Genomic DNA, 288,358 nt, shown 5'->3' with positions numbered 1-288,358 from the left:
GGCCAAAGTTTCTTTAGGAAACGTGCTGATAAGCTTGATTGTATGCTTGTATTTCGAAACGTTATTTCTTCTTCAGGCATTATACAGAACTGTATCAGTGCAGTTCTGATACAGTTCTGTATAATGCCTGAAGAAGAAACTTAACGTTTCTAAAGCTTGCAATAAACCATGTACAGTTAGTCATTAAAGGTATCACCGGAATGTGATGTGATTTCTGCTTTTATGCTCCTTGTCCAACACCAGACCACACTTCATCTGGCAACATTATGAACTAGACCACGTTTGTATATCCAGAACAATTGGTTATGAACTTGGACTCTACCACCAATTGTCTGTATATTTTCAGGTGATTCATGAAACAAAATCTCAAGTGCATTTTTTTGTCATATGTATTACTCTGTTGTGAGTGGTGTATTGCATCACACTATAATAGATGCTTATTATGTAGCGTCTTAAAAACAATAATTATATTGATAGATATGTTTGATGTTTGATAAATAAAAATTTAAATTGCTCATTACCACCTGGCTTATAAATGGCTTATAAATGGCTGCATAAAGAGCCTCTCAGCAACAACCCATACAACAGCCCATATAACTGTAGCTGCAGTACCAGAAATAGCAATGGCAAAAACCAACTACACTATCCCTTACTGTCACTATGCTTACGTGTTGATATGAGTGCCGGGTGTAGGCCACCTCATGCCCGCTACTAACCTCTTTCAAGCATTATCCCAGCTACAGGAATGGATGTGACTTGGGAGCTACATATAATAAATTAAATTGGTAAAGACATCAACCCCAGCCAGTATTTAAATAGGATTGATATTAGTGGTAGAAGAAAAAAAATATGAAAATATTAAAAATCCACTGCAGACCCCTCGCAAAAACATGCTGTCTATTTTTAAAAATGCAAAAGGCATGCTACAAGGGACACCGAAGGATACAACAAAAAATATCAATGGATGCAACAGGTCCATTGAATCGAACATTGGATCCACTGTGACACTACACCTTGCTAATCCATTGTGGACCTAGCCTTATTGAATTAGTTGTGTGTTTGCTGTCCTTGTGTACACTCAAACCATGAGCTTCTTTTTAGTAAACGTGGTTCTCCAGCTCTTTATCTACTGCTGTCAATTAATTATGTGGCATTCACTTTTGGCATAATCGACACCACTGCTAAATGTGTACAAATAATGTATTCAGTGATGTAATAGAAAGTGCATCGCTGACGCAAGCTGGAAACTCATTTCCAATGCAGGAAAGACAAATCCTGTTTTATTAACGTGATGTTAAGCCATAATGCAGACACTTCTCAGTAGTCAAACAAGCATGTAAATGTGTTTTGAATGCCTTTTACTTCAAACTACCTTCATGTATTCCTGTGAGGTTATTGCGCTAAGAAAAAACCACGCAATCAAATGCAATTCTAGAATTCAATCTAGCCACAGCTGTGTGTGTAATCGAACAAGGACAAGCTGTGGGATGTCTGTTGGCATTTGTTGATTTAGGCGGATTGAACATAGATATTCATTACTTATAGGCATAAATGGAACAAGCTATCAGGACTCCTATGACTTTTATCACTTGTATAATATTCATGTTTTGTCTTCTATGATGTCCTGCTAACTTGCATATTAATACCCAGCCCCAGCTTCAATAAGTAAACTTGGTAGGTAGATAAATACAAAAATAAATACATTATTGTATCATTTAACTACAGTTAATGTTTGATTAAATCAAAGTTTTTCTTTGTGAAAGTTAAAACTATTATCCTGTTTAGAGATTTAGAAGAGGGATATGCTAGGTGTCTGATATTTCAACCACACCATCTCTCGATTTTATCATAATTTGCTATTGTTACTGCAACACAGCATAATTAGAATAGGTGTAAGTACCGTATTTTTCAGACCATAAGACGCACTAGGTTTACAGGACAAAAAACAGGGAAGAAGTGCATCTTATGGTCTGAAAAATACGGTATTTACTTTCAATGGATTTGAAGCACTAGGACTCTTGTAGAGGTTAGTCTATATTGGACTATGGCTATTACTTTGCATTATTTCCTCTATGGTACTCATAGGAGCTGATTAAATTACAACAGTCGTGAGCATTAAGGGATTATTCAGTTAACTACAAACTGGCATATATACTTCTGCGGAAGATTCGGTTCGTGCAAAACTTCGCGAACCGCAATAGACTTCAATGGGGAGGCAAACTTTGAAAAATAGAAAAAATTATGCTGGCCACAAAAGTGATGGAAAACGTGTTTCAAGGGGTCTAACACCTGGAGGGGGGCATGGTGGAGTGGGATGAACGCCAAAAGTCCCGGGGAAAAATCTGGATTTCACGCAAAGCAGCGTTTTAAGGGCAGAAATCACATTGAATGCTAAATTGTAGGCCTAAAGTGCTTTAAAACATCTTGCATGTGTATACATCAATCAGGGAGTGTAATTAGAGTACTGCTTCACACTGACACACCAAACTCACCGTGTAACGCACCGCAAACAGCTGTTTGCGTAGAGTCGGCCGTGCTGGACTGGTGCGCAACATGGCCAGAGTGCAGGCCATGGCAGTTTTCAAGCCCATATGGTCGCCGGGCTGTGGTAGCTCAATGATAGAACACCAGCGACTGTCCAGCTGATCAAATTTGGTCTGACCACAATGAAGCAGCAACCTTCTTATCTTTGGTGTGCCACCCCCACCCGAGACACTCATATAGCCGGCGGTCATTGCTTCATTGTGATACGCAAGCCCCTTCACCGTGGCAAGGTAATGATCACGAAGGGGGATGGGCACATGTACATGCCTTTTGTTTTTTTGTTCCAGCTGCCTGCAGTGCAGCCAGAAAAATTAGGCATGCATGTACACGCACCAGAAAAATTTGTATAGCGGCCGCTGCTTGCAGCGGCCTTAAAAATTCAGGAGTCCGCCTAGAGTCCTGGACCCTGTTGGTGGTGGCGGAGAAGGCAAGCGGCCTGCAGGCAGAGATGCTGTGTGTGGGGACTGACTTAGTCTTCAGTCATGCAGTAGCCCTCCAGGAACCATGCCTCATTCATTTTGATAAAGGTCAGGTACTGAACACTGTCATGACTTAGGCGACTTCTCTTCTCAGTGACAATGCCTCCAGCTGCACTGAAGGTCCTTTCTGACAGGACGCTTGCGGCAGGGCAAGAGAGAAGTTGGATGGCAAATTGGGACAGCGCTGGCCACAGGTCAAGCCTGCGCAACCAGTAGTTCAAGGATTCATCGTCGCTGCTCGCAGTGTCTACATCCACACTCAAGGCCAGGTAGTCGGCTACCTGCCGGTCCAGGCGTTAGTGGAGGGTGGATCCGGAAGGGCTATGGCGAGGCGTTGGACTAAAGAATGTCCGCATGTCCGACATCACCCTGAGATCACTGGAGTGTCCTGTCCTTGCCTGCGTGGACTTGGGAGGAGGATGATTACTGCCAGTGGTACCTTGATTGCATTGTGCTGTCACATTACCCTTAAACGCATTGTAAAGCATCATTGCCAGCTTGTTCTGCAAGTGCTGCATCCTTTCCGCCTTCTGTTGAGTTGGTAACAGGTCCGCCACTTTGTGCCTCTACTGAGGGTCTAGTAGCGTGGCCAACAAGTACAGGTCATTCCCCTTGAGTTTTTTGATACGGGGTCCCTCAACAGGCTGGACAACATGAAAGAGGCCATCTGCACAAAGCTGGATGCACATGTACTCTCCATCTCCTCTTGCTCTTCCTGAGTGACAGCACGCAGCTCCTCTTCCTCCCCCCAGCCACGAACAATACCACGGGAACGTGGAGCAGCAGAAGCCCCCTGTGACGGCTGCTGCGGTTGTTCTTCTTCTGCTGCCTCTTCCTCCTCCACAGAAACACCTTCCTCATCATCATCATCCGTGTCTGACTCTTCTCCTTCCCCACACGACTCCTCTTCTTCCTCCTCCTCCCCCCTCTGTGCTGCTGCAGGTGTTGAGGAAACATGTGGTTTGGATGAAAATTTATCCCACGACTCCTCCTGCCGTAACTGTTCTCGTTCATGCTCCTCCACAGCTTTATGCACCACTCTACGCATGGCACGCTCCAGGAAGTAAGCGTAGGGGATCAAGTCGCTGATGGTGCCTTCAGCGTGACTCACCAGTTTGGTCACCTCCTCAAAGGGCTGCATGATCCTGCATGCATTTCGAATCAGTGTTCAATTGTTGGGCCACAACATCCCCATATTCCCAGATTGTGTCCTTCTACTGCAATTGTGCAGGTACTGGGTGACGGCTTTCTCCTGGTCTAGCAGGCGAGAGAACATGAGCAGGGGGGAATTCCAGTGAGTTGGGCTATCGCATATCATATGTCTCACCGGCAAGTTGTTTCTCCGCTGAATGTCCGCAAAGCGTGCCATGGCCATGTAAGACCGCCTGAAATGCCCGCACAACTTCCTGGCCTGCTTCAGGACGTCCTCTAAGCCTGGGTACTTTGACACAAATCTTTGCACGACCAGATTCAGCACATGTTCCATGCAGGGTACATGTGTCAGCTTTCCCAAATTCAAAGCGGAAATGAGATTGCTGCCATTGTCACACACCACGTTGCCGATCTCCAGCTGGTGCGGGGTCAGCCATTGCTCCACCTGTTTGTTAAGAGCAGCCAGGAGAGCTGCTCCGGTGTGACTCTCCGCTTTGAGGCAAGACATGTCTTAGATGGCGTGACACCATCGTACCTGGCATGCAGCATAGGCCCTGGGGTGCGGGGGCTGTGTAGCTGGAGAGGAGATCGATTCACCAGCCAAGGAGGAGGAGGAGGATGACTACAGCAAAGAGGATGTAGCAGGCGGAGAGGAGGTGGCAGGAGGCCTGCCTGCAAGCCGTGGAGGTGTCACAAGTTGGTCCGCTGCGCAGCCACGTACTCCCTGCTTGCTGCCATCGGTCACCAGGTTGACCCAATCGGCTGTGTACGTAATGTAGCGGCCCTGCCCGTGCTTGGCAGACCAGGCATCCGTGGTCAGGTGGACCCTTGACCCAACGCTCTTCGCAATAGATGACACCACTTGCCTCTCAACTGCATGGTACAGTTTGGGTATGGCCTTTTGCGAAAAATAAGTTCGGCCTGGTATCTTCTACTGTGGTGTCCCAATGGCCACAAATTTACGGAAAGCCTCTGACTCCACCAGCTTGTATGGTAATAGCTGGTGAGCTAATAGTTCCGCCATGCCAGCTGTCAGACACCTGGCAACAGGGTGAGTGGCAGAAATTTGCTTCTTACGCTCAAATACTTCCTTCACGGACACCTGGCTACTGCTGAGGGCAGAGAAGGAACCGCTCAAGGGCAGAGTCAGTGTGGAGGAGGGTGGCTGTGAAGGTGCAAGGGAGAAAGCGGCTGAAGATGATGATGCACCTGAAGTAGGAAGAGGAGAAGGAGGGTGGCTTGTCTTTTGGGTGCTGCTTTTCCTCAGGTGTTCTTGCCATAGCTGTTTGTGCCTTCGTAAGGCACTTGTCCCTACGTGAGAGTTGGCCTTTCCACGGCTCAATTTTTGCTGGCAGAGACAGCAGATGGCTTTGCTTCGATCTGAGACACACATGTTAAAAAATTTCCAAACCGCTGAGCCCCCCTGGGGTGATGGCACTACGGTGGCATCAGTAGCTGACCTTGAAGGGCATGTTGGCTGGCTGGCCATAGCTGGCGATACATGGTGCCGGACACTGCCCCCAGCTGTTTCTGAGGACGAGCTCCCTCTGCTTCTTTCATGGACTCGTCTCCTCCTACTCCTCTCTGACTCCCCCTCTGAACTGTCCCCCTGGTCATCTCCTCTATTGGGAAAAATACGTCGCATCCGTATAATTGTCATCATAATCCTCCTGCCCAGCTTCGCTTTCCTCAGACACCTCCACAACTTCACCAACATCAGGTGGTTCATCGTCCCCCTCCTCACACGTTACGTCCATAATATCGCCACCTAACTCAGACGTATGAGGTGGTGTACCTGTGCCTTCATCTTGTTGTTGCAGTAGTGGCTGTGAATCAGTGATTTCCACACCAAATAACTCCTGCGAATTGTCAAATGCAGCGGATGTGGTGCTTGTTGTAGCGCTGGTGGCTGCGGGAGATGAGGTGTTCTGTGTTAAATACTCAACCACGTCCTCACAAATTTGGGAGCGTATGTCTGCACTTTATCTGATGAAGGGGACCCGCCGTGGCCCCAAAACAATTGTCATGTTGTGCATACAATAAAACTGCTTGATTATTAATACTGGTGTGCCAGCCGAACTAGAATTGCACAATTTTGGGAAGTGATGGCACGTGCCTTCTTCTGAGCACTGTACTTTAGGCCAGGTCCACACAAAATCACAGCAACACCACCTCGCACAAACCTGCCGGTGCCAGGTGGCCTTCCTCTGGGTCTGCCTCTACCTCTTCCTCTACCTGCTTTGTCCATTTTGTCCATCTTGGGGGATGCTAGGTATATGCAGTGAGGTGGGTTCACTGAACAGTAAAGGTAGTTAGATGCAGTGAGGTGGGTTCACGCAACACAAAAGGTAGTTATATGCAGTAAGGTGGGTTCACTCAACAGAAAAGGTAGTTAGATGCAGTGAGGTGGGTTCACTCAACAGAAAAGGTAGTTAGATGCAGTGAGGTGGGTTCACTGAACAGTAAAGGTAGTTATATGCAGTGAGGTGGGTTCACTGAACAGTAAAGGTAGTTATATGCAGTGAGGTGGGTTCACCGAACAGTAAAGGTAGTTAGATGCAGTGAGGTGAGTTCACTCAACACAAAAGGTAGTTAGATGCAGTGAGATGGGTTCACTGAACAGTAAAGGTAGTTAGATGCAGTGAGGTGGGTTCACTGAACAGTAAAGGTAGTTATATGCAGTGAGGTGGGTTCACTCAACACAACGGTAGTTAGATGCAGTGAGGTGGGTTCACTCAACACAAAGGTAGGTATATGCAGTGATGAGTTGGGTTCACTAAACACAACAGGTACTGGGTAGTACAATGTGCAGCTCCCTGTCACACACACAGGTAGTCACTGAATGTGCTGGGCTGCTGGCAGTGGCACACAGTATGAATTAGCAAGGCTGTGTATGCAACAAAAGTGTCAGTTTGACACACAGGAAAAAAAAAACAAAGGACAGGATTATCTCTGAAAAGAGCTGTTGAGGGATGCTATTAAAGCAATAATAATCAGCCAGGAGCAAGCTAAGAATCCAAGAGCCTAACTAATCTTTCCCTAGGAGAACAATTCTGCAGCAGTTCGCCCTAGTCTGTCTAATATCAGGCAGATGAGTGAGTGTAATGGCCGGCGAGCCTGCCTTATATAAGGGGGTTGCAATGTGCCTGCTGACTGTGATGCAGTGTCAAAGTTGACCCCCATAGTGCATTATGGGGTGAATTGAACTTCTGCAAAAGTTCACAGCCACCCGAAGTTCGCCGGCGAACCGTTTGCTACATCTCTACTGCCATATGAAAATAAGCTCATCCGGCCATGTGCAATAGAACTTGCTTGAATGCTTTTTTATCATGCCATTTTTCTTTTCTCCTAATTCAGTTAGGCAGGGTTTACACTTGTCATTATAAAAAACAGTTTTTGATTTGTTTTGTTTTTGCGTTAAAATTTGCATTTCAGCATACACTAAAATATACCTCTTCAGGGAAGCATAGAATCTGAACTAGGAGGCGTTAACCAGTTGTTAAAATTAATTCATATTATCTTTTAGTATACTTTACCCACTAGGTGACTGAATCATGCCCATGCATGCGCTCCAGCCCCAGGACTGCCTAACGCCCATCGTCATAAAGTCCTTGGGGCGTGGTTTGCAGGAGATCATGCGCGCCGATGCCTGCGCATCTCCACTTGGATGACGGAGCTCCACCTTCAATCTCCCAGCGGCTATCACCGCTCGGAGACTGTTACCAGGAACAGATCAAAAAAGATAAAAATGCGAAATTCACTAAAGACCGTTTGGATTATGAACAACATAAAGTTTTTACATGGAGAGAGGATAATTATTTCCGCAGTCCCAAAGGAAAGAACAAAAAGAGGAGGAGGCGTAATCCTACAGGCGGTAGCTCTGGAGCGGGATCTCCCTTATCATCCCCAAGTAGCTCCCACAACACAACAGGAAATGGAGGCTCCTCATCAGACGAGGAGGTCCCTTTAGAAAAAAGAAAAACAGGAGGGGCAAGAGGAGGCCAAAGAGGGATCTTGAAACAGGTGGCGTGGACCAAACCACAATTGAGACGGTCGGAGAGGAACAAGCGCAATTAAAAATATACAATCTTTTTGACGTCCCCCTGAGTGAAGCAGCCCTTTCTCTGTTGGGTAAAGGACTCAATTTTTGCCCCACGGTGGAATTTGACTTTGTTAAAAAAAAATAAAAAATTAAAGTTTCTTTTTATTTGATTTTAGAAACATATATTAAACAAAACATTCCCCCAAACAGAAGGGGATAACAACATATAAAACATCAAGAAGAAGCTTACATACGGAATGTCATAAGTACATGTCGATATTCATCAGAGATGCAAAACATTTAGCAGTAATTATACCATTGTCTCATTTAAGAAGGTACAATACAGTGCAACCAACAACCTCACCTAGATATCAGATCAGTGCTGACTCCCCTCGCTCCCTCACCCCAACAGCGTACATAGGTTATTTCTGGGGTTGCATCTAATGCCACGAGAAAGATGTACATGGTTTGTGTAATAGAATACTTTTAAGGTGTATATATAACATGATAGATAGATCTCACTCTTCCTAGCCAGACCTTAAGGATACTTTATTCTGAAGATAAAGTGTCTCGGTTCTTGGTCCATACATCCCAGACCTTTTGAAATTTATTGGCACAACCCCTAGCAATGTAGGCTGCTTTGTATAAATGTAGAGATGAGTTGATAAGATTTTTCCAGAATTGGATTGATGGAGGATCCTGCTGTTTCCAAGACAGTAATATAGATTTCCTGTAATAAAACAGGAGGAGACCCACCAATGCTCTTTGGGCTCTAGTTGGAGCTAAGGATGATACTTCACCTAGAAGGCAATGAAGTGGTTTAGGGGGAACCCGTAGTTTAGTTACTTGTGAGATAAATTCACATATTTCCTTCCATTTTGCTGCTATTGCAGGACAGAGCCAAAAAATATGATCAAAATTTGCCGCATCTATCCCGCATCTCCAGCAACTGGAGCCCTCTGAGGAACGGAATTTTCCCAATCTAGAGGGTGTCATATATGCTCTGTGAATTATTTTAAATTGGATAAATTTGTCCCTTGAAGCTATTAAGTATTCAAATGATTTTATGAGAACATTTTCCCAATCTTCATCATCTAGATCAGAAATTAACCCAGTCCAGGGCTGCATGTAGACAGTGAAGTGGGGTTCAGTAAGTAATATTATATGTTGGTACAAAGTAGAGAGTGCCTTTTTGAGATTTTCATTGCATAGAGTATCTTCTAGTTCAGAACTTTGTAGACTAACCTGGGCCCCACCATATTACGACTGAAAAGCGTGTCTCAGCTGGAGAAAGCGAAAAAAATAGTTATTTGGCAATGAGAAGTTTTCTTTGAGACTGTCGAAGTTAATTAGAGTGCTGTTGGAAATAATATGTTTCAGCTGAGAGATGCCCCTCCTTATCCACACAACAGGGTCTGGGATAGAATAGAACTGTTCGAGTGTGGGGTTATTCCAGATGGGGGTGTTTGGGGATGCCCTATTGGCCGGGGGTTTGTACCAGGAGTGTACTGTGTTCCAGGCCTCGATTACAACTTTCATGTTTAGGGTTAGAGGATAGGAAGCTTTCATTCCTGTATATAGGATCTGTGCGAGAGCTTCAAAAGACCCCAAACAAGCCACATCTAAAACTGTAGATGCATTAGAATGGTCTTGTACGAGCCACCAGTGAGCAGTTACCAATTGACTGGCTAGGAAGTATTTATATAGATTAGGGAATGCTAGCTCTCCCTCCATCCATGGTCTCTGTAGTTTCCTTAGGCTGATTCGGGGAGTTTTGTTATCCCAGATAAAACTGCACATTATTGAATTGAGTTGTGCAAAAAAAATTTTGTTCAGTCATATGGGGGAATTTCTAAATATATAGGTATATTTTGGTAGTAACTTCATTTTAATTAAGTTGATTCTTCCAACAAGGGACAAAGGGAGGCACTTCCAACTAGTCAATTTATGTTTAGTTTCTTGTAGAAGGGGGAGGATGTTGTACTGGTAGAAATCTGCAGTGTTATCAGGTATCCAAACCCCCAAGTATTTGACCTTATCTACGGAATCTAAGGGTGTTTGTAGTTGGGAGTTTTTAGTAAGAGGAAGTATCTTTGATTTACTCCAGTTAACACATAAACCCAACAGTGGAGAAAAAGAATTGAAGATGACTTTGTTAAATTTGAACAAGAATTATTTATAAATACAAGAAAATTAGCCCTTCACAGGTTCTTTTCTACAAAAGCGACAAATGTTAACAGGGCTAATGTTGACAGGTTCACTATTCCACTGCTGGTGGGGCCCCAGGATGATTATTGGGACCAGCAAACCCTGCGAGATCTTTGTGAACTTTTAGAAACCCACGCCCCTAATCAAGTTGAAATACAACGCCCACTGCCCCACAATATAGGTAATAAATCTCATTTTAATCCTCCAACAATTCCTGGGGGGTCAGTAGAACTGTTCTATCAGAAGGTGTTGAGTGACTGCAAATCACTAATTTACCCAAAAGGAGCCCCCAATCTCTCTAGAGCAGAACGAGATGCCTTACAATGGCTCCGAGAAAGAACTGATTTGACTATTAGAGAAGCTGATAAAGGGGGTGGGGTTGTGATCCTGAAGACTGAGGATTACCATTTAGAACGTCAACTTGAAGACAGTTCAGCATATTCTAAGCTACCTTCTAATCCCATCCCTATCTATGTAGGGGAACTGAAAAAAATACTACACAAGGGGATGATGGATGGGGCCTTGGACAGATCTATTGCTAACAAATTGTTACCTGAACATCCACGTAACCCGGTGTGGTACTGTATCCCAAAGATACACAAAACTTTAGATCACCCACCGGGCCGACCGATAGTTTTAGCGATTGGGTCATTGACGGAGCCATTGGCACAATTTCTTGACTACCAGTTACGGCCCCTGTTACGTTCTTTGCCATCTTATGTGGGGGATACCCTTGAAGTACTGAATATCTTGAATAATTTTGAGTGGCAGGCGGATTATCATCTAGCCTCTATAGATGTATAAAGGTAGAAGACCGAGAGCCCAATATAGTGTAGTATATATTAGAAAGGGAGGGGGTGTAATATGAAGTGTAAGTATTATACTCACAAACCAGGGTTACCTCCAAGGCAACCACTGTAAAGGCAGGTGGGGAGAACAAGCCTGTCCCCACTCAGGAATAAGACGTCGCTCTCTGTGGATAGGAGGAAATTGCAGGGTAGATCACCCTTCCACCAAGGGTGGACTTCTCGATGCGCAGAGATGTACAGAGGCGCCGGTAGGATAAAAGTCATTAAAAAGTTAAAAATTGTTCCGGTTGCGGCGGTGGACCAGCCAACCATAAACAGACTCATGTACCATCAGGAGGTCGGCATGGCGATGGGGAGCCTGGTGGCCCCCACCTATGCCGGTCTCTTCATGGGCCACTGGGAGGCTAACACCATTTATTCATCGAGGAATGGATTCCTGGAGCGGATTAGGCTCTGGATCTGCTTTATAGATGAAATCTTGGTGGTCTGGCAGGGTTCGGAGGGTGAGTTTGATCAGTTTATGAGTTTTTTGAATTTAAATGATGTTAATATGTCATTTACCCACCATTGGGGCGACCAACAATTACAGTTTTTGGACTTGGATATTGTTGTCAGAGGTGGAGGCCGACTCACTAAAACCTTTAGGAAAAAAACGACTGTGAATTCTGTATTACAGGCTACGAGCTACCACCCTTCGACAACAATTAGAAGTCTCCCTTATAGTCAATTTCTCCGTTTACGGAGGAATGCTAGCACTTGGGAAGATTTCCTACAGCAAGCTGAGGAATTAAAAAAGAGATTGAGTTGCAGGGGGTATGGGGAAAGTTTAATTAATCAGGCGTTTAACAAAGCAGCCAATAGGGATAGGGCTTCCCTTTTGGCCCCACGGGTTCGACAGACAGAACAGAACCACTTTTTTATGCACTTCTCCTATTCACCTATGTATAATACAATTAAGAAAGCCATTGCCGAAAACTGGTGGATCATCCAACAGGATAAACTATTTCAAAACAAAAGTGCCTCATTACCCTGTGTATCCTATAAAAGAGTACCCAACCTAAAGAATAGACTATCCCACAGTGAATTCATTAGCCCTTCAACAGTTTCGTGGTTGGGTGCAGCTAGACCATCAGGAAACTTTCAATGTCATCAGTGTTCTTGCTGCAACTTTATAATTGGGGGTAGTCGTTTTACCCACTGTGGGCAGACGTGCAGAATTAGACAGTTCATCAATTGTAAAACAAAGGGTCTTGTATATGCTTTGATTTGTCCATGTCAGCGTGTTTATGTGGGGGAGACCACTAACATGCTGAAGGACCGCTACCAGGCCCACTGCAGGTCCATCCACAGTGGTGTGGGCTCACCCCGTGTGATTGAACACATGCGGGACACCCATGGGGGTGATGTCACTAAATTAAGATTCCTAGGTCTAGAACAAGTGAGGAGGGATGCTAGAGGGGGGGATTGGCATAAAAAGCTACTACAATGAGAAAGCTATTGGATATCACTTTTTGAGGCTACAGGTCCTTTAGGTATGAACGAAAGAAATAATCTTGCAGTATTTATCTGAAAATTTGATCTTGATAGTTTAGGTGTTTATAAATTTTATTAATTTTTTATAACTGGGTCTTATTCAATATTGTGTGGTGGTTAGTTGATAATAATGGATGTGATAATATTTTCTTTGAAATGAATTACATTTTTTTACACAACCCCCCATCCCCCCCTTTCCCCCCCCCTTTTTTTTACCCTCTATGGCCTGGGATGAGTCATGTTTCCTTTCCCTATGCAGGTGGCATCTCGATCCTTTCTTAATTTTTTTCATTTTTCCCTTTTTTTATTAATATGAATGTGATTGAAATCTTGCTGAGTCGCCACTAGATGGCAGCCTCATGCTGATCTGGGCACACGTAGAGATTGCCGCCTGGTGGATATCCACTTTTTTGTCCACTAGATGGCAATGGGGCGCATGAAGTATAGAGTCGTCGCCTGTATGATGCTGTGCGACTCCTGCGTTCCACCCCGGCCGCGACCCGGAAGCTACACTCCCTGCGGAGGGGAAGCACTTTACATGTACACATGTAAGGACCTCGCGGAGGGGAAGCACTTTACATGTACACATCGGCCTGCGCTCCACGGGGCGGATGGCGGCCATTACCATTTGGATCGATGCTTGCCACCTGTATAGGTAAGAGGGGTATTTAAGGAGATATTTCTAAGGGGTAAATTGTCCTGACGATGCGCCACAGCACATAGGCGCGAAACAGCTGTTGACCTTTCTCTCTCTGCCTGTACCTCTCTCCATGCTGGTGATGTATATGGACTTTTAATCATTTTGGAATAAAGGCTATGTTTTACCTGATGTGCGCAACCACTTATCCTTGAATATAGTTGCTCGGAGACTGTTAGATTTACTTAGTACAGCACTGCGATCTATGGCAGCGCTGTACTGGGGACAGCCGAGTGACATGGCTGTGCCCCTGGGCGGCGACAGGGAAACGATCTACTGTCATAGGCTAAAGCCTATGACAGCCGATCACGCTGGTTGGCTGGCGGGGGAGGTAGGGAGGGAGAACTACAAAAATACAAAAAATATTTAACATTTATTATGAAAATAAAGATAAATATTTGTAAAAATAAATAAACAAAGAATGGGGGAGCAATAACAACTGACCAACAGATAGCTCTGTTGGTGGGCAGAAAAGGGGGGAGGAATCACTTGTGTGCTGAATTGCGTGGCCCTGCAGTGAGGCCTTAAAGCTGCAGTGGCCCAATTTGTGAAAAATGGCCTGGTCTTTAGAGGGGTTTAAGCTAGTGGTCCTTAAGTGGTTAAAGGACACCCGAGGTGAAAATAAACTAATGAAATAAACAACTGTATCTATCCTCCTCCTAAAAATGACTTTTTAAGATATTCCACAGTTTTATTTTATATTTAAATTTACTTTTTATGTTTTGACTGTTTTATTGTTTTTGCTCAATGACACATACATTGAAGTATGTCAGAGCTAAAATCTATGAACTAGTGACCCCTTTTTATCTCTTTCCTGCTCTCAAAAGCCATTTTCTGCAAGGAAAATGTTTAATAGTTGTAATTTCTTATCAGTGAAGGTCACACTGTAGTCTGACCCAGTCCTGACCCAGACAGGAACTGCCACTTGCATACCTGATGTTTACCGTATATACTCGCAAGCAAGCCGATCCGCATATAAGCCGACCCCCCAACTTTTACCTGAAAAATACAGGAAAAAATGATTGACCCTCATATAAGCCGGGGATAGGAAATGCTGGCAGTGTGATCCCCCCAGTGTGTCCCAGTATAGATAGTATAGTGCCCAGTATAGCTAGTATAGTGCCCAGTATAGCTAGTATAGTGCCCAGTATAGCTAGTATAGTGCCCAGTATGGGTAGGTAGTGCCCCAGTATAGCTAGTATAGTGCCCCAGTATAGCTAGTATAGTGCCCAGTATGGGTAGGTAGTGCCCCAGTTTAGCTAGTATAGTGCCCAGTATAGGTAGGTAGTGCCCAGTATAGCGCCCAGTATAGCTAGTATAGTGTCCAGTATAGGTAGGTAGTGCCCAGTATAGTGCCCAGTATAGGTAGGTTGTGCCCAGTATAGCGCCCAGTATAGTGCCCCAGTATAGTTAGTATAGTGCCCAGTATAGGTAGTGCCCCCTCCTGACCCCCGCCCCGCGGTCTTCTATTATTCCCCTCTCCGCTCGTAAAGTAATTCACAGCAGCGCGCCCCACGGCGGCTGCTGTGATGACGAGGCAGGAAGCCATAGAGAGAGCGCGGCTTCCTGTAGCTATGGGAACCGCTCTCTCTCTCTATGGCTTCCTGCCTCGTCATCACAGCAGCCGCCGTGGGGCGCACTGCTGTGAATTACTTTACGAGCGAAGAGGGGAATAATAGAAGATACGGCACCAGCTCAGGTGATAGCGGCTACCGCGGGGCGGGGGAGCGGGGGGTGACGACCACAGGTGACTCGCAAGCAAGCCAACCCCCCACCTTTTGACCCCCTTTTTGGGGGTCAAAAATTTGGCTTGCTTGCGAGTATATACGGTAATTCTTTCAGGCAGAGAAAGAAAAAAAAAGAACACAACATAGTTATTTGTGTGCTTGGCACTGTACATACACATGTCTATCTCATGTCACATGTCACCTTGGGTATCCTTTAACTATTTGACATTCCTGGACGTGAGTCTCACGTCCAGGAAGCCATATGTGCTCCTGCGCGTTCCCGCGGCCGATCGCGCATGTGCACGCGCGCTCCCGGCCCGCGGTTTGTTAGCCAGCGAATCAGTGAATCGGGCAACGGTGCCCGATCACTGATTCCTCTCCCCCGCAGAAAAAGCGACAGCTTATCTCAGAAGCTACGCTTTTTCTGCTTCCTACGTTCCCCTACGTCGCTCTAAGCGTACGTGTTGCGCTTAGAGTGACGTCACTGTATACAAACTCACGGCTGCCATCTTGTGGACAAAAAGTAAACTACATCTAAATGTTAAATAAAATTAAAAATACACATATACAATTTAAATCCCACCCTCCCAAAAATACCCACATAAAATGTTTAATTTAAAAAAAACAAAACCATTACAAACAAAACAAATCACAAATATTTACCTAAGGGTCTAAACTTTTTAAATAACTATGTAAAGATGAAATAATTCTATTTTTTTTTTCATTATAAGCTTATAAATAGTGATGAATGCAAAACGGAAAAAATGCACTTTTATTTCCAAATAAAATGTTGTCGCCATACATTGTGCTAGGGACATAATTTAAATGGTGTAATAACCGGGACTAATGGGCATATACAATACGTGGGTTTTAATTATGGAGGCATGTATTATTTTAAAACTATAATTGCCGAAGAGTGAGAAATAATGATTTTTTTTCAGTTTTTTTTTCTTATTCTTCCTTTTAAAATGCATTTACAGTAAAGTGGCTCTTAGTAAAATGTACCCCCCCAAAGAAAGCCTAATTGGTGGCGGAAAAAACAAGATATAGATCAGTTCATTGTGACAAGTAGTGATAAAGTTATAGGCTAATGAATGGGAGGTGAACATTGCTCGGATGCATAAAGTGAAAACGACTGAATGCGAACTTCACAAACATGTTCCCTTACCTCTCATTTTTACCTGTTATCTCAATTCAATTGCAATGTCAAAAGTGTATGGATCTCTTTATTAATGTGTCCAGCACTGCTGTATAAACATCTGTATTCCATTTTATATCTGTATGCAACTGTCTGTATTGTATACTAAACAGCCATGCCAAGTATAGATAAAAATAAAGTTGTGTAATAACAGAAACACTATGAGGGAGCCCTTACAAACTTATGATGTAAAACGTAAAAGTTTTACATTTTAGAGTTGTCATCAGAGCAGAAGATGTATTCTCTCATTTCTGGTAACTCTCCAAGGGTAGAAAATGAGAGCAAATCTCTCCTACAAGGATATGAACAGAAATAAAGGACTGGCAGAGGTCCCATTTCCATGTCCATTGGAAATCAAAGTAAAACTAAAAGCTTTAGGTTGAATTTGCTCTTCAAAAGGAACTTGAAGTGACAGGAATATAGAAGCTGCCACACACGTTCTCTTATAAACAATGGCCACAAGAACATATATGACAAGCTCTTGCTGGATGTGTTCAGAGGGACGCTGCGAAGGAGCAGTGGGCTTGTGGGTGGTTCATGAAGCCAGGGCCGGTTCTAGCTACAATGAAGCCCTGAGGAAAAAGTAACTTGGGAACCCCCCTAGCTTAGCCCCACCCCCCACAGCAAATTCACCACCTTGGTCCCCTGAGCTGGCTTCCAGGCCCAATCTCACCCCCTTCAGTCACACAATATCATTAGGTGTCTATCTCATACCCCCAAAAGCTTTGCTGGGGTCCCCGATTATTTACCCTACAAATGCAAAGTGTACACATATCAGAGTCTTATCTAATCCAGGCAGGATACAGGAGGCAGCACTGCACTCTATGCTTTGGACTTCTTTTCTTCCTTATTCCCTGCAGGCATAAATAAGGGTCACAATAGCTGGAGAGGAGGGGAGACAACTTGGGGGGGGGGCTACAGGCTCTGGGGCACTGGGCAATTGCCTCTATGGAAGCACCTGCCCTGCATGAAGCCTCTGGACTATCTATAGGCTTCCCTTGATTGAGGTATATATTTTTTTATCCATGCCCCACTTCAGGTGCTCTTTAAGGTATGTTTTACATTTTTATACAAAGACTGGGAGCAAAGTGGGCTTGATGTTTGGCAAAATGATTAAGCTGCAATGCTGGAGGTAAACTATAAGCTTTAGCAGAAACACTGTTTTACTTTCATACTAACTATGAAAATGAACCTTACAGGCTTAAGCTTTGTGACAACATTTACAAGAGAAGGGAATATTGGCAGGTGTAAGATAAAAGAACAATCTTTTCTGCCAGAAGATTGTATATCAGTTTAATAGGATGTTAATTAAATGTTGCTGCTAGCTCTGAATCATTTCTCCCCTGTTTAAAGCATCAGCCTGATTCTCGCTAGTGTTGGGTGAACAGTGTTCGCCACTGTTCGGGTTCTGCAGAACATCACCCTGTTCGGGTGATGTTCGGGTTCGGCCGAACACCTGCTGGTGTTCGGCCAAACTGTTCGGCCATATGGCCGAACTAAGAGCGCATGGCCGAACGTTACCCGAACGTTCGGCTAGCGCTGTGATTGGCCGAACGGGTCACGTGTAGTGTTGGGCGAACATCTAGATGTTCGGGTTCGGGCCGAACATGGCCGAACTCCGAACATAATGGAAGTCAATGGGGACCCGAACTTTCGTGCTTTGTAAAGCCTCCTTACATGCTACATACCCCAAATTTACAGGGTATGTGCACCTTGGGAGTGGGTACAAGAGGAAAAAAAAATTAGCAAAAAGAGCTTATAGTTTTTGAGAAAATCGATTTTAAAGTTTCAAAGTGAAAACTGTCTTTTAAATGCGGGAAATGTCTGTTTTCTTTGCACAGGTAACATGCTTTTTGTCGGCATGCAGTCATAAATGTAATACATATAAGAGGTTCCAGGAAAAGGGACCTGTAACGCTAACCCAGCAGCAGCACACGTGATGGAACAAGAGGAGGGTGGCGCAGGAGGAGAAGGCCACGCTTTGAGACACAACAACCCAGGCCTTGCATGAGGACAAGAAGCGTGCGGATAGCAATTTGCATTTTGTCGCCATGCAGTCATAAATGTAATACAGATGAGAGGTTCAATAAACAGGGACCGGAAACGCTAACCCATCACAGATGTTCATTGTTCATGTTACTTGGTTGGGGTACGGGAGTGTTGCGTAGTCGTTTCCAATCCAGGATTGATTCATTTTAATTTGAGTGAGACGGTCTGCATTTTCTGTGGAGAGGCGGATACGCCGCCGATCTGTGACGATGCCTCCGGCAGCACTGAAACAGCGTTCCGACATAACGCTGGCTGCCGGGCAAGCCAGCACCTCTATTGCGTACATTGCCAGTTTGTGCCAGGTGTCTAGCTTCGATACCCAATAGTTGAAGGGTGCAGATGGATTGTTCAACACAGCTACGCCATCTGACATGTAGTCCTTGACCATCTTCTCCAGGCGATCGGTGTTGGAGGTGGATCTGCACGCTTGCTGTTCTGTGTGCTGCTGCATGGGTGTCAGAAAATTTTCCCACTCCAAGGACACTGCCGATACCATTCCCTTTTGGGCACTAACTGCGGCTTGTGTTGTTTGCTGCCCTCCTGGTCGTCCTGGGTTTTTGGAAGTCAGTCTGTCGGCGTACAACTGGCTAGAGGAGGGGGAGGATGTCAATCTCCTCTCTAAAGTCTCCACAAGGGCCTGCTGGTATTCTTCCATTTTGACCTGTCTGGCTCTTTCTTCAAGCAGTTTTGGAACATTGTGTTTGTACCGTGGATCCAGAAGGGTATAAACCCAGTAATTGGTGTTGTCCAGAATGCGCACAATGCGTGGGTCGCGTTCAATGCAGTCCTAGGCCGAAGAGGTCATAGCCTAGGGTCACAAAACCTGTTTATTGGGCAATTTCAATGGTGGCGAGTCTGACGTACATAAATCGCAGCAATGGCTGTTAGCAACGTCTGAATCTCACGAAATGTCTCATGCAGGTAGAAGACATATTGTTAGACTTGGGCTCCAAAGATGGGTTCCCTACATCTCTGCAAACCAGAGTTACAGGGCTCCAAATTTGGTAAAATCCCCCATAGGCTTTCATTGGGCCTCCTATTTACAGTTCCAAAATCTCACATCTTTTCAAAGGGCAATTACTCAGCAGTGGCAAATTTTCTAGCATTGTAGGGACCCTTAGGGGGAACATGACTGGTGAGTTTCGGGCCCCTAGGCCGAAGAGGTCATAGCCTAGGGTTACAAAAACCTGTTTATTGGGGCTATTTCAATGGTAGTGATGGTGATGTACATAAATCGCAGCAATGGCCGTTAGCAAAGTCTGAATCTCACGAAATGTCTCATGCAGGTAGAAGACATATTGTTAGACTTGGATTCCAAAGATGGGGTCCCTACATCTCTGCAAACCAGAGTTACAGGGGTCCAAAATTGGTAAAATCCCCCATAGGATTTCATTGGCTCCCTATTTCACTTTCCAAAATCTCACATCTTTTCAAAGGGCAATGGCTCAGCAGTACCAAATTTTCTAGCATTGTAGGGACCCTTAGGGGGAACATGACTGGTGAGTTTCGGGCCCCTAGGCCAAAGAGGTCATAGCCTAGGGTCACAAAAACCTGTTTATTGGGGCTATTTCAATGGTAGTGATGGTGACGTACATAAATCGCAGCAATGGCCGTTAGCAAAGTCTGAATCTCACGAAATGTCTCATGCAGGTAGAAGACATATTGTTAGACTTGGATTCCAAAGATGGGGTCCCTACATCTCTGCAAACCAGAGTTACAGGGGTCCAAAATTGGTAAAATCCCCCATAGGATTTCATTGGCTCCCTATTTCACTTTCCAAAATCTCACATCTTTTCAAAGGGCAATGGCTCAGCAGTACCAAATTTTCTAGCATTGTAGGGACCCTTAGGGGGAACATGACTGATGAGTTTCGGGCCCCTAGGCCGAAGAGGTCATAGCCTAGGGTCACAAAAACCTGTTTATTTGGGCTATTTCAATGGTAGTGATGGTGACGTACATAAATCTCAGCTATGGCCGTTAGCAAAGTCTGAATCTCACGAAATGTCTCATGCAGGTAGAAGACATATTGTTAGACTTAGATTCCAAAGATGGGGTCCCTACATCTCTGCAAACCAGAGTTACAGGGGTCCAAAATTGGTAAAATCCCCCATAGGCTTTCATTGGGCCTCCTATTTACCGTTCCAAAATCTCACACCATTTCAAAGGGCAATGGCTCAGCAGTGGCAAAACTCACCAGTCATGTTCCCCCTAAGGGTCCCTACAATGCTAGAAAATTTGGTACTGCTGAGCCATTGCCCTTTGAAAAGATGTGAGATTTTGGAAAGTGAAATAGGGAGCCAATGAAATCCTATGGGGGATTTTACCAATTTTGGACCCCTGTAACTCTGGTTTGCAGAGATGTAGGGACCCCATCTTTGGAATCCAAGTCTAACAATATGTCTTCTACCTGCATGAGACATTTCGTGAGATTCAGACTTTGCTAACGGCCATTGCTGCGATTTATGTATGTCACCATCACTACCATTGAAATAGCCCCAATAAACAGGTTTTTGTGACCCTAGGCTATGACCTCTTCGGCCTAGGGGCCCGAAACTCACCAGTCATGTTCCCCCTAAGGGTCCCTACAATGCTAGAAAATTTGGTACTGCTGAGCCATTGCCCTTTGAAAAGATGTGAGATTTTGGAAAGTGAAATAGGGAGCCAATGAAATCCTATGGGGGATTTTACCAATTTTGGACCCCTGTAACTCTGGTTTGCAGAGATGTAGGGACCCCATCTTTGGAATCCAAGTCTAACAATATGTCTTCTACCTGCATGAGACATTTCGTGAGATTCAGACTTTGCTAACGGCCATTGCTGCGATTTATGTACGTCACCATCACTACCATTGAAATAGCCCCAATAAACAGGTTTTTGTGACCCTAGGCTATGACCTCTTCGGCCTAGGGGCCCGAAACTCACCAGTCATGTTCCCCCTAAGGGTCCCTACAATGCTAGAAAATTTGCCACTGCTGAGTAATTGCCCTTTGAAAAGATGTGAGATTTTGGAACTGTAAATAGGAGGCCCAATGAAAGCCTATGGGGGATTTTACCAAATTTGGAGCCCTGTAACTCTGGTTTGCAGAGATGTAGGGAACCCATCTTTGGAGCCCAAGTCTAACAATATGTCTTCTACCTGCATGAGACATTTCGTGAGATTCAGACGTTGCTAACGGCCATTGCTGCGATTTATGTACGTCAGACTCGCCACCATTGAAATTGCCCAATAAACAGGTTTTGTGACCCTAGGCTATGACCTCTTCGGCCTAGGACTGCATTGAACGCGACCCACGCATTGTGCGCATTCTGGACAACACCAATTACTGGGTTTATACCCTTCTGGATCCACAGTACAAACACAATGTTCCAAAACTGCTTGAAGAAAGAGCCAGACAGGTCAAAATGGAAGAATACCAGCAGGCCCTTGTGGAGACTTTAGAGAGGAGATTGACATCCTCCCCCTCCTCTAGCCAGTTGTACGCCGACAGACTGACTTCCAAAAACCCAGGACGACCAGGAGGGCAGCAAACAACACAAGCCGCAGCTAGTGCCCAAAAGGGAAAGGTATCGGCAGTGTCCTTGGAGTGGGAAAATTTTCTGACACCCATGCAGCAGCACACAGAACAGCAAGCGTGCAGATCCACCTCCAACACCGATCGCCTGGAGAAGATGGTCAAGGACTACATGTCAGATGGCGTAGCTGTGTTGAACAATCCATCTGCACCCTTCAACTATTGGGTATCGAAGCTAGACACCTGGCACAAACTGGCAATGTACGCAATAGAGGTGCTGGCTTGCCCGGCAGCCAGCGTTATGTCGGAACGCTGTTTCAGTGCTGCCGGAGGCATCGTCACAGATCGGCGGCGTATCCGCCTCTCCACAGAAAATGCAGACCGTCTGACTCAAATTAAAATGAATCAATCCTGGATTGGAAACGACTACGCAACACTCCCGGACCCCAACCAAGTAACATGAACAATGAACATCTGTGATGGGTTAGCGTTTCCGGTCCCTGTTTATTGAACCTCTCATCTGTATTACATTTATGACTGCATGGCGACAAAATGCAAATTGCTATCCGCACGCTTCTTGTCCTCATGCAAGGCCTGGGTTGTTGTGTCTCAAAGCGTGGCCTTCTCCTCCTGCGCCACCCTCCTCTTGTTCCATCATGTGTGCTGCTGCTGGGTTAGCGTTACCGGTCCCTTTTCCTGGAACCTCTTATATGTATTACATTTATGACTGCATGCCGACAAAAAGCATGTTACCTGTGCAAAGAAAACAGACATTTCCCGCATTTAAAAGACAGTTTTCCCTTTGAAACTTTAAAATCGATTTTCTCAAAAACTATAAGCTCTTTTTGCTAAAAAATTTTTTCCTCTTGTACCCACTCCCAAGGTGCACATACCCTGTAAATTTGGGGTATGTAGCATGTAAGGAGGCTTTACAAAGCACAAAAGTTCGGGTCCCCATTGACTTCCATTATGTTCGGAGTTCGGGTCGAACACCCGAACATCGCGGCCATGTTCGGCCTGTTCGGCCCGAACCCGAACATCTAGATGTTCGCCCAACACTAATTCTCGCACAGAAATGAGTCATTCCCCATGTTACGCGCTGTTATACTGTAACAATTTGCTTACAGGAGATTTTAGGCGGATGATTGTCAGTCTTTGGGTTATAAATGTATTTTGGTGCATTGTATGACAAACTCAGGGAGGACTGTGAAATCACAGATGACTGCATCTTAACCTAAAATAATCAAAGCTGGCACCTGTGAAAAATACCACATTTACAGTTTATACGACATGGCATGGCAAGCTCAGAATGGATAGTTTGTACTATTCCCCAAGCATTACAGACACACTCAACATCACCAGTGTGCATCACACATTTCAGTCTTTCCCATGTAGTACAGCCATGTATGCATATGATTTCAATATTTAATCCACTATATTGCAGATCCTTATAGGAAAACAATTCCTTTAAAATGAAATGTAATTGCTATGCAAGGTCATACTGCAGTGTAAAATAAACACTTTCTGCATTAAAATAAACCCAGGTCTAGGCCTGAACGATTTTAGGAAAACACTGAATTGCACGATTTCTGTCAGAAATTGCGATTTCTATTCGATTCAGGATTTTCAACACACAACGATGGATCAGCACACTGATGGTGAGTATAGGTTCCCCCAGTATAGGGTAGCCACGTATAGGTGCCTCTAGTATAGTTTAGCCAGCTATAGGTGCCCCAGTAAAGGTAAGCCAGTATAGGTGCCACAGTACAGGTTATCCATCCAGATCCCCTTTAGTGGAAGGACAGTATATATACACAATATATGGAGGGGGGCTACCCAGAAACCTCAGTCAACAGGGTGTGCTCCACTACCCAGGGAAGGTACTATAGTAGCTGGATGAATGGTGATGTACAGTATACGGGACAGAGCTGATGGAGAGTATATATACACAGCATAGGGGAAGGAAAGAGTACCAAAATTCCTCAGTCAGCAGGGGGGTGATCCAGTACCCAGGAGAGGTGCTGTAATAGCTGGATAAATAGTGATGTACTATATGGGACAGAGCTGGACAGTATATATACACATAGTATATATGGGGGGAGGGAAGTGCCCAGATCTCTGTCAGCAGGGGTGACCTGCTGTACCCAAGTGAGGTGCTGTAGTAACTAAATGAATGGTGATGTACAGTAAGGTAGTAGTTGTCAGCACTCAGCAGACTCAGCCTTCCACCTGCCCAGCTTATGATGTGGAGGTGCTGGGAGGAGTGAGCCGCGGGGACAGAGTGTGAGAGCCTGTGGGGTGGGCAGAGTCTGCCGCCCGCCCAGCTAATGTTCCGGAGATGTTAGGGGGAGTGAGCCGCACGAGTGAGAGAGCCTGTGGGCGGAGTCTTCCGCCCGCTCCACTGATTGGCTGCATACTATGCGGAAGTTGGGGAGAAAGTGAGCCGGCTCCACTCAGAGACCCAGTGACGAGCACTAGCGCTGAGCCGCCGCAAACCGATGCTGCACAGAGCGGGAGAGGGGACTGCTGGACTGGATGCAGAGGGGGGTAAAAATCATTGCTATGGCAATCACGTAATTTCCGTGATCGCGATTTCGATCAAAAAACTATATATCGTTCAGGCCTACCCAGGTCTGTAATGCACAAAATCCACTTATTCCATACATGTTGGTTGGTGTTTGAGTGTAGGATCAGGTCTAGAAGTTTTTTAAGCGGACCTGAATTTAGAACTTCCTCACTGCACTAAAATATAAGCAACAGCATAATGACCTTTAAAGAAAAAACATTTTTTTGTTGCAGCTGATTCAAATTCTGCAATACATGTGCAGTGTCTACTTCCTGCTTTCATGGAAGCAGACATAAGGTTAACCCTTTCTGGACCAGCACCCTCTGCCCCCTTAAGGACCAGAGGGTGCTTGTCCAGCAAACCGCCGCTTCCCGACGAATCGCCGCAAGTTACCGTCGATCCCACCGTACACGCCGCTCTGTCCCCGCCGCAGGCTGCTCTCTCTGCCGTCGCTATGACGCCAGAGCGCTGTGCGCCAGTCAGGAGCCGCTTTCATTGGCTCCTGACCCTGTCATTCCATGTAAGCCAATGGGAACGGCTTACATGAATGACAGGGCCAGAAGCCAATGAAATCGGCTCCTGCCCGGCTCACAGTGCTCTGCCGTCATAGAGGCAGCAGGGCATCACATTGCGGCGGGGGCAGAGTGGACCGAGCGAAGCGGACAGGCTGGGGCACGCGGTCAATGGGACGTAGAGTTTACGTCCGGTCAGGACCGCAGCGCCCCCTGCCCGACGTAGATTCGTACTCGCTCGGTCCGCAGGTAGTTAATATCCTGTGTTTACAAATAAGCTGCTCTGCTGAGGCAGCCAGCTGACACAGCTGAGAGATCAAATTACAGTTGTGATTAGTCACAAATGAGGGGGAATTAGACAGATTAAACTAAATACATACAGGGTGCATTTCTCTGTGTTTTCTTTCAGGTCCACAAGTCCACAGGCCCACAAATAATTCAAGTTCCTGTAACATATACCGGACCTGAGGTAAGGCTAGCCAAAGGAAGCATGGAGGTATGTCCATGTTGGATCCACATACCTCTGTGCACTGTCCATGCCTCTCCTTCTTTTCCTGTACTCTCTTCTTGAAATTTTTACTTTTGGATAAAGTCACATTTTCAGACTGGATGAGGCAGTCTTACTGCAATATTTCCTCCTATCACCCTCTTATTCCCTCCTCTTCCCTGTCCCCATTCACTTCCTTTTAGAGGAGGAAATGGGAGGTACCATCATGGCAAGTCAATTATACCAATTAAGTACACACTTTATATATATATATATATAAACTAGATGCACATGGAATTCATATGCATTTAATTAATGAAAGCTAATTTAAAAAAGACATTTGGCAGTTCAGAATGTCTGTACAGGAAACTGAGCTGTTTGGGTACTAATGGGCTCAAATCAGCACTCTAACACCCAAACTATTTCATACAATAGACATCAGCTGCTATTTCCAGGTTTTTGGCATTTGCGTTAATAGTCCTTCGTAAAAGTTTTAATGCGAGTAACCAACTAGCTTGTGATCTTTTGGACAATATACGTCCCACTTTTTCCCACCCTAGATATTCCTGCAGCTTTTTTTTTTTTTTAACTCAGTTCACATTAAAACCTTTAATACATTTGCATATATTCAGCAGTGGTGCTCTGGGAGACATCTCAAGCTCGCTCCAACCTGAATTATCACAAATTCTTTCTGTTTTAAGAAAGCAACTCTTGTTTTCCTTAGTATTTTAGTAAGGGGGCTTTTAGGACCATTGTAGCCCCTCTCACACACTCCAATGAGTTCTGGGTCACCATGAGCAACACATTTTAGGAGGAGAGTAAGGAAGGCGTATACTCCAAACAACAACAAAAAACATAATATTAAAATAACATAACTTTATTTTGTAGAAAGGCATTTCAAATAATGTATAAAATAGGTGGTGGGTGATCAAGCCACCTCCACATCACACATCCACTCATTCCACTCAAACACACTACATTTGAACAGAGGCGCCAAGTAGAGTAAAATTAGTTAAAATTGTTAAAAAGGGGGAAGTGGGTGGACTCACCTCCCTTCTGAAAAAATGGCCAGACAACGGGCAGGTTACTTCAAGTTTAAAGTAACATTTATTATGAGCTCCAAAAGTGCAACGCGTTTCACGGGTAACAGTCCCGCTTCTTCAGGCAAACAATTTTTGGAGGGAGCAAAGTCGGGTCAAGAGCCAGATATAGCGCCTCTGTCTGTCAGAGGCGCTATATCTGGCTCTTGACCCGACTTTGCTCCCTCCAAAAATTGTTTGCCTGAAGAAGCGGGACTGTTACCCGTGAAACGCGTTGCACTTTTGGAGCTCATAATAAATGTTACTTTAAACTTGAAGTAACCTGCCCGTTGTCTGGCCATTTTTTCAGAAGGGAGGTGAGTCCACCCACTTCCCCCTTTTTAACAATTTTAACTAATTTTACTCTACTTGGCGCCTCTGTTGTTATACCACATAACTGTTTAGTCCACCCTTGGTGGAGGGGTGTATCCCCATTTCCTTCTATCTACAGAGAGCGACTTCTTAACCCTGAGCGGGGTCAGGTTACAATTCTCCCCGCCTGCTTATCCAGTGGTTGCTTTGGAGGCGACCCGTCCTTGTGAGTATAACCATTGTGTGTATAACCATTGTGTGTGTTTGCATCAAACATCACCTCATTAACATACTACACCATATTGGGCTCTCGGTTCTCCCCCTTTCTTTCAAGCACACTATGTTTGAAGTATGGTCTTTGAATAAATATTGTAACCATTATCAACACAAACTAGTGTATAGTATGAAAAGTGCACCAGCACAATACTGAATACTGAAGATAACGTCAAAGCAGATGTAGCAGATGTATATACAGCACAGTTCAGGAGTGCAACAATAGAAGAGAGCCATACAGTACCAATCTTCTGGTTTCAAGCTTCTTGATAGCGCTACAGTTCTCACAATGATACTTGTAAAGGGAAGTCTGTCTGCAACCACCTTCATATACCTCCCAAGGAAGGAGCTGAACCCTCAGCCATGCAAGGGAATGTAAGGGTGATGGCTGGTGAAGGAGAGGAGGAGGACGTCCACCACGATGATCACAAACACCACCTAGTGTCACCACACTATGCCCACGACATGTTTCACCGGACTTCCGGTTACCTCTGGTGGCCGTTGTTCAAGCAGTCAAACACACGTACACTGGAATGGTGTAAGTGCGGCCACCATCCAATCGCAGGCGTGGCACTCGCCCGCCCCCACCCAACCCATCCAGAGGAGGGGAGGGGAAGAGAGGTCCGTGACATCATCCCCAGTATGATTCGAGTGGGGGGGGGGAGGGGGTTCGCAGCACACGCTTTTTCAGAGAGCCATGGCACTATAGCAAGGGCTTATGAGAAATCAGTCTGGGCAGGAGGAGGAGGAGGAGGTTACTAGCCAGAGGCAGAGGGGAGGAGGAGAGCAGAGTGAATTTGTCACAGGCAGAGAGCTAGAGAAGCGATCAGCTTTGTCTCTGTTTAATGTGACAAAAGGAACATGGCAGCCTCCATTGTATCACAGGAATAAATAATCTTAAACTATTTAAGCTGTTTGCAGCTAGATTTGCTGTGTAAACCATCTAAACTTTATATAAGATATATAGACAAGTTACTTGTTATAGTTAGTTTTTCATCTCGGATCCGCTTTAAAGAGACACTGAAGCGAAAAAAAAATGATGATATTATGATTTGTATGTGTAGCACAGCTAAGAAATAAAACATTAAGATCAGATACATCAGTGTAATTGTTTCCAGTACAGGAAGAGTTGAGAAACTCCAGTTGTTATCTCTATGCAAACAAGCCATTAAGCTCTCCGACTAAGTTAGTCGTGGAGAGGGCTGTTATCTGACTTTTATTATCTCAACTGTTCCTGGACTATTTACTTTTCCTTTGCTAGAGGAGAGGTCATTACTTCACAGACTGCACTGAAAGACTCATTTTGAATGCTGAGTGTTGTGTAATGTGCACATATTATAGAATGATGCAATGTTAGAAAAAACACTATATACCTGAAAATAAAAGTATGAGAATATTTTCTTTGCTGCTAATCTTCTAGTAATTATTCATAGTACACAACCAATTCACTATATCATATTTTTTTTTTCGCTTCAGTGTCTCTTTAAGGACCAGAGCATGCAGAGTACATCCTAGTGAACGAGTTGTGACTACGCTGCCCACCCTCTATGATGCCAGCTACCTTATGCTGTAGTGCCAACTGTCTTCCTACCTGCCTATAAGATTTTACAATGAGCAATCCCTGACTTAATAATTTATTAATGAGTATTGTAAAATAAATAAGAAACTTTATTATGTTATTTTCCCTACAGTTCCTCTTTTAAGCTGTATTTGGACTATGCACTAGTGGTTTCTGTATGATTCAGATAGGGGTTATGTAGGAATTATTTGCATTGTTTTTCCATTTGTCCTGACGTGATGACAGCTCTTGTGTTTTCTGATGATTTTATTGTAATTGCTGACTGTCGCTGGAAAATAATCTACACACATTCCATTGTCACCAATCTCCCACACAGCTACAGTATCCTGTGAGTGAAAGTTCATTGTAAGTCGATGCTATCCCTCCAGAGTTCTGTGGGACTTTCAGTCTGGCATCTGGTGTGTTTCTTTACAGAATATAATCTGAACCTAATGCTACCACTTCACACGTTCAACCGGCTTTTAAACTAGAAGAGGTCTTTGAGTGGACTTTTCACCTGAGTCTCAGCCACAGGCATCCACTCTGCTCTTTAGCAGAAACAGCAGAACGATACATACTGACAAACATCTGCTAGCAATTTTGCCTGTCACAACCCTTGACAATGAACAGCATGCTGGGTAAAACAAGCAAGAGCCACAATTACATTACTAAAGGAGGTTATTGCCCAAACTAGTAAATTAGAGTTCTGCCCTCAGATACATGCATTTGTACATAAAACGATCACTTGTTAATACTTATTTGATATTGCAAATGGTATTGCCATTCACATACACATGGGAAACATTTTTGTTCCGTTAGAGTAAAGACAATCATACCATTGCACATTACTTGAATGGATTAAGGGAAGGAAATTAGAATGGGTACATTTGCTAGAACTGAGAGTAGTCAATTGCACTGAGTGGCATAGCTTAGAAGCCGTACAAGTATCCTTGAAATGGTTAGAGTCATTGCTGTTAGAGATATATTTTTCTTTTACTTAAAGTGTTTCCTTATGGCTATAAAAATATCATTTTCAGCTGACAGATGAAAATCACTGGAAAACAAGATCAAACAAGGCCATTGTAACTTCTACCATTCTCGAGTACTTTAAAAGCGTTCATCTCTCGGTTGTAACGGTAGTAGCTTTATATGTTTTGATCCAAAATTCACTGTCTACGTGTTCAGTAAGATTTGGTAACCAAGCTTTTATGATTTTTAAAAATGTCCTTTAGTTTTCTTTTCAGTTCATTTTTCATTGTTTTTGGACGAGATGGAAAATAATATATGTAATAGTCACTTTTCATAGTACTACATTTTATGGCACCCCTTAATGTGGACATTTTCAAATAATATTTGCATTTAGAATAAATATGGATACTGATTAGCCACACCTCACCATGCCATTGTACCATGATATCTGAAAGCTGTTTCACATTGTCTTCTGCCAATGTCTTGTTTAGCTGATGCTAAGTGCTTTCCTGCAACTAAGCAAAAAAGGGTTTATCATGGGTTCCCATTGATCCTTTCCACATCGCATTTTGATCCCCATGGGGACATGGAACAGCTGAATACAAACTGCAGGATGCGACATTTGCACAATCACTGGCACACATGGAGAATAAATTGAGATGAACACTCCTATTCATCTAATTGCGGGTGTCTGTCAATCCTGATGGTAAACTACGTCCCCGAGCACTGGCAATCACCCATATCAACTGGCCCGTATAAAGGAAGTCACTGTAATCATAAACATAATTTATGTCCAAACTCTTGGATTATGATAGAAATCACATGCAAAAGTTTTACGCAGTCTATCTTTCATCTAGCAAGTCATAATGCAAGGCAAAGAAAAAGAAAAATACCCCTAATATGTTATAATGAACAACATCCTGTTATGAGTTTTACCCAGAATTTGGAACTTGTAACCACTACCACTCCAGTTTATGATCTGGCATTGTACTACTGTCTGCATTGTGTTGTGTATATTTTTGCTATTACCTGTATCGTTCTGTCACCCCTGTTATCATTGTCTGTAACCTTATTTATTGTACAGCGCTGCGTAATATGTTGGCGCTATATAAATCTAATAAATAATAATAATAAGGTTCATCAATGAGGTTCATCAATGGTTTATTAAACTGAGAAGGATATGGATTATTCCTTTTAAAATAATACCAGTTGCCTGACTCTCCTGCTGATCCGGCGTCTCTAATACTTTTAGCCACAGCCCCTCAACAAGCATAGAGATCAGGTGTTCTGACTGAAGTCAGACTGGATTAGCTGCATGCTTGTTTCAGGTGTGTGATTCTCACACATACTGCAGCCAAAGAGATCAGCAGGACTGCCAAGCAACTGGTATTGTTTAAAACCGAACATTCATAGCCCTTTCCGTTAAGGTTCACTTTTAATGACAAATTAGATTGGGTTGGTCATGTTGATTCCAAGCTGAACTAGAGATTAATTAGAGGGAAGAAGAGGAATGGGTCCCCAAACACTGAAGGTCAGCTAGAAGGATTAAGACTTGGGAGAGTTATAACTCCCTGTGTCGCTATCCCAAGGCCCCCACATTTTGTTGTATCTAGCCTCTGTATCCCGTAAAGAAACCGTGAGCTTTTCCATTTGTTAAGTCCAGTTTATCTTTTCTAAGAATGCTGAGATAGAGGTAGCACAGTGGCGTAGTGGATAGTACCCTTGCCTTGCAGTGCCGGCTCCCCGGTTTATATCCCAATGATCTAAACAATCATTAATACATTTATTTTGGGGAAAAATCTGCTTGCTTTAAAAATAAATACCTTTATCAGAGCACTTAGTGGAGGGCCGGCTGTACCACACTTTTAGTTTAGTTTTTTAGCAACCAGGTTTTTGCAGCTGTTAAGATAGTATCATTTTCTTTTAGATACAAAGCTAAAATTCACATTTTCTTCAGTGGAATTTTTTTTTTATAGCCCCTATTCCGTCGTTGAACCAAATTTACTTAAAGGGAACCTAAACTGAGAGGGATATGGATGTTTACTTTTAAACAATACCAGTTTCCTGGCAGTCCTGCTGATCTCTTTGGCTGCATTAGTGGCTGAATCACACACCTGAAACAAGCATGCAGATAATCCAGTCTGACTTCAGTCAGAGCACCTGATCTGCATGCTTGTTGAGGGGCTGTGGCTAAAAGTATTAGAGACACAGGATCAACAGGAGAGTCCGGCAATTGGTATTATTTTAAAAGTAAAAATCCATACCCTTCTCAGTTTAGGTTCCCTTTAAAGCAGCTTAGAAAATAAATTTAGCAGGTAAACAGTAGCAGATAACTAATTTAACTAAATTATGGATTATAGGGGCATTGGGGAGCCTCCCCATGGGGCTCCTGGATAGTGCTAATGCATCATGAACTAATCCCCGCAGGGCAGCCGCTTTGCGGTATTAGTTTTAGACCCTGCATATTTTGGCATGCGAAAGCAAATGCATATTTGCATGAGCAATGTCTCTTGATTAGCCAATTAGGCCACATTTGCAAAGCCAGATGTCAGGTTTAACTTGGAGTTTGATGCACACATAAAATTCTCTGCTGTAGTAAATTATGGATTACAAAATACAAATGCCTGCAATACTATTGCCTTACAGTTAAAATGATATGCAGGTATTGATATGTATACTTAAGCCCCACATCCCTTAACTACTTCCCGACCGCCGTATAGACAAATGGCGGCCGGGAAGCAGACGCCGCAAGGACCGCCGTATTGACAAATGGCGGCGGTCCTTGTTTGGGCATGGGCGGAGCGATCGCGTCATCCGTGACGCGATCCTCCGCCTGTCGCCGCTCACTCGCCGCAACATCCCGCCGGCCATACGGAAGCGCCGGCGGGATGTTAACCCGATGATCGCCGCATACAAAGTGTATAATACACTTTGTAATGTTTACAAAGTGTATTATACAGGCTGCCTCCTGCCCTGGTGGTCCCAGTGTCCGAGGGACCACCAGGGCAGGCTGCAGCCACCCTAGTCTGCACCAAGCACACTGATTTTCTCCCCCCCTGCCCCAGATCGCCCACAGCACCCATCAGACCCCCCCCCTGCCCACCCCCCAGACCCCTGTTTGCACCCAATCACCCCCCTAATCACCCATCAATCACTCCCTGTCACTATCTGTCAACGCTCTTTTTTTTTTTACCCCCCCTGCCCCCTGCTCCCTCCTGATCACCCCCCCCACCCCCCAGATTCTCCCCAGACCCCCCCCCCAGACCCCCCCATGCACTGTATGCATCTATCCCCCCTGATCACCTGTCAATCACCTGTCAATCACCTGTCAATCACCCGTCAATCACCCATCAATCACCCCCTGTCACTGCCACCCATCAATCAGCCCCTAACCTGCCCCTTGCGGGCAATCTGATCACCCCCCCACACCAATAGATCGCCCGCAGATCCGACATCAGATCACCTCCCAAATCCATTGTTTACATCTATTCTCTCCTCTAAACACACACTAATTACCCATCAATCACCCATCAATCACCCCCTATCACCACCTGTCACTTTTACCTATCAGATCAGACCCTAATCTGCCCCTTGCGGGCACCCAATCACCCGCCCACACGCTCAGATTGCCCTCAGACCCCCCCTTATCAATTCACCAGTGCATTCATTACATCTGTTCTTCCCTGTAATAACCCACTGATCACCTGTCAATCACCTATCACCCATCAATCACCCCCTGTCACTGCCACCCATCAATCAGCCCCTAACCTGCCCCTTGCGGGCAATCTGATCACCCACCCACACCATTAGATCGCCCGCAAACCCGCCGTCAGATTACCTCCCAAATGTATTGTTTACATCTGTTATCTTCTCTAAACACCCACTAATTACCCATCAATCACCCATCAATCACCCCCTATCACTGTTACCTATCAGATCAGACCCTAATCTGCCTACACGCTCAGATTACCCTCAGACCCCCCCCTTATCAATTCGCCAGGGCATTATTTACATCTATCCTTCCCTGTAATAACCCACTGATCACCTGTCAATCACCTGCCAATCACCTATCACCCATCAATCACCCCCTATCACCACCTGTCACTGTTACCCATCAGATCAGACCCTAATCTGCCCCTTGCGGGCACCCAATCACCCGCCTACACGCTCAGATTACCCTCAGACCCCCCCTTATCAATTCGCCAGTGCAATATTTACATCTGTTCTCCCCTGTAATAACCCACTGATTACCTGTCAATCACCTGTCAATCACCTATCAATCACCCATCAATCACCCCCTGTCACTGCCACCCATCAATCACCCCCTGTCACTGCCACCCATCAATCACCCGCTGTCACTGCCACCCATCAATCAGCCCCTAACCTGCCCCTTGCGGGCAATCTGATCACCCACCCACACCAATAGATCGCTCGCAGATCCGACGTCCGATCACCTCCCAAGTGCAGTGTTTACATCTGTTCTCTACCCTAAACACCCACTAATTACCCATCAATCACCCCCTGTCACTGCTACCTATCAGATTAGACCCCTATCTGCCCCTAGGGCACTCAATCACCCCCTGTCACTGCTACCTATCAGATTAGACCCCTATCTGCCCCTAGGGCACTCAATCACCCGCCCACACCCTCAGAATGCCCTCAGACCCCAGCCCTGATCACCTTGCCAGTGCATTGCTTGCATCTATTCCCCCCTCTAATCACACCTTGAGACACCCATCAATCACCTCCTGTCACCCCCTAGCACACCTACCCATCAGATCAGGCCCTAATTTGCCCCGTGTGGGCTCCTGATCACTCGGCCAAACCCTCAGATCCCCCTCAGACCCCCTTCCGATCACCTCCCCAGTGCATTGATTGCATCTATTTTCCCCTCTAACCACCCCCTGAGACACCCATCAATCACCTCCTGTCACCCCCCTAGCACTCCTATCCATCAGATCAGGCCCAATACAACCTGTCATCTAAAAGGCCACCCTGCTTATGACCGGTTCCACAAAATTCGCCCCCTCATAGACCACCTGTCATCAAAATTTGCAGATGCTTATACCCCTGAACAGTCATTTTGAGACATTTGGTTTCCAGACTACTCACGGTTTTGGGCCCGTAAAATGCCAGGGCGGTATAGGAACCCCACAAGTGTCCCCATTTTAGAAAAAAAGACACCCCAAGGTATTCTGTTAGGTGTATGACGAGTTCATAGAAGATTTTATTTTTTGTCAAAAGTTAGCGGAAATTGATTTTTATTGGTTTTTTTCCACAAAGTGTCACTTTCCGCTAACTTTTGACAAAAAAATAAAATCTTCTATGAACTCGTCATACACCTAACAGAATACCTTGGGGTGTCTTCTTTCTAAAATGGGGTCACTTGTGGGGTTCCTATACTGCCCTGGCATTTTAGGGGCCCTAAACCGCGAGGAGTAGTCTAGAAAACAAATGCCTCAAAATGACCTGTGAATAGGACGTTGGGCCCCTTAGCGCACCTAGGCTGCAAAAAAGTGTCACACATGTGGTACCGCCGTACTCAGGAAAAGTAGTATAATGTGTTTTGGGGTGTATTTTTACACATACCCATGCTGGGTGGGAGAAATTTCTATGTAAATGGACAATTGTGTGTAAAAAAAAATCAAACAATTGTCACTTACAGAGATATTTCTCCCACTTAGCATGGGTATGTGTAAAAATACACCCCAAAACGCATTATACTACTTCTCCTGAGTACGGCGGTACCACATGTGTGGCACTTTTTTACACCCTGAGTACGCTAAGGGGCCCAAAGTCCAATGAGTACCTTTAGGATTTCACAGGTCATTTTGCGACATTTGGTTTCAAGACTACTCCTCACGGTTTAGGGCCCCTAAAATGCCAGGGCAGTATAGGAACCCCACAAATGACCCCATTCTAGAAAGAAGACACCCAAAGGTATTCCGTTAGGAGTATGGTGAGTTCATAGAAGATTTTATTTTTTGTCACAAGTTAGCGGAAAATGACACTTTGTGAAAAAAAACTATTAAAATCAATTTCCGCTAACTTGTGACAAAAAAATAAAAACTTCTATGAACTCACCATACTCCTAACGGAATACCTTGGGGCGTCTTCCTTCTAAAATGGGGTCATTAGTGGGGTTCCTATACTGCCCTGGCATTTTAGGGGCCCTAAACCGCGAGGAGTAGTCTTGAAACAAAAATGACCTGTGAAATCCTAAAGGTACTCATTGGACTTTGGGCCCCTTAGTGCAGTTAGGGTGCAAAAAAGTGCCACACATGTGGTATCGCCATACTCGGGAGAAGTAGTATAATGTGTTTTGGGGTGTATTTTTATACATACCCATGCTGGGTGGGAGAAATACCTCTGTAAATGACAATCTTTTGATTTTTTTTACACACAATTGTCCATTTACAGAGGTATTTCTCCCACCCAGCATGGGTATGTGTAAAAATACACCCCAAAACACATTGTACTACTTCTCCCGAGTATGGCGATACCACATGTGTGGCACTTTTTTGCACCCTAACTGCGCTAAAGGGCCCAAAGTCCAATGAGTACCTTTAGGATTTCACAGGTCATTTTTGAGAAATTTAGTTTCAAGACTACTCCTCACGGTTTAGGGCCCCTAAAATGCCAGGGCAGTATAGGAACCCCACAAATGACCCCATTTTAGAAAGAAGACACCCCAAGGTATTCCGTTAGTAGTATGGCGAGTTCATAGAAGATTTTATTTTTTGTCACAAGTTAGCGGAAATTGATTTTAATTGTGTTTTTTCACAAAGTGTCATTTTCCGCTAACTTTTGACAAAAAATAAAATCTTCTATGAACTCACCATACTCCTAATGGAATACCTTGGGGTGTCTTCTTTCTAAAATAGGGTCATTTGTGGGGTTCCTATACTGCCCTGGCATTTTAGGGGCCCTAAACCGTGAGGAGTAGTCTTGAAACGAAATTTCTCAAAATGACCTGTGAAATCCTAAAGGTACTCATTGGACTTTGGACCCTTTAGCGCAGTTAGGGTGCAAAAAAGTGCCACACATGTGGTATCGCCGTACTCAGGAGAAGTAGTATAATGTGTTTTGTGGTGTATTTTTACACATACCCATGCTGAGTGGGAGAAAGATCTCTGTAAATGGACAATTGTGTGTAAAAAAAATTAACAAATTGTCATTTACAGAGATATTTCTCCCACCCAGCATGGGTATGTGTAAAAATACACCCCAAAACACATTATACTACTTCTCCTGAGTACGGCAATACCACATGTGTGGCACTTTTTTGCAGCCTAACTGCGCTAAGGGGTCCAAAGTCCAATGAGCACCTTTAGGCTTTACAGGGGTGCTTACAATTTAGCACCCCCCAAAATGTCAGGACAGTAAACACACCCCACAAATGACCCCATTTTGGAAAGTAGACCCTTCAAGGTATTCAGAGAGGGGCATGGTGAGTCCGTGGCAGATTTCATTTTTTTATGTCGCAAGTTAGAAGAAATGGAAACTTTTTTTTTTTTTCTCAGTGTGTCATTTTCCGCTTACTTGTGACAAAAAATATCTTCTATGAACTCACTATGCCTCTCAGTGAATACTTTGGGATGTCTTCTTTCCAAAATGGGGTCATTTGGGGGGTATTTATACTATCCTGGAATTCTAGCCCCTCATGAAACATGACAGGGGGTCAGAAAAGTCAGAGATGCTTGAAAATGGGAAAATTCACTTTTTGCACCATAGTTTGTAAACGCTATAACTTTTACCCAAACCAATAAATATACACTGAATGGTTTTTTTTTTAATCAAAAACATGTTTGTCCACATTTTTCGCGCTGCATGTATACAGAAATTTTACTTTATTTGAAAAATGTCAGCACAGAAAGTAAAAAAAATCATTTTTTTTGCCAAAATTCATGTCTTTTTTTGATGAATATAATAAAAAGTAAAAATCGCAGGAGCAATCAAATAGCAGCAAAAGAAAGCTTTATTAGTGACAAGAAAAGGAGCCAAAATTCATTTACGTGGTAGGTTGTATGAGCGAGCAATAAACCGTGAAAGCTGCAGTGGTCTGAATGGAAAAAAAGTGGCCGGTCCTTAAGGGGTAGAAAGCCCTAGGTCCTCAAGTGGTTAATGATACAACAATTAGGATAGGAAAGGGGAGCAAAACCCTTCATGTATCGTTAAATCTTTTATTAAACATGGTTTAAAAACAATCGTAGATTAAGAACATAATACATTGGTGTCCCTATAACCAGAACAATGTTATGACCGCAATTCTAAAATATGTAATAACCATATGCATGTCTGTCCTACTATAAATGACCATTTTCCTGTAAAGCTGTCAATTACAATAGGTATTATTAATCTGACATCTCTGACATGTTTTGGACTAGTGCCTCAAAGTTTGTTTTATTTTTTTCAAGAGCACTTTTTGGGAAAGACCTATGCAAAGATTGCAGCTATTCAGCCTACTAGTGTAGGCAGTTGGCATTGTGCCACTGCCATCCAGGAAGTGATTTTGAAAATAGTTTAAATTGTAAAAAAAACTGTCAGAGCTGCCAGAATTTATATTGGGTTGCATAAGCAACATCTATATAGGATAAAAATGTTTCATAACATATGCATAAAAGTGCATTTTAAAATTTACATCTTTTTGCAATAGTAGTCCTTTAAACACATCCACCAAAAATTCTTAGTAGATGGTACTGATTGTATAGTCAAAAAATGTGGAAGAATTTACAGAATACAGAATACCTTGATACGATCTGCTTGGTTGGTATTCAAACTGTCAATATCACAAGACCTACATACAAAAGAAGGTTCAGAGTGCGCGGCCCAAATGTCCATTAGAGATGTCCCGAACGGTTCCAGGCGAACTTTAGGTGGTTCGCAATCGCCGGCGAAGGCGAACTTTTGCAGAAGTTCGATTCACCGCATAATGCTCCATTGAGCAGAACTTTGACCCTCTACATCACAGTCAGCAGGCACATTATCACCAATCAGACTACACTCACTCTTGGAGCCCCACCCCCCTTATAAAAGGCAAGGTTCTGCAGTCGTTTTACTCCCTCGTCTGTCTCCAGTAATTAGTTAAGGGACAGCAGACAGACTCTGCTAGGGAGAGTTTAGTTAGGATCTTGTAGAGTTGTTCCTAGCTGATTGTTATTCCTTATACTCCCTCCTCTCTCACTCTCACTCCCTCCTCCCTCTCTCCCTCCTCCCGGAGGGAGGAGGGTCTCATCTTCCAGGGAATTGTAGTATTTCAAAAGCCAGCTTACATTCCGTGGCTGGGAATTGAACCCAGGCTGGACTGGGAATTGAACCCAGGTCTCAGTGTGCGGTAGGTAACTCATTTAACCACTATACCACCAACAACACTACATGCTGAAGCCAGCCTAGCATGTACCATTATGATCAATCCAAGAGAAAAATTAGCTTGCTTAATCCACGGAATTGTACTATATCAAAAGCCAGCTTACATACCATCGCTGGGAATTGAACCCAGGCTGGGCTGGGAATTGAACCCAGCTCTCAGTGTGTGGTAGGTAACTCATAAATCATCCTGATTCTCATTGATCCAATTAGAATCAGGATGATTCTCATTGGGCCACCTAGTGGAGGAATGGGGAGCCCCGGCGGGAGACTCAAAGATGCTTTGCTGGGCTCCAAGAACACTGACAGTCACAGAGATGAGCGGAGGAGCGGCGTGGGACATGCGGCGAGACGGAACGATGCAGGTATGTAACTTCTGAAGGTCCTGCAGTAGAGACGAGCAGCAGGAGGCGACGGGCGGCGGGTAAGAGCCTTGCGATGATGCGCTGGCTGCGTCGATGAGCGTGCATCTTTTGGGGAGTGAGGCAGCAGTGTTGTGGTGCTGAAGGACAGCTCCCCAGCACAAATGCCTCGCTCCACATCACTGGCCACACAGGAGCATTGCTCAGCGAATACCTAGTATTCGCCTGAGTTATGCTCCTTTACGCAAGAACATCTCTCAGGTGAAACTGGCAATTGAATTTGCCGGTAAATCCTGAGCGATGTGAGGAGATAAGAAGCTTGCATGTTTTCAGCTTCTTATCTCCTCGAATTGCATATGGCCCACTGTTTTTAATGATAGGGCTCTATGCTAGATTGCTACATGCAAAAAAAAAAAAGCATGATGAGAATTGGATTATATGCAATTGTTATTATTATTATTATTTATTGTATTTATAAAGCGCCAACATATTACGCAACGCTGGACATTAATTTAGGTTACAGACAATATTTAGGGGTGACAAACAGCAATATGTCAATACAGGTATACAAGGAAACCAGATCACACAGCACAGTATGAGTACAAGGTAATGCTTAGTCAGTCACTGGAGGGGAGCATGGAGATTGGGCAAGTTAGGTTCACTCAAATGCATAGCATGGGTGCACAGTAATGGAGGTGCATGATCAGGTAGGACACAAAAGGAGGAGGACCCTGCCCAAAGGCTTACAATCTAGAGGGAGAGGTAGGGACACGAGAGGTAGGGGACCAGAGTTCAGCTGGTGGTTTAGAGCAATTGTGATGGGTGGTAGGCCAGAGTGAAAAGGTGAGTTTTGAGGGCCTTCTTGAAGGTGTTGAAGGAGGGGGCTGCCCTATCTTTAGTTTTTTCAATGCAAATCAGAATAGCATGTTTTTTCTGCACACTAGGAATTCTTGTACATTAGTCTTCATTTGATGTTGGTATTGTTTTTCGTTTTTACCTTATTTTGTTATGTAATCTGTTTTTTGTATTTCCACGTTAGCCTTCAATGAAACATTAGTGAAAAAATTATATATATAATGGCCATCAGGCATGTTCAGGGTCTATGGCTAAGGCCCGGTTCACATCAGCGTTTGGAACCAAAAGGATCCGGTGTCTGCTTCACCGGATCCGGATGGCTCTGTCGGTGGCCCAGTTCGCATAGTTAAAACGGATCTGATCAATGATTGGCCTGGCCTAAAATGGCGTCCGGCGGCACCAGGACGCCACCCCTCTCCCAGACCTGCCCCACGTAGCCGTGTCATGCTGGTGCGCACGCAGACGCCAGGAGCGAGTCAGAGACGGTATCAGAAGTCCGCGCCTGTCCCCAGCCAAATCTCTCACCATCTTGTGGCAGAGATGTAAATTGCCACATAGGAGCTGTTTTAAGCTCCCAGGCGTACAGTGGCAAGGAACAAAGTGCGGACCAAGGTGGCCAAACAAGGCCACCCTACGTGAAGCCCCGGGGCCTCCTTGACACCATACCTCCGAGGCCTTCTCCCACCCCATCCCCGAGTGGAGAGCAATCCAGTGTGAGGGCACAAAGGAACCTCGTGCTGCAGGGAACATGCACTTGCCCATGTGGAGTCTTCTATATGGGCAAGACAGGCAGAGCCTTCAGAAGACGTATTTATGAACACACATATGGAATCAGTGAATCCCACGATACACCAGTTGCACAACACTTTTCCAGCTGTCAAAATGCTAATCCAGCGAAGGCTTGTTTTTTTCGGTCTTGATAGAGTGTACCTTGACCCTCGAGGGGGGGACTGGGATGGCAGGCTCCTCCAGTGTGAGGCTTTCTGGATATATAAACTGAAAGCTTTTCGGGCACCAGGCCTCAATGAAGGCATTAATTTTGCTCCATTTCTATAAGGATATTTAGTGGGAGATATTCTAAACCCCCCTCCCCTTCTCCTCACCCTGAAGTGACTCCCTGTCTTCTTCTACCCTCATCTTGGGATACTTGATGCACTCTCTGTGGGGATTTTTTACCTATCGCCCTTAGCAATATCCCCTCTAACAGACTTGGCCCACTTGCCCTAATTTTGGATTTCTGTTTTTGGTTCGCTTTGCTGTATTGCCTCTGCCTTTGGGGGGACTGTCTGTGGCAGTGTGCCACTGTGTGGGGGGGGGGGGGGGGCGTTGGGGCCCTGGCTGCTGGCCCACCTTGACTAGCCTGAATGAGACTCAAATTGCTATACATGTTTCACCTTGATTGCAATTGTCCTCACTATTAGTTAGGACATTGTCCTTAATCAAACCTAAATTGTGATTTTCTTTGTAAATATTAGTGATTATGGTTTTGCTATCTATTCTTTATATTTTTTTTATATATTTTGTATCCCAGTGGAAATAAGTTAATATAGGGGAGAGCTCCCTTTGGTGTGATCGCTAAGTCTTCCCCTTCCCCCCCCCCCCCCTTGGGGTGGTTGCTGTCTGGTTGTGGGGGTGCTGAGTGACACCACACTTATGGGTATTGTTTACATATCCCTTATATGCTCCAGGGTAACTATCTGTATTTATTAATAATGCATGTTCCCTGCAGCGTGAGGTTCCTTGGTCTCCTCACACTGGATTGCTCTCCGCTCGGGGGTGGGGTGGGAGGAGACCTCAGAGGTATGGAGTCAAGGCGGCCCCCGGGGCGTCACATAGGGTGGCCTTGGACGCCTTGGTCCGTGCTTTGTTCCTTGCCACCGTACGCCTGGGAGCTTGAAACAGCTCCTATGTGGCAATTTACATCTGTGCCACAAGATGGCGAGCGATTTGGCTGGGGACAGGCGCGGACTTCTGATACCATCTCGGACTGGCTCCTGACGTCTGCGTGTGCGCCCGCGTGACGTGGCTACGTGGGGCCGGTCTGGGAGCGGCGTGGCATCCCGTGGCCGCCGGATGCCATTTTAGGTCAGCTTTTGCACACAGAGGGACCTCCGATGAGCCTGCCCTGATGATGCTGGCGACTTTGCCAGGGAAACCGGTCGGCAATCCAGGGCTCATTGCCTGCTAGATGCCCTGCATATGTGTGTATATATATATATATATATATATATATATATATATATATATATATATATATATAAATAATTGATACATATATATATATATATATATATATATATATGCAAATTTAAGCTGAGTGCAGTACATATTGCAAAGTGATAACCCACCGCAAGGTCCACATCACCTTTTGACTACCTTCACGTGACTACTAATAGATCGGAGGCCTGCATAAGGGAGTTATCCCTGGCGGACTTGTTACTGTACAACTACCTACCCTGGTACAATCCTCTTTGAAGGTTGATAAATTAAAGCACAGTGACTTCTCTGATCGAATCTCCACTGAACTCATCATTGATGATTAAGTCACATCAACAGTATGTTTGCTGGATCTCTCTTAAACACTATTCATGAACTGTGATTTAAGGTGAAATGATGGGCTTATGACTTGGTAATTACGTTATCTATCAGGATTTTCCAACATATTGTGGAACTGTGTATGCACCTACAACTGTTTTCTCTGCTATGCAAGAACAGTGATCTCTTACTTGTTGATACGTCGGATTGCTCTCTAGGAACCTCAACTACCTGTGAACTGTTCTCTATGGGAACTCTAAACTGTTTGTGGTCCACATTTTTTGCTGTGAGCTCCAGCAATTTTTACAATCAGTATATGTGATAGACTGTGTATATGCCAACTGGCCAAGGTTTTGTCCCTTTGCAGTGTGGAATCAGGGCTCTGGGTTTTTAAGTGAATATTACTGACTTTTAAATTTTGTGATTAATAATAAATGGTATTCTATTGTTTATATAATTGTTTACTTTCTTTCTATAAGTGAGTAGTCTACAATTTCCGAGTCTCAGACTCAAAGGAAGCACCTCGGTTTAGAAATTTGAGACCCGTAGTGGAAAAAAATAAATAAAAAATAAATAAATATATAATATATATATATATATATATATATATATATATATATATATATATATATATATATATATACATACATACATACATACATACATACATACATACATACATACATACATACATACATACATACACAGAAGAAAGATTTCTCTCTAATTAGATCTGATTATAGAGAGATTTGTATCGGTTGAATCTGCCCATCATCTCTAGATATACGGCTAGCTTTACTCTGTTTTACTAATATTACATTCATTAGATTAAAACAAACAATGTATTTGTGAAATACATCCCTAGTATAAAGAAAGGTATTGTGTGTATAATATTTTGAAATAGAAGACTTTTATAACCATGTAAGAGACCTTTCTAAATGGTTTTTAAAATAAGCTGTTCACCTGTAATTTGAGAGCGAAATTAAAACAATATTTCCACTACAATAGTAAATACAGCAATTTGTTTTGACTTAAAAGGCTAAATGCATGAGTATGTGCCCTAAGAGAGTTATGTCCAAATAGAAAAAGCCTGTTATTTGCCTTGTGATTGGCAATGAAGAGGGATTTGGATGTTGGCAGAACATAAGACAAAGCTGACAACAAAGCTTTCTTTTCATGCTATCCAAATGAACATATTTCTAATCTGAATTTCAAATGCTTGACAAGAGGGGAAATGTGCAAGAGGAGCTTTCAGCAGGAAATTGCTTCATGGTCTTAGTATAATTAATTATATAGGCAATCATGCAGCTCTTACTGTACATAGGCTGTATAACAGAAATACCGTTATGTGCTTCAAATATAGATCATTCTTATCATTTTTTTAAAGAGTCAGTATTTAAAGCAGTACTGTATATCTGGGTGAAGGTTGTGAATTTTGCTACATGTTATAATAAATTATGTTCTCAGTCAAAACATTTTTAAATTATACTTTAACACTGTAATAATCTGAACATTTGTATAGCGCTTTTCTCTTGTTGGACTCAAAGTGCTCAAGAGCTGCAGCCACTGGGCCTGCTCAAGAGGCCACCCTGCAGTGTTAGGGAGTCTTGCCTTGAACTCCTTACTGAATAGGTACTGACCCTAGCCAGGATTTGAACCGTGGTCTCACATATCAAAGGCAGTGTCCTTAACCAGTACACTATCCAGCCACTTCTGTAGAAAGGCATCTACATAAAGATAGTATCTGCCACAATATGAAAGTGGGATGACTGTGAAAATCCCAAAAGGACCAAATACTAAAAACAGACCTGTGATCATCACCTAATTAATGTGTATGTTTGTATGTATGTATGTATGTATGTATATATATATATATATATATATACATATATACACAGTGGTGTGTGTGTGAAAAACTATTTGCCCCCTTCCTGATTTCTTATTCTTTTGCATGTTTGTCACACTTAAATGTTTCTTACTTAACTTACTTACTTAATCCTGTGTCTCCCACTGGAGCAAAGGGCCTCAACAAATGTGTGCCACCGGTTTCTGTCCTGGGCGATTTTTTCTATCTCAGTCCATGATGCCCCCGCCTTCTTTATTTCTTCCTCTACACTTCTTCTCCAAGTTATCTTTGGTCTTCCTCTTTTTCTGCTGCCTTGAGGATTCCATTTTAAGGCTTCTTTCTCAATTGACTTGTCCTTGCGAAGAGTATGGCCAATCCATCTCCACTTTCTGCGTTTGATCTGCAAGTCCACTTGTTGTTCTTGGGTTCTTTCCCACAACTCTTTATTTGAAATTACATTTGGCCACCAGATATTTAGTATTCTTCGAAGGCAGCGGTTTATAAAGGTTTGGAGGCTTTTTGTTATCTCTGCTGTCACCTTCCATGTCTCACATCCATACAGGAGGACTGTCTTCACATTACTTTGGAATATTCTCAGTTTGGTTTTCGTGGAAATATCATGGGATCTCCAAATTTGGTACAGTTGTACGAAGGCTGCGTTTGCCTTTTTGATTCGACTTTTGGCATCCGCACTGGCACCACCATTTATTGTCATCAGGCTGCCCAGATACTGAAACTCAGTCACAGTATCTAAAGGTTTTCCATACACCTGGAACTTTCGTTTAGGATCAACATTGCTGTTTAATCTCATCTCTTTAGTTTTCTTAAATGTTTCTGCTCATCAAAAACCGTTAACTATTAGTCAAAGATAACATAATTGAACACAAAATGCAGTTTTAAATGATGGTTTTTATTATTTAGTGAGAAAAAAAAACCTCCAAATCTACATGGCCCTGTGTGAAAAAGTGATTGCCCCCCTTGTTAAAAAATAACTTAACTGTGGTTTATCACACCTGAGTTCAATTTCTGTAGTCACCCCAGGCCTGATTACTGCCACACCTGTTTCAATCAAGAAATCCCTTAAATAGGAGCTATCTGACACAGAGAAGTAGACCAAAAGCACCTCAAAAGCTAGACATCATGCCAAGATCCAAAGAAATTCAGGAACAAATGAGAACAAAGTACTGTAATTGAGATCTATCAGTCTGGTAAAGGTTATAAAGCCATTTCTAAAGCTTTGGGACTCCAGCGAACCACAGTGAGAGCCATTATCCACAAATGGCAAAAACATGGAACAGTGATGAACCTTCCCAGGAGTGGCTGGCCGACCAAAATTACCCCAAGAGCGCAGAGAAAACTCATCCGAGAGGCCACAAAAGACCCCAGGACAACATCTAAAGAACTGCAGGCCTCACTTGCCTCAATTAAGGTCATTGTTCATGACTCCACCATAAGAAAGAGACTGGGCAAAAACGGTCTGCATGGCAGATATCCAAGGCGCAAACCACTTTTAAACAAAAAGAACATTAAGGCTCGTCTCAATTTTGCTAAAAAAACATCTCAATGATTGGCAACACTTTTGGGAAAATACCTTGTGGACCGACGAGACAAAAGTTGAACTTTTTGAAAGGTGCGTGTCCCGTTACATCTGGCGTAGAAGTAACACAGCATTTCAGCAAAAGGACATCATACCAACAGTAAAATATGGTGGTGGTAGTGTGATGGTCTGGGGTTGTTTTGCTGCTTCAGGACCTGGAAGGCTTGCTGTTATAGATGGAACCATGAATTCTACTGTCTACCAAAAAATCCTGAAGGAGAATGTCCGGCCATCTGTTTGTCAACTCAAGCTGAAGCGATCTTGGGTGCTGCAGCAGGAGAATGACCCAAAACACACCAGCAAATCCACCTCTGAATGGCTGAAGAAAAACAAAATGAAGACTTTGGAGTGGCCTAGTCAAAGTCCTGACCTGAATCCTATTGAGATGTTGTGGCATGACCTTAAAAAGGCGGTTCATGCTAGAGAACCCTCAAATAAAGCTGAATTACAACAATTCTGCAAAGATGAGTGGGCCAAAATTCCTCCAGAGCGCTGTAAAAGACTCGTTGCAAGTTATCGCAAACGCTTGATTGCAGTTATTGCTGCTAAGGGTGGCCCAACCAGTTATTAGGTTCAGGGGGCAATTTCCTTTTCACACAGGGCCATGTAGGTTTTGAGTTATTTTTCTCACTAAATAATAAAAACCATCATTTACAACTGCATTTTGTGTTCAACTATGTTATCTTTGACTAATAGTTAATGGTTTTTGATGAGCAGAAACATTTAAGTGTGACAAACATGCAAAAGAATAAGAAATCAGGAAGGGGGCAAATAGTTTTTCACACCACTGTATATATATATATATATATATATATATATATATATATATATATATATATATAAAATTATTATTATTTATTGTATTTATAAAGCGCCAACATATTACGCAGCGCTGGGCAATAAATATATACAATGATACAAGGATGACAGACATAACAAGGTTATACAACATAGAACAAAGTTATACATGCAAATTGTACAAAATACACGATCATGCGATATGGGATGGTTAGGTAGGCCCAGTAATACAAGTACATGCTGTCATAGGACAGGAGTGCATGATCCTGTAGATTACACTAGGGAATGGAGGACCCTGCCAGAGGCTTACAATCTAAAGTCTAAATGGTCAATGGTAATTTCCTCTTCTATTTCTATTGAAGATTGGTACAAGATATGGGAAAATGCCAAAAACTCCTCCATGTGTGTCCAAATTAGAGAGAATATATACAAGATTATCTTCCGATGGTATCTTACCCCAGAAAAATTATCAAAGATCTACCCAGGTACCTCAGACCTTTGCTGGAGGGGTTGTAACGATAAGGGCACTCTGGAACACATTTTTTGGCACTGTCCTCTACTTATTCCTCTCTAGACCAAAGTCCAAGAATATATATATATATATATATATATATATATATATATATATATATATATATATATATATATATATATATATATATATAATATCTCTATCTATCTATCTATCTATCAAATTTTTAGGACTATAAGACGCACTGGACTATAAGGTGCACCCACGGTTTAGAGGGCAAAAATGAAGGAAAAATACATATGCAAAACCTGGTGCTTCTATGGTCCAGGTGCATCTTGTAGATGTTCTTCCCCCAATTATGGTGTTCTTCTCCTGTCCCCCTTTGTGTCCACCTACTGTTCCCCTTTGTTGCTCCTTGTGTGTCCCCCCTCTGTGGCTCATCCTGTCCCCCTTTATGACCTCTTCCCATCCCCCTCTGTGGCTTCCTTCTAGCCCCCTTGTGTCCTCCTCCTGAGCCCCTTTGTGTCCTCCTCCTGTTCCCCCATGTATCCTCCTTTGCCACCTTGTGTCCTCCTCATGTCCCTTCTCGTGGCCTCCTTCTGCCCCTTCTAAACCCTTGTGTCACCTTTGTGTGCCCTCATGTGTCTTCCTCCTGTGCCCACATGTGTCTTCCTGCCCACATGTCGTCCACCTGTCCCCCATTTCCTCCTCTTGTCCTATGTCTTCCTCCTGTCCTCTCCCCTCAGATTTCACTCACTTGACTTCATGACCGCTTCAAGCAGCTGCTGTCCTGGCATCCTCCGTGTTCCTGGTGTCCATCTCCGGTATCTTTCTGCAGTCTTCCGCTCCCCCGTAAGGTAATTAAGCTGCTGCAACCACTCCAGGCATCACTCACCTCGTGCTTGCACACTGTAAGATTAGCTGCTTCTTCCCTCTAATGCTGGTTGCTTCTGTAATGACGCGACCAGGAAGTACCGACACTAGGCGGCTGATCTCACGGTCTGCAAGCATGTGGTGAGTGATGCCCGAAGCGGTTGCTGCAGCTTAATTACCTTACAGGGGAGCAGAAGACTGCAGAAATATACCAGAGACGGACGCCAGGATCACGGAGGACACCAGGCAGCTTATCAGCGCGGGCATCCGGTCAGGTGAGTGATGCCCGCGGCTACCACCGCTAATTTCTCTACACAGGAATACTGCAGCAGGACACCGGGGACAGTACAGGAAGTCCCCAACATCGCAGCAGGTTGGCGGTTTATATCGAAGGGCGATTGTAAGTTGGGGACTCCCTGTATTTGGACTATAAGATGCAGGGACTTTTTCTCCACACTTTTGGGGGAGAAAAAGTGCATCTTATAGTCCGAAAATTACGGTATATTATCTCACCAATATTATAAATATGAACGTTTGGATGTTTGTTACTCAAACGCGCAACAATGGCTAAACAGGTTTGAGTGAAATTTGGCACACACATAGTACATTACCTAGAATAACATTTGAGATACTTATTAACTTTTTATCCCCATAACCAAAAAGTGGGCGGAGACAAATACAAATTTCACTGGGAAAATGTAAACTGCAGCCATTCTTACACTGTTAATGGTAGCATACTCAAACTTTTCACAGTTGGTGAATAGGAATAATATTCAGAAAAGTAGGTGGAGCTTTCAAAAGCCAATCAAAATTCACCCATTGATTCCCAAGGGAAATATTCGATTTCTGCAATTCTTGCACTGTTAATGGCACAAGCCTCAAACCTGATACAGTTGGTCATTGGGTGACTGTGGTTCAATTTCCGAAAAGAGGGTAGAGCCACAAATAGCCAAATTATTGATGCCAAAGACTGCAAAGCTCACAAACTAGGTCACTTAGTAACTGAGTGTTAGGGTTAAAAAAAGTGGGTGGAGCCAACACCAGCCAAAAACATACCCGGGCAAAGCCAGGCCATCAGCTAGTATTTATTATATATATTTTTTTTCCTTTTCAGGTTGGCATCTCTTGCTTATACTTGGTAGCCCTGCTTGGGGAAGACATGGGGCCTGATTCACAAAGCGGTGCAAAGTGTTTGCACGCGAGTGAAAACCCCTTTATCACGCCTAAACTCAGTTTAGGCATGATAAGAAGAAACTCGCGCGAATTTTCCGCGCGCAAAGTTTTGCGCAGGCGCGCGCGCAGCACCTGGCGCTTCGCGGGAAGCACCCATTAAGCCCTATGGGACTTTGCGCGCGCACGTACGCGCGTACGCGCGGTAGCTTCGCGCGAGTTAGAGCACAAAGCGGTGATAACTTTGCTAGTGCAAAGGTTATCACGCCTAAAGTCTTTTAGGCGTGATAACTGAGTTATCACCGCTTTGTGAATCAGGCCCATGGTGAGATGGGCTGGATGTTGCTTCTTGATTTTGTCCTCCTCTGAAACCAGCGAGTGCCAGGCACATTTACAGCCTCTATATTGCTATTATTATTATTTTTATTATTATTATTATTATTATTATTGTTATTAACCTTTTAAATCACAGGCTTAAAGCAAACCTGAACCCAGAAGTCCTCCCCTCTAAAATACACGCACCAGCATAATAGCCTTTAAACAAAAAAAATGTATTACAGCTGATACAAATCCTAAAATAAATCTGCACAGCTTCTACTTCCTGATTTATGGAAGCAGACATATTGTTAACAGCCTGTGCTTTCAAATGAGCTTATCTGCCATCTCTTCCATGGCAGTCATGTGACATGGGAGAGATACAATTAGACATAAATGAGGGTGGATTAAACAGGCTAAACTCTCTAAATACATACAGGTTGCATTTTTCTGTTTTCCTTCTTTCCTGCGCAAGAGTTCAGGTCCACTTTAAAATGTACCAGAGGCAACATGTGGCATGATGAGATAAACATGTGTGTGTACAGTGCAAAACATACTAATACCCAGGCTGTTTTACTTGTTTTATTTTGTTTATTTTGCTGCCTGAAAGAGTTAATATTTAGTAATAATAATAATAATAATAATTCCTATATTTGTATAGCGCTTTTTTTCCTGTCGGACACAAAGCACTTGTGAGGCAGCCACAAGAGCGCACTCAGTAGGCAGTACCAGTGTTAGGGAGACTTGCCCAAGAAACTCCTTACTGAATAGCTTACTGAACAGGCAGAGCCAAGATTCCAACCCAGGTCTTCTGTGTCAGAGACAGAGCCCTTAAAGCGGTATAAAACTCTGACATAATATTCAATAAAAACATGTTTTCCTACTTTTTATATCACATACAGTTATATTTGCTTTTGTGCATAAGTAGTATTATTCATTCAGAAATTACAAGTTCCCAAAGTACAATTTTTTTGCTCTGAGAGCTGCCGTTGCATTTTTATTTATAACTGGTGTATTTACAGTATATTGTAGTGTACCCAGGAATGATTTCTGAGTGGCTATCTGTGTTCTGGAGTGTCTGCATTGCCAGAGAATGTTTACATTCCTCACTTGATACAAATAAGTAAACACAAGATAATGTTAAACACAAGATAATCACTAGTTTGGATGCAGGCTATTCCTGCAGGGAGCTTAGGTGTGTTTAACTAGTTGAATGCTGTTCTAGTAAAAAAAAATTGTGGTAGTATATGATATGCTGTAAATAATCTTTTAGAGCAAAGAGGAATGCTAGGTTTCATACCACTTCAACCAGTGCACTATTCAGCCACTTTACACATGGAAGTGACAGCTTCTGTTTTGTCTGGAATATAGTAACAAGCTAATGACAGCCATAAAAGTTTTCATGGCAGAATTCAACTTCTTTTTTTTCATCAAACTTTTATTGATCGAAAAGTCAGACAGATATAAACATGAAATATGTGTCATAACCATTGTGGAGATCAACATCATCTGCAGCACAAACCATTATCTGCAGCACAAGAACCATCATCTGCAGCCCAGACCAAGTACGATGGCGGCGCGCACAGATGCAGCGGCTTCATGCTACCCACATTGGTGCTCTCTTCTATTAATTTTCTTCCTACTGACCTTCACCGCCTCACAAGCAAAGGCAAGCATCCACTACAATCGCCAGGAGCTTCTACAGATCGGATCAAGCAGCACAGGAGATTACTTTAACACGGAATCAATACCGCAGGAGATTCTTAGATCACCGGGTCTTTCGTTAACCACTGCTATCCTCGGAAATAGACGGGGCAGAAAGCGAAGCAAGAGGAAACAAAAGAGAGGTAAGCGATCAGGACTGCTAACTAGACTGAGAGCTACTCCACATAAAACCCCTCGTCCTAGCGCGCTGCTTGCAAATGTTGATCCCTCGCAAATAAAATGGATGAGCTCCGACTGGATATCTCCACGTATAAAACTATGAGAGACTGTTGCCTTTTGATTTTTTCTGAGACATGGCTGGACCCCTCCATACCAGACGCTGCAGTTGAGCTTGCAGGTCACACGCTTCACCGTGCTGATCGAACGCATGATTCTAGCAAGAAAACAGGTGGAGGACTATGTGTTTATATCAATAATGCTTGGTTCACTAACGTAACCATAATCAACAAGTCTTGTTCACCTGATGTGGAATATCTAATGCTGAGATGTCGACCGTTTTACCTACCCAGGGAACATACAGTTATTATAATTATGGCAGTATACATTCCACCTCATGCCAATACTAAGTCAGCAAATGAACAACTGTTTGATGTCATTAGTAAGCAACAAAATTTACACCCTGATGCAATTTTCATCATTGCTGGAGATTTTAACCAAGCAAATCTTAAGAAGGTATTTCCAAGATTTTAGCAGCATGTGGACTGTAAAACCAGAGGAGAAAACACCTTGGATCATGTCTATACAAACATAAAAAGTGCCTATAAGATCACCCAACGCCCCCCACTGGGACAGTCTGACCATCTATCTTTGTTTCTTATTCCCGCATACAAAGCCATTATCAACACTGCTAAACCAATTAGCAAGTCTGTTAAAGTCTGGCCTGAGACTGCCGTCTCTCAGCTCCAAGATTGCTTTGAAAATACGGATTGGGATATTTTCTTTCATGAAACAGACCTGGAGACGAGTACTTCCTCTGTATTGTCATATGTTAATTTCTGTGTGGACACCATCACTGTCAACAAAAGAATTACGGTTTACCCAAATCATAAACCATGGATAACAAAAGAACTCAAGGGACTTCTAAAGAATAGAAACAAAGCTTTTAAAATACTGGACAAAGACGCATATTCTTCAGCCAGAGCAAGTCTGAAAAAACGCATACGAAATGCAAAACTTAAATACAAACAAAGGATTGAGGAAAACTTTGAAAATGACTCAAACCCAAGGAGGATGTGGCAAAGCATTCAACTATTCACAGATTACAAAAAGAAGAATAGCACTCAATATACACTGGACAATAACATCCCCAGCCTAGCAGAGGAACTTAACAACTGCTTTGCTAGATTTGAAAAAGACAACAATCGGCCTCCAGTCAACTTTGGGCCCACTACAGACTCACAGCCATTAATCCTTCACATACATGAAGTGCAGCAAGCACTCACAAATATCAACACCAGGAAAGCTGCAGGTCCTGATGGTGTGCAAGGACGTGTGCTCCAGGCCTGTGCTGGTAAACTAGCGAAAGTTTTTACACAAATATTCAACCTCTCTCTGTTCTTGGGTGTAGTCCCATCATGCCTTAAATCTACAACCATTGTGCCAGTCCCAAAAAATCCTAGGATAACCTGTCTTAATGATTATCAACCAGTTGCTCTAACCCCTGTCATCGCCAAGTGCTTTGAACGACTGGTAGCCACACACATCAAGGCCTCCATCCCAGCAAATCTAGATCAACACCAGTTTGCTTACCGAACAAATAGATCGACTGAGGATGCCATCTGTGTAGCTCTCCATGCTGCCCTCTCACACCTGGAAAAGCCCAACTCCTATGTTAGGATGCTCTTTGTTGACTACAGCTCAGCATTTAACACCATTGTACCTAGCCAGCTGACCAACAAACTCCATGCACTAGGTCTTGCTCCCTCCATATGTACTTGGTTATTGGACTTCCTTACTAATCACCCTCAAACTGTCAGACTAGGAAAACAGACATCCTCCACCCTTACCCTGAGCACTGGCGTGCCACAGGGCTGTGTATTAAGCCCTCTCCTCTATGCACTTTTCACCCATGACTGCCAGCCTATCCATACCTCAAACGTAATTGTTAAGTTTGCAGATGATACGACTGTCATTGGGCTTATATCAGACAATGAGGAAGCTGCATACAGAGAAGAAGTTAGGAACCTGACTGCATGGTGCGACATTAACAACCTGTTATTAAATACAAAGAAGACCAAAGAAATTATTCTGGACTTTAGGACCACCAAAAAGACTACTCACCTACCGCTAATGATCAATGCAGAGGCTGTGGAGAGAGTTTCCAGCTTCAAATTTTTGGGAGTCACCATCGCAGAGAACCTGTCCTGGGCTGACAATGCTTTAGCTCTAACTGGCAAAGCACAACAATGCCTCTACTTTCTGAGAAAACTAAGGAGCGCTAACCTCCCACAGAAGCTGCTGGTTAATTTCTACAGATGCACTATAGAAAGCGTTCTGATCAATTGCATGACGGCCTGGTACAACAGCTGCACGAAGGCTACTAGAGAAGCCCTGCAGCGAGTTGTTAAAACAGCAGAAGCCATTATTGGCACTGAACTACCATCACTGGAACTTTTGTATAATACTCGCAGCTTGAGAAGGGCCAAAAACATTATCAAAGACAACACTCACCCTGGAAATGCCTTGTTTGAACTCCTTCCATCAGGTAAACGTTTTAGATCAACCCGCACACACACAAAAAGACTGAAAGACAGCTTTTTCCCATCCGCCATAAACTTGATAAACTCTGAATCCTCTCTGAAATAATTAACACTGTGTACAAATTGTTTAAACATCTGTAATACCTGGCATGCCTGTATAATTTCTTCTCTTCCTTGTTACTATCACTATGTTCCCTATATGCACCGTGGGGTTGTCATGTAAAGTAATTTCGTTGTGTTACACAATGACAATAAAGTGAATTGAATTGAATTGATTGCTGAATATACAAGCATAGAATTGTCATACTTATACAATCGTAACGGTTATTACATACACTTATTTCTTTTTGTTATTCCAGAGTGTACTCAGGGACATTAAATTAATATCCCCCCATCTAGGAACAACAACCTGATTCTTATTGGACAGTTGGTCCTGGGGACCCCAATAAGCTAGTAGTGATCTCTTATAAATCGTGTATTAAGCGTATATTAGTGATGGAGCAATTCTCACTCAACATAAAACATAGAACATAAACCGTGGAGTCAAATTATAAGGGAAAGGAAGAAAACATAAAAATAAAAATGAACTCAATTTTGGTAGTCAACATTAACCATTAATTAAAACTAACCTTGTTTTAATTATTATGGTCCTACTGCTAATCTTTGGGATTGATCTTAAAGTCAGTAATATAGTACTGGTTTCGTACCTGATTGCTGTTTTATGGAATATTAGTGCCCTATCCATAAGCTAGGCAGGTTTAAGGAGCAAATTCCCCCTGAGGTTTGGTATCTAATTTTTTGCTCCATTAGTATGTTCTTCTGAACTGTATATTTTAATTGTTTAATGGATATTTGGTCAGCTGACTTCCAGTTCACTGAGATTAATGAGAGAGCTACGAATAGAATGTGTGCTATTTGCGGTCTTATTAGTTTAGGTAAGTCCTCTAATCCCACCATTAATAGGGCTAACTTCGGGGAGATTTTGAAATTTTGTTTAAAGAACTTCTGTATTAAAGCCTCAACTTGTTTCCAAAAAGCGGGAATTATTGGGCACTCCCAAAGCATATGTAACAGAGTTCCTTGGTCAGTGGAGCAATGCCAGCACAAGGGGGATATGTCCTTCGAAAAGGATGCTATCCTTCTTGGAATATAGTACCATCTATATAAGATTTTGCGTGATTGTTCCCAGTGGGTATTACATTTAGATAATTTTAGGATCATATTTGTAGCTTTAATAAGTTGTTCCACTGAGATCTGAGTGTTGAGATCATTGGACCAGTTGAGGGCAAAACGTTTGAGGGGTGACTGAGAAGTCATTTGCAGATTTTCGTACAATATTGATATATCTCCCTTGTGCGGGCCCTTGAAATTCAATAGAGTAAGAATTCGGGCTGGTAATTGGGGAATTCGTATGTCCCGTGCTTTGATCAGGTGAAATATTCTATGATAAGAAAAAAGTTGAGATTGAGGAAGATTAAATTCTTTCTGGGGTGCTGCAAAGGTTTTAATTTTTGAGGCTTCAAATAAGTCATTAAAGGCTATTTCTTTGATTATGTGCCAGTGTTGTAAATTAAGATCTGGGATAAATTGATGAAGGACTGATAGGGGGAGAATAGGGGTATGTGTTTGAGATGTGTCAGGGGGATGTTTAAGGACGTGTTCCCAAGCAAGGAGTATAGCTTTAATCGTGGGGTATTGGGAAGGAGGGGCCTTTGCGCCTAAGATCATACTCATTATTACTGTGCGGGGGTCTTTGGTTAATAGACATTTTTCTATTTCTACCCATGGTTTCTGAGATTGCGGATCCCACCAATGTTTGACCATATCTAGTGAAGCTGCATAATAGTAAGATTCCAAGCATGGAAGGCCCATACCACCCCATTTTTTCGGTAAAATCATTACTTTGTGAGAAACTCTTACTTGTTTCCTTTGCCAGATGACCTGAGACACACATCTTTTCAGATCTAATAGGTAGGATTTTTTAGGGGTATATTAACTGTCCTAAATAAATAAAGAATTTTGGGCAGAATGAACATTTTGAAAGTAGCCACCCGGCCTGACCATGATAGCCATCTTTTTGATATGTCTGCGCAGAATTCAACCTCTGAGTGCAGAGGGAGATAAAATACATCAACTATTGACCTTCTTCTAACTCTGGGACACGTATTAGGCTGGCACTGAGAAGAGGCAACAAAACCTTTAACCTAGATAAAACTAAGGGATAGCTAAAATAAAGTCATTTTTAGGAGTAGGAGCATAAATACAATTGTTTATCTCATTGGTTTATTTTCACCTCGGGATCACTTTAGGTTCTCTGAAACTTGTCTCTATACAAGGGTCCAGTCTATCAGTACTACAATTTAAAAACAAAAAATCCCCAGTTGTAAGTTCTATATACATAAAGCACATCATAACCAGCAGTTCAAATCCTGGTTCATCTTCACATTTTTCAGTGCATATGATAGTAAATTTGCATTAATTAGCAGTGTACAAATGTTTTGTGAATTGCATGTCTGTATTCTGTGCAATACATGTATTGAAAGTACCTTTCTGACTGTGTCATGTAGCGTCAATTCCTGTTTAACAGACTGTGTGCAGTATTAATTGGACAGACTCTTCCACCAATTCCCTCATCAATCAAGCAAGGTAGTTAGAAAGGAGCTGGGAAGGGGAGCAGTTCATGTTTCCCTGTGTGCTCATAGCTAGTTTCACCACCCTCCCTCTGTTTCCAAGAGATTAACTGCTTAGTTAACCACTGCAGCTACAGCTCATTTCCCTGTCCAGGCACAGTTTGTAGAAGCTGGGCTACAGTGCTGGTCACAAAGAGTTCATTTCTCACATCGTTGCTGATAGCCGGGAGTGTGCAGTCTTGTTCTATGACATCCTTGGGTTGCCTGGCAACTTGGCCTGGCGCCCGCCTGCATGTCCCCACCCGTGAACAGTTTTGATGTATGGAGGGTTCTGGTGTCCTGTTTGTACCTGGCAACTGGGGAGCTACTTAAAGCAAATAAAGTAAAAATAAACTTCTGATATGATTAATTGTATGTGTTTTACTAAAGTTGAAAATAGAGCATAAAACCAAGGTTCTTATTTTTGTCTTCCCATGCTATTTTGGTGCGCTTGGCTATTGTAGTGTTTCTCCAGAGATCAAGGCAAATCAAAACTTTTACTCTTTCATGTCAGTGTTCAAATTTCGGATCATATGAATCCAGAATATTTTGACCCGTTCAATCAAACAGCTATCAAATTAAGCAACAGTTTTAATTTAGGAAAAATTCTTATTGCTGGTCTCGTGCCTAGTGATTAGTCAGCTATCATTAGAATTCGAAGGATTCTGTAAGAAAAAAAGAGCATCATCAGTGACTGTCTTTGTTTACTCTGGGGACTGATTTGTTTAACATAGTGTTACGTTAATGGATGTACTTTAAATTGAGGAACATTAGCAGTCCATTTAGTGCTAATCTGGACAAGCAAGGATCACTATTTGTCAAATACAACAGAGTTTCCATTGCTTTGACACATGAGATATTACACTGTGAATTTGGTTCCAGTTCTCTGTGCCCTGTGAAAATCAATACACAGTTCCTCACCCCAAGTCCACTGCTAGCTGCTTCACTCACGTGGCGCATACAAAACTGCTGTTTGAACTTTCTTTCAGCATGCTGCACCATATTGCATTGGTATGAATGAACACTCAGTACAGAAGCTCAGCCAGTAGTGATTTGTGGGTGTTTCTGTTCTTCAAGAACCAAACAGCAATGCATCCAGTTAAACAAGCAATAACCTCCCTAGCATAAAGGACAAGCCTGACTCAGCTTTAAAAAAAATAGCTAAAATCAGTAAGGACAAGTTGGGCTCATCCAGCTGTAACAGTTACTTACCTGCGGAGTTGCTGGTGTATGCAATCACTCGCTGACACCTCGCGGCTTCCCTTTGAGTGGAGTCCTGTCTTCTTAGAGCCAATCCCCGGCGGTGATCTCCTCTTCTTCTCCCTCTATCTGCTTCCTGTCCCCTGGTGATCGCGTCCCCTGGCGTGTCTCTCTGATGGCGCTGCGTGCTCCTCCTTGTGTCGGGTGCACGCGGCGTCATCAATTCAAGCGGCAAGTTTAGTTTTTTTTGTATTGGATTCGATATAAAAATCTGTATTGGTTCCAATATAAAAAAATCTAAGTGTAAAAAAAAATAAAAAAATCTATGGGCAGCACTGCAGCACTAATGCAAACTTTTTTTTAAAATAAAAATTAAAAAATGTTTTTTTTTTAAAGTTTGTCTGCATGCTTGCGGGCACCTTGCAAGGCTGCAAATTGCAAGCGGACCGCAAAAATGCTTACAATATTAAACTTACATCTTTGACATTCCTATACAGAAATGTGTTGATGCCAAAAATTACCAGGTTATTATGGTTTTATTCATAATATCATACATATTTTAAATATAGGTTTTTGTTTATAAAGAGCCACCATCACCATGGAGTTGAGTACAGCACTAACAATAGTGGGTGAGACACACCATCTGGATGGGAATTTGGAAGAGATATAATACGCTATTTTTTTCCCCACAGATTCTTATTTAAATGACAATATTGGCACTCTCAGTATGTGGTAAAAAAAGTATATTATGCTACCTCAGATCCAGATGGTCCATCAAGATGGTATGAAGGAGGAGCCTGGTTTCAGTGTTTTGTGTAATACTTTTATTATTCACTAGTGACTTAGCCCGTTTAAAAACCGGCTAGGTCTGTCCCTAATTTGCCGCGCACCCGGCGTGCGCGACGCACACACGCCCGCCCCTTCTGGCCCCGTCGTCCTCCGGCTCTCAATCTCTCCGTCCCTGCACATGCACAGTGCACAAAAAGCCCTGACGGACGGACATGGGATGCAGGGACACTTGCATTTTATTGTATAGGATTCCTTTTAGGGTACCACACCTGGTTACCTCTAATGAAGTGATTAGCAGATCAGGACATGCATTCGGTCCTCCTCCCCTACGTCACCCTGATCAAGGTCTGTATCTAGCACTATTACACTTTGTAGCACACATCTTATTTATATTTATTTATTTATTGTGCATATTTTTGTAGATGGTCATTCCTTGTGTCAGGGTGATAGGATGATGGAGTATTACACAAATTTGAAATATACCTCAGCGCAGGTCACTTTATTGTACTTTTTTGGGTATTCATATTTTATTAGTTTGCACTGTACACTTTTTGCATTGATTTATTTGTTTGATTGGTTACATTCCTTATAGTATTGTAAGTGGCACCACATGGTTTGCAGGAGGATTAGTGAGTGCATAAGGTTTTTGAATTGTTTTTAATCATGTATTTTTAGATATTGTACATTTCTTTAACCACTTCAGGACCACAGCCTTTACCCTCCCTAAAGACCAAAGACCAGGCCATTTTTTGTAAAATAGGCCTCTGCAGCTTTAAGGCGAAGCTGCAGGGCCACACAATACAGCACACAAGTGATTTCCCCCCCTTTTCTCCCCACCAACAGAGCTCTCTGTTGGTGGGATGTCATCCCTGTTGGGATGTTTGCTTATTTTTCTACAAATTTTTTTTAATTCTAAAATAAATGTTGCTATTTTTTTTTAATTAATTTTATCCCATCCCCACCCTCCCTCCTCCCGCCAGCCAATCACTGCGATCGGATTTCATAGGCTCCAGCCTATAACAGCGGATCACCGCTGAGACTCTGGAGGGGACAGCCGTGTCACACGCCTGTCCCCAGTACAGCGCTGCTGTAGATCGCAGCGCTCTACACGGTAAATAGTTGTCTAACAGTCTCCGAGCGGCGATCGCCACTGGGAGACTGAAGGCGGAGCCCCAGGACTTTAAGCCGATCAGAGATTGTGTATTAATTGGTTGTATGACCATCCTGTCTTTGTTGGTTGGGGGAAATATTTTCCGATCTATTTTTTGATTTAGCGCATTTGTTTTCCCTCTTAGTCTGCACATCATGTTAATGGTTGTTGCTTCACATCCAATATTATTGTTTAGTGTCAAAGCAGAGGAAAGGTACCAGGAGGTCATAAATTACTTTAGGTAAGGACTGTTTCAATGGAATGGTGGTGTGGAAACCAAACTAAAGAGTAAGTAGAGTGATATACAGTTCAGAATGGATATACTATCTTAGAAGCAAAAAGGAAAAACAGTAGCTAGAGAAGGGAGTAACGTCCAGATAAAGATTTTAATTAGTTGTGGTATGATTGTCTGCTTGAATGAGAAAAGGATAATACCAAAAGAGAAAAAAGTTATAAAAAGATGTTAAACTAGGAATAAAAGAAGAGGACAACTGGGTGAGGAGATGAGAAGTGAAAGGATATAAAGCTTTCAGTAAAGAAAGATGCTGGTCAGCTATGGCTGTGAAGAGTGTCTGCATGTAGAGATGAGAGAGAGTTTGGAGTGGGTGAGTGAGCAGGCAAACAGTAAGAGGAGTTGGGATATGGTGGTTGGACTGGTTAATATGACAGCATGTTGAAGCCGTGGTTTACTGTAGCAATTCTACCAGTAAAGTGTGATGCAAAATCTTCAGAGGATAACCATTGGATTGGAGGAGGAGATAGGGGTGCAGTAGAGCATTGACGGAACAGTTGCTTAGGGTCTTTGGACTGGGAGGAATTAAGTAAGTAAAACTATGACTGTATGCCTTTTCGGCTTGTTTATACTGCTAGTAAAGTGTACCAGAGATGATACATACTTCCTGTTTTATACACACCTGGGGCTTCCTTCAGCCCCATGCGCACAGATCGCTCCCACGCTGCCGTCCTATGCTGCCTGAAGCTCTGGTATTGAGTCTCGTTAGTTTGGCCAGTCGTAGCCAGTCTGCACAAGAGGAAGTGCGCTCTTTATGTATCTCTCCAGCTGCCGCTTTCTCTTTTTGCCGTACTTTCTCTTGCGCAGACTGGCCGTAACTGGAGGACCCAGTACTGGAGCTGTAGGCAGTGGAGGACAGCAGCGTGGGAGCGATCCTTGCGTATGGGGCTGGAGGAAGCCCCAGGTATGTATAAAACGGTAAGTATGCATCGTCACTGGTTTAAGTAAGGAAGTAATGCTCTTCATCCAGTGTGTTCTGCCACCATAGACTTTGTGGATGGTGGGAGAGGTCAAAGCAGGCCTTGTAGACTTGAAGACACATTGCTGGAGCAGATAAATGTAAATATATAATACACAGCTGAGTTACTTTGCAATGTGGGGGAGGGGTGCAATTGGGAAAGAGGGGAAGGATAGGGGGGTGCTTTACTGGACACACTTGCAGGGGATCCAAGAACAAGTATGGTCTGACAATCATGTAATCCAGGCTACTTAAAGTCACAACAGATTGTGCACTATGCTCCTGTGGGTCATCGCTCCACTTCACATTTAATCCAAATAAGTACAAAGGAGGAACTCAAATGGCTTAGAAACTTGTGTGTATCAGATAGCAAATTTACAACATTTTTTGGGGTTACAGAATCACAGTAAATGTACGGTGGTAATAATAATTTCAACACCGTGACGGACTTCCCCTGCTTGTGACATAATCTACGATTACGTCTGACAGAAGCCCCCCACCTGAATGCTGCCTAATTTATGCAATTCCTGCTAGATTCGGTATAGCAGGCAAAGGGTGTATAACTGTGCACTTGATTGGCTGACAAGCGCCTGCTTACCAAATAAAGGTAGCATATTGCTAGAGCTGGGAGTGTGCATTTGATTTTCGGTTGTTTTGCAGTCAGCATTCAGTTTAGAGGCAGTGTGGGTAATTCCCCTGGTGGTGAGAGTTCAGGGCTTACCTGTACCTCCCTCTAGGTATCACAAAGTGGTTTAGGGGTCCCGGCCTGTGGGAGAGTCCAGGGCCCCCGACTGTCGTGTGAACCAGTGTTTGTGGTTATGTAGATAGACCCAGTGGGGTGACTTTCTTTGGAAAGCTTTAATTATCCACCACCACTAGGAGAGTTAAAAGAAAAAAAATGGATCTGACAACCTATAAAAAATGGAAGCCATGGTGGGAAATAAAAATAGTGACTGGCCATGGCATTCTTCCACCTCACATAGTCACCATCAACGTAGAAAACACCCCAATAACCTCAACTCCTAAAGCTTGCTGTCTGAGGGTAATTCTGGACTCTGATCTCTCATATAGACCATACAATTAGAGATGGTTCAAACCTCCGATTTTTTGTTCCCGAACCTCGAACGCGAACTTCCGCAAAAGATCGGCTCGCCCAAACTTTTGCGAACTGCAATAGACTCCAATGGGGAGGCGAACTCTGAAAACTAGGAACATTTATGCTGGCCAGAAAGGTGATGGAAAAGATGTTTCAAGGGGTCTAACACCTGGAGGGGGGCATGGCGGAGTGGGATACACACCAAAAGTCCTGGGGAAAAATCAGGTTTTGACGCACAGCAGCGTTTTAAGGGCAGAAATCACATTGCATGCTGAATTGAAGGCCTAAAGTGCTTTAAAACCTCTTGCATGTGTATACATCAATTAGGTAGTGTAATTAGTGTACTGCTTCACACTGACAGACCAAACTCACTGTGTAACGCACCGCAAACAGCTGTTTGTGTAGTGATGGCCGTGCTGGACTGGAGCGCATCATGGTGAGAGTGCAGGCGATAGCGGTTTTCAAGCCCATATGGTCACAGGGCTGAGGTAGCTCAATGTCAGAACAACAGTGACTGTCCAGCTGATCGAATTTGGTCTGTCCACAGTGAAGCAACGACCTTATTATCTTGGGTGTGCCCCCCCCTTCCGAGACATATAGCTGGAGGTCATTGCTTCACTGTGATACGCAAGCCCCTTTACTGCGGCAAGGTAACGATCACAAAGGGGAATTGACACATGTACAGTTGTGTTCAAAATTATTCATCCAGTTCTAATTTTGTTTTATCAGTCCACAGAACACTACCACAAAAGTTTTGGGATAGTGTTCTGTGGACTGATTAAACAAAATTAAAACTGTTTGAGCCCATGGATCAATGCTATGTTTGGAGGAGGAAGAACAAGGCCTATGAAGAAAAGAACACCTTGCCTACTGTGAAGCATGGCGGCGGGGGGGGGGGGGGGGGGGGGGGGGTCAATCCTGCTTTGGGGCTGTTTTGCTTCTGCAGGTACAGCAAAGCATTAGCGTGTGCAAGGTACCATGAAGTCTCTTCAGTACCAGGAGATATTGGAAGAAAATGTGATGCAGTCCCTCACAAACCTGAGCCTTGGGAGACGTTGGACCTTTCAACAGGACAATGATCCTAAGCATACCTCCAAGTCCACTAGAGCATGGTTGCAGATTAATGGCTGGAACATTTTGGAGTGGCCATCGCAGTCACCAGACTTAAATCCGATTGAGAACCTCTGGTGGGACTTAAAGAAAGCAGTTGCAGCGCACAAGCCTAAGAATGTGACTGAAGCGGAAGCTTTTGCCCATGAAGAATGGGCTAAGCTACCGGTAGATCACTGCAAGACACTTGTGTCAAGCTATGCTTCACGTTTAAAAGCTGTTATAACTGGAAAAGGATGTTGTACTAAGTACCAAGAATGAATGTGACTTGGGGGTTGAATAAAACTGATAATGATGTGAGCACAGAAGAGGCAATTGTGGTTATTTCATTATAAATGTTATGTTATATTTGTCTGACTTACAAGTTCCTCTTTGATTTAATTGTAAACAAGATGATTGAAATGATCAAAATCAATGTCAAACTGGCCAAAACACTGAATTTCAGTGGGGGTTGAATAATTTTGAACACAACTGTACATGCCTTTTTGTTTTGTTGTTGCAGCTGCAGTACAGCCAGAAAAATTAGGCAGGCATGTACACGCACCAGAAAAATTATTATAGCGGCCGCTGCTAGAAGCGGCCTTAAAAATTCAGAAATCCGCCTGGAGCCCTGGACCCTGTTGGTGGTTGCGGAGAAGGCAATCAAGCGGAGTACAGGCAGAGATGCTGTGTGGGGAACGACTTCGTCTTGGGGCAGGCAGTCACACGGTGTGCAGGTAGAGATGCTGTGTGTGGGGACTGACTTAGTCTTCGGGCAGGCCTGACCGTGCTTTGCAGACCAGGCATCCGTGGTCAGATGGACCCTTGACCCAACGCTGTGTGCCAAAGATGACAACACTTGCCTTTCAACATCACGCTACAGTTTGGGTATCAACAACAACAAATAACATTTGTAGAGCGCTTTTCTCCCATAGGACTCAAAGCTCATAAGCATGGCTCAGACCATCGTGGTACAGAGGAAGAATTTTATAAGTCCGGAAATGCCAGGCTAAACAGGTGGCTTTTCAGTCTGGATTTGAATAGCTCCAGGGATGATGCTGTCTTTACTGGGTGTGGCAGGGAGTTCCAAAGAGTAGGGGCAGCATGACAGAAGGCTCTATCTCCAGATTTTTTGAGGTGCACTCTGGGAGTGACCAAGTTTATAGAACTTGCTGATCTGAGGTTGTGAGAGGTGTGGTGCAGCTTCAGCAAGTCCTTCATGTATCCAGGGCCCAGATTGTGCAGGGATTTGAATGTCAGCAGTCCAATCTTGAAGAGACAGAGGTGCTTGGCTCTTCTACTGACCACACATGCTATTGCTCCGTTGTTATTGCCTGATGAAGCGGGATCAAACCTGCGAAACGCATTGCATATTTGGAGTTCATAAATAAAATATATTGACTGTGTTTACTACAGTCGTTGTGTGTCTACTTGGAGGAGGTAAGTCCACCACTACCTCCTCTATTTACCAAGAATTTGGTTTTTAAGCTCATTTAGCTTCCTTTTATCCTTTTGGCGCCTCTGTTCTCCTGCACAATCTTGAAGAGTATTCTCCATTCTACTGGTAGCCAGTGCAGTGAGCGAAGGATCGGTGTAATGTGACAGTGGTGAGGCTGGTTTGTTAGCAATCTGGCAGCAGCATTCTGCACTAATTGCAGGCGATGCAGGTCCTTTTTGGGGAGGCCAGCATAAAGGGCAATGCAGTAGTCCAGCCGTGATGTGATGAAGGCGTGAACTAGGGTTGGAAGATCCTCTGGGGGAATCAGATGTTTAATCTTTGCAATGTTCTTCAGATGAAAATAGGAAGATTTAACTACAGATGAAATTTGGTTTCTGAAACTCAAATCCCCATCGATTAGTACGCCAAGGCTGCGCACAAGGTTGGAGCTGTTTATGTCTGAATTCCCAATCCTGATTGGTGTTGCTTTAGGATAGAGCTGTTTTGATGGCGAGCACTGGCTTTGGACAAAGAGGACCTCAGTTTTGTCAGCATTCAGTTTCAACCAGTTATCATTCATCCATGCCTGTACTCAGCTAAGCAAGAGTTTATTTTTGGAGTAGGGTCTGTTCCACCAGATTTGAAGGACAGGTATAGCTGTGTGTCATCGGCGTAGCCGTGGTACGTCAGGCCATGTCGTTGGATAAGTGTACCGAGTGGCAACATGTAGATTGCAAACAGCAGAGGGGATAGGATTGATCCTTGTGGCACTCCGAATTGTAGATGTGCAGGTTTGGACATTATAGGTCCTAGGGATACTCTCTGTGTTCTGTTAGTCAGGAATGATCTGAACCACTGGAGGACTGATCCACTGATGCCACAGTACTCCTGCAGTCTGTTAAGCAGGATTTCATGGTCAACTGTATCAAAAGCCGCTGAGAGATCCAACAGGATTAGGATGGAACATTCCCCTCTGTCTCTTGCCATGAGCAGATCGTTGCAGACTTGCATGAGGGCTGTTTCACAGCTGTGGTGTTTCTTAAAGCCAGATTGTAGAGGGTCCAGGATGTTGTTTACTGACTGCCTGGTTTCAAGTAGCAGATAGACAGCCTTTTCAATAACTTTACCTAAGAAGGGGAGGTTGGAGACAGGTCTGTAGCTGCTCATTGCATCTGGATCCATGGAAGGTTTTTTAAGAAGGGGCTTGATGATTCCTTCTTTTAAATAGGTAGGAAACCTCCCTGCTTGTAGAGAGCAATTTACTATTTTGTGAAATGCTGGACCAAGCAGTTCAGGGCATTTCAGCATATGTTTAGTTGGTCCAGGATCCAGGTCGCAGGTAGTGATGGGCGAACACCTGGATGTTCGGGTTCGGGAAAGTTCGCCGAACATGGCCGAGATGTTCGGCATGTTCGGGCCGAACCCCGAACTTCCCGAACATCCCTATTTTGGGGGCCCTATGGGGTCGCAGGCATAAGGGGGGAGCATGCCCCGATCGCGGGGGGGGTCGGAAATTCCCCCCACCCCCTCCGCTAGCGCTCCCCCCTCTGCCCGCTTCCCCATTCAAAAGTTTCAAGAAGTACCTGTATAGCGGATGGCCTGGCAGTGGGCGGCACTGTGGAGTGAGGAGGAGGAGGAGTCCGGAGAGTGACGAGTTGAGGGAGGCCGGGCAGCGGGCGTGAGGTCAGCGAAAGGGCGGAACTTCCGCCCTTTCTCTGACCTCACGCCCGCTGCCCGGCCTCCCTCAACTCGTCACTCTCCGGACTCCTCCTCCTCCTCACTCCACAGTGCCGCCCACTGCCAGGCCATCCGCTATACAGGTACTTCTTGAAACTTTTGAATGGGGAAGCGGGCAGAGGGGGGAGCGCTAGCGGAGGGGGTGGGGGGAATTTCCGACCCCCCCCCCGCGATCGGGGCATGCTCCCCCCTTATGCCTGCGACCCCATAGGGGGGCCGTATTGCGGCCTGTTCGGCCGAACAGGGCCCTGTTCGCCCGAACAGGGGCCCTGTTCGGCCCTGTTCGGGGGCATACAGAAGTTCGGGGCGAACCCGAACTTAAAAGGCCGAACACCATGAGGTGTTCGGCCGAACTCGAACATCACCCGAACAGGGTGATGTTCTGCAGAACCCGAACAGTGGCGAACACTGTTCGCCCAACACTAGTCGCAGGTTGTCTGGCGGAGGCGACGGAGGATGTCTGAGATCTCTTCCTCACTAGTACTTTTGAAGTCAGTCCAGGGGGTTAGGTTGTTTTTGCAGCTATTTCCAGGAGTTGCATGAGTCTTGGGTGCTGTGGACTGAATGAGAGACCGAATAGAGGATACTTTGTCAGCAAAGTAGCAAGCAAATTTCTCACATAGCTCCTTTGAGGGAGTTATAGTAGGCTTTAGACAGGTATCACCTTTTTTGAGAAATAATTGCGTGATTATATCTTACACTGCAGTGTGTGGCTTTGCTTTTGTGTGCTTCTTTTCCTCAGGTGGTCATCCCATTACAGTTTCTGCTTTGTAATCATGTGCCTTCGTAAGGTAGTTGTCCCTACGCGGGTCTTGGTCTTTCCACGGCTCAATTTTCAGTGGCAGAGAATACAGATGGCATTGCTATCATCTGAGGCAGACACAAAAAAAATTTCCACACCACTGAGCCCTGGGATGATGCCACTTTGGTGATGGCTGCCAATGGAGTGTTAAGTGGGGTGCCAGAATCAGAGCAGGAGGAGGAAGATATGTCACGCTTCCGTGCGGAAGCTGAGGAAGATGAGATGTTCTGTGTTAAATAGTCAACTACGTCCTGACAATATTGGGGGTTGATGGCACGTGCCTTCTTCTGAACACTGTACTTTGGTCGAGGGCCACACAAAATCACGACAGCGCGACCTCGAACAGACCTTCCAGGTGGCCTGCCTCTGGCTTTGCCTCTTTTTTGTTCACGCAGGTGCACTGAACAGGTATGCAGGGCAGGGCCGGTTCAAGTAACAATTGGGCCCCAGGGCAAAATTAGCCTGGGGGCCCCTCAACCGACACCCCCCCAACCAAAAAGCGCCATTAGAGGCCCTTTGTTGCAGCCAAATTTCCCTCCTGGGCCCCTGAGCTGGCTGCTGACCCTCCCCAATCACCTCCCAACTTAACAGAAACCATGAACAGGTGCAGTGACTGGTATATAATATAACACTGCATGCGGTCACGTAGGTAGGTGCACTGAACAGGTATGCAGTGATTGGTATTACAAATGTGCAGCTGTCACACACACAGTTACCATGAACAGGTGCAGTGACTGGTATATAATATAACACTGCTTGCGGTCACGCAGTTAGGTGCACTGAACAGATATGCAGTGATTGTAATTACAAATGTGCAGCTGTCACACACACAGGTACTGTGAACAGGTGCAGTGACTGGTATATAATATAACACTGCTTGCGGTCACGCAGTTAGGTGCACTGAACAGGTATGCAGTGAATGGTATTTCAGATGTGCAGCTGTCACACACACAGGAACTGTGAACAGGTAATCACTGAATGTGCTGGGCCTGGCCGTGGCACAGTAGGAATTACCAAGGGGCCAAGGGCCAGCTGTGACTGACTGACAGGGCTGTATATGCAAGTGTCTGTGGGACACACACACACAAAAAAAAAACAGATCACAAGAACAACATTAGCTCTCAAAAGAGCTGTTTAGGGGTGCCGTTTAGCAATAAGTATCAGCAAGGAGCAAGCTAACAAGCTTAACAAGAGCCTAACTAAGCTTTCCCTAATGTCCATGCAGCAAGCTCTCCCTTCTCTAATTACTGCAGCCACACGAGTGAGGGAAATTACCAATGCTGCATTCCTTTTATAAGGGGGAGGGGGGCTCCAGGAGGGAGTGTAGCCTGATTGGCTACCATGTGTCTGCTGACTGTGATGTAGAGGGTCAAAGTTGACCCTAATGATGTAGTATAGGGGGCGGGTCGAACTCACATATAGTTCGCGGTTCACCGCGAACGAGAACCACCGTAGTTCGCGTTCGCATGCGAACCGTTCGGGCCATCTCTACATATAATAACACAACATATAATAACACATTAAATACCTCCTGTTACTTCCATCTAAAACATTTCAGGAGGCAACCAAAATGCTTGTACATGCTCTAATCATATCCCGTCTTGATTACTGTAACAGCCTACTCTGTGGTCTACCAATAAGCCGACTTCACCTCTCTAGTCCCTACTAAAATCTGCTGTCTGTCTCATCCACCTCTCCTCCCACTCCTCTGTGGCAGCCCCTGCCTGTCAATCTCTCCATTGGTTACCAGTTACCCAAAGGTTCCAGTTTAAACTCCTCACGCTATGATAGAAAGCTCTACACAACAAGTTGTCACCTCCATACATTCCCTCATTAATCTCCAGATACCACCCCACCCAGAACTTTCACTCCTCCCTCACCTCTGCTCACTCCCGCATCCGTGACTTCTCACAAGCAACCCCTCTCCTTTAAAACTCTCTCCCACAGCCTGTCCATCATGCTCAGAGCCTGGAAGCCTTTAAACGTACTCTCAAAACACACCTTTTCAGACAAGCCTATAATTTTACTCATTGGAGGTAGAGATGACACGAATGGTTCACCGGCGAACGGTTCCCGGCGAACTTCTGGGGTTCGCAATCGCAGAGAACCGTGAACTTTTCTGGTTCGCCCCCATAGTGCATCATGAGGGTCAATTTTGACCCTCTACATCAGTCAGCAGGCACATTTTAGCCAATCAAGCTACACTCCCTCCTGGAGCCCCACCTCCCCTCATAAAAGGCAGGCAGTGTCAGGCTTTTCACTCACTCGTGTGCCTGCAGTAATTAGAGAAGGGTGCGCTTAAAGGGAAAGCTTAGTTAGGCTCTTGTAGGCTTCTTAGCTTGCTGATTCTTATTGCTAAAAAAGCACGCCTCAACATCTCTTTTGAGAGCTAATCTTGTTCTTGTGATCTTTTTTTTGTGTGTGTGGCCCACCTGCATTACATACAGCCCTGTCAGTCAGTCGCAGCTGGCCTTTGGCCCCTTGGTGGTATAATTACTACTGTGCCAGTGCAAGGTGCACATTATAATACCCATCACTGCATATACCTACCTGTTGTTCACAGTGCCCCCACCTACCTATGTGAGTGCACGTAGTGTGATATACCACTCCGTGCATACCTGTTAACTGCAGCTTTGTGACTGCACATTGTATTAGTCAAGTCAGTGCATACCTTTCACTTCATCCCCCCGATATGGACAAAACTGACAAAACAGGTAGAGGCAGACCCAGAGGAAGGCCACTCGGCAGGTCTGTGCAAGGTCGTGCTGATGTGATTTTGTGTGGCCCTGGACCAATGTACAGTGCTCAAAAAAAGGCACGTCCCATCAACTCCCAAGATTGTCAGGACATGGTTGACTATTTAACACAGAACACCTCATCTTCTGCAGCCACCAGCGCTACTACAAGCACCACATCCACTACATTTGACAGTTCGCAGGAGTTATTTGGTGGAGAAATCACTGATGCACAGCCATTATTTTTACAACCAGATGAAGGAGCTAAGCAAGTTACACCACCTCATATGTCTGAGTTAGGCGACACTATGGACGTAACGTGTGAGGAGGAGGAGGATGATGAAGTACCTGCTGTTGGTGCAGTTTTGGAGGTGTCTGAGGCAAGAGAAGCTTGGCAGGATGATTATGATGATGACAATGATACGGATGCCACGTATGTTCCCAATAGAGGAGATGAACAGGGGGACAGTTCAGAGTGGGAGTCAGAGAGGAGTAGGAGGAGACGAGTTCCTGAAAGAAGCAGAGGGAGCTCGTCATCAGAAACAGCTGCTGGAAGTGTCCGGCACCATGTATTGCCACCTATGGACAGCCAGCCAACATGCCCTTCAATGTCCGCTGCTGATGCCACCATAGTGCCATCACCCCAGGGGGGCTCAGCGGTTTGGACATTTTTTAATGTGTCTGCCGTAGATCAGAACAATGCCACCTGTTCTCTCTGCCTCCAAAATTGAGCCGTGGAAAGGCCAACACCCACGTAGGGACAACTGCTTTACGAAGGCACATGGAGAAAAGGCACAAACGGAAATGGGAAGAACACCAGAGGAAAAGCAGCACACAAAAGAAAAGCCACCCTCCTTCTCCTCTTCCTCCTTCAGGTGCTGCATCTTCAGCCGCTTTCTCTCTTGCACCTTCACAGCCACCCTCCTCCACTCCGCCTCTGACCTTGAGCGGTTCCTGCTCCTCTGCCCACAGCTTCTAGGTGTCTGTGAAGGAAATCTTTGAGCGGAAGAAGCCAATTTCTGCCAGTCACCCCCTTGCCCGGCGTCTGACAGCTGGCTTATTAACCAAGGGAAGGATTGGCCCTACAAAAACCGCACCACCAGATATGTAGAAAATTACAAAATAGCCTTTATTAGACCATACAGTAAATAAAACCATAAAAACAAGAGCACAATATTAATAACAATGTCCTCAATGAAGGTATGGTAAATCAAGAGCAATAGTACACATGAATAATGTGAGCTGTGCAGCAAATCACACCGATAACCTATACATGAGGGAGATGCAGGGAGTAAAGAATAGAGTGCAGCTATATGACCTGTGGGAATAAACAGGGTGAGTGAGCTGATGTGCAAAGGGGATCACAATATCTATCCCCTGTGCCAAGCCTGTGTCACAGAGTGTGGGGAAGGTGAATGGCTAGTGCCCACAATATGAAGGCACCAAGTGACGTGTGTGTCTGTACAAGGAGAGCTTCACAAGAAGCAGGATAGGGAAGCGTGCATACAGGAGCCCAATCTGACTCCCAGAGTGCGGAAAGGAGAGTGTGAAGGGCCGTGAAGGGCTGTGAACCCCGCGTCACGGAAGTCCATGCGGTGGGAGTGCGGAGAGAGGAGAGGCTTACCGGTGGAGCTGGACAGGAGGACAAACGTGCAGAGGCCGTCGCAATTCGCCGCAGAAAGCGGCTTCTTCCGGGCATGTAGAGGCCGTTCAGCGTGTGACTAAATAGTCGCATATGATGACGCAGGGTGGCGTCAGATGACGGCGGCCCAGGGCGGAGTCAAGGGTAAATGCAAAGTGTGTGGCCACACACGGGGATCAGTCTCCACGTGCACATTGACGTGGAAGGCTGTCCCCACCCCTGAAACGCCCATTACAGCCGCAGCCATCTTAGTTAAGGGAGAGAACAGGCACTAGTATTAAAAACAAGTATGGAACAACAATGTTAAGTCTAATAACAGATCTACAGATGCACAATTGTAGCTACCTAACAGGGGACAATTAGAGGACTTCAAACAGAATAAATGTATCATATTATATTAAATAGAAAAACTCGGCAACATGAAAATAGGAATGGCATGAAAACACATTGTAATCAATAGATATATGTGTGTAAACACACACTGCTGACACCCAATGGGCAACACAAGTATTGCATTCACAGTAGTACCATTCAAACAATGATAATGGAACCACAATAAAAACCAAAATAGAGAGAAACACCAACACAAAAACAAGGAGGGAATGATTAATCACACACTGTCTTAGATAGTTCAAATCCAATTAATAGTCCATAGCACAAGAACCCAATCAACAAGGTTGTAGATCTTCAATAAGCTTCAGGAAAGTGTCTGTGTCCCGATGAGGTAGATATCCAAATTGACAACACTCGGCAAGGCAAGCACATCCAGAAACCGAGGAACTCCAAATCTAATAGGAACACAAATACACTGTATAAATGACCCACAATTACATAGAGAAACAAAATGCTAACTGAGTAGTACAAAAATGCAAGGCCAACAACCCACATTCTGAATATAGCTGGACACTCCAGTGAGTGGAGAGGTCCATGGTCCACTTACCACAAACCATGGGGACAGTGACAAAGCATTATGTGTGATAAACTCAGGCAAGCATATCAGTAAGAAAATATGCCACACAGGTAAATGCCCTGCATAAGAGACCAAGCAGATACCAGCCCCAAGGTCCCAACGGTCGAACTCACCAACAACCGCAGGGGACCCGATTGTTAACAGAACCCCAGTGGATAAATAATACACATGTACCCAACGTGCAGGTCCCTGAGCACACATCCCCAACTAACACAGTCACAAAAAAGGGGGGTGATCTGTCCGTGAGGAGAAAGAAGTAAAACCGCTATAAGAAACAGAGGAGGAGAAAATGGTGAAGCTACACCCTACTCACAAAGGTGAGGCTATATGACAGGAGAGAACACCTACTCACTGGATATCTCTCAAAGAGATATAAGCGGCCATAAGACACAAGAAAAAAAAAAGGTGCCAAACCACTGAGATCAGTGTAAAAAACCGAGGAATGAGAATTCCTCGTTTAAACCTACCGTTGCCAAAGTGCCGAGATCAAAGATCCAGCGAGTCTCCTGTCTCAAAAGTAATTGAGTAATGTCTCCACCCCTAGAAGAAAGATACACCTTGGATAAACCACATACCCTCCAGCCTCGAGTACTCCCCCCATGTGCATTAAGGGCATGTTCTGCCACCGGAGTCAATTGCTTACCGTTCGCACGGTCCCGGCTTGCCAGACGTATAGTGGACATGGGTTTTTGGATTCGGCTCTTCAACATGTTTTTCGTTTGACCCACATATCGTTTATTGCATGGGCACCATAAAAGGTATATCACCCCCTCAGTCTGACAATTAATGTAGTCCTTGAGTTTATATATTTTATTTGTCTTTTCACTGCGAACCTCTCTTGTGGGTGACATCATTTCACAGATGTTACATCTTCCACATGGGAAGCTCCCGCACACCACTGGCTTTCTCTTATGTCGACGTTGGAAATGACTCTGTTTCCTTTGATTTCTCGATTGACAGCTGGCTTGGCGGAACTGTTAGCTCGGCAGCTGTTACCATACCAGCTGGTGGACTCTGAGGCCTTCTATAAATTTGTGGCCATTGGGGCACCGCAGTGGAAGATACCAGGCCGCAATTATTTCTCTAAAAAGGTGATACCCAAACTGTACTTTGAAGTTGAGAGGCAAGTGGTGTCATCTCTGGCACACAGCGTTGGGTCAAGGGTCCACCTGACCATAGATGCCTGGTCTACCTAGCACGGTCAGGGCAGGTACATTACTTACACAGCCCATTGGGTCAACCTGGTGACTGATGGCAAGCAGGGAGTACATGGCAGTGCAGTGGACCAACTTGTGACACCTCCACAGCTTGCAGGTAGGCCTCCTGCCACCTGCTCTCCTCCTGCTACATCATCTTTGCTGTCCTCCTCCTCCTCCTCCTTGGCTGAGTGGCAGTTCAACTCTACTGGTGCTGCGATATCCTCTCCAGCTACACAGCCCCAGCTCCCCAGGGCCTATGCTGCATGCCAGGTACGATGGTGTCACGCTCTCTTAGACATGTCTTGCCTCAAAGCAGAGAGTCACACTGGAGCAGCTCTCCTGGCTGCTCTTAACAAACAGGTGGATCAGTGGCTCACCCCGCACCAGCTGGAGATCGGCAACGGCCATGGCACGCTTTGCCGATATTCAGCGGAGAAACAAGTTGCTGTTGAGACTCCTGATTTGCGATAGCCCGACTCGCTGGAATTCAACCCTCCTTATGTTCTCTCGCCTGCTAGAACAGGAGAAAGCTGTCACCCAATACCTCTACAACTATAGTAGAAGGACACAGTCTGGGGAGATGGGGATGTGCTGGCCTAACAACTGGACACTCATGCGAAATGCATGCAGGCTCATACGGCCGTTTGAGGAGGTGACCAACCTGGTGAGTCGCAGTGAAGGCACCATCAGCGACTTGATCCTGTACGCTTACTTCCTGAAGCGTGCCGTGCGTAGAGTGGTGGATCAAGCTGTGGAGGAGCATGAACAGGAACTGTTACAGGAGAAAGCGTTGTGGGATCAATTTCTTATCAGAACCAGATGTTTCCTCAACACCTGCGGCAGCACAGAGGGGGGAGGAGGAAGAGGAGGAAGAGTCCTGTGGGGTAGAGGAGTCAGACTCGGATGATGAGGAAGGTGTTTCTTTGGAGGAGGAGGTGGCGGCAGAAGAACAACAACCACAGCAGGCGTCGCAGGGGGCTTGTGCTGCTCAATGTTCCCGTGGTATTGTTCATGGCTGGGGGGAGGAGGAGGACTTACCTGACATCACTGAGGAAGAGCAAGAAGAGATGGATAGTACGTCTGGATCCAACTTTGTCAAGATGGCGTCTTTCATGCTGTCCAGCCTGTTGAGGGACCCCCATATAAAAAAAACTCAAGGGGAATGAGCTGTACTGGGTGGCCACGCTACTAGACCCTCGTTATAGGCACAGAGTGGCAGACATGTTACCAACTCACTAGAAGGCAGAAAGGATGCAGCACTTGTAGAACAATCTGGCAACTATGCTTTATAATGCGTTTAAGGGTGATGTCACAGCACAACGCAATAAAGGTACCACTGCCAGTAATTCTTCTCCCATGTCCATCCAGGCAAGGACTGGACGCTCCAGTGATCTCATGGTGATGTCGGACATGCGGACATTCTTTGGTCAAACACCTCATCTTCCAGATCCACCCTCCACCAACGCCTGGACCGGTAGCTGACTACCTGGCCTTAAGTGTGGATGTAGACACTGTGAGCAGCAATGAACCCTTGGACTACTGAGTGCGCAAGCTTGACCTGTGGCCAGAGCTGTCCCAATTTGCTATCCAACTTCTGTCTTGCACTGCCTCAAGCATCCTATCAGAAAGGACCTTAAGCACAGCTGGAGGCATTGTCACTGAGAAGAGAAGTCACCTAAGTCACAAAAGTGTTTAGTACCTAACCTTTATCAAAATGAATTAAGCATGGATACCGGAGGACTACTGCCTGCCCCAAGACTAAGTCAGTCCCCACACACAGCATCTCTGCCTGCACGCCATGTGACTGCCTGCCCCAAGACTAAGTCGCTCCCCACACAGCACCTCTGCCTGCAGGCCGCTTGACGGCCTTCCTCGCCACCACCAACAGGGTCCAGGACTCCAGGTGGATTCCTGAATTTTTAAGGCCGCTGCTAGCAATGGCCACTATACTACTTTTTCTGGTGCGTGTACATGCCTGCCTACTTTTTCTGGCTGCACTGTAGCTGCAACAACAAAACAAAAGGGATGTGCATGGGCCAATACCCCTTCGTTATCATTACCTTGCCGCGGTGAAGGGGCTTGCGTATCACAACGAAGCAATGACTGCCAGCTATATGAGTGTCTCGAGGGGGGGGGGGATTGTCACACCAAAGATAATAAGGTCGTTGCTTCACTGTGGACAGACCAAATTTCTTTAGCTGGGCAGTCACTGTTGTTCTGTCATTGAGCTACCTCAGCCCGGCGACCAAATGGGCTTGAAAACTGATTACGCCTGCACTCTCGCCATGGTGTGCATCAGCCCAGCATGGCCGTCACTACACAAACAGCTGTTTGCGGTGCGTTACACAGTGAGTTTGGTGTGTCAGTGTGAAGCAGTACTCTAATTACACTCCCTGATTGATGTATACACATGCAAGATGTTTTAAAGCACTTTAGGCCTGCAATTTAGCATTCTGTGTGATTTCTGCCCTTAAAACGCTGCTTTGCGTCAAATCCAGATTTTTTCCCCGGGACTTTTGGTGTGTATCCCACTCCGCCATGCCCCCCTCCCGGTGTTAGACCCCTTGAAACATCTTTTCCATCACTTTTGTGGCCAGCATAAGTGTTTCTAGTTTTCAAAGTTTGCCTCCCCACTGAAGTCTATTGCGGTTCGCGAAAGTTCGCGCAAACCAAACTTTTGCAGTTTGCGAACCCAGTTTGTGAACCGAAAATCGGAGGTTCGGGCCATCTCTAATTGGAGGCTCACTGTTGTCGTCCGCCGACTCCTGTGTCTCCTTGCCTATTGTTTTCACCCCCACTACCCTCTAGATCAGGCATGGGCAAACTTGGCCCTCCAGCTTTTAAAGGACTTACGAGGCCTGATTTTTAAAAAATAAACAAAAAAAGTTAGATACCTGTGTGTTTTTGTAAGGCACGGAGGACGCTGTCCGCGCCCTCCGTGCCGTTCCGCCGGGTCCCCGCTGCTGAATATTCCCCCGAACGACCCCCGACCGCACGGCCCGGGTCGGGCTCTCCAGCCTTCACCAAGATGGCCGCCGGAGCTGGCCGCGGCTGCGCAGTCCGCATAGCCGTGAGTGCGGCTGCGCAGCTCTAAGGCCAACCCCCCGATCCACGTAACAGTAGCGTGGATCGGGGAGTTGGCCTTAGAGCTGCGCAGCCGCACTCGCGGCTATGCGGACTGCGCAGCCGCGGCCAGCTCCGGCGGCCATCTTGGTGAAGGCTGGAGAGCCCGACCCGGGCCGTGCGGTCGGGGGTCGTTCGGGGGAATATTCAGCAGCGGGGACCCGGCGGAACGGCACGGAGGGCGTGGACAGCGTCCTCCGTGCCTTACAAAAACACACAGGTATCTAACTTTTTTGTTTATTTTTTAAAAATCAGGCCTCGTAAGTCCTTTAAGGAACTACAAATCTCACAATGCATTTGCCTTTATGAGTCATGATTGTGGCTGTCAGACTCCTGCACTGCATTGTAGGACTTGTAGTTCCTCAACAGCTGGATGCCTGCTTTGGATTGTAAGCTCTGAAGGGCAGGGACCTCCTCTTACTGTTTCTAATTTTGCTTTCATTTATCATTAGAACGTGTATCAATTTCAGTGTTCTATTAAACCACACATCAACTATGTATATTTGTACTTGTTTTGCTAGATATCATCATCGTACAGTGTCTTCAACTTCTCATGTATCTATGTTCCACTATATTTGTTTTGTACTATGTACAGCGCTATGGAAGATGTTGGCGCTATATAAATAAATAAAAAATAATAATACTTCTTGTATGTCCAAACACTAACAACCAATTAGTGGATGCTGTACACATTCTGAGAAGTTGCCCACAATGGTTTTAAAGGATTGTATTGGTTGACCCAAGCTTATGGTGTGCATGAGCTGTAAGTAAATCAGCGGCATAGTGGGGATAATTGCAGCTTCAGGCATTAATGATCTAAAAAGGCTTTCAATACATTGTACAAGTATGCACATATAATACTGTGCAAAGGTGTGAAAGAGCCCTTATGGTTTTCAAATTAACCTTCAGCAATATTTCAATGTGCAAAGAAAACTGCCACAGTAATTGTAAAAATTCACCTATGTAGTAAGGCTAATACACTCCAACCTTTTCATCTTTATGTGATTATGCAGCTCGGCGCAATATGCATACAGATGTGATCCAACAGTATGCTAATGAAACTGCTCTGAATGTGACATATATTATAATGAACACGCAGTAAACACAATTCCAGCATCTTCTGCTTCACATCTTTTCTCTTGGAGGTTGTATTAAATACCCCCCTTGCAATTGGAATTACATTTTGCAATTGTGTAGCCATTATTTACATAGCAAAACACTTAAAAATATTTTTAACATTCAGAAGCAAGAATTAAATTGATTTTTCCCCCCACCATCTCAAGCTGATTGTGCCTCACAGCTTAATGCGGTAAACAAGAAAATGCAGATGAATTGATAGATTTCCTGGTTGGCATAGTGATGAAATAATTATAGCAGATTGCTTTTTTTTTTCTTTTACAAAGGAGGGCCTTTAAATGAAATCATTAGCGAATGTCAAGGATCTAATTAATGTTTACCGTTAAAGATATAGAAGGAATCTGCCCCGTCTTCCCTTCAGCTAATAAAATATGAATATTTCTTTTTTAGTCCTTAGAGATGCATACATAGTGTATGTGTACAGACACCTCAAATATATGCATGATGAATTAAACTGAGCAACACTGACATTTAAATGTATTAGAACTCTACAGCCATAGAATAGTAATTACCTCCAGCAGCATAATATAAATATTTAAAGATGCTGTACCTCTCTGCAGCCGCCACGTATGCAATGGACTGAGCTGATCAAAAAATCAATTCAGAACACTACCTGAAGCAAAATACATGGCCGGGGAAACAAGAATCTTGAGTGCATTAATATGGAGTAGAATATAATCTTGAATTTTAAACATAACTTTCTGTAGGCATCACAAAAAAATCATTCCGCATGAGTGTTTTCTACAACACAAAGTGCAACATTTATAATACCTTTTTTTTTTTTTTTACTCTATTTAAAAGCCAGGTGTTGAAATCACATTTATTGTTTTTTTTCTTTTACCTAAAAAAATGTTTTTGTTTCTGTTTTTTGGTTTAACAGCAATTCCTGTATCACAACTTTCGAATAAATAAATATTATTGGTTCCCTTGCAAATAACAAAACATAGAGTTAATTTATTATCGGAAGACAGATGGGTGGAGAAATGTACAGTAAATCACTTCTTTTACACCTAATTTTCACCTGTGGTCTGTGGCATGGCAATAGGGGGTGCAGATGTTACAGCCACACCAGCCAACATGGACCTCCTCCAGTTGCTGCATTTGCTCTTTATTGGTGATGTAGCCATAGTAATAATCTTATGTGCTTTAAATCGTGATAATCATCAATAAACCATTTATTTTCCTCTGCTTATGCATATCTCATACAATGGTGGTCTGAACCATTATTAAACATAGAGTTCTAGAAGGGGGGGGGGGGGGCACGGTGAATAGTTTTGGCCCATCATTTTGTACCTACACTAGTGCTTATGGTGTACACGTAACACACATTTAGCCATGTATATGGAACACACACACACACACACACACACACACACACACACACACACACACACACACACACTGTACATATACACACACACACACACACTGTACATATGTACACACACACACACACTGTACATATGTACACACACACACACACTGTACATATACACACACACACACACACTGTACATATACACACACACACACACACACACTGTACATATACACACACACACACACACACAAAGACGGAGCATAACACAATGGACGTGGGAATAACCATGTATTGTGTGCTGTGCTTAGCAAACATTCACCAAGTCATTTATTGCAGCTATTTTAGCCCTTTTGTCGTTTATTGCAAAGTATGGATAACAGTAGCATACTTTTCATTTCAATCACTAAAGTGGCAAAAAACGGATTAAAACCACTCACTCTGTAAATATAAACATAATCTGATTAATATACTGTACTTTGAAATGATTTTGGACTTTTATAAAAAAAAAAAGCACAAAAGGGTGTCTTGGTAAATTTTAATTTTGGGATATCAACAGTAGAAGCTGCTGTCTCCCATTCTGCCTCCTATGCAAGCTTTGTATTGCACAGATCTGTAAAACACTATGGGAGGCAGCAGCTTTTGGTGAAAGCAAACCAAGATTAAGGCAGGGAACACACATAAGGTTGTTTGTGCCCCCTTCAGGCTGATTCCCTATATGACAGAGCAACAGACCTACAAAAAATGTTCTTAAACATATTTAACCAGTTTCTTGTTAGCTGGGTATGGTTTTTCTGCTGTGAGATTTTTTCCCACTATCAGTATACTAGATAGTGATTTATAGTATACATATATACTTGACAATTATGGACACATTTCCAAATGTTCAGCAAACCCTTTGCTGGTATTAAAGTCTACATCGTATATTCAAGAAATTCAGAAAAAAAAGATAAGGAACATCTAAAACTCCCTAGGGGGCAGCTTTGTGACTATGCTTAGCATCACCTGAAAGGAAACTTCTTTCCCTTGGGAATTGTTTTTAACATATAAAGCTTTCAATAAGGCCATGCAATATTCCTTTGTAGCCATCCTATTTCATGCCACTCTCTGAATAATTCTCCATACTATCTCATTAAAACAAGGGGATGTATGTCCCCTCACTCTATACTTAAAGGTTCATATCCTTTTCATTGTGTGTTCACCATGGCATCATTGAACAATGAGACTGTCAAAAAAGGTCTGTCTCATCCTTTTATGGATTCAATATGTAAAAGAGTGGGCAATTATTCAAACAACCATAGTATTCTTTCACCACCTGAAAGTCTAAAAATGTAACAATAATAACAACCAAATCATCAAAATGGGCTAGTTCAGCATCATATATGTAACAATAATTTTGAATAAGTTTGCTTGTATACCAGTCCATGCATAATTTTATCTTAGTGTTATCCTCATGATTGGAATCTGTATTTCCAGCCATGACATATAGGGCATTCATTAAAAAACATATGGACTGATCAGTTTTATCAATTTAGTAAAGTGTTAAGGTGCATACACACCTTTGCTGGATGTTGCCCTTTGGGGATCAGGACCCTTGGGTGACATCACTAGGCCTGGCTGCACACACACATGTTAGCTGTGCAGCTGATGAGATGCTGTCTTGCTATGCAGAGGGAAGCAGCAGAGGGTCAATGAGTAGTGCGTGCCTGACCTCATACGGTGGGTGGGGGAGCACTGTGAACAATGGGATCGGCGTCTCTGAGGATGAGTAGATCCGCTGGGTGGGTTGCTCGTGGGTTAGGGGTTGTGATGGCTGCTGTACATATACCTGATCTGGTTATCCGCCACCTCAGTCAACTTAAGTCAGGCGCCTGGATGTGCCTTTATAAACACCACCATAACGACACAATGGGCCATATGCAATTCACTTTTTCACCTGAATTTTCTCCTAGTAGATCATTTTTCATCTTCGATTTAAAATAACTTTCCAGCACTTTTCAACAAAAAAAGTACCAAAAAGTAGGTAAAATAGTACTATCAAAATAATTTTGAGTATTTTATTGCTTTCTTTCTAGTAGATTAAAAGGCATTTTATTGAGAAGTTTAAAAATATCACCTAGGAGAAAATGTTAATTGCATATAGGCCAATGTGCGTTATTCAATTCAATTTTTCTCTTCAGTTTTCTTTTAGGTGATATTTTTACACCTTATCAATAAAGTGCCTTTTTAAGCTAAGAGCAAGCAAGAAAATACTAAAAATAATTTTGACATTAATTTCTTTACCTATTTTTTGGTACTTTTTCAATTGCAGAGTGCTATTGAATGCACCTATTCAGTAGGAGATCTTGGGCAAGTCTCCCTAACACTGCTACTGCCTATAGAGCGCGTCCTTGTGGCTGCAGCTCTGGCGCTTTGAGTCCGCCAGGAGAAAAGCGCAATATAAATGTTCTGTGTTTGTCTGTGTTTGTAAAAAGTTATTATAAACAGAACAAGAAAAATAGATCAGTGAACATTCAATTGGATTGAATAAGGGCCAATATATCTCTTGTTTTCAATCATCTGAATTCCTGAACTTGTACAGTCATAATGCTTTTTTAGTCAGAGTTTCTGCGGAATGCTGATTTTCAAATTTCGGATTGGAAATTGGCTTTCAACAGCATTAAATGGGAATCAGAAATCAGAGTGCGGAAATGAAATTCCGCGGAAATAATGAATTACCGAGACTCAGACATTTTAGACCAATCACAAGACTCAGTAGTATTTGGAATACCACAGAAATTTTAGACCAATCACAAGACTCGTATACTACCGAGTTTTTCCAAATCTTGTTATTGGCCTAGAATTTGCAGTATTCAGATTTCCACTGTAAACTTTTCCACTCTTTGATTGGTCCAATACTACCCAGTATTTCCAGATTCCAAGTCTTGTGATTGGTCTAACATCAGACATTTTAGGCCAATCAAAAGACTTGGGTACTATCAGGTTTTTCCAAGTCTTGCGATTGGTCTAATATTTTTGCCTTATTCAGATTTCCATAGTAAACTTTTCCATTCTCCGATTGGTCCAATACTATTGAGTATTTCTGAATTGTGAGTCTTCTGATTGGCCCAACATCAGAAATTTTAGGCCAATCGCAAGACTCATAAATATTCAAACTGTTGTGCACTGGAAGGAAGCATTGAATCAATCAGAGAATGCACAAGTTTACTGCACAAATCCAAATACCGCAGAAATTTTAGGCCAATCACAAGACTTGGAAAAACCATGGAAATTGGGAATCCATATTTGAGTTAATGGGAATTTCGCCATAATCGGAACATGGCATTTCTGACCATGCCTCAGTGCCAGTGTATTTTGTGCATCAACCTCTTGAGGACCGCAGTGGTAACCCCCCCCCCCCTAAAGACCAGGCCTTTTTTCTGCTAATTGGCCACTGCAGCTTTAAGGCCAAGCTGCAGGGCCGCACAACACAGCACACAAGTAATTTCCTCCCCTTTTCTCCTCACCAACAGAGCTCTCTGTTGGTGGGGTCTGATCGCGCCCCCCCCCCCGTGTTTATTTATTTTTTTATAAATATTTGTTGCGTATTTTTAAATATTTTTTACTATTTATCTTTTTTTTTTCTACACCCTTCCCTCCCCCCAGCCAGCCAATCCTGGCAGTCGGCTGTCATAGGCCTCTGCCTATGAGAGCCGATAGCTCTCTTGTCCGCCAGGGGGACAGCCGTGTCACACGGCTCTCCCCAGTACAGTGCTGCTGCTGATCGCAGCGCTGTACTAACTAAAGCTGGCAGTTTCACCATCTAACAGTCTCCCGAGTGGCAATCTGTGCTCGGAGACTGAAGGTGGAGCGGAGCTCCACCCCCTGAGCAGGAGATGCGCGCGCAGCCTGCGTGTGATCTCCTGCAAACTGCATCCCTAGGACTTGATGCCAATTGGCGTTAGGTGGTCCTGGAGCTGCCACCGCGGTCACGCCCTTTGTCATGGGGCGGTCGCCCAGTGGTTAAACAAAGAACTTAGAGTTACCCTTCACGGGTTATTAGTTGGCACTCCACCTGAAAGTTCCTCCCAATATCTAGTGCCTATACTGTGTTACTATGTACAGAAATAAATAATTAAGGTGTTGAAAGGAACTAGGGTTTCCCACTGTTAGCTCTTGGATGGCAGCAGAAAATGTAGCTTTTCCGTTATGTTGGCATAAAAATCTCAACTGTCACCAGAAATGTTTAAAAAGTGTTGTGTCCTTGACTAAATAACATTGCAATGAATCCTATGGGCCCTGACTAAGGTCACTTATAATTAATTGTGTTCATTAAGGGTATCTGGTAAGTCTGTAGTTAGGATGGGGGGCGGGGGTAGGGTTGTAGTTGGAGATTTTCTCTCATCTCATGTTTTCCTATTTATCTTCTTAGCTTCTCTTGTGTGAATCTGGCACTTGCTCTGGGCTACTAGGTATGTGTTGCACTGGATATTTGTTTGTAAGAAGTAGGTATATTGCTTGCTTTTATCTGTTTTTGACTGGAAGTAGAATCAGTTGTTTGCCTTGTATCTCCATTTGATATGCTATTTCAGTAACATGGTCCATGAGTAATGTTCAGAACACCTGTACTGTACTCTTTCTGTACATGTACTTGTTACTTATTGGTAAATCAGTAAATTGGTATGTAAAACAACAACAACAAAGGTCTTGCAATGAATGCCAATATCATACATTCTCATAAGTTTAAAGGTTCAGAAATGCAAGATACTAGTACAGTGTCAGCCATCATTCTATATTGCACATTTCTCCTCAGAATTCACCAGCTAAATTATGTACAAATAGTAGTGAATCTCCCCCTTTATCTCTGATTTATTCATCTAATGACCATTAGGGAATGTCTACACTATGTGCTTCTACTTTGTGAATTAGAACTCTGTAGTATATAGTATCACAGACCCCCTCTCTGTTCAACAGTACACAGATTGCAGGCTTGCATGAGCGCAGCTCTCTCCCTTTTTTTTCTTGTAACTTGCTGTACATTTTATACTATCAACATCAGATCAGCGCTTCCTGGGACTTCATGTCAATCCGCTACACCTCCACCGATATCACCCTGTGAGATCCACACTCACCAACAGTAGAGGGCCTGGATTACATAGGCCATATGATGCTTTTGGGGCATTAATAGGCTCTCCTCGCCCTCGACCTTCCTTGACCTCCTTCACACAAGCAGCTCTTCAACAATGGGACATTGCTCCACACAGTTTACCTTAACAAACAATAATAAAAGCTCATCGCGCAGCTTTTTTAAAAGCAAAGTGCTTCATTAAGCTATTGCACTCACGTTTAGGAGAAGGTGTCATAAAGCATGTGGAGTACATGAACGCGCTCCCCCCCATGCGACCTCCCGGGCTGGCCGCCGCTCTGTTGTTACGCGGGTCACGAGCCGGCTCATTCATTGCTAATCCTCCCTCTCCACGCGTGCCTTCACTTCCGCATGTGGCTCCTCCCAATCGATTTCCAAAATACTGTACATTTTGTTAACTATATATTTGTCACTATAACTATTATATTGTGTACCACTTCTGTATTATGTATCACTGTTTGTATTTTTGTATATTACATTTTAAAACATATACAGATAAGAAGTATGATTCTTCCAGAGTACAATGAGCCATAAATTACTTTTCTCCTATGTTGCTGTCACTTACAGTAGGTAGTAGAAATCAGACAGAACCACCAGGTTTTGGACTAGAACATCTCCTCATTGGGGATTCTCAGGGTTTTCTTTATTTTTAAAAGCACTTAGTTGCTCCGTCTAACTGCCAAAAAAGTGTGCAGTGAGCACGGAGACTGGCCAGCATCGTTATATAAATCCTTTTCAAGGAGTGTCTTTATAAAGAATAAAGGCTATGCCGAGAATCCCATATTGGAGAGTAAATATGGCCCGAACAGTTCGCCGTTGAACGGTTCCCAGCGAACTTCTGGGGTTCACAGAGAACCGCAAACTTTACCGGAAGTTCGATTCGCCCCCATAGTGCATCATGAGGGTCAACTTTGACCCTCTACATCACAGTCAGCAGGCACATTGTAGCCAATCAGGCTACACTCCCTCCTGGAGGCCCTCCCCAGAAAGCGTCAGGCTTTTCACTCACTCATGTGCCTGCAGTAATTAGAGAAGGGAAAGCTGCTGCAGACTCTCATAGGGAAAGATTAGTTAGGCTCTTTTAGGCTTCTTATCTTGCTCCTTGCTGAATCTTATTGCTAAAAAAGCACCCCTCAACAGCTCTTTTGAGAGCTAATCATGTTCTTGTGATCTATTATTTTGTGTGTGTCCCACTGACACTTGTGTTGCATAGACAGCCTTGGTAATTCCTACTGTGTGTGCCACTGCCAGGCCCAGCACATTGAGTGACTACCTGTGTGTGTGCCAGGTGCCCATTGTAATACCCATCACTGCATATACCTACCCTACCTGTTGTTCACAGTGCACCCACCTACCTACATGAGCTGAGCACACACAGTGTCACTGTGCCTGTCCAGTACCTGTCTGTGTGTGACAGGTGCACATTGTAATACCCACTGCATATACCTACCTGTTGTTCACAGTGCACCCACCCACCCACTTGAGCGCACGCAGTGTGATATACCACTCTGTGCATACCTGTTAACTGCACCTGTTTGACTGCACATTGTATTAGTCAAGTCAGTGCATACCTTTCACTTCATCCCCCCCCCCCGATATGGAAAAAATGGACAAAACAGGTAGAGGAAGAGGTAGAGGCAGACTCAGAGGAAGGCCACTCGGCAGGTCTGTGCAAGGTCGTGTTGATGTGATTTCATGCGGCCCTGGCCCAAAGTACAGTGCTCAGAAGAAGGCATGTCCCATCAACTCCCAAGATTATCAGGACATGGTTGACTATTTAACACAGAACACCTCATCTTCCGAAGCCACCGTCGCTACTACAAGCACCACAGCCGCTGCATATGACACTTCGCAGGAGTTAATTGGTGGGGAATTAACTGATTCACAGCCATTATTGTTACAACCAGATGAAGGCGCTAAGCAAGTTACACCATATGTCTGAGTTAGGCGACACTATGGACGTAACGTATGAGGATGATGAAGTACCTGCTGTTGGTGCAGTTTTGGAGGTGTCTGAGGCAAGCGAAGCTGGGCAGGATGATTATGATGATGACGATGATACGGATACCACGTGGGATCCTAAGAGACAATATGACCAAGGGGACAGTTCAGAGGGGGAGCCAGAGAGGAGGAGTAGGAGGAGACGAGTTGCTGAAAGAAGCAGAGGGAGCTCATCATCAGAAACAGCTGGTGGCAGTGTCCGGCGCCCATCAACATGCCCTTCAACGTCAGCTGCTGATGCCACCATAGTGCCATCACCCCAGGGGCCTCAGCGGTTTTGACATTTTTTAGTGTGTCTGCCTCAGATCGGAGCAAAGCCATCTGCTCTCTCTGCCTCCAAAAACTGAGCCGTGGAAAGGCCAACACTCACGTAGGGACAAATGCCTTACGAAAGCACTTGGAGAAAAGGCACAAACTGCAATGGGAAGAGCACCAGAGGAAAAGCAGCACACAAAAGAAAAGCTACCCTCCTTCTCCTCTTCCTCCTTCAGGTGCAGCATCTTCAGCCGCTTTCTCTCTTGCACCTTCACAGCCACCCTCCTCCACTCCGCCTCTGACCTTGAGTGGTTCCTGCTCCTCTGCCCACAGCAGCCAGGTGTCAGTGAAGGAAATCTTTGAGCTGAAGAAGCCAATTTCTGCCAGTCACCCCCTTTCCCGACGTCTTACAGCTGGCTTGGCGGAACTGTTAGCTCGCCAGCTGTTACCATACCAGCTGGTGGACTCTGAGGCCTTCCCTAAATTTTGGGCCATTGGGACACCGCAGTGGAAGATAACAGGCTGCAATTATTTCTCTAAAAAGGTGATTCCCAAACTGTACCGTGAAGTTGAGAGGCAAGTGGTGTCATCTCTGGCACAGAGCGTTAGGTCAAGGGTCCACCTTACCACGGATGCCTGGTCTGCTAAGCACGGTCAGGGCAGGTACATTACTTACACAGCCCATTGGGTTAACCTGGTGACTGATGGCAAGCAGGGAGTACGCCCCATCTCCCCAGGGCCTATGCTGCATGCTAGGTATGACGGTGTCATGCCATCTTAGACATGTCTTGCCTCAAAGCGGAGAGTCACACTGGACCAGCTCTTCTGGCTGCTCTTAACAAACAGGTGGATCAGTGGCTGACCCCGCACCAGCTGGAGATCGGCAATGCGGTGTGTGACAACGGCAGCAATCTCCTTTCTGCTTTGATTTTGGGAAAGCTGACACATGTACTCTGCATGTCACGTGCTGAATCTAGTTATTCAAAGATTTGTGTCAAAGTATCCAGGCTTAGAGGACGTCCTGAAGCAGACCAGGAAGTTGTGTGGGCATTTCAGGTGGTCTTACACGGCCATGGCATGCTTTGCGGAGAAACAACTTGCCAGTGAGATCCTTGATATGTGATAGCCCGACTCGCTGGACTTCAACCCTGGTCATGTTCTCTCGCCTGCTAGAACAGGAGAAAGCCATCACCCAGTACCTGTATGATTACAGTAAAAGAACACAATCTGGGGAGATGGGGATGTTCTGGCCCAACAACTGGACACTTTGAGGAGGTGATCAACCTGGTGAGTTGCAGTGAAGGCACCATCAGCGACTTGTTCCCGTACGCTTACTTCCTGGAGCGTGCCATGCGTAGAGTGGTGGATCAAGCTGTGGAGGAGCGTGAACAGGAACAGTAATAGGAGGAACAGTTGTGAGAGCAATTTTCATCAGAACCAGATGTTTCCTCATCACCTGCAGCAGCACAGAAGGGGGGGGGGAGGAAGAGGAGGAAGAGTCGTGTGGGGAAGAGGAGTCAGACTCAGATGATGAGGAAGGTGTTTCTTTGGAGGAGGAGGAGGAGGCGGCGGCAAAAGAACAACTGCAGCAGGCATCGCAGGGGGCTTGTGCTGCTCGACCCCGTGGTATTGTTTGTGGCTGGGGGAGAAGGAGGACTTACCTGACGTCACTGAGGAAGAGCAAGAGGAGATGGATAGTACGTCTGGAGCCAACTTTGTGCAGATGTCGTCTTTCATGCTGTCCAGCCTGTTGAGGGACCCCCGTATAAAAAAACTCAAGGGGAATGAGCTGTACTGGGTGGCCATGCTACTAGACCCTCGGTATAGGCACAAAGAGGCAGACATGTTATCAACTCATCAGAAGGCAGAAAGGATGCAGCACATGCAGAACAAGTTGGCAACTATGCTTTACAATGCGTTTAAGGGTGATGTCACAGCACAACGCAATAAAGGTACCACTGCCAGTAATCCTCCTTCCATGTCCACGCAGGCAAGAACAGGACACTGCAGCGATCTCATGGTGATGTCGGACATGTGGACATTCTTTAGTCCAACGCCTCACCTTAGCTCTTCCAGATCCACCCTCCACCAACGCCTCGAACAGCAGGTAGCCGGCTATCTGGACTGTGTGGCAGTGTGGATGTAAACACTGTGAGCAGCGATGAACCCTTGGACTACTGGGTGCGCAGGCTTGAGCTGTGGCCTAGAGCTGTCCCAATTTGCCATCCAACTTCTGTCTTGCCCTGCCTCAAGCATCCTGTCAGAAAGGACCTTCAGTGCCCATGCCCCCCTCCTGGTGTTAGACCCCTTGAAACATCTTTTCCATCACTTTTGTGGCCAGCATAAATGTTTCTAGTTTTCAAAGTGTGCCTCCCCATTGAAGTCTATTGCGGTTCGTGAAAGTTCACGCGAATTGAACATTTGGTGAATCGTAGGTTCAGGCCATCTCTAATGGAGAGATGGACTAGCCCAAGACCTGTCTGTAACGTCAAATTTCTGCTACCGACTGTAAGTGACAGCAACATAGGAGAGAAGTTATTTATGGCTAATTTTACTCTAGAATAAACATGCTTCTTATTTGTATGTACAGTATTTACATACTGTATATTTTAAATGTTAGGATTTTTGCAACCGTGGTCCTTTAAGTACCTGTGTTTATTTTCTTAATCTGTACAGAACTACAGAAGATGATGCTACTATATAAACCATTAATAATAATATACAAATCATTCTCAAATTAGTTTGTTGTTCACATGTAAAATTTGACAAGGTAGTGGGAAAAAGCTAATATCAAAGTACGATTGTAAGACCTGCTACATAATACACCCAGAAGTATTGTTTTTGACAGTTGTCCTTTAAGTGTCTGGATTACTTGACAGTAATTAAATCTCAGGGATTTCCAGAGGAAATCTGATTAGGTAGCTTAATGGAAAGGTCCCGAAACAATTAACATTTACTAGTACATTATTCATAATCAACTATCAACATGTTCTTATTCATTGATTAGGAGCCCTGCTTCTGCTTCACACTGGAAGCATCTGAAGAAAAAGATGTTTGCATGGAAATACGAGAAAACATAGCCTCTCCAGATGAAAAAGGCTACTAGGAGTTGGGATCTGACTGGATAGTGGATGATGCTATAATTGTAGCTATGTCAATGCACTTGTAACAGCAAAAGAAAAGCTGAGTAATCTAGCGATGCTCTTATTATTTATCTTAATTGTTTTGAAAGAATATAATACCTCCCTCACATCCAAACTGTACAGTCCTGGCCAAAAGTTTTGAGACTGTCAAAAATATTAGTTTTCACAAAGTTTGCTGCTAAACTGCTTTTAGATCTTTGTTTCAGTTGTTTATGTGATGTACAGAAATATAATTATAAGCACTTCATACATTTCAAAGGCTTGTATTGGCAATTACATGAGATTTATGCAAAGAGTCAGTATTTGCAGTGTTGGCCCTTCTTTTTCAGGACCTCTGCAATTCGACTGGGCATGCTCTCAATCAACTTCTGGGCCAAATCCTGACTGATAGCAACCCATTTTTTCCAAATCACTTCTTTGAGTTTCTCAGAATTAGTTGGTTTTTGTTTTTCTACCCGCCTCTTGAGGAATGACCACAAGTTCTCAATGGGATTAAGATCTGGGGAGATTCCAGGCCATGGATCCAAAATCTCAACGTTTTGGTCACCGAGCCACTTAGTTATCACTTTCGCCTTATGACCTGGTGCTCCATCGTGCTGGAAAATGCATTGTTCTTCACCAAACTGTTGTTGGATTGTTGGAAGAAGCTGCTGTTGGAGGGTCTTTTGGTACCATTCTTTATTCATTGCTGTGTTTTTTGGCAAAATTGTGAGTGAGCCCACTCCCTTGGATGGGAAGCAAGGCCACACATGAATAGTCTCAGGATGCTATACTGTTGGCATGACACAGGACTGATGGTAGCGCTCACCTTTTTTTCTCCTGACAAGCCTTTTTCCAGATGCCCCAAACAATCGAAAAGGGGCTTCATCAGAGAATATGACTATGCCCCAGTCCTCAGAAGTCCATTCACCATACTTTCTGCAGAAGATCAATTTGACCCTGATGTTTTTTGAGAGAGAAGTAGCTTCTTTGCTGCCCTTCTTGACACCAGACTATCTTCCAAAAGTCTTCTCCTCACTGTCCGTGCAGATGCGCTCACACCTGCCTGCTGCCATTCCTGAGCAACCTCTGCACTGGTTGCATTCCGGTCCCGCAGCTGAATCCTCTTTAGGAGTCGATCCTGGCACTTGCTGGACTTTCTGGACACCCTGAAACCTCTTTCCTTGAAGTTCTTGATAATCCTATAAATTGTTGATTTAGGTGCAATCTTATTAGCCACAATATCCTTGCCTGTGAAGCCATTTTTATGCAATACAACGATGGCTGCATTTGTTTCTTTGCTGGTCACCATGGTTAACAATGGAAGATCAATGATTTCAAGCATCACCCTCCTTTTAACATGACAAGTCTGCCATTCTAACCCAATTAGCCTGAAATAATGATCTCCAGCCTTGTGCTCGTCAACATTCTCACCTGAGTTAACAAGACGATTACTGAAATGATCTCAGCAGGTCCTTTAATGACAGCAATGAAATGCAGTGGAAAGGTTTTTTTGGGATTCAGTTAATTTTCATGGCAACGAAGGACTAGGGCCTCAATTCACTAAGCTTATCTCCTGTCTTTAATAACTCTTCTAGAGTTGTTACCATGGTGATAAGGCATGTAGTACTCAGGAAACATTTTACCTCAGGCAAGCCTAAAGTTAACTCTTCTGTCTTTAAATTAACTCTCCAATCCTTAAAATAACTCCAGAGTTAAAGATAGGCTGTTAATTAGCTGCATGTGAAAATAACTACAGAGGAGGTAAATTAACTACAGAGGAGGTACATTAACTACAGAGGAGGTAAATTAACTACAGGAGAGGTAACTTAAGAAATGAAGAGGTAAGATAACTATCTCACGTGTGGAGGTAAGTTTTCTCTTGCCTTATTATCTCTAGCATGATCTTAGTGAATTGAGGCCTATGTAATTTATCTGAACACTCTTCATAACATTCTGGAGTATCTGCAAATTGCTATTATAAAAACTTAAGCACCAACTTTTCTAATTTCCAATATTTTTGACACTCTCAAAACTTTTTGCCAGGACTGTACTGTTAAAATGAACCTGAGGTGAAAAAAAACTGATGAGATAAACAATTGTATTAATGTTCCTACTCCTTAAAATGACTTTTTTTTTTTTAGATAGCTCATGGTTTTATTTTATATTTAAAGGGAACCTGAACTGAGTAAAATTATTTAAAATAAACACAAGATGTAGCTGCAAATAAATATTACATACTTACCTCGCCATCAGTTCCTCTCAGAAGCTCACCATTTTCTTCTTACAGTGATCCCTTCCAGTCCTGACAATATTTTGTCAGAACTGAAATATACCATTTGCTGTCAGTTATAAATCAACAGCGGTCAGTTACAACTGAATGTGCAAGGTAATGTCCATGTTTCCCTATGGCTCATGTGGGTGATATTACAGTTTAACAGTGTGCTGACCAGGACGCTGTTATGGGGTATTGGCCATTTTCAAAATGGAGTACAGATAATTCCATCGATCACGGTGGACAAACAGGATGTAGGAGAGGAGAAAGAGATTGATGAGCAGACTACATGGGAGGCAAGTATGACCTGTGTATGGTTAGTTTGACTTTTTATTTTCAGTTCAGGTTCCCTTTAAACATTTCCAAAGTAGATTGAATGTTTTGTTGCCTCTGCCTAATGGCAGCCTATTAAGTGTCCCAGAGTTAAAATAGATGAGCTACTGACCTTGTCCTATCTCCCCCTGTCCTCAGAAGTTGTATTCTGCCAGGAAAACTTTTATGGCTGTAATTAGCTTATCAGTGATGTTTACTATATACCCGACAAGGTACTGACAGAAGCGGTCACTTCCATGCCTAAAAATTAGGCAGCAAAATAAAACAAGTAAAACAGCCTGGTTATTAATATGTTTTGTGCTGTACATACACATGTTTATCTCATCATGTCACATGTTGCCTCTGGTAGACTTTAAGACACATGAAAAGAAACATGCTCTCAAAAGAATATGCTTCTTAAAAATCAGTTTGTGAAAATAAGAGGGCAACATTTGCATACAGAGCATTTCTCTTTATGCAGTGCTAAAAATTGTAGCCAGTTAAGCTAAGCAATCTATTACAGCTATTTAAATATTGATACAGCACTGCTTCTGCACAGTGCTATTCTTTGTTTCTGGCCTTTTTATGGGAAGTCAGTTAATAAGACCATTAATTGCCTGAACATCATTACAAATAATCATTTACTTAACCCTCTCACCCCGCTGAAAATGTTAGACATTCAACTTATTAGGCAAAAAAAGAGCAAGGAAAAAAAAACTCAGCAGGATTTTCTGCCTGTAATAAGTCACAAACGATACAATTTCCACATAAAAAATTGAATGTGAAGCGTCTATTAATGAAGATCTATTTACCAGGCAGTGGAAGGAAGTGTACGATTATGCTGCTCATTAAAGCCAAGAGGTATTTCTTCTCTGTAGTAGACCCCTGGGAAACATGTCAAACTGTTGTGCACTGGAAGGAAATGCTTTCTTTGCACTAAGGAGTCGCTGACCTACAATCCAGAAATGATGTTATGGGGTCCAGGGTGATTTATTCACACAGATGCCTCCTAGCAGAACAGGGATAAAACACAGACTGTAAAATAAATAATGCTCATTAAATGCGGTTTGTTATCTGTTTAAGGGGCCTACTTATAAAGCTCAGCGTAAAAAAATGCTTTCAGTTTTTCTTGCATTTTGCATTATTCCTCAGTAAACTGCATCTCATCTTTGTAAAATGTATAAAAGTTGAATATGGAATATTGTAATGTTAAAACGCAGGGAAAAAATGGTAGAAGACACCGGATAACAAACAAAGGCCTTGATTAAATGACCACTATCACAAAAATGTGGACATTTTAAAAGATGTATACGCTTATGCATAAAATGTACAATTGTTCCCATAGTAAAATGTACTTCTAATTTTGTTGTTTTCCTATGTTGCAGTCATGTACGAGAGGTTGTAAAAATGTGACAGATCTGGTTTTGGAAAAGTCCATCTCCTCATGGGGGATTCTCAAGGGTTTCTTTTTCATAAGCACTTACTGAGAGTTAGGGCCCTTTTCCACTGCAAAACTGTTTGCGCTTTTCCCAATTTTGATGTGCGTTTTGTATTCCAGTTTTTCTGATTGGCAAGTGTTGTCTTGAAAATAGATACTGGTGGTTAAATCAATACAGATGCAAATTGCATTTCTATGCATTTTTCATGCGTTTCTATACTTTATATTGAAACGCAAAATGCATCATAATCCCACAGACATGCGTTTGCGTTTTTAAAAAAATCGGAACACAGCAGTGGAAAAGGCCACCCAAAATTCTTATTGTAAACAGGCTGCACTTCAGAATCAGCAAACGCATGCATTTTGCGTTTTTGGCAAAAACGCAGCTTGTGGAAAAGGGCCCTTACTCAGTCCAACTTTCAAAAATAGTAGGGACTCTTACCAGCATCTTTGTATATAGGTGAAAGTCTAAAAATTAGAATATCGTGCATTCAACTTAAAGGACTTACGAGCTAAAATGAAAAAAAAAAGTTAATTACCTTAGTGCACTATTAGGCCCGGTTCACATTAGCGGTTGCTATCCGGAATCGCCGTGCCGGAGCCGTGCCGGAGCCGGACCGCATGCGGACCGGACGAAACGGACGCACGGCATAGCAATGAAAGTCTATGCGACCGTTCACATGCGTCCGTTTCGTCCGGACCGGAGCCGGACCGGATCCGGACTCCGGCGTCCGTTCCAACATGCGCTATTTTTTGGTCCGGCTGGTCCGGCTGACGTATCCGGACCGGAGCCGGAATGTTGCATCCGGCCAATGGAAACCAATGAGAACCGGAGAGCGCACAACACACTGGCTATAAAAACCGGATGTTATACCACACTTCCTATGCTGACTCTATGGTATGGTGGCCATTTTGGATGGGGACCACATGGCACCAGCGTTCACAGAGTGGAGCAGCAGTGACTTCATGCTGGAGCTCTTTGGCAGCAACATGTCTGACGATATGTCTGATAACGAGGGGGTGAGGCCCTACACATCAGAAGACCTCATCCTACAGGTGCAGCAGGTACCAGCCCTGTGGGACAAGGGGGATGCGGACCACAGCAACATCAAAAAATGCAGAGGCCTGTGGAAAAAAATTGCCAAGCTGTATGTGGAGGACTTTGAGCACTTGAGCAAGAGACAGCAAGGCACAGAGGGTATGTTGACTAGAAGTTTTTGGGGGGGCTTGTGGTTAGCTTGTGATGTATTCCACTTTTGCTATGGATTTGTGTCACCCACGTGTTGCCCACCCACCTGTTCCCCACCCACCTGTACCCCACCTGTGATGTATCCCACCCACCTGTGATGTATCCCACCCACCTGTACCCCACCTGTGATGTATCCCACCCACCTGTGATGTATCCCACCCACCTGTGATGTATCCCACCCACCTGTACCCCACCTGTGATGTATCCCACCCACCTGTGATGTATCCCACCCACCTGTACCCCACCTGTGATGTATCCCACCCACCTGTGATGTATCCCACCCACCTGTACCCCACCTGTGATGTATCCCACCCACCTGTGATGTATCCCACCCACCTGTACCCCACCTGTGATGTATCCCACCCACCTGTACCCCACCTGTGATGTATCCCACCCACCTGTGATGTATCCCACCCACCTGTACCCCACATGTGATGTATCCCACCCACCTGTACCCCACCTGTGATGTATCCCACCCACCTGTGATGTATCCCACCCACCTGTACCCCACCTGTGATGTATCCCACCCACCTGTGATGTATCCCACCCACCTGTGATGTATCCCACCCACCTGTACCCCACCTGTGATGTATCCCACCCACCTGTGATGTATCCCACCCACCTGTACCCCACCTGTGATGTATCCCACCCACCTGTGATGTATCCCACCCACCTGTACCCCACCTGTGATGTATCCCACCCACCTGTGATGTATCCCACCCACCTGTACCCCACCTGTGATGTATCCCACCCACCTGTGATGTATCCCACCCACCTGTACCCCACCTGTGATGTATCCCACCCACCTGTGATGTATCCCACCCACCTGTACCCCACCTGTGATGTATCCCACCCACCTGTACCTAACCTGTGATGTATCCCACCCACCTGTACCCCACCTGTGATGTCTCCCACCCACCTGTGATATCTCCCACCCACCTGTACCCCACCTGTGATGTATCCCACCCACCTGTGATGTATCCCACCCACCTGTACCCCACCTGTGATGTATCCCACCCACCTGTGATGTATCCCACCCACCTGTACCCCACCTGTGATGTATCCCACCCACCTGTGATGTATCCCACCCACCTGTACCCCACCTGTGATGTATCCCACCCACCTGTGATGTATCCCACCCACCTGTGATGTATCCCACCCACCTGTACCTAACCTGTGATGTATCCCACCCACCTGTACCCCACCTGTGATGTCTCCCACCCACCTGTGATGTCTCCCACCCACCTGTGATGTCTCCCACCCACCTGCGATGTACCCCACCTGTGCACATAAAACATACACAATGACCAATTATTAAACATCAATTTATTGTAAAAAATTAAGACATTTAAAATCACTTAAAAACTTGAAACTCCAAAATAAACACATTTCAACAAAACATATTAAAAACCAAACATTCACCCTCGTCCTGGTGGTGTGGTAAAATAAAGTCTCAGTTGGTCCCTGTTCCGCAGTGACACTACCCTTGGCCTGGTTGCATACCTCCGCAGGGGCATTAGTGGAAGCACATTCGGGGGTTCCGGAGTCTCTCTTTCCTCCTGCCGCACAAAGTTGTGGAGGATGCATGCTGCCTTCACCACGACAACTGCGTTGCCCGGTTTCAGCAGCATGGGCGTGTGGAACACCCTCCACTTTGACACCAGGATCCCAAATGTGCACTCCACCATTCTCCTTGCACGGCTCAACCGAGCATTGAAGTGTAGCTGGCTGGCATTAAGTCCCCTGTCTGGGTACGGACGCATTACATGGTCGGACAGGGCGAAGGCCTCGTCCCCCACAAACACATAGGGGTAGGCCGGTGCCCTTGTCCCAGGCCAGGGTCTGTCACGGGGGAGACACAGTCTGCCTTCCTCCATCAGCCGGCAAAGGGTCGTACGCTGGAAAATTCCAGAGTCATTGGAACTACCGTACGACCCCACGTCCACGTACACAAACTTGTAGTCCGCATCTGCCACTGCCATTAGAACAATGCTAAAGTATTTTTTATAGTTGAAATAATGGCTGCCACTCCCCACGAGTTTCTGAAGCCGGATGTGTTTCCCATCCAGTGCGCCAACACAATTAGGAAACTTGCACTCGGTCCAGAAGCCCTGGGCGATCTCCTCCCATTTCGTGGTGTCTGGCACAGGCATGTATCTGGCCCTCAGTCGCGTCCAAAGGATCCTCGAAGTCCTCACGACGATGCCTGCCACCGTGCTCTTCCCAATACGAAATGTGACATGTAGCGATGTATATGTTTGTCCAGTTGCGATGTACCTACAAGAGAAATAATCGAAATCAATTTTTCATGTCGTTACAGGAGAAAGGTTCAAGACAAGGTGGCGCAATATACGTGATGCATACGTGAAATGGCTACGGAAGAAAAAACTTGCCGAACGAAGTGGCAGTGGCGGGGGAAAGCGACAAAAAGACTACCAATTTGCCAAGCAATTGTCTTTCATCAATGCAAGCCTGGAACCTAGACTGTAAGTACCACTACTGTGGGCAGGAACTGAGAGCTCATTTTAGCAGACAACTACCATGACTTCGGCCATGTATTGCTATAAACTGGCCTCAATTCCCATGGCTAGCGAACTTTTCTCACAAGCTTTATCAAATGTTTGGTAGAAACGGTTGATAAAGTGTTTGCTAGTGTTTGCTAGCTCTGTGAATTGACGCCACATGCTGTTTGGCACACCAATAAATATTGTTTTTATCTACAGGACTGAAGACAATTTGGAGCAAGAGGAACCGACCCAGGAGGCACGGTTCAGCAGTGAGGAGAGCTTGGTGGATGATGACGTCGCCGATGTAACCTATTTCCCCGAGGAGAGGAGTAGGAGGAGGGAGTCCTTAGCAATCCCAGCTCTCTCCTTTGATGATGACTTGGTAGAAGAGAGCTTGGATGTTGAGGTTGCAGGACCGAGTGTGGAAGAAGCTGCACCTCCACAATCGACCGCTATGGAAGCTCCAGGGGAACAAGAACAAAGTGAGGAGTACCGAGAGACTGCAGCACAACCAGCGCGCAGGGCAACCCCGACACAGGCCAGAGGACGGGAAGATGCTGCCACACCACCAGTGAGGACCACCCCACCAGTGAGGCGTCGAGGTACCCTCCCCCAACAAGGAGAGAGACAGAGTCCGAGATGTCCGGGGCTGTCTCCGGACTTCTCGGGATTCTTCAGAGCCACCAAACTCTCATAACCCGGCAGTTGCAAGATGAGGACAGGGGCCATATCATGGAGCAGTACAAGTCCCACATCACTTCACTGCAATGTGAGCTCGACGCTGTACATGGGCACTACAGGGACGAGCTTAAAATGATGCATGAGATGCACAGAGGAGAAATCGACCAACTGCGTGCGCAGCATCATCAGTCGGTGGGCCAGCTGCAGAACATGATGCAGCAAATGCATCAACAAAGCAAGGAACTACTGAAATTGCAGGCACACCCGTGTTTTCACACTGTGATGTCTCTAATACCATATTTGGAAAAGGTGCCTTCCCAAAACATGATGGCGTGCCATTCCACTTTGCTGGAGGTGATCAAACAACACATGGACACGCCATTATTGCAACCACCAATTTTTAGACCCCCACAACCAACAGCGGTGCCCACCTGGCAATCATCACAGATGTACACCGGCTACAGAGGCAGTCAATATGGGCCACCGCTGTCAGGGTCCAGCTCATCCACGACCAGCACCCAAGAGAGTCCAGATTTCCAGGCAGCAACTCCCACCTTTTCTAGTAGTGGTGCCGATCCAATTTGAAAAAAAAAGTCAAATTGTTCCTGGACATGCTCCTCTGAATACCTCCGATCCTCGGAGGAAGGATACCATCCCAGGGCTTTTTAGCCCAACCTTTTCCCTGCCCCATCTCCTTCAACCAAGGTTCAGAGGTGTTCAGATGACCATGTCAGGGAACTTTTGTTTTTGCTGGACTTGAACTTTAGGGCCTGGTGTCCCCGAAAGACACTACCTGGGTCACAACCTTGTGCCTGTTGCACTGCACCTGTAGTCCTGCACCTGTGCCTTTGATTCCTCTTGTTCCTTACTTTGTTGTTCCTAATCACTTGCACAAGACCCTTGGAGCCATGGGTGAAGGACACCTTCACTGGTCGGTGAGAGGCCTAGCCTTTTCACTGACCTGTGTCCTTCATCCATGGCTCAGAGGGTCATGTGCCAGTGGTTAGGTTTTAGAAGCACTAAAAATTTAGGGCCTGGTGTCCCCGAAAGACACTACCTGTAGTCCTGCTCCTCTGCCATCGGTTCCTCTTGCTCCTCACTTTGTTCTTGTTCCTAATCACTTGCACAAGACCCTTGAAACCATGGATGAAGGACACCTACACTGGTTGGTGAGAGGCCTAGCCTTTTCACTGACCTGTGTCCTTCATCCATGGCTCAGAGGGTCATGTGCCAGTGGTTAGGTTTTTAAAGCACTTCAATTTTAGGGCCTGGTGTCCCCGAAAGACACTACCTGGGTCACAACCTTGTGCCTGTTGCACTGCACCTGTAGTCATGCACCTCTGCCATCGGTTCCTCTTGCTCCTCACTTTGTTCTTGTTCCTAACTACTTGCACAAGACCCTTTGAACCATGGGTGAAGGATACCTTCACTGGTCGGTGAGAGGCCTAGCCTTTTCACTGACCTGTGTCCTTCATCCATGGCTCAGAGGGTCATGTGCCAGTGGTTAGGTTTTAGAAGCACTAAAAATTTAGGGCCTGGTGTCCCCGAAAGACACTACCTGTAGTCCTGCTCCTCTGCCATCGCTTCCTCTTGCTCCTCACTTTGTTCTTGTTCCTAATCACTTGCACAAGACCCTTGAAACCATGGATGAAGGACACCTACACTGGTCGGTGAGAGGCCTAGCCTTTTCACTGACCTGTGTCCTTCATCCATGGCTCAGAGGGTCATGTGCCAGTGGTTAGGTTTTTAAAGCACTTCAATTTTAGGGCCTGGTGTCCCCGAAAGACACTACCTGGGTCACAACCTTGTGCCTGTTGCACTGCACCTGTAGTCATGCACCTCTGCCATCGGTTCCTCTTGCTCCTCACTTTGTTCTTGTTCCTAACCACTTGCACAAGACCCTTTGAACCATGGGTGAAGGATACCTTCACTGGTCGGTGAGAGGCCTAGCCTTTTCACTGACCTGTGTCCTTCATCCATGGCTCAGAGGGTCATGTGCCAGTGGTTAGGTTTTAGAAGCACTAAAAATTTAGGGCCTGGTGTCCCCGAAAGACACTACCTGTAGTCCTGCTCCTCTGCCATCGGTTCCTCTTGCTCCTCACTTTGTTCTTGTTCCTAATCACTTGCACAAGACCCTTGAAACCATGGATGAAGGACACCTACACTGGTCGGTGAGAGGCCTAGCCTTTTCACTGACCTGTGTCCTTCATCCATGGCTCAGAGGGTCATGTGCCAGTGGTTAGGTTTTTAAAGCACTTCAATTTTAGGGCCTGGTGTCCCCGAAAGACACTACCTGGGTCACAACCTTGTGCCTGTTGCACTGCACCTGTAGTCATGCACCTCTGCCATCGGTTCCTCTTGCTCCTCACTTTGTTCTTGTTCCTAACCACTTGTACAAGACCCTTTGAACCATGGGTGAAGGACACCTTCACTGGTCGGTGAGAGGCCTAGCCTTTTCACTGACCTGTGTCCTTCATCCATGGCTCCGAGGGTCATGTGCCAGTGGTTAGGTTTTAGAAGCACTAAAAATTTAGGGCCTGGTGTCCCCAAAAGACACTACCTGTAGTCCTGCTCCTCTGCCATCGGTTCCTCTTGCTCCTCACTTTGTTCTTGTTCCCAATTACTTGCACAAGACCCTTGGAGCCATGGATGAAGGACACCTACACTGGTCGGTGAGAGGCCTAGCCTTTTCACTGACCTGTGTCCTTCATCCATGGCTCAGAGGGTCCTGTGCCAGTGGTTAGGTTTTTGAAGCACTTTAATATTAGGGACTGGTGTCCCCGAAAGACACTTGGGCAGCTATGCCCTGCAACTCTTCCAGCACAAAGTTGGTGGTTGGTGTTCCTTAAAACTGACCGGGCTATACCATAGATATGTTATTTTTTGTCTTCCATGTTGGAAGAATGTTTCCATGTTGGAAAGTGGTTGTTTTTTCAATAAAAAAATTTGTTTTTACATACCTCAGTGTGATGAGTAGTTGTTCTTGTGGTGTGACTGCTCTCCTGAACGTGGTATCCTTCTTCCTAAGGTCATCCTTCACCATCTCCAAAAGGGTATCAAACCTGTCAGGAGATGGAAAGGAAGAAGCTGTAAAGTATGTTGTGGGACAAGGTGTTGGGTGGAGGATGGGGGAGGTGTGTTTACAGAGATTTGGGAGTGTTGTGGAGGGTGGGGGTGTAGTGTATAGCTAGGTATACAGGGGTGTGGGGGTCAGGGTGGTGTGTTTAGCTAGGTATACAGGGATGAGGTGTTGTGGGGGTGAGGGTGGGGTGTTTAGGGATGGTGGGGGTTGGTGTATTTAGGCCTAGATACTTACAGGGGAATAGACATCCGAGTGTAGCTGTAGAACTTCTGTGGGTGTCGTCTGAGGTCCCGGTAGAGGGCCTGGAACTCTCCCTTCCTCTGCCTCCTGGCTAGTAGAGGGTGCACCCACCATCTCCTGCGAGGAGCACGCCTTCTCCCCACATAGTAGTAGGTAAACAACAGGAAGGAGAGAATTCCCAGGTAATAAGCGTAAAAAATGACTGGATACATGGTCCCAACTGCTGTCTCTGTATCCAAGGATGGTCTCCACACGTCCAGCTGTCTCCAACAATGACCCCAGAGCTTCTGCTGACCTCCCAGAACCCCAGGTATTTATACAGGTTGTTATCTCTTTAAGAATCCGGATCCGGACCGCAACCGTGTTCATACCGCACGGAAACCGTATGCAACCGGACCGGATCCGGACCGGATCCGGACTGGAACCGTACGGGTCAGGTCCGATCCGGCTCCGGTGCGGTCCGGACATCCGGTGCAGTTTTTGCAAAACCGCAAGTGTGAACGGGGCCTAAGAGCTCTGTGTAGACGATCTGTGCCTCCCTTGTACTTTCCAGACCCTCTGTTATCTTAATCCTCTTATCATTACAGGCCCCGACCCAGCCCAGGGTCGCCTTATCTCTGTGCACTACAATCGCTGCTTTAAAATCCCTCTGCCTGCTTAGCTGAGTTAGCTCAAAGCGACGTTGCTGCGTAGGATCGCAGCCCATCGTCACTCCGTACACTGAGTCATAAATCATGTGGGCGGTCATGTGGTGACGCCCACATGATTTATGACTCAGTGTACGGAGTGACGATGGGCTGCGATCCTAAGCAGCAACGTCGCTTTGAGCTAAGCAGGCAGAGGGATTTTAAAGCGGCGATTGTAGTGCCCAGAGATAAGGCGACCCTGGGCTGGGTCGGGGCCTGTAATGATAAGAGGATTAAGATAACAGAGGGTCTGGAAAGTACAAGGGAGGCACAGATCGTCTACACAGAGCTCTAATAGTGCACTAAGGTAATTAACTTTTTTTTTTTATTTCAGCTCGTAAGTCCTTTAAAAGGTGAAACTAATATATGAAATAGACTCATTACATGCAAAGCAAGATATTTCAAGCCTTTGTTATAATTTTGATGATTATGGCTCCCAGGTTATGAGAACCCCAAAATCAAAATCTCCGACGAATTAAATATTGTGAAAATGTTCAATATTTGCGTCAAACACTAATCCGCTAATTCATCAAAAACACCTGCAGAGGGTTCCTATTTCACATATTAGTTTTACCTTTTAAGTTGAATTACTGAAATAAATGGATTTTTTCACAATATTCAAATTTTTTGAGTTTCACCTGTATATCCTTTCCATGGAGGTCCTTTTATAAAGAATAAATTAAATACTGAGAATCCTGATGAGGAGATGGACTAGCCTAGAACCTGTCAGAATTTTACTGCGTACTGCAAGCGACGGCAACATAGGAGAAAAGTAATTTATACAGCGTTTTACATTGGGAGAAATGCACTTGTTATAAGACTGTGCGCACAAGTATTTCAATTTTATCTCTCTTGGCTATGGTGGACTTTTAACTAAGGATGGAGAGCAGTGGAGAGCTGGAGTGATTTTGTAAACATAGATTGGATTTTTTTTTTTAAATTGTCTGATGTTAGGTGGCAAAAGTGTTCAACTCTCACCTGTTTCCACATGCTTCACAGTAAGGGTTGCTAAAACCTAGCAAACCTAGCTCACTTTACAATGGTTTTATGTATAAGACATCAGATGTAAAACTAAAATATATTCTTCTGACTTCCTACAAAAGAGGACTGTGGCCTGTAAGGTATCGGGACTGGATACCTTTGGTAAAGGTTTGGAGCCGAGCCTGTACAGACACATTGCTAATTTGCAGGCTTACAATGCATCTGTTGCTATGGAGGTGGAGGAGGGACAACACATGTTGCATGATGGAACAGCTTCTGGGAAGCGGGCAGAATGGGGAAAACAATGCACTTCAGGGGTCACTAGGGCATTGGATGTCACTTAAGACTCATCAGACCTTTAGGCAACTTTGGGGGGATCCTGTACACATAGCTTCAAGAAGGACTAGTGAGAGTCACATAAATGATATCACAGTAATTTTCAGAAACCAATTGCAAAAACAAGTTAAACTTTAGCCTTTGACTATAATTTAAACTACTATAGTGCCTATGGTTGTAACACAGGCTGTTAGAGGAACTTGTGCACACTTTGTATTCTGTTTCTCAGGATCAGGAAACCTGTCTTTCTCTTCCTTTATATGTCAAGCATGGCCAGGGAGTAAGCAGCCAGAATGCAGTTAGGCATTTGGTGATGCAGCCAAACAAACTTTCAGGAACAATGTGGATGAACTAACAACTGCACACAGCTACTTGTTAAATACTATATTTATGGTCCAATATTGCCTAATCACAAAAACAAATCATCCTCTTAATCCATTTAAAGTTTGAATCCTACAGGATCTTATATGTAGGGATAGGGGCTGGATAGTGTACTGGTTAAGGGCTCTGGCTCTAACACAGGTCGACCTGCACCTATTCAGTATGGAGAACTTGGGCAAGGATCCCTAACACTGCTACTGCCTATAGAGTGGGCCCTAGAGGTTGCAGCTCTGGTGCTTATGTCTGGGGATGGTCAGTGAGATTCAAATAATTCAGAGCATATGCAGGATTATGCAAAGTTTGCATTCACATTCATACAGTTTCAAAATGACCCGTGGACTGTAAAACCAGAGGAGAAAACACCTTGGACCATGTCTATACAAACATAAAAGGTGCCTATAAGATCACCCCACGCCCCCCACTGGGACAGTCTGACCATCTATCTTTGTTTCTTATTCCCGCATACAAAGCCATTATCAACACTGCTAAACCAATTAGCAAGTCTGTTAAAGTCTGGCCTGAGACTGGTGTCTCTCAGCTCCAAGATTGCTTTGAAAATACAGATTGGAATATTTTCTTTCATGAAACAGACCTGGAGATGTGTACTTCCTCTGTATTGTCATATGTTAATTTCTGTGTGGACACCATCACTGTCAACAAAAGAATTACAGTTTACCTAAATCATAAACTATGGATAACAAAAGAACTCTAGGAACTCCTAAAGAATAGAAACAAAGCTTTTAAAATACAGGACAAAGAAGCATATTCTTCAGCCAGAGCAAGTCTGAAAAAAGGCATACGAAATGCAAAACTTAAATACAAACAAAGGATTGAGGAAAACTTTTAAAATGACTCAAACCCAAAGAGGATGTGGCAAAGCATTCAACTATTCACTGATTACAAAAAGAAGAATAGCACTCAATATACATTGGACAATAACAACCCCAGCCTAGCAGAGGAACTTAACAACTTCTTTGCTAGATTTGAAAAAGACAACAATCGGCCTCCAGTCAACTTTGGGCCCACTACAGACTCACAGCCTTTAATCCTTCACATACATGAAGTGCAGCAAGCACTCACAAATATCAACACCAGGAAAGCTGCAGGTCCTGATGGTGTGCAAGGACGTGTGCTCCAGGCCTGTGCTGGTCAACTAGCAAAAGTTTTTACACAAATATTCAACCTCTCTCTGTTCTTGGTAGTCCCCTCATGCCTTAAATCCACAACCTTTGTGCCAGTTCCAAAAAATCCTAGGATAACCTGTCTTAATGATTACCGACCAGTTGCTCTAACCCATCATCGCCAAGTGCTTTGAACGACTGGTAGCCGTACACATCAAGGCCTCCATCCCAGCAAATTTAGATCAACACCCGTTTGCTTACCGAACAAATAGATCGACTGAGGACACCATCTGTGTAGCTCTCCATGCTGCCCTCTCACACCTAGAAAAACCCAACTCCTATCTTAGGATGCCCTTTGTTGATTACAGCTCAGCATTTAACACCATCGTACCTAGCCAGCTGACCAACAAACTTCATGCACTAGGTCTTGCTCCCTCCATATGTACGTGGTTATTGGACTTCCTTACTAATCGCCCTCAAACTGTCAGACTAGGAAAACAGACATCCTCCACCCTTACCCTGAGCACTGGCGTGCCACAGGGCTGTGTATTAAGCCCTCTCCTCTATGCACTTTTCACCCATGACTGCCAGCCTATCAATACCTCAAACATAATTGTTAAGTTTGCAGATGATACGACTGTCATTGGGCCTATATCAGACAATGAGGAAGCTGCATACAGAGAAGAAGTTAGGAACCTGACTGCATGGTGCGACATTAACAACCTGTTATTAAATACAAAGAAGACCAAAGAAATTATTCTGGACTTTAGGACCACCAAAAAAAACACTCACCTACCACTAATGATCAATGCAGAGGCTGTGGAGAGAGTTTCCAGCTTCAAATTTTTGGGAGTCACCATCGCTGAGAACCTGTCCTGGGCTGACAATGCTTTAGCACTAACTGGCAAAGCACAACAACGCCTCTACTTTCTGAGAAAACTAAGGAGCGCTAACCTCCCACAGAAGCTGCTGGTTAATTTCTACAGATGCACTATAGAAAGCGTTCTGACCAATTGCATGACGGCCTGGTACAACAGCTGTACCAAGGCTACTAGAGAAGCCCTGCAGCGAGTTGTTAAAACAGCAGAATCCATTATTGGCCCTGAACTACCATCACTGGAACTTTTGTATAATACTCGCAGCGTGAGAAGGGCCAAAAACATTATCAAGGACAACACTCACCCTGGAAATGCCTTGTTTGAGCTCCTTCCATCAGGTAAACGTTTTAGATCAATCCGCACACACACAAACAGACAGACTGAAAGACAGCTTTTTCCCATCCGCCATAAACTTGATGAACTCTGAATCCTCTCTGAAATAATTAACACTGTGTACAAATTGTTTAAATATCTGTAATACCTGGCATACTTGTATAATTTCTTCTCTTCCTTGTTACTATCACTATGTTCTCTATATGCACCGGGGGGTTGTCATGAAAAGTAATTTCGTTGTGTTACACAATGGCAATAAAGTGAATTGAATTGAATCTTGCAAAGGAAGCATTCGATCAATCCATTTTCAAGCTGCATAAATTTGCATACAAAATGTGCATAATTCTGCATCAACTTAATTTGTATCTTATCTCTTGTGACTCTCCATACTTAAATCTCCAACCCCCCCCCAAAAAAACCTTCAGAAAATCAAGCCAAAATATAAACTAAACAGAATTGACAGGATTATTCTGATCCCAGTCTCCCCCTTAAATACTGTGGAAATGAAATGCACATGTACAAAAAAAGCTAGAAAAGTTATTACTCAGGAAAATCAAATATGTTTTTCTTTAGCAAACAAGACCCAAAGAATATAGATTGAAGGCAGCAACAAAAAAAAAAAATCTTTAAAAGCAAGCTGAGTGTTCCTCATGAATATGGAGGTTCCGAATATAGAATGAAAGTTAAAAAAAATCAGAAAAGTTCTTTTTAAGCAAGTTGAGTGTTTTTTCATGAATATGCATGGGCATAATTGTATTCCTTTTTGTTTTGCTGGTAATGCATTTAGCAGCTTTCATTCTATAAATCTCAGAGGCGGTACTGGTGCCAGGAGGAAGGGTAAAGGTCAATGTTTGGCTTGCCATTTTCATTGCATCCTACAGCTCCTAATGGTAGTAAATGTAAGTAAATATAAGACAAGGGTAAGCCTCTGGGTAAGTCTGTGAAGATTTTAATGCTTTAATGATTTGTTTGATAGCCTTGCTAAAAAAGATCTCACTAAAGCAACTGGCTGCAAACTTCAAAATGGTCTGTAAATTAACTTTAAGCAAATAAACTTATTTCAAGTTGCTGTGCTTAAAAATCATATAAACAGTCTACATTCATAAATGTCTTAGAATATGTAAAAAGTTCATGAAAAATTCAAGAAAACTGTTTTCCGAGTTATAGCACTTACTGCAGTTTATTATTAGAGATGGCCTGAACCTCCGATTTTTGGTACGCGAACTTCCGCAAAAGTTTGGTTCGCGCGAACCTTCTTCGAACCGCAATAGACTTCAATGGGGGAGGCAGACTTTGAAAACTAGAAGAAATTATGCCGGCCACAAAAGTGATGGAAAAAGTGTTTCAAGGGGTCTATCACCTGGAGGGGGCATGGATGAGTGGGATAGATGCCTAAAGTCCCAGGGAAAAATCTGGATTTGACTCAAAGCAGCGTTTTAAGGGCAGAAATCACATTCAATGCTAAATTGCAGGCCTAAACTACTGCATGTGTATATGTTACGGCCAGAACCCGAAGTTTGGCCACTTCTAGTTCTGGCCGGCCACTTCGGGTTCTGGCAGGCCAATGTGCGAAGTGGCCGCTGCGCTGCGGCCAATGTTAGAAATGGATTGATTCCTGTGACATTAATATATCTTCTGGCCGCAGCGCAGCGGCCAAACGTATAACCACTTAGTTAATTCAATGCAATTAAGCCGGCGGCAATGTAACAATTCAAGCCGCCGGCTTTTTCTCTGCCTCTCTCTCCTTCTCCCCCCGCCTCTCTCTCCTCCTTCCCCCGCCTCTCTCGCTCTCCTATGGGCAGCCGGCGGGGACACGAGTGTCCCCCCCCCCCCCCCGAAGTCGTTCGTCGCGGCAGGGGAATCCTGCCGTTCTTGCAGAGCGGGTGCTGGCAGAAGCAATGTCCGCAGCCTCCCCGCTCTGCTTTCCTGGTGCGACGAACGACTCTCGGGGACACGCGTGTCCCCGCCCGCTGGCCATAAGAGGAGAGAGAGAGAGGCAGAGAAAAAGCCGGCGGCTTGAATTGTTACATTGCCGCTGGCTTAATTGCAACAAATTAACTAAGTGGTTATACGTTTGGCCGCTGCGCTGTGGCCAGAAGATACATTAATGTCACAGGAATCAATCCATTTCTAACATTGGCCGCAGCGCAGCGGTCACTTCGCACATTGGCCGGCCAGAACCCGAAGTGGCCGGCCAGAACTAGAAGTGGCCAAACTTCGGGTTCTGGCCGTAACATATACATCAATCAGGGAGTGTCTTCCTCCTACCTCCCTCCTCCCTTCCTCTCTCGCTCTCTCTCTCTCTCTCTCTCTCTCTCTCTGATTTTGTCTTCCAGGGATTTGTAGGCTGTCAAAAGCAAGCTCACATACATTGGCCAAGAATCGAACCCAGGTCAACTGCTTGGAAGGCAGCTATGCTCACCACTATGCCACCATTGGCCGGGAATCTAACCCAGGTCAACTAACATTACAGGCTGAAGCCAGCCATTTCACTCATCTCTTCAACTACAAGAAAGGCCCAGGAGTAGTCTTAGCTACCGTAATATCTAGGTTACGGCAGGGCCCTTATTACACTTTCTCTTACAGAGCTATGGAAACCGTTTTGCCCATGCGATAAAGCGAGGTACAAAAATTGAATCTTGCCTAGCAGAGGATGGTTTCAATCCATCAACCTCTGGATTATGGGCCCAGCACACTTCTGCTGCGCCACTCTGCAGTCTGCTTACATTTGTATACAACCTTCAAGTTTAAGAAGGGTACATTAGTTCCCTTCACAAAATACGGAACCTGGAACCGTTCGCCGGTGAACCGTTCGGGCCATCTCTATTTATTATAAATACATAACCCTTTTTGCTGATAATCTGCTTAAAAACTGCTCACAGCAGAACTATAGCACTATAGAGAAATTCACAATGCATCCCTGAAAGGAACCAAAGTGAAGGTTATATATAGACTAAATTTGTCTGAGCGGAGGGGTGACTTTGAAGACATATTATTGGGTAAGGAGACCATGTGGATATACCGCCTAAATACCCTAGTACCTTTTGGATTTAATACGGAATTTGACCTCACCCCTTTCCTCAGACAGATAACCTACAGTAGATGATGACTGTGAGTTGTATCTGAGGAATGTTGGAGCAGAGTTACATCTGAAGCAACATGGTGGCACAGATGTTATATGCTGATGTATCCCTGCAAAGGAGAATGAAATAATAGGTGTTGTACTCTATAAAATTGAAGGTAAAGGCATTAAAATCATTATTATTATGAAAACATGAAACTAAAGATTATAGTAAGATATATCTTAAAATGTATCAGTGAAGAATTAGATGCATCTGGGATCGACTAAAATAAATGGAATGAAATATAAAAGTTATAATGAGAGTGAACACTAGATGGCGATGAAAGCATTGAAAAATATCAAAGGACAACCCAACCTATTTAACTGGGGCTAACACGGACACAAGCCACGCCCTGATGAAACGTCTAATGACGTGAAATGCGTAGGTGGGAGGAGCCACCGGACGGCCATGCGATCTTGCTCCCTGCTTTGCCGGCTCTAACAAGCGGACTGTGTTGCTATCGCATGTGAGGCTTGGGCATCAGTTGGAAGTGTGGGCAGGCGCCGATGCAGAGCGTGCACGGCAGTCTGTAGGCACAATATGGAACATCTTCTCTGCCCTGCATAACATGTTAGCGGACTACAACTACAAGCCAGACCATTTGCTTAAAAGGGCAAGCCTGCGCAGTGCTCAACGCACACCGGTGAGGACACAATAGGCCTATTGGAGTGAGATTGAACTGTCCCCCTCTGAAGCGGTATGATGAACACTGCCTTGATAGTTAATATTGCCTTCAAAAACGCAAGTATTTGTACTGTTGTACGTCAGTGCATGGCATTATCAACAATGAAGAAAAACGCTACTAACCTGGCAGCTTATTAACTTGCCTAGCAACTAACCGCCTGTCAATAAGGAAATATTGCCACAAAAACAAATAATGTGGCATGTCTGCAATATATATCTATAGGGAGCATAATCGGAAGTGCAAATGATTATACAGCCTTCTTGATATTTAGATATGAGTGCAATGACCCCGGTGGTAACCTCAGGTTTTTAATCATGTATGTATGTGGAATTAATTTTAATTCACTAAGTGTATGTTAAGTACTCAGTGGTGCAAGAGCACACATGTGTCCCAAATCTTTGTGCAATAAAAATCGCATGTTGGACATAATTTGATGTGGCGCGTTATACCTGGAATTTTTCTCCCTTTCTCTTCCTATCAGCATGCCTACTGAAAGACAAAAAGCTGACAAGTGTTCAAAGTTGAGTACACTTACTACCCTTGACTAGTGATGTCCCCTTCACAATGAATATTCAGCGATTCCTCTTTCTGCTTGTGACGTTACATGGTGGCACGCGACAGGTGCAAATGGGAAATAAAGCAATTACGCAACGCTAAATGGCGTACCCACATCGCAAAATCACAGAAATTACCTCTCCTTGCTCCAAAAGATTACACATAGTGCATCCCTGTTGAGATGCAGTGGATTTTGTGTGGGCCACCTTCTGCAGGGAATGGGGTGAGGTAGTTTTAAACCCTGCATATTCTGGCAAGCAGATGCTATTTGCAAAGGCTATGTCATTTTAATTAGTCAATACACAATTAGGCAGCCAGTATATAGTCAAGTGAACTTGGATAGAGCACACATCCCTTTGTTTGTTTGTTTTTTCCATGTCCAGTTACCCTATGGAAGCACTGGCCCTGTTAAGAAGCTCAAACAATTGTGACAAGGGTGCAAGAGTCACAGATAAGGGGGATAAGTATAGAATAGTTTGAAGTTCCATGGAGTACATGTAAGAGCTTGTACTGTTATGGACAAGGGTGGGATTTAGTGCACTTGAAAATGTTCAGTGATGAAAACAAAGTGAAAAGCAAAAGTAACAAAAAAGTTATTCAATACATATGTAAATACTAGGAAGGGAGGGCGGAAGGCAGAAAAATAGCCAAGATTTTTAAACATAAGGATGGGACATACAGTAGGTTGTGAACAAGGGTGACTACTTCTCTTAAATCTGTCGGTTGTGCGCCCCACTAACATAGTTAGGCAGCATGACCCCAAGTAACATAATTAAGCAGTATGTCTCCAAATTAATATGATTAGGCAGTATGACCTACAAACAACATACTGGTAAATATAGAGCATGACCCCAGATAACACAAATAGCCACAGATGCCACACACAATATAATTAGGAAGCACAGAACACATGAGTGCAGGGATGCAACCCTAACATACAGAGCAGGCTGGGACAATAAGAGAGCCCCTCCCAGACAGTGAGCTCAGGGGATGTGAGAAGCAGAAGGGTCTCAGGCTGGGTGGAGGTGTGTAGGAGCTCTGAGCTTTGTATAAATCCAGGCATAGAACAATTTGTTTTATGTGAGGCAATATTGCCTCTGAATTTCTTTTTTTTTTGTTTGCATATCTCATTGCCCATCTCAACCATATTCAATTGTATGCTCTAAAGGTGTGTGGGAGCTTCTGTCAATAATTATACTTCCCATTCCTAAGCTGCTCCCCAATAATGTGCAGACTTGTTTTAAAAAATATTTCTGAATGCACTTTTTAGAGAGAGAGGCGGTCAAGTGGGTGTGGTGTGGTACTCCCTGAATAAGCATAGAGCTGCAGGTAAGTACAGCTATCATACAAATATCCAAATTACAACATTTTGTGAAAAAAGTAATACATATAGACATTCTTTGTGTTTCACCAAGCCCAGTGCTTATGGGCTATTTACAATATTTAATGAAAAACAAAACATAGACAAATACCTTGCCACTAGTTGTGCGATTAACTATACTTTATTTGTAAAAACACACTTTGCTGGAGCAAACCTACTTTTTGTTTCAAGTAAAACAGACAATCTAAACACTAAAGTACCTTTGTTTCTCTGTCTTCTGGTTTTCAGAGAAGAACAGCTTTGGATTGAGCTGATCAGCCTTTTATTCCCACTTGAGCACCTGTCTCAAGGAGAACACCAAGCTCTGAAGTGGAAAAAAGCACTTTGACCCTGACATAAGTGATCATTTTTACTCACCGTGTTTTCCAGCATTCATCACTGTTGTATAATTCTCCAGCCCTGAAGTGATTTCGAAAAAAAAAAGAGTTATTTTTTATGTTCAGTGTAGTTGCAAGTGTTCAAAACATTTTTTATGCACCCTTAACCCCCCTGGCGGTATGAAAAATACCGCCAGGGGGCAGCGCAGCAGTTTTTTTTTTTTAATTTTTTTTTAAATCATGTAGCGAGCCCAGGGCTCGCTACATGATAGCCGCTGCTCAGCGGCATCCCCCCGCCCGCTTCGATCGCCTTCGGCGATCTCCGATCAGGAAATCCCGTTCAAAGAACGGGATTTCCTGGAGGGCTTCCCCCGTCGCCATGGCGACGGGGCGGGATGACGTCACCGACGTCAGCGACGTCGGGACGTCATTGGGAGACCCGATCCACCCCTCGGCGCTGCCTGGCACTGATTGGCCAGGCAGCGCACGGGGTCTGGGGGGGGGGGGCCGCGCGCCGCACCGGATAGCGGCGATCTGGCGCGCGGCGGCGGCGATCGGGGTGCTGGCGCAGCTAGCAAAGTGCTAGCTGCGTCCAGCAAAAAAAAAAATATTTAAATCGGCCCAGCAGGGCCTGAGCGGCACCCTCCGGCGGCTTACCTCGTGTCACACACGGGGTTACCGCTAAGGAGGTTAAAAGACTTCCAAGGTGAAAATAAATTGATAAGATATACAATTGTTTCTTTTCCTCCTCCTCCTAAAAATGACTTTTGTAGATATCCTGCAGTTTTATTTTATATTTAAATCAAGTTTTTAAGTTTTTACTGTTTCATGGTCTCTGCTCAATGACACATTCATTCAAGTATGCCAGAGCTCAAATCTATAAACTATTGATTGTTTTTTCTTATCTCTTCCCTGCTCTCAGAAGCCATATCCTACTGGGAATGTGCTTTATGGTTACATATAGTTACATAGTTATTTTGGTTGAAAAAAGACATACGTCCATCGAGTCCACATATCAAATATCAGCGAGGGTAACGCTATAGTCTGACCCAGTCCCGACCTAGACAGAAACGGTCACTTGCTACCTGATGTTTAACTATTTCAGGCAGAGAAAGAAAAAAAAAAGAAACACAGCATAGTAATTTATGTGCTTGGCACTGTACATACACCAGTCTATCGCATCATGGCACATGCCACCTAATTTGTCCTTTAAGTAATTTGTAAGACCCCTATACAGGTGCATGTTAAAACTCAAATTCTATGTGTTTATGATTGATGCCAACTTTTTTTTAAGGCAACTCAGGGCCAGAAACCTGTACAGATATTGGCAGTTTCTGTATTGTAAACAAGGTGGGTGTATATATATATATATATATATATATATATGTGTGTATATATATATATATATATATATATATATATATATATATACACAGTATATATATTATATACTGTATTTAAATATAATGTGATAAGTGATAACATCAAATGGCAGCTACACATACACAGGTAAGTGAATCTTTGCAGTGTAGTGGGCCCATATTCTTTAAAACTCTTGCCTGAGTCTTTATAGCTAGGACGACAGTTCTGGGCACAAATGCATACAGAGACATCTGTTGGCTATAGCTTGGGGGCAATGCCTGGGGACACCCACACACATGCTAGAAGGTCACTTAAAATATCACTAGCAATAATTTATGTAACTTTAGCCTCTATATCAGCCATGGGCTAACTACAGGCCGTGGGCTGCATTCAGCTTGCAGGTGCTAGGAAGCAGGCCTGTTGATAGAGGGCCGGCATGTACAAGAAAGCCAACTCTCTATCACACTCTCCAGTGGCAATATCCATGGTAATGGCGGCATCATGTGACCTGCCATCATTCTGTAGTAGCGTGTCACATGATGCCACCATTCCCATGGAGATCTCTGCTGGAGAGTGTGATAGGGTTATACCCATTCCTTCCATGCCATTCTTGTGGTGGGAAGAGGGGGGTGAGTAAGCAAGTTGCAATAGCAGTGGGCTGCAATCAAAAGGAATGTGGCCCGATCCCTACAAAGTTTGCCCATCCCTAGTCTATATGTAACTTTGTATGTATAGGGATTGGCTATAAGCTGAGCTGCAGTGCTGCTATTGTTTTATTCTGTTTTAAAGCAGAAGAATATGATTTCCTGCAGAATCTCTGTTAGAGGGATGGTTTCATTTTTGGCTGAATAAATATGTTTAATTGAAGCTATATGTTGATAACCCTCATATATTAAACTGTATTTATTTATATTTCTGCTATGTTAAACTGTTTAGGGTTAAGTCATGCAAGACTGTGTAGAGTGCTTAATCAGAAGGCAAATGCTACAAACAAAACTTGAACATCAACATTAATGTTCACTCTTTTGAATGATAACATTCATAGAAAAATCCCTCTTTTGTTAAGAGGCTGGTGTTTCCATTCCTTTGAAATTCCTTTCATATACAGCTGTATCCTAAGACCACCCAGATCTATAAACACGATTTGTGTTTCCAACTTCTCAGCACTTATTGAAGGAAAGGAATTCTGAACTTAAACAAAAATGTTTGGAATGACAGTAAGCACATCCTTTTTATACCGCACTGTGGATTAATACACATAGTATTATCATCACAACTATTTTAGACTGTATTCCACTTACACTGTAAGAACATTTTAAGCATGTGCAAGGGAAGTATTAGAAGATTTAACATCTCTTACTTGTTCTATATTTATTATTCCATAATCATACTGGTAGATTAATTGCGTTCTTGGTGAAGAGTTTGCCACAGGTCGTAAGGAATGCCTTGCAAGTTCCCAACTGAGTTTTTAAATAGAAGACTAAGCTCCTGCTTTTCATTAGAGTTAAAAACTGTATACTGTATTTAAAGTTTTAATGGTATTTTGATTTTTTTATCTTAACCTCCCTGGCGTTCTGATTTATTGCTGCGCACGGGAGGGAGGCTTTTTGAAGCAATTTTTTTTTAACATGTAGCTAGCCTAGTGCTAGCTACATGCTTCCCCCCCTCCCTTCACTTTCCCACCCACCTCTCCGATCGCCGCCGGCGCAAATACCCAACAGGAAATCCCGTTCTGAACGGGATTTCCTGTATGGGCTTTCCCCTTCACCATGGCAACAATCGCGATGATGTCATCGACGTCATCGATGTTGTGACGTCAGTGGGAGTCCCGATCCACCCCATAGTGCAGCCTGGTGGTGATTGGCTAGGCTGTGCAAGGGGTCTGCGGGGGAGAAGCTTCTTTTGCGGCGGGTAGCGATGGATCAGCGGCGAGCGGCGGTGATTGCAACAAACACGCAGCTAGCAAAGTGCAAATCGGCCCACCATGGCCTGAGCAAGTGCACTGCGGCGTTGCTGGACGAGATGAGCTCGTCTGTGACACTCAGGAGGTTAACTAGCTATAATTGAATTATCATATCTTATAGCTCTCCAAACACTTCTCTTTAGAAGCCATGGGCTCCTTTTCAATTATCTTTTCTCTTGAGTTTTTTCTCTCAGGAGATATTTTCATACCTTGCCAATACAATACATTTTAAGCTGCAACCAAACAAGAACATATTAAAAAAAATGGTTTACTATTTCTTCTTTCAGTCTCTACAACTGACTATTCCAGTGTTTCTCAAACCTGTCCTCGTGGCTCCCCAATGGGGCATGTTTTGCAGGCAAACCCACCTATGCACAGGTGAGATAATTAGTGTGTGAGGTAATTAGTTTCTCAGCTAGGTGGATTCCATGTAGCTGAGGCACTAATTACCTCACCTGTGCATAGGTGAGGTTGCCTGCAAAGCATGCGCCATTGGGGTGGGGGAGTCACGAGGACAGGTTTGAGAAACACTGGACTATTGAATACCTTATATTATGCCTACTTTTTACTACTTATTGCTTTTTACAATTCTTGGTACTACCTAAAGCAATGGACATATTGTTACCACTGCGGTACAGCCAGCTTGACTAAGCTCCATTGGGACTGGAAGCTTGTTTTTCTGACATAAACCCTTTCAGCTGCAACACTGACTATTGAACACTATTTAATGCCTACTTTTTGCTATTTATTGCTACTCACAATTTTCCTAAAGCAATAGATATATCCGGCGGTGTTTATTGACATAGAACACTTTGCTGCATATTGCTCTTTTTTTGGGCACAAGTGCAATTAGAGTACAGTTTGTCATTGCTTTTGCTCCTTTGGGCCATAGTGCACACAATCCCAATTTTCACTTGCAGCAGGAGAGTAGTTGCATGGCAGTGTTTATGTTCTCTTATGTATCACTTTTAACAGGATTTAAGGATTGCTTTTTATTATCAATTTAAATGATTGATATTCCTGACCTTGAATAAATGACTCATTCAAAATACTAAATAGTGCATTCCAGTTTTCTGTGTTTTATTTATTTTTTCCTTCTTTTAGGTACTTTTTCAATGAAAAAGTGCAGGAAAGTTGCCTTGTACAGAACATGAAATAAAAATCCCAGGAGAAAATGTAATTGCATATGGGCCATTGTCTAAGCAAAAATGTCTAAGAAGAACAACTTCAGGCATGAAAAAGGCGCACCTGGTACTCCTATCAATCACCAGTGCAGGTTGCTATAGAAGGAGGAGAAAAAGAAAAGTTCCAAAATAATTTACCTGTTTTCAGATTTCACCAGTTTCTCTCATACTGTAGATGGATCTTGTGGCAGTTTCATGTAGCATGCTTCATCCCAGATGATAGACATGACGCTACATAGTCAAAAGACAGCTGGGCTTAGGTAACCTCAGAGGGAACTAATATCATTTAGTGTAGGGGTAAGGAACCTATGGCTCGGGAACCAGATGTGGCTCTTTTGATGGCTACATCTGGCTCACAGACAAATCAGTAGGGGTTGATTCACTAAGCTACACTGCTCAAGCAGTGCAGCTTAGTGTGGCAGTGCAAGTAAAATTGTCAAAGTAGCTACCGTTGTAGCGTGCACTGCTATTTTACTCGCCCTCCCCCCAAAAGGAACAGCTGCTCCAATTATCCCACTCTGGACCCTGTCAGGTCCAGAGACTTTGTAGGACGAGATCCCCACACTTTGATTGGCCCAATAGGTTGCCTGTCCCTTGACAGGCAGCCTATTGGGTCAAAGTGCGCGGAACTCATCCTATAAAGTGAATCAACCCCCAAGTCAGCTAGCTAATTGTACAAGCTGTTAGTCGGTATTTCTCCTGTCTGGCTCTTTGGGAAATTGCTGATGTTGCTGAAACCCAAGAGGAGCTGAAGACGTGCCTGACACTTCCGCTGCCCGGCGTATTAACTGTATACTCATCACCATGGCAACAGGGACATGAACCCTCTGCTGCGCATGCGCACTGTCCCAGTTTGAAACATATTGTATGGCTCTCAGGGAAATACATTTTAAAATATGTGGCATTTATGGCTCTCTCACCCAAAACTGTTCCTGACCCCTGATTTAGTGGAAGAGCATGGGGCAGATTCTTGCCACTCTTGATGACAACAATAGAAAATATCAATGAGGAGAAACATAAAGCAAGAGTTTGAAGTTCAAAAAAAGTAGTTTAGTTTGGCACTTAAAAATATAATATGCTAATTAAGCTACATCTGCGTTTTACCACTTTTTGGGGGGAGGGGGGTATAAATAACCTTATACTATGGCCCTGATTCAATTATGTGTTTCCTGTTTTCTCGCAGGAGATGTTTTCTCATCTTTACTACAAAACACCTTTTTAGCACCTAGCATTGGCAATAGAAAATATGCTTAGAAGTAGAAATGAAAAGTAATCTAAAACTTAACATAGGATCATACAAACAAAACTAAAAAATCAGTAACTACTTAGTTACATAAAAGATTTAAAACCATTCCCTTTGTGTAAAAACATTAATTTTCTCTACAGTGAGTAGTAGAAGCTTGCTCATCTCTGGTCGTTGGCAAATGTAATCATTCCCAGCTGAAGCTCTCCAGAATTATTTGTGGTTTACATGGCAATGGTAGTAGAGCAAAAGCCAGACATAACGATGACAATATAGCAAATGACAGACATATTGTTGACTGCATGGGAGATATACTGTACAATGAGATATGCAAAACTATACGAACATGCATTAGAGCAAAGGGGCAAGCTCGAGCCTCCGAGATGCTAGGAAGTGCTAGGAAATACAGAAACTGCGGATAGAAATTAGCTGTCCAATGGACTAGAGTACCAAAGGCTGGGGGTGTTAAGCTGGGCAGCTAGGATATTGAACTGCCATGGCACAAGGGTGCATGCATGACAGAGGGGAATGGAGTTTAGCAGGAGGCCACTTGGGAGAAAAAAAGTGCTCCTGCGCCTGGTGGTTCTTAAAGCAGTAGGATCAGCCATACTATGCCAGGGAAAAAAACACATATATAAGTAGATAAATACTTGATCTACTTACATAACACATGTATTATACTGTCCACGTTTTGATTTCAGTGAATGTTATATAGTAAATTACGAGAATTCTGTTCCTGGTGGGGGCCATGTCTTTTGCCCACAGTTAAGGCTAACTCGTGATGTCATTTCTGCCCTTTACTTTTTTCTTGTCTCCTCCAATCGCTGAGTCGCCTCAGCCTTGCTTGTAAACACAAGTGAGTAGGGGATTAGGTTTCAGATAAGAAGCTGGCAGGGAAATAAAGGGAAGAGGAGGAATAGATTATAGATAAAAAGAACCCCCAGCATGCAATTCTTTGGCATGACTACTAAAGGGGCCAGTGTTCCTTAAGTATGTGGTAACTCCAAATCATAACAGCAGAAAAAGTTTTGAATGCAGGCTTAGCATCTTCAACACTTAATACACTCAGACCAGTTGCTGTTGAAATTTGATTTTTATGGTGACAATACCGCTTTAAGGGGATGGCCCTGTAATGGCAACCTGATGGGAGGAGCTTGAAGAAGCTCCTGCCTGTGTGGGAGGGGATCTAGGAAATCCTGGTGGCCCTCATCTTCATTCTAGCAGAATGGAGGAGGTCTAGAGGTGACAGAGGTGATCCAATGATCCTTTCCACTGCACTGATAACTCTTTCAAGTTTATACTTGTCACTAGTGGTGGCTACTGCATGCCAGACAGTAATGGCGGAGCAAAGGATGGATTCAATAGTAGCTCTTGTGCTCTACCTGCCCCTTCCCCTCTGATGAATAGACACATTGCACTGGCAGCAGCTAAGTCACTTCAGCAGAATTAGGGGGGGGGGGGGGGTGTGCAAAGTGGAGACAGGCACAGGGAACACATGGGAATGCATTTAAATGCTCTTTTATGTAGCTAAGAGTAGTTGTTGAAATTTTAGTTTTAGGAGTACATTCCCACTTTAAGCTTACTTGGAATAACATGTTTTTTTGAGTCCTTTATTGCTTGCTGGCAGTTGGAAACTAATTTTATTGAAAAGGTGTGAATCCTCTCCCTCCCAGAAAACTGAGAAAAAAGGTTTTTTGAATGACTGTCTATGCTTGTAATCTTGTGCAGATGATAATCTGCCACTCTTTCTCATCTCACACTCTTCTAAAGGATATTCCAAATGACCTGTCAGACATTCTCCATAGTAGCTAGTGAGGTAGTGATGAAAACATAACTCAGACAAAATATATTTTCTTTTTCACCTTCAATGAGATTTCCTGCTGTCTCATTATTCGTGAAGGGTACTAACAGCTTACCTTATGATTTAGAGATTTGGTAAAAGTGTATAGGTTTCGGTTTTATCTTTACACAGAAGACTAGTCAGATGGCTCCAAGTTTTTTAAACAAAAGTATAAATGACATCCCAAACAGCAAAATAGTTCAGCACTAGGATTTCTGCTTAAAGCGGACCTGAAGATGAAAAGTTTCACTTAACTGGGGCTTCTGCCAGCCCCCTGCAGCTGCCCTGTACCCATGACGTTACAAAACGATCTTCTGTTCCCCCACCATGGATCACTTTCGCTTCTTGCAGTAGTCGTTAAATGCGCCTGTGCAGCCCTGGCCGCGTGCCTCCTCATTCACGCTCCCATTACCGGGAGCATACTGCGCAGGCGCAGTACAGATTTTCTCATAATGCGCCTGCTCAGGGTGCTCCTGGCCACGGGAGCATGTACGAGGATGCGCACGGCATTGGAACATTGGCTGTTCACATTTGCGGTGAACAGCGAACATTTGGCGTGTTCGATTCGCCCCCTATACATCATCGAGTTAAACTTTGACCCCTTACCTCAGTCAGCAGACACATGGCAGCCAATCAGCTAGCACTCCTTCCTGGACCCCCCGACCCCCATATCAAAAAGCCGTTGTGGTGGCCATATTGGATCAATTCTCTGCTGGCTGCTGACTGTTATTGAGAGCAGGGTCAGACTTGCTGCAGATAGGTAGGGAAAGTATTAGCTAGGCCTGTGTTCTTGTTCCTTACTTGCTGTGAAAGCACTCCAAATAGACCTTTTGAGGGACACTCCACAGCCCACTGACACCCAGAGCTGTGTGCACACTACTGCTGTTGCCTTATTAAGTTGCAGGCACAGAACCATACCAATGCATTATTTCACTGTATTCTGATAGTACTATTGTATCTCTCTATGTGAGACACTCCAAAGCCCACTGACACCCAGAGCTGTGCATATTGTGATTTCTACCCATTGGGGTTTAAAACCGGACTTTGTGTCAACTCTGTAATTTTTGGTGAGACTTTTGGCATGGATCCCCCTCTGGCATGGTCCTATCTAGGTGTTAGACCCCTTTAAACAACTTTTTTTCTCACTTTTGTGGCCAGAAACAGTATTTGAAAGTTTTAAAATTTGCCTGCGCATTGAAGTCTATGATGGTTTCCCGTTCGTGAACAGAAAATTCAATGTTCTCTACTCACAATCCACATAAATCCTAAGTAGCCAGAGGGAGCGATCAAATGACCACTTCTTATTAGCAAATATATTGACTACGTGTCCAGGTGAACGAGTTCTGCTAATACCATTGCCTGTTCTTGTACATTAACTTAAAGTTAATGAAAACTTAATGAAAATTCAGGACTGTTAATGAAAATTTAATGAAAATTCAGGACTGTTTAAAGGATATCTGCTTAAGGCATATAATAGATAGTAACTGAAAGAATTATACTTTATCCTTACTCAACAATCAATATATCTTTAGTTATGTTCAAATATGTATATATGTCTGTATATATATATATATATATATATATATATATATATATATATATATATATTATACATCAAACATTTATTTTACATAATGAGTTCACTGCTTTGATGTTACACTTGAGTAAGCCTTCTCTTCACTCCTTGCTTCCTTAATATATTTTCAATATACTCCCAATTCCCCTGGTTGCACTTAGTTAGCGTCTTCACAATATTTATCTTCACAACTCAGGTGCCTGCCACTAAAAAGTCTCTCACTTCTACAGTATAACACCCAGCACATTTTTTTAATCTGCTACCCCTCTTTACCAATTACCACTGTCTTCAGTGGTTTACCATATACCTGAGACTTAAAATTTTATTACTGTACTTTGGGGTCAAAACATTTCAGAATTTTTCTTTCAGCTACATGTCTCACGTCATAAATATGATATCTGTGTATGAAATCATAACACACATATATATGTGTGTATGTAGTATTTATATAGTTAAACAAGTGTGTTCACTTTTTGGACAAGTATGCAGATATTCACAAGATTAGTGTATGGGGTTGATTCACTAAGCTCAAAGTACGACTGCGCTAGCGTTTTGCGCGTGTTATAATGTACATAATTGTTTTTGTGCGCAATCGCGGATTTTCGCACAGAAATTCACGTTAGTGCGCGTGAAAATTCGCAATTGCATGCAGGAACTGTTAAACGCGCTATAACGCACGCAAATCGCTGCAGCGGCCGTGCTATGAGTTAACACAGTTTAGTAAATCAACCCCTATGAATGAAAAACGGTGAACAGAAGACAAGTTGGTAACATGAACACCTTTTTGTTGTCTTTGTATTGATGGTGAGCGACATGGTAATGTTAACTGGGGAATAAACTGTTTCTAGCTGTATAAATAAAAAAAAAAACTTCTCCCAATGTAGGTGTTCTTATTCTCCTAACTTTATTATATGAATGTTAGTCTAACACCATATGTCAGTTTGCTAGTAGTTAGCCCCTAGTCCAGGTGACATTGCATTATTGGGAAAATTCATCAATGAAAGCATGTATGCCAGTCTAGGAACCTTATTCAATTCAATTTATGTCTGGCGTTATCTCCTATGAGACACTTTTTCATCTTCTGTTTAAAATAACTTTTCATCTCTCTGCAATTGAAAAAGTACCAAAAAGTAGGTGAATAAATACTATCATAAGTATTTTAGTTTGAAGATAAAAGAAAGAGGTGGTGCACATTCAGCTTAAAAAGCTGTAGGACCTCTAGGACTAAATGAGAGAAATAATCTCTCAGTCTTTATCTGAATGATTCTGATGTATAGGGTGCTTTTTCCCTGTGTTTACCATGTTTAAATTGTAAGATGTTTATACATTTCTGGTAGAAGTTTTTAATCTCTTCTATTTCCATATAGGTTCTGGATCACATTGGGTCCTCCTGATATTGTGGGGTGGTGAGTTTGTATTATTTTTTACCATACAACCTGATGTATAATAATTTCTTCTTTTGTCCCCCCTTCAGGACCCTTTGTGTATGTTTGATCCAGAAATATACACAAATTTGAGGCAGGAGGCTCCTTTCCTTCTTTTTTTAGCTATTAACAATTATATATTGATTGCCATAAGTAATTAGATGGCACTGGAACACATGGAAGGATTCCAATTGTGTCCGTAATGACGCCTTCATGAATATTTTGCGACGTTGACGCTATATGCGACCCGGTGGTCGTGTCATATGTCAGTGCGCCTGTATTGGCGTACATGGCGTATTGGACGTGGTCACCTTCTGATTATGCGACCTTTTGGTCACATGTAATATGTGACATACGCGACCCGGAAATGACCCATGGTTTGCCAGAAATGCGTCCCATAGAGGGGAAAGGGGGCCGACTCTTACACTCAGTGTGCGCTTCAGCAGACGGAATTGCCGAGCCGACATTTGCACTTGGAATTACCTGCCTCAATAGGTGAGATACTATTTAAGAGGTGACAGGGGGTGGGTTGTCTTGATGATGCGCCACACTTTGCACGGTGCAAAATGGCTGTAGACCTTTCACTGCCTGTACCTCTCTCCGATTTCTTGGATTGTGTTTTGTGGATGAGCAATTTTTAAATGAAGCAATAAAATAGTTTTTTTTTAGCCGGATGTGCACCACCGCTTTCTCTTCTCTTTAAGTTGGTATGACTACAGACTAGTGAGTTGCTGGAGATTGTATCCTGTGCATTGGCGATTCTTCTCCTGAGTTACAAAAATATTTTTAGTATTGTCTTATTTACTGGTGGTTTAAGAGGCATTTTATTGATAAGGTGTGAAAATATCACCTAAAAGAAAACTTAGAAGAAATACTGAATTGAATAAGGACCCATGACTTCCTTAGTGCCCCTTGTATCAGTTTTTAACCACCAATGCCATAGTTGACCTCTTGCAGTACACTGTTAACAGTGTTTTCCACTGGTATGTGTCAGTATTTATCCACTGAAATTCTGAGTTGTACATGACATGTAAACATACACTGCATAGAACACTGTGCACTCCATACAATGTGCTGAACAGTATAGACTTCACACTGATAAGTTAAGCTAATCCCAAACTCCTCTTAAACTGTAGATGTGCTGTACTATACTTAAAGTGAACCTACACGTGTAGATTACCTCACCCACCGCAGCCTCCATGCAGCAAAGCTCTGTTAGCTCCTTCTCCCATATGATCTTGTGCTTACCCTTTGTATTAGTGCAGAGGGTTGGGTGGAAGTACCAGATAGCTTGACAGTTCCAAGTGGTTCCTGTGCTTACTGCATATACACTATGAAAACATGTTAGGGGTTGAGGATATCCCAATCCTACTGCTCTTAAATGCCAGACAGAACTGGGGAAGTATTCCCATGCCTAGTAATTACAATTCAGAAAGATGTTTATTTTTATCAACTAGGCTTGTATCTTTTTAAAACAAAGCCCATTTTCTTTTAGCCAAACTAACGGATGTAACTTTAAAAGGACGAGATGTCAAAGCAGGCAAGAATACCAAATATTAGACAATACCATTTTGCATAAAAGGTCATGAAAAATGTTGATTACATTTTTGAATGTTGTTCTGGGTAAGCATGGGGGGCATTATAAAAAAGATTTGATAGGTAGGGATCTCTGAAAGAAGTATTGAACTGGTTTGCTTTATCCTAGAAAAACAGTTAATTTATCTTCTAGTCTCCTAGACACTAGGAAGACTCTGGAGCATTGAGCTACAATTGGAATGTTGTTTTTTTTCTTGAAGCCTACAAATACATTTTTATCAGATGAAAGCATGAGAATAAATCAATACAATGCTTTTCTTCAAATTATTAACAGTGTGCTTTAGACTTCTATTTGTATGTTTATCTTCCATTTGCTTATAAGATCTTTTATCTATTGCATGATCTTTTATTTGTTTATACTTTGGTTGGAAGAAAAATTTTATTCAAATGAAATATCTCTTAACATATTTTCATTAAATAACATTTATAAAATCCAAACATCAAAAATGTTCTTTTTAAAGATTAAAGTAAACCCCATCGTGATTGAACATACTAAGATAAAAACCTCAAAACTTCAGAATCAGAATTCAGAATCAGAATTGACTTTATTCGCCAAGTACGACAGTTGTCGTGCCCGGAATTGGTTTTGGTACACATGGCATAGGCATGACAGACAGAACAGGAACAGACAGGTATATACAAAGGGATGGGTATAGCAGCATGCATTTTAGAAACTGGGGAACAGTTCATTGAGGGCACTAGTAGCTAGAGTGTGGGGCAGTACTGCCCAGAGTGGTGAGAGATCAGGGATCAGAGCATTGGCTAGGGACTAGGCGCTGCGGACAGTTATGGAGGGAGGATGTGGAGTTCAGGTGGAGGACAGCTTGAGGGAAGAATGTGTTCCTGCGCCTGGTAGTTCTGGAATAGATGGTCCTGTAACGTCGGCCTGTTTGCATAAATTTGAAGTGGCAGTTACCCGGGTGAGAGGGGTCCCGTGAAATCTTGGAAGCCCTCAACCCCAGTCTCGCTGTGTGGAGAAGGTCCAGAGGTGGTAGGGGCGATCCTATGATCTTCTCTGCGGTGTTAATTACCCTTTGGAGTTTGTACTTGTCCTTAGCAGATGCCCCTGCATACCATACAATGACGGAGGAGCAGAGTATTGATTCCGTGGTAGCGGTGTAAAAGCTGGTCAGCAGTTCGCGTGGCATACCGAATTTCTTCAGTTGACGCAAAAAGAATAGCCTCTGCTGGGCCTTCTTTTGTATCCTGGAAGTGTTTTGCTCCCACCTAAGGTCGTTAGTTATGGTTGTACCGAGGAACCGTACGTCGGACACCCTGGAGACTGCAGTTCCATCAATGAAGACTGGGGAGAGCGTGGAGGGGTGCTTCCTAAAGTCTACAATGAGCTCAACAGTTTTTGTCGCATTGAGAACGAGCTTGTTACCCTTGCACCAATTGCTGATCCTCTCAATCTCGCTTCGGTAAGTGTGCTCACCTCTGTTGTCGATAAGGCCGATGATAGTGGTATCGTCTGCAAATTTAATGACTTTGACGGGGTCTGCAGATGAGGTGCAGTTGTTAGTGTACAGAGAAAAGAGTAGCGGGGACAGCACACACCCTTGCGGAGCCCCTACGTTGGTGGTTTTTTCTTGGGAGGAGCAGTTTCCGAGCATAACCCGCTGCGTTCTGTTGGAGAGAAAGTCCTTGACCCATGCACACAGGGTGGGATTGACTCCAAGCTGCCTAAGGTTGTCGAGCAGGATGACCGGGCAGATGGTGTTGAACGCAGAGCTAAAATCCAAGAACAGGATCCTGGCATAGGAGTCTGGTTTGTCGAGGTGTTCTGTGATGTGTGCCAGGCTGACGTTTATGGCATCCTCCACGGACCTGTTGGCTCTGTACGCAAACTGGTGTGGGTCGAGGAGGGCATCAGTGGAGCACTTCAGGAGGGCAAGAACAACACGTTCGAGGATCTTTGCGATGACAGGGGTAAGGGCTACAGGCCTAAAGTTGTTAAGTTCTGTGTTCCCTGGCTTTTTGGGAACTGGGATAATTAGAGATCTTTTGAGGCAGGAGGGTACTTTGCCTTCCGCTAGGGACCTGTTGAAGATGGGGGTCAGGGCGGGGGCAAGTTGATCTGCACAGGTTCTCAGGCAGGTTGATGACACACCGTCTGGACCAGCGGCTTTCCTGGGGTTGATTCTGCGTAGGAGTCTCAGTACTTCCGCTTCCTGAACCACAACTGGCACAGGGGGGTCGTGACCCGGCAGTGAGGATGGGAGGGGAGGAGCTTCTCCTGGCACGGGTGCAGGGACCCCAAGCTGCACAGATTGGTGCTCGAATCTGCAGTAGAACTCGTTGAGCTCTGCAGCCAGTTGGGTGCTTGGGGCCGCATGATGTGCGGGGGCTTTGAAGTTCGTCACTGTCCTAAAGCCTTTCCATACCTCCCGTGGGTTGTTGGACTGGAGACTAAGACCCAGTTTGTCAGAGTAGACTCTTTTTGCAGCTCTCAGTTCTCGGTTAAGGGAGTTCCTTGCTGCCCTGAACTCCTCAGGGGAGCCAGACTTGTGTGCCTCTTCCTTGAGTTTTCGCAGCCGGCGCAGCTTGCTGTTGAACCAAGGCTTGTTGTTTGGGAAGACCTTGAAGGTCTTGGATGGGACACATGACTCTTCGCAGAAGCTGATATAGTAAGTGACATTCTCTGTCCACTCCTCCAGGGAGGGTGCCTCTAGGGTTGTCCAATCGGTGCAGTCGAAACATGCCTGTAGCTCAAGCTTTGCCTCCTCCGTCCATTTCCTGACAGTCCTGGTGATGGGCTTTGAGGACTGAAGGAGCCTTCTGTAGGTGGGGATCAGGTGGATAAGGTTATGGTCAGAGTTCCCCAGGGCAGCTCCTTGAACAGCTTTGTACGCGTTCTTTAGAACTGTGTAGCAATGGTCTAGGGTGTTGTGATTTCTGGTGGGGCACGTGATGTGCTGCTTATACCGAGGCAGCTCCTGCCGCAGATTTGCATTGTTGAAGTCTCCCAGAATGATAAAGAGGGCTTCCGGAAGTGCAGTTTCCCACTGGGAGATGGTGTCACTAAGTGTTCGGATGGCGTTTGTGGTGTTAGCGTCCGGGGGGATGTAGACCCCGATGAGGACAAATGAGGAGAACTCTCTGGGTGCATACAGTGGCCTGCAGTTCAAGGCTAGGAGCTCAACGTCTGGTGTGCAGACCTTGCTTAGGGTTGCTGAGCTAGTGCACCAAGCGGTGTTAATGTAAAAGCATATGCCTCCTCCCCTCTTTTTTCCCGAAAGGGCCTGATCACGATCTGCACGGAGGAGGTTGTAGCCCGGCACGTGTAGTGAGTTGTCCGGTACATTGTCATTCAACCAGGTCTCGGTGAAGCAGAGGACTGGAGTGTTCTTGGTGATGGAGGATTTGGTGTCAAGCAGTAGGAGTAGCTCATCCACCTTGTTGGGGAGGGAGCATACATTTGCCAGAAGGATGGCCGGGACTGGAGAGCGAAGTCCTTTCCTTTTTAGTCTCACCAGTGCGCCTGCTCTTCTCCCCCTGTGGCGAATTTTCCTTGGGGGGGCGTTGACGCTGCCAGTCAGGTGATCAATGTGAGCCCAGACTACATCCTGCAGGGGAGGTCCTGGTGATGGATCGCTCTGGGATATGGGGTCCCATACCAGTAACTCCTCCCTGGACAGAGGGGCAAAGTACCGGGTTGCCATAGAGTGGTATTTCCCTTCGCTAAGTGGTGGCGGAGGGGCCAGTAGAGTTCGGTTATGACCATGCGGTGATCAGCCGAGGAGCAGTGCGTGCACAGTAGTGAGAGCTAGTGCGGGTGGCTCAGTGGCCCGGATGCTGGCCGTGTGGGGGGGGGGGGGATGCAGTTCGAGGAGCAGCGCCCAGTCAATACATCAGACCATACCAGCTAGGGCAGCGCAAAGAGGTTCTGGTCAAGCAAGGTGTATGCAGTACATGGAGACACCTGGCCACAGTCCCTGAGCAGCACCGTCCCAGAGCAGAGCAAGAGTAGCACACAGTCCATAAACAGCCCAGTCCATGAGCAGCGCAGCAGCACAGTCTATAGCAGAGTAGGCAGCACACTGAGCTTATCACAGTCTATAGCAGAGTAAGCAGCACACTGAGCTTATCAGAGGAGCACACAGTCGCACAGTACACAGTCTATGGCAGAGTAAAGCAAAGCAAAGCAGCACACCTTACAGCTTAGCAGAGGAGCACACAGTCCATGAGCAGTATAGCTTTCATCAACGAGGAATAGATCAGTCCTCTGAGGCTTATGTGGGTGGCAGAGAGTGAAGACTAACCTTGTGTGGGCTTGTAGATGACCCAGAAGGAGAGGCGGCAGGGCTCAGGAGGTCTCCAATGTGGTGATGATCGAGGGTCAGGAGTCTGATGGAAGGCAGGCCCGCAGATGCCGGATAATCTGGCCTTGAGCACAGGGAGGCCACGGCTGGGAGCCGGGAAGCAGATGGTTGGTGCTGCACTGCACTGGCTGCAGAGGGGATCGAGCTGAAGCTGAGGATATAGGAGATCAGCTGGGGCAGGCTAGGGAAGCCGCATGGGCCTCGCAGTTGTGCTGTTGCAGCTGAGGCAGGCCGGAGGGACCACGTGGGTGAGAGCAGGGACGGATGCGCAGGGACCCTCTGGAGGCAGGAGAGAAGCTGAGCAGCGGCTGGAGGACGGCTGAAGCGAGGATCCCCGGAGAGTCAGCAACGTCGGCAGAATGCGCTCAAGGCTGGAGGAGGAAGAGTTGGAGCAGGATGCTCGGGTGGCTTGCTCGGGTGACTTTAAATCACTGTTTAATAATATTCAAAGTTGAATTTAGTAAAATGCATAAAAAGTATTTCCATCTTGACAATTAACTTTAAGCAACCATTTATTCTTCTCAAAACCAATAGAAAAAAAAATAATGCCACAAGGCATTAATAAACTTGGTGGTTAAACTAAATGTTTCAATGGTGAGTGATGGGATTAAAAATGCCACCTGAATGCTATTATTTTTTTTTTCTTACCATCCAATATTACCTTACAATAATGAAATGACATAGGCTGTCAGATGTTCATAGTCCTTAATTCAAATTTCACAGCATATTTATTGAAATCATTTCACATTATGTTTGTTGCATGTGCTTGAGTTCGACTTGTTAATTTTAATGCCACAGTTGGCAGCCCTGCTTATTTATTTATTATCATTTTCTTGCATATGCAAATATACCTTGTCACCACACTGGAAAAGGAAAATGAAGAATAAATGCACTGGAGATTTTGCATAATCCTACAGTAGGCTTGGGATTTTAATTGGGTGAGTATTATTTTTGTTTCTTTTTTCAAGATTTACTAGATAAATACAAAACTACATACATTGTTAGAGTACAACTCTCATATTGTTCATCATTTCTTAGTTGAAATAGACTTATCACATACATTCTATGATAGCTTGTAAAAAGTGCTTGCATTTTAATTATACATTTATATACTAACAGTATTCTTATTTTAAAAAACAAGAAGTTTTAAACCAGGATAATACCTACTGATACCTACTGCTACTACTTATTTTAAAAAGAAACAGTATATTTAATTTGTAAGCAGACTATTTGGAACATCCCTCACTGGGCAGTGAATGTCATCTATAACATACAAACCAAGCTCGCAGATGTTTTTTTTTTTATTACATGATGTTAAATAAAATATTGTCATAGAGGTGCAGATTGCCCAACAGACTCACTTTGAACCAGAAATCCCAGCAGTGTGCAAGGGGCTGAAAGAGAGTAAAAAGCCTCTGTACTAAAATGCTATATGGCTAATTGAGTTTATGACCAAACAGATGTCTGTCCCCTTCCAGGTAAATTGGTATAGAGGATCACCTTTGACACTATACCTGTTTAGTGAAAAATAGCACACTTTATATTTATGAAAAGGGGGGGGGGCTACTTCTGTATGCTTGTCGTTTAACCTGTCAATTATTTTCTCTTTTAGTTCTTACTTCTTTCTTCTCTCTTCTCCATTAAACCTTGTTGCTAAAATCTCCTCCTGCTAGCTGCTGTTTCGGCACTAGACATGCCAGATCTCCCCCGATGCCCGTGGCCCGATCCCAGGCTCTTCTGTCACTTGCCATGCCATGGTTTCCTCTTGCTGTGAGCAGATCCACAGGGATAGCTGGGATAGCCGCCACCACTCTCTGCTGCTGCTTCTAACACTGGGGCCGCAGCAAAGGAATCTTTACATCTCCCAGATGGACCACTGAGAATCATCCAAGTCCTTAGTGTCTTTTCCTGCATAGTCATCTAGTCTATGTGGTATATACTGTAATAGCACTGGAAACCTACATTACATTAAAATGTCTTATTGCTAAATACCCTATTATTCTAGAAGTGTTTATCAGTTAGTGAAGAACAACTGAAAAACAATGACAAGCTTAAGAGCAATGACCACATCACCATTATGCTAATTACTTAAAGAGAAACCATAACCAAGATTTGAACTTCATCCCAATCGGTAGCTGATACCCCCTTTCCCATGAGAAATCTATTCCTTTACTCAAACGGATCATCAGGGGGCTCTGTGTGGCTGATTTTTTGGTGAAGCCCTTCCCACCTCACAGCACCGAGGTACTGACATCACACTGTGGGAGCCCTGTTGCATTGTAGGAAATAACAGCTGTTTCCAACTGCCAAAAATTCAAACAGCATCATCTTCCAGTGACATCACCTGCAGTAAAAATGTCACCATGTGATAAATGTCAGAATGTAAATCAGGGAGAGGAAAGATTTTACAATGAGCAAACACTGACTCAATCATTTATACATAATTATTGTAAAAATTAAGTGCTTTTTTTATTACATTATTTTCACTGGAGTTCCTCTTTAAGTGTACTGGGCTGAATTTTTTTTTTGCCCCATACCTGCACCATAGTTCCATTGCATCTAATCTGTCTTGTAATCAACAGCTGTGTATAACAACTCCATAGGGCATTGTATGTGGCAATCTCTCAACTTAGTTTGTCTGTATAGAAAAATAACTCTTGATGGTAGAATATAACTGAATAATTTGGGACACATTATTTTAGGGTGGGCATATATTGATTTAAGTACTGTTTGGGTAATATACACCCACTGTGCCTTCTGTATTATTTTTCAGCATTATTATTTATTATTTCTAATATTATTTTATTGTTATCTTTTTTTTTAAAGTAGCAATAAATTAGTACATTATCACTATGTACATGTGGTCGTTTTTGTACTTTGTTTATTTGGATAAAGTTAGCATTCCCCTTTAAGTAGTGGAATTTTTATGATATAACGTATCAACAAAACAGAGAATATATATATAGAATACAAAGATTTTTTTTATCCATTAACAAACATGCAAAGACTGATAAAGGGCTTTGTGCAGACATTTGTATCATTGTCACTTTCATTGTGTATTTTGTTTTTGTTATCTTACACAAGCACCTGACTGCTACCAATGTCACTGATTATAATAACAAATACGACACTCTCCACATGGACAAATTTATTAGCCCAAACACTTGCATTCTGTAGCTCCTTATCATATTTGGACACAGGGTCATTAAAGCTTAAAATTACAATAAGTCCGACCAGTGCTCTGTGTGGCTAACACGGTGTGATAAGAGCAGGAAATGCTATGTTATAAATTCCCTCCATTTTAGAAGAATTTGCCTTGTTAGCTCTCTTATGGATGGAAATGCTCAACTAGCCAGCTGACATCTATTTTGACTTGTCTGCTTGGCCAGATTAGCTAATGTGGTATAAACATTAATAATGCATATAAAACAAAAAGTTAATGCATTACAGAATATGCCATTTGCTTCTTTCAGATAAGTGACTGTTTCTATTGTTGCTCCAAAAAAATAAAGGAATGGCAGTGGGAAGGTTGTGACAAAGTAAGAATGTAAAAGGTTAGCGAAGCAATATATTAACATTCCAGTAACATATTTCTCTAGAGAGCCTTACTTGCAAGTTTAAAAGAGCAAAAGTTCATGGCGCTTACTTATGTGTTTAACCCTGCTGAAGAAACTGAGTTTTGTTCTCACAGAGGTCAGCGCTAATTATTTGAGTTAAAGAATAAATCCAGACATAAAAGAACTGCTGTATTAGGAAGAAGTCAAAATACTAAAATGTTTTTATTTTAAAAAAAAAGAAAAAGTAAAAGAAATTGCATGGCTAGTTCTTAGTTTTGCCATTGTGCTCTGGTTTATGTGGCTGGTGGCTGCTTAAAAACATTTGCCTGACAAAAAGCTGTGTATACACAATAATATACAAAACATAATCTGTTATTGCTGTGCAGGAATTCCCTATGGAGCAAAAGCAAGTAAACTGGGTGCATAGATGCATTTTAGGCTACTTTCACAATTATGGTGTTTCCGTGCATTGCAGTACTCTCTCCTGCCTCAGCTCGTCACGAGGTCATTGTAAGTCTATAGGGTCTTACACATTATGGCTACACAGTGCGGTAAGAAGAAGTAGTGAAATCATCACACAGCCGCTGTAAACTCTGTAGTGCGTTGTTGCCTATCGCATGGATTATGCAGCAATGCAAGTCTATGGCCCCACGGTAAGTGTAAATGCCTGCTCGCTGCACAGAGCAACGAAACTTCAGTAACATACTTTCTATCAAGCAGGCAGCGTGTCTCTGAGTGGGGGTGGAGCTATGCATATTACCCTATCAGCGCAATCTGCCATAGAGTAATGTGCAAGGGGACATGGTGCAGTGCGATCATCCTGCCCCAGGCTCTCCTGCCGCAGGACGATCATACCGGGATCTTTCACACTAGAGGCTGCGGTAGAAAAGGCTGAAAGTCAGCCTTTTGCTTAACGCCAATACATAGCGTTTTCAAAGCGTTTTCAAAGCATTTTGAAAGCGTTTTACAGCTCATATGAAAATGTCCTTTTTTTTTTCTATAAAAATAAGTGAACAAGTCAGCTGTAAAACGCTTTGAAACGCTTTGAAAACGCTGAAGTTGGCGTTTTCCATTGACTGTCATTGAAACGCCAATAGCCAACTTCGGCTGTAAACAGCCCTGAAAAAGCTCCTGGGAGCGTTGAAACGCAACGCTCCAAAATGCCGAGTTAGATGTGAAAGGTAAAATGAAAGTCTATGGACTTTCATTTTACCTTAGAAAACGCCAACTTCGGCTGTGGCGTTAAAACGCCGAAAAAGTCCTCTGGTGTGAAAGGGCCCTAAGACATTTCCCCTGATATATTGTTTTCCAATGTTTTGTTATTAAAAATGTAAATGTATGTATTTTTTTTTTAGTTAAAATAGTGTTTACAAATTAGCTTACCACTCATTCAGTCATAGCACCTGATCTGCATGCTTGTTGAGGGGCTGTGGCTAAAAGTATTAGAGACACAGGATCAGCACTTGAGTCAGGCGATTGGAATTATTTTGAAAGGAAAAATCCATATCCTTCTCAATGTAGGTTCCCTTTAAGGACAAAGGGCTCATGCTCAGAGAGGTGGGGGTGACTGTTCTACATGTGTGGGGACAGGTCCTGGTGGGGCCTATTATACAATCTGAACATTTTATATCATCTGCAAATGTGTCAACATTACTCTGCATTAGGAATTTCATAAATACATTGAAAATAACTGGACCCTGTACTGATCCTTGTGGGATCCCACTGCTAGTATTAAGTACTTCTATGCCTTCCATCCGTTAGCAAGTTCTCTATCTACAAATAGTGTTGATTGATAGTAATGGGTTATTTCACTTTCATGAATTGTCACATAATTTATTTTTCTTGACCATACCAGGTGTAGCCCACTTTTTAGAAATATAGTTCCGTGCCATCACATTTTTTTAAACCATATCTGATTGGATATTGCAAGGGATTCCAGGGTGAGATATATATAAGATATATTATAATATCCATAATATTCTTATTATGCTGGATTGTGTTGCCCTATGTATGCACATGATTCATAAAGTACATTCAAGAATGTGTAGTTAGTATATTACGTGGCAGTGGAAAATAGTTGAGGTGCAAGTAATATTGGATTACTGTAGAAAGTACTGTAGATCCAATCAAAAACCTGCCGGAAAAATAGAGTTTTAAGTGTGCATTAGAAAGTTTCAAATGGTATGTGGACTGGACAGTAATCTTAAAGAGAATCTGTATTGTTAAAATCGCACAAAAGTAAACATACCAGTGCATTAGGGGACATCTCCTATTACCCTCTGTCACAATTTAGCCGCTCCTCGCCGCATTAAAAGTGGTTAAAAACAGTTTTAAAAAGTTTGTTTATAAACAAACAAAATGGCCACCAAAACAGGAAGTAGGTTGATGTACAGTATGTCCACACATAGAAAATACATTCATACACAAGCAGGCTGTATACACCCTTCCTTTTGAATCTCAAGAGATCATTTGTGTGTTTATTTCCCCCTGCAGCTATCTTCCACTGAAGTGTCAGGCTGTTTCTTCCTGCAGAGTGCAGAAAGCTCTGCCTGTATGTAATTCCTCAGTATGTAAAAGCCCAGCCAGCTCAGAGGAGGATTTATCCAGCTTGTAAAAGATAAGAGAGAAGAGAGAAGCTGCCCTAATCTAAATTATACACAGGCAGTGTGCAGAGAGGGGCCTGGAGGGGGGAGATGCATCACAGAACCACAACACTGAAGAATTTGGCAGCCTTCCAGACACAGGCTGACAAGTCTGACAAGAGAGAGATACGTTGATTTATTACAGAGATGGTGATAGTAGAACGAGCTGCAGTAAGCCAGAACACATTAGAATAGCTTTTGGAACTTGTAGGATGATAAAAAACAGGATGCAATTTTTGTTACGGAGTCTCTTTAAAGTGTACCAGAGCTAAGTTACAGTAAAAATTATATATCCCTGGGGCTTCCTCCAGTTCCCATGCCTCCATCCTCTGATGTCTGCATCGCCGTTACCGGGTCCCCGCACTTCCGTCAGTCGGAGCCAGTCTGATGTAAGGGAAGTGCGCTCTCTACGTATCTCTCCAGCAGCTGCTGGAGAGATACCCAAAGAGCTCACTTCTCCTGCATATGGAGCTGGACGAAGCCCCAGGTATGTATACTTTTTTTCACTGTAACTGAGCTCTGAGTCCCTTTAAAAAAAATGGTCTGATATGTATTTAATGTGAAGAGGTTATCAGAATCAAGGACAGGAGAAGGTCAAGAGCAAAGCAATGATTGTGCTGGCATCTGGAAATTAACAGCAAGATTACATGAGAAAGAAACACACTGAAGAAAGGTCAGAGGTTAAGTTTAGTATCAGAACATTTGGTTGTTTAATAGATTGAAACAATTCAACAACTCTCTTTTTCTAAATGAAAAATATAGGATAGCTGTTATGGTGGGAATGACATAAATTCTATGGATTACAATTTGCAATACCTCGGCTTAGTGCGGTAGCATTACACAGGAGGATAAGGTGCTTCCTGCTCACCAGGCAAGTGCAACCATGTGTGGGAACTGTGTTCTATACAGTCTACTGCACATTAAGAGCCATGCCAATCTACATATGCTGTTGAAAATTGAGAGAGCTGCTTCTGCACTTTCAATGAATAATAGGGATAGATAGGAATGTTGGAATTTTCATATCAAAGCAGGCCTTGAATCCCTGGCAGCACTCAAAACTGGATCATGATCCTAATAGAGGAGGAGGTAGGGCCCCGGTTTGGGTGCAATTTGGCGTGCATATTTAATAATTAGAGCACTAGAAAAACTATATATTTTAAACTTTTTTTGGAAACTGCCCTGCTACCTTTTCTGGAAGACCCACAATTCTAATAGTAGACTGCTGAAGGGTGGCATGAAGGGAGCAATTGTTGTGCAGATATGCAATTCCTCTCTTGGCTTATCCGATTAGTCTCGTCCCACTATATGGTGAGAAATGCATGTACAGTACGCATTGAGGGACACTGATCTTGCTGGAGGTATAACTTCTAGGGATGCCAGTGACATTGTGGGAAACTGTTACATAATTTAGAATTCAAGCTATCATATTGAATATGATTGGTGGATAAGACAAGGAAATAGAACATTAAAATACTGTTTTAGAAATGATAATCTCTTGACATTTAGGGACTGATCAAATTCACTTTTTCTCTAAGTTTTCTTCTAGGTGATAATTTCATATCTTAGCAAAAATGCCATTTAAACCACCAGCAAGCAAGAAAATGCTCAGGATAATTCTGACGGTACTATTTCAATTGCAGAGTGCTGAAAAGTTATTTAAACAGAAGATGAAAAGTTATCTAATAGGAGAAAACTTAGGCAGAAAAAAGTAAATTGGATCAGGATCTTAGACTTTTTAAGATTATACCTCTGAGAGAATATATAACAAATACATGCAAATTAAAGAATTCTTCCAGCTGCTTATGAAAATGAATGACTATTTGGTTAAAGCTCCCCTAGAAAACTATGTGCTTAGCGAATTAACCTTTTGGAAACTCTATTTATAGATTGTATCAACCAAGTTAATCAGGAAGTACAATCAGCCAAAAGTCCTACTCAAAAATTGGGAAGAAGACCTGCATCTGTCATTTTCAGAGGAGGGATTTAGAAAACGTTATACAAATGTTTACAAAATATTTTTCTTATTGAAACATCTCTTAAACTAATGCACAGATGTTATACAACTCAATCTAGTGTCCATAAATTTAACAGTAATATTTTTCCCTATGAAAGTTGACTTATTATATACAGTATTTGATGGAACTGTCCAATGGTTCAATCTTTATTGCCATTTTTTTATATATGGAGTTCAATATTTAAAAAGAATATATCGCAGCGTAAATCCAGATGCTGAAGATGTAGTTCCACAAACGGCCATGCTCATCGATCAGCTCTATGATCAGTAACATCTCACAGCACCAATGCTGTGGTTTAAGAATTCAGTGGATGATTGTTGCATTAGTAAGACCACACAACAAGTGATTATCTGCTATGTAGTCAAGTCACCGCCTCTGGGCTATTGAGGTGTTGCTGTGCTTAGAGTAAAGTTTAAAAGAAATCATTGCTTTGTTTTTTTTTTTCCTTAGATGTTACATGCTCAGTTGATATAGTGATCCTTTGTCTTTAAACATTTTAAATGTATGACCCAGAACAAGTAAAAGGATCAGATGTTGTAGCTCAAATCTAATTTCATTTGCTACAAGCTTATTATAGGCCTCTGTCTCATAAACTGTTGACAATAAAAATCAGTATGACCACCAGGCAAATATAACAGCTTCCAGAACAGACTCCATTCAGGAAGTCTTTAAAGGACAACTGAAGTGAGAATATATGGAGGCTGCCATATTTATTTTATTTTAAACTATTCCAGTTTAAATGGAAATAAAACGTATTTCCTTTTATTTCCCTAAACAAACTCTTGCTTCAGTTGTCCTCAACCACTTAAGGACCGGGCTGTTTCTGTCAGATCTGCGCTGCATGGGCTCTCAAGCCCGCAGCGCAGATGGTGGGCAAGGCAGGGCGATCAGACTTCCCCCCTCCCTTTTTTCCCCACTAAGGGGATGACCTGCTGGGTGGGTCTGATCGCCACTTCTCAGTTTGGCCGAGCGGAGGGGTGTTCTTCAAAGCCCCCCTCCGCAGCGTTTTCTGTGCTCCCTCCCTTTCCCTCACTACCTCTTCCTCTATGGGCTGTGCAGGATGGATATCCATCCTGCGCAGTGTAGGACAGGCTTCAGCCTATCATATGCCGGCGATCCCCGGCCAATCGGAATCGCCGATCTGCCTTACGACGCTGCTGCGTAGCAGCGCCGTATTGATGTAAACAGCAGGGATTTCTTCCCCGCGTGTTTACATTATGCGTGCGAGCCGCAATCGGCGGCTCGCACACTGTTCACGGAGACACCCTCCGTGAACTAGCATGCGGCCGTTTCCATGCAAAACCACAAATGACCAGCCGCCTCCTATCGGCGTTAGCTGGTAGTTAAGTGGTTAAAAGGATACTTGAACTGACGTGACGTGATGAGATAGACATGGGTACATAAAGAGCTAAGCCTGCCTACAACCTGCCTGTATCCACTTTTTATTTGTCAGCATGTAACGAGTTAAGACTAGAGAACAGTGCTGTCTCTATGAAAATAATGGAGATGTAAAGCAAGTTATGATGGTCGAAAATACCAATATCCGATTTTGCGGAAATTCCGATTTCTGCTAATGCCGATTGCTGACTCTGTGAATTTCCAATTTCCTTTTTCCATGTTTCTATTTCTGAGGAGCCTTTTTTTTGTCATTTTGCATTCTCCGATTGGTCCAATGCTTCTGAGTTCTGTGATTGGGCTAAAATTACTGACATGCTGTAATGTGGTATTTCCGTGGAAATTCAATTTCCAATTTCAAGTCAAACAGCAAACACTGCGTATACAAAAATAGAGTTGAAAGTTGAAATGTTAGTTATTTTTTTTGCTGCCAGCAAAATAAGCCAGATGTTGTGTCACACTGAAATTGCTACTGTGCAAAGTTTGGTGATCAAATGTAGCCCCTTAAATTGATAATTGGGATATGGAACTGCTGGTTCTGTAATCTGTTTCTGCTTCACATACAATTATTTATCTCAAAAGTTTATTTATCAAGTTTGCGTTAATGACTTTCATTCCTTTTCATTGCCTGAGTCTGATCAATTTCTAGATTTTGCTTATATATTCAAGTTGTGATTGGAGCTATTAAACAGACAAACAAAAGGGAGGGTCAAGAGGGGAAAGTGGAGATTTGAAGAGGATTTAGGTCAATCCAGGTTCCAGTTTAGTTTAGTTCTAATGAATTGAGATTAAGAAATGATTATATTTTTAATGCCAAAATATGGCTTCTACAGTGTTTGCAGTTTTCTCTTTCAGATATGCTTTATTTCCTTTATGCAAGGAGAAGCAAACAAAGGTGGAGAAAACTTGGAAACTGTATTGACATTTGAAATGAATAATAATCCCTTAATTTATAAGGAAGACTTTGTAAGGAAGTGGTTACATGCAAATATCTTCGAAATTAACATGACTGTGCTGAAACAATAATAATATCTGGGTAACACATGAACACCCAGCATTCCTACTACCATACATACTATACTATGCTTTGTTCCCTGGAAATGTTGAGAAATGTGTTTGATTGGATTTAAAATACAATTATGAAGACTCATTTACAATACTGTGGCAAGCAGCTAAAACTATTATAATTTCAGCATAAAATTCTGTTTAAATGTATCCATTTCCCTTGGATTGTATTTAGTTGGTGTTGCTAAAATATTTTTTTTTACGAGCTTTAGATTCAGAAATATTAATAGGCCTTGTATTATGTTCATGCTGTGCTTCAATAGACTCTTTCTGACAGCATGTCATTTGCTGAGTCCTGAATCCTCAATTACTCTGCACAGCGGGCTATGAGAAGCTGCTCTTCTGACAACCGTTTTGTTATCACTTTTAACAAAAACTTAATATCCTTTCTCCCTGTGAAGATATTTACTTTTTATATTACTCTTCAGGGTATAGCTTTGCAAATCAATGAATATTTACAATACATTATTATTTTAAAAATAACCTTTGAGCATGTAAATTGATACATTCTTAAAGGTTAAAGTAATAGATGAGCAACAAAGGCACCTCGGATTAGTAGCATGGAAAAAAGACAGACTTAGTAGCATGGAAAAAAGGGCAGAACAATTGTTATTTTGATAACCATAAAAGTTTTTCTTGTACAATGTGCAGTACACATCTTGTGACTAAACTGTTTTGGTCTGTTAAGAGGGCTTCAGTGAGGTCACACTACCACTGCATCATTTCTGTAACTGACTCTATGCAGATACTCATGCAAGGACTGACAGTAGCTAGTCATGGAGGACCATGAGTTTATAGATTATTTGCACATGCGTATCAAGTTTATACTGGTATTTAAGCAAAGCAAGACATTTTAGGTAACTTTTTGGTCATTTCACTAATTTATTAATGCATATCAAAATCACCCACATGGTTTAAGGCAGGGGTCCCCAAACTTTTTCGATCAAGGGCCAGGTCAACATACTTCAGACTGCTGGGGGGGGGGGGGTTGTCCGGGAAATACATACAGTGATGTACAAAAACTTTACATTGACCCTAGGTATTGTAGACACCACCTATTAACATGGGCAGCCCTCATGTCTCCCATTTATCCAGAGCCGATATTATGCCACCAACAAAGCAGATGCAGATAGTATGCCCCCCAACACAGCTTTCTGGCTTCCATGTGGAAGGGTGGTGCCAGCACTGCTATGCTATATGTGGGCCACCAATATATAAAGATGCAGTAGGTGACATGTATAAGTAATACATTTTGTGTGTGGGGGCCAGTGAAAAAGCCTCAGGGGGCTGCATTCGGCCCACGGGCCTTAGTTTGAGGACCACTGGTTTAAGGCTTACATACAATTAGTATAAAAAAACATTTGCGCCTTCGGGATGCTGTCATCCTTTCTGAACTTTAAGAGATCAGGCTCCTACCCTTGCAAACTGTAATAAATGCAGCTGCTCATTCACTCCTTCTGCTGCTCCTCTTCAGCTGCCCCTCTTCACAAGTCCTTGCACTTCTTCCCTGTCACTCTCAGCTTTTTATTTGAACTGCTCTTCCTGGCTAAAAATCCATCCACTGCTCTTGCTGGCTAAAAATCCATCCACCATTCTTTCCCGTTCAACCACCTACTGCAGACTTCCCATACCACTACCTCCCCCTTTGACCCTATCCCTTCTGATCTACTTCAGCCTCACTTCACGGATCTGGCCCCAGTCCTCACTACCATGTTTAACCTCTCCCTATCCACAGGTACCTTCCCCTCAGACTTCAAGCAGGCCACTGTACTGCCTCTGCTCAAGAAACCCTCCCTCGACCCCTCGCTACCCTCCAACTACCGCCCGATCTCCCTCCTCCCCTTCGCCTCAAAACTCCTTGAACGTCTGGTTCACAAACGCCTGACCCAGTACCTCAATGCCAACTCACTACTAGACCCATTGCAATCTGGATTTCGGCCTGCCCACTCAACCGAAACGGCTCTCACCAAAGTGGTCAATGACCTTGCCTTAGCTAAAGCTGAAGGTAAATACACCATTCTCCTCCTCCTTGACCTTTCAGCAGCTTTTGATACAGTAGATCATCCCCTACTCCTCCAGTCCCTCCAATCCATGGGCATTCACGATTTCGCCCTGACCTGGCTTTCATCCTACCTCTCCAACCGCTCCTTCACGACCTCCTTCAATGAGTCCTCGTCCACCCCCAACCACCTCTCAGTGGGAGTCCCCCAAGGCTCGGTCCTTGGCCCCCTACTGTTCTCCCTATACACATCCTCCATTGGCAAGGTTATCTCCTCCATGGGTTTTAACTATCATCTGTATGCAGATGACACCCAAATCTATCTCCACACCCCTGACATATCCACCACTACCATGGACAAGGTCTCCTCCTGCCTATCTGCCATCTCCTCCTGGATGTCCGCTAGGTTCCTAAAACTAAATCTAGACAAAACGGAATTTATGATCTTCCCACCCCGGTCATCCCTGGACCTCCCAGATGTGCAGGTCACTGTTAACCACACTACTATTCACCCTACCTCTCAAGCCCGCTGTCTGGGTGTCACCCTGGACTCCGCACTCTCCTTCACTCCCCACATCCAAAACCTCACAAAGTCCTGCAACTTCCACCTTCGTAACATCTGTAAGATTCGCCCTTTCCTGACCCCTGCCACCACCAAACTCCTCATCCATGCCCTCATAATTTCCCGCCTCGACTACTGCAATGCCCTTCTGTCTGGACTCCCTAAGACCCGAATAGCCCCACTGCAGTCCATCATGAATGCGGCTGCCAGAATTATCCACTCCTCCCATCGCTCCACCAGGGCGGCTCCCCTCCGTGAATCCCTCCACTGGCTTCCTATCCAGTCCAGAATCAGATTCAAGATATTGTGTCTGACCTACAAATCCATCCACAAAACCTGTCCAACCTACATTTCTGATCTTACTCAGAGATACACACCAAGCCGCTCACTCCACTCCTCCAATGAACTTCGCCTGACCGTCCCCCGCATCACCCAGTCCCATGCACGCCTCCAAGACTTCTCAAGAGCCGCTCCGACACTATGGAACTCCCTACCTCCACCCATTAGGGCAGCCCCCTCCTTCAACACCTTCAAGAAGGCCCTCAAAACTCACCTTTTCACTCTTGCCTACCACCCCTCACAATTGCTCTAAACCCACAGCCGAACTCTGGTCCCCTACCTCTCGTGTCCCTACCTCTCCCTCTAGATTGTAAGCCTTTGGGCAGGGTCCTCACTCCTTTTGTGTCCTACCTGATCATGCACCTCTATTACTGTGCACCCATGCTATGCATTTGAGTGAACCTAACTTGCCTAACTCCATGCTCCCATCCAGTGACTGACTAAGCAATACCTTGTACTCATACTGTGCTGTGTGATCTGGTTTTCTTGTATTCCTGTATTGTCATATTGCTGTTTGTCACCCCTAAATATTGTCTGTAACCTAAATTAATGTCCAGCGCTGCGTAATATGTTGGCGCTTTATAAATACAACAAATAAATAAATAAATAAAATAAATTCATCTCAGATCTCCTGCATCACTCTACAAAAGTCCACCCTTTTGAGGCTCCAGGACCTCTGGAGAACAGCCCCTACTCTATGGAACACCTACCTTCAACTCATTTAAGGAGGGCTTAGTGACCCATCTGTTAACCATTCTTTACCCGCCATCTTTATCTCCATCCTACTCCCTTGGATTTACACCCCACCCCTTTATGTGTCTCCTCCACCACCACTTACATTGTAAGCCTCTTTGACAGGGCAGGGCCCTCCTCCCTGTGTGCTCCTCTCCTCCACTATATGGACTCAATGATTCATCTGCGATATATAAACCAACATTATGTTGCTATTTGTGTATGCTATGACAGCACTCTGTAAAACTGTTCAATGCTCTTTCTCCCTATCTATTGTTCAGCACCGAGTAATATGTTAGTGCTTTATAAATTATTAATAATAAAAATAGTAATAATACGTTTTGCTTTTAACAGCCTGCAGGGGAGACAACAAGGGTCTTAAGGGGGCTGGAGGAAGCCCCAGGTGAATATGTTCAATTCGGGTAGGAGGTGCCCGGTCTGGGTAAGATATTTGTAGGTAGTGGTATTATTTGTTAGTATATATCATTCTGGTGATTTATTCAAGTTGCTATAGTCTCCGGTAACTAAAGCCTCCAGGCGCCAAGAAACCGCGGCGTTCCCCGGCACAGTTAAGTAATGAATTCCAGGTGAATATGGAACCTGAGACGTAGTTCATCTCAGGTTCCTTTTAAAGCAGACCTAAACTTGGAACTCCTCTCTGCTCTAAAAGATACACAACAGCATAATAACCTTTAAACAAAAAAAATTTCTTTGTTACAGCGGATACAAATCCTAAAATAAATTTGCACTGTTTCTACTTCCTGATTCATAGAAGCAGACATATTGTTAACATCCAGTGCTTACAAAAAAGCTTATCTGCCATCTCTGTCATGACAGTCATGTTACACGGGGGAGAGAACTGATTACAACTTGTGATTGGACACAAATGAGAGGGAATTAGACAAGCTAAACTCTCTAAATACATACAGGGTGCATTTCACTGTGTTTTCCTGTGCAAGAGTTCAGGTCCACTTCAAGTCTGTTTGGATATTTTTGTACCAACTTTGCACCCTAGACCTTAGTGTTCACCTATGCCTCTTTATAAAAATGTTTAAATGTGAAATTGGATGATGGTTACCAATTATTATTATTGATTTATTAAAAACCAACATATTCCATGGCCCTGTACAAAGTAATAAACAGTGGGTACAAAATAATACAGACAATGGTGTAAACCAATATAAAAAATACACAATTCATAAAAAATACAGAATTGGTAATTACAGTGACAAAAATAACATGATGAATAAAATTCCAAAACACAAAAGGCAGAGAGCCCTGCCCTTGTGAGCTTACAATTTAAAGGATTGGGGGGAGGGGGGATAGTATACAATATTCATACCAAGAAGCAGTGTCTTCTAAGGTTATCTGGTACAGTGTGCAACTTGGCCAGAGGCCAAAGGGGGAATGACCTAAGTTAGAGTGTATGCTTGTCGTACAAAGTGAGTTTTGAAGGAGCATTTAAAGATTTCAAAGGTTGGAGAGTGTCAAATGTGTTGTGGCAGGGTATTCCGGAGGAGGGGTGAATCACTTGAGAATTAGTCAAATGTACTCCTCGAGTCATTCAATTTTTTTTCATTAGGCTCCAAGTTGGGATCGGACTAGGCCACATGAAGACATAGACCTTTTTGTCCTTTAGCCACCATGTGGTCAGTTTTAATGTGTGCTTTGGGTCCCTGTCATGTTGCAAGCTGAATCTTCTTCCCATTGACATCATTGTGGCAGAGGGCAGCAGGTTTTCCTCAAGAACTTGACAGTTTGTGCCCCATCTATCTTTTCTTCTATCCTAAGAGGTGCTCCAGTCCCTGATGCTGAGAAAATCACCAAAACAGGATGCCACCACCTTCATATTTTATTGTACCTAAGTTATTCCTTGTATGGTGAGCTGCATTGGCTTTTCTGGATTTACATGTTGGTATTGAGGTCAGATTGTTCAATTTTGGTCTTATCTTAACATAATCCCCTAAAAGAGACAGGAATGGGTGCTATGGGGGTCGTCCCCTCTTCTCTCTTCTGCGGAGTAATACAGCAGAGCATTATATCTATCAGCTCCAATTGTGCATAGGGTTACATTGTTCTTCCTGGCAAGCCACAGGTTCTATGCTACAAACCTCCAGCACCCGATGCATGTTACATGATCTGAAGCCAGAGGTAAGCAGCACTGAGCATGTTCCTGCCAGGAAGAACAGAGACTTGACAGAGCACTGGAGCAGGTAAATGTAATCCTCCATTGTTCTATTAGGGAAGCTAGCAAATTTGTAATCAGTAACTAGGTCAAATTCTGGAACAGGCTTTAAATATAGTAAGTGAATGGGCACAAGGTCAGAAAAGAAAACAGGAAGACATATACCAATAGTAAATAAGAGCTGGAAGCTAGAATGGGGACACGAGAAACTAGCATAATATTAATACAAGTAATACAATAGATCTGTTTAATATAATGCACAAGCACAGTTTTAAACTACAGGATGCATTGAAGGGGATACTCTGCATGCAGTACTTAATATAGAGATCTACTGCATGGCATGGATATATAAGCATGAGATGTCCTAACAGCAACATACTGATTAGGCCTGGAGGAGCACTATGGGACGGTGATGCAAGCTGAAAGTGGACAGTAGGAGCAATAGGGATAAGCAATCAAATTGTAAAAACTGTAGTTTTTGAGAAAATCAATTTAAAAGGGTTCTGTGGCCTTTTTTTTTTTTTTTTTTTTTAAAAGTGTCACTTACCTGGGGCTTCTACCACCCCTGCAGCTATCAAGTCCCACACTGTCACTGAAGCCCCCCTCCATTTCTCACCGTGGGTCACATGCCAATTATTTGTCTAACTAGACAAATATCACTGCGGCTGCGCGCGTCCTCGCAAGCTTAATGCGCAGGTGAAGTACAAGAAAACATTGTACTGTGCCCGCACAGTAAGCGCCCGATGACATGCATGGGAGCGAGGACTCCTTCGCTGCCTGTAGGAGTCTCAGCTCTGTGACGTCCTACAGCGACTCATGTTATTAAAGGCACCACTAGAGGGCATCATAGACATGAGACTCCTACAGACAGTGTGGTCTGATAAATGAATGCTGTGCACCACTCTGCATATTGCTGGCCCAGAACCAACACATTGCTCTGGCAGGAGTAAGCAGCGGGGTACTCGGGAAGGGGGGGGGGGGGGGGCTCAAATTCCAGTGAATTGTAGCTGCATTATTATTCTGCCAGGCATATGACAGGTGACACAGGCGGGGGACAAGGAGGCACTCGAGGGCACTTAGGGGCTTACATGAGTATAAACGACTTGAGTATAAGCCGAGACCCCCACTGTTGACGCACTTTTTTGGACCCCAAATCTCAGCTTATACTCGCGTATATACAGTAAGCTATATTACATTATCTACCATTACATTATGATATTAACACATACCCAATAAAGGTTATATTTTAGGTACTTTAGGGCTTACCGCTCCCCACATGTGAATCTGCTTTAGTACAGCAAGCCCTGACTAAGCATGACTGCCGCTGGCATGTTAAAAAAACCCAAAAAAAACCAATGGTATTGCAAAGAGATGCAAAAATAAAAAAAAATGGCTGTGATTTCACATGTTCAAATGTGCACCAAGAAAATATAGCCTAGAAAAAAAAAAATTTGAAGCCTTCCCTACCCTAACCAAAGAGAATATAGATTAAGGATTCATAGGACTTTAAAAGCTCTATCTACCGTAGATTAGGAATGAAATGTGCTTGTTTTGACAATTTAATACAATTTAAAAAAGAAGACATTTCAGGAAAATGCAATAGCTGAATCACAAAATGACTTCATTTTTCTGACAACTCATGTGGCAAAAATGACATTGAAGCAATACGCAAGTGAAATAAATAGTGAGTTTATGAATTTGTCTGAGTTAAATGCAAAAAAAAAAGAGAGTCGAGACTTGAGTTTGAAAGTGCTAATGATCTCATCTTACGTGGGCATCCTTCTACAGGAAGCGTACATCACATGAGCAGAGTGGTGGCAACTGTTGCTAGATATACAATGTGCAATGCATTGCAAACAAGTCAAGCAGATTTACTACTGGAGAAAGACCCTTTGGGAGCCAAATTAAACTAATATCAAGCAGTAACGTTTTGTATGTCGTTAAAGTGGTTACTTTTGGACAATTTTTTAATGAATTTTAAAATGTTTAATGACCACATGTATTTTACTGTACTCAAACATTCATCTTATCCTGCATGGTTGAAAAACAAGTCTATGTTGAGGCATAGTTTCCTACTTGGTCTAGTTTGCACATCACATTACCTAAGATGATATTTTTCCTTCTGCATTTCCTCTGTGGTGCTGACCTTTTCTTAGAATTCATGTCTCAAACCACCAAACATGTACCTAGTTTCTAGGTATTCATACAATCCCTTGTCTCTTCCTTAAACCATCACAATAATATATATGTACTGTAGTAGTTCTTCCCTCGGGCTCATGTCCTCTTCTCTGATATAACATTACCACCTTGCCATTTCGCTGTATGTTTTGTGCTGTCTTCTGTTTTACACCATAGAGTATAAGGTTACCAGGCCCATCAAAAAGGTAATCTATATTCTGTCAACATGTTGCAGTCAGATCCCTGTGATTTGCCATGCACGCAAGTTTTCTGCAATTATTGTGATTCCTGTTACTCGTCATTTAAGTTCTAAGTTAAATTTTCCACATTTTGTATGCATTAAATGCATGTTTCCTTATTTTAATGATGCTTATTATTTTATCATTCTCGCTGAACCTAATTTTTAAGGTTTTAATGATTGCCATAAGTGAAAAGTATTCCTAGATATACAAAATAAAATAGATGCCATACATAGAGGAGCTGACAGCAGTCTCAGACGTAAAGCACTGTTGGCTGTAAAGGCTGTTTTTATGATAAATAACATCCACATAGCTTCAGAATCATAAGAACTTTTCTGTAGAAAATTATTAAAAAAGTTAATTTTAAGCCTGGTGAGGATAACCAATCCCATGACATTTGAACTAGATTTAGCTGGTAGACTTAAATTTTACCCAGTATTCCACAACTCCTGTCTAAAGGCTCACATCAAGAATTCATTCCTTGACCATCATTCCTTACCTTCTCCTCCAGTTTAAAGGGCAATGAAAAATTTGAAGTAGAGGCAAGCTTAAATTCCAAGAAGCAATCAGAACATTTGTATTACCTCATTAAATGGAAAGACAATATGGTTGAAGAAAATTCATGAAAATTCTCTAGAGGCATCCCGAGCTCTAGACTGATAAGGGGGCTACCCATGAGGTGGGGAAGCTGCTACAATACCTTTATGAGTCCAGCACATATCTCTGCATGCCTTTTCTATGTTAACACAGCCCTGCATTTCCAGTAGTTAAATTGGATGTAGTTCATAAAGGATTACCGTACTCTGGAATTTATGACAATTTACATTTGGGCATTTCTCATGTAAAGCGACATGACAATACACTCTATACAGCGCTGCGGAAGATGTTGGCACTATATAAATACTAAATAATAATAATCGCCCAGAATACTGTAGATAATTGAAGTAAACCTGCAGTCCCCCCCAAGAAAAAGGCTAAATACTTAACTAGAAGGAAGCCTCTGCATAATCCAGAGGTTTCCCATCTTCTCAACCACACTGTTGCTGCACTGGGAATCATGACTGGTATGTTCTCATGGATGCGCTCCCCTTCTTGTATGTGCATGACTGTACTTCGTATGCATGAATATGGCCATGCCTGTAAAGTTCAAGAGTAGTTTTATGCTACTGCATAGACATTGGCCATACTCACATATATACGCAGTATGCAATGCACAGAGGTGGCGCACTCAGGTATTAGGTGAACAATATGCACAAAGCACTAAAAATATTAAAACACTCTATGTATAATACACATTAATGCTTAAAAAACATAAAATTAGATCATCTATCAGGACCTCATATGCCACGTTAGTCTCTATGGTGCTATTTCAATCATATAGTCCATATTATACAGGCAGTCCAAAGCTGTATCACACGGAACAGTTTCTCATTGCATCCACAGATAAAGATAAAGCTTGTTATTCCCATGTGCCAAGCGAATATCCAATAGAACAACCTCCACCTCACCCTTTGGTGCCTGACTCACCGTCTATGAAGACCCTCAGATGGGTCTATTGCAGCATTGGGACCGTTCCCGGGTCATCCCCCACCACTCTGGCAAACAAGCTGGTTAAAATCCACCACTTTATGATGTCATCCTTGCGCTCAGCATATAGTATCTAAAACTCAATAAAAAGCCTCTCATAGCGTAAAAACGTCTTAATTTATTATGTATAAAAAGATATTGCACTCACACTTTCCCAGAAGATTTAAGCACATAGTTTTTTCTTCAATACGGGCTCTTGATGAGTCATATGCTGACAAAATATGTCGGGCGGAGCCTAACCATGCAACCAGGAACTAGGGAAAGCAGCACGGCGGCGTCCCACGAGAGTGAAAGCCGGGAGTAGCACGCTCAAGCGGCAGAACTAAGTGGGACTACTAGGATCAGCTAGCCGGTGGCCAACAATAGCGGGGGAGAGCCCGTATTGAAGAAAAAACTCTATGTGCTTATAGCTTCTGGGAAAGTGTGAGTGCAATATCTTTTTATACATAATAAATTAAGATGTTTTTACGCTATGAGAGGCTTTTTATTGAGTTTTAGATACTATATGCTGAGCGCATGGATGACATCATAAAGTGGAGGATTTTAACCAGCTTGTTTGCCAGAGTGGTGGGGGACGACCCGGGAACGGTCCCAATGCTGCAATAGACCCATCTGAGGGTCTTCATAGACGGTGAGTCAGGCACCAAAGGGTGAGGTGGAGGCTGTTCTATTGGATATTCGCTTGGCACATGGGAATAACAAGCTTTATCTTTATCTGTGGATGCAATGAGAAACTGTTACGTGTGATACAGCTTTGGACTGCCTGTATAATATATGGACTATATGATTGAAATAGCACCATAGAGACTAACGTGGCATATGAGGTCCTGATAGATGATCTCATTTTATGTTTTTTAAACATTAATGCATATTATACATAGAGTGTTTTAATATTTTTAGTGCTTTGTGCATATTGTTCACCTAATACCTGAGTGCGCCACCTCTGTGCATTGTGTTATCAATTATAGAAGAGGAGGCGAACCAGGTATTTTAGTTTATAGCCACTACTGGGGTTAGCATAGTAAATGCACCCAGGTGTCTAGTGCATTTGTGTTTTTGTTTTATATACGCAGTATGGCTCAGTTCATACATGAAAGGAGCTTGACTGGGAATGAGAAGTGGGTCCTGGTCAGTGGCAGTAGGGTTGAGAAGGATGATTTGGGAGGCTTCGGGAGCATCTGAGTCTTCCCTCTACTTCATTGAGTCTCTATAGCAGGTCTGCTTTAAGCTGATTTAAGCTTCATCATGTCTGTAGCAATTGCGAATCCTTCTGTAGTACTGACAAGCTTGATTATGCTTGGAGCTCTTTTGCTTGTATGTTATTTCTATTCATGACCTGGCCTGTTTGATTTGTCTTGTCTACTGCACCTTTTGCTGACCACTGCTCTATGGCCACTGATCTCACCTTTTTTGCCATCTGACTCAATCTCTTCCTGATAACTGATTCCACCTTTTCTGTAGCAAGTTCTGGTCTCTGTTGGCCAAGTCCATTTTATCTTCGTCAACCCTGACTTTTTATCTTTGCTAAAATACCTAATAAACGCAAACTACCCTTTTCCTTATTCCAGACAAATACCTTTATTTATATGTTAAGGGCCGTACCCACCGCGCAATTTCCAAGAAGATTTTTCTTAAACCGGTGATTTTTTGAGCAATGATGATAGTTTCCACAATCTCGCGACGTGGGTACAGGCGTGCGATCATGCAAACATCATTGGGCCTGATGCTATTCAAGGTGATAAGTAGCTTGCAAGATGCGAGCTACTTATCACCTTGCCATCGCACAAGGATTACCGGCAAATCCTATTGCCAGTTTCAGTCCTGCGATGGCCAATCGTTAGGGAGCATTACTCAGGAGAAAGCCTAAGCGATGCTTCCATGTTACGGGCGATGGGGAGCGAGGTTTTACCCTGTGGTGCTGTTCATCAGCACCCTGGCCTCACTCCCCACTCAACCATGCCAGCTGCCGCTCGTCTATGCAACCCCCTCACGTAGCTGCACAGATACTGTGAAGCAATTACCGTCCCGCTGCTGGACACCCGACGCAAGTCCCCGACGTGTAATTACAGAGTCACTGTAATTACTCTCACTATAGCAGAGTCCCTGCAAAGCATCTTTGAAGCAGCCGCCGTGGCTCCCCATTGGTTCACAGTCTGGACCAATGAAAATGGCTCAGACTGTGAACCAATGGGGAGCCCTAGCGGCTGATTCAAAGATGATTTGCCGGGACTCTGCTATAGCGAGAGACATTACAGTGACTCATACACTGTAATTACATGTCGGGGACTTGTGGCAGGTGTTCAGCGGCGGGACGGTAATTGCTTCACCGTATCTGTGCAGCTACGTGGGGGGTTGCATAGACGAGCGGCAGCCGGCGGGGAGCTCTGGGGGTCTCTTTATTGAAGGAGACCCCCAGATGCAGCGGCGATGAGGTGCATTTGCATGTTGAGACCTGCTTTTTGCAGGTCTAAGCGAACGCTCATGTCAGCTGGGAAGCATCGCTTCCTGGAGGCATGCAAAGTCTAATAGGATAGGGTGTAAGGAACTTGCTGGGCAATAATATCGCCCAAGTGAGTTTTTTTTAACACCCTGCCTAGGGCTAAATGTAATTTGATCAGGCGACTTTATTGTCGCCTGGATTATTGGACCCACCAGCGTTTAACGCTGGCGAGTCTGACAATTGCATCAGGCCCATTTAGTGTTAACGTCGCGCAACTATAATAACCGTCACGGTGGGTCGGATCTTTGAGATCCCTGATGACCCTGTGCAAAGTAATGTGATTCCTTGACTTCCTGTTAGCACCTCTTGGGAGATCTTCCGTAGCATCACCCACAGGAAAATGGATGGGGCAGCGCTTGTCGTTGGAGGACGTCACTGCATCCCTCCTCCTGCATTGCTGTGCAGAGAATCATTACAAGCATGCACAGAACCGAGGTTCCTGAGCTGCCATGTCCTTAAATTTCATGTGAAAAAGGCAATAAACTACAACAAGCAATTAGAATGAATTAACAGAGTAGATAAGCTGATGTCTTATGGGGTTGGGCTGAATGCTGCTGCACGTTCCTCATTATTATAGCTTTTTGAATCTACTTTTTAAATAAGGCAATACATGTATAATGAACGTTACACTGCAAAACTTCACTTCAAATTCACTGTACTCATAAGGTCCTAAAAAAACCTTTCCTGAATCCTGAATCTACACGGCTCATCTTTAATTACCATGAAGCTTTCAGTTTATTTCTGTAAGGCTGCACACTGGGGAAATGGTTAGATCACAAATTTCAAGACTCACCCAACGGTTTGGCTATAAAACTAACACAGCAGATGTCTTTTTGGATGCTGTATATAGTGAATGCATTAAAAATAATTTGAATGAGTTATTCGAAGATCTAGGTTTTAACGTCTCTCTCTAATTATGGTTGCCCATATTTGACTTTTAGTTAAAACAGAAAGTTTTCTACAATTTTCAGTGTAACTATATAAAAAAAAAAAAACTGCCCAAAACTCAAACCCTTTTTACTGTCTGGGATCTGGCCAAGAACGCTAGCAAATCTGCAGTGCACAGATGATAGTAACTTTGGATTTGTCAGCAGTGCTGCTCGGATACCCCTTTTCAAAATCCGGATCCGATTCGGATCCGGATACCCCGCTATCCGATCCGGGTCGGATATCCGAATTCAAAATTTTCCGATCCGAATCCGATTCGGATATCCGACCCTAGTATCCGATCGGATTCGGATATCCGTGTTTAATCCCGGAAGTGGCCTTTAAATTGCTTTAAAAAGGTTTTTTAGGGTATATGAGGCATGTAGCATCATAATTTTGAAAATGGAAACACTGATGATGTGGGGAGTGGACTTAAAATCCCCCCCCCCCTAAAAAAATGGCTGTCAATCAACATCAGAGTGGTATCAGGAAGCAGTCGTACTGACGCAGTTGGGGCCTCCCCACAACTCGGACAGCAGACACCTCCAAAAAAAATTACACAGCTATTGTGTTTAGATAGTTGACCATGGCACTGTTGTAGGTACCACGGCACAGTAAAAAATTAGGAGAGGTTCCAGGAAGCGGTCGGTCGTACTGCCGCAGTTGGGGCCCCACAACTCGGACAGCACAGACACCTCCAAAAAAATTACACAGCTATTGTGTTTACATAGTTGACCATGGCACTGTTGTAGGTACCACGGCACAGTAAAAAATTAGGAGAGGTTCCAGGAAGCGGTCGGTCGTACTGCCACAGTTGGGGCCCCACAACTCGGACAGCACAGACACCTCCAAAAAAATTACACAGCTATTGTGTTTACATAGTTGACCATGGCACTGTTGTAGGTACCACGGCACAGTAAAAAATTAGGAGAGGTTCCAGGAAGCGGTCGGTCGTACTGCCACAGTTGGGGCCCCACAACTCGGACAGCACAGACACCTCCAAAAAAATTACACAGCTATTGTGTTTACATAGTTGACCATGGCACTGTTGTAGGTACCACGGCACAGTAAAAAATTAGGAGAGGTTCCAGGAAGCGGTCGTACTGACGCAGTTGGGGCCTCCCCACAACTCGCACAGCACAGACACCTCCAAAAAAATTACACAGCTATTGTGTTTACATAGTTGACCATGGCAGGTACCACGGCACAGTTCAAAAAATAAGAACCTGGCTTCATGAAGATGGAGTCAGGAGGTTGTGGTGGTAAAGGGTGGTTAAGCAGCAAGCAGGCATAGTGATAACCACTCAGCCACTTCATTTCCCCCTCTTGCCAACAACAGGGGCCAGGAACTCACCAATTGCCCAAGCCTCGTTCATCTTTAAAAAAGTCAGTCTGTCCACAGACTGGCCTGACAGACAAGAGCGCTTCTCAGTGACCACGCCACCGGCCGCACTGAAGCACCTTTCCGACATAACGCTGGAAGGCGGGCAGGACAGCACTTCCAGGGCGTATTGCGCCAGCTCGCCCCAGATATGCAGGTGCTTCACCCAGTACTCCAAGGGGTCCACAGGGGTGTCGGTGTCAAGCCCGCTATAGGACCCCATATAGTCGGCCACCATCCGGGTCAGGTGCTGGTTCTGGCTTTGAGAGCCGGATGCTGCTGCAGGCACCTCCTCTGTAGGCAGCGGTACTGGTGTGGCATAGAGCGCCTTTGTCAGAGACAGCAGGTTTGTTGGGCGCCTGCTGATGCTGGATGCAGGCACCTGCTGCTGTGCTGGCTGGACTGAGACAGCAGGGGGGGTGGGAGTCCGGGGGAAGGCTTCCTCCAAGCGCCGAACCAGAATCCGCTGCAAGTCCCTGATTCGGCGCACAGGGTCTCCTCCTACAGGCAGGAACTGAGCCAGCTTCCCCTTCAGCCGTGGGTCCAGCATCAGGGTGATCCAGATGTCCTCCCGAGCACTCATCTCCTTCACCCTTGGGTCTTTGCGCAGGCACTGCAGCATGTGCACTGCCATGGGGAAGAGGGCTGCCATCTCTGCTGACCTATCATCTTCTGCACCGCTGACAGTGCTGTCGTCCTCCTCTGATTCCGGAGCCTCATCTTGCTCTCTCCACCCCCGCACTACTGCAGCTGCACTCCGCTGTGCCCCCTCCTCTTCAAGGTCAGGGACCTCCAACTCCTCCAAGTCCTCCTCCAACTCCTCCGAATCCTCCTCCTGCTGCACAGAGGTGGACTGTGAAGTGTGCTGCTGCTGCTCCTGCTGCTGGATCAAGGCTTCCTCTCCCACTTCCAGCAGAGCATCGAGGGCCTTGTCCAGCATGCACACAATGGTCAACCACTCACACAGCGACGCATGGTCCCGGCTGACCATGTTGGTGGCCTCCAGGAAGGGTGCCAGCACAAAGCACACCAGCTGCATTTTTCCCCACTCAGCAGGGCGGATGATGTCTGGGAGGTGGGTGGTGCCGGTCCCCAACAAGTTGGCATCCATGGTGGCTCTGGCCAGGTACAGGTTGACAGCCCGCCTCTGTTCAACCAGACGTTCCAACATCGCCAGGGTGGAATTCCAGCGTGTTGGAACGTCTATAATGAGGCGGTGCTGTGGGAGGTTCAGCTCCATCTGCACGGCTGTAAGGGTCGCTGTGGCACCACCCGAGCGGCGAAAATGACCCACCGTTTTCCTTGCCGCTCCCAAAAGAGTGTCCATCCCCTGGTAGGTGTGCAGGAATTTCTGCACCACTAGGTTCAGGACGTGGGCCAGACAGGGGATGTGGGTGAGGTTTCCCCGCTGGATGGCGGCAACCAAGTTTGCACCATTGTCGGCCACCACCTCTCCGACTCTGAGGCCTCTGGGGGTCAGCCAACTCCTCTCTTGCTCTCGGAGCTTGGCCAAGACGTGGTCTGCCGTCAGCTTGTTCTTGCCCACCGTGACCATCTGCAGCAGCGCTTGGCAGTGGTGGGCCTTCACGCTGCTGCTGAGGCGGGGTTGTTTGGCGGCGGATGGAACCGGATCAGAGCTGGAAGCTGCTGCACTTCCCCTGACCCTGCTGCGGGGTGGCACCACCCACCGTGGTGATGATGCTGCTGTCTCCTCTTCACCCCCTTCCACCAAACTGACCCAGTGCGCGGTGAAGGACAAATAGCGGCCTGTCCCGAACCGGCTGCTCCATGAGTCCATTGTCACATGGACGCGCGCACCAAGCGCATGATCCAGCCCACGCTCCACGTTGGCCTTTACAAAGCAGTGCAGTGCTGGGATGGCCTTGCGTGCGAAGTAGTGCCGGCTGGGGATTGGCCAATCCGGCGCTGCGCACTGCAGGAGCGCACGCATCCGGCTCCCCTCCTGCACAAACGAGTACGGGAGGAGCTGGGAGGACATGGCCCGTGTAAGCAAGCCGTTCAGCTGGCGTATGCGACGGCTGCCGGGAGGCTGAGCCCTGACCACAAAAGAGTCACTCAGCAGGGTCTGGTGGTGGGGGCGTTTTAGGCTTGCACGGGAAGCTGAGGAGGGAACAGAGGAGACCACTGAGGAGGACTGGCTGCCTGAACAGGCCTCAGTGTCAGCAGGAGTGGCAAAGCTGGTTATAGTGCTCTGACCTCTGCAAGGGCCAGCGCCAGCTTCCTTCAGCAGCTTGAATTCCTGATGCTCAGGTTTGTGCTTATTGCCCAGATGGTTGATGAAGCTGGAGGTGCCATAACTGGAGGGGTGAGACCCTCTGCTCAGCTTAACATGGCATAATTTGCATGTTACAAATTTGCTATCCAGTGAGGGCAGATGGAAAAACTGCCATATTGGGGATTGGAGTTTTCCCTTACGTGGCTCAGAACGGGATGCTGCTGTGGATTTTCTCCCGGTGGTGGTTGGGGCCTGGGGTTGAGTGGTGCGGCTGGTGGTAGTCGTGCCACTGACAGATGGAGCAGCAGCCTGCGGGTCACGTACTCCATGCCCACTGCTGCTCCTGCCAATCCCTGCAATGCTCAACCTGCGTGCCATACACACTGACTCCTCCTCCTCAGAGTCAGAGCTGACATGCCCCTCCGGTCGCTGGTAGTCCGGGTCCTTCACCTCATCATCAAACTCCCCTTCGTAAAACTGCTGGGATGATGAGCCCGCCTCAAACTCCTCTTCTGCTGACACATCATGGACGGGCTCCCCCCCAACAATTACTGTCAGCATCTCAGACTCTTCTGTAAAGCCAATTTTGCTGAGAATATTTTCTCTAGGGCTAGGGCTGGTGGTGGTGGCCTCACTGTCACTGGCTTGCTCCTCGTCATGCGCCATCTGCTGCATCACAGACGCGGCGTCCTTCTCCTCCAATCTGCGCCGCTGACCCTGCTTGAAAATTGACGCAACACGCTGCTGCGTCTCTGCAGCGTGACTGCCAGTGGGTAGCGGCGGAATGACTGATGCGGCAGAACTGCTGCCAGAGGCCGCAATGTTGCTCACTCTCCTTCTGGCCTTGCCCCTCCCCCGTCTCACACTGCCTGTGCCAGACATAGTACAAGACTCACTGTCACTGATGAGTCGACGTCACAGATGATGTGTGTGGGGTACTTGGTGCACTTTTATTATTGGCGGCGGGCTTGGAAATGATCAGCAGATTGACAGACAGGAGTACAACAACTAAACACACTGACACTGCTCACTCAGCAGCAGCACAGCAGCAATAATCTGTAGTACTAGCACTGTCTGCAACTACACAATATAAAACCACAGTAGCAGTAGTAATAGCAGCCCAGCCAGCAGCAAGGAGCCTGGAGTGTGTGCACACAGACACAGCACACACAAAGACACAGGACCTAGTAGCAGTAATAATAGCAGCCCAGCCAGCAGCAAGGAGCCTGGAGTGTGTGCACACAGACACAGCACACACAAAGACACAGGACCTAGTAACAGGCACAGGCAGCTGCTGCAGCTGAAAGACTGACTGACAAGACTGACTGACACTAACAAATTACACAGACTAGCTAAGCTAACTACAACACAGTAAAACAGTAAAACCAGAAGGTGTTTTAGTGTTAAAACGCTGGGTTATCACTGGGATAATGTACTTGCTTCAGCCAAACACACTGGACAAACTATCTCAGTGGCAGTCACAAAGCAAGGACGAGATTCTTAACATGCCCCCCTCCTTATATACAGGAGGGACTGGCCAAGGTTCCCCTCTGTGATTGGGTGCTTGGGCTTAGGCTGGGAGCGCTCTGATTGGCTGAATGACGTCATGGACATCATGTCCATGGTTACAGTACCCGGATTCGGATATCCGATCGGTATCCGCGGATATCCGGGTTATGCGACCAACTATCCGCATAGAGCTATCCGGATTTCCGTCCAGCTATCCGGAATCCGGATCCGATCGGATAGGCCTAAAAAGTTCGGATATCCGAGTCTATTCGGATATCCGGTATCCTGATGAGCAGCACTGTTTGTCAGTAATATATGCTGATTATTTGAATAAATGTACAACAGTATATAAAATGTAATATGTACCACTGCCAGTGAAATTAAATCTGGGCAGTGGAAATGTCATCATTTAAACATGAAAAAAAAATGATTGTGATTAGTATTCTAGTTCTTTTTTTATTTGTTTTTCATAGTATCACTTTCCCGCAGTCATGTCTGAAAAAGGATGGGAAGGATGCACTTTATAGATTTCTACTATTCCTGGAAGCGGAGGTATTAAACAACCCAATGTTTGTAGCTTACAGTGCTGTAAACTCTGGGATGGATTTTTCAGGTCTGCCCAACTACTGTGACCAAACCAGTCTTCATGTTAATTTATTTGTTTATATTTTGCCAGTGCAATAAAGGGGAGAACTCGACATGCCACACAGTTGTAGGGCTAACTGAAAACTCCTAATTCAGTGGAAACAGATCAGGGTACATCAGCAGAAAATACTAGATATTGTTTGACAGCTACAATAAGCCCAAAACAGATATAATAAGGCCGAATCAGTCCACCACTGTCCATCTCTTATTTGTAGTGTTTGCACATGCCCATTTCCTCTACTGCTGCTGTCCTTTTCCCTAAGGTAATTTTTTAAATTAATATATTTTGTATTTATATAGAACTGACATCTACCACTTACAGTCAGTGGCAGATATACGGCCATGCAGGCTGTGTAACTGCACGAGGGCCCTTCAAGTTCAGTTTTCCACAGGGGCCCATAAGTACTAGCTAGGTCATTTATCTCACCTGCCTGCTGCCCACACCCGCTGCATGTGATCGAATAATTTTAATCACCTGTGCCATCTGTTAGGGCCTATTTCCACTACAGGCAGATTGGATGCAGAATGGATGCAGAAAAACTGACTCCAATGAATGCCCATGGGAAAATCTGCATCAGGAAAATCATGTTTAGTGGAAATAGGCCCATAGCTTTCATTGGAGTCAGTTTTTCTGCATCAATTCTGCATCCAATTTGCATGTAGTGGAAATAGGCCCTTAGTTGCAGCAGTGGTAGTACAGAGCCTGACACAGGCTGTGAGAGAAGAAAGCTGCAGGCAGCTCAAGAGTAATGTCACCGCTTAAGTTTTCTTGTGTGCTGTAGGATGGAGCGCAGAGGACAGTCTGTCACAGAGCAAATAGCAGAGGAGACCACCTTTCCCACTGCTGTCACATTCAGTGACTGCCTGTGATCCGGCAGGCAACCCTTATGGTGGCTGTCATATTTATTTCCTTTTGAACAATACCAGTTGGCTGGCTGTCCTGCTGATCTCTTACAGTAGTGTCTGAATCACACACCTGAAACAAGCATGCAGCTAATCCAGTCAGAAACACAGGATCTGTATGCCAGGCAATCTGCATTGTTTAACCACTTAAGCCCAACTGGACGAACTTTCTCATCCAGATGGGCTGCGCGCACTCCTGTGGGCCGCGCATGCTCCCGCAGGCTCTGTTTTGATGATGCAGGATTGGGGGTTCTTAGGGTTAATATTTTACCTGATCAGCTGTGGGAAGTTGAGCTTTCTCTCTTTCTATGTATGCTGTTCCTGTTCTATTCCCTTCTCTTTTTTCTCACTAATTTATGCTCAATCTCCTCCTAGGTATGGAGGCTCTCCCACTCCTACATTGGCCTCAATTCACTAAGCTTTATCAAACACTTTATCAAACATTTGATAATTTACCTCATGGGTAAAATCTAATTTTGAATTAAAGGGATACTGTGGGGGGTCGGGGGAAAATGAGCTGAATTGACCCGGGGCTTCTAATGGTCCCCCTCAGACATCCTGTGTTGGCGCAGCCACTCACCGATGCTCCGGCCCCGCCTCCAGTTCACTACTGGAATTTCTCACTTTAAAGTCATAAAACCACTGCGCCTGCACGTCCGTGTCCTCGCTCCCGCTGATGTCACCAGGAGTGTACTGATATGCACATAAACAAAAGACAGGGAGCACCGTTTCCAAAAAAGAGTATGCAGCGTGCCCAAGGTCTCTCCCCAGTGCCTCCTGGGAAGTGCAGTCCAGATAAAACAGAAAGGACCGGCACCGCTGTCTTGTATCAAAGCTCTTTTAATAGCACCAAAGTGGCAGCAGTGACAGACTGCTGTTTCGGTTTACACCTTTATCAAACTGCTCAAAGCCATAAAAATTGTGACAAGACAAACACCTTTAAATACCCCCTTCCTGTATGGGAGGGGCCCCAGAGCGGACCTGAGAGGGAACTTCAATGGTAATATGCAAATATGCTCATGTTTCATGCACACTGAAAAAAAGTGTAATACCTGAATTAGCTTGTACACCACACCCCCAAGCTGGGATGGATGGATGATCACTTCCAAAAAAGGGAAACACTTTCTCCTCCTGTCCCTCCTCCAGCCAGCCACTCACAGCTGTGCAGGCAGTGCTCTGACAACTTCCAGGTCAACCCGGAAGTAGTCAACACATTATGGTCATTGGAGTGATCAGGTTGCAGTATTACCAAAAGTGGCCACAAGATGGCTCACTAAAGGTCGGTGCGACATTAAAGTTGCACCCTGCAGTGAAAAATGAAAAGTTCAAGATTAAGCCACAAGATGTCAGTGTGTGCAAAAATTCTAATGCAGACAATATGGGATAATGTGTCCATCACCATCCGCCCCGCAGATAAGGGTGGGGTAGTGGTGGTGATGGATACCAGTATGTACAGCGAGGAGGTTTTGAGACAATTATCTGACTCTGATGTTTATGAAAGCATAGATTGTGATCCTGTGTTGATTGTTCGGGCAAAAATTGATGATTTATTAAATGAAGCATTGAGAAAAGGCATTATCGATAATGGTCTTTTTAAATTCCTCAGGGAAGAACATCCCAAGACCTCTACGCTTTATATCCTTCCTAAAATCCACAAGAGGCTGGACAGGCCTCCAGGTAGACCCATTGTTTCGGGCATTGGGTCAATATTTGTACCAATAGCTAAATTCCTGGATGGCCTGCTCCAGCCTCTTGTACATGAAGTACCATCGTATCTTCGTGATACAAGGATGTTTTTGGATAAATTACGAGGTCTTGGTCAAGTCGATGAGGGAGTGCTACTTGTTACACTAGATGTTGAGAGCCTCTACACCTCCATCCCGCATGATGGGGGTGTGGAGGCGATTGACTGGTTCATCATGACCCGCACTGACTATTCACACGAGCAGAGGAAATTTCTGGTGCGACTGTTGGAGGTGGTACTCAAGTGCAACTATTTTACGTTTGGGGGCAGGTATTTTGTGAAGAGGCGGGGCACGGCAATGGGCTCGAACGTGGCCCCCTCCTACGCAAATCTATACATGGCCCTCCATGAGGAGGCATTTGTCTATGATAATCGTCTTTTCCGCCAGCACGCTTTGTGCTGGTGGAGATTTATAGACGACATATTTTGCGTGTGGAGGGGCCCGCGTTCGAGCCTGGATGAGTTTGTATCGCAACTGCACAGTGCCTGCCCCTATATTCGGTTTACGACGCATAGTGACCCCAGTAGTGTCTCCTTTTTGGACACTCGAGTCATTTTGCAAGATGGTCACTTCGAGACGGATTTATTTGTCAAAGAGACTGATAGGAACTCCCTGTTGCACTATAGGAGTTTCCACCCCGACGGCACCAGAGATAGTATACCACTAGGGCAGCTTAAGAGAGTGGCGGACATTGTCACAGATACTGAGGTCAGGGAGAGGAGACAGGAAGAAATGAGGAGTAAGTTTAGGGCCCGGGGTTACCCTGAAAATACGTTCCAAACTGAGAAACATGATAGAATAGGTAGAAGGAGAAGCCTTAGGTTACCTTTCGTATCCACATATAATACCTGCAGTAACATGATTGCACGTACAATTCGCAAACATTGGCACATTTTGAGTGAAGGATTCCCATCGATTCCAGAACTACGATATCCCCCGTTGATGTCCTTTAAAAGGGCACCAACAGTTCGGGACAAAATTACTAGGAGTGGGGGCCCTGTTGGGGACACGGGCAGAAGGGGCATGTACCCTTGTTTATCATGCCACATGTGTGGACATGTTATCAGGGGGGACACTTTCTGCCATCCCTCAACAGGTGTCCCCTTTAAAATACGTGGCCGATACGATTGTAACTCACGAAAAGAAAAAACAGGGGAGCGATGGGGGCTATACACCCCAACACATAATGCAACAAAATAAGTCACCTGATTGGTAAACAACTAACACTATATTTCAAGAAAAGTGCCAACACAGGTAATGGATATCTGGCAAAGATTGAGTCCACACATATATGGTACAAATAAATGTAAATACAACTTTATTAGACAATCCGATTAAAAAACAGATTAAAATTATAAAATCTCCCGATTAAAACCAAGAGTAGTTGGTATTCCAGCTTAGTAAGAATAATTATATATAATGTAAGTCCAATATGCATTTGAAAAGCATACACGGAAAGACAGTACTCATATGTGCATATAAGTGCTGAGTGCAAAAAAGTGCCTGATGCACAGGGATACACTGAAATCAGGTATCCATCCAATAACAATCCATATCTATAAACATCAAAAAAGGACTAATCAATAAATAACATGTGTCTCATATAAGTGCCTAGTGCCAATAAATACATCAACAAAAAACATGTGTGTGTGCAGTGAAGGTCCCCTGCGTGTAGCAGCGTGCATACCCAGCCCCAGACAAAGGAACTGGGGGTGCGCATGCACACCGCCCCACACAGTGGGCAGCCTCTTCTGAAGCAGCAGATCAGCTGCGACCGCGTCAGGCGTGTTCCCTCTCCCGGCTTCCAGTCCACACAGCTCCGGTAAGGGTACTCTTCTACACTAGATGCACTTTACCCCTTTTCTCTTTCAGGGTCCTTTTTCAGGCGTTTTGGTTGCGTTTCTCGTCGCATAAATCGAATATACGCGACCCGAATTGCATTTTGGCGGTAGCGCAACATTTTCATTTGCATAAACACGCAGTGTCACAATTGCGCATAATGGCAATCGATGGGGTCCCGGATACTTGGAGGGGCTCGGATAGGGACAAGGCCTTACTTAAAAAGGACGCCTTTTGGATCAGGAAACTGAATACTTTTGGAGTGGGTGGTTTAAACCGCGAATATGATCTTAGTTTTTGTATCTAGTGACATCAGAACCTCCTGAGTTAATCACGTTTTCATATGTTTATTTTATGCTCTTTTTCCAGATTTTGCTTTTAATGTCCACCCTCAGCGAACCAGGTAGGAGAACAACACTGCTTTTTGTATTCTTGATGCGATGTTTTTGTCGCACTTAAAATATACTTAAACTCATTGTCTATGCGAATTATTGACTGCATTAGAATTTTTGCACACACTGACATCTTGTGGCTTAATCTTGAACTTTTCATTTTTTACTGCAGGGTGCAACTTTAATGTCGCACCGACCTTTAGTGAGCCATCTTGTGGCCACTTTTGGTAATACTGCAACCTGATCACTCCAATGACCATAATGTGTTGACTACTTCCGGGTTGACCTGGAAGTTGTCAGAGCACTGCCTGCACAGCTGTGAGTGGCTGGCTGGAGGAGGGACAGGAGGAGAAAGTGTTTCCCTTTTTTGGAAGTGATCATCCATCCATCCCAGCTTGGGGGTGTGGTGTACAAGCTAATTCAGGTATTACACTTTTTTCAGTCTGCATGAAACATGAGCATATTTGCATATTACCATTGAAGTTCCCTCTCAGGTCCGCTCTGGGGCCCCTCCCATACAGGAAGGGGGTATTTAAAGGTGTTTGTCTTGTCACAATTTTTATGGCTTTGAGCAGTTTGATAAAGGTGTAAACCGAAACAGCAGTCTGTCACTGCTGCCACTTTGGTGCTATTAAAAGAGCTTTGATACAAGACAGCGGTGCCGGTCCTTTCTGTTTTACCAGGAGTGTACTGCGCAGACACAGACCATACTGGGCCTGCGCTGTGCACTCTTGATGACATCAGCGGGATCGAGGACACGGCAACACAGGCGCAGTGGTTTTCAGACTTTAAAGTCTGAAATTCCAGAAGTGAACCGGAGGCTTGGCCGGAGCATCGGTGAGTGGCTGCGCCAACACAGGATGTCTGCGGGGGACCGTTAGAAGCCCCGGGTAAGTTCAACTCATTTTCCCCTGACCCCCCTACAGTATGCCTTTAACTAAGGCGTTATAGATTTATTGAACGTTTTATCGATAAAACATTCGATAAATATATAACACCTTAGTGAATTTAAAATTAGATTTTACCCATGAGGTAAATTATCAAATGTTTGGTAAAGTGTTTGATAAAGCTTAGTGAATTGATCTTCCACTGATAGTTTGGAAACTCCCCTTGAGAGATGAATGTTAGAGATATATTTGCGATATTTGTGATATTTTGCGGTGATGTCTGAGGTACCTTTGTAATGCTTCCTCTCTTCCTAACTTGGAATAGTGGTTGGCCATGCTACCTAACTGTGTTAGTTGGTTGGCCATGCTGCCTAACTGTGTTAATTGGTTGGCCAAGCTGCATAACTGTGTGTGTTAGTTGGCCATGCTGCATAACTGTGTTAAATGGTTGGCCATGCTACATAGCTGTTTTAATTGGGTGGCCATGCTGCATAACTGTGTTATTTGGGTGGCCATGCTGCATGACTGTGTTATGTGGGTGGCCATGCTTGATAACTGTGAATATTGTGTGTCCATGCTGCATAACTGTGTTAAGTGGGTGGCCATGCTTCATAACTGTGTTAATTGGGTGGCCATGCTTCATAACTGTGAATATTGGGTGGCCATGCTGCATAACTGTGAATATTGGGTGGCCATGCTTCATAACTGTGCAAATTGGGTGTCCATGCGGACATTGTTAATTGGGTGCATGACTGCTACATTTGTCATTCGGGGGCTTGTCATATTTTTAAAAGAAAGACAATAAACAAACAAATATAGGATTATATATAGTGTTTACTTTGTCAGCACTTTTGGGGTTCAGGGAAGGTTACCACTGGCTGTTTTGGTAGATATGTGCAGTATTTAACTGTACCCACCTTCTGTTGTGGCCACACCCACTGTTTGTTGCATGAGAGGGGCCCACAGTTGATATTTTGCACAAGGAACCACTGTTGGCTGTGTCCGCCACTGCTTACAGTATAATCCCACAATACAAATGCAATTAACATATGTTTATGTTTTGGGATGTGGGAGGAAACTGGAGTGTCTGGAAGAAACCCACACAAATGTGGTGGTGGTGGTGTTAGCGTGCAAACTTCATGCGGATAGTATCCCACCCCAGATTTGGGTACCATGCTCTACATCACAAGAGTGTTATTCACTAGATACATAGATCATATCTGTAATAGATCTAAATGCAACTTGTTGTAGCTCAAAGTCCCCATCTTTCTCCTCCAAAAAGCTGTAAAAATTTCTGTGTGGGATTGTATCGAGCCCTATCCAAGCTTTCAAGGTCCCTTCTTCTCCTACCCTGTATTGTGCTGTATTCTATCTCTTGGTCATATTCACAACTTCACAAGTCACTTGGGAAAACAAACCAAGATTACTTTAAAGAACATTTAAATGGTGATCAGAGCAAAATCCTATACCAAATTATAATTTTTAAATTATTTTAATTTAAATTTATATGGTGCTGACCTGGAAGAGTATTGCTGTAACACTGCAGCTTAAAGGGGAACCATAGTGACATATAGTATATTGTAATGAATTATTCAGGATACACATTTTTACCTCAATTATCCTGGATTCATCATCAGATACATTACTTACATCTGTAGATTTGTGTACATTGTCATATAACCAAGCCCTCTCAGTTATGTTTAGCCTAGGGTATGATGATGTCACACAGCCTTCTCTTCTCCCCCATTCTGTGAGATCACGTGTTCCTGCTCATTCCACAGAAGGGAAAAAAGTCCCAGTGATTTCTCTTGCCAGTAGTAAAGATGCTAGCATAAATTCTAGAATGCAAATCAGGGTAAGGTAGGATTTTACAAAGGACAACACTAAAATATTTATATATTGTAAAAAAAAGCAATTTTCTTAATTAAGTTATATACAACAAAGGGCCTCTTTGAATGTGGCTGTATTTAACGTTGTCATTTTTCGGAGTTTTTCCTTTTTTTTTTAATATGTTCTCACCTTCACATTGAGCAAATTTATATATGTAGTTATATTTTGGCTTCAAATGTGTTTTAGAATTTGTTATTACTGATTGAGAACCCTGTCAAAACTATTCCAGCCAGAGCTGGATCGTCCATAAAGAAAACCTAGGCAGTTGCCTGGGGAGAATCTAAGGGCCTGGTGGATGCTAGCCCCAACAAATCTTTCTAAAAAAAGCCAGGTGATCAACAGTCAGCAAAAACTGCTATCTTGCCCAAGGCCCCATTTCATCTCAATCTTTTTCTGATTCCAGCTCTCCATTAGTCAACGGGATTCTCAATGGGTGATGATGTTCTCATACTGGAAACTGGATAGTAGAAAGTAGTAGAAGGTCAGTCTAAGTCAAAAGTCAAGGCCTCTGTATAGTGCTGGCCTAAAATCTGTTAAGGTTTCCCAGTACCCCAGGAAAGAATTTAGAAAATAACAAAGCTACTAACAGTCACCTTTTTGGTCGCTGCAATTAAGTACCATTATCAGCTCACAGATGTTGTAAGCCCTGCAAAGTTCACTTTAAAATCACTTCTGAAAGCACTTCCTATTTCTGAAAGAGCATAAGATCATTGTTGCTTGAAAGGGAACAGAAACCAGTATAACACAACAGAATATATTACAATCTCAGACACAATCTCAAGAGATCTAACCTTTCACTTACGATCTAAAGTAAGTCATTTTCTAAGGCATGTAATTCACTGTGCATTCTTCTATAAATGTGACTGGGGCCCCATATAAACCCAGGCTGTCCATCAATAGCCATCATTTTCTAAAGCACTTACAGGTTGTTAGTCTAGTGCTATAGTAATGGTATTATTAATTTTTTTCCTTATTTCCAGTTTTTGTGTTAAGTTTTTGTAGAAAATCCTGCACAGTTCAGTAAAAAGCGGATTGATCAAACTACGTTTTATATTTGTAGCAGAACTGATAACATTTTCTTATGTTATGGTGCAGGCAGTTAGTATAAATCAATTTTATTTATGAAGTTATAAAAAGAATTGCTTGCAGCCTGTGGTTCTTCAAGTGAAAATGAATTAATGGCCAAGACCTACTGCTACTTCAACATTTTATTATGTACAATTATTTCTAGAGCAGTAATTTAAAACACATTATATATTCACCCAGATATCCATTTACTTTTCCCCTGGAACTTTATGATTTGTTTAAATATGACAAACCTATTTTTAAACGCATGCAACATATTCCTTATTGCTGCTCTATATGTTGACTTTATGTTTATGAATACATATTGCCTGAGCAATGCTGGAAGACTGATAAAAATAACCACGGATTCGAAATGAGAAAATTTGAACCTGGTGAACTCTGTGTGAATATGCAAATATTTTTCCAGGACTGTGGCTAATTTGCCTTGAGATGTGAAGGTCTCAGGCTCAAATTTCTAGCTAGGTGATTATTTGCATGAAGTTTGCATGGTCTCCCTGTGTTTGTGTAGGTTTATTTAATGTACTTCGGTTTTCTTTCACAACTCAAAAAAATGCAAAGCTGAAATTTGCCCTCTTAAAATAGAAGTGTTTGTAATTCTTACGGACTGAGTATGCTCCTGAGGTGTCCCACAATGCATCACTTTTGAATATGCAAACCATCATTTGTTGTCCCTGAAAGCTAAACACACACTCAGAACCGCTGGAATGCAACGATGTGTCCGCTTGTTAATAGTACAGCATTTTAGTAATAGGGCTTTTTTTGGTCCATTTTAGCCCCCTACACACTCCTAAAAGTTCTGGTTCCCCATGAGCTTGCTGGGTAATCTGTAACTCAAGAAATGTAATCAAAGTTTAAAAGGCTCCACCTACAAATGAATTATCAACAGATGCAGCAGCGCTATATAGTACACCCTTGGATAAGATGGTTCCACCTCCAGAGATCCCAATTTTCTTCCTCTCCTAAAAGTGCAACTCAGTGCACGAAAAAAGAAGATATGGATTCTCTCAGTGGAGTAATAAAATAGCAGTTTTTATTGGAATATATGGATTAAAAACAAATGCGATCACTCACATCTAGAGGGTCCTACTCCAGTAGGAACCCTCTCGGCAATAAACGCTTCCCACTCCGTGTGGTACTACAGAAAGTATCGATCAGTGTAGTATTGCCCGCTCTCGTCCCGACTAGTTTCGGCTTTCCACCGTCATCAGGGGATACGAGAGCGGGCGGGCAAACCACATATATATACCTAAGTAGCCATCATTACCTTTCCCCAAGTCAGCATAGTTGCGAGTGGCATCCGCCGCTCATGGTGGGCACTTCCGGATCCCACAAGTATCGCTTCCGGTTCAAACAGGTGAACTCAACCGTCACTGGAGCGCACACGCGCCTCAACATCGGACAGAGCCGAACGCCAAAATCTGAGCGTCACTAGACCGCGCTAGCGTCCCACCGCGCCTGCGTTCCCACACAGTAGGCGGCCATAAAGCCGCGCATTACGGCTTTACCCGTACATCCACTTGCATATAGATGAAATCATCCATATGCAATAGTATACATGCTGACTTAAAAGGGAAGCATTATTTCATTTAGTATGAGTAACAATTTAGGGAAGCATCATATCAGTTCACATGAATAAAAAGTTATAAGTATAAAATGAATACAATTCATGTTATATAAATATAAATATAAAATATAAAATAATAAAATACAAAATATAGAACTTTCGAACAAGTATCTAGTTAGATAGATACTTGTTCGAAAGTTCTATATTTTGTATTTTATTAATTTATATTTTATATTTATATTTATATAACATGAATTGTATTCATTTTATACTTATAACTTTTTATTCATGTGAACTGATATGATGCTTCCCTAAATTGTTACTCATACTAAATGAAATAATGCTTCCCTTTTAAGTCAGCATGTATACTATTGCATATGGATGATTTCATCTATATGCAAGTGGATGTACGGGTAAAGCCGTAATGCGCGGCTTTATGGCCGCCTACTGTGTGGGAACGCAGGCGCGGTGGGACGCTAGCGCGGTCTAGTGACGCTCAGATTTTGGCGTTCGGCTCTGTCCGATGTTGAGGCGCGTGTGCGCTCCAGTGACGGTTGAGTTCACCTGTTTGAACCGGAAGCGATACTTGTGGGATCCGGAAGTGCCCACCATGAGCGGCGGATGCCACTCGCAACTATGCTGACTTGGGGAAAGGTAATAATGGCTACTTAGGTATATATATGTGGTTTGCCCGCCCGCTCTCGTATCCCCTGATGACGGCGGAAAGCCGAAACTAGTCGGGACGAGAGCGGGCAATACTACACTGATCGATACTTTCTGTAGTACCACACGGAGTGGGAAGCGTTTATTGCCGAGAGGGTTCCTACTGGAGTAGGACCCTCTAGATGTGAGTGATCGCATTTGTTTTTAATCCATATATTCCAATAAAAACTGCTATTTTATTACTCCACTGAGAGAATCCATATCTTCTTTTTTCGTGCACTGAGTTGCACTTTTGGGAGAGGAAGAAAATTGGGATCTCTGGAGGTGGAACCATCTTATCCAAGGGTGTACTATATAGCGCTGCTGCATCTGTTGATAATTCTATTGCTTTGGAGGCTGAGGATTTACCTCTCCAGTGGCTGCAGTGTGTATCCTTGGTCACAGAATACCAGTAGACATTACGTGAGGCGCCTCTATCATTCCATTGACGTTCCACCTACAAATGGCCCTAGACTGCGGTAAGGATATTGCACTGCCCTTTGAGTTACATCAGTTATGTGATTGAGTCAGTGTTTCCTTCACCATGCTGCAAAAAGTGTCAGTGCTTTATAGATCTGTAAAATAATAACATATAACCAAAAAATTATTCAGTTGCCGGACTGATATCCCTGAGCATGTTCACATTAAGCATTTATGCAGATTAGTTCAAGTGCTATACCCTTTGTACTCGATGATGACCATTCCTGTGAAACTACAGCAATGGTAAGCATACAAAAAAAATCTGTATGATTACAACTGAGAAAGTCTGTGAGATTACAAAAATAGTAAATAAACCAATCAGTTTCACTGTGGTGCACTACTTAACCACTTCACCGCTAAGGGGTTTTACATATTATGGACCAGAGCAATTTTCTCATTTCAGCGCCCCTTCCATTCATTCACCAATAACTTTAGCACTACTACTTTATCACTACTTATCACAATGTAATGATCTATATCTTGTTTTTTTTGCCACCAGTTAGGCTTTCTGTGGGTGGTATGTTTTGATAAGAATTATTCTATCATAAATGCAAATTAATGTGAATAATAAGAAAAAAATATATTTTTTTCAGTTTTCATCCATTATAGTTTTAAAATAAAATGTGCTACTGTGGATAAAACCCACACATTTTATTTGCCAATGTGTACTGGTTATTACAACATTTAAAATATATCCATAGTACAATGTATACAGACAATATTTTAGCTGGAAATAAAGGTGTATTTTTCAGTTTTGCAGTTGTCACTAATTACAAGCCCTTATTTGCAAAAATAACAATAATATCCCCTTGTGACATACATATTTATATATTTTTTAGTGTAATTATTTTATATACAAATGTTTTATTTTAGTAATTATAGGAGAGTGTGGGAGGTAAGGGGTTAATTTAAATGGGGGATTTATTTATTTTTATTTATTTAAACCTTCTGGGGACCGCCACAAGTAAATCCTTGTGGCTGCTTGCTTATCTCTGATGCGGCATAGGATTTACGCCACCTGCTCTTTGTGCTCCCTCCGTGATTGTGTTAAGCTGTCATATGACAGCCGACATCTCCCCTCACTGATCAGATGCCATGGCGACTGGCCAGGGCCGGATTTGTACTCTTTACCGCCCAAGGCCAATGTCTCCTTCAGTATAGGTAGCGAGAAGACCCCTCCCCCTTCCCTCCAGTATAGGTAGCCAGATGACTCCCTTAATCCCTCCCTTTCCCACTCCCCCTCTTTCAGTACAGCTTGCCTCCATACCGCAGCAGCCATCAGTGTCACTCACTTCTCTGCTCGTCTCCAGTGCTGAAGCTTCCTCTTCCCCTCAGTCTCCAATGCTGCCCAAGTCCATACCTGCCCTCCACAATGCCTTTGTGCACAGAGAGCAAGGTGGCTGCTGCACAGGGGAAGAAGAAGACAGGACTCCCCTCCTAACATTCCCCCAGCTATCATCGCATGCCTCTGCTCTACTCGACATCCCTGCTTGCTCTGACTCTGTCGGGTCCCGGCTCGATGATGTCATCAAGCTGGGACCCGGAACTTATCAGCAGTGCAAGCAGGGATGCTGGGCAGAGTGGAGGGGGCTAGAGCTGCTCATCCCAGGACCCTGGGAGGTGAGTAATGGCTGCTGTCTATACTGGGGATACCTGGCTATACTGGGGACACAAATGCCTAGCTAGCTATACTGGGGATACAGCTGCCTGGCTATCTAAATGCCCCCCACCGCATATAAAATGCTTTGGTCCCTAAGGGAGGGGGGGGGGGGGGGGGTTAGGATGCTGATCCTCAGAAGGTTAATGTATTAGGGTGTATTTTTACTATTTAGCCACTAGATGTACACCACTGTGAACAGTACATAGGAAATTATATGTGTATGTTTTCACTTTCATTTTATGTATATTTTTACTTTTACTTTCAATTTATCAATCATCCCAGTTATCATTGATCACAGGCACTTTAATTGGTAAATGGGCGCAATGTTCCCATTGATTAATCAGCAGCGCAAGCTGACGGTGATCGTGGTGAGGTAGGTAAATCTACCCACCTGGAGTCATTAATAACCACCAGCGGGGCATAGATATACTGCCTCCACTGCAGTAAATGGTTTAAAGCCAAGATACAATTAGCCACTTCCGATATGTAGTGAGTAAGCTGCACTCAAGACTAGCGATCAGGTGTTCCTAGTGGGAACTTGAGCTCTAACATTCATTCTCCTCTGTTGCTTTCACAGGCATATTTACCAGTAATTCATCCATTAATCTTGACTTTAATAAAACTATGCCAGCTACGGAGGAACACCTGATCACTAGGTTTGAGTGCAACTTATTCACTACTTATAATTAGCATTGATTTACCTTTCCTTTATTTATTTATTGTATTTATAAAGCGCCAACATATTACGCAGCGCTGGACATTAGTTTAAGTTACAGACAATATTTAGGGGTGACATACAGCATTATGACAATACAAGAAAAACCAGATCATTATTATTTTTATTATTATTATATTATTATATTATAGATCACACAGCACAATATGAGTACAAGGTAATGCTTAGTCATTCACTGGATGGAGCATGGAGATTAGGCAAGTTAGGTTCACTCAAATGCATAGCATGGGTGCACAGTAATGGAGGTGCATGATCAGGTAGGACACAAAAGGAGGAGGACCCTGCCCAAAGGCTTACAATCTAGAGGGAGAGGTAGGGACATGAAAGGTAGGGGACCAGAGTTCAGCTGTGCGTTTAGAGCACTTGTGAGGGGTAGTAGGCCAGAGTGAAGAGGGGAGTTTTGAGGGCCTTCTTGAAGATGTTGAAGGAGGAAGCTGCCCTAATGGCTGGAGGTAGGAAGTTCCATAGTGTTGGAGCAGCTCTTGAGAAGTCCTGGAGGCGTGCATGGGACTGGGTGATGCGGGGGGCGGTCAGGCAAAGTTCATTGGAAGAGCAGAGTAAGCGGCTAGCTGTGTACCTCTGAGTAAGATTGGAAATGTAGGTTGGACAGGTTTTGTGGACAGATTTGTAGGTCAGACAAAGTATCTTGAATCTGATTCTGGACTGGATAGGAAGCCAGTGGAGAGATTCACAGAGGGGAGCCGCCGTGGTGGAGCGATGGGAGGAGTGGGTAATTCTGGCTGCCGCATTCATGATGGCCTGCAGTGGGGCTGTAATATGAAAATGTGACATGACTCGAAAGTTATGATCCAGGCATGCCATTAACATGAACTGGAATCCTCAATGCAAGAGGAGTGAGGACTTCCATAGCATTGAATTCTGTCATTTCAGTACAAGGTGTTTTCACCACTGAGGATTTGTTGCTCTGTTGAAATGCATGAGTGGCTGAATCTTCTCCACCCCTCTTCTATCATTATTGACTGTCGGCTGTAGGATTCCAGTAGCATATTAACCTCCCTGGCGGTATGATTATTTCTGGATTTTAGGGTCTTTTCAGCTTGCTTTCAGACCCCAAAACTAGGAAAACATGCTGCTAGAGAGGTCTGCTACAGCCCAGCATTTACTCACCTTCCGGGGATCCAGCGCTGCAATTCTCCCTCCATCCCCTGGGTGTAACACTGAAGTGAGATTGCCGATGGCAATCTCACCAGAGGGATCCAGAGCCTCTGAGGACAGGAAGAAGAATGGCTATCGACGTCTGGATCCCGGGGGAGGTGAGTAAAAACGCCTGCTGCATGCTATACTCTGCATTGAGCTCCCAGCGGCTACCCCAAGTCAGGCTCAGGGTTACCACCAGGGAGGTTAAGGCCAGTTAAATTAAGGTATATTAAGTGTATATATTTATATATATATATATATATATATATATATATATATATATATATATATATTAAGGTATAATTCTCTTTGTTTCTCACAGGTACACTTTATTGTGCATACACAGGCACAATAACTGTCACCCATAGCAATCGGAACTCTTTCCTTAGGGCAAAAAGTTAAAGGACAACTGTAACGAGATGTATATGGAGGCTGCCGTGTTTATTTCGTTTTAAGCAATACCAGTTGCCTGGCAACCCTGCTGATTCTCTGCCTAATACTTTTAGCCATAGACCCTAAACAAGCATGCAGCAGATCAGGTGTTTCTGACATTGTCAGCTCTGACAAGATTAGCTGCATACTTGTTTCTGGTGTTATTTAGACACTACTACACTACTGCAGCCAAATAGACCAGCAGGGCTGCCAGGCAACTGATATTGTTTAAAAGGAAATAAATATGGCAGCCTCCACATACCACTTGCTACAGTTGACCTTTAAGGGCATAAGCTTATACAAATGGCTTCCTTGGCTACAGCTGAAGTATCTGTACTATTGATAAGGTGAAAGGTTGAGGAATGAAGGCCGCTGGATGATCGCTTCTGTGGCTAGGTAAGGAAGGGATTGATGCACTCAGTTGTCACTGTCTAAAAATCCTATGTACATATTTTAGCTCATTCTGAGACCAGGTCAGTTATCAGCTAAATCATTCAAGTCTTCTACTGTAAAAAAAAATGATCAGAAACGATGGCTTTTCAGTGTCAAATTTCATTAAAAATGATAAAATGAGTATTATTTTTCCTTACACTTTCATTAATCCTGATAATGAATAAAATCTTCACGGAAGATTAATTAAATAATCCAATAAGACCAATGTGTATTTCTCCAGTTTTCTTGCACTTTTCAGAACAAACCATTCTGCTCTTTCCTATATCAAATAGTTATGTGTGAAGGCATTGCAGCCAAACATGTTATTTCCTGAAAATTATTTTTCTAAACTGCACTCTGTAAATAAAAAAAAAGTTTATGGAATCATGCAAGAATAGCAATTATACTGTATATACTAATAATGTATTGAAAAATGTACCAGAAGAAGTAGGAATCAGTTTAATAGCAGTAAACCCTACATAATCTCTTGCACAAAAAGTGCAGTAAATAAAACTTAGAAGCAGCTGATTTAAAATTAACAATTGCTAAGAATATTCTGTAAACACACTCATTAAAGATAAAGATCATTTCCCATTATTCAATTCACTTTTCCTCCTAAGATTTCTCCTAGGACATCTTTATTCATTGTTTGTTTAAAATAAGTCTACACCTATGGAAAAAGTACTAAAAATGAGGTAAAAAGGCACTGAAAAATTAATTCTGAGTATTTTTTTGCTTGCTGGTTGCTTAAAAGGCATTTTATTTATAAGGTGAAAATATCACCTGGGAGAAAATGTAGAAGAAAAAGTAAATTGAATCAGGACCAATATATAGTAGGAGGAAACAAAAACCAAACAAAGGAAAAAAAGGGAGTGTTATGAGGAAAAGAGGAAGAGATAAGCAAACAAGAAAAAAATAAATCTTCTTACCCTGTCAGTGTGTTATAAAAATAGTGGGAGGTATCATGTTTACTACTGGTGCACAGAGCTAGAGGGTTTTTTTTTATTCTCTTAGTTGAAGACACAACCTTTTTTCCTTATATGGATAAAAAAAGTTTATCCAGATCGCATAGGGTCCTGTTACACACTGAAAATTGATTTAAAATGCCTGCTATTTTGCCACAATTCTGTTTGCAATCCTCATTCAGGGAGCGATGTTCGTTGTCTGAACAAGTATGGCAAACGGGTATTGTGCTACCCTTTTTTACCACAGGGTAACACTATAGTAATGAAAACCTATGGGGCCTTGCAGACCTACCACGGTGTGATGCAATTTGCTGGAAGCATCAAATTTACCATGACGACAACAGTGCATTATCGGCAAAGACCCACTGCGACGTGCAGCGACTGCAATTCATGTAAGTCTGTGGCACCGCTGATATTTGAAATTATTTACCGCTTGCATTTGCATCGCGCATGCGCAGCAGCATATTTGACAATATACTTCTGTGCATTTCCGATTTCCGCTACAGGAAGTGAGCACTAGAGAGCCTCACTTCTTGCTTGGCTTGCAGCCAGAAGTGAGATTACGGCGCATTGCCGTGGTAATCTCCACAGGTTGTTTTTGATGTTGTGGTACAGTGCAATCACAACGCAACAAAACCACTGTCTTACAGTGTGAAACCGGCCTGAATGTATTGCAATATATATTTTGGCCTATCTTTAGTTCCATTTTCAGCTGGAAGACTGGTGATCTCTATAAAACCAGGAAGTAAATTCAAGATTTTCAGAGCTGAAATCGCCTTATTTTTTTAATCATTGTGCATTCAGCATAGTGGGGATGTTTTTATCACGGAGCCAACTCCTAATTCACCTGTCTGATGTTAAAGTAAATGGGGATCAGTATTAACACAACAGGGATCCTGCAGATGTTTCCCTGCTGGGATTCTTTTTTTTTTAAATCATAAAAAGCCAAGGAACCAGATTTGGCAAATTAGCAGATAGATTTTGATTGTTGATATCCGGATCAGAGTTTAAACCCAGAATATTAGTTCACACAGCTTTAGATAGAAACAATTTTAGAAGTCAACTTTATTTTAATGCCATTAAATTATCTGTGCTGTGCAGCCCTACAGGTCTCCCACTTAAATCCTTTGGCAGCCATTTAATGCTATAAAACTAGATTTATTGAACTAGATATTAAATGTTAAATAAATAGCAATTGATTTTTAAAACCACAGTTATTGAGATTTAACAAGCACCTTAAACATAAATGAAGTGGCCAAATAATTAATTCACCATCACACATGCTTTAGAAGGAATAATTTATGTATAGCTGATGCATAAACCATGGTATTAACAATTTAATGCATTTAATACAGCTACAAAGTTTAATTAATTGGATGGCTGCAAATTAGCTTTTGTGATAGGAAATGTACAATTTTATTAAATCAATGCAACAGGAGAGAGAGAAGAAAATAGAACTACAATTATCATTAGTATCTGTAGATGTAGAATTTGTACATTTTAATGGCTTAAGCACAAATACTTAAAAAGATAAATTGTATTATAAATTATGGGAACGGTCAATAATATGGAAATGATTCAAAGTTGATGCAGGATTATGCAAATTCTATATGAAAATTTGTGCAACTTGAAAATGGGCCAATTGAATTCCACTTTGCTGAGATTTGAATGGTCCATTTTCAAGGAGTGTAAATGTGCTGTATATGCAAGAGCTGTATAATCCTGCATTATCTCAGAATTATTTGCATCTCATTAACCATGTAAATAAATAAATACTATAGTATGTTTTGGGGCAATATTTCCTTATTTTAGTATACAGAGCAAGAAAAACAAAACAAAACTAAAGACCACAATGTTATCATATAAGAGAATGCAGTGGAAAAAAATAAGGGTTTCCACATGACCCATCCCCTAAGGTTAGGTTCATGGTGGTCAGTTGCATAACACATGTCACGAGTGTGAATTGCAATGGAGACATAGGCCTCAATTCACGGAGCATTATCAAACGTTTATCAAACACTTTATCAAACGTTTGATAATTTACCTCATGGGTAAAATCTCATTTTAAATTCACTAAGGTATTATATATTTATCGAATGTTTTACAGATAAAACGTTCAACAAATATATAACATCTTAGTGAGATTTTACCCATGAGGTAAATTATCAAACATTTGATAAAGTGTTTGATAAACGTTTGATAATGGTCTGTGAATTGAGGCATAGACTTAAATACCAGGCATGGGCAGAGAGTTGACATGCAGGATTATTCTGTGACACAACTAAGCACTATGAACAAGCCCTTACAGGAAAAAAAAAACATATAAGGATTATATACATGAGCCGTGTAGTGGAATTCTCAAAACTGCATCAAGAATGTCTAACTTCTGTATATTGGATTTTGCAAGATAATATCTAGACACAACTAATTTAGAAAAAAATGAAAAGGTAATACTGGGATGGAGTCCTCAAAGACTGCACATCTAAAAGACAGGACCTAGGAAACCCACTCCCTCCTCACCAAGCTCCTGCACAAAATAGGATCAAGCAGGAAAACACTGAAAACCTCAGAATCTAGTTTGTATTCTAAATTCCTGACAAGGACCCTGAGAGCCAATTACAAAAAATATGTTTTTCCTAAACTGACCAATGGGGAGCCCTGGAGGCAGTTTTAAAGATGGTTTGCTGGGGCTCCCTGTATCAAGAGTGGTAAAGTCTTGGCAAGGAGTGGTGGTTGGTAGAGATGGTGTTGGTGGGGATGGCTAGTAACAGTGGCCCTGTTGCTAACCATCCTCACCAACACCATCTCTATCAACCACCACTCTTGCCCGGTAAAGGAGTAGTGTGTAGAAGCAGTAGTCTGACAGGGAGCAATGGCCAGGAGGCCATTCTGCAAACAAGAAAAAGGGGGAAGACAGAAGAAAGAAAAAACAGAAGTAAGAAGGAGACAAATAAAAAAAAGGTCTTTTTTATTGATAAAATGTTTTTTTGTTTTTTTTTACACGAAATAGGAAGGGATCAACAATGATCCGCTTTACCTACTTAAAGTACAGGCAGCACGGTGGTATAGTGGCTAGCGCTCTTGCCTTGCAACACTGGGTTCCTGGTTCGAATCCCAGCAAGGTCAACATCTGCAAGGAGTTTGTATGTTCTCCCCGTGTCTGCGTGGGTTTCCTCCGGGCACTCCAGTTTCCTCCCACATTCCAAAAACATACAGATAAGTTAATTGGCTTCCCCCTAAATTGGCCCTAGACTATGATACATGCACTACACGATACATACATAGACATATGACTATGGTAGGAACTAGATTGTAAGCCCCTCTGAGGGACAGTTAGTGACAAGACAATATATACTCTGTACAGCGCTGTGTAATATGTTGGCGCTATATAAATACTTAAATAAATAAATAAAAATAAATATAGGGTCTCCTTAGTAAAGGAAGCTCCCATATGGCAACTTAAGCTGGCGACAGATGAAGGATAGGGACTATCTACTCTCCTCTGAGCAGGTGAAAGGCCCTCACTTCTTTGAGTTAATGTTTGACGGGAAGCACCTGCGCAGTAGCACAGACCCGATCAGGCACGGCTATTTCTGCCAGAACCCATGCGGGATGGAGCAAGTGTGAATGCGTAGGGATGAGCGTAATGACCTAATTACGAATTTCCGAAATTTCTACAATTACGATTTTAGCAGTAATCGAAATTTCGTAATTTTCGCAAATTACGCAAATTTTCGTAATTACGAAATTTAGTATTTTAAAGTTTGCAAAGGTTTCTATCCCTCTAGATGCCTAAAATGAATCATCATCCTCCGCCTCCTCCTCCTCCTCCTCCTCCTCCTCCTCTCTCTCTCTCTCTCTCTCTCTCTCTCTCTCTCTCTCTCTCTCTCTCTCTCTCTCTCTCTCTCTCTCTCTCTCTCTCTCTCTCTCTCTCTCCCACATGGAAGACAGCTATGCTCACCCCCATACCACCAAACACACACTAAATAGACTGCTAACCTAAATCTTACTTGTAGACAGTCATATGAGACACATGCTGGGTGCAGGGCTTTGTGATTGGACCATGCGATAGAGTGAGGTGCAAAAATGAAATCATGCCTAGCAGAGGATGGTTTCACAGTGCTAAATGCTAGGCTGGCTGTGGTGCAATTGGTTAGTGTGTCTGGCTGGTAACAGCAAGGTTACAGGTTCAATTCCATCCAGGCATGTCTTTTCCTTTTGCGTTCAACAGTTGTCCAAACAGAGCCAACAGAGCCCCAGATAGCCATGTAGAGTTAGGTCACAGCTAGCCTGGCTGTGGTGCAATTGGTTAGTGTGTCTGGCTGGTAACAGCAAGGTTACAGGTTCGATTCCATCCAGGCATGTCTTTTCCTTTTGCGTTCAACAGTTGTCCAAACAGAGCCAACAGAGCCCCAGATAGCCATGTAGAGTTAGGTCACAGCTAGCCTGGCTGTGGTGCAATTGGTTAGTGTGTCTGGCTGGTAACAGCAAGGTTACAGGTTTGATTCCATCCAGGCATGTCTTTTCCTTTTGCGTGCGCGCGCTGCGCCATTGAACCCCATGGGGTATTTTGCGTGCGTAAAACTTTACGCATGCAAAACTTTGTGCTCGGTGTTTGGACAACTGTTGAACTCAAAAGGAAAAGACATGCCTGGATGGAATCGAACCTGTAACCTTGCTGTTACCAGCCAGACACACTAACCGATTGCACCACAGCCAGGCTAGCTGTGACCTAACTCTACATGGCTATCTGGGGCTCTGTTGGCTCTGTTTGGACAACTGTTGAACGCAAAAGGAAAAGACATGCCTGGATGGAATCGAACCTGTAACCTTGCTGTTACCAGCCAGACGCACTAACCAATTGCACCACAGCCAGCCTAGAATTTAGCATTGTGAAACCATCCTCTGCTAGGCATGATTTCATTTTTGCACCTCACTCTATCGCATGGTCCATGGTCCAATCACAAAGCCCTGCACCCAGCATGTGTCTCATATGACTGTCTACAAGTAAGATTTAGGTTAGCAGTCTATTTAGTGTGTGTTTGGTGGTATGGTGGTGAGCATAGCTGTCTTCCATGTGGTTGGCCTGGGTTTGATCCCTGGACATGTCATGAATGTGAGTATGGTTTTGAAATACTACAGATCTCTGGAGAGAGAGAGAGAGAGAGAGAGAGAGAGAGAGAGAGAGAGAGAGAGGAAGAGAGAGGAGGAGGAGGAGGAGGAGGAAGAAGAGAGAGGAGGAGGAGGAGGAGGCTGGCTGGCTGGCTGGCTGGCTGTGCTATTCATTTTAGGCATCTACAGGGATAGAAACCCTTACTAACCTGAAAAAGTAAAATTTCGGTTGGAGACACAAAATTCGTCATTACGGGAGTGAAATTTCGATTACGAAATTGTAAATTACGATTTGAAAATTAATTACGAATTTGGGTCGTAATGTTAAATTTCGCATTCGTAATAAAAGCAGTTCGAAATTTCGAAAATTTCGGCTCATCTCTATGAATGCGCAATGAAGCTTCTTTTAGGGGGTCCCAGAGCAGGATTGAGGAGAATGGGAGAAGCTTTTTTTAGGATTCCACCTCCTGAGATTAGTGATTAGTTTCCACCAGGGGAGCCTTTTATTTACATCAACTTTAAGGCTACAACCAAACTATGATTACATCAACAATCAAAAGACCAAAATACAAAAAGAGCTCACAGCTGAGAGCTAAAGGTAACATTCTCTATTTTATATATTATTTGATGTTTTAGAGGAAAACTCCCATATAAAAAAAAAGAAATCTCATATAACATAGCTTAGCCCTTCAGAGTATATGTTCAAACTAGACATGGTTAGCTTTTTCGGCCACTAGGACTTCTTTTGTCTCAAGCTATCATCTTCCGTTTTTTTTTCTGTACAACCAATTGTAATGTCACTTGTTGGAGTGAGCTTTTACATGCATCATGAAATGAATAGTGTCAAACAGTGGAGTAGGGCTGGTTTGATGGATCACTTTCAGCATCATCAGATAATGAATGCTACACAATACAACAGAACATGCACTAAAATGTTGTATCTTCATATTCCATTTTATCCACATGTGTAATAATTATACATTTTTATCTAGTTCCTTGAATTTACAGGCTAAACGCCACATTGGTTATTCAAGCTAAAGAGTTAATGTTGGTTGCTGTAGATATTTTCATCTAATTTGCCTTCTTATTAAACGTCTTTGCAATGTGAGCACTGATCTCTCTACTCGTATATTATGCTGTCAAAATACAGTATTTATAAATAGGTACAAATAAGCATGTAGGATGTTGACTCTGTATGTAAATATAGTGTGACCGATCGTGTTGCTTAGTTACTGACTGGTGGTGTAGAAAATACTCTTTCACAGTTTTCCCCACATAATGGTTTGTTTCCTAGCAACAAGTTTTCTTTTTTTTTTTTTTTTTGCTCATTTTGCATGGATCCTACAGATACAGAATAGCAATGTTATGAAGTTGTGATGCTGTGATCTTGATCACTTTTTGAAAAATGCTTATCATTTGCACAAGCCTGTAATACATGAAGGTGGCAAAGAGGCCAGTTCACAAAAAGAGAATACAGTCATGCCCAGAGGCTTGAAGTTTATTTAGTTTGAAGAGGTAATACAGGCAGCAGCTAAGCGTAAGGACTACAAATAAACACTGTTCAGAGTTTTAAAGAGAAACTGTAGACACAATAAACTTATGAATAATTTTTATTTTTTAAACTACAATATTAATTTATAAATAATTTAGTCAGTGTTTGCCCATTGTATAATCTTTCCCCACCCTGATTCATATTCTGCAATTCATCACAGGTGGTCACATCTTTTATCAGGTCATTACTGTGGAATGTTTGCTTATTGACAGTTTTTAAGCCATTAGAGCAGTGTTTCTGAAACCTGTCCTTGTGACTCCCCAATGGTGCATGTTTTGCAGGCAGCCACATCTATGCACAGGTGGGGTTATTAGTGTCTCTGCTAGGTGAATTCCATGTAGCTGAGACACTAATTACCCCACTTGTGCATAGTTGAAGTTGCCTTCAAAACATGCACCGTTGGGACGTCACGAGGACAGGTTTGAGAAACACTGATTTAGAAAATAATCCAAAGAAATTAACTGCGCTTAAACCACATCAAGTCACTCCAAGGTCATGAGTCCAAAATGTCACAACCAGTGCAGCTCCAAAAAAAACTTGTGGGAGAAGTGTAGTATCTAGTGAAACAGAAGAGGAGTACACTATAGTGCATTAATCATGTATTTATAGTAGGTAAAACTTATAGCACTTATGTGCAATCACCAGGATCTGATGAAGGTGTGGTAATGCCAAAACACATAATATTACAGTATTATTGGCACGTTAGAGTTCCAGGTCTCACCTGCCTTCACTGCCACTCCCTCATTTTGCCTATAAGGAAGTCCACGCTGCTGGCCACAGTGAAGGATATAAGCCGCCGGTGTGTCCATCCAAGGGGGTCCCTGGTGATTGCACATGAGTGCTATAAGCTTTTACCTACTATACTACTATACAGTCTATAAGTGTGATTCTTCCTATGTGTAATTTAAATACATGGTTAATGCTTTATAGAGCCACATATCTAAACAGCCTAGGCTAAGCATCACTGGGAGGGCGGGGCTACTTACCAATATACAGAAATATAATAGATATAGGAAGTGTGTCTGATGTTGAAACCAGGAAAATTACTGAAAAAAGTGGGTATCCTGAACAATTTACTGTATTCTACTTTCTCCTGTCCCTACAGTGCCTCTTTTAAAGCACAGGAGGGTTACTCAGGTTTTTTTCTCCCAATATTTCAAACTGTATTTTCTTTTGCAATGTATGTAAGGGTGGGAGGTTCTAAAGTACTGTATATACTTCCATTAAAACCCTGCACTGGGCATCCCACCCCAGCTTTGTGCCTAAATGCTTTTGGATTGTATTAAAAAAAAATGTTTTTAAAGCAAACCTTTGTTTTTATCATATTTATATAACTGTAACAGTATCTGCATCTTGAAGACACAGAATGTGCATATTTGAAATCAATGTGACATCATCTGCATCTTGAAGGCACAGAATAGTTCCACAGTAAATTCTTTCCCTTAGCTAACTTTACTGCCTGTTTTGTATTTCCCTTTGTTTGCATGGACCATTGCCATGTTGCTACTGAAGTCAGCAGCACTGTGTAGATGGACAGGCACAATCCCCAGCATTCTCCTGCTATGCAAATCTAACTCTGCATGCCATCTCAATCATTTGTCAGTCACAGAAAAGTAATTTCTATTATCGCATATACAAGTGGATAAGCGGAAAAGTCACTCCCCCACATTTATTCAAATAAGCAAGCTAAATGCAGTGACCTGAGAGTAGGCCAACCCCACCAAAATGTGCTACCCTAGAACCCCATGCAGAGCACACATTGGAAGTGTGTCCTTGCTGCCACATACATGTTGGAAGCATTCCAGAAACATTAGCTTCCTCTTCTCGCTCTAGCTTGAGTCCTTGCTTCTCCCCTGCAGCTTTGTAATGTGCCACTAGAGCTCCAGACTTACTGCTATGTGACCACAATAAGTCTGGATCTCTAGCGGTGAGTTACAAAGCTGCAGGGGAGATGCGAGAACTCAAGTTAGAGTGAGGTGGCTATGACTACAGGTACAATTCTAATAGGGAGGCTCCATATATAGGCATATCACCCTGAGATAAGCCAACCTCCCTACTTTTAGCCCCAAATTTTAACATAAAAAGGTTGGCTTATCTGCAATTATATGCAGTGTTTGTTAGAAGAAGGGAAGCATTAGATCAGTCCTGTTTGTATTGCCTTCTGTCCTGTGACTCGAGTGTATGTCCGAGTTGTCTTTACTCATGTAAGAATGAATGTTTTTTTCTGAGCATTAAAGTGTGTGAACCTTTGTGGATAATAAATGGAATCTTTGTGGTCTTTATGTAGACCTCACAAAAAAACAAGGACCTGTACTGCTTGTAATTAGTGCAGAATGCTGCTGTCAGATTGCTAACAAACCAGCCTTGCCACTGTCACATTACACTGATTCTTTGCTCACTGCACTGTCTGCCATTAAAATGGAGAATACTCTTCAAGATTGGACTGTTGTTGACATTCCAATCCCTGCACAACTTGGGCCCTGGATACATGAAGGACTTGCTGAAGCTGCACCACATCCCTCACAACCTCAGATCAGCAAGTTCCATAAACTTGGTCACTCCCAGAGTGCACCTCAAAACCTTTGGAGCCAGAGCTTTCTGTCATGCTGCCCCTATCCTTTGGAACTCCCGACCACACCCAGTAAAGACAGCCCCTAACCTGGAGTTCTTCAAATCAAGACTGAAAAGCCACCTGTCTAGCCTGGCGTTTCTGGACTTATAGAGTTCTTCCTCTGTACCACAATGTACCAATCAACCAATTATTGGTCTGAGCCATGCTTATATGCTCTGAGTCCTATGGGAGAAAGGCGCTTTACAAATGTTATTTGTTGTTGGTCCTACACGTACCATTCTAGGGGTGTGTGCGATCCTGGAATGCAGGATCGTGCAGGAAGGCTTACACATGAATTTGTGACTTTGATCAGCCAGTTACATTTTCCAAGATATTACTACGAGCTCTACAGCTAACCACAATCCCCAAATACTTACTTAGCCACTCCACTCCCTGTAACTAGAAGGCTGGGTACTCTGTACAGTCCGTGTGAGGGGAGCATAGGAAGTGCTATCTATAAAGTAGAACAGGTTTGTCTGTATTGCCTTTGTCATCTTCTTCACTACGCATTTTCTTTTTCACTGGGATTTTTAAAAACTTTTTTTTCACAAAGTTATTTCCCTGTGATCAGTTATTTTCTGTGTACAAAGTCACATAGCTCTGTTTGATGGCATCTACAGTAGGAATACAGTATTTTAACCTCACAGTCTGCAGAACATTTTGTTTCATGACAGATTTTTTAAAATCTATTTTCACCTCCTACTTGTGATCTATTAGTGTGCACAAGCTGCTTTTGCTTTTCTGACTAATCTTTTAAATGTATTATCACAAAACTAAAATTACTTGTGCTAAATATATTACTGTGATTACCCTCTTTAGTCTAGTTTACCCTTATTATTTTCAGAAGCTGTTATTGTTTTTTTCTGATTTACTCTTGAAATTAATATTGATTAGGGCCTAATAAACAGAAAAACAACCAAATAGAAGAATATAATTTCCAAGTTGCCCATAATGCCACTTTTCATCAGAGACCTAGCTGATGAAAACAACCAAATAGAAGAATATATTTGCCAAGTTGTCTAAAACATCATTGTTAATGACGACTTCTGTAACAAACATAACCACATAGAACAAGATGTCCAAGCTGTCTGAAATAGTGAGTAGTGGCTGGATAGTGTAATGGTTAAGGGCTCTGACACACAAGATCTGGGTTTCAAATCTACACTCTTCCTGTTCAGTAAGTCTGCACATATTCAGTAGGAAACCTTGGACAAGACTCCCTAACACTGCTACTACCTATAGAGCATGTCCTAGTGGCTGCAGCTCAAGTACTTTGAGTCCACCAGGAGAAACATGTGTTATAAATGTTATTTGTCTTGTGAAATTGCACTTATTTAAAGCCTCAGCTAAGAAAAACAATAAAAAAATGTTTTCCAAGCAACTTTACAGCATTTGACACTGTGACACCTTGCCATTACATTACATTACGGTACGTGTGTGTGACAGGTGCACATTTGCAATACCCATCACTGAATATACCTAACTGTTGTGTTCAGTGCACCCACCTACCTACCTGAGTGCACGCAGTGCGATATACTACTTCATGCATACCTGTTAACTGCACCTGTGTGACTGCACATGGTATTAGTCAAGTCAGTGCATACCTTTCACTTCATCCCCTCTGATATGGACAAAACAGGTAGAGGCAGAGGTAGAGGCAGACCCAGAGGAAGGCCACCCAGCAGGTCTGTGCAAGGTTGTGCTGATGTGATTTCATGCGGCCCTGGACCAAAGTACAGTGCTTAAAAGAAGGCACATCTCATCAACTCCCAAGATTGTCAGGACATGGTTGACTATTTAACACAGAACACCTCATCTTCCGCAGCCACCAGAGCTACTACAAGCACCACATCTGCTGCATTTGACAGTTCGCAGGAGTTATTTGGTGGGGAAATCACTGATGCACAGCCATTATTGTTACAACCAGATGAAGGCGTTAAGCAAGTTACACCACCTCATATGTCTGAGTTAGGCGACACTATGGACGTAACGTGTGTGGAGGAGGATGATGATGAAGTACCTGCTGTTGGTACAGTTTTGGAAGTGTCTAAGGCAAGCAAAGCTGGGCAGAATGATTATGATGATGACGATGATATGGATGCCACGTGGGATCCTAAGAGACGAGATGACCAAGGGGACGGTATCAGAGGGGGAGTCAGAGAGGAGTAGGAGAAGACGAGTTTCTGAAAGAAGCAGGGGGAGCTCTTCATCAGAAACAGCTGGTGGCAGTGTCCAGCGCCATGTATTGCCACCTATGGACAGTCAGCCAACATGCTCTTCAATGTCAGCTGCTGATGCCACCATAGTGCCATCACCCCAGGGGGGCTCAGCGGTTTGGAAATGTTTGAATGTGTCTGCCTCAGATCAGAGCAATGCCATCTGTTCTCTCTGCCTCCAAAAATTGAGCCGTGGAAAGGCCAACACCTACATAGGGACAACTGCCTTACGAAGGCACATGCAGAAAAGGCACAAACTGCAATAGGAAGAGCACCAGAGGAGAAGCAGCACACAAAAGAAAAGCCACCCTCCTTCTCTTCTTCCTCCTTCAGGTGCAGCATCTTCAGCCACATTCACCCTTGCACCATCACAGCCACCCTCCTCCACTCTGCCTCTGACCTTGAGCGGTTCCTGCTACTCTGCCCACAGCAGCAGTCAGCTGTCCGTGAGGGAAATCTTTGAGCGGAAGAAGCCAATGTCTGCCAGTCACCCCCTTGCCCAGTGTCTTACAGCTGGCTTGGCGGAACTGTTAGCTCGCCAGCTGTTACAATACCGGCTGGTGGACTCTGAGGCCTTCCGTAAATTTGTGGCCATTTGGACACCACAGTGGAAGATACCAGGCCGCAATTATTTCTCTAAAAAGGCGATACCCAAACTGTACCATGAAGTTGAGAGGCAAGTGGTGTCATCTCTGGCACACAGCGTTGGGTCAAGGGTATATCTGACCACGGATGCCTGGTCTGCCAAGCACAGTCAGGGCAGGTACATTACTTACACAGCCAATTGGGTCAACCTGGTGACCGCTGACAAGCAGGGAGTATGTGACTGCACAGCGGACCAACTTGTGACACCTCTACGGCTTGCAGGTAGACCTCCTGCCACCTCCTCTCCTCCTGCTACATCTTTTTCACTGTCATCCTCCTCCTCCTCCTTGAAAAACAAAAAAGTGAAACCGAGAGCCCAATCTAGCACAGTATTTTTAGTAGGTCTGGATATACTGTGTAAATAAAGTTCTACTCACAAGTGTGGGTCACCACACGGGTGACCACTGGATAGGCAGGTGGGGAGAATTATGACCTGACCCCACTCAGGTTTAGAAAGTCGCTCTCTGTAGACAGGAAAGATAGGGGTTACACCCCTCCACCAAGGGTGGACTAGATCAGTAATGTAACGAGAATAACAGAGGTGCCAACAAAGGATAAGATAGCTAAAAACTGTTTAGAAGGAAGTGGGTGGACTCGCCTCCCTCAAGTATAAGAATGCCCAGGCAGAATAAGCCGTTATAAATATAATTTTAGCATTTATTAAAACAGTTTTCCAAATGTGCAACGCGTTTCACGGCCAACATCCCGCTTCATCAGGCAATCAAGTGTGGAGAACACTAGGGAAAAAAACATAAAGGAAAAAACAATGCTAGGAGGTGCTTGGAACAAACCATCAACATAGTGTATTCATATAACTGAAAGTAACAAAGTCCATATTGGAATGAATACTGAAATATTTGTATATTATACATAGTGCTTCAAAATATAATATAGCTAACAAAATGTCAATAGCAGTGTATTCCTATTTGCATAAAACAAGGACATAGTGTAACTCATATGATAAAACATAATAACTGACCTCATCAAAAATGTATCATAGCATGAGGAAACGGGCGTACCCTTATAATAAATGTGGCATTGATGAAAGCATAACCGACCATTAGTATATGCTAATATCTAAAAATATGTTAGCTGATGCACTGTGGCATGAATATGGAACAAAAACCATTTAAACTTACCAATCGACGGTCAATACGTATAACTATAGCGTGGTGCGGGGATATCGTCGCACCGCGCTACCATGACGTCAGGTTAACGCGAGATCTACCAGCGCACACTCCCGTCCAGACACTTTGTTTGGAGCCAGTCTAACATTATATCTGACCTGCGGGATGCCTCGGATCCCTACAGAGGCGTTTTGGCACACTAATTGACCGTTGATTGGTAAGTTTAAATGGTTTTTGTTCCATATTCATGCCGCCGTGCATCAGCTAACATATTTTTAGATATAAGCATATACTAATGCTCGGTTATGCTATAATCAATGTCACATTGATTATAAGGGTACGCCCGTTTCCTCATGCTATGATACATTTTTGATGAGGTCAGTTATTATGTTTTTATGAGTTACACTATGTCCATGTTTTATGCACATAGGAATACACTGCTATTGACATTTTGTTAGCTATATTATATTTTGAAGCACTAAGTATAATATACAAATATTTCATTATTCATTCCAATATGGACTTTTACTTTCAGTTATATGAATACACTCTGTTGATGGTTTGTTCCAAACACCTCCTAGCATTGTTTTTTCCTTTGTTTTTTTCCCTAGTGTTCCCCACACTTGATTGCCTGATGAAGCGGGATGTTGGCCGTGAAATGCGTTGCACATTTGGAGAATTGTTTTAATAAATGCTAAAATTATATTTATAACGGCTTATTCTGCCTGGTCATTCTTATACTTGAGGGGAGGCAAGTCCACCCACATCCTTCCTTTTAAACAGTTTTTAGCTATTTTATCCTATGTTGGCACCTTTGTTTACCTCCTCCTCCTTGGCTGAGTGGCAGTTCAACTCTACTGATGCTGCAATCTCCTCTCCAGCTACACAGACCCAGCTCCCCAGGGCCTATGCTGCATGCCAGGTACGACGGTGTCACGCCATATTAGACATGTCTTGACTCAAAGCGGAGAGTCACATTGGAGCAGCTCTCCTGGCTACTCTTAACAAACAGGTGGATCAGTGGCTGACTCTGCACCAGCTTTAGATCGGCAACGTGGTATGTGACAATGGCAACAATCTAATTTCCGCTTTGAATTTGGCAAAGCTGACACATGTACCCTGCTTGGCACATGTGCTGAATCTAGTCAATCAAAGATTTGTGTCAAAGTACCCAGGCTTAGAGGATGTCCTGAAGCAGGCCAGGAAGGTGTGTGGGCATTTCCGGCGGTCCTACACGGCCATGGCACACTTTGCCGATATTCAGCAGAAAAACAAGTTGCCGGTGAGACGCCTGATTTGCGATAGCCCGACTCGCTGGATTTCAACCCTCCTTATGTTCTCTCGCCTGCTACAACAGGAGAAAGCCAGCACCCCAGTACCTATACAACTACAGTAGAAGGACACAGTCTGGGGAGATAGGGATGTTCTGTCCCAACAACTGGACACTGATGTGAAATGCATGCAGGCTCATGCGGCCGTTTGAGGAGGTGACCAACCTGGTGAGTCGCAGTGAAAGCACCATCAGCGACTTGATCCCGTACGCTTACTTCCTGGAGCATGCCATGCGTAGAGTGGTGGATCAAGCTGTGGAGGAGCATGAACAGTAACAGTTACAGGAGGAAGCGTTGTGTGATCAATTCTCATCAGAACCAGATGTTTCCTCAACACCTGCGGCAGCACAGAGGGGGAGGAAGAGGAAGTATCATGTGGGGAGGAGGAGTCAGACTCGGATGACGAGGAAGGTGTTTCTTTGGAGGAGAAGGCGGTGGCAGAAGAACAACCGCAGCAGGCGTCGCAGGAGGCTTGTGCTGCTCAACATTCCCGTGGTATTGTTCGTGGCTGGGAGGAGGAAGAGGACTTACCTGACGTCACTGAGGAAGAGCAAGAGGAGATGGATAGTATGTCTGCATCCAACTTTGTGCAGATGGCATCTTTCATGCTGTCCAGCCTGTTGAGGGACCCCCATATAGAAAAACTCAAGGGGAATGAGCTGTACTGGGTGGCCATGCTACTAGACCCTCGGTATAGGCACAAAGTGGCAGAGATAATTCCAAATCACCAGAAGACAGAAAGGATGCAGCACTTGCAGAACAAGCTGGCAACTATGCTTTAGAATGTGTTTAAGGGTGATGTCACAGCACAACGCAATAAAGGTACCACTGCCAGTAATCCTTCTCCCATGTCCACGCAGGCAAGGACAGGACGCCCCAGTGATCTCATGGTGATGTCGGACATGCGGACATTCTTTAGTCCAACACCTCGCCTTAGCCCTTCCGTATCCAACCTCCACCAATGCCTGGACCTACTACCTGGCCTTAAGTGTGGATGTAGATGCTGTAAGCAGTGATGAACCCTTGGGCTACTGGATGCGCAGGCTTGACCTGTGGCCAGAGCTGTCACAATTTGCCATCCAACTTCTGTCTTGCCCTACCTCAAGCGTCCTGTCAGAAAGGACCTTCAGCGCAGCTGGGGGCATTGTCACTGAGAAGAGAAGTCGCCTAAGTCACAAAAGTGTTCAATACCTCACCTTTATCAAAATGAATGAGGCATGGATCCCGGAGGGCTATCGCCCACCCGAAGACTAAGTCAGTCCCCGCACACAGCATCTCTGCCTGCACGCCGTGTGACTGCCTACCCCAAGACTAAGTCACTTCCCACACAGCATCTCTGCCTGCAGGCCGCTTGACTGCCTTCTCCGCCACCACCTACAGGGTTCAGGACACCAGGCGGATTCCTGAATTTTTAAGGCCACTATAATAATTTTTCTGGTGCGTGTACATGCCTGCCTAATTTTTCTGGCTGCACTGCAGCTGCAACAACAAAACAAAAGGACATGTACATGTGCCAATTCCCCTTCGTGATCATTACCTTGCCGCAGTGAAGGTGCTTGCGTATCACAATGAAGCAATGACCGACGGCGATATGAGTGTCTTAGGAGGGGCACACCCAAGATAATAAGGTCGTTGCTTGATTGTGGACAGACCAAATTTGATCAGCTGGACAGTCACTGTTGTTCTATCATTGAGCTACCACAGCCCGGCGACCATATAGGCTTGAAAACTGCCACGGCCTGCAGTCTCGCCATGGTGCGCACCAGTCCAGCAAGGCCGTCACAACACAAACAGCTGTTTGCGGTGCGTTACACAGTGAGTTTGGTGTGTCAGTGTGAAGCAGTACTCTAATTACACTCCCTGATTTATGTATACACATGCAAGATGTTTTAAAGCACTTTAGGCCTGCAATTTAGCATGCAATGTGGTTACTGCCCTGAAAAGGCTGCTTTGCGTCAAATCCAGATTTTTCCCCGGGACCTTTGGTGTCTATCCCACTCATCCATGCAAAAACTCAGATGTTAGACCCCTTGAAACATCTTTTTCATCACTTTTCTGGCCAGCATAAGTGTTTCTAGTTTTCAAAGTTCGACTCCCCATTGAAGTCTATTGCGGTTCGCGAAAGTTCGCGTGAACAGAACTTTTGCGGAAGTTCGGGAACTGAAAATCGGAGGTTTGGGCCATCTCTGCTTGCCATAAAAAGAACAGCTCCACGGTGGAGACCTAATTCTGCACCAATTTTTCTGTTAATGCAAGGTATGGTATTTTGCAGTTGTTAGATTATTCCATATCTGTAGCAGCATATATATTACATCATATACATCCCATAATACGTTTCAAAGAGGTTATATGAATTGTTAATATAGCTGGCACAGCTCTTCTACATGATTACAGTATTCCAGTAGGCAAAATTATGTATAATTCAACAAGATCAGATCCTAACAGGCCAGATAAAGACTTACAAGACAATCCCATGATTTTTTTCTTCTCAGCTTCCTGTTTTATGCTACAAATTTTTGCCTGCTGAAGAAAATAATGTAGTGGAAATTGATCACATTTAGCAATTTGCTCTTTACAATTTTTTTTTTAAAGAACATTAACCAGCAGAAATAAAGATTTTTTTTCTTTTAGGAAACAAATGAAAGGCCTGAGTAGTTAGATCAATTCTGAATTTAATGTGAATTCAGGAAATAACTAACACGAGTAGCCAGAAAGGACTCATGCTCCAAATGCCGGTAATAACATGCTTTATAAGGATTCCTATTATATTGCTGCTGCTGTTGCCTTTAAGGCACTCACCATTCTGGGCTAGGTAATTGTAACCACCCTTTTACCTTCAAGACCTACATAAACTAATACACACATTTTCTCCTTTCAGCTGGACTACTTTAATGCTTTGTATATATGAATACCAGGCCTTTCAATAACTGGAGCTCTGAAGCTGCTTGGTGCTTTGTTCCATCCATTATCTGTAGATAAAGAGCAGCTATATATCATATACCACTTACCCCCAATCCAGTTGTGCTATTTGATTTGCTGTTGTAATGTAGATTGTTTCTGCTCCAGAGAAAATGCTTTGCTTTTAGAGAAAATAAGCTTTCTGCCAACTGCTGGATTTAGGGGGGTCCTAAATCAATAATGATTGCTGCCTGTCATATCCCTCATATTTCATATAAAACAAGTCAACCTATGTTCTGCCAGTTTCTGTTGTGCATTGCAGTTTTTTTTTCACTTGTGCAACTTCATTTTTGTTCCTGAGTTGCTGTTGTATTATCTCAGGCACAGCTGCAGCTCTGTAAATTAAGCCGGCAACTGCCAGAGATAATTGTAATCACCCATTCTCTAACGCTTGCTTCTGCTGAGCTTATGCAGGTATGGTAAGTGTAGAAAGTGGATTGTTCTTTTAGAAGGTCAACATTACATATTCATTTTTAATAATAGATGATGTTTCACATCTCAGCTTACATTAATTGCTCTCAGGAGTTTGGAAATGCCTGAGCAAGCACACTTTTAATTTGAGCATTCCAAAAGCTAACATTCTGTGCTGTAAAAATGCTTAAAACAAAGTAATAAGTTAGCAGTGCAAAAAAAAGCACACATCCTTAGTTATGAATGGTTGGGAAAAATGATCCATATGAGGAAAAAAGTAACTTTAAAAAAAAAAAAAAGGAAATATATAAATGTACAATACATTTTCACATCCATATGGTAAAATGCACTCATGACTGAGTAAAAGGCAAGTAAATGAGTAGATGGTGTTTGAAGCTCCCTAAAGCCTGGGACCGAATACTATCGCGATAGCTAGCGACCTGTTGTAGTGCTTTGCAAGTGATTTTGGGAGCTATTTCTCTGCTCCTATACAATACATCAGAATGGAAACACGCCTAAAATGCTGCATGTCTTGCGATTGCAATTTGCCTAATCGCAATTGCTCTAGTGGAATCTGTCCTATCCATTTACATTGGCGATCCCTAAACGCTCAAAAAAAATGCTCTAGTGGGTTTCAACTAGTGTTGGGCGAACGCCTGGATGTTCGGGTTCGGGCCGAACAGGCCGAACATGGGCCAGATGTTCGGCATGTTCGGCCCGAACCCCGAACTCAATGGAAGTCAATGGGACCCCCGAACATGCCGCAATACGGCCCCCCTATGGGGTCGCAGGCATAAGGGGGGAGCATGCCCCGATCGCGCGGGGGGTCGGAAATTCCCCCCACCCCCTCCGCTAGCGCTCCCCCCTCTGCCCGCTTCCCCATAAAAAAAGTTTTCTGAAAGTTAATAGTACCGGTGGCTGGCTGGCAGTGGTGTGAGTGAGGATGAGGAGTCCGACTAGGACGCGTTGAGGCCGGGCAGCGGGCGGTTCAGCGGTAGTAACCTTGTGGTACTTCCGCCCTTTCTCTGACCTCACGTCCTCTACGTGATGACGCATACGAGGGTACGCGTGACTTGTACCCTCGTATGCATCATCACGTAGAGGACGTGAGGTCAGAGAAAGGGCGGAAGTACCACAAGGGTACTACCGCTGAACCGCCCTCTGCCCGGCCTCAACGCGTCCTAGTCGGACTCCTCCTCCTCACTCACACCACTGCCAGCCAGCCACTGCAGCCAGCCACCGGTACTATTAACTTTCAGAAAACTTTTTTTATGGGTAAGCGGGCAGAGGGGGGAGCGCTAGCGGAGGGGGTGGGGGGAATTTCCGACCCCCCCCCCCCGCGATCGGGGCATGCTCCCCCCTTATGCCTGCGATCCCATAGGGGGGCCATATTCGGGCGAACAGGGCCCTGTTCGGCGGGCATTGAGTAGTTCGGGCGAACCCGAACTAAAAAGGCCGAACACCATCAGGTGTTCGGCCGAACTCGAACATCACCCAAACAGGGTGATGTTCTGAAGAACCCGAACAGTGGCGAACACTGTTTGCCCAACACTAGTTTCAACCCATATAGGCATGAGCTCCAATTTTGCCCCAAAGTTACATTCACATCAAAATTCATGAAAATATAGTGAATTTTTGCAAGATTCATGCAAATGAGAGCTTTCTACAAAAGGTATTTTCTAATGCCCAGTGACTTCAATGCATTTTGCCAAAATGTGTTCTCACGCACCCATATATTTTTGCAAATATTCTCATTTGTTCAAAAATACCTTTTCTCATGCCCAGTGTCTCCAGGGCAGTTGGCATAAATATTTTTGTCATGCCCATATATTTTTGCACAAAATCCCATCTGTATGAAAATGGTTTTCCTCATATTCATAAGTTTCCCTGAATTTTTTTATCGGTGAGAAAATCAGAAATTTCCACAATCATTATGGCAAAAAGAAAATTACCCTATTCACTCATCACTACTCACAGCCATGTTTTAACTTATGAAAATTATAAGGCAAAGTAACACTCACACATTACTCAAATTGTACAGATATGTGGTACCAGTACAGTCTGAAGCACTGACTCAAGGCACAATTATAATAACAGCATTGTGTGAAAGCTACTTCTTAATTTCCATCTCATTGTGTCAGTGGCTTTTAAATGAACAGCAAGAAATAGGCAGTGCTCCTAGGCTGCAAATGAAATGAAACCAACAGAGGTGTGCAGAGCCTCCAGGGATTTATACACTTACCTTGAATGCAAATCAGATGCAAACTATGCACTAATCCCAAATCTAAATACATTGAATGCACACTGATACACATGAATGCAGCTAGCCAAAAGTAGACTACATTTTTGTACAACAGGAGGAAATGGCAGTGCTTTTAGATAGAGGCTGCACCCGAATTGACCAGCTGCATAGATGTGCAGAGCCCAAACATGGGCAACTTACACAATTTGCATTCAAAACAGATGCAGCAAAGAAGGACATTTGCTTAATAAGCAGCTTGTGCACAGATTGTTCAATACTAGACTTTTCCACGATGATGATGTGCCCTCTTGGAAGAGACCTAACACTAACTGACAATTAAATACAGTTAAAACCTGGGGCTGCCCAAATTAAGTACATCAAGTTGCCAACATGTTGCCAACACACAATGGTGCATCATAAGCATTAAGTCTCAACGGGATACCCTAAATTGTTGCACCTAAATATTCTTGCATTATGATTCACCTCTTCAACAGTCTACAACAGAGGTACTACTTTCTACTACTTTCTACAACAGAGGTACTACTTTCTACACCTACAGCATATATGAATAAAAATCATTAGAAAGGATTTGATTGACAAGGACCCATATGGAATTATCTTCTCGTTTGTTTTCTCCTAGGAGATAATTATTTTTGCGATTATAAAAAGTACCAAAAAGTAGGTGAAAAAGTGTTGTTAAAAATTATTATTTTCTTGCTTGCTGGTGGTTTTAAAAGACATTTTGTTGACCATGTATAAAACTATCACCTAGTAGAAAACTCAGTAGAAAAAAAGGCAATTGCATGTGGGCCAATATGTCTTAAGCTAGCCATTACTAAATTGCACCATAAAAGAGCACCAAGCAGTATCCAATAATGAAAGGGCTGAAAATAAATGAAATCTGGGCGTACAGCAAGCAGTTTCTTATTCTGACTTTTCTGTGAATGTAGAAATCACTACATGAGTGGCCAAAAAGCACTCATGTTCCAATATCTACAGAAGTCTGTCTTATAATGCTTCAGATGGATCAGTGTTATATATTGCTGCTGCCTTTGAGACACAATTCTGGGCCATCTACAGTAATTTTAAGCATATTATTCCTCCAAAGACCTATCAAAACTAACTGATACATTTGGACACTTCTGACGGGATTACTATAATCTTTGTACAAATTTAGGGCTACCAGAGAAAAAGCTGCGGCTAGACTGCTAACATATGTCACCCATCACTCACAAGTTACTCAGGTTTTCCACATCATCTTCCGATATCCAGTAAAATGGAAAATTCATCTTTAGTTTGATTTTCTTCAAACATCAAATAATATAAGTCCCATTTATTGGAAGGAACTGATGGAACACATTTCAAGAGTGTCTGGACCATCTTATATTGAGCTGTAAAATGAAGGACGTAAATGTCCTCCTTTTTTTTTACTTTTTTTTGGTGGGAAGGGTCTAAGAGGACTGATGTTATTTAGAAAGCAAACCAAACTCTTCTGATGAATGCAAGTACTTAGCCTATAAATTTGCAATACTGTAATGTCTAGGACACTTAAAGAGACACTGAAGCGAAAAAAAAATGATGATATTATGATTTGTATGTGTAGTACAGCTAAGAAAAAAAACAATAAGATCAAATACATCAGTCTAATTGTTTCCAGTACAGGAAGAGTTGAGAAAGTCCAGTTGTTATCTCTATGCAAAAAAACTATTAAGCTCTCCGACTAACTTGGTCGTGGAGAGGGCTGTTATCTGACTTTTATTATCTCAACTGTAATTGAACTGTTTACTTTTCCTCTGCTAGAGGAGAGTTAATTACTTCACAGACTGCTCTGAAAGACTCATTTTGAATGCAGAGTGTTGTGTAATCTGCACATATTATAGAGTGATGCAATGTTAGAAAAAACACTATATACCTGAAAATAAAAACATGAGAATATTTTCTTTGCTGCTAATCTTCTAGTAATTATTCAAAGTACACAACTAATTCACTATATCATATTTTTTTTTCGCTTCAGTGTCTCTTTAAAGGGAACCAGAGGTGAGAGTGAGATGGAGGCTGCTATATTTTTTTCTTTTAAAGAATACCAGTTGCCTGGCAGTCCTCCTGATCCTGTGCCTTTAATACTTTTAGCTATAGACAATGAACAAGCATGCAGCAAATCAGGTACAGTACTCAGCTGACTCAACAGGGCTGCCAGGCAACTGGTATTGTTTACAAGGAAAAGAAATGGCTTTCTCCATATCCCTCTTACCTTGGGTTTTGTGGTTTATCTTAGTTCATAGAGATGAAAGCAATATTTTTTTTGCTTAATGTGTCCTAATAAAATGGGGATGATTTCTGGTAGGTGAGCTACTTCTCATAGCGATCAATAATCTAACTATACCTATAATCATATTTTTAATAATACCTATAATCATGTATATATATATATATATATATATATATATATATTTGCCATAAGACGCAATGTTGGAATAAAAAAGTACACCCTTTATTCCATGTTTGTTGGAATTAAAGGGAAGGTTCAAGCAAAATAAAAAATGAGTTTCACTTACCTGGGACTTCTACCAGCCCCATGCAGCCATTCTGTGCCCTCGTAGTCACTCACTGCTGCTCCAGCCCCCCGCTGGCAGCTTTCCGACCTTGGAGGTCGGCAGGCCGCATTGCGTACGTTTTTACGCATTCCCACTAGTGCAAGAACATTAACACATACATTTTTACGTGTTACTGGTTCAATGCGTAAATTTTTACGCATAGAACCAGTAATGCGTAAAAGTGTATGTGTTGAATGTTCCTGCACTAGTGGGAATGCGTAAAAACGTACGCAATGCGGCCCGCCGACCTCCGAGGTCGGAAAGCTGCCAGCGGGGGACTGGAGCAGCAGTGATTGACTACGAGGGCACAGGATGGCTGCATGGGGCTAGTAGAAGCCCCAGGTAAGTGAAACTCATTTTTTTATTTTGCTTGGACCTTCCCTTTAAAAAGTACACCCTTAAAGAAAAAGCCAAATAGCTTTTATATTAAGCTGCCTAGTTTCCAATGACACCATTCTTACAAGACCCCAGAGAGCATTATTATAAGTGTCCCATTAGTTAGATCAATTATTGCAGTTACTCTTATAATACTGTATTTAATCCATGCTAACAGTAAGCTTGAAAGATTGCTATAAACACAATTTCTGCCACTGAAAATGTTGTGTATAATAATCTTTTAGAAAGTATTTTTACATTCCCAGCTGTGTGGAGTATGCATAAGCAGATTCTGCTATGTAGAAACCAACTATTGTATTTCTCTAAAGAGTTTATCCATTATAGTGCAAAAATCTACTGTATATAACGTTTGTCATCACTATATAAGTTACTTTGTAATGGAATACTATTAAATATCATGTGTCAACTACTATTTGCAGCTGTTCTTAGAAAACTTGCTTGGAAACCACAACATTATACAGCTTGTTGTTAGAGATACACCAAATTCTCTTTTTGCCTCATTGTTTCAATAGCCTATGCAAAACAAGAACTGACACTTGGCTTATCACTTTGTTTCACTAAGTCCAATGCAGTTAAGTATTCATCCCACAAGTCCATACATTACCCAAATTCAGACTCTTCCTTTAAGGCATTTGGTATCACTACAAACTCATAATCAAATGAAAGTTACTGTGCACTGATAAAAAACAAAGAAAACAAATACATGCATGTGACTGTAATCCAGGTTGTTTAAATGCTTAAATTATAAAGAGACAATTTCATAGACTTATTTTTATCTTTGGGGGAAAAAATGTGCATTCAAATGTTCTTCAAATACTTAGCTATTCTTCATACCTCATTTAAATAGTTAATTTGACCGGCTGTTTTCCTTGTACAACTGGTAACTTTTGAAAGGCACAAAATGTTAATTAGGTATAAATTACAAATGTTGTTCATATTGCATTCCCAACACAATGTAAATTCACAAAGTTCTCTTTTAAGGTATTTAAAAAATGGCTACCACTCCCAAAGCCGGCACAATGACCTCCAGCACCTCCAGCACCCAAGGCTGAGACACCAAAGCGCGCCCCTCCATCCCTCCCACCCCAGCCGTCACACACTGATTGCTATTAGACTAAGAGGCACTCCGGGGCTCCCAACACCTTAATCTCTACTTATCTGGCTTGCAGTCACTGACATGTATCCCCTTTTCTTATTTCTCTCTGCTTCAAACACAATAGGGGAATGATAGCTGAGTGAGTTGTGCGCCCCCTCCTAAACTACTGCACCCTGAGGCTGGAGCCTCTCTCGCCTCTGCCTTGGCCCAGCACTGACCACTCCTGACCCTAACGAGGCTTGCTTGAAGTGCAATAATACAAATTTAATGCAATGATGTCTCCAACTTTCCACCCCCACAGGAGAGATACAGCAACTCCCCATCTCTCTCTGCTATTAAAGACAACATGTCTACAGTATAGGGTGTCTTCAGATATTCACACAGCTCAATGCTTTCTTTAAAAAAAAAAGTTTTTAAATTGTACACCATCAATGGGTTCTACTTAAAGTGTTTATTTGTAATATACAAAATGGTATTGGGTAATACACTAGCAAGTACTGTTTAAAGCTTCGGAAATTAAAACCATGAAATAATCATAATGACATATTAATAGTGAAAAATGGCTCTATAGTGTTAGTTGGTGTCCAGCAGGCACAAGACCCAGTGATATTTTAAGAAATGAAAAGAAAGGGCACTGAACTAAAGGATACAACCGCAATGAGATTTCCCAACTGTCTTATTAATATGTAGCTTGCTTAACTCCCTCTTTCATAAACTCCCAGGAAAACAAGAATTATTTGTATTTCAAATATTGCAATCTATTATTTATTACTGATAATTCCAAACCATTGCATAATTCTTTATGATGGCAGTTAGGATTGGGCTGTGTAGGGTTGTCCAGTGGGGCGGTTATGAACACTTCCACCCACTGCAAATGGTGTTTATCACACATTATCACAAATTTTGCAGCTTGTATGGAAACTGATTTTACTTTTGGCTTATATATGTTACGGCCAGAATCCAAAGTTGGCCACCTCGGGATCTGGCCGGCCAAAATGTGACGTGGCCGTGCACCTGCGGCCAATGTTAGGAATGAAATGATTCCTGTAACATTCATGTATTTTCTGGCCGTCTCGCTGCGGCCAAATGTATAAAAGTGAGTTAATTAAATTAAGCCGGCGGCAATGTAACAGATGAAGCCGCCTGTTTCAGCTCTCTCTCTCCTCCCCCTGCCTCTCTCCTATACAATACTGGCAGCCGAGGGACATGCGTGTCCCCCCAGAGTTGTTAGTCGCGGCAGGGAATCCTGCCACTCCTGCAGAGAGGGTGCTGGCAGAAGCGATGTCTGCAGCCTCCCCACTCTGCTTTCCTCGCGCGACGAACAACTCTGGGGGGACACGCGTGTCCCCAGCTGCCAGTATTGTATAGGGGGCAGGGAGAGGAGGGAGAGCCGAAGCTGGTGGCGTATTCTGTTACACCGTGGCAAGGTAACGATCACGAAGGGGAATTTGCACATGCCTTTTGTTTTGTTGTTGCAGCCGCAGTGCAGCCAGAAAAATTAGGCAGGTATGTACACGCACCAGAAAAATTATTATAGCGAAATGCAGGAATCCGCCTGGAGTCCTGGTGGACCCTGTTGGTGGTGGCGGAGAAAGCAGTCAAGCGGCCTGCAGGCAAAGATGCTGTGTGGGGACCAATTCAGTCTTGGGGCAGGCAGTCACACGGCGTGCAGGCAGAGATGCTGTAAGTGGGGACTGACTTAGTCTTCGGGCAGGCCTGAGGGTGCTTTGCAGACCAGGCAACCGTGATCAGATGGACCCTTGACCCAACACTGTGTGCCAGAGATGTCACCACTTGCCTTTCAACATCACGGTACAGTTTAGGTATCGCCTTTTTTGAGAAAAAATTGCAGTCTGGTATCTTCCACTGCGGTGTGTGGCTTTGCTTTCGTGTGCTGCTTTTCCTCAGGTGGTCATCCAATTGCAGTTTGTGCTTTGTAATCATGTGCCTTCGTAAGGTAGTTGTCCCTATGCGGGTCTTGGTCTTTCCACGGCTCACTTTTCGGTGGCAGAGAGTACAGATGGCATTGCTCTCATCTGTGGCAGGCACACAAAAAAATATCCACACCGCTGAGCCCTGGGGTGATGGCACTTTGGTGGTGGCGGCTGACTGAGTGTTAAGTGGGGTGCAAGAATCAGAGCAGGAGGAGGAAGATATGTCACACTTCCGTGCGGAAGCTAAGAAAGATGAGGTTTTCTGTGTTAAATAGTCAACTACGTCCTGACAATATTGGGGGTTGATGGCACATGCCTTCTTCTGAACACTGTACTTTGGTCGAGGGCCGCACAAAATCATGACAGCATGACCTCAAACAGACCTGCCAGGTGGCCTGCCTCTGGCTCTGCCTATTGCTTTGTCCATATTGGGGGGGATGAAGTGAAAGGTATGCACTGACTTGACTAATGCAATGTACGGTACACAGGTGCAGTGAACAGGCTGCAGTGACTGGTATTAAAAATGTGCAGCTGCCTGACACACACACACACACACACACACACACACACACACACACACACACACACACACACACACACACACACACACACACAGGTGCACTGTACAGTGAACAGGTGCAGTGATTGGGATTACAAATGTGCAGCTGCCTGTCACACACACACACAGACTGCAATGACAGGTGCAATGACTGGTGGTATTAACTATGCGTGTGCTCACGTAGGTATAGGTAGGTAGGTGCACTGAACAGTGAACAGGTGCAGTGATTGGGATGGGATTAAAAATGTAGCTGCCTGTCACACACACAGGTAGTCACTGAATGTACTGGGCCTGGAAGTGGCACGGTAGGAATTAAGGTGCCAAAGGTCAGCTGCGACTGACTGACAGGGCTGTATATAATGCAAGTGGGCCAAACACACACAAAAAATAAATAAATCACAAGAACAAGATTAGTTCTCAAAAGAGCTGTTTAGGGGTGCTTTTTTAGCAATAAGAATCAGCAAGGAGCAAACTAACAAGTCTACAAGAGCCTAACTAAGCTTTCCCTATAGGTCTCTGCATAGCAGCTCTCCCTTCTCTAATTACTGCAGGCACATGAGTGAGTCCAATGTCTGATGCTGCCTGCCTTTTATAAGGGGGGAGGGCCTCTAGGAGGGAGTGTAGCCTGATTGGCTACAATGTGCCTGCTGACTGTGATGTAGAGGGTCCAAGTTGACCCTAATGATGCACTATGGGGGCAAATCGAATATCCGCAAAAGTTTGGGGTTTTCCGCGAACGCGAACCACGGAAGTTCGCCGGGAACCGTTCACTGGCGAACAGTTTGGGCCTTCTCTAGCAATCACACAGCATGCAGGCAGAGATGCTGTGTGTGTGGGGACTGACTTAGTCTTCAGGCAGGCCTGAGCGTGCTTTGCAGACCAGGCACCCAATGCTGTGTGCCACAGAGCGTACATTTGAAATCGGCGCCGGTAGACTTGGGCGCAGGATACAGCGTTATATAGCTGGTCCTGCTTCTGCACAAGTCCGGGCCGATTTAATTACTATTCCCCCTCCAGGCCGACATGGATAGTAGGGGAATGAAATAATTCGGCTTCCAGCGATTGCTGGAGGCCGAATTATTATGTTTTTAAGCAACTTCGGCTCTGTCTTCTGACGGAGCCGACGTTACTCACTGAGCACTTCAATAGGAATGATTCCTATTGAAGTCTATGGAGGCGCCGGCTGCGCCCAAATCTAGCAGCGCTGAAAAGCACTGCTCCGGCCACAGATGTCACCACTTGCCTTTCAACATCACGGTACAGTTTAGGTATCACCTTTTGTGAGAAAAAATTGCGGCCTGGTATCTTTTACTGCGGTGTGTGGCTTTGCTTTTGTGTGCTGTTTTTCCTCAGGTGGTCATCCCATTGCAGTTTGTGCTTTGTAATCATGTGCCTTTGTAAGGTAGTTGTCCCTATGCGGGTCTTGGTCTTTCCATGGCTCAATTTTCGGTGGCAGAGAGTACAGATGGCATTGCTCTCATCTGAGGCAGACACACAAAAAATGTCCACACCCCTGAGCCCTGGGGTGATGGCACTTTGGTGGTGGCGGCCAACTGAATGTTAAGTGGGGTGCCAGAATCAGAGCAGGAGGAGGAAGATATGTCATGCTTCCGTGCAGAAGCTGAGAAAGATGAGGTTTTTTGTTTTAAATAGTCAACTACGTCCTGACAATATTGGGGGTTGATGGCACGTGCCTTCTTCTGAACACTGTACTTTGGTAGGGATGCTCATTCAGATTCCGCGGAAATACAATTTCCGAAATTCCGATCGGAAATTGCATTTCCGCATTGGAATGCGGAAATCGGTAATGCAAGTGCGTTAGGCGGATTTCCGCCGGAAATCGCGGAAATTTCCGCCGGAAATCGCGGAAATTCCGCCCAACTTTAACATTGATTTTCTCAAAAACTATAAGGTCTTTTGAAAACTTTTTTTTGCATCCTGTTCACAAGATTCAGTTAAATAAACGCTGAAAATTTGGTGTTTCTAGGACTTACGGGGGCTTTGCTATTAACCACTAAAGTCGGCGGATTTTTACTGTAATGTAAAATGCAGAAAATCTGCTTCTGCCTATTTTCTGCATTTACATCCGCCGACTTTAACGGTTAATAGCAAAGCCCCCATACGTTCTAGAAACACCAAATTTTCAGGGTTTATTAAACAGAATCTTCTGAACAAGATGCAAAAAAAGTTTTCAAAAAGACCTTATAGTTTTTGAGAAAATCGATGTTAAATTCGGGCAGAATTTCCGCGATTTCCGGCAGAAATTCCGCATTGGAATGCGGAAATTGGTAGCGGAAAGCGGAATCGGTATTTGGCAATGGCAGAATGTGGAATTACCGCGGAATCGGAAATTGGCATTTCCGACCATCCCTATACTTTGGTTGAGAGCCGCACAAAATTGGAACATCGATCGCGGTGATACGTGAACTTTTGCGGAAGTTTGATTCGCCCCCACCCTCCCTCCCACAGCCAGCCAATGACAGCGATCGGCCGTCATAGGCTTCAGCCTATGACAGTGAATCACTTCCCTGCCACCCAGGGGGATGGTGCTGCCTTCCCCTGAAAGCTCTGCCCCTAGCACTTCACGGCAATTGGTGTGGAGTGGTCCTGGGGCTGCCGCGCTGCTCACGCCAACTGGCATTGAGCAGTCGTTTACTGGTTAAAGGATACCCGGGATGACGTGGCATGATGAGATAGACATGTGTATGTACAGTGCCTAGCACACAAATAACTATGCTGTGTTCCTTTTTTTCTTTCTCTGCCTGAAAGAGTTAAACATCATGTATGTAAGTGGAATTTTCTGTCCGAGTCAGGACTGGGTCTGCCTACAGTGTGACCCTCAGTGATAAGAAATTACAACTATAACACTGTTTCCTAGCAGAAAATGGCTTCTGAGAGCAGGAAAGAGATAAAGTGTCAATAGTTCATAGATGTTATCTCTGGCATACTTCAATGAACGTGTTATTGAGCAAAAACAGTAAAACAGTAAAAACTTAAAAAGTAGATTTAAATATGAAATAAAACTGTGGAACATCTTAAAAAAAAGTAATTTTTAGGAGAAGGAGGATAGAGACAATTGTTTATTTTGTTAGTTTTATTTTCACCTCGGGAGTCCTCTAACCTTCCTGGCGGTAACCCCAAACGTAGTTCGGGGTAAGCCGCGCAGGAGGTTTTCTCCGGCCCTGCTGGGCCAATTTTCTTAAATTTTTTTTGCTGGACGCAGACCCCCCCCCCCCCAGACCCCGTGCGCTGCCTGGCCAATCAGTGCCAGGCAGCGCCAAGGGGTGGATCGGGACTCCCAATGACGTCACGACGTCGCTACATGATTTAAAAAAAAACAAAAAAAAAACTGCCGCGCTGCCTCCTGGCGGAATTTTTCATACCGCCAGGAGGGTTAAGTCCCCTCTGGTGCTAATGGCACAGTCCTATTTCCACAACTCTAATTTCTTCATTTAAAAAAAATGTATGGAAGGGTTTTAGGGAAGAAATTCAAAGCAAAGCATCTTTTCTGATTCTGTGATTGTGACAAATATTCCACATTTATCATGATAGATGACATGTAACTGATGGCTACTGTGGTATATATTATATATATTTAACTCCTCTGATGGTTTAAAAAAAAAGAGCCAAAGCATAACTTTGTTAGGCACACATTTTTTTACCTTAATAAAGTAGTGAATTTATTTACATTAATATTCATTACATGCATATTTCTCTTTTGCAGAATTATTAGTATTAGGAAGCACAGTCCACATTAATCAACTGTGGAAGCAGCAGCAGGAGGCAGAGCAGCAAGAATCTTCTGCTGAGTCCTCTCTCTACTATCATTTTCAGCATGTAAATTCATATTAACATTTTACTAACTGTACTAACAACCTCATTTCTTTCTTAGTGACAAATACATCTAAAATCATTAATCTATAAAGCTTGACTAAGCAATCATAGTTTTACAATTAATATTACCATTATAGATTTATAGAGCCTTAGCATATTTCATGGTAGCTTACTACAGTGGCAGAAAGTCTACAGATAATTACATAGAAACAGGGTGATTCAGAAAATACACAGTTAAATAGAATACCAAGTGGATGTCTGGGGCAGAACACTGTATGGAATTTGCATGTTTTCCCCAAGTCTGTGTGGGTTTCCTCTGGTACTCTGGTTTCCTTCTACATCCCAAATATATGTTTAAAAAATTGACCTTCATCTACGATCAGAACAGAGAACACAAAACAATAACGGAGTATGATAGGGATTAGATTGTGAGCTCCCCCGAGGGACAGTGGAATATTTTTTTTTCTATGTTAAACCAATCACAATATTTTTTATTGGAAAATTTTCAATTTAAACATACAGTAGTCAAATAAATGACATTTCAAAGTAATCAACATCTTATTACATAACATATGAAACATTATACATATCAGAACATCTTAGTGTTACATACATCCCATGGTATGATACCAAAATCTTTATTCCCATTACAACAACCATTTTATTTGTAACCTCATATCATATATATATATATATATATATATACAGATAAACTGTTGTTGTGGTAATATTTGTTATTAGGATGGTTGTTAGGATGTTACCTCTTGTTGTATGATCTAAAATCTAAAGAGTATTATTTAAAGATCTTGAATATTTCACCTGTCGTCCATCATAGTTTTCTAGATGGGATTCCTGGTGGAGCTGTTCCTTCAGGAAATGGGGGTCCTACCTCCCTACTGAGATCCTGAAGGATGCGTCCACATGTTATTGTTATTAATCTATAAAATTTTTAACTTTGGTGAAATATGGTGGGATATGGTGTTTCCAACATCTTCATATTATGTCATTCCCCATGGGAGAGAAACTATTTTCCATCTGATGCAACCCATTGTTAAGTCTTTGGTAACTAGTAACTAATAAATAAACTAAACTAAGCTAAGTTAAACTGAGATAATCTAAAGTAACTACACTAGACTAGACTAATCTATGCAGCTTTAAGCTGGTCTTTATTCACTAGGTATAGGTCTCTCTCTATATAAACTGAAAACTATCAGCTGTGGAATAATATGTTCATATCATAAGTTCTCTCTGGTATAGGTCAGTGATCTGCAAACTTGGCTCTCCAGCTGTTAAGGAACTACAAGTCCCACAATGCATTGCAGGAGTCTGACAGCCACAGTCATGATTCATAAAGGCAAATGCATTGTGGGACTTGTAGTTCCTTAACAGCTGGAGAGCCAAGTTTGTAGATCACTGGTATAGGGGAAAGCTAACTAAATCAGTGAATAAACATAATTTTTTCTGGCTCAGTCCCGATCTTCCCATCTGTGGCAGTATGATAATAAAGTGGGCTATCAAGTAATATGCTGTCTGTTTTAACTCAGCCGAATAGTTTTTCTCCTATGCTCTAGTTAGAGTTTTAAGGCTGATGGCATGGGTGCATTCAGTCAGCGGCTACTACAAACGTCACAGCCAAGGAGGGACACCCCGAATAGCTTGTATGGGGGAAGAAAGCAGACAAGATTGTGCAAATTAATCTGCAATTAAAATTTGGCAAAATGGGATCAACAAACACTCTGAAAAGCCTTGGTATAGATTATGACCAACCCAACTCTTTCCTTCCAGATGCGACCTTTAAAGCAGGTTACTTCACCCAAGGTGAAGTAGCCAGTCATAAAAAAAACACATAGCTGATTTATGCAAGTCACCAGAACCCTTCTTGAATTTTCTTTCTAAAGGCCTAGCTAAATCTGCAACGCCCCATCAAGAACACACAAATCCTGTATCCTCTGCATTTCTTGACCCTCCAGCTGATCCTACTATCACTGAATCCAGGATGAAAAAGCTTTTTTATGCATTTTTCATAAACCTCCAATGCAGACTAGTTGAAAAATTAAAAAAATTCAGTTAAAGTAACAACTGCAAATGAGTTTAAGCATTAAAGGAGGCAATCATCTCCGATGTTATGGGCAGGATTGAGGGGGCAGGGTGGGCTATTGAGAAGTTAAATACTTCAAGTCAAAATGCTTCATCAAACCTGAATTACTAGAAAACGCAAATCTGTGATCTAATTGTTAAAATTGATGATCTTAAAAACAGATCTTGCCACAATAACGTAAACAATTGAGGCATTGCTACTGCTCAGAGCCAGAATGAGTTACCAATCATAACCAAAAATATCTTTTGCTATGTTCTACAAGAGGAGGCCCCTAAAACTATTTAGATTGTCAGGGTCCATAGAACAGGTAGTGCTCTCAGTCAGAAAGCTGGCTCTACTATTGTTTGTACGTTTTACTTCTACAAGCTATAGGAAAAAATCCTCTCCAAAGCCAGACATTTGGGCAATTTCTCTTTTGATGACTACAAAATAGAGCTATACATTGGACCTTTCTACATATACTCAGTTGCAAAGAAGGATGCTCAGGCCAATAATAATAAATAAAACACCATTCTAAACCTGCACATATCCCAGTTGATCCATGAGAAGGCAAAATACCTTACAAGGCCTGGTCCAATTAGCTTTAAAAGTGAAAAATTCCTTCCCGACTCTAGATGGCAGTCTAGCTGTTGATGCCCTTCAATGCAAGGAAAGCATCCAAGCCCCATTTAAATGCAGATATAGAGTGTAGCATAATTACTTCCTGAGGTAAGATGTTCCAGATTTTAACCATTCTCACTGTGAAGCACCCATTTCTAAATAGATGGCAAAATGTTTTTCCTCCACACGCAAATCATGTCCCCTTGTCTGTTGTACAACCCTAGGGACAAAAAACTCACCTGCCAAGCTTTTGTATTGACCTCCGATGTATTTATACATTTTAATCAAGTCACCTTTGAGTCGCCTTTTTTCCAAGCTAAGTAAGCCCAAATTGTTCAACCTTTTTGGTAAGTGAGATCTTCCATTCCTCTGATTAAATTAGTTGCCCGTCTTTCTTTGTACCCGTTCCAGAAGGTCAATGCCCTTTCTATAGTGTGGTGCCCAAAACTGTATTGCATACTCCAGATGTGGCCTCACAAGTGATTTATACAGAGGGAGTAGTATACTAGCATCTAGAGATATTATTTCCCTTTTTATGCATCCCAGAATTTTATTTGCTTTAGCTACCACTGCTTGGCATTGTATATGATTACCTAACTTGTTATCAACCAGTATTCCAAAGTCCTTCTCCGAATCTGATGTTCCCAGCTGTATGCAATTTATTTTATATGCTGATCTACCATTGGTACGTCCAAGGTGTATGACTTTACATTTATCAACATTAAAAGCATCTGTCACGTGTCTGCCCATATGGCCATGTTGTCAAGGTCCTGTAATATGTCACTATCAGTCTTAGTGTTGATAATTCTGCATACTTTTGTATCATCTGCAAAGATGGCTACATTACTCTGTATTATGTCAACTAGATCATTAATAAATACATTGAAAAGGATAGGACCGAGTACTGACCCCAACTGTACCCCACCACCAACGGTTTCCCATTTTGAGTATGTTTCATTTACCACCACTCTTTGCCTTCTATCCCTTAACTAGTTCTCTATCCACATACACACATTTCCTCCTAGTCCCTGTATCCTCCGCTTTTGTACCAGGCTATTGTGGGAAACAGTGTCAAAAACCTTTGCAAATTACAATACATCTATAGCTTTCACAAGATCTAAATTTTCATTCACCACTCCATAAAAGCTGAGCATGTTGGTAAGACAGGACATGTCTTTAGTAAAACCATGTTGTCGAACTGAAATAAAATAATTCTGTGCTACATAACTTTGAATAGCATCTTGTAGGATACCTTCAAACAATTTACACACAACTGATGTTAAGCTTACTTGTCTATAGTTTCCTGGCTCTGATTTTTTCCCTTCTTGAATAAGGGGAAAAACATCACCTGTATGCCAGTCATAAGGAACTTACCCACTTGAAAGAGAATCCCAGAAAATAAGATAAAGTGTCATATATATAACTGAACTCAACTCCTTTAATGCCAGGGAGTGGATGCCATCTGGGCCAGGATCCTGTCTATCTTAATAGTAATGGTAAAATTGCCATGCGCTCCCTGTGCACGGGAACTTTACCGGAGTTAAGTACATCCGGCCCCTGGTGTCATGCAAATAAAGAAGTAGTGAGTTTCATAACACAAACATTGTTTTAAGTACAGTTTTCCACTGAAGGCTGTTTTGTGCCTTTTCCTAGTTTAAGATAAATTAAAATGCAGCAATTCATTTTCCTCTTTTTTATTTTAAAAATACATAATTCACTGTTGATTCCCCTGAGTTATATTTGTGAATAGATTTCTACTTCCAAAGCCCTGGTTGTTTGTTATAAACATTGTTAGAGCAGTTCCCTTTTTCTCTGGCCTATTTAGTGTGGTTGCTAGCATAGCAAGAATTGGTGCTGAAATATTGGAAATCATAAAATGCAGAGGCAGATAACAAACAGGCTCTATTATTCCATGCATATGCATGATGTTCAGTAATCCTGATACACTGAATTTCAATACCCTGTCATGCCTGCTGCGACGCAAACGAGGAGGAAAGAACAATGCATGTTTTCAGCATCATAAAACCATGCAGCAGGGATCCTGTTCAGAGCTATTCCAAGCTCTTTGCTTTTACAACATTTGCTCATTTAGCAGACTAGTTGCAATCCGTGTACAGAATGTTTTTACAATGAGCTTGTGAGGCTTTTCTTAGAATTTGTTGACGTGAGAAAATGTGCCTATGCCCAATCATGCTATGGGGAAAATGTAATGTGATGCTCTTGCACTAAAGTAGAGCACTGACTGCCCCTGACAGATGGGGGAAAAGTCAATATGATGTCTGAGGCAGTCCAGACTCGGCACTGCAGAATAAATTACACGATTCGCTGAAAGCTTGGGCTTCACACAGACATACACGAAATTGGAAAGATAAAAGCTAGCATTGGCTCTGGATGATATTTACAGCTTGATGGATTTACTAGCAGCTGAAATACAGTTGCACTGTATTGAATTATTGGCCTCTGATTAGTTGTGTGTCTGTCGGGGTTTGTGTGCGTCCATTTAAGCATAAGTGAGCTGGACTCCGGCCAATTCTATCTGGTTACTTAGTAAGATGAGAGCTAATGGCAACCAGCTTGAATAACAAATATCTTAAAGGGAAGTGGGAAATTCAACAAGAAGAATAGCGTTTGCTTATAAATTTTAATGGAGCTGTAAATATTAATGGCGCCCAGCATGTGAATAATGCCTGAGCCTTTTTTTTGCTTTCTGTATTTTAAATAAAGGACAATGATGAAATGTCGCTTTTCTTTTTCTGCATTTGAAATTGGCTTGAATGAATAAGTGATTAAAAGTAAAATGGCAGATTTAACATTTAAATCTTGATGTGACCACCAGCTCCTCTAGGAAAAAAATGATTATCTGATAGATTTGTATGTTTTTTTTTGTTTGTCTTGTAACAGTTTAAAATGGATACTGTTTTGTGTTTTGTATAATACTTAGTGACAGGATGACAGCTTCATCACACATTTGACCCCTGTCCAACCAACAAAACTGCTGAGTGTGTGTATCATCATGGAAAAGCAGAGGTCATTACAATTTCCTCTTTGAGAGTGGATTTCAGAAGGTGAAGGATCAGGCTTCTGTTGGAGCCTTGCTGTGTGTTTTTCCGTTCTTTTATCTAAGCATGAGAAGTGCAGCGGCCCTAGCCTGTAAATCAACTTCATGTCACAATTTGGTGCCAAAGTACAAACTAAATGCATATCTCAAGTGGAAAATACAACATATATCTCAGATGCTATTTTCTTGTCATATATTCATATCCAGGTAAATATAACCGCCATACATTTTATATGTATGCACGATCAGCATTTATTTTTTGGAACATTAAACATTGAATTTCAAAAGACTTTATTTTTTAAATGGTTAGTAAGATATCAGAAATTTTGATTTAATATTCTGATTAAGTGGTATTATTATCATAGTAATTAGCAAATGTTAATACTTTCTTTTCGCAATACGTTCCACAAGAAAAAAAAAGAAATTTAAGCCAAATGAGAATATTCGCGAAAATATGTGGGTATGAGAAAACTGATTTCTATGAAATGCCCTGAAGTCTATCAGCATAGGAAAATTCATTTTTGCACAGATGAGAATAAGTGTGAATATTTAACCACTTCCTCCACTGCTACAGTATATTTACGTCAGATGTGGCACCCTCCAAGCCACAATGACGTAGATATACTGACTTGTTTGCAGCCCTGCTGTGCACGATCGGGTGCACTTCAGAGCGCACCTCCCGGCACTGACAGCTTCAATACTAATTGGCGAAAAAGGAACATGTTCCCTTATAGCCAGTTAGTCCACCCCCCTCCCGTGAACGATCGCTGCAGTAGTCAACTGCAGTGATCCTTAATCTGTCCCTGGGGCCCGGCTTGATGACGTCATCAAGCCGGGACCGGATATTCGGCATAGCAGGGCTGACTGCAGAGCGGGGATCAGAGACTCGGGCTTCAGGATAGTCGCAGGAACGAGGTAAGGTGAGTGAGGCTGCTTGCTGGAGAATTTTTTTTAACTATTTATGCATGGAGGGGGCTGCCTGATGGGGGGCATCTGGCTATCGATCCTGGGGGAGGGGAGGGGGTATTTAAAAGGGGGGATGTTAAGATCACTGGGGGAAATCTAGCTAACTGGGGGGGGGGGGTGTCTAATAGTAAGGCACATCTGGTTACCCTGGGAGGATAATCTAATACCGGGGCACATTTGGCTATGATGGGGTGCCAGTGCTAATCCTGGGGGCATATCTGGCTAAACTGGGGGAATGCTGATCCCAGGGGCACATCTGGCTATAATTAGGGGCACTATTTTTAGGGACGCATCTGACGATCTATGCTGGGGGGTGGCAAATGCAGGGGACACATCTGACTATACTGGTGGGGCTTATACTGGGGACATATCTGACTATCCTGGGGGGGGGGGGGCTGATACTGGGGACACATCTGGCTATCTATTCTGGGGGACATAATACTAGTGGCATGGTTTTTATGACAGTAGCACTTTTTAATTTAAAGCTGGAACCAATAAAAACTGAGAAATCATGCATTTTTTTCTCTTTTTTCCCATTAAAATGAATAGAAAACAACTATTTTCTTAGTACAAAATACCCCCAATGAAAGCCTAGTTTGTCTTGAAAAAAATGGTATATACAGATCATTTAAGTGTCATGAGTAGGGATAAAGTTATTGCTGAATAACTAGGGCCATGGCTAGAACATCAAAACGGCTCTGGTCCATAAGGGGGAAACAAGGTCTGGATGCAAAGTGGTTAAGGGTAGGCATGTGAAAAGACATTTGCATTAAATGCATTGAAATCTCTGGGAATGAGAAAACACGTAAAAGTTCTTGTTTTCGTGAAAACATGTATGTTGCAAAAATTCCTTCCAGTATATTTTCTTGAAAATTTAGAATCGGGAAAAATGCCAAAATTACTGTAACATAATACTGAGCTCATCCCTACCACTGACAACTTCTGCAGAATTTTAAGCTACGGTATATTGACAGTTCATATCATTAAATGTCCCTCAGAGTTTCTCATAATTGAATGTATGTGGTCTAGGTACAATTTGAGGGAAGCCAGTTAATCTACCAGTATGTTTTGGGGGATTTGGGAGAAACAAAAGAGCACACAAGAGACCTACGCACACAAACACCATGTGTCCTAGCTGGGCATTGAATCTGGAACCAGTGGCAAACCAATGCTCACCAAGTTCCCTGTAACTCTGTGAACTTTGTAGCAGACAGCACTCCCCAATTTTCAGAAGCCGATGTGCCAGGTCATAAGGTCCCGCAGCACTCAGGACCCAACTTGTAGAGAAGGAATGAAGACCGGCACCATCCAGTAAATATAGCTCAGCAATTTATTGTGCAGACATCATGACACAATGAACGACGTTTCAGAGGTCAATCCTCCTTTATCAAGTTCCTATCAGTGTCTCACTAATCTTACATAAACATCCTCTTTATATATCTACTACCATGGAAGAACAACCAATCACGTTGAAGGAGTTGCCTCTGGCGACCAATCCCCCGCTGTCTCGCGCTGGCGGACCTGATGGGGGACTCATGTATGCGCAAACAACATGCGCACAAACTGACAAACTCGCCAGGCCATGGGGCGGAACGGCGCAGTCCACGCCCACCCCGCGCACCGCCGACCTATAGGAGAACCCACAGCGATGACCTCACCATCAGGGCACGCCTCTATCAGAGGCGGACCTGATGGGGAACTGTGGGCTCCCTCAGCGGCCAAAAGACCGCCACCGGTCTATGGGCGGTCTTTTGGCCGCTGAGGGAGCCCACAGTTCCCCATCAGGTCCGCCTCGGATAGAGGCGTGCCCTGATGGTGAGGTCATCGCTGTGGGTTCTCCTATAGGTCGGCGGTGCGCGGGGTGGGCGTGGACTGCGCCGTTCCGCCCTACGGCCTGGCGAGTTTGTCAGTTTGTGCGCACGTTGTTTGCGCATACATGAGTCCCCCATCAGGTCCGCCAGCGCGAGACAGCGGGGGATTGGTCACCAGAGGCGACTCCTTCAACGTGATTGGTTGTTCTTCCATGGTAGTAGATATATAAAGAGGATGTTTATGTAAGATTAGTGAGACACTGATAGGAACTTGATAAAGGAGGATTGACCTCCGAAACGTCGTTCATTGTGTCATGATGTCTGCACAATAAATTGCTGAGCTATATTTACTAGACGGTGCCGGTCTTCATTCCTTCCCTGTAACTCTGTGTGCGGCTCATAGACAAGAGGGGCTTGCTCCTCTATCCCCATCCCACACTTCTCCTCTTGCATTCCCCTCTATATCTGAAAAGTCAGCAGGCACATTGTAGCCAATTAGGCTACACTCCCTCCTGGAGCCCCACCCCCCCTCATAAAAGGCAGGCAGCCTCAGGCTTTTCACTCACTCATGTGCCTGCAGTAATTAGTGAAGGGATAGCTGCTGCAGACTCATAGGGAAAGTTTAGCTAGGCTCTTGTAGGCTTGTTAGCTCCTTGCTTATTCTTATTTCTAAAAAAAGCACCCCACAACAGCTCTTTTGAGAGCTAATATTGTTCTTGTGATCTATTTTTTTTCTGTGTGTCCCACAGACACTTGTGTTGCATAGACAGCCTTGCTAATTACTACTGTGTGTGCCACTGCCAGGCCCAGCACATTCAGTGACTACTACCTGTGTGTGTGAAAGGTACACATTGTAATACCCACTGCATATACCTACCTGTTGTTCACTGTGCACCCACCCACCTACGTGAGTGCATGCAGTGTCACTGTGCCTGTCTGGTACCTGTCTGTGTGTGACAGGTGCACATTGTAATACCCACTGCAAATACCTACCTGTTGTTCACTATGCACCCACCGACCTACGTGAGTGCACGCAATGTCACTGTGCCTGTCCAGTACATGTCTGTGTGTGACAGGTGAACACTGTAATACCCGTCACTGCATATACCTAATACTACCTGTTGTTCACTTCAATGCACCCACCAACCTACGTGAGTGCACGAAGTGTGATATACCACTTCGTGCATACCTGTTAACTGCACCTGTGTGACTGCACGTTCTATTACTCAAGTCAGTGCATACCTTTCACTTCATCCGCCCCAATATGGACAAAACTGACAAAAGAGGTAGAGGCAGAGGTAGAGGCAGACCCAGAGGAAGGCCACCCGGCAGGTCTGTGCGAGGTTGTGGTGATGCGATTTCGTGCGGACCTGGACCAAAGTACAGTGCTCAGAAGAAGGCACGTCCCATCAACTCCCAAGATTGTCAGGACGTGGTTGACTATTTAACACAGAACACCTCATCTTCCGCAGCCACCAGTGCTACTCCAAGTACCACATCCGCTACATTTGACAGTTTACAGGAGCTATTTGGTAGGGAAATCACTGATGCACAGCCATTATTGTTACAACCAGATAAAGGAGCTAAGCAAGTTACACCACCTCATACTGTATGTCTGAGTTAGGCGACACTATGGACGTAATGTGTGCGGAGGGGGAGGATGAAGTACCTGCTGTTGGTGCAGTTTTGGTGGTGTCTGAGGCAAGCGAAGTTAGGCAGGATGATTATGATGATGACGATGATATGGATCCCACGTATGTTCCCAATAGATGAGATGAACAGGGGGACAGTTCAGAGGGGGAGTCAGAGAGGAGTAGGAGGAGACGAGTTCCTGAAAGAAGCAGGGGAAGCTCGTCATCAGAAACAGCTGGTGGCAGTGTCCAGCCCCATGTATCGCCACCTATGTACAGCCAGCCAACATGCCCTTCAACGTCAGCTGCTGATGCCACCATAGTGCCATCACCCCAGGGGGGCTAAGCGGTTTGGAAATTTTTTTAATGTGTCTGCCTCAGATCGAAGCAATGCCATCTGTTCTCTCTGCCTCCAAAAATTGAGCTGTGGAAAGGCCAACACCCACGTAGGGACAAGTGCCTTACGAAGGCACATGGAGAAAAGGCACAAACTGCAATGGGAAGAGCACCTGAGCAACAGCAGCACACAAAAGAAAAGCCACCCTCCTTCTACTCTTCCTCCTTCAGGTGCATCATCTTCAGCCGCTTTCTCCCTTGCACCTTCACAGCCACCCTCCTCCACTCCGCCTCTGACCTTGAGCGGTTCCTGCTCCTCTGCCCACAGCAGCCAGGTGTCTGTTAAGGAAATCTTTGAGCGGAAGAAGCCCATTTCTGCCAGTCACCCCCTTGCCTGGCATCTGACAGCTGGCTTAGCAGAACTGTTAGCTCGCCAGCTGTTACCATACCAGCTGATGGACTCTGAGGCCTTCTGTAAATTTGTGGCCATTGGGACACTGCAGTGGAAGATGCCAGGCCGCAATTATTTCTCTAAAAAGGCGATACCCCAACTGTATCGTGAAGTTGAGAGGCAAGCGGTGTCATCTCTGGCAAACAGCGTTGGGTCAAGGGTCCACCTGACCACGGATGCCTGGTCTGCCAAGCATGGTCAGGGCAGGTACATTACTTACACAGCCCATTGGGTCAATCTGGTGACCGATGGCAAGCAGGGAGTACATGGCTGTGCAGCGGACCAACTTGTGACACCTCCACGGCTTGCAGAAAGGCCTCCTGCCACCTCCTCTCCTCCTGCTACATCCTCTTTGCTGTGGTCATCCTCCTCCTCCTTGGCTGAGTGTCACTTCAACTCTACTCGTGCTGCAAACTCCTCTAAAGCTACACAGCCCCAGCTCCCCTGGGCCTATGCTGCATGCTAGGTACGATGGTGTCACACCATCTTAGACATGTCTTGCCTCAAAGCGGAGAGTCACACTGGACCAGCTCTCGTGGCTGCTCTTAACCTCCTTGCCGGTTATCCCGAGCTCAGCTCGGGGTAACCTGCGCAGGAGGATTTCTCAGGCCCCCACTGGGCCGATTTGCATAATTTTTTTTCCTACACGCAGCTAGCACTTTGCTAGCTGCATGTAGTATGCGATCGCCGCCGCTCGCCGCTACACGCCGCGCCGAGCCACCCCCCCCCGCCCCAGACCCCTGCGCAGCCTGGCCAATCAGTGCCAGGCAGCGCTGAGGGGCGGTTCGGGATTCCCTGTGACGTCCCGACGTCCATGACGTCGGTGACTTCATCCCGCCCCGTCGCCATGGCGACCGGGGAAGCCCTGCAGGAAATCCCGTTCTCAACGGGATTTCCTGCATACTCTGATTGCCGAAGGCGATCGGAGGGGGTGGGGGGATGCCGCAGCTCAGCGGCTATCATGTAGCGAGCCCTGGGCTCGCTACATGATTTAAAAAAAATAAATAAAAAAAAAGTGCGGCGCTGCCTCCTTGCCGGATTTTTTAGACCGGCAAGGAGGTTAACAAACAGGTGGATCAGTGGCTGACCCTGCACCAGCTGGAGATCAGCAACGTAGTGTGTGACAATGGCAGCAATCTCATTTCCGCTTTGAATTTGGGAAAGCTGACACATGTACTCTGCATGGCACATGTGCTGAATCTAGTCTATTCAAAGATTTGTGTCAAAGTACCCAGGCTTAGAGGACATCCTGAAGCATGCCAGGAAGTTGTGTGGGCATTTCAGGCGGTCTTACACGGCCATGGCACACTTTGCCAAGATTCAGTGGAGAAACAAGTTGCCGGTGAGACGCCTCATTTGCGATAGCCTGTCTCGCTGGAATTCGACCCTCCTTATGTTCTCTCGCCTGCTAGAACAGGAGAAAGCCTTCACCCAGTACCTCTACAATTTCAGTAGAAGGACACAATATGGGGAGATGGGGATGTTCTGGCCCAACAACTGGACACTCATGCGAAATGCACGCAGGCTCATGCGGCCATTTGCGGAGGTGACCAACCTGGTGAGTCACAGTGAAGGCTCCATCAGCGCTTTGATCCCGCACACTTACTTCCTGGAGTGTGCTGTGTGTAGAGTGGTGGATTAAGCTGTGGAGGAGTGTGAAGAGGAACAGTTATGGGAGGAACAGTTGAGGGAACAATTTTCAGCAGAACCAGATGTTTCCTCAACACCTGCGGCAGCACAGAGGGGGGAGGAGGAGGAAGAGTCGTGTGGGGAAGAGGAGTCAGACTCGGATGATGAGGAAGGTGTTTCTTTGGAGGAGGAGGCAGCGGCAGAAGAACAGCTGCAGCAGGCATCGCAGGGGGCTTGTGCTGCTCAACGTTCCTGTGGTACTGTTCATGGCTGGGGGGAGAAGGACTTACCTGACGTCACTGAGGAAGAGCAAGAGGAGATGGATAGTACATCTGCATCCAACTTTGTGCAGATGGCATCTTTCATGCTGTCCAGCCTGTTGAGGGTCCCCCATATAAAAAAAAACTCAAGGGGAATGAGCTGTACTAGCTGGCCACGCTACTAGACCCTCGGTATAGGCACAAAGTGGCGGACATGTTACCAACTAACCTGAAGGCAGAAAGGATGCAGCACTTGCAGAACAAGCTGGCAACTATGCTTTACAGTGCATTTAAGGGTGATGTCACAGCACAACGGAATAAAGGTACCACTGCCAGTAACCCTTCTCCCATGTCCATGCAGACAAGGACAGGACGCTCCAGCGATCTCATGGTGATGTCGGACATGCGGACATTCTTTAGTTCAATGCCTCGCCTTAGCACTTCTGGATCCACCCTCCACCAACGCCTGGACCGGCAGGTAGCGGACTACCTGGCCTTAAGTGTGGATGTAGACACTGTGAGCAGCGATGAACCCTTGGACTACTGGGTACACAGGCTTGACCTGTGGCCAGAGATGTCCCTCCCAATTTGCCAGCCAACTAAGTTCTGTCTTGCCCTGCCTCAAGCATCCTATCAGAAAGGACCTTCAGTGCAGCTGGAGGCAGTGTCACTGAGAAGAGAAGTCACCTAAGTCACAAAAGTGTTCAGTACCTGACCTTTATCAAAATGAATGAGGCATGGATTCCGGAGGCCTACTGCCCACCCCAAGACTAAGTCAGTCCCCACACACAGCACCTCTGCCCGCAGGCCACTTGACTGCCTTCTCCGCCACCACCAACAGGGTCCAGGACTCCAGGTGGATTCCTGAATTTTTAAGGCCGCTGCTAGCAGCGGCCGCTATACAAATTTTTCTGGTACGTGTACATGCCTGCCTAATTTTTCTGGCTGCACTGCAGCTGCAACAACAAAACAAAAGGCATGTACATGTGCAAATTCCCCTTCATGATCATTACCTATCACAATGAAGCAATGACCACCGGCTATATGAGAGTCTCGGGGGGGGGGCACACCCATGATTATAAGGTCGTTGCTTCATTGTGGACAGACCAAATTTGATCAGCTGGACAGTCACTGTTCTGTCATTCAGCTACCTCAGCCCGGCGACCATATGGGCTTGAAAACCGCCACTGTCTGCACTCGGGACCCAGGACTTTTGGCATCTCTCCCACTCATCCATGCCCCCCTCCAGGTGTTAGACCCCTTGAAACATATTTTCCATCACTTTTGTGGCCAGCATAAATTTTTCTAGCTTTCAAAGTTTGCCTCCTCATTGAAGTCTATTGCGGTTCGCGAAAGTTTGCGCGAACCGAACTTTTGCAGAAGTTCGCAAACTGAAAATCGGAGGTTCGGGCCATCTCTACCGACTACTCTATACACCTTTAGAAACCAGCATTTGTTTTGCAATTATTACTTTAGCACTCAAAAATCAATATGCTCAATATGTTTTGATTGCAATCAGTGATAAAGCGAAGCCAGCCATCCACTTTATTCAGTTTTGTTTTTGAAAAAGAAAATTCCCTTTTATTGGCTAAAAGGTTGCTGATTTGGGGTACGTATTAAACTGTTATATCCGTTCTGTTTTTCCTTTTGAAAACATTTTTAAATCGTTGCTGGTGAAGAGCCAGTTTTATTTCCATTCTCACTGTACATGTTGTATTTTCTTCAACAAGAGTTAGTAATTAATAAAATCTTTCTCAATAATCACATTCTCTCAGCTGACAAGCTCAGGTTAAACATTGCAGGAGCTCACTTAAATGATTAGATGGCAATTTGTTTCCATGGCTACTGGAGCAATTCAAAACTTTCCTTGGCTCATGCTGCTTAAAAATGTTCTTGGCAGACAGTAACTAGAGCACTCTCTGAATGTCAAGAAGTAGCAGTTAAATCTAAGTAACCAATACACTTAAAGTGCACCTGTCTCCCAGGCACTTTGAGCTGCCATTCGGAGTGTCAGTATGCTGAAAATGCACATGATATAAGTGGGGCATTAAAATCAGCCTGTCAAGACAAAAATGGACAAAAAAGACGTTTTAGAAGCTGATTTGCTTTGCACAGTTCACATTATCAATACTTGCTGAGTCCTTAATTTATTTTGTGCGTAATAGTCCTAATACTCCTCTATATTCTTGTTCCTAGTCACTAAACCAGTAAGCAGTAAAGCAAGGAGGATCTTAATCTATGTTGTTTTATAGTTTGTTTGGGCCACGGAATGCCACCAATGTGATTCTCTTCCATGGCCTTATACACTGAGTACTATACATAAGCGCAATGATTACCTGAAAATATTGCCACTAGGGATGGAAGCGTTACGGTTTCCAGAATACATAATTTCAATCTGGAATATGGAAAACCATCATTCAATGTGTAAAATTAAAAAACAAAAGAAGTATGAAATGAATATTTTGTGGTGGGAGAGAACCACTTGTGTAGTATCAGTGTAGTGTCCATGCCTACTGTTTTTTTGTTTGTTTGTTTTTACTTTTTATTTTTATTTTTAGCTTATTTGCTATGTATTTAGTCTTGTGAATTAATGTCTGATAGTGTAGTTCATGTTTTTACTTGCTTTACCTCTTTTCCTGTTCATTAAAAAACCCAAAACACTTTATAGTTTAGTTATTATCTGTGCTAGTAAGTGATAGGGTCTGCATTTGTATTAGTTATCTAGTATTTTAAAAATGTTTACTATACTGTATTTAGGTATTATCTGTCAAAAAAGTTAAAAAAGTTGTATTTTCTCCGTAATTGATGTCTTACAGATGCTTGGACCAGTGGGCATGAGCAAGGCTGTAGTTGAGTGTCACCATACATTGGTTGACTCTCTACAGTGCTAGGAAGGGTTCACATTGAGCAGTGCTCCTGCAGGTCTTATTCTGCTGCAAGAGTAGGGTAGAAGCTGACCAGTCCTGGCTTCAGTAGGTCTTGATTCTGGAAGAATAACATTAATAGGATCTCCACCATCACAGAACATTATACAATCCAAGTATTTGCAAGTATGGCTTCAGAGCTCTTCGCCTCTGGGTGATGGATGGTGCCAGGTTGACAAAGAGCTGGCATATGTGTTCTTGGAAGGACAAATCAACCTTAAGACTCCTGAAGTAGAGTTTTCTTGATCATGTAAAAGGTAGGCTTTATGATTGTGTCCCCAGGAGAACCATCAGGTTTCTGGGGTGTCAGGGCCTTGTGAATTTGATAGAGTTCCAGTTTCTATCTCATGATAGAGCGGTTAACTTCTGAAAAAGTGCTGTTACTTTTTTTGTCAATAATCACTAATGGGGGCCCACAAATTCAAAAGTTGATCCTGTGAGCCCTGTTCTTTGTCCTTTAGGCTTAATTTTTTGTTGACCAATTTGGCCTGCAACACTTAGCTAATTTTTCAAATAACATTTTTAATTTTGGTAGTAGCTACTGATGTGAGGCTAGGAGGTCTCCATCAGAAGAGCAATCTATGGTGGAAGGTCAAGGCTCTGGGGTTTATAAGAGACAATAGTTCCAGGCTGGGATCTGGCCTTCTATGCACTCAGCACAATATTGGATTCACAGTCTAGAGCAGTGTTCCTGGTACAAAGATGATGTGTGAGGGTGTTCTGCTGATGTCTTAGGCTGGTAAGGATAGCCAGTTGCCATACTAAAGTTATGGGGGTCTGCTATAAGTCTTTCTTGTGCAGAGGATGAGAACAGGCAGGAATCCAGCTGCGGTAACCTTTTCCGGCTTAAATCCATACCCCCTCTAAAGTCAAATGTTAACATTTTTTATTTACAGCTTTTGGACTTGATGCATGAATAGCCAGTAAAACTCTGGTAACACATACTGTGCTAATAAGCTCTCACACTCTTCCCCCTGTCACTGGTAGCGGTAACATTTTACTGGCCTATCGTCCATCATCAGGTCTTTTGATATAAGAAACAGCCCTTCATCGAGCAACAAATTGACAGTTTTATAATGATCAGAAAACAGAACTTTAAATATTGAACACAAAGGAACAAAAGAACATTATTGGTCAATAATGGTTATTGCCAATAGTCTGCTTTCTGAATCAGTCACAGAATCCTGAGAGTTTATTAAGTTGAATACTTGGTGATCCTGCATAGTTTTTGAGTATGCTTGAGCGCAAGATAAGTGCAATACTGGTATCAGATGGTACTCCCACCGCTGTCTAAACTGGGAGACAAATTTCAACCTCAAGCAGGTGAATCATCATTTTTGAAAATACCTGTGATCTGTCACGCAGCATACTAGTGATATTCTTGTTTATACAGATAGTATTATCTACTTGTTATAGAATTAGATCTCTTCTGCAAGTCTTCACCTATGTGATTACTGGCTGCCATTAGTATTCTCATAAACAACTTATTTGCTTGAGGGAGACTATTTTCATTGTATACTCTGATCCAAGGCCTTTGAGCTTTGAAACAGTCCCGTCATATGTGCAAAAATTGGGTTAAATTTGGCTGTCTCCTTCCCGACCGGTTTTGCAGTCTTGCATCATCAGGGGATCAAGAGTGAAGGCGCTAAATTTATAAACTACTGAATAAAGAAAAAGGGGTGGGCCTTTCTTTATTGGGCGTAGTTTAAAGGTGGCACATTTACTGTCCTTCTGGTGGTGGACCAGCATACATGCACAAATTGTTAACGGGGTTCCCCTGTCTTGGCCCCGTATGTAAGTTTTATTGATTTTTATTTCTCCTCTTTGATGGCAAATGTTATGTTTTACAAATAAACGGTTTACACTTAGATCTGCCCTTTGTTTGTTTGCTTTATCTATCTAGACTAGATCCTTGGATGCCATAGCTGGGCTAAGTTAAAGAGTGTTGGATACCTGGATCTTCTGGTGACCGTTTCTTGATTCCTCTTACCAGTGAATGCGAAAAATACAACCTCATAATGTGAGTTGTTAACATCTGATAAGCTCCTTTTTCGTCCTTTGGGTGATGGTTTACCACGTGAATGTCTAAAATGGAATATCACTGTGGTGAAGTATTGTTGAAATACAGTCTGTGGGATCCATCTTATGATCTGCGCTGTTTTTTTTGTATATGATTTTGGTGTGGACTTTTGGACATTGTCTTTTTCCCAACAGCGATCAAACATGTAGTCACCTTGGCACTGATATATTGCTTGTACTAATTATTTTGTGAACTTGGTTGGTTGGATGATAATTGGGAATGTAAATGCGTAACAAACGACTAAATGAGCAACTGATAACTGGCGGTTTACTAGATCCAACAGGAGGAGTCCATCTATTCACTTGTGTGTGCATTATGCATTAATTATTTGGTCATTCAGTTGGTTGGTTGATGGAAAATACAAGTCCTGCAATTGTTTGGTCATGCAGTCGGTCATGTCATCAAGTTGGAAGTGCAGAAAAGTTGCACATGTGTACAGGCCTTAAGGCAAAGATTACTTTTTGGAAATTCTTCAGCTTACTAAATCATGCCCTGATAATGCCAAAGAAATGTAGCATAAGCCAGCCAGCTACAATTTTCTCAGTGAGATTAGCAATTGCAACTTGGGTTTATGACAGCTTTTTACATTCAGCTGAGCATTTAGAGATTCATTTTTCTGAAAGTTCTGTATTTAAATATTGTTTTCAGCCACACACTTTAGACTAGGTTGTTTTTCCTCATCAATTATTTAGCACCAAACTACAGCAGGCTAATCCATATGTATAGCATTCATTTGTGAGGCTGCTGTGAGAAACTATTATTCTTGCTGTTTAAACTGGTTTTCTACCTAAAAAATAAATATATTTTTCACTCTTCCCCAGAGGATTAACTACCTAGGGAGCAATTTGAATTGATACATTTAGTACCACCTTATATTGCTCTGAACCTGATTGAATGTTTTAGCAAGCAAAGGCAAAACAAACAAAAAAACCCTCTTTCTATAGGAAACGTACTGAGATATACTGTATATGGAGGATGCTATCTTTATTTCTGTTTGAAAATGAGTAGCCATGCTGATCTTTTAGCTTTGGTAGCGTTTAACGAGAAGCTGAATGTAATGTAATGAATAATATGTATTATTTTTTATGGTATTACTTTAGTAATGTTTTGTTCATTGCAAAATCTTTAGTCACTCTGTTTTGCATTTTTAAATTTATCCCAGAAGGTGGTATCTTTACTGCTGGTTAGAGATGTGGCGAACATCTCTGGGGGGTTTACTACTTCCGGGTCACTCTGACCCGGAGTAGTACGCCTGCACTGTTCGGCGGAGCGCGTCCTAGATCACGCTCCTGTTGCTGGGCACTCTCTGTGCATGAGCATGACGTCGTTCATGACGTTACGCAAATGCGCAGAATGTGCCCGACAACAGGAGCGCAATTTAGGACGTGCTCCGTTGGGCAGCGCAGGCTTACTACTCTGAGTCAGAGCGACCCGGAAGTAGTAAACCCCCCAGGGATTCAGAGATGTTCGCCGGCGAACGCCACATCTCTACTGCTGGTAGGTGTATTACTGCGGGATAGTTAAGGCTGGATCCACACTATAAGCGCTTTTCTGAGTGCTTGTGATTGCTGAGCCCTTTCTGAGCTCTTTTTAAAAATCACTCCCATTCACTTTCATTAAAATCACGGTAAAAATCACGTAAAAATCGACATGTATGCAATTTGCGCGATCGCATCGATTTTTATGTGATTTTTACCGCAATTTTAATGAAAGTGAATGGGAGTGATTTTTAAAAAGCGCTCAAAAAGCACTCAGCAATCACAAGCGCTCATAAAAGTGCTAATAGTGTGGATTCAGCCTAATTGTTGTGAAGTGAGCAGGAACGACACCTGCTCTCCTAGAGGGAAGCAGGAAGTATGAGCACCCGCATCCGCTAGGAAATTTGGACTTCAGCATAGCCCACAATATTAATAGCGGCAATAGCTGTGCCCAGTGGACAATATGGGTGCTGGAGGGGCCGGATGTAGCTCGGGGGCAGCGGAAGGAACAATAGGGGCAGAGCTTGCAATGCAAATACTGGCAGCAAGGGTAAGTTATCATGTGCAAGTGCAAGCCATAGGTGGGGGTTAGTGTCCAGGGTATTTAGGGGTAGGTTAGTGGGCATAGGTAGCAGTAGTTTAGTGTTAGGAGTAGGTAGTGGAGGGTGGAGGGTTAGTGTGAGAGGAAAGTTAGGTAAAATGATACTAAAATTACCGGTATTCTACCATTGGTATTATCCAGCACCGAGTAGTAGAATATTGTCAGCATTGACGATAGTCTACTAGCTATTTCACCCAGTTTTTGGACGCCCTTTTTTTGCATAAGCATTGCAGAGTGCCCTGGTGCAGAAGGCTGTGTAACATTGTATCCTAGGCTACACATCACTGGAAGGGCGGGGTTATATACCAATATACAGCAATATATAGATAAAGGAAGGGTTTCTGATAATTAAAACGAATCTGAACTCAGAACTTCCTCTCTGCTCTAACAGATACGCAACAGCATAATAACCTTTACAGTAAAACATTTCTTTGTTACAGCTGATACAAATCCTGAAATAAATCTGCACTGTTTCTACTTCCTGCTTTCATGGAAGCAGGCATATTGTTAACATCCAGTGCTTTCAAATGAGCTTATCTGCCTTTTCTGCCATGGCAGTCATGTGACACAGGGGAGAGATCAAATTACAATTCTCTGTAATTAGTGGCTGCATTGACACTTAAGGTGGCCACACACCATACAATTTTTTAAATATCTGTTCAATTTAAGAATTGCAATAAATTTTTCTGACTGATTGTAACATTTCAAAAATCTGACCAATGTACCACACACCTATGTTCAATTTTTTCCTCAATCATGATGAAAATGATTGGAAACTCAGAGAAAATTGCTAGGGTGTGTATATTAATAAATTAGCAATCCAACACACACCATACAATCTTTAGTAGAAAGATACAATCTTTAGTAGAAATTGAAGAGAAATATCTGGCATTCCGGATCGATTTAAATCGAAAAAAACGGGAAATCCGATCGGATTTTTCAGTCGAATGAAAAAAAAGCTTTCGATTTTTTCGAGAGATACGATCGTTTTTATCGAATTACTGTAAAATCGGATCATTTTATTGTATCGTGTGTGGCCACCTTTAGGTTTCATGCAATGCCATACCACACAATAATCACAACCAGTGTGGTGAACTAGGCCTAATCACCAGTTTCCATTTTTTGATTAAAGCAGGAGGATCAGCAAGAAGTGATTTGCTCAGCTTGTCATTTCCTTCAATAAATGTTCAGTCTGTGAACATATAGGGCTTGATTCACAAAGCGGTGCTAACCTACTTAGCACGTCTAAAGTCTTTAGACATGCTAACCAGGGTGCTAAGTAGGTTAGCACCGGATTTCCCAATTGAGAAAACCGGTGCTAACCTACTTAGCACCCTGGTTAGCGCGCCTAAAGACTTTAGACGTGCTAAGTAGGTTAGCACCGCTTTGTGAATCAAGCCCATAGTGTTTTTCCTCATTTGGACTCAAAGTGCTTGAGAGTTACAGCCACCAAAGGTGCTCTCAGTAAGCCAACCTGCATTGTTAGGGAGTCTTGTTTAAAGAGGAACTCCAGTGAAAATTTTACTGTTGGCATGTGATGTAGCTGCTGCATGGTTTTTGGCAGTTGGAAACAGCTGTAACAGCTATTTCCCAGACAGGAAATAGCAAGGTTCACAGACAGGAAACTGCCCGAATAGGTTCAAACTTTTCTTGTGGGAGGGGTTTCTTGTGGGAGGGGTTTCACCACAATATCTGTCATTCAGCGCCCCCTGATGGTCTGTTTGGGAAAAGGAATAGATTTCTCATGTAAAAGGGGGTATCAGCTACTGATTGGGATAAAGTTCAATTTTTGGTCGGAGTTTCTCTTTAAGGACTTCTTACTGAATAGGTATTGGCTTCAGCCAGGATTCAAACCCTGGTCTCCTTTGTCAGAGGTGGAGCCTTTAATCCATAGAGTATCCAGCCACTCTAGAAGTGTAATGGTCAAATATATTGGTATTATACAGTAGAGGGACATCTATTGCACAGGCAGTCCATGCAATGTTGCCCCTTCATCCACCATACCCAAGTTAGAGCTACAGTTTCTGCTACAGTTAATTATTAATATTTATAAAGTGTCAGCATGTTCCATGGTGCTCAGTGGTATACACAAAATATAGTTGCTGGCACATAATACAGATTTGATAGGCCTAGTAATTACAGTGACAAATGTAACATGGTCAATATTAAGACACACATTTTAAGACACAAAAGGGTGAGAGAACCCTGCCCAATATTACACCATGTAGCCCTATAAAAAAAAGATGATGTTCAACATTTACCCCCTTTTGCCCCTTGGGAAATATATATTTTTTTACAGGAGTTTTTTTTATAATTGGGAATACTTTTCCCCCCAAAACACCATGCATGACTTTATTTAAGTGGAATATATATATATATATATATATATATATATATATATATATATATATATATATATATATATATATATGAATTATAATTTCTGTCTCTCAAAACCTACTTAAATGAATTGAGTGTGATTAAGAATCCATCACAGAGTACACGGACGGCGTGTTAACAGCCTTGGCTCTAGTACCTTGGATATCACTTTGCTATAAAAAATAACCATGACCAAAATATTTCACAGTACATTGAAGATGAATTTATACTGGTTATTACAATGTACATAGACACTGAGAGAAATTGTCTTGGTACTTTTTCATTACCAAGTAGAACAGCCTATTAAGGAAGAAGCAAGACATTTTTTTTAAACTTAAATACTTTTGGTAACTAGGAAGAAAAAGCACTTATGGAAGTAATGTGCTGGTGGGAGCCTTGAGAGACATTAAAAGTAAGGTTTAGGATATTTGAGAAAACAGGAATAGCATTCAATGGCTGCAAAGCCTCAGGGCTCTGCAGTTGCTATTATGAGCTAAGTTAAAGATGAAATGATTTTTCTCTACAGCCAACATTCAAGGTTTCAGGCAGGTTAGATACAAGTAGCAAAAACCCTTCTCTATTAACCTTTTCTAACCTGGAGAAAAGCTGAAAAAAAATACAGCTAGGAGTATTATTGCAAACATGTTCACGTTAAACAAAATATATTTACTCACCATTAGAAGTTACTGTGATTTGTGCCTCTGATTTCACTTTAAAATGCATTATCAAAATAACAGGTAATATACTGTATTTGTATATCTATAAAAGCATTTGTTATATAATTTAATCATTTAGATAAGGAAAAAATTAATAGTTACTTGTACTTGTGTCTGACACAAGATGTCTAGGTACTGTGTACAGATGAGCTTAATTATTTCTAAAAATTATTCAGTCTTTTATTAACTTGGGAGAAGGTGGTTTTGAACTTATCTCATAAATTATCTCTCCTTTGCCCTTATTCAATTTTAGGTGATATTTCCATACCTTATCACAAAAATACCTGATAAGCCACCAGGCAAGGTCCTCCAGCACCCAAGGCTGAGACACCAAAGTGCGCCCCTCCATCCCTTCCACCCCAGCTGTCACACACTGATTGCTATTAGAGTAAGAGGCGCCCCAGGGCCCCCAACACCTTAATGTCTAATTATTTGGCTTGCAGTCAATGCCATGTATCTTCTTTTCTTATTTTCCTTTGCTTTAAACACAATAGGGTAATTATAACTGAGTGAGTGATGCGCCCCCTTCTACAGTGCGCCCTGAGGCTGGAGCCTCTCTTGCCTCTGCCTCGGCCCTGTAAGCCACCAGCGAGCAAGAAAATATTCAGAATAATTTGAACATTACTTTTTCACCTACTTTTTGGACCTTTTTCAAGTGCAGAGCACAGCATTATTTTAAACAGAATAATAAAAATGATCTCCTAGGGGAAAACTTAGGAGAAAAGGGGAATCGAATAAGGGTCCTTATCCGCTTATCTCTAAATGGGGCTGGATTACTATAACAAATAGTGTGCCTTATTTGGTACATCTGCCGCACAAAGGAAGTGGCAGGGCATGCTGGGTTGTCTTTTTTGATACTTTACTTTCCCCTCAGACTTAACTAATGCAACCTGATTGGCTGAAGCCTCTTTCCCTCCGGTTTTCCCCTCCCACACCTCTGTTCCTCTCTGATTGGCCAATTTTTATCATGCTGAGACAATGCACTATTGCAGAACTGGGTGGGAGTGCCTGAAGACTGGGACAAGGGCGGGTAATGCTGACACAATCAGGCAGAGGAGAGTAAGGGAGGAAATGACATTAGGATTTTCTTCAAAATAGATGGGGAATCCTAAGAAGGATTTTCTCTTTTTTTTACTATAGAAAAATCACTAAAATCAAAATGTAGACAGTGCAATACATATGTTATGTAAGTAGAGCAAGTATTTATCTACTTATATATGTTGTTTTCTGAGATAGTATTGCTGACAGCTCCTCTTTAACTACTTCCTTAAAAGGTCTATCACCCCAAACATCCAGAACAACCTGAATTTCATTTGATCTAGCCTGTGTACAATCACTTTAAGTGGAATAAAACTCTATACATGATGAATATAATTGGCCTTTCCTATTGTGAAAGCACTTGCTAACCTGTGGTAATCGTTTCAGCTGTTACTGTTAGATCTGGAGCATGTTCTTCAAAAATATTTTGTTGTCATTGATTAGATATGATGAATTACAAAATACATTATTTGGCACCCTCACAATAATTGTGCTGTAACACCTTTACCTCTGTCCATAGCCTGGCACCATGGTAAATAGTTTTCTCTTTTTTATATTCATGCTAGCTAAGCATCCATTTTGAGCTCCAAAGTTGCAAGTACATCAAAACTGCATCAAGAATCAAAATTGCAAATGCAGAAAAATTGCATTCGCTGAAAAATCTACTCCTTCCCCCTCAGCTTAGGAAATAACAGAACTGGCAGATCAACCAGGTGATTTTTAAGGTAATGAACACTTTTCAAAATGCTTGACATTTTGAATAATACATTTTGGGTATACATTATTATTTTTAATGATATTTTATGAATTGAGTTTTATCCCACTCAAAGGGGCAAAAAAATTTAAAATATGCGCAAATATAGACAAATAAGAAGTGCTTTTCTCCTATTTTGCTGTCACTTACAGTAGGTCAGAGGTGCCCACACTTTTCGGCTTGTGAACTACTTTTAGAAGTAGCTTCAAATTTTAGAAGCACACTCGTATATGTTACGGCCAGAACCTGAAGTTTGGCGCTGCGGCCAATGTCCGAAACGAGGCGAATCCTGGCAGCTCCGCTCATTTCACCCGGCGCTGGCTCCACCCCCTGCCTCCCTGCTATCGTCTTTCAGCCAGCCGGAGACACATGAGTCCCCCCTCCCCCGAGTCGTTCATGGCTGCAGGAAAGCAGAGCGGGGAGCGCTGCAGACATTGCTTCTGTCAGCACCCGCTCTGCAGGGACGAACAAATTCCTGCTTTCCTGCCTCTGCCTTTCTGCAGCCATGAACGACTCTGGGGGGGATGCATGTGTCCCCCGGCTGTCAGAAGCCAATAGCAGGGAGGCAGGGGGGCGGAGCCAGCGCCGGGGAAAATGATCGGAGCCGCCAGGATTCGGCTCATTTCGGACATTGGCTGTAGCGCCACAGTCACTTTGCACATTGACCGGCCAGAACCCGAAGTGGTCAGCCACTACGCGAAGTGGCCAAACTTCGGGTTCTGGCCGTAACATATATACAGAATGAAACATTTAATGGGGTCGGAATCTGCCATGAAGTCCTTTGTGATCTACCGGTAAATCACGATCTACCTAAGGGGCACTCCTGCAGTAGGCAGTAGAAATCTGACAGAAGCAACAGGTTTTGGACTAGTCTATCTCTTCATAGGGGATTCTCAGCAAGGCTTTTATTCTTTATAAAGATATTCCCTAAAAAGGATTTAAACAATGATGCTGACCAGCTTCCCTGCTCGCTACACAGTTTTTTGGCAGTTGGACAGTGCAACTGCCATTCACTATCTGCTTTTGAAAATAAATAAATCCCTGAGAATCCCCCATGAAGAGATAAACTAGTCCAAAACCTTTCTCTTCTGTCAGATTTCTACTACCTACTGTAAGTAACAGCAACATAAGAGAAAAGTAATTTATGGCTCATTTTACTCTGGAGGAAACATACTTCAAATTTGTATATGTTTGCACATATTTTAAATTTTAAAAATTTTCACCAGAGTGCCCCTTTAAGTTAATTCTGATTTTACCATTTCAGTTTTTGTGACATTTTCCCCTCTTGACGTATCCGCTATCAATTAATCTATGCTGTGTTACAGAAGTTATATTTGGAGACAACTGTGGGAAACATGCAGTGCCTCCACCCTGATTGCAGGCACCTGTTTAACCTCCTGAGCAGTATGCCCGACACTGTGTCATGCAAGATATTTTTGCTAAAAGCAGCATGCCTGACACAGTGTGTGGCAATGCTGCTCAGGAGGTTTTGCAAGGCACAGGTGCTCCCCACTATAAGTTAGCTAGGTGTAGAGGCTCCAGTAAAAGTTAGACAGCAATAGGCTATCTAGTGTAGGTGTCCCCAACCCAGATCCAGCTGCTGTTACTTACCAGGAGTCCCCCAGTATAGGTTAGCTAGGTACAGAAGTACCCCAGTATAGGTTAGCAAGGCACAGGTGTTCCCCAATATAAGTTAGCTAGGGGTAAGTGCTCCAGTAAAAGTTAGCCAGCAATAGGGGAGCTAATATAGGTGCCCCCATCCCACCCCACAACCCCCCCCCCCCGATCCAGCCACTAGCTAGTATAGGTGCCCCCCTACCCCCTGATCCAGCCGCTAGCTAGTATAGGTGCCCCCACCCCCATATCCCACACGACAGCCATTGTTACTCACCAAACCTCTGTCAGCCATCGCTGCAGCCTCCGTGCAAAGCTCCAGTATTCCCTATGGGGAGGATCGATGCTGCTGCTCAGTCCCTTGTTCGCTGCAGCTTGCTCCCATTCTCACCTCCATCTACGCTCAATTTCTTCAGGAAGGCAACGTTCCCACATGCTTCAAGAGATCCATCATCATCCCTGTCCCTAAAAAGCACGGAATCCAAGACCTCACAATTACAGGCCTGTGACCAGAGCAGGATTATCCACCAGGCATCCTAAGCAGGTGCCTTGGATCTAATGGTTGTCAATGGGCCCATCTGCCACATTCTCTTCCCTCTCTTTATTTCAAATTACCAGAAGGACCTCAGGGGGGAACCAAATCAACTACGTTGCCTAGGGCCACATTACATCTTAATCCATCTTTGCATGTGACACTAACATCTGTCATCATGAAGACCTTTGAAAGAGTGGTCCTGTCCCACCTTAAAGGGAACCTTAAATGTCAAAAATAAAAAGCCTTTCACTTACCTGGGGCTTCTACCAGCCCCTTGCAGCTGTCTGTCATGTGCCCACGCCAGTCCTCAATGATCCTCCCCCCCCCCCCCCCCCCCCCCCACCGCCGCCAGCTAGTTTCTTTGTCTCCGACTCGGAGTCGGCCGGCCCCTGCACCTGCGCAGCCCTGGGGAACCGAAAATTGTTGAGGACTGGCATGGGCACAGGACGGCTGCAGGGGGCTGGTAGAAGCCCAGGTAAGTAGAACTGTTTTTATTTTTGACAATTAAGGTTTACTTTAAGCTCTCTGCCTTGCCCCTAATGGACCCAATCCAGTTTGCGTGTAGAGCAAACATGTAAATCACAGTTCTGCACAGCACACAACAATAAGTTGGCAAAACAGACTTAACTACAGCAATCTCTCTCTAAATCAAACACTTTTCTACCTGTCTTTCTCTCTAGCTGCTATCACATAGTGAGTGATAAATCCTTCCCTCCACTCCCCTTTATATTTGTTTGTGGTGAGTTTTGTAGTCATTGGATGCTGGGGCTTGCTGTGCATCTTGAACATAAATGATTCTGCGCTTCCGACAAAATGTTGGTGCTGAACCACCCCACGGTTTTGCCTGCGACCATTTGGTGAGAATCAATCACATGAATAAGTGGGAAAAACCTGATTTGCCACAAGATGAAGTTGTTGTTTCAGTTGCAGATACTTTGCAACGCAGTCGGCACGTGGAAAGCACAGCCTTACAATTATTTTGCGTCTCAGCTTCTTCTGATGCCAATCTGTGTAAATGCAAGAAATGTGAAATTATATTAACATAATACTTCCCCCAGAAAGCCCTCAACATAGTCGCAACTACATACATAAGTTGAAGTTCACAGAAAAATATCTAATGTCCCTTAGATGTGTTAAAATGTGCTTGGCACAGCACAAAGAAAACAAAACACAGTGAAAGGCCTGGCATGTTGCTGTGTAATAAATAGCCTCTTTATCTCCTTTTGGACAAACATTTGCACTTACATTGTGCATGCTGGGAGTAACAATTGCTGCTTTTGTTACGGTCAGTGGTGAATGGCTTTGCATTATATAAAACACACTTCCAACAAAGTTCACAGAGGTTGAAAACATAATACATGAAAGATGGAGCACAAGACTGAGCGAGATAAAGCAAAACAGAGAATAGCCTAGAACTGTGTATAATGAAAGTGTACTCCTCTGTTAACAAATTGTATTGAATGCAACATATATATGTATATACCTAGTACATATATATATATATATATATATATATATATATATATATATATATATATATATATATACTCGGTATATATGTATATCTGCTTTTACCTTGTCCTTACTGCTGCTTGATTAAAAGACTAGACATTTCCCCTAGAGATTCTCTCCTCTGCCTAATGTGCTGTAATTGCTAGCGAGTGCTTGGAACACCAGCATGGAGTACTGCTCTTTAATAAATTTAGGTCACTGTAGAGTTCATCATCTATTCCTTGGCAACAGAAGATGAAGTTCTTCTTAGTTCATCGCTGGCTTTTAGCAGCAGTGTTACAGTTTTTCTTATCTGATGGTTTTAATGAAAGAAAATGTAGAGAAATTATACGACATTGGAGTCTTTGCTTAATCTCCAAGAATCGAAATGTAAAGCTTTAGTTGTACAACAAGAGAATGTTTTTTCCTTTTGTTAAAGCAAGCACAGCATTCTTAGATGAGAGTCATTTTTTATGTATTATTTGTGGTTTTCTTTTCTGTAATTTTCTCTCTCTTGCACAGCAGAATGGTTTGCATGTTTTAGGAAAATATAATTAGAGCTATCACTAAAATACGTGCTATTTATAGGAATGTGCAATATTAGAATGTAAAGCACATTCATCTCAGCTGTATGCTTATATGACTTGGAAGCATAATCTCACAGCAGGCACGTAACAAAATAATATAAAAAAGCCATAAGAACAAACAAGCAAACCTTTTTTTTGAGTAAATTTTCCTATATTATTGATGTGGCACTAGAGGAAAGTATAACTACGATGTACACTGGATAACCAGATTGCGGAAATCTGTTGGTTTTCTCTGTTATGCCAGTGATCTTGGTAACTTTATGTTGTGTTGCGCAGTATATATTGTCTTGTCAGTTAATTGTCCCTTAGAAAACAAAAGTTTGTTTTCTTAAAACAGAAAGTATTTGCAATAATTCAGGTTCAAGTGAGCTCTGAGATGTCTCCCAATGCCCCAATTCATAACCCAGTGTAATGTTTATATATATTTTTTTCCTGTTTTAGTAGTAAAAATAGCAAGGCCAGGTGGATTTTGGGGGGATTTTGGTTAGTTAACTGCATGATCTAACTCGGAGTCTGACAAGACAGTGTAGCAGTTTTTTTGTGCTAAATGCCGACAGATGTAATTTACTAAATACAGAACACTGAAATGGTTAATCCAGATTTTGGTTCTTTTATTCATACTCTGTATATAAATACCAGGCCTTGCAGGTGTCCATTGAATGCCCACACCTCCAAGATGGGTGAAACACTCACATGATCACTCCTAGCTGTTGTTTTGAGGACCACAATTGAATCTCAGCAGTATTTGACTATGGTCTAACTGAACCAAATAGTCTTTGGGGTGAAATAGAGTTATTCCCAAATCCAAACAGCAACACATGAATTGAAGCTGTACTTGTTATATGGCGGCTTTGAGAGCTGTAGATTTTATATGGAGTCTATAAGACTGTAGTACTTGTTATATTGGGGAGGGGGGGAAGCATGAGGTTACAATTGATATATGGGAGAAATGAAGCTACAGTTGTTATATAGGTGCCATAAGGCTGCAATCACTGTATGAGGAGGCATAATACTGCACTTGGTAAATGAGAAACATGAGGCAATACTGCTTATACAGGAAAATTGGGGTTGCACTTGTTGTATGGGAGTATAATGCAGCAAAAGCATATGGTGGTTATATTTTTAAAGTTTGGAAAGCAGGTATTTGAAAAATTCCAATTTTGTAAAGTGGAAAAGATAAAGATTCTGGAGCTCTGTAGAATGGTTCACTCCACAAGATGCCCACTCTCCATGTCAGTTTTAAGGTTTCCAGGCCCTGCATCACTTTAAAGCCTCTCCACATACATCAGGAAGAAGCCAATTCCCTTCTCTGTACTGAAAACAGCACATTAGTGACATATAGTCGAATGCAGTAAATTATTCAGAATACCTAATTTTACAGTTATAATACTGGTTTCAGCATCAGAAACACTTCCTATATCTATATATGGCTGAATATTGGTATGATGCCCCGAGTGAGGCGTGGTCTAGGTTGTTTAGATATGTCTAATTATTATGATGTCATTCTATTATTGTACTTGGTTTGGAATTCAGCACACAAGGTTTCTGCAGAGATCACCCAACAAGACTGAAGATGTAGCCACCTGTGATAAATTCCAGAATATAAATCAAGGTGAGAAAAGATTTTACAATGGGCAAACACTGAATAAATAATTTATAACTAAATATTGTTAAAACATTTTTTTTTTCATTACCTTATTTTTACTGCATTTAGGAGGAGGTAGGAGGTAATTTCTTACCTTTCCTAATGACAAAAACATCAGTAGTACTGGAAATGTATTTATTCAAAGCACAAAATAGACAACACATTTCATGGGTACCAGCCCACCTCATCAGGTCAATACACAGTGCCTTGCAGCAAGGTGAACAGTTTATTTACCAACAGAGGTGCCCATATCCTATTCACCTTGCTGCAAGGCACTGTGTATTGAATAGAGGAGGCAGGCTAGTACCCATGAAACATGTTGTTTATTTTGCTTTTTGAATAAATATTTTTCCTGTTATACTTGTTTCTTGTTGTCAGGAGAGGTAAGAGATTACCTCTCATTTTTATTTTAACTATTAAAATTTTATGTATATTTTTACGCCTGGGCATCTCCATCTTTACGATTATCTTTACGATTATTTTCACTACAGTTCTGGTTAAGTTTTACTTAAATTGCAGACCTTTGTAAAAACTGATATACCATAAAAGTGCTGCTTGTCCTTATTTTCAATTCACAGGGGACTCTAGAACAATTAACAACATCGGACAATATTTTAATCGTCTGAATTATGACCCAGCTGATTAAAATGGTATACCAATCAACACCAATAATTGACATGCAAACTCATCTCATTTGACCATTTAAAAATGTATTTATGTTGTTAGTGTACATGGTATTTCCTAACATGCTTATGTAATAAGCTAATGCTGCCAGTGCAACAAAACAACTTAAATGTGAACCCTGAGCTTGCAATAAAGAATAAACACCATATTGGTGTACTAAAATGTATGTCAATTCTGCAGTCCCTATACGCCACAATAGACACACTGGGCTCTGTTGTTGATATCAAGCTACATAATTGCCTTATAGAACACAAGATATAACATCTGCATTGGCTGAAACAGTTCTTTGTTGTTTGGTCATTCCTCTGAGTGTTAAAACAACTTTATAAAGCGTGAAAGTACATATGAATTTATGAGAGGAAAAAAGTAGCATATGGATGACTGGTCTGGAAAACCTGTGTTGTGAACATAAATCACTTAGAGATAGCAAGATCTGCTGGATGGCAGAACTGGGACATATCTTCATTCTTCATTTTACAGATACTTGCTTTAGTACATTTCAAACACTACTTTAGAGTCTTTGCAAGCAGCTGGTTGGTAATAAGTATAGAAAAAAATATACATTCCGACATAATCTATAATCTATCCCTGTACATGTTAGTAAATAGTAATTACTGTAACAAAAGCAGCATGACTGTAATTAGAAACATATATGCATGTCACAAAAATGTCACATCAAACAAAACAACAGAAAACAACAAACAAATATATACATATCAGATTGTAAAGATGCATTATATATATATATATATATATATATATATATATATATATATATATATATATATATATATATATATATATATATATTGCAGACTTTATTTATATAAACTAACCGCTGGCATCAAATGAAAAGATATATTACAATGCAAGGGACCAAGATTTTTTTTCTTTTCTTTTAATAACTAAATCAATCATAAAAATGAAAACAGCATTTGATAGTTTAGAAATTCCAATATTCACATCATTCCTTTGAGAATTATCTTATCAGGCAATGATGCTAAAATGTTTAAGGAATCTGAGCGGTTGTTCTTCAAAGTCACATTTCAGGAATAACTGTGAATAGATTAGTCCACTCTCTATAGTATACTAGCTGTCACTCACTAACAGAGTAATCTTGAATAAAAAAAAAGGCTAAACAGAATGTGTATAATTTGTATCAGTGGTCATGTAACTAAAGAGGTTCACCTTGGTCTGGACCCCTTCCAGAGCAGGGAGAGGGCACTATGTGCAGGCCTGATGATGCAGAGATCATATTGCTTTAGAAGGGAGGGAATTTCCTGGAAAACTAGGGTGCCAGACCGGTCTAACATTCCAAGGTCAACAAGAAGGGGACACAAATGGTGACATGACCACTTCAAACACTTAAGAAATAATGTTCTTGAAAATATTTACTGTTGGAGTTATGCATTAGTTGCTACTGTGGGCAGGAAGGGGAGGAGTGAGGCTGTGTTGGGGTAATATCTACCATTGTTATCAACTTACATTTATTCCTGGAACTGGAGTTTAATGATATTCCCAAATCCAGAAACTATAATTTTATTTCCTATTAACTTTTGTTTTCTTCTGAAGATCAATATTCCATCACGAAAGAAGGTAAGTTGGAGTGTCATAACTTTGATTTGGCATTTTAGTAAGATCTCAAAACTTAAATTTTGCACTAGAATAAAAGTCAGGCAAGGTTTTATTGTAGTCGGGATTGACAATTATGGCAAATGGATCCTCCCTATCATCTGGAGTAGTACGCAAGTACATGTCCTCTGGTGACAGCTGACTAATTGAAACTAACACAGACATGGGCCATGCATAGACAGATTACTGTTTGGGTTCAGCAACATTGCAGGCAGAGCCAGCAATGGAAAAGCTCATCAAGAAAGAGACTGACAAGGGTCACGACGGAATTAGGCTATATCAAGACAGGACTGGGCCAATCAGGACTAACAAGGTTTGCAGAATTAAGCATACAGTATAAGGACTAGTAGGGTACAGGATACAGAAACAAGCATATCGGCAGCACGGTGGCATAGTGGTTAGCACTCTTGCCTTGCAACGATGGGTACCCGCCCGGTTCGAATCCCAACCATGTCAACATCTGCAAGGAGTTTGTATGTTCTCCCCATGTCTGCGTGGGTTTTCTCCGGGCACTTCGGTTTCCTCCCACATCCCAAAAACATACATATAAGTTAATTGGCTTCCCCTAAATTGGCCCTAGACTATGATACATACACTACATGATACATACATATACATATGACCATGGTAGGGACTAGATTGTGAACCCCTATGGGGGACAGTTAGTGACAAGACAATAACTCTGTACAGCGCTGCGTAATATGTCGGCTTTATAAATACTTGAATAAATAAAATAAATATCTCATGATGTCTGGAGACAGAGAGGAACATGGGGTTTCTACGTTTTAATTAACGGGATCTTAGCTTTCTTAGCTAACTATACCCATCTTGCTTACTTGCTTTTTTTTTTCAAATCATGTTGCACTCTCACCTTGCAGCACTGGGTCCCTAGTGACGAATCCCAGTAAGGGCACTATGTGCACAGAGTTTGTATGTTCCCTCGTGTCTGTGTGGGTTTCCCCTAGGTACTCTGGTTTCCTCCCACATCCCAAAACATACAGATAAGTTAGTTGGCTTCCCTCTAAATGTCCTAGACTTCAATACATACACTACACAATACATACAAAGACATATGACTATAGTAGGGATTATATTGCGAGTTCCTCTGAGGGACAGTTAAAGTGCACTTGAAACGGGGGAGAGAAAAAAAATTATACATACCTGGGGCTCCTCCAGCCCCCTCCAGGCTCATTACTCCCCTGCTGTACCATGTGCTGCTTTAATCCATTGCAATTCGCCCTGGAAAGCCCTTCAGTTGGGGCTAGTCAGCGAAGTCCAGCTGCAAGTGCTCCCCATTGCGCTTCCATAGCTGGGAGGGTTCTGCACCTGAGCAGTAGTATTATGCAAATGCAGAGTGCTCCCGCCACTGAGAGCACAATATGGGCATGCACACGGCTGGGCCGCACATGTGCATTATGCCCCAGAATGGAGGACTTTCTGGGGCATGCTGCGGAGGATCCAGGAGGCGGAGGATGGCACAAAGGGAGAGATCAGCTCGAGAGGGGTCCAGAGGATACCCCATTTTTTTTCTCTCCCCATCTTAGGTTTACTTTAAGTGACAAGACAACATACTCTGTACAGTGCTGTAGAAGATATTTGCGCTATATAAATACTGAAAATAATATCAAAAATAATGTGACACCTATGGAAAAATATTTATTTGATAAAACTGAGTTCAACGCTGGTTTTATTTATTATTGTGGATTTATAAAGTGCCAACAGAGTCTGTGGGACTGTACAGAATAAGAAACAAACATGAGGTTTGTTAATAATACAGATCATGGTATACACAAAATATAGACATTGGTGCAAAATGCAGAATTGGTAGACATAGCAATTACAATGACAAATGAAAATGAAGAACAAATGTATAGGAAGTTCCAAGACACAAAAGGATGAGAGAGCCCTGTCCTTACAAGCTTACACTCTATTTGGGTAAGGAGGAAACAAGAGGTGGGGTAGTATACAATATGTATTCCTTGAGGCAGCAGGTGTTTAGGATACAGTATATTTAGTAAGGTGCACAACATACCCAGATTTTGAAGGGGAATGCCTTAAAGTAAACCTGAGATGCGGTAATGTAAAGATTTGAAGGAAGGGCCAAACAAGCGCAGAAGACCCCGACTGATGCAACTGAGCCAGATTACTGGGGCTGATTGCAGGCCAAAAGGAGGCACTCGGGAGGATGGTGAGGGACTCAGCAGTGCTTATGGGCCTGGAGGACGTATCAGGTAAGTATCCAATCTTTACATTATCACGTCTCAGGTACACTTTAAGTTAGAGCATATGTTTGTCTGAAAAAGAGAGTTTTGATGGGGGGTTAAAGATTAAAAAAAGTTGGAAAATGACATATGAGTTTTGGAAGAGGATTCTAGAGAAGGGGTGAGGCACATTCTGGAGTCTGAATGTAAGGATGGAGACATTCACTCATTTCCTGTCACCAGTGAAACATGAAGACATTTGGAAATGAGAGAACAGATTGCCATCTGGAGGCGGTAACACATTTTTCCCCTTTTGTAGCTAACTGGACCATGCCTTGTATGCCTTGTAAGGGTTTTTTTGCTTTCCTCTAGATAAACAGCAGGCTAGTGTTGTATCATATTTTCTGGTTGAACTCATTGGATGTATGTCATTTTTCAACCTAACTAATGATGTAACTATGTAACAATAAGAGCCTAATGCAGATTGTATTCCTACCAAAACTAAATGAAATCTGAAATAGAATTATATACTCTTGCTTCCTTATTTTACTTTCCCACACTTTTGCTGATTACCAGTATATGGAAATTCAGTCTATCTCTATTAATTTGTGAATGATCTTAAAGCATTGGAGAGTCCCCTTACATTGCTCAGCCTGATTTTACAAATAATATTTAATACTATATTGTGAGTGTTAATTAACCTCAAGAATCTGGAAACTATTGACCCAAGCATTTCCAACTCTGTTTCATGGAGGGGAATATTTTATGGATGATTTTAAAAGGAACTGAAGGTCATAGTTATAAAATTATCCTTGAATGTAGTCACAAGCATTTCAGTTGCACATATGTAATTTTAAACAAATTACTTCCATCAAATGAAAGTGTTTTCTTACATTAGACAACTTAGCAAGTCCTATATAGCAGCAATTTCTTCAAGCGATAAGTCCAGAAAATTATTTGTCACTGACTGCAGGTACTGGAATTGTTGGTCTATATGATACATTAAATTATTACAGCAAACAAAAATAGATGTATATACATTTCAAATTGGTGGTGATGTATAAGAGAACATAGAGATTTTAGTGCAAGTATACACAAGTACAACCTAATAAATTAAAGGAAAATTATCAAGTAAAATTATAAAATTTAAAATAAATGTTAAATTCTAAAGACAATTAGGTAAAAACATTAAATTCTAAAAACAAGCAGGTAAAACATTGGTAAAACAAGCAGCACATTCTGGTAAACTCTGATTATATGTGTACATTTCTGTATTCATCACAAAATATAAAAATGATCTGCTAGCACTCTGTTTGTATCACCTATCAAATAAACATTTAGTGGCTGTGCAGTGTGATGGTTGGCAATCCAATTCTCTACAGAACTGTATGCATGTGCACTGAAATATGTACAACATGTCAAAAGTGGGAATTTTTGTAAATTTTTCATAAAGAGAATAAACTACCCCCCCGTTCTCGCCCAAACTTTACAAAACACATTATTCTCAATTAGGCTGAAGGGAATCCAGAGCACCATGACCTGAGCAATTCCAGCCGACACAATCCATAGCATCAGGATATTACCCTATTTATTATTATTTTATTATATTATTATTTTCCGAGCACCCTTATCCCCATTATCACCTCGGGTACCTAGGAGGAAGTGACAGTAATAGTATGGAAGGAACTTTTAATAATAGGACCCCCATATACTGTGTATGTCCCATTTCAGGTAATTAGGCAAAAAGGGTCATAAAACTTCTGTACATATTTTAGTACAGGGAAGAAAAAGAGGTGGTAGGCAAGCACTACACTATTGCAACTTCCTCAGAATTTCCTTACAGTGAATCAAACAGGCAGATCTCTTGCCGATGGAGAAAGCTCATGTAGAATTAAAAATAAAAACTTTGTTTAAAGGGAACCTTAACTGAGAGGGATATGGGTGTTTCCTTTTAAACAATACCAGTTGCTTGTCAGTCCTGCTGATCTCTTTGGCTGCAGTAGTGGCTGAATCACACGCCTAAAACAAGCATGCAGCTAATCCAGTCTGACTTCAGTCAGAGCACCTGATCTGCATGCTTGTTGAGGGGCTGTGGCTTAAAATATTACAGACACAGGATCAGCAGAAGAGTCAGGCAACTGGTATTATTTTAAAAGGAAAAATCCATATCCTTCTCAGTTTAGGTTCCCTTTTAACTAAAATTATATAAAGCAATATTTCTACATGAATGGCTCAATGGAGATATCCAGATAAAAGTTAAACACAGTGCAAAGTACCCTCATACGTCATGACCCATGCAACCAAGTATAGCTAAGTTATGGTGGTATTGCTGCCTTCTCTGTCACTGTTAGAGATAGAGTCACTTAGTTCCTGTCAGGACAGAAAATGAAGGAAGTTATCCCAGACTGTAAGGGCTCGTTTCCACTTGAGCGAGATGCACGGCAACACTTCTGGGTCTGCGGCTACATAGATGAATCCCATCAGCCGTCTAGCCGTCTATGGATTCGAAGCCTCCCGCACCATTTTGGATGGCAATGTCAGCCGTATCGCTAGCGCAAGCGACTCAGCCAACACCATTGTACCCTATGGCAGAGTTTCCCTGCATGATTTGCCTGTGGGGAAACTCTGCGGATTCAGTGGAAAAAGGTCCTTACTGTTACACAGGTATCAGTAAAACATCTGAAAAGGTTCTAATCCTTCTCCATGCTATTCTAAACTAATTTGACTTCTTCCTGAAGTTGAGATTCAATACTGTACTTGATTTTGAAACCTTTTCCTTCCCAAAGTGTAGTGCTTTATGTGCCGTAGGGGTGAGCTCCATTTTTTTCCAAAGTAATACATGCATTGAAATGTGCATTTTTGCCTTACTCAAATTTTTCATGAAAATATAATGGTTTGCCACAAGATACACATTTTTACAAAAATTAGACTTTCTTGCCCACATGCATATGGTGAAAATGTAGTTCACATGCCCATATACTTTTTCCAATTTTATAATCTAATCGAAAATTCATTTTTTTCATGCTTATAGATTTCAGTGCTTTTGGATATATTGAGATTTTTTATGTCCATGTATTTTTGAAAGATTAGTTTCCTTTGCAAAAATGTGTTCTCTCATGGTCACATATTTCCGAAGACTCTCAATAATTATGCCTAAATTAAAATGGCGATATGTTGGTTCATCACTAATTTACAGTGTAAATTAAGTAACGTGTTACTTACTTAGTAACATGTGTGCTAAACTTTTCTACCTAAGCCTACATATGCATACTAGGGACCTTAGCCCGTTTACTAACGGGCTCTAGGTATGTTACCGCCATCACCTGTCAGCGCACATGCGGGCGCCCGCACTTCACGCACACACGCCCAGCCGGACCCCTTGCTGTCCTGCTCCCGTCCGATCAACGGCTGTCCCTGTGGCACATGCGCAGTAGCGCAAAGCAGGGACACACACACGAACATGGGATGCAGAGACACGGGTTTTATTAGGTAGGACATGTTTTTTTTTGTTTACCATTGTACACTCATAGCTTTTATAGATATATATGTATATAAAAAAAACTGTTAGAAAATGTTAAAGGACACAATAATTCTGCTGATCGTATAGTACAAAAATAATAACAAGTATCTAAAGTCACAACTAAAAATAATAGCTCTGCTGTATGACTAAAGTGTTTTTGTGTCAAAAGGTTAAATTATGTTTATGCCTATTCAGTTCCTCATATGTGATCTGGTTTACATTCTGATCTCAAGGAAATGCATTGCTTGGTGACCTTGAAATATGAATGGTGCAAGCAGCCAAGCTTATCTTACAACCTGTCACTATCAACAAGTAAAACTATTATTGCTACTTTGAAATAAGCCAGCAGTGGGTAAGAGAAACTCTACAGTTAAACCTAGCCGACAATGAAGCCTGTATTACTTATTTATGATGTTACATGAATCATCTGTACTTTTCCTGATAAGCCTTGGGCTGTGTGCCTTTCATTTTAGCTGACATTTTGCTGCCATTCGCCAGGCTAAGTAACTACTGTGCAATCTCTTCAAGCTGATACATGGTCATTGTTTTGTGCAAAATACATTTTAAGTCGACTGAAAGGCTTTCAAGGAGAATATAATTTGACAAAGAACATTCTTTCGGTGGCATAAGAAATCAACTGATTCTATACAAAAATGTAGTTCAAGATTGCTAAAATGATTTCAAGAATAAATGACAGGAGAGGATATTTGCTACTGGAAAGATTTAGTTATGAAAGAAAGACACCGAGACACTGACGACACTGGATGGCTGCATTTCTTTTATTGTCGGAATTTAGAGTAACGGGTCATCCCAGTTAAGTCAAATGTTCAACTCTGCAGAGATTTACGCAGCTCTGTCTTGACTACTAAAATATAAGGGTGGCAGTGGAAATTCAGGACAATGTTCTTACAAATTAACTGGCCTTAATCCTACTCGCTTTATTATTTCTACCTAATTGCATCATCACTCTTGGGAACAAAGTAATGTTCTCTGCTCAGCTGCATATGAAATTCCTATTGAATGTGAACCAGGACATATAAGTCAGCTAAAGTAAGAGAAAATAACCCAAAAACAACATCAATACAAAATATAAACACGTCTGTACTGATTGCTTGTGAAATAACCTGTTAGTCGTTATTGGTACCTTATAGCTTTATGGATGCTATCTTGTGCTTAAATTTGTTGAATTAACACTATTTAGGCATTCAAGGAGATATTTTAAAACATGGAAAGCTTGAATGAGTAAGTGAGGCTCTTTCTGATGCAGTCTTACCATTTATCTTAATTCTCCTGCCATGATTTCCAGGTCTACTTTAAATGTAATAAGTGAACCTGTTACAAGGCAAACTTTCAGCTTAAAGCATGTTATTGTTGGGTCTCTGGGACTTTTTAGGGGGCAGTCATTTTTATATGTTATATAGAAATCGGTTTTATACCATTTGTCAAGTGATAAAACCTTGAAAAACTTTATTTCAACATATTATATATACAAAAAATAAATTAAAAGAGGGGCACAAAAATGTCAGTTTTGTATATCACATACATATTATCAGTTCAAACTCCATGTGGGGCAGATATTTGATTTCCTTGAATTAATTACCGCCCTATATAGTGCACTGTGATTATTAATATATATATTGACAACACTCATGATTGTACAGAGCCAAGCACTTGGCTCAACCCATGTGTTTTGTGAACTACCTTCACAGAGGAGTTTCCTGGGTGGGCATATACACCAAAATACCTGCATTAGAAATGAAACAAAATCAGTAGGTTGATAAGATCTATCCAAAGGTGCCCATGTTCCAAAAAGGAGGGAGAGGAGGAGAAAGCCATGGATTGGAGGGAAGAAGGAAAAAGAGAAAATGGAGATGGAAAATAGAAGGGGGAGAAAAGGGGGAAGGGAGGGGAGAAAGAGAGGAAGAAAGAGAGAGAGAGAGGAGGGGGGTTGGGTTAAGATGAGAGAGGGAAGGGGTAGAACTGAGAAGGTTTGGGAAAGATGTGATAGGGAAGGGGCCATAGAGCTGGGAAAGGTGGGGAGAGAGGTGGATGGAATGGAATGGGGTGGAGCAGGAGGGGAGGGGAAGGGGAAAAGGGAAGATGGAGGAAACAAAAGGGCGGAAAATATAAAAGAAAGGGATGGGAAAGAATGTGAGGAAAAAATATAATAAAAGGGTTAAATGAGGGAAAAAAACCTTTCAAGCCAGAGCTTTTCTGTCATGCTGCCTTTATCTTTTGGAACACCTTACCACACCCAATCAAGACAGCTCCAACCCTCAATACATTTGCATCAAAACTGACAAGTGAGCGGTTTAGTCTGACATTTATGATCACAAAACTTTTTCCGCTATAACACATCACTACTTACTGATCTAAAACAAGGCTTTGGATCCTACGGGAGAAAAGTGCTTTACAAATGGTTTCTTGTTGCTGTTGAAAAAAGATTCCTTTTAAAGGATACCCGAGGTGACGTGACATGATGAGATAGACATGTCTATGTACAGTGCCTAGAACACAAATAACTATGCTCTTTTTTCTTTCACTGCCTGAAAGAGTTAAACATCAGGTATGTAAGTGGCAGTTCCTGTCTGAGTCAGGACTGGGTCAGACTACAGTGCCACACTTACTGAAAGAAATTACAACTATAAAACACTTTCCTAGCAGAAAATGGCTTCTGAGAGCAGGTAAAAGGTATAAAAAGGGTCAATAGAGCAAAAACAATAGACCAGTAAAAACTTAAAAGCAGATTTAAATATAAAACAAAACTGTGGAATATCTTAAAAAGTCCTTTTTAGGAGGAGGAGGATAGATACAATTGTTTATTTCATAAGTTTAGTTTCACCTCGAGTGTTCTTTAAAGTGTTTACAAAAATACCCATAGTTAATGTTCTTGTTCAAAAGTAAGTGTGCTTGTAGGGAGACAAACCATTCCCTCAGTGATAAAGAATGGCCACATGTTCGTATACCCAGGTAGTTATAGTGAACTATAGTACTTACCCACTTTGTATTACGGTAAGTATAGAGACTCCTATATGTCACAGCATAAGAATAGGTGATACTGTATATGCGCTATAAGTAAAAACAAATGGTAGAGATTGGTATTGACAGTTTCTCTCTCCCTTTTTTTTTTTTAAATAAAAAACTAAAAATCCTTGTCATGCACCGATGAGGACCAAAAGTCTGAAACAGGCTGTCTGCATGTTGGGTTGATGTGGCTGTGTACAATTTATAAGCTATAGGCTTGCTATACACCAGCAGTTCTGGATGCAAGCCTGGCTTTGGGGCAAAATGGGATCATTTGCATATTCAGTAGTTATGCATTGCAGGAAACCCGGATGCTCACTTAAAGCTGAATTATCGCAAATACATTGTGTTTAAGAAGGCACATTATACCAAGTTTTGTTATGATTTAGTAAAATTTCAAAATATCGCTGAGGTTTTCAGAATGTGATTTTGTACTTCAGCAAGAAAAAGTATCCTTACTTTGATTCTGCTTATGTGGTTGCATAGTTACATAATTATTTTGGTTGAAAAAAGACATATCTTCATAAAGTTCAACAAGAAAATAAGGTACAACACCAGCCCGCACCTTCAAATATCCCTGTTGATCTAGAGGAAGGTGAAAAACCCTACAAGGCATGGTCCAATTAGTCCCAAAAGGGAAAAATTTCCTTCCGGATAAAGTTCATTATAGCTTTTTCCTTTATTATGTAGTGTTGTCATAGAAGTCAACAAAGCAACCCATGATGTAATAACTAATGTTTCATGAACATGCCTTCAAGAGCGTTTCAGCTGAACAACTATTTTCATTATTGAGTATGTCTTGAATCCAAACACCACTGAAGTCTATTGGGAGACTTTCTGATGGTTTTCTCATATCTCTATATAGCAGCTACAGCACTCACACAGCAGACAACAAAATTCTATAGGAAGCCCATTAGATATTTGATTAACATGTTGCTATTTAAAAAAGGGTAAAAATGGGTGTCAGGAACCGGCCCGCGGCACGCCTGCGTATACGGTTCCCGACTGCGGGTTTGACCAGACTGAGAGGGGAAGCAGCCTTAGTCAAGCTAAAACAAGGCTGGAACCCCTCAGAACACCTCTCACTGCCACCACTAGCGGTTCGCTAGACACTTCCACTCTGCTGTCGAGTCCTCAGCGCGCACTCCGCGTTTTCGTATTTGGGTCAGCTTTGCGCTTAGGCCAAATACGGGAACGCCACGCACCCACACACACACACAGTTGCAATCTTACACTGTCGTGAAGCAAAGACCCACTAACAGTCGTTCCGAACGATACTGTTAGCCACTCTGCTGTCGCTACTCGCACTGGCGTTGTTCGTACGTTGGGTCAGCTGCGCGCTTAGGCCAACGTATGACAAACGCCCCCACACACAATGCAATTACAATTTCATACGGTAGTGTTGCTCAAGCGTACAATTAGGCATGAACTTATACACGGTTGCACTTCAGTCTCTTCTAGGCTATGAGTGTTAGTTTAGTACAGCAGAAGTCAAGCTTATTAAATAATAATTTAATATTCCAGAAAAACATAGAACAGTGCAGAACTTAATATATACAAAAAGATTACAAAAAACAAAGTAAAAATAGTTACAAGATAAAAGTTACAAAGATAACACACAAAGCGATTTTGCTTAGCAAAATAAAGGGGTCCAGATAGAAGAATCGTGGACTTTTGTGTGGACGAACACAGTTCTGGCTAGGCCAGGAGTCCACTAGCTTAGGCCAGGAGACCAGCCGTAGCTACCGTCAGAAGAGAACTGATTTGAGGTAGATGTCCCCTGGTTTTTATAATGAAATATTCGCCTCGAGGCTGTAAGCCTGTGTGGACGGGGGGAAGCTAGATTTAATTACATCCTCAGTCATAATTGGATCTCCAGAGATCTAACATCCACCTGCGAAAAATGTACAATAGCCCACATACATGAAAAGATTTCCCTAGTCCAAGTTACAGGTGACAACCCCATTGTTGACAGTACTTCCTAGCTGATCAAAGATAAGGAGGTTGCACCTCCACCAATAATTCAATTTCCACAGGTAGCAAATGGTATCAAAAGGACTTCAACACACTTCACTTCTGCCATTGTCTTATTACCCCAAGCATTATTCACTGAAGTCCTCGTTAGATGCAAATGTAGGTCTTTGAAGTTCCCTGACTATGTCCTGATTGGTATAATGGGACAATAGGGCTTCTAATTAGCTCCCTGCTCTCCGAGGAACTGAGGGTAATTGTATTCCACACTGTCACACAGACAAGTACAGCTTCCCCCAAAGCCAGATGATGACCCATACATACGCATCTGAAGTACAGTACATAGCAGTCAGCCAGGCAAATGAAAATATTATCCTTACATCATAAGCACCCCAGTATATTCCTGACAATGGGTACAGCAGTTGGAGGCATCATTTAAATGGTTTGGGGGTAGCTTGGAAAAACATGAACCCTAAGGCTCATTTCTGGGAATTCCAACAGCGACACTAGGGCATTGTTTGTACTTATAGTTTGATTGTAAATTAAGTAGTAATATTTTTCAAAGTTTATAAACATGTTCAATATGTGTTACATAAAGATTTGTTAAAAAAAAGAGAGAACAAGTGTGACATTTTCCAGTTCTAGCCTTAGAGACACAGTAAACTGCATATGGCTGCCTGCAGTCTATGAACCGACTTGTACCTTGCAGCTCACCAATGGTCATCATCCAATTTGACTGAGCTTCAGTAGATCTGTAAACACGAGTGAGCAAATACTAGAATAGTCTTAATGTGCAAACTTTGGGGAAAGACATCTCAATAGATTCAAGGCTATAAATAAAACAAAATGTTACTTTATCCATCTTAGTGATTCTGGTTTTTATATACATTATATTTTTTCTGAGCTGTTTTTAAAATATTTTCACTTGGCTGTTGTAAGTTCCATTAAATAAATACAGCTGCTTTTTTGGAGGCTTTTTTGCACGTTTTCATCCAAGTTGAAAAGTGACAAAATGTGAATAGTTGAAGGGGTGATTCTTTTTTTATAACTGCTATATTACATATTACATGAAAGCCAGCTGAAAAAATCACTGTATTCTTTTATAAACATATGGCTAACTGTGCTAGCTCAAATTCCATACTGTCCAATATGATTTTAAGCAATGATTCCCAACTGTACGGCATTTAGCGTGCACAGGCTCTTTTTCATGTCAAATCATGGCATATATCTCAGACATTTTACCTGAACTTGTTGAAAATTGTAAGTGCAGTTTGTCAAATGATGTAAGGGGAGAAAAAGAAGCAACAGGAGGTGTAAAGTGTATCAACTGCAAGTGTCAGAACCACTCAGAATTCCATAGTGAAATGTACTAGCACATTCTTGGCAAGGTATAATGTTGTTTTCAGTTAAAACATTTTCTACTCTGCAGCACCTGCTTGCAGCCCAAGCTTCTCCTACATCCTTCCCAGAGTCAGAAGATAGATTGTGAAATAACAGAAGCCCTGAAGTTTTGTCGGATGATAAATAAAACTTATCCTTTGCACAGCTCAGTTCCAAATGGATATTGTATATTTCACTACTGAAGCATAAAGACTGTTTTCTTCTGCCTTTCTTGTTGGCAGTCATTGCAAGTCAGAAATATAATTACTGTTCATCATATCTGACACTAATTCAACCCATCTGAAACTGTTCCGAGAAACAGTCATTTGTAATGTTTATGTTACATCTGCAGAAGTAGTGATATACTACAAAATAGCTAAAGCATAGGGCTTGTAACATGTGAATGTCAATTTCACCATGTAAATATGACTTTTGTTTCTTGCATTAACCATAAATCTTTTTTTATTGAGTCTCTCAGATAGTACTTAGAAGAGGTAAAAAAAAGCAATATCCTCAAATATACTGTATGATGTTCATCATGCCCATTACGATACGTGAATTCTTTTGATACTATGTTAAAATCAATGTATAATCAGTTGTGGACTGGAATCAAGTGTCTATTTACTTTTAGTGATGACAACAATGGCTTTATAGACATGTTTCATATGGATGTCGCTAATTTGTGATATGATATCTTCCCCGGTTAACACTATCGAGCCTGCGATTGGGATTCATTGTGGACGTTTGGAATAATTTTCACCAGCTTAACATCATTAATTCAATTAGTAATTCAACTGGCAGATCTTTATTCAGTGACAACATATCTGGATTCTTATAGCAGTTTTTGGATTTTGCAAGTGATGTTTTTGACTTGCATCCTGTGGAAATTTCTTCAGTGAACTGGTCCAATGGTTTTTACATTCTATTAAGGGTCCACCTCCATTTGTTTTGGAGGTTCATGTGTCGGGGACTTCAGCCCTTTCACGGCGGTTTAAGGCCACCAGTGCGGCCTAATTGCCCCTGCATGTTTTGATAATATATGTGCTTTTGATCTATGAAAACGTTTTTACAAAGAAATTGTGTTGTATTTATGTCTAGAATTTTGTATGAAAGGTTTTTTCATTTTTCGCATGCACCCAAGAGTCAATCCTTTTTCTTGTGCCTATTTATAATGTATAAAATAATGAGCACCAAGGTGGCTAAGTGATCAGCATACTGACCAATAGGGTTATGGGTTTGACTCCTGCCAAGAATATGGTCTGAAAAGAACTGGAACATCATCCCTGTGTTTGCGTGGGTTTCTTCTGGGTGCTGTGATTACAGTGGAAAAAAAAATCAATCAACCCTGTTTTGCAATTGAAAAAACACAAAATGTAATAATCAGGTTTCTGGAGAAGAATATTTACCTACCAATATCTTTTTTTTCTTTACTATTGCTTATATATTTTTCAATTGGCTGTTACAAGTTGTAACTAGTAAATACAACTGAAACACATGTGAATATGCAAAAGAGGGGAATATTATTCCATACCAACATATACTTCAACAGCCCCAAAAATATATGGGCTGGTTAACTGTTTTCCCCTACACATTGGCAATCGAGTATTGTAAAGAAATGAAATTGTGTCTCTTGCTCTGTCTGAGGGACAGGGATAAATGTGAATTGTCCAAAGCTGGTTCTGAGTGAATATATTTTTAAAAAAATGACGATGAATAGGTTGGATTGGAAGGTTTAGTAGATTTCTGCATAATTTGTATTTCAGTCCAGTGGTGTTAATTGCTATTAGACTATACTCAAGGCCATATGCAATTCACTTTTTTTACCTGAGTTTTCTCCTAGTTGATATTCACAACTTAAAATAAAATGCCCTTTAAACCACCAGAAAGCAAACAAATACTCAAAATAATGTTTACACTCATTTTTCACCTACTTCTTGCTACTTTTTCCTTTGAAATTTGGTAAAAAGTTATTTTAAATTGAAGATGAAAAAGTATCTCGTAGGAGAAAACTCAGGAGAAAAGGTGAATTGTATATGGGCCGCAATCCTTTTCACTTTTACTCTGACAAAGTTATTTGGGGGAAAACTACACAAGGAATTCTGGTTGAACTCGATGGACGTTATGTCTTTTTTTAACCCAAATAACTATGTAACTATGAATGTGGGATATTTTGTAAATGATGGTCTTCTCTCTGTGTCTGGTTGGAGTTACTTTTAACCACTTGCCGACCTCATAACGCAAAGTGGTAGCTGCAGGACCAGCGACCCACATCTGCGTCACCGGCTGCAGGCTAATTAATCAGGAAACAGGCACTCGCGCGAGCGGCTGCTTCCTGTCATTTCACGGCGGGGGGCTCCGTGAATAGCCTGCGGGCCGCCGATCGCGGCTCGCAGGCTAAATGTAAACACAAGCGGAAATAATCCGCTTTGTTTACATTTTTACAATGCTACTAACAGTAGCAGCGTTGTACTAGATCAGCGATCCCTGGCCAATCAGCGACCGGGGATCGCTGTCACATGACAGGCAGGAGCCTGTTAGTGGCTGCACAGGACAGATCCGTTCCTGTGCAGCCTCCGATCTCCGGGGCAGGGAGGAAGAAGAGGGAGAGGGGGAATCCTGCCATGGAGGGGGCTTTGAGGTGCCCCCCCCCGCCAGCCACACGCATGCAGGAGCGATCAGACCCCCCCCAGCACATCATCCCCCTAGTGGGGAAAAAAGGGGGGCGATCTGGTCGCTCTGCCTGTTATTTGATCTGTGCTGGGGGCTGTAGAGCCCACCCAGCACAGATCTTAGAAATCAGCGCTAGTCCTTAAGGAGGGGGGGGGGGGGTAAAGGCTGAGTCCTGAAGTGGTTAAAGAACAAAAAAGAGCTCCAACCAAGAGGGAAGGTGGATGGATGAATATATTAAATAGGGATGGTCAATGAGATGCAATAAGTCCCAAATTGATGCAGGATTAAGTAAATTTTTCATGCAAACATAGGCAGCTTGATGATGGTCCAATTAAACCCTGCTGAGGTGGGATTTTATTGGTTCATTTTCAATCTGTATACATTCACATACAAAGTATGCATAATCCTGCCTCAACCTAAAATTATTTGCATCTCATTGTTCATCACCAACACGAAACAGTCATCTGAGGAGACTGTACAGGAGTTATGCAGTTGCAAATTTTTAAAAGAGCTCTGTTTAAATTATAAAACAATCTCTAGCTGGTGTAGGAAAGAAAAGAGCTGTTATAATATTGCATTTCTCACATTCTTTGGGAAATGACCCATTAACTCCACAAGGAACGCCATTGTTTTCTACATTAAACATAATTAAACTAAATTTCATCTCAGCCTTTTTCACTGCACATGTTTTATGTAGAGCGTTTTCCTTAAGGGGCAATCTAGGGTAAAAATAAAACCCCCACCTGCTTCAAAGTAAGTGTAGCTCTGCAAGGGTTTTGAAATTAGTTAACCATCCATAAATGTTCAGTATAATATATGAGTATCCATAAAGTCAAACTATCCATATGCTCTTATTATACAGTATATCACAAAAGAGATGCGGATTCCGGAACTCAGAAACAGGATTATTTTATTTAAGCACGGTGCAAAAGCAGGTTACAAAAGGTAAAAAAAAGTCTGTGTCAACAGCTGTTTCGCGTGATCCCACGCCTCGTCAGGACACCCAGACCTGCCCAATCCTTATCCCCACCCACCTATATACCTAGACTTAGGCTCAACACACACCATACATTCTAGGTTGTTCAATCTTACCACTTTCATGTAATTTAAGAGCTTATCCAATCCATCGTTCAAGGTATTTTCAATCTGTTGGCCCTTATACTACATAGATTTGGTAAATCTGTACAACAAAGATTGTATGGTGTGTGTTGAGCTTTAGGGGTGGGCCTACAGCCCTCAGGTAATGGCAACACCATTAACCCATGTAGGGAAGAGCAGTACACGCATACAATTCTATTTAGATAAAACCATACTATCTACAAAAAGCTTAAATTTCGTTACGATCATTAAACCCCAGATTGCCCAAGGCATTAGTTTTGGATATCAATAGTGCTTCCTTCTGCAATAATAATTTATCAATCGGACCTCCCCTGGATAGACTTGAAATTTTAAGTAAGCCTGCCACCTGTAGACAGTTTGCATCACCATTATGTGAACAATTCACATTATCTATCATATGGCGTGCTCCCATGCCATTTCCTATAGATCTTTTATGTTGGATACATCAGTCCTTGAGTTGCTGAGTGGTTTTCCCTATGTGGAATCTCCCACAAGGGCACCAAACGCAATACACCACGTTCCTGGATCGACAGTTCACACAATCCCTGATCTGGCAGGTGACATCACCTATCTGAACCATTTTGCCTTTTTTTTTTTTCAAAAATCAGTTTTTATTGTTTTTCAAAACAGGTTTGGCATAACACATATAGTATAAAACATTTGGTGTTGAGGAAGTTACATACATTCAGGTGTATAACAGACGTGTAGAACCCCCAGAGGGTATGTGCAAGAGATAATAAGCTAGATATAAGCGAATTGTCACAATCTAACACGTTCATGTAGTTGGGGTAGTAGATAAACCTGGGTATAGTGGACCAATGTTATAGAAACTGAGATTGTTGATGGTGTCAGCATGAATGGGTGTAGGGAGGAGGGGAGGAGGGGGGGTAAAGGAGGGAAACCGGGATAGGGCTATATCCTAGGGATATAGACATGTGGAGTGGGAACTGGGGAGAGGGGGGGAGTGGAGGGGAGGGGGAAGAGGAGGGTGGGGGGGGGAGGTACCTGGGGCCTAATGATTGGAATCAGTATTTCTAGTTGTTATTATTGACTAGCCTAGACAGAACTTGAAGAGATATTGTGTAGGGGGAGAATACTCCTCTGACCCCGCCTTGTGAGTGGGTATCTAGGGTGTGTTGGAGATTACGACACATAACTTGAGCATTTATCAGAATCACAGAAATCCACCCAAATAGACCATCGTGTAACAAAAATATCATTCTTATTCTGGGCAGATAAAATTAATTCATCCATTCTTTTGAGATGATTGACCTGCACAATTAGTTCAGCTTTAGTAGGGAGGGCCTGTTGTTTCCATTTTCTGGTGAGAAGAAGGCGTGAGCTAATGAGAATGTATCTGAAGATGGATTTTTTGGCTCTAGAAATGGACCCCGGTATGGCTGAGAGCAATGCTATCTCAGGGGTACAGGGCATAGGGGTTAAGTAAAGGAGATTGTGCAGGTCAAAAACATCTGACCAAAACGGGCGAATGTGTTTGCATTTCCACCAAATGTGGAAGTAGTCAACGATTTCATTTTCGCATCTCCAGCATAGGTTTGAGAGGGAAGGTTGGAATTTAGCCAATCTAGCTGGATCTCTGTACCACCTACATATCATTTTAAAGTTTCTTTCCTGGGCATCTATGGATGGGGATAGTTTGTGCGCTAAGGCAAAGATTTTGTCCCACTCTTCTGAATCCAGTTCTCTACCCAAGTCCCTGTGCCAGGTGTCTTGTAACTTCTGTAAGCAATCAGCGCCGTTGGGAGCGTTAAGAATAGAGTATACGTGAGCTAGCATATGTGAGGGTTTGTCTTGCATGCAGCACAGTTGCTCAAACGGAGAGAGGGTTCTGTGGATCCTAGCTTTTGGCAGGAGGGAGGCATAGAACCTTCTCACTTGGGAAATAGTGAACCAGTCCGGGTTGGGGATATGTGTGTTAGATTTCCATCTTTCAGGTGGGAGTAAAGTGGATGTACCAATAATGTGTCTAATCTGTGGCCACTTGGCTCTGTCATGTCCCAGAAATGAGTTCCTGCCTATGCCTATTCCAAATTCGCTGTTGTCTAGTAGGGGCGTGAGAGGGCTAGGGATGGTAGATATTTGGTATTGAGAGCAGTATGCATCCCATTTAGATAGTACTACTGTGGACCAGTAGGGCAGTTCTTGATATGAGGGGCGTTTGGACTTCGGGGACCAGAGTAGAGCTCTTTGGTCAAGGTCCTGTGAGCCTTTTTCTAGGGAGACCCACTGTTTCTGCTGCCTGCCATGAAACCAGTCTAATATCAGAATCATTTGAGCTGCATCATGGTATCTCCGCATATCAGGTAGGCCCAACCCCCCTTCGTCTTTCGGTCTGTGGAGTAATTTGAATCTAACCCTTGGTCTTTTACTATTCCAAATAAAGTTTCTAATTCTGCGTTCTAGCAAATTAATATAGGTATGAGGCAGCGGAATGGGGATAGCCTGTAGCACATATAGAAGTCGTGGGAGGATGTCCATTTTGATGACATTCACTCTCCCCAACCAGGACATATGTAGTTTGTCCCAGGATTGTAGGTCTTTGTGGATTTTGTCTAGAAGGGGTGGGAAATTTAAGTTGTAGAGGTTTGATAGGTCAGCTGGAATCGTAATTCCTAGGTATTTAATGGCCACCTCCTGCCACTTGAATGGGAGGGCCTTCTTAAGGTTAGGAATCGCAGAGGGTGGAAGGGAGACATTTAGCACCTCCGTCTTAGAGAGGTTGATTTTAAAGTTGCTGAGGTTACCAAATGCTTCGGCTTCTTTAAGGAAATTGGGAAAAGAAGTGTATGGGGACGTGAGGTATAGTAATAAATCGTCAGCATATAACGAAAGTTTGGCCTCTCGCCCATCAACCTGGATTCCCCTTACGTCTGGATTAGCTCTTAGTGCATTGGCAAAGTGTTCCATGCATAAGATGTACAGGATGGGAGACGGGGCATCCCTGCCTCGTTCCATTGTTGATGTGGAAGGCGTCCGACAGGATTCCGTTTACTCGAACCCGAGCTGAGGGAGATCTGTATAGACCCATGATCTTTTGCAAGAGGTTGGGGCCAATGCCAATCTGTAGCAAAGATTCTCGCATGAATTCCCAATGAATCCTGTCGAACGCCTTCTCTGCGTCGACCGATAGCACACACATGGGTATTTTATGAGATTGGGCCCTGTGTATCAAGGATACTGTTTTTAGGGTGTTGTCCCTTGCTTCTCTAAGGGGCGTGAAGCCAACTTGGTCTGTGTGGATAATATGAGGCAGGGAGTCTCGTAGTCTATCTGCTATGATTTTGGAGTACAGTTTGATATCCAGGTTGATGACCGAGATAGGGCGGTAGCTCCCACATGAATTGGGGTCTTTGCCCGGTTTCGGGATGACTACGACGTGGGCTTGGAGGGTTTGATTTGGAAAAGGGAGCTCCTGGGAGATTGAGTTTAAGGCAGAGGTCAGCAAGGGTGTGAGCTCTTTGGAGAATGCTTTATAGAAGGCTCCCGTGAAACCATCTGGCCCTGGGCTTTTGTTGATTTTCATACAGCTGATACCTGAAAGGACCTCGGCCTCAGAAAAATCCTTTTCGAGCTCTTCCACCACGTCCGAGGACAGAGTGGACAGTTTGGTGTCGTTTATGTAAGCTTTAATCTTTTCTACTAGAGCCGGGCGATCTAAGTCTTTAAATTTGCCTGGGAGATTGTAGAGCGAGTTATAGAAGATACGGAATTCCTCTGCTATTTCTGTGGGTTTATGTTTTGTTCCACCCGAGTGGGCAGAGATAGAGGGAATGAAGGTCATGTTAGTCTTGGGATGTAGGTAACGTGCTAAGGCAGTACCACATTTGTTTGCCTGTGTATATCGTGTACTTTGGAGTCTTTCTCGATATTTGAGAGAGCCCTCATCCAGCAGGGCTAGGATTTGATGCCGGGTATTAGCAAGTTCTACCGTAGTAGTTGGGATCTTATTATCTTCTGCCTTATGTTTTGCCTCCAATAAAGCCAACTTACGGAGTAATTCGGACATTTTTACGCTTTTGATTTTCTTGAGTCTAGTACCGTGGGATATAAATAGGCCTCTAATAGTGCACTTGAGGGCCTCCCATTTCACTGCCTCAGGTGTTTCGTCTTTCTCATGGTTTGTGACAAAGTCTGCTATAGTCCTACGGATGTCCTGCAAACAGTCCAGGTCTTTAAGTAGATTATTATTCAGCTTCCATATGAATTCGCCTTTGGTACTCTGCAGGACATCCAGGGAACAGTAGACTGGAGCGTGGTCTGACCAGAGTTTAACTCCTATGTCGGAAGAGAGAACTTTGTCTAATAAACCATGTCCTGTCCTCACTACCACGTGTACCCCTGGGGCGTGTATGGAGCTTAGCAGGCAGATAAACACCCTCCTACTACTCAATAAATTGAGACCAGGTAATGATCTGTAGCTTTAATGAGCTGAAGTAAGTTGGTGTGAAACTGTAAACAAATAACAGAAAGGATGCAATAAGTACATGAACTGAAAATATACATATCACATATCAGCATACAATAGTGTAGTACATACAGGAACATGGCTGCATGGTTAGCTGACTAGGCCTCACTATACAGTTGAACTACTAACTAGCTGCCTACACAGAAATAACACATAATACATGGCTACAGCTAGTACTAGTCATGCAGATTCATAGAAAACAGTAAGAAAGAATTCCTTACCGGCTATGCAGCCTTTAGTAGAAGCATGGACAGGATTCCTCAGAGCATGTGAAAATGGCAGCTTCTAGCAAGACTACTTCCCTCTTGTCTGATACATGAGGTCACAGAGGAGGAGGAGTAACAGGAAGGCTGAACTAAACTGAGAACAATATAATAGAGTGGTCAGTAGGTGGCGCTGTCCTACCTCATTCTAACACAGGATAAATCCTGTATGGATTAGCACCCATTTTAATGAAAGATGTCTGCAAGACATGACACTCCCCGTCTGGTATCAACAGATACCACTATCATTCAGTAGAGGATAATAGCAGGATGAGTTCACACACTGGTCTGAGAAACAATTTGGTCTCCTGCTGTCTGCAGACCTTTACTTCTACTTTGCGGACATTTCCGTCCTCACTTGGAAACGTCTTGGTGACAAGCCCTAGAGGCCACTCATTTCTCTGCAATTGGCAGTCTTTTAGAAGAACAACATCTCCAGGTTTCAGGTTGGGCCTGACTGTCTGCCACTTGTTCCGTGGTTGCAAAGTAGAGATATACTGTTTCTTCCATCTGTCCCAAAATGTGTCAGCAAGGCACTGCACTTGTTTCCATTGGCGCTTGTACATGTCTTTAGTGCTGAACTCACCAGGAGGAGGACTCACTTTCCCAGTCTTTTGGGTAAGGAGGGTTGCAGGAGTGAGAAGGAATGGTTCTTCTGGATCACTAAGAACTGGAGTCAGAGGTCTAGAATTGATGATAGCTGTGACTTCAGCCATGAAGGTTACCAGGCTCTCGTGAGTGAGTCTTGCAGTTCCTACTTGTAGAAAGATGGAATCCAAGATTCTTCGGGCTATGCCGATCATCCTTTCCCAAGCTCCACCCATGTGAGAGGAGTGAGGTGGGTTGAAAGTCCAAGTGCAGTCCTGATCACTCAGGTATCTTTCCACAATCTTGGCATCAATATTGGAAGAGATCTGTAGTTCTTTAGCAGCTCCAATGAAATTGGTGCCTCTGTCAGATCGAATATGCTTCACAGGACCTCTGATTGCAATAAAACGTCTAAGGGCGTTGATAAAGCTTGAAGTATCCATAGATTCGATGACTTCAATGTGAACAGCTCTGATGGTCATACAGGTGAATATGACTGCCCAGTGTTTACTATTTGCTTGACCTCCTCTAGTTTGACGTGCTGTGACGGACCAAGGCCCAAATACATCAAGTCCAATGTTGGTGAAAGGAGGATCCATACTGAGTCTATCAGCAGGCAGATTAGCCATCTTCTGTGTTTGAAGCATACCACGAAGTTTACGGCATGTGATGCAACTGAAGATGATGCTACTCACACATCTCTTTGCCCCGACTATCCACAATCCAGCAGTATGTAAAGCTCCTTCTGTAAAGAGTCTTCCTTGATGCTTGACTTGAATGTGGTAGTGTTGTACAATTAATGTTGTAACATGATGATGACTAGGAATTATTAGAGGATTTCTTTCATCAGGCTCCAAACTTGCATGCTTAAGACGACCTCCTACTCTCAGTAGACCGTCCTTGTCAAGGAATGGGTCAAGTTTCTTTAAAGAGCTGTCTTTAGGGATAGACTTGCTGTTAGTGATATAGTCAATCTCTTTGGCATAGATTTCATGCTGTACGGTGCGAATGATGACGTTCTTAGAGTGCTGGAGTTCTGCTATGGTGTAAACCTCTTGACAGTGATGCCAACCTTTGCACTTCCTAGCATCATTAGAATTGGGTTCTTGAAAAGATCGGGCTATGTGAGCTAGACAGGTAATGGCTCTAACAAGTGATTTCCAGGTAGAAAATCTCTTGAAGCGATGAGATCCAAAGGACTTGAAGAGTGTCACTGTGTGAAGTGCAGACACTTGTGGACGGATTTCAGTGTCTGAGTCTTCATCCACTAGTTCAAACATGTTGTTCTGGTGAACTGCTGGAGTGGAATTACACAAGAATGCAGGACCCGTGAACCAAGTTGTATTCTTGAGATGACTTGCTGCAACAGCTCTTGTAGCGTGGTCTGCAGGATTACTGTCGGTGGGCACATAGTGCCACTGTTCTGGACGGGTAGATTTCCTAATCCGCAGCACCCTGTTGTTGACATAAACATAGAATCGTCTGGACTCGTTATAGATGTAGCCTAAGACTACTTTGCTGTCTGTGTAGAATTCAGCTTTTTTAAGGTCAATGTCAATCTCGGATGTGATTAGCTCAGCCATTTCAACAGCTAGGACTGCTGCGCAAAGTTCAAGTCTGAGTATCGTGTGCTCAGGCTGTGGTGCAAGTTTTGCTTTGCCCATGACAAAGCCAATGTGGCATTGTCCTTTAGTGTCTATGGTTCTAAGATAGGCAACAGCAGATATGGCTTTAACCGAAGCATCAGAAAATACACAAAGTGTATGATCTTGGACATCTGTAGATGGCACAGGAGCATATGTGCGTGCAACTTTAAGGCTAGACAGAGCTGTTAGAGAGTTACTCCATTCTACCCACAGATTCTTCTTGTCAGGGGGCAATGGAACATCCCAGTCAGTAGTTTCACGGGTTAAATCTCTGAGCAAGGCCTTACCCTGGATAGTGACAGGAGCCGCGAATCCCAAAGGGTCATAGAGGCTGTTGATTGCAGATAGGACACCTCTGCGAGTGAAAGGTTTCTCTTCCTTGCTAACTTGAAAGGTGAAGGTGTCAGATTTTAAGTCCCAGAGAAGTCCAAGGCTACGTTGGACTGGTAAAGCTTCTGACCCCAGATCCAAGTCCCTTAGGTCATTAGAATGATCTTCAGAAGGGAAGGCTTCCATAACTTCTTTGCTGTTTGAAGCAATCTTGTGAAGTCTCAAGTTGGAGCAGGCAAGCATGTCTTGGGCTCTTTTGAGGAGACTGATTGCAGAGTCATTGGAAGGTAATGATTTCAAACAGTCATCTACATAGAAGTCTCTTTCTACAAACTGTCTTGTGTCCGACCCATATTCTCTCTCTCCTTCTTGAGCAGAACGTCTGAGTCCATAGATAGAAACTGCAGGTGAGGGGCTGTTCCCAAAGATGTGTACTCTCATGCGGTACTCTATGATGTCCTCTGAAGGGTCATTGTCTTTAAACCAGAGGAATCTGAGGAAGTTTCTATCCTTCTCCTTAACAAGGAAGCAATGAAACATCTGTTGGATGTCGGCAATCAGAGCGACAGTGTCCTTGCGGAAACGGAGGAGTACCCCCAGTAGCTTGTTGTTCAGGTCAGGGCCTGTCAGGAGCACATCGTTTAGGGAGATGCCTTCAAATTTGGCGCTAGAGTCAAACACTACTCTGATCTGACCCGGCTTCTTTGGATGGTATACTCCGAAAATTGGCAGGTACCAGCATTCTTCTGGACCTTTAAGGGGTGGGGCAATCTCTGCATGATTGTTCTCAAATATTTTCTGCATGAAAGAAAAGAAGTGTTCTCTCATTTCTGGCTTTCTTTGGAAGTTACGTCTGAGAGAAGAGAAACGTTTAAGCACTTGTACTTTGTTGTTAGGTAGGCGTCTTCTCTGAGTTCTGAAAGGAAGGGGTGCAACCCAACTGTTAGTGCTGTCCTTTACAAAGTCTCGTTCCATTATTTCCAAGAACTTCTTGTCTTCAATAGATAGTGCCACCCGATTATCATCTTTTGACCTCTGGAAGACTGTGCACCCTAAGTGGTCTTGGTCACTATCACAGGCATCATTGTCACTAGAGACATCTGTGAAGGGACAAGGTAGATGGGAGGCACACGGTAGCTCCTTTATGAGAAAGTTGTTGACACATGGTTGGAAAAGTGAGGGGCGTCCACTTGCAAGTGTACTTGTGAACATACTATGAACTGAATCTGGCTTGTGCACACGCCCTAGGCAGACCTCTCCTATTATGACCCATCCTAGGTCTAGCTTCTGAGCATAAGGAGCATCGTAGGAACCATCTATTTGTTTTCTCACTTTATGGATTCGTAGGATATCCCTCCCAAGTAGCAAGATTATCTTAGCCTGTGGATCAAGTTCTGGGATCAGGTGGGCTATACGCTTCAAGTGTGCATGATGTAATGCGACATCTGGAGTAGGAATTTCAGATCTATGATCAGGAATCTGATTGCACTCTATTAGAGTTGGTAAGGGCAAGCAGATGCTTCCATCTATAGCTTCGATCTGGAAGCCGGATGCTCTTCTCCCCGCCGTCTCCACAATTCCTGCACAAGTCCTTAGTGAGTATGGAGAGCTGGGGCCTTTAACGTTGAATATATCAAAGAAGGTTGAGTGGGCTAGAGACCCATTGCTTTGATCATCTAGAATGGCATACATTTTGACTGCTTTGTCCCTTTGTTCTGCTGGGTAGACTCGGACTAGACACATTTTGGAGCAGGATCTTCCACCTGTGGTTCCTTTGCAGACCTCTGTACACTGAGGAGTAACCTCTAATGTAGCTGTAGGAGTGTCACCCTCCTCCCTGCCATGCTCGGTGCTGCTGTGAGTATGTTGTAAAGTCCACGGAGCTGGTCCAGGATGTAATGCTGTGTTGTGATCTGTGCTATCACATTCTTTACAATTTTCACTAAACTTGCAGTTTTTGGCAAAGTGAGTGGTGGATGAGCAGCACTTATAGCAGATGCTATTTTCTCTAAGGAAGGATTTACGTTCCTCAATGGGTTTCTCTCTAAAGCCTCTACATTTCAGCAGAGAATGTGGCCTTCGGTGTATAGGACACTGCTTACCAGGGTCTCTAACTTTATTTGCTGCATGAGGGGAGGCAGCAAACCTGTGGGGAGCGTCTGAGGGAGACAGCTCAGTCTTGTGAACTGCCACTAAAGCTTTGTGTGAAGGCAGACCTGGAACAGAAGTACATGTTAGTGTAAAATCAAAACTAGGATCATTTCTCATCTTAGCCTGATCACGTATAAAGTCTACAAACACAGAAAATGGAGGAAATGAAACATGGTGTTTTTTCTTATAGTTAGAACCACATTTAACCCACTCATTTTGTAAGCCAGGGGTTAACTTCTGTACTATGAGGTTAACACCTCTGGCAGTGTCAAAGTATGCAAGTCCTGACAGATCACCTTCAGATTTGGCTACCTGAAGTTCCATTAACAAGTCACTTAGTTCCCTGAGTTTCTGCAAGCCTTTAGAAGCTATTTTAGGGAAATCTTCTATCCTCTTAAACAAAGAATTTTCTATAGCCTCCACTGAACCGTAACATTCATCAAGTCTGTCCCAAATCATTTTTAGTCCAGCTGCTGGGTTTCTTATGTTAATGGACCTGATTCTTTTTACATGCTCAGCAGATGCAGTCCCTAGCCACTTAGCTAAGAGGTCCATCTCCTCGCTAGGGGACAGTTCAGCATCTTTAATAGTGTTCTTAAAGGAAGACCGCCAGGCCCTATAACTCTCAGGGTGATCATCAAACTTCACAAGTCCCTTGGCAACCAGCTCACGCCGTGTGAGGAACTTAACAATGTCCATGCTGGTTTGAGCAGGAGCAGGGAAAGTTGGTGGTGTGTTGCCATAGTGAGAAAGTGGTGTGTAATCATACCTGTCAGTAGTCTCTCGTTTTGGTCGAAATGTCTCATACCTATTTGGCGTGTAAGGAGAAGTTCCTGGTATGTTATGTGCCGGCTGAAGTTCCTGACGTGGCGACAGGTGCTCTGAAATCAGTTCATTTTCTATATTGACTTCTGGCTTGCTGGCTGGAGACTTATTCTGGACTTCTGTGTGTGCTGAGAAGTGAGTTTGATGAGATCTGTCGATGAGGTCTCGTTGAACATCTTCCACTGACAGGAAAGAGTCGATCATTCTGGAATGTCGATGGACATAATCTGAAGTGCGCTGCAGGGGATCCTGATGGGCGAGATCAAGGCTGGGTGGCCTGCTGTGCCTTTCGTCGTCTGGATGGACGAGTGCTTCTAAGGCTTCTGCTTTGGCAATAGCTGCAGCAGCTTCTTTCTGTGCTGAGAGCTTCTCTAGTGCTGCTTGTTGTTTTGCTCTCTCAGCTTCAAACGCAGCTTGTTGTCTTGTCTTCTCAGCTTGATATGCAGCTTCTTGTGTCGCCTTCTCAGCTTCATATGCCGCTTCTTGTGTCGCCTTCTCAGCTTCAAGCTTTGCTTGTTGCAGCTTTAGTTGCATCTCTTCCTCTGCGAAGGCAGCACGTGCTTTTGCAGCTTCAGCTTCTGCGCGGGCAATGGCGGCCGCATTGCTGACTGACAAGGATCTTGTAGAGCGACTGACTTTAGACCTTGTCTTGTAAGAAGAAGTTTGGCTGTCTGACATGACGCTGCTGTTAAGGATCTTGGCTGTGTAGAGACTGCTGCGTACTGATATGCAGGTAGCTGCGTGGTAGTATAACTGTCTCTGTAGTCAGTATCTTATTTTCCACTCTCTGGGTAGCAGCGTTTCACTGGCTGGGAAGCTAACCGGTCCGGTTCCACTCGCGGGTAGCAGCCGTTTCACTGTCCTGTCCTCACTACCACGTGTACCCCTGGGGCATGTATGGAGCTTAGCAGGCAGATAAACACCCTCCTATTACTCAATAAATTGAGACCAGGTAATGATCTGTAGCTTTAATGAGCTGAAGTAAGTTGGTGTGAAACTGTAAACAAATAACAGAAAGGATGCAATAAGTACATGAACTGAAAATATACATATCACATATCAGCATACAATAGTGTAGTACATACAGGAACATGGCTGCATGGTTAGCTGACTAGGCCTCACTATACAGTTGAACTACTAACTAGCTGCCTACACAGAAATAACACATAATACATGGCTACAGCTAGTACTAGTCATGCAGATTCATAGAAAACAGTAAGAAAGAATTCCTTACCGGCTATGCAGCCTTTAGTAGAAGCATGGACAGGATTCCTCAGAGCATGTGAAAATGGCAGCTTCTAGCAAGACTACTTCCCTCTTGTCTGATACATGAGGTCACAGAGGAGGAGGAGTAACAGGAAGGCTGAACTAAACTGAGAACAATATAATAGAGTGGTCAGTAGGTGGCGCTGTCCTACCTCATTCTAACACAGTATACATCCTGTATGGATTAGCACCCATTTTAATGAAAGATGTCTGCAAGACATGACAAACCATGTGAGATCAAAATATAATCGATAGGGCTGAAGGAGCCGTGTGGGGAAGAGAAAAAGGAAAAGTCCTTTTTCTTAGGGTTAAAGATTCTCCAGCAATCTGAGAGATGCATGTCGTTTAGCTTAGCCTTTACCTGGAGGAGGACTCTTTTGGGTATGTTAATATGGCCAGTAGAGGAGTCAAGATCAGGATTGAGGCATAAATTGAGGTCAGCTCCTATAATAATCGGGCCTTTGGCAAAGGCCTCCAGCTTAGGGAGAAGGCGTAACAGCCATTGCCCCTGGTTCTGATTGGGAGCATAAAGTGAGGCTAAGGTGTAATACTTGTTACCCATTTTAAGCCTTAAGAAAAGGTATCTCCCTAAGGGGTCGGGGAGTGATTCCACCTCCGAAAAAGGCAGGCTCTTGTGCAATGCTATTGATACCCCTTTTGACTTGGAATGAGGGAAGGTGCTGTGGAACCAAGAGGTGTAGTGTTTATTTTTAAGCATTGGGATACTATCAGTGCGGTAGTGAGTCTCTTGTAGGAACAGGACTTTCATTTTGCCTTTTTTAATATGTTTGCACGCCATACAGCGGCCACACGGGAAGTTCCCTTCCCATTTTTTTCCACTTAACCAATTCGTATTTTCTTTCTGAATTGGCTTAAGTTCACTATGGACCAGGATTTTCTTAATAGTGTTACCTCTCCTAAAGCTAAACCTGGACGGTCTACTTGCTATCTCTTTAAGATGGTCATTTAGTTACAAGAGATGCCAGCGACTGCGTATTGCCTGCTGGATTTGATTAGACATGTGGGTGTAATCAAACACGAAGTTGAATCTCCGTTCACCCCTATTTTTGGGGCGTCTAGAGAGTAATTGCGTTTGTTTCACAGACCTAGCTCTCTCCAGAGCCTGATCTATAGATTGTTTGAGATACCCTCTCTTAAGTAATTGTTCTGTAAGATCAAGGGCCTGGTTTTCAAATTCTTCTGGATCAGAATTATTCCTTTTAAGTTTGAGAAATTGACCATACGGGATGGCATCCTTCACATGTCTGGGATGGTAGCTATCAAAATGCAGGAGACTATTGGTGGCAGTGGTTTTCCTGTAGCCCCTGGTGACAAGATGATCGCCTTTCACCTCTATCACGAGGTCCAGGCACTCTACCCTTTGGTCACCAAAATTAGCGACAAACTCCATGTTGATATCATTGGAGTTGATCGACTTATTATTATTATACAGTATGTTGCTGTATGTGTTATCTGATACAGTGTTCCATATTTTTCTGAAGCTTTCTTTCCAAACAGCGTTTCAACTCACTTCCATGTAAAATAAACGATTGTAGACAGACTGTTGTCGTTGTGGTGATACATTCTGCAGACATGTTGTTTATAATCATATAGCTGCAGTAAGTATTGAGTATATTGTGGCTTATGTGGAGGCAGGGGAAGGTTAAAACATCCATCCATTCAGTACATAGATTTGCCAGAGGCAGATAGGGTAGACTTGTGTGATTTAGTTGAAAATGCCCTTTAAATTGGATTTATTGGTTAATTGTTAACTTTGCTATAATTGTTTCATGCACTTAATGTTATAAATTATTTATGCAGTCTTAGTATTATTTTAATCCCTTTAACTACTTCTGCACCTGTGAACTAAGTCATGTGTCACATTTTTGAAAGTGAAAGGAAAAATTGTTGCAAAAGTCTTTTTTTTTTTTAATTCATCTTAAAAAAAAAAGTACAAGCATTACACCAAAACTGACATGCATTGTTATATCTATTTACATTATAAAAATGTAATTTTGTCAATTTTCTTAATGATGTATATTTTTGTGCAGATATCAGATTTACTCATGCCTTGTCTTTCCCTATCCTCTATAATAAAACCCCTGTGTCTCTGCGTCCCATGTCCGTGTGTGTGTGTTTCTCTGCATTTGCTCTACTGCGCATGTGCCCCAGGGACACCCTTTGGACAGGGAGCAGGATGGGCCAGGGAGCCGCCGGGCATGTCAGCGAGTGGCGTGGCATGCGCACACATGCGCGCTTACTGTGCATGGTGTGGCAGTCACGGGGAGGAGAGGGGAGGGAGGGGCATTCCAACACAGACCTAGAGCCTGTTTTTAAACGGGCTTAGGTCTACTAGTCCTTCATAAACATCATAACAATATATCCCTTGTATGTATAAGTGGTTGATGTCAAATTTAGGTCAATAAAAATCTGGTATACATGATTTGCTAACAACATTATGTCTACAGCGGTGTCCAAGTCAGGTGCCAAGTGGTTGAACGCGAGCACCAAGATGGCCTGTCTCTAAGGCTATAAGAGGTGTATTCATGGTCAACTAAATGCTTCTTGGTCAGATACATGACATGTAAGATGAAATGCATAATGGTTATGCTTTGGCACAGTGCAATGTAGAGAAATAGAAAAATAGTAGAATACCTAGTAGCAAACCGATGTTGCAATGGTAACATAAGAGCAAACTTTGCTGTCATTATACACCAAAAAAAATCTTGCTAAGACTCTAAAGGGCACGTGTTTTTATACCTGGAATTACCAAGGGCAGCAGGGCCAAGAATTGTAAGCACTTAGAAAAGAATGAGCTGAAAAGGAAACGGGAAGACATTCAGAATCTATATGTACAGATGTCAGATTTACAGGCAATCACTCAATGGCGGACACTCACGGATGTCAATACTTTGTGAGTCTCTAACAGAAACTACCAAATTCCAACAAATTCTTGTCAAAACTTTTAATCAGTGGTGCTCAGCAAGATTTCGGATATCCGAACTACCCAGATAATCTGAAGTTTTTCCACTATCCAAACTTTAAATAGCAATTAGGCTTTTTTTTAAAGTCCGAATAGACTATCTGAGCGAACTCGGACTTCCCATCTTAAATCCGAAATCCGGGCGGATAGTTAGTTCAGATATCAGAGCAGAAGCCAAAATCACCTTCAATGGCGAGAGAGAGAGAGAGAGAGAGAGAGAGAGAGAGAGAGAGAGAGAGAGATACAATGAGGCAGTAGTATTTAGTAAAAAAAAAATAAGGCATTAGTACTTATGTGTAAAGGTAGGAATGGTCAATGTGGGGGAACCACGGTAGTCTGTTCGACAAGATGAGACCAGGAGCCAAATGGTGAGGGGTGGAGGTGCCCAAAATATGTTAGTCAGATTATATACGTTAACACTTTTTTATAATAAACAGACTGTAAAACTGAGGTGTCTTACCTTTCCAGATGACACAACCCAGACAAAAAGGGGGGTTAGATCAGGTAAGATTTATTCAAGCACTTGAATAAATCTTACCTGATCTAAACCCCCTTTTTGTCTGGGTTTGGTCATCTGGAGAGGTAGGACACCTCATTTTTACGGTCTGTTCATTATTTTTAAATTTGTACGTATAATCTGACTTACATGTTTTGGATGCCTCCACCCCTCATCATTACTTATGTGTACATGGAATTGTGTAAAATGGAATTGTCCTACTAAAAATAAATACCTTTGCTACTTTGTGTACTGCATTAAAATTATGACCTAATTGTACATGTTACAGGATAACATATATAGTTTATGGTGGTTAGATGTATTACCAGTATTTTAATGTATGTCTATAGGATTCCTAACTGTATGTGTGATTTAGATATCCATAGAATTTGTTAGTATCTGTAGTAGACAAAAGAAGAGACAGCTTACTCTCCCAATACCACTGATTGCACTATTGAGTGTCTAGAGGGCTCTAAATAAGGGTCTAACAGTCATGACATAATAGCTACTATACATTTGTGACTGAACATACTATAATTGTTACAGTCATTATAAATCCATGACATTTAAAGGGCTAAAGCAGGATCTTTCCTTCACAGTGAAATACAGTAAAATACTGCATCAGAGTGCTGAATTATTTACAAATGGCAATTTAGCTTTAATCTCTGGTTACATTGTAGATACGTGATAGTATTGAAGAACTCAACTATGCACAAAATCTATTCACTCACAAAACATTATCCAGACCACTACCTATTGCATTATATCTTTAAAAGACCACTAGCACGAAATTTGTAAAATTTAAGATACGTAGACTCACATACATGTAACCGGTACATTTGTCCCAAATGAAAAATGTACTGTAAATATTATTTTCCTATGTAGCTGTTACTTACAATAGGTACTAGTATTAATGTCAGCTCTGGCTGGCTGGCATCTTTCTATGGGTCATTACCATTTCCATTTCAGAATCCCCTATTAAGAGACATGCTAGTGCAGAACCTGTTTGTAAGAGGATTTAGTGCAGTTAGATTAATATTACCTACTGTAATTTAAAGCAACATAGAGTAAAGTAGTCTGGCCTTGCACTCTAAATTACTCTAAAGTAATTTAGAGTGCATTTTACTCCATGACAAACAAGTACTGTATGCATACACTTAAATTTTAAATGTTACTATATTTTTTGGTCCATTAAATTATCATATCTCATGGCCTATTGACTAATCTTCTTTAGACTGCCATGTCCTTAACTGCATTTTCTGTGATTATACTGACCTTTTGTTTGCCCTTAAATATAAGGCTGTTCACATGCTTAGGAAATTTTAATAAAAAATATTTGTGTAGTGTTTCCAATAGCTATCTAGTATGAGGGTCAATGAGAATTAAATTTTTTACAGACTGGAAAAGACCATTTTATAACAAAAAATAATTGCACAAAGTTTGCACAACCAAATTGCAACATATGTAGTAAGAATTGATGTCATTGATGCTTTATCTCATATGATGATTCATTAACAACCTTAAATGGTCAGAGGTTTTATCCAAGGCTCTCCTACAAGTATTTAAAAAAAGACACAGCTGGAACTGTGAACAGTTGAAGGCAAGAATTTGATACCTGTAGACAGGACCGTAGCAGCTCCTGTCTTTACAAAGCTTGCAATCAATCACTGAATAGACATGATTGAAGGTGCAAGATAACAGATTTACAAGCGAAATTACAAAGAAAAAAGGTGTTTGTGAAAAGGACATTGAGGGACATAAACTTTATTTTAAAAACACATTGTAACCCTCCAAATTCTGTATCCAGGAGTTACTGTTATCTAAACATTTTGTGTTATTTTAACCATATCAAAGTAATTCTCTATTATAAGCAGTTTGTTTCAGCTCAGTATTATTTTTATTAATTTATATAGCACCAACATCTTCTGTAGTGCTGTACATACCAAATAAATAGTGGGGAGAGGTTCAAAATTCTGTACAAACCGAACATCCAGCAATACCTAACTACCAATACATACAGTACATACTGTAGCTGATGTGTGGTTTGAAACATCACCAATACCAGTACATATGATTAACCTCCTTGCCGGTTATCCCGAGCTGAGCTTGGGGTAACCTGCACAGGAGGATTGCTCAGGCCATGCTGGGCCGATTTTCACAATTTTTTTATTGCATGCAGCTAGCACTTTGCTAGCTGCATGCATGTCTCGATTGCCCCGCCCCGCCGTGCCGCCCCCACCAGACCCCTTGCGCATCCTGGCCAATCAGTGCCAGGCAGCGCTGAGGGGTGGATCGGGATTCCCTCTGACATCCAGACATCCATGAAGTCAGTGACGTCATCCCGCCCCGTTGCCATGGCAACGGGGGGAGCCCTGCAGGAAATTCCGCTCTGAACGGAATTTCCTGCTTGCAAACAGTGCCGGCGTTGATCAGAATAGGTAGGGGGATGATGCTTGTCAGCGGCTATCATGTAGCTAGCGCTAGGCTAGCTACATGAATGAAAAAAAAAAAAAAATTTAAAGTGCTGCGCCGCCCCCTTGCCGAAATAATTGGACCGGCAAGGGGGTTAATTACAGCAGAATAAGAAACACTAGGAGGAGGTACTTGCTCAGGTGAGGTTGCAATCTAAAGGGTAGTGGGGCGGAGACACTAGGGAAGGAGACAAAGAGTTTACAGGTGAGTCAGTGAGCCTCTAATGCTACCTATAGCAAATTATAGGCTTGTTTGATGTTTGAATGTTTCCATGCTCTAAACATGAAGGACAGGCTGTGAAAGAGAGTTCCAAAGATGAACGGATACTTGTGCATCCTGTAGTCCTGAATGCAGGACTGAGAGGAGGTGACCAAATTAGAGGACAACATGGTCTCATGGGAAGAGGGAAGGTTCCAGGTGGGATGGTATTTGGAGACTAATGAGGAAATAATGGAGGTGACAACTTATATAGAGGTTTGTATGAAAGGGTGAGGAGTTTAAACTGGATCCTTTTGGAAATTGGTAGCAAATAAAGAGATTTGCAGAGAGGATTGGCATCAGGGGAGCGATAGGAGAGGTAGATGAGATGGGCAGTAGAGTTCAGTAGGTACTGGAGAGGTGCCAGTCTGTTTTTTACTAGATTGCCAAGTAGGGTGTTACAGTAGTCAAGACAGGGATATTATCTGAGCATACAAATTTACACCTTGCAGTTAGTTAACTGCCACACTGCACTAAAAATCCCTATTCCTAAATATGGGTATGATCATAAAACCAACCAAGAAGTAAAAAGTCATGCACAGACCACATTCAAAAATTCTTGCCTATGGTAGCCTCACTGGCCACTTCAAAAGACCGTGTGACCCCACTAGTGGTTAGCACTCTATTGTGTACAGCTTGGAATAGATGCTATAATCCTCAGTTCATTAATTCACAACAATAAAGTCCCTTTAGAGGGTTCCAGTTGCGCTATAGTCTATAAGGTCGAGTTCCTCCTCTTAAAAAAGTCATTCACAATTTTGACCAGTGCTGCATCAACAAGTGTGACTCACCGATTTAGATGGACCACATATGACAATGGTCTAATGCACATGTGAGGTTTTCACAGGTTCCCTTCACCTATCGATTCACCTCCACTCTTGCTGCGCCTGCAGCCACCAGGGTCAATATGTTCCTTTAAGAATATCTCCCAAATGTATGCCTCAAATGATAAAAATACCTCTCATCGCACAACATTGCTAAAAGCTAAGAGTTTTTTCCCACGGGCTCTCCCCTGCTCAGTCACCCGGGCTGACTGCATGGCTCCTCAGAGTTCCTGCTGGGTATCCCCGCTCTTTCTGTCCTCATTCCACCTGTTCAATTGTGTAGAGTTGTCAGGGTCTGAGAAATAGATTTGGGTGTTATCATGCATAGAAGTGATATTAAAAAAACAAAAGAGCTTATTAATTGTCCCAGTCCATGAATGTAAATGAAGAATAGAAGAGGTCCAAGGACGAAGCCTTGTGGTACACCAACAGACAGCAGACAAACAAAGGAGTTAGTAAGGTAAGAGTGGATCCAGGAATGCTCCCCAGTGTTGAAACAGTATGGAGAAGCAGAAAATGATCAACAGTATCAAAGGCAGAGGAAAGTTGGAAGAGAATTCGTAGAGAAAATTTGCTATTGAGTTTTATAATCTGCAGGCCATTTGCAACTTTAAGGAGTACTGTTTCTGTGAAATGTAGACAGTTCTGAAGTGTGCATGAAATAGGGGTGCAAGGAAAAATGGGTGGCAGATGAAGCTGATATAAGTCTAAACAATAAATATATGGGCACCAGATGAAGCCGATATAAGTCTAAACGATAAATACTGTTGTGAATTGGGTGCCAAATAAAAATCAAAAAATATTTACAGTGGTAATGACAATAGTAAAACAATGACTAATCTTACCGATATTTTACTACAACTAAACCTAACCCTACTTTCACACAGAAATCTTTTCCATCCAATTCCTAACCTTAAGCCCCCTCGCCTGAAACCTAACCCTGGCTGGATGATGTAATGGTTAAGGGCTCTGCCTCTGACACAGGAGACCAGGGTTCGAATCTCGGCTCTGCCAGTTCAGAAAGCCAGCACTTATTCAGTAGGAGACCTTCAACAAGTCTCCCTAACACTGCTACTGCCTATAGAGCGCGTCCTAGTGGCTGCAGCTCTGGCGCTTTGAGTCCGCAAGGAGAAAAGCGCGATATAAGTGTTATTTGTCTTGTCTTGTCTAACTCTAAAACTCTCTTCCTAACCTTATAATTTTCAAAACAATACATTTCAAAGTGGTAATTTTCAAAAACAAAAAATTGTGTATACAAAAGACAAACAAAAACTATAACGTAATTTCAAAACTCCAAAAAATGTTGGTTTGGCGGTCCCGGCGCCTGTTTTCTATTCGGTGCCCAATTAGCGCCTACGGGGCACCCAAATCATCCATTATCCACAGGTGCTCAAATTTCCTGCTTCTGTTCTGAATACATGTGGTTTTCCAGAAGTTTAAAAGCAAAAAAGTGAGACTGGATAGTAGAGAAATCTGTAGGGTCCAAAGAGGGTTTCTTGATTGGTGGTGTTATTATTGCTTGTTTAAATTAGGAAGGAAAAATGCCAGCAGAGACGGAGATGTTAAAAAGCATTGTTAAAGAAGGAAAGAAGAAGAGCTTGGGGACAAGATACAAGGTAATAGGGTCCACAGCGCAGGTAGTGAGGTGAGATTCAGAGATTAGTGAGGAATCACTAATTAAGTTAAGGCGGTGAAATTTGTTAGTGGGGAGGAGGTATGAGTAATAAATTGGTCATGAGGATGTTGGGGGCTAGTCTCTATTGGTTGAACAAGCAGGCATGCAGGAAGAAGAAGGGGGAGGTGATTGGACAGGTGAAAAGGGTTGCATTTTAAAGCTGTTCTGTGTTGTTTCATTTTTTTCCCCCACAAAATATGATGTAAAGTCCTCTGCAGTTAAACATGTGGTTGGAGGTGTTTGTATGTGTGTGTGTTTTAGGTAGTTGAAGGTGTTAAAAAGTTGTTTAGGGTTATGGGACTGTGAAGAAATAAGTAAGAGCCTGATGCATGAACCACTGTTAAATATATCAGCAATTTTCCCAGAACTGATGCCAGGGCAATAGCAAATAGTGTATTGCGCATTACCCTAGCAATGTGCATGTTACTTTAGCAACGTGTGTTGTGCTATTTGCATAATGCGGGCTACTCTCCTGATGTTAGTATCAATAAAATCACCTTCCATAAAATCTTGCTATAATTAATATTTTGGGTACAAACAATGAAATGATGACCTAACACAGAAAAACTGACATTGATCACATTGTGACAGATACGCAGACATCAATAGTGATAAACAGACATTTATTACAACACATTCATTACAAAATATCTGGATTCTCCAGATCCCCTTAAACTTTGCCAATTTTTAGGAAAACTGCCACTAAAAGCAGGCAACATTTAATGAAAAGGATGGATAAAAAAATGAGAGAGGGGGAAGGGAAACAATCGAAAGCCCACTATAGTGCAATATGTAAACGTTTGTTGCAGGAGACAAAACTTTGACAGCAACAATAATACTCACAAGTCTAGGTTACCACTGTAAATACTGGTGGGGAGATTAGACCCAACCCCACTCTGATTAAGAAATTTCTCTCTGTAGTAGTAGCAAGAAAGAGGGGACATCCCTTCACCAAGGGTGGACAACAACTAGACTGATATAAGATAAACAGAGGCACCAGAAATACTAAAATAATCTAAAAACTGTTTTTAAGGCTTAGTTCACACTATAAATCGCAAGCGCAATCGCTTTTCTTGAGCGATTGACAGGTGTTTTTTGTGCAATTCACTATTTTTGGAAGCACTTTTGCTTTGAGATTTGTTATTTTCTGTGTGCAGACAATCAGGAAGTGAACTCTTTGACCTGGAGATAAATATCTTTATAAGCAATTTCACATGAAAAACGCTCAAAAAATATCTTTTCCAAGCGCTTTCAAAATGTTTAGCAATTTTCCTATATCTTGTTTTGAAGTGCAAACACTCAGAAATTGGTGCAGGACCCGCATTTGCCATTGGAAAGAAAGGGGACATGGGATATGAAACCCACCAATGGAAAGATGAGGAGATAGAAGGTATTATAAGAGCTAAATGAGGGAACTCAGTGTGTATGGTAAAGCCCGGAGCCTGACCCATTTCCCTGGACCCATAAGAATATTGGTATCTGGGAAAGTATGTTAGAGGTGGAGTAAGAAGTGAGGGGAGGGAAAGGGGACTAAATAGCAGATAAGTGAAGGGAAGGGACCCAAATCATGGAGGGGCTGATCGTGGATCGTTGAGATGATCCGACTCCGACCTTCATTAGGGCTAGAGGCTCTAAAAAGGCTAGGTAGGGTACTTAGTCAGATGAGAAAAATTCTCAAGAACTCCTCTAGGGGAGTGAGCGGACGACGTCCGCTACAACTAGAAAGACAATATGGAATGGTCTTTTTTATCTGGTGGTGGTTTCTCTTTTCTTTCTCTTTCACACATTTCCTTTCTTTCTATACACTTTCTAGGGGAGTGTCCATCCCTTCATTGCGTCCTGGCAGAGGCAAAAGCAAAGAGGTAAGTTTAATACAAAATGTCTTATCTTAGTTTTCTTTCCCTTAATGTCCATGGTCTTAACGTCCCGGAGAAGAGGTCTGTCCTCCTGCAGAAACTCCACAAATCACAAACCCAAATAGCGTTTATCCAGGAGACACATTTTAAGGGGGAGCAACACCCGAAAATTAGCAATAGGAGGTTCCCTATGGCGTATTATAGTAATAACCCCGACTCTAAGAGTAAGGGAGTGGCAATTGTGGTTGCAAATAGTGTAAGGTTGGAGGAAATTGAAATTAGTAGGGATGTTCAGGGTAGGTTCCTGCTGGTAAAAGGGTTATTTAACTCACGAAGGACGACACTGGGGGTGTTGTATGCACCTAATTCGGGACAGGTGGGGTTCATTGAACAGTTCCTGAATAGATTGGACGAGTTCTCCGAGGGATCGATTATTGTCGCAGGGGATTTAAACTTGGCATTGGATCCACATATGGATTCTTCAGGGGGGAGGTCATGCCAATCTAAAAGTGCAATCCAGAGGGTTAGAAGAGCATTGAGCAGACGTCAACTAATTGATATTTGGCGTCTCCAGCATCCCACAACAAGGGATTACACCTTCTTCTCCCATCCCCATAGCTCCTATACACTTATTGATTACTTCCTCATCTCTCACAACTTACTATCAGAAGAAATTAAAACTGGGATAGAAAGTAGTACTATTTCAGATCACTGCCCCATTACGCTGCAAGTGGGGTATAGAACAAGAACAAATGGGACATGGAATTGGAGGTTAAATGACTCCCTCTTGAGGAATGGGGAAGTAAAGGAAAAGATAATAAGAGAGATAAAACAATATTTTGAAGAGAATGATGGGGACGGTATTGCTCCTATGATCCTCTGGGAAGCACATAAATCGGTAATGAGAGGGATTTTCATTAGAGAGGGGAGTAGATTGAAGAAGGAGCGGGAGAAGGAGACAGCGAATTGTTTAATTGAAATTGAAAGATTAGAATCACAACATAAAAATACTCTGTCAGGGGATACCCTGAAAGAATTGATGAGGAATAGGGAAAAGCTTAAAAATATCCTGTTTGGGAAAGCTAGGTACGCGGCAGCAAGATGCAAGAGAAACTATTATGAGTTCGGAAATAAGGGTAGTCGATTGCTGGCAAAAACATTAAAACAACAGCAAGTTTCTAATTATATTCCATTCCTGTGTGATAACCAGGGCCAAAAGCACTACAGGAATGAGTCCCTAACTAGGATGTTTGGGGCATATTACAGGAAGTTATATAAAATAGAAGAGGACCCCGGGGGGGATGGGGGGAGAATGGAGGACTATGTGGCAGCCTCGGGCATGGGAAGACTAGACCCAAATGTGAGCAATAAATTAGAGGGAATGATCACGGGACAAGAGTTAACAGGGGCGTTGGGGCAAATGTCAGGGGGAAAAGCGCCAGGACCTGATGGATTCTCACTAGAGTATTTTAAAATATTTAAAGATATACTAGAACCCTTCTGGTTGCGAGCTTTGAATTCAATAAGTGAAAAAGATAGTAAGAAAGGACAATTTGGACAGGAATCCCTTATGTCGCACATAACAGTTCTCCTGAAAGAGGGGAAAGACCCTGCATCATGTTCAGGATATAGACCCATATCATTATTAAATATAGATTTAAAGGTGTTCGCAAAAATTATGGCTAATAGACTGTCACCCAGTATGAGAGATCTGATCCATTATGATCAAGTGGGGTTTGTACAGGGGAGGGAAGCAAGAGATAATGTGTTGAGATCTATAGATATAATTCAGTGGATGGAAACCTCATCTGGCCCTGCGTTATTATTATCCACAGATGCTGAGAAAGCGTTTGACAGGGTTAGATGGGGATTCATTGAAGTAGTACTGAGACAGATTGGGTTAGGGGAGAATATGCGGTCATGGATATTGGCCATGTACAAGAGTCCCGTGGCGAGGATTAAGGTTAATGGGATGTTATCCCAGCCGGTTGAGATCGCAAACGGGACCCGCCAGGGATGCCCGTTATCCCCCCTGATATTTGCCCTTACACTGGAACCCTTCCTGAGAACGATACGAGAAAATATAGATATCTCGGGTATCAAAATAGGATCAACAGAGCAAAAGGTGGCCGCATATGCGGATGACCTTCTGTTCTATCTTTCAAAACCGAGATTAGCATTACCCAACCTCTTTAAGGAATATGGGAGACTATCAAATCTAAAAATAAACTGGGAGAAATGTGAAGCACTGGCAATAGGAATGAAAAAAGAGGAAATGTGGAGTTTGGGAAAAAATTTCCCCTTTAAGTGGCAACAGGAATCATTAAAATATTTGGGTATTAAGTTGGCAACAAGTATATCAGAAATGGTAAAGTTAAATTATATGCCACTCCTGAGTGCTTTTAAGGGGGATCTGGGAAAATGGGGTAAACTGAAACTTTCCTGGTTTGGTAGGATCAATGTATTAAAAATGAATATCATGCCGAGGCTGCTATATGTCTTCCAGGCTCTCCCTCTCCCCCTCCCAAAGGGATTTCTGAATGGAGTACGCAGAGCCTTCATGGGCTTTATTTGGCATTCGAGGAAGGCAAGGATAAAATTTGCACTGCTGACTCAAACAAAGGACAGGGGGGGCCTAGCAGTACCGGACCCACATAGGTATTATAAAGCAGCTGTCCTCACGAGAATAGTGAATTGGTGTAGAAATGGAGAACAAAAACAATGGGTTTTACTTGAGAGAGAATTATTTGGGGGGGCTCTAGAAGCTGCGCCATGGTTGCCGTACATTCCAAGGTGTCGTCCTGCGGCAGGAACCTTAATCGAACACACATTAAAAATACTAGATAGAACCCGCAAACTAAGGAATATTTCACCCAGACCCACTCCACTGATGCCTATATTGGGAAACCAAAAATTTCAGTGGGGATGTGTAGAGGAAAACTACAGCCAGTGGAGGAAGGGAGGGGAACTGAGGATTCAAACCTTAATAACAAAACAAATATGGAGGAATGAAGGGGAGGTAGCATCACACCTGGGCATTGAGAGGGTAGATGCTTGGAGTCTGAATCAATTTAGACACTTTGTACGGACTCTGGGGAATAAAGGAGAGCTTTCTAGAGAATTAACACAATTCGAAAGAATGTGTGTGGGAAAGGGGCAAACAAAGGGGATGTTGGCAGGAATCTATAAATGTCTAGGTGAAGATGTGGACCACTCTCAGAGATATAGGAATATATGGGAGAGGGATATGGGTAGAGAGTTGACCCAATCCCAATGGAGTAGGATTATTAAAATGTGTCATATGGCATCAGTATCCACCAGGATTCAAGAATCCGGATATAAAATAGCTATAAGGTGGTACCAGACACCGGATAAGCTAAATAAGATCTGGGGAACAGATCCAACTTGCTGGAGATGTGGACAGGAAAGGGGGGATTTATTACACATCATGTGGAGTTGCGGAGGCTTGACTCTTTTCTGGGACGCAATAAAACAGATATTGTTGAAAGTTGCAGATATACCTGTTTCTGAGGACCCTGGAATTTACTTATTACATCTTAATACAAAAAGGTTGAAAAACTATAGAGGTTCCGTGGGAATGCATGTAATAAATGCAGCTAGGATGGTGATCTGCAGGAAATGGAAAACGCAGGTGGCCCCCTCATTAGATGAATTAATAGAAGAAATAAATTATACTCAAAAAATGGAAGAATTAACTAGCATAATATATGAAAGAGAGGAGGGAAACTGGGATAGATGGGAGTCCTTTAAAAACTCTGAGGAATACGGTGAAGTAAGAGAGAGGTTTGGTTGAGGGGCTACTGGACGGGGAAGAGTAGAAAAGGAGGAGTATTAAATAGAAAAGACATAGAGAGAGCCATAGGAGGTGGTTATGGGGAACAGGGAGGGATGGACAATATATTGTCACAGGGTGGATGCTATCTGGCATCGGTTGCGTCTCTTCTGTTTCTCCCTTTGTGTCTATCTTCTTCCCTCCCTTTGTGAGCGGTGCCTCCCCCCCCTCTCCTAGAAGTGGGGGGTAAGGAAGGAGAATGGCAGGATAGGAGAGTGGGACCCGAGTCCCCCTCCCAGCAAGATTAAAAGGTTGCGAACATGTCTTAAGTAGAGGAGTAGGAGGAGGGGACAGTGGAGGAGGGTCAGGCTCGGAGGACATCCAGGAGGGAGGACTGTGGAGGGAGGAGGGAGGGGGGGGGGACAGAGGTCTACGTAAGGGGATTGTTGGGGGGATATAGCAATATTGGATTAGGATTTCACGGGGAGGGTTTTTATTATTCATGTATTTATATGTATTTGATACTTTAATTGAAACTTTAATGGAGAATAATTTTGATAAATAAAGAATATATAAAAAAAAAAAAAAAAAAAAAAAAGGAAAGAAAGCTCATCCCTCTTGTGAGAACACTTACATTGTATTTCATTGCATTAGTACTTTTGCAATGCTTTTAAAAATGCAAGCGCTTAAAAAAAAAGCTCAAAGCGCTCGTAGTGTGAACAAGGCAGTGGTGGACTTACCTCCCATCAGATGACACAATGGGTTTATTTCAGTATAGAACACAAATGATTGGAATTTTACTTCAGTTTGTTGTGACGCATTTCGTGGGTAGAGACCACTTCCTCAGGCAATAGGGGAGTAATTGTGAGAAGTCTCTCAGTGCATGGGCACCTCATTTGAATGAAAAGGAAAGAAGAATGGTTTTAATTTTTTTTAAAATAAGTTGTAATAATTTAACTACAATAATTTAACAGCTAGAATTAAAAGACTGAAGAAACCACAATGTATGATTTTAAAATGTGATAAAATATCTACAGAAATGACATATATAAAGCATCACATATGTGCAATTGAGAAATTAATAATAATAATAATAATAATAATAATAACAACAACAACAAAAAATCTTTTTCTACATTATGTATCATAATATTCTGTATCCAGCTGCAAACTAGCTTCTCCTGTGAAATCCTACCAAGGAAATGCATCTTCCCACAGTCAATTCATCTTGTTGTAGCATTATAAATGATAATAGGACTACACAGACAAAGTCCTGCAAAAATTGACACATGACTGTAGAGCAGCGCTATAAATGAGAAATAATTCCAAGATACCTCAATACCGATAACAAGGAGCAGCTCAGAATGTAATGACCATGCTGAGATATATACAGATTATCATCACCTATTTAAGGTTCAACTTAACAAATTCATCCACTCAGATCTAGTTTTCTTTACAGCGATGCATTGTAATAGCATCATAATCCAGTAACTGCTATAGTTAACTGCTGATAATAGCTTCAATAAATACAGTACAAAAAGGAAATTAATTCTTAACAGTGATATATGGGTACAACTCGTATTATATGCTTATTTAGTATGAAGCATTGGTGTCTTATCATACAAAGTCACACTGATGGAAATAGCTATAACCTGACTGAGCATACAAGGAGTCTAATGAAAAATGCATGAGTAGCACATATGCTGCCAGAAGAAATTAGTGTATTATGTATGACCCTTTTTGGCTCTGTAAGGGAAGAAGATTTATCATTGTGGATGTTTATCATGGTTAAAATGTCAGCTAATGAGGCAAAAGTCACATGAACAAACCCAAAGGTTAACTATATGCTATACTATATGTTATACAAAAGGCTCTCTAACTCTGCTACTCCTTCTGTTTCATTTTCTATTTCTTTCCTGAATAATGATATGAATTCAATAAAAAATACTTATCTACAAGATAGTGTTAGCGGCTTATTCTGGTACTGTAGCACAGAAAAAGAAAAGGAGTAAAACCTATGCAAGGCTGAAAAAACTGATATATAAGAGTGAAAAGGTATGAAAAATAAATTTCCGAATAGAAAAAGCAGAATATGATTTAGACCACTTGATATTTAGGCATTCCTGGCATACCTAGATATGCAAATTGCAGCTGTGCAAATAGCAGGACTGCACAAAGAAATATTAGCTTAAATAGACAAATAGACACTGTTAAGGATCTCCTGCCTCACTCTGAACAATGTTAGACTGCTGCCTTTACATTTTGAATTCCCTATAGGACCAGATAGATCATTTGTCAGACTTTGGAGTTGTGCTATAATAGATGATAATAGCTGCATTTTAGACTTGAAGTTAGCTTACCCAATGTATACATTGCTTTTTAACGATGAAGGAGCTGTATTACCTGTTGTTGTTTATTATTATTGTTATTTTTTTTTTTCAAAAATAAAAGGATGGATACAATTAGGTGAGTAACGGTTGTACTTTTAAAAAGTGTTCATCAAGTTTATCTTCTTACGCGTCTGACTGTAAATCAAACGGTAGATAAGGGTTTAAATAAGGATAGCCATTTTTTATACTGGTATGATATTGATGGTATTCAATTTCCACATTTCTTTTCAGCATAAAAATAAATATTATATCCACTCTGTTTCTAAAGGCTTATACTCACGTACCAACAATCTGTCCAACTATCTTCAAAACTTGTCTGTTGGAAAATAAGTTGGGCGTGTGTATGGCTGGCAAACAACCAGATAACCAACTGATAAAAGGTTGTTTGCCAGATCCAACTGGTAGATCAATCTGCCCAACTATCATGCAGGTTGAAACGTGTGTACAAGTCTTTTGAATAACTTTGTTGTTTTTGAATGCAGACATATTGTCATAGTTACATAGTTATTTGGGTTGAAAAAAGACAGACATCCATCGAGTTCAACCAGAGCACAAAGTACAACACCAGCCAGCTCCCTCACATATCCCTGTTGATCCAGAGGAAGGTGAAAAACCCTTACAAGGCATGGTCCAATTATCCCCAAAAAGGAAAACATTTCTTCCTGACTCCAGAGGGCAATCAGATAAAATCCCTGGATCAACATCCATTGGGTATTACCTAGTAATTGTAGCCATGTATGTCTTTCAATGCAAGGAAAGCACCTTTACATTTTTCAACATTGAATTTCATCTGCCATTTATGTGCCCATATAGCCACCCTATCCAGATCCTGTTGCAACATGTCCCTATCTTCCTGAGAGTTGATGATTCTGCACAATTTTGTATCATCTGCAAAAATAGCAACATTGCTTACTACTGCATCTACTAGGTAATTAATAAATAAATTGAAGAGAACTGGACCCAGTACAGACCACTGTGGGACCCCACTGATAACAGTCACCCATTTTGAGTATGATCCATTGACCACAACTCTTTGTTTCCTGTCCATTAGCCAGTTCCCTATCCATGCACACAGACTATTCCCCAGTCCTTGCATCCTCAACTTTTGCACCAGACTTTTGTGTGGAACAGTGTCGAAGGCCTTTGCAAAGTCCAAGTATATCACATCTACAGCATTCCCAATATCCACATTAGCGTTCAATACCTCATAAAAGCTGAGCATGTTAGTCAAACAGGAGCTGTCTTTAGTAAACCCATGTTGATGCTGAGAAATAAGATTATTTTCTACTATGAAGTCATAGTATCTCTTAGTAACCACTCAAATAGTTTGCATACAACTGATGTTAAACTTACAGGTCTTTAATTTCCTGGATCTGATTTTTTGCCCTTCTTAAATAATGGGAAAACGTTGGCTGTACGCCAATCCACTGGGACTCTGCCAGTTGAAAGAGAGTCACAAAAGATAAGATAAAGGGGTTTATCTATAACTGAACTTAGAGGAACTCCAGTGAAAATAATGTAATAAAAAAAGTGCTTCATTTTTACCATAATTATGTATAAATGATTTAGTCAGTGTTTGCCCATTGTAAAATCTTTCCTCTCCCGGATTTACATTCTGACATTTATTACATGGTGACATTTTTACTGTGGGCAGGTGATGTAGCTGCTGCTAGCTGTTTTGGCTGTTAGAGACAGCTGTAAACAGCTAATTCCTGTCTGTGAGCCTTGTTACATTGTAACAAACTGCCAAAAGTACAGTACTCAGAGCTTCTTGTGGGAGGGGTTTCAGTACAAAATCAGTCATACAGGGTCCCCTGATGGTCTGTTTGTGAAAAGGAATATATTTCTCATGTAAAAGGGGGTATCAGCCACTGATTGGGATAAAGTTCAATTCTTGGTTGGAGTTTCTCTTTAATTCCCTTAGGACCTGAGGATGCATGCCATCCGGGCCAGGTGCCTTGTCTATTTTTAATTTATTTAGTCTTGCCTTCACTTCTTCCTGCGTTAAGTATTTAATATTACAGTTGGAAGAATGAGACTCTTCTGCATCTGTAATTTGCAACAGTGATGTTTCCCTTGTGAAGACAGAAGCAAAGAAAACATTTAATAACTCTGCCTTACCTTGGTCATCCACCATTGAGTTCCCACCCTCATCCTTTAGGAGTCCAATACAGTCAACCTTTCTTTTTTTAGAGTTGATGTACTTGTGAAACTTCTTTGGGTTAGATTTGATATCCCTAGCGATTTGATTTTCAGCTTCAATCTTTGCCAGCCTAATTTCTTTTTTACAACTTTTATTGCACTCCTTGTAATTGCTTAATGCAGCCTCGGTCCCCTCCTGGTTTAGGACCTTATAGGTATTCTTTTTCCCCTTCATTGTATCTCTAACCTTTCTATTCATCCATAGAGGCCTTTTTTATTCCTAGACATTTTGTTTCCATATGGGATATACATACTACAATATTGATTGAGATTAAGTTTAAAAGCTTGCCATTTCCCTTCACTGTCCTCCCCTTGTAGTACATTATCCCAGTTCACCAAACTTAGTGCCTGCCTGAGTTGATTGAACTTTGCTTTTCTCAAATTCATAGTTTTAGTGGTCCCGCTCAGGGGTGCTCGGATACCCCTCTTCAAAATCCGAATTGATCCAAATCTGGATACCCAGATATCCTGATCCGAATCAGATATCCAAATCCAAACTTCTTGGTATCCGAGTAAACTCAGATATCCGAACCCAATATCCTGGATATCCGGCTGGATTCGGATATCCGGATAGAAAACCGGAAGTGACCTGAAAATGGCTTAAAATGCTACCAAAGGTCTCTTCAAATGGCAAAAAACCCTTTCGGAGGTCTCTCTCTCTCTCTCTCTCTCTCTCTCGCCATTGAAGGTGATTTTGGCTTCTGCTCTGATATCTGAACTAACTATCTGCCCGGATTTCGCATTTCAGATGGGAAATCCGAGTTTGTCGGATAGTGCTATTCGGATTTTAAAAAATATCCGAATTGCTATTCAAAGTTCAGATAGTGAAAAAAGTTCAGATTTTCTGGGTAGTTCGGATACCCGAATATTGTAAGAGCACTACCCAGAAAAACAGAATTTTGGCAATAGCAGGTGTAGCGCCTCAGTGAGGCGCTACACCTGCTATTGCCAAAATTCTGTTTTGTCCCCACGTTTATTGTCTAATGAAGCGGGCTTGGCCTGCGAAACGTGTTGCACCTTTTTGGGGTACTATTTAATAAATGTGATTGCTACTACTCAGACAGTCTTTCGTGTCTGCTTTATGGAGGTAAGTCCACCACTTCCTCCTAGCAAATTTTAAAGTTTTTATCCACTTTTATCCTGCTGGTGCCTCTGTTCTCCTACTGCTATACCGTGTCCTCCCCTGGTGGAGAGGTGATCTACCCCCTTTCGCATCTACAGAGAGCGACTTCTTATCCCTGAGTGAGGACAGGTCTAATCTCCTCACCTGCCTATACAGTGGTTGCCTTTGTGGTAACCCACGTTTGTGAGTATAATTTTCTCACCGATAACCTTTACTTCGTTTATGCTTAACATACTACACTATATTGGGCTCCCGGTTTCTCTACACTTTAAGGCTACTAATGACCTCATCCTGACAAATTCTAACAAAACTCAAGTGTCACCTTGCTTACAATAAACTATAGTGCCAGACCTCTTTTGCTCCCTTGAGTTTTGCATGGATCTTTGTATTCGTCTTGAGCACATAGTTTTACTGGGTGTATACCACTGCCAGCACTTTACAGCATTAGCCCGTGTGCCTGCCAGCTCTCCCATACAAATTTTAACAAACTCTAGTCCATCCTTCTCCTCTTGGACCTCTGTTCTACTCTTGACACCATCAACTATCCTCTCCTGTTCTAAACCCTACACTAAATCTGTGTCTGTGACTTAGCCCAAACCAGGTTCTCTTCCTACCACGTTGACCACTTCTTTAGTGGATTCTCCTTCCTCTCCACCCCCCTCACTGTTGTAAGTCCTCAGCCAACTACTCTTCTCTCTCCACACAATGTACCTTGGCAACCTCATCTCCTCAATTGGCCTTAACTATGCTGAGGATGCCCAAATCTACCTCCACACTCCTGAGCTCTCCCCCTGCACTTTGTATGAAATCTCCACTTGTCTGTCTGCCATCTCAACTTGGATGTCTGACAGATTTTTTAAACTCAACCTGGAAAAGACTGAACTCATGCTCTTCTCACCCCGTTCATTGAGCCCTTTCCTCAACATCTCTATTGCTATGAACAGCACATCCATTTGCCCTGTCAATCAAACCCGCTGCCTGGGTGTTACCCTTGTCTCGCCACTTTCCTTCACACCCCACATTCAGAACATCTCCAGGTCCTGCCATCTACACAATATTGCCCAAATGCCCCCCTTCCTAACCCCCAACACTGCCAAACTCTTGGTCCATGCTCTGGTCATCTCCAGTCTGGACTATTGCAATGCCATCCTTTCTGGATTTCCTTAGACTAGACTTTGACACCTATAATCTGTTATGAATGCAGCTACAAGTCTCACTCACTCCTCCTACCACTCCTCTTCAGCTGCCCCTCTTCGCAAGCTCCTTCACTGGCTTCCTGTCCCCCTCAGTACATTTTTTAAACTACTCTGTCTGACATACAAATCTATCAACCATGCCTCCCCTTCATACATCTCAGATCTCATTCAGGCTTTGTTCACATCTAAAATTGAAATCGCTGATGCCAGTGAGTTTTTATCTTGTGCGTGATT

Source organism: Hyperolius riggenbachi, chromosome 1 (assembly GCF_040937935.1).
Source record: "Hyperolius riggenbachi isolate aHypRig1 chromosome 1, aHypRig1.pri, whole genome shotgun sequence".
Taxonomy (NCBI): Eukaryota; Metazoa; Chordata; class Amphibia; order Anura; family Hyperoliidae; genus Hyperolius; species Hyperolius riggenbachi.
Note: the sequence above shows the minus strand (reverse complement) of the source record.